Below are 254,200 nucleotides of genomic sequence, written 5' to 3'. Positions count from 1 at the left end.
GCTGTGGGATCTATCTGCACACTCAATTATCAAAAAGTTGATAAAGATGAGGGGCACCTCAGTGATTCAGTCAGTTAAGCATCTGACTCTTGCCTTTGGCCCAGACCCTGATCGCAGGGTCATGAAATCAAGCCTGGCATCAGGCTCTGGGCTCAGCAGGGAGTCTGCTTGCGGTTCTCTCTCCCGCCCTCTACCCCTCCCCCCACCCTGTGTTTGCACGCAGGCGATCATGCTCTCTCTCTCTCTCTCTCTCTCTCTCTCTCTCTCTCTCTCTCTCAAATAAATCTTTTTAAAAGGTTGATAAAGATGATAGAAGGTATTGGGCCACCTAAAATTCATCAGCCACAATTTTGTGCTAAGCCTGTGGACCAGCCCTTATCCTGAACTTAAGGTACGTTGATATCCTTTCATAGTGTATCAAATTTGTCAAAAAATACTGTCTTCTAAAGATATATGGAACAAGTAGATGGGAAGTGTTTAACAATTCTGCTGAGACAGATGAAATTTGGTGAATGTCTTCAAGTATCCTCTTTGCAATGACTTTACAAAAGAGCAGTTTTGACCCTGCTTTCTGTGTAGCGTTTGGCAGCTTATTTTATTTCTCCCAAATGTATCACTTGCCTTTGTCAGTGTTATTGGGCATTTGAAACACCTTTCCGGTGCGGGGCGGGGGGAGGGGGGGCTGTAAAAAAATCTCTCTTTGGATCTAACTGCAGTGGTTCTCAACCCGTCTTTTGAGTCCCAAACCTCTTCAGGGAATCTGATGGAAACAATGGCTCCTTTGCCCAGAAAAATTCATATGTGCAAATATGCACCAAATTTACGTCCAATTTCAGTGGGCTCATGATCTCCTGAAACCAACTCGTGGATCCTGTAAGGTCCCATAGCCCCTAGATTAAGAACTCCTAATCTGAAGGAAATGATCAAGCAAATCACACTGGGACTATCCCATATGTGTGTGTTCAGGGACTAATACAATAGAAGCCCCTTTGGAAGGCAGTGGGTATGCATCCTGAAAAGAGGACAGCTGTGGCCCCCACACACCCACACTCTACTCTGGCTCCACCACGTTACCAGCTGGTGCCAGAGCAAGTTAATGAAATTCACCAAGCCTCACTTTGCTCATCCGTACAATGGAGATAATAGTGCCTCTCACCCAAAGTCATTGTGAGGTTTAAATAAGATGTGGATTTAGCAGTCACCTAGAGCAGGCCCTTGGTAAATGGCAGTTCTTATTAGTACATGCAAAATGCATACGCTAGTCTTTCCCCCAAACCTACTAGTGCTAATACCCTAGGGAAACCGGGGATATTGTGCAGAGGGTCCCTGGTGGCTATACCAAATACCTCTCGGGAGTACATTGTTGGACGTGAGCTGGTGCCTCTATGGCCAGTGGCTAGAACAGACCAGCCTTTAAGATCGTAGGTCTAGGAACTGGGCCTCTTCTGCTTTTCACCCAAACCTCAAGTTTCTAAAACAACCAGCTATACAAAATTGTGATTAATTAGCACATTTATTTATCCTTCTATGCCCAGAAGCCTTTAATTACACCCTAAGCTTAATATTACCAATATGCAAGTCTTACTCTATTATTATCATTGATAGACTCTATTATCTTTGATAGGATTTTTTAAAAATTTATTTATTTGAGAGAGAAAGAGCACATGCATGAGTGGGGGAGGGGCAAAGGGAGAGGGAGAGAGAGAATCGTAAGCAGACGCCACACTCCACACAGAGCCCACATGGGGCTCCATCTCACAACCCTGAGCTCATAAACTGAGCCGAAATCAAGAGTTGGACCTACTGGGCCACTCAGGCTCCCCGGTAGGATCTTTTTTAATTAAAATGTTTCTTGCCATCATAGATTTGCATGCAGCTATAAGAAATAATACAGAGATCCCTTGTTCACTGTGCCCTTTCCCCAATGGTAACAGTTTACAAAACTATAGTATAATATCACAACCAGGATATTGACATTGATACAATCCAACGATATTCAGATTTCCCGTTTTACTTGGATTTATATGTATGTGTATTAAGTTCTATACATTTTTAACACCTGTGTGGGTTCAAGTGTCCAGCACCACAAACTACTGAACACACCAACACCACAGCCTCCTCATCCTCATGTCCTTTCGTCCCACCACCACCACTTGGCAACTACTAATCTAGCCTCCATTTCTAAAATGTGGCCAATTCGAAAATGTTACATAGATGGAATCATATACAATATAGTCTTTTAGAACGTGTTTTTCTCAGGCAGCATAATTCCCCCAGGGAGACTTATCCAAATTGTTACGTGTTTCAATAGTTTGTTCCTTTTTATTACTAAGTAGTATTCCACCTTTTGTTTAACCATTCACCCACTGGGGGACACCTGGGCTAACTCCAATTTTTGGTTATTATAAATAAACTACTACGAACATTCATATGCAGGCATTTATGTGAACATAAGTTTTAATTTCTCTGGAATAACAGCCCTAGAGTACAATTGCTGTGTCATATGGAAATTACACGTCCCGTGTTCTAAGAAACTGCCAAACTTTTTTCGAGTGGCTATAACATTTTACTTTCCTTTTTTTCTTTCTATCTTTTCTTTCTTTCTTCCCTCCCTCCCTCACCCTCCATCTCCCTCCCTCCCTCCTTCCCACCCTCTCTTTTTCTTTCTTTCTTTCTTTCTTTCTTTCTTTCTTTCTTTCTTTCTTTCTTTCTTTCTTTTCTTTCTTTCCCTTTCTTTCTTTCTTTCTTTCTTTCTTTCTTTCTTTCTTTCTTTCTTTCTTTCTACAGTCAGAGCGCACAAGGGGGAGCTGCAGGCAGAGGGAGAGGGAGAAGCAGGCTCCCCACAGAGCAGGGAACCTGAGGCAGGGCTCCATTCCAGGACCTTGGGATCATGACCTGGGCCAAAGGCAGAAGCTTACCTGACTGAGCCACCCAGACACCCCAGCATTTTACTTTTCTACCATCAACGTTTCTCAGCATCCTTGCCGGCATTTGGTATTGTCACTGTCTTCCCTTTCGGCCATCCTAATAGGTATGTGCTGGTGTTTTATGGCTGTGGAATTATTTGAGATTTAGATTATTTCTTCAAATATATGTGGCCAAGTAATTAGGGATAATTCTAAAAAATTAATTTCTTTAAAGATCCTAGTTGTGAGTGCCTGGGTGGCTCAGTCAGTTAAACATCTGCCTTTGGCTCAGGTTATGATCTCCCAGTCTTGGGATCGGGTCCTGGGATTGGGTCCTGGGATAGAGCCATGCCCACTTTGGACTTCCTGCTCAGCGGGGAGTCTGCTTCTCCCTCTCCCTCTGCCCCCCCCCAACCCTGCTCCTGCTCTCTCTCTCTCTCAAATAAATAAAATCTTTAAAAAAAAAAAAAAAAAGATCCTAGTTGAACCCCATAGTCTATGTTCAGAAACAGATAAGGTCATAGTGAAAATGAGAAAATGATTGAACTATTATACATTTAAAAATGTAGTTTGGTCTACAGAGTAGTCCCCACCTAGATGAGCAGTGTTTTAAACAATTAAGTTGACTATCTTAATAAAAGTAATTAAGACAGTAAGAATATAATAACCTCATTTCTAAGAATTCAGATATGACATATTCACAGTAAATAAACAAAGGTGATACCCAGACTTCTGGTCTACTACTCCCTCAGAATCTCATGATTTCTATTGGTCTAGAAAAATAAGAGACATATTCCCCAAGTTTGTTGTATCTCCTCTGCAATATAAAAGCAACAATAACCAGGGAAATCAACAAACCAAAGGAAATCCCAAGTAAGACCCTGAATCATTGTTTATTGGCTAAAAACTGTTGCTAGTTTTTGGACAGGGTCGGAGGGAGCTCTCCCGTATTCTAGGCCAATGGTTCTCAAAAGTGTGGTCCCCGAAGCAGCAGCATCGCCAGAAATGCAAATTCTCAGGCAGCACCCCAGACTGACTGCATCAGAAACTCAGAAGGTAGACCCAACAATTCACCGTTGAACAAATGCTCCGGGTGTTTCTGATACAGGCTGGCATTTGAAAGCCACTGTGAAAGGCATGTGGTTACTTTCCTATTGTCCTAACTTAAGGAAGAGAGCAGCGATGTGCAAAATCCAAAGCAAAGATACTTTGGCCAGAATGTCAAAAACAACTACAGGTAACTTAAGCAAAAATGGGATATATTAGAAGAGTTTCTGGGCCGGGGGGGGGGGGGCAGTGTCACAGAATCCTTGCTAGATTTCATGATAGAATATGGGCAGTGATCAAAACATCTGAACAGCCAAGGAGCAGATTTTTTTCTTAATGAGAACCAGGATGGCCAGGAGGCCACCCCTGCTCCCCTAGGACTTACCGCCATCTGTCTGTACGTCTCAACATCGTAAGCACCAGAAAGAGTTTCCAATTGACTGAGTCTAGACCAGGCCCCAAGCCCTAGCTGCCAGGGGACAACAGGAGGAGAAGATAAAGCTACTTTGACTTTTGTAATGGGAACTGGGCCACTGCCTCCTGCCCAAACTACACACAGTAGGGCTTTCTCCCTAATACGAAGAAAACTGAACAATCCCCACATGGCTAATGGGGGAAGGAGGGCAACAGACTAACATTTGCTCTGATTTGATTAAACTGATAGCAATAATTTAGAGTTGGGTTTTTGATTCCCTAAGCCCATACTGACTCTAATGGGAAGACAGAGGATTCCTAACAAGAGGAAAGGCTGAAGGAATTCGCTGGAAAATTCATGAATCACACACTCTTGCACTAATTATTAAAAAAAAAAAAAAAGACTTGTAGTAAGTGCCCATCTGTGACAAATATTAACCAGGGTTTGTGCTGGCAAGGAGGTGACCCAATTCCCCAGTCCTACAGATGCGCTGAACCAGTCACCAAATCATTGCTCTCTGCATTCTGCACGTGTTTGAATCAAACTCATCTTTCTGCGGAGATCCGGCAAGGCTCTAATCTTACCCTGATTGTGCAAAAATAGAAACAAGTACAGATGAATGTGACAAAGATTCCCCTCGTACCAAGAAAGGGGCGGGAGCTGTGTACCTCATTATTTAAAGGCATTCATATAAACAAATTAAGTTAATTTGGGGTTCTGGTTTGTCTGAGGGAGGGATGCTTATATAATTATTAGCTTCCATTCCTCCTAAGTGAACGTGATAACGATTTTCAAGGATAGCTATTTCCAATCCAAGTTCATCCTTTCTTCAGTGCCTGTCCATAGCACTGTCCATGTCTGAAAGTAGACCCTTTGTCCATCTATCCATCTCTCTAGACTGCATCAATCCTCTGTCTGCCCAGGATCTCCCTGGAGGGGTACGGGAGGAGAGGGTGGGGCTTAGGCCACAGAATAGCTTGCTGATGCCCATTTTTTTCTCCCCAGGAACACGGTTTTGTCATTTGTATGTACCGATTTATAATATAAGTTCACTTTTCCTTTTTATTGTACAGTAGAAGATAAGCAAACCTTTATTAGGAAACTCCAGTGTGCCAGGCAATGTGCTAATGAGCAAGGATTTTTTTTTTTTTTTTTTTTTTTTGCTATTAGAAACATTTTTGTTGTGAAATATAACACACGTAAGGAAAAGTGAAACTCCAATGTAGCCACCAGGAGGTAAAGAAAAAGAACATCGCCAGGCCCCAAAAGACCCCTACATTCATCCTCCCAATCACAATCTTTCCCAGTCTCCTCTCCAGGTAACCACTGTCCTCTTGTTGTAATCATTTCTTTGCTTTTATTCATAGTTTTATCAATGAAGTATGAATCCCTAAGTATATGTTTCTCTTTTGCCCGTTTTGGGACTTTCTGTCAATGAAACCACACAGTACGTACTATTTTGCATCTGAGTTTTTCTGACTCAACATTATGTTTCTGAGATCCATCCACATTATAGTGTTGTGGCTATAGTTCGTTTATTTTTATTGTTTGTGTCGTATTCTTTGTACGACTATACTTCAATTTATCCATTCACAGGCATTTGAATGTTCCACTTTGGGGCTAATATAAACATTGTGTTAAACTGCATTTTGACTAATGTGAGCATTACATTAAATTGCATTTTCTGATTACTAATAGGGTATTACTTCGGCTATTTGGAATCCCTTCAGCAAAGTGCATATGCAATGTTTTGGGTTTCTTTCTCCATTTTTCTATGGGATTTTCTCTTTCTTACTGATTTATAGGCATTCATTTTGTAGTTTGGATATGAGCTGTCAGGGGTTTTTTCCCCCATTTTTTTACTGTGCCAAAATAGGCTTAATATAGAATTTACCATCTTAACCACCTTTACGTGTACAGTCGGCGGTATTACATACATTCCTAATGTTATGCTTCCCCGGCACCGTCCATCTCCAGAACCCATTTCATCGTATAAAACAAACTCTGTACCCATTCAACAACTGCCGTTGTCTCCTTCCTCCAGCCCCTGGCAATCACCATCCCGCTTTCTGTCTCTGTGAATTTGACTACTCCCGAGACCTCATTAAGTGGAATTACATGACATTTGTCTTTTTGTAACTGGCCTCTTTCGCTTAACATAAAAATCCTTAAGATTAATCCATGTGGTAGCAGGTGTCAGAATTTCCTCCCCTTTAAGGCTGAATAATATTCCACTGTACGGAGAGACCACACTTTGCTTATCCACTCATCTGTCAATGGACATATGGGTTCCTTCCATGTTTTAGCTATTGGGAATAATGCTGTTGTGAACACGGGTGTACAAATCTCTCTTCAAGACCCTGCTTTCAATTCTTTGGGGTAGATACCCAAAAGTGGAATTGCCGCATCATATGGTAATTCTTTTTTTTTTTTTTTTTTTTTGAGGAAGCACCACACTGGTTTCCATAATGGCCACACCATCTTACATTCCTACCAAGGGTGCACAAGGGTTCCAATTTCTCCACATCCTCACCATCACTTGTGTTTTCCGGTTTTTGATAGTAGCCATCCTAGTGGCCGTGAAGCCGCATCTCATTGTGGTTTTGATAATGCATTTCCCTGATGACGAATGACATTTACCATCTTTTCGTGTGCGTGTTGGCCATTTGTAGGTCTTTGGGAAAATGTCTATTCAAGTCCTTTGTCCATTATGGAATCAGGCTGTTTGGCAAAGAATTTTAAAAGGCCGATGAGGTATGGTCCCTGCTTTTTGCAGCTCATGTCTGGTAGTGGAAAACATCACATAAGCAAATAACGTATAAATAAAGCAGAAGAGCCACACAGAAGGCTTCCCTTTGGGGGGCAAGGGGAAGGGTTTGGCCGTGTCACCTGGATGCATGTGGAAAAAGACTTGCACGTGTCTTAAGCAGCAAGTTTCTAAAGAGTTTCAAAAATGAGCCGTGATCCATTCAGGAGCATCGCCAACTTAAATCTGATACTCAGGTTGTATGGTCGGTAGCTTTATTTCTCATAAGGCAGCCCCCAAGCCTTTGCTTTTTAAAAGACTCGAGCAGCTTTCCCAACAAGCCGCATCTACTTCTGCTGTGAGTTTTCATCTTAGGTTGTCACTTAGAGGTATAATCAATTTAGACGCTGCGGTTTGCTCAGCGAGCAAAGTCTGTGATGTCTTAACGAAGCACAGGACAGGACTGCCATGCCTCTCTCTAATAAGTGAAAGTCTTTGGAATCAAATGGGAATACAGTTGTATTCTAAGGAAAGCACTAGGGGCGCCTGGGTGGCACAGCGGTTAAGCGTCTGCCTTTGGCTCAGGGCGTGATCCCGGCGTTCTGGGATCGAGCCCCACGTCAGGCTCCTCCGCTATGAGCCTGCTTCTTCCTCTCCCACTCCCCCTGCTTGTGTTCCCTCTCTCACTGGCTGTCTCTATCTCTGTCGAATAAATAAATAAAATCTTTTTAAAAAAATGTTCTAAGGAAAAAGCACTAGCTGCAAAGGAGAAAAACTGTACTTACTACGGTTGCGTTTGTGGATTCTGGTTGGATTCTCAACGCATCAATGAAAATTAAGAATCTTGAATATTGTTATCCCAAATAAACTATATTGCATCTGAATGGAATATTTTGATAATAATGGGCTGGTCTTAGGAGAATGCCTTCCTTCGAAAAAGGGTAGAGCTAAGAATCATTAGAGATGTTTCATGGAACACATTAGCTAAGGCATCCTTCCCCTAAAGGAATTTCCATACTCTGAATGCAATCCTTTGCAGAATAATTCCTATGTAAGCAGGAGGGAAAAGGGGGTATTGGGGGATTGGTGCCAACAATGAATGACTTAGGCAAGCTATGAACTTGCCAGTGCCTGAAATAGAGTATTGGGGCAGCACTAGGTTTTTTGTTTTTTGTTTTGACAAAGAGCTATTTCTCTTCTTGTTGGAAAGAACTGGACTGCAGATTCAAAAGAAAGAGTTGCCAACATGACCCTCGGTCACTCAGCTTAGAACATTCTTCGGGTTTTGATAGAAGAGTACCTGTAGTTAGAAGGCCAGATTTATGGCCGCAGGCAAAGAGAAAGAAAGCCCGTGTCTACAGTTTACCAGGTTATTAGGGTAGATATACTCCTTGGAAATCCTTCTAGAGAAGTCTCATAAAAATCACTTTCAAGCCTCCCATATCTGCACCTGCATCTTCACCTTCCCAATAGTGATGGTGGAAGGTACCCCCCCCCCCAAAAAAACACTTTCAAGTCCTTTGGATTCTGATATCTTGATGACGCAAACATTACCTTCCCTACCTTTCCTCAAAACTAGAGACATGTCACAAACTCTTTAATAATCACCAGAGTTTCCTTTCCTTATACAGAGAACTAAGAACCCAAGGCATGTAAGAACCCAGAACAATTAATTCCCTAGCAATCCCCACATTAAGGATACAACTGGGAGTGGATGTGGCATCAGCAGAGTGAGCTTAAATACTCCCCTATTTGCTGGCTATGTGATCATGGGTGATTCCCTATATCTCTGCTTCAATTTCTTCTTCTTACAAAATAGATACAATACCAACGTCGTGCTGTTTTTATAAGAATTAATGGTAGGGAAGATGTTATCTGTGAAAACCCTTTGTAGAAGTGTCATTTAAATAATTGTTCTTAATCTAGGGGTGTTTGTATCTAAACCTGCAGCCTTCCAGAGAAGACTTTCCTTTATAAATTTACTCAGCTGAATGTGTAGGTGGTAACCAGAACTTTATAAGTAACACAAGTTCCCGTAAGTTTTAATAATTGTTACATGTTCTGATTCTCCCACTCCCCCCTCCGCCCCTGCCAAAACAAAAACAAAAACAAAAAACTTTAAAAGTTTTCTAAACAATCACATTTCTCAAAAACAAGCAAATCAGAGATATGGAATCTTTTCCCATTTATGATTCAGCCAAACCGAGTGAAAGGGTGTTTACTTTAGAGAAAAGAAACTCACACACTGAAACGCCTTTTTATTACTGGTAACTCCCAAGTCGTTTATCAGACTTTCATTGTGTGGAGTTATGCTTCAGGAATTTAGGAGTCAAATTCATATTCGTGCAGTACACCATGAGATTACACAATTCTAATGTCTTTGAGGTTTTCTATTTGTAACTATTATTAAAACACTAGCAATGACAGAATTGGGACTCCCCCTCTCTTCTAGCCAGAGGTTAGCAACTCGGTAATAGTCTCCCAGAATGTTTTTTCTGTACATAAACTACCAGATATATAATATTCTAATCAATAATCATATATATACACACACTGGTATTTCTTGACTTAATTTAAGACATTACCTGGCTCTGCATTGTGGAAGATAAGGAGTTCCCTCCTCCTGACTCCATTTTGGTACTTGCTTTGTATTTTCGCTTCTTCTATTTGTACTTTAAAATTTTTTTGAGCTCGTGTTTGCTCTTCCATCAGCCAGTAACTCATGATCCTCTCCACATTAGATGAAGATATCAATACCCCTACCTTCTCTTGTACTGGTCCTCTACACTCCCACCTTTTTATTTATCAGCTGGACCCTGACAATGTCAAGGATGACAACATTCACGTTCTCTTCTGCAAGCAGAGTTGACTTCCCTGTTTTGTCTGCAGGTTCCATGAGTTGATCGTTGCAGAATGAAGATTAAAATCATACCACATTTTGGCTTGCTTCCTGTTTGGCCATGAGTTTCTTACATAATTTTTTACCTGTTATTTCTAATCACCTTACTTTCTTCTTATTGATGGTAGAGATTTATGTTTTCTTCATCAAGTCATTAACATGATCTGGCTTCTTAGTCATTCTGTTACTCTGGTCTATTTCATTCCTCTTGTTGATAACATTCTATCTGGAGCTGCCTTTCTGTTCTACTAAGGAACAAACAGCTTTCCAGCTTCACTGTACAACTGTTATCCTGGGATTGCATTTCAATGGACTTCTGAGTTGATTCCACTATTTCTTGTATCTTATGTTTTTCTTTTTGGTGATGGTGGGAGGTGGGGTGGGTAAGATTGTTTTCACCCTTTTGGGATGGTGTAAATTCTCAAGTAGCTTACTTAGAAAGTACTTGAAAGGTAACCCTCCTGAGTTTCTATCTGAAAATACCATTATGCCTTATATGACTATAGAATTCTCAATTGTAAGTAATTTTCCCTCATAACTTTCAAGGCTTTAGGGAGCCTGGGTGGCACAGTCAGTTAAGTGTCTCCCTTTGGCTCAGGTCATGATCCCAGGGTCCTGCAATTGAGCCCCACATTGGCTCCCTGCTCACTTGTCCCTCGACCTCTCCCCCCCCCCACCCTGCCCTACTCTTGCTCTCTCAAATAAAATCTTTAAAAAAAAACAAAAAAACTTTTAAGGCTTTGTTCCATTATATTCTACCATTCAGCATCCCCAGAGAGAAATCTGATGTTAGTTTCATTCTTATTTTTTTGTATATAATATTGTTTCTCTGTGGAAATTATTTTGGATCTTCTATTTATTCTTGGTGGTCTGAAATCTCACAATATTGAATGTACATATTCATCTTTTTCTCATTTATTCAGCTTTTCATTCCAAATGAGTCCTTCAACCTAGAGATTCCTTCAATTCTGATTAACTTTCTTTTATGATTTCTTTGATCATGTCTTTCCGTGTGTTTTCTCAATTTTTATTTAAAAAAAAATTTTTTTTTTTTTTTTGGAACTCCAGTTACTCAGATGGCTGGCCTCCCGAATTGATCCTCTCTCACTTTTCTCCCAATTTTTTCCATCTCTTTGTCCCTTTCTGGTCTATAGTCTGAAATCTTTCCTTACATTTATCTTCAAACCCTTCCCTTGAATTTTGTCCTGATAATTATTTAATCTCTGAGATGGTTCCTGCTTCATCGCATCTTCTTCTTTAATGCCTGCAGTCCCTATTTTCTCAAATCTCTTGAAAATATAGAGAGCAATTCCCCTAGTTTCTCTGAGTTAAGTCTGTTTCTCCTGGGGACAGTTGTTTCATTGACCTTGGCCTTTCTCTTTTACCATGCTGGTTTTCTTCTCTTGTCCGATCATGCATACTTAAGAATGGGAGCCTAGGTTGATTTCTGTGGACAATTGGCTCAGATTTCTTATATATACACATCTATGTGTTCTCATTAGGATTCTCCCATGAATAAATTAGCTGACTGGGTGTCCTACAGAGTGATAAAAGATTTAACTAGATGGGTAAGAAGAAATGCATTCTGATTCTTTTTTTTTTTTAAGATTTTATTTATTTATTCGACAGAGATAGAGACAGCCAGCGAGAGAGGGAACACAAGCAGGGGGAGTGAGAGAGGAAGAAGCAGGTTCATAGCAGAAGAGCCTGGTGTGGGGCTCGATCCCAGATCGCCAGGCTCACGCCCTGAGCCGAAAGCAAACGCTTAACCGCTGTGCCACCCAGGCGCCCCAATGCATTCTGATTCTTGACCTTTTGTACATGACTTATTTTTACTCTCTGGACATTTGTAGGATCTTTTCTTTTACCGGAGTTTTGAAATTTTACAATGATGTGCTTTGGCAAAGATTAATCTTAATCCTTTTTTCTGGGCTACTCACTGGAAACTTTAAATTTGGAAAGGTCTACTTCTGCTTTGGAAAATACTCTTGAATTATTTCTCTGATAATTTTCTACCCTTTATTTTTTTCATTCTCTACTCCTGGAATGCCTCTGTTCAGATTTTGCATCTCCCAGACTTCAAGATTTATATAACCTCATCTGTTCTATATTTTTATCTTTGTAATTTTGCTCTACTGTACGGGAGATTTCCTCAACTTCCTCATCCAACCCTACTGTTGAATTGTTCATTTCTACTATCGTTTTTAATTTCCAAGAGTCCTTTTCGATCTTGGACTTTTAAAAATAGCATCTTATTTTTGTTTCATGGAAGCAGTATCTTATCTCTTGAGTATGCTAGTATTGTTTTTTAATTTTCTTTCCTTTCCATGGCTTTTCTTTCAAATCCCCTACCAGCACTATTTGTTTTTGTCTCTATTATGTCAGAAGCTTCCTTAAATGTCTGGCGGTTCTTGATCTCTTTATTTAAGTGAGGTACTAAGAAGCTGATCAGAAGTAGTGAGTCCCTGGGGTAATCTAGTTGGGTTGTTTCCTTGTGGAACTCACAATGTCAGTGTCTTTAGGTCTTTCCGCTTGGGAAGGTCATATTTCCCAGAGAAAGATCTTCTAGTCTCCTGTGTGGAAGATATACAGCTGTCTGGTAGCATTCTATTTACCCGGTAGGGTGTAGGGTAAGTGGGGACTCACCATTCCCTAAGCAATTTACTTAATCCCCCTGCATTCAGCATGAATCTGCTTTTAACCTTGCCCGATGTATCCTAGTACAGAGACCTTTTTTTTTTTTTTTTTTTTTTTTTTTTTTTTTTTTTTACCCAATTGAGGAAACAAACTTCCAGTCTACTATCAGGGTAGGGAAGGGTCAGATGATCAGCTTTGTGGAGTAAAAGGATATAATGGCTTTTAAATTTTTTTTTTAATTATTGGGAAATTCCTATGTTCACAGAAAAACAACAACAACAACAACAGAATGGCATAATACCTGCCCCCCATGGTCCCATCACCAGCCCCACCAGCCATTATCACATTTCCAGTTCTACCCTATATCTCTCTTCCTCTTCCACTTCCCTTATCGCATATTACTTTGAAACAAATTTCAAAATCATTCCGAATGTAATCTTTCAGTACATACCTCTGAAAGATTAGGACTCTAATAAATATAACATTAACATGATTATTCACCCCCCCCCAAATTAACACTTCTTTAATATCAAACCTCCATTCAAAGTTCAGGTTTCCAGTTGTCTCATAAATGTCATTTATTTATTTTACATTTGCTTGTTACAATCAAAATAGAACTAATAATCCACACATTCTGGCTGGCCAATAGTGTTTTAAGTCTCTAAGTTTCTCTTATGTGCAATTTTTTTCACTAGAATTTATTCAATGAGGAAATAGAATGGCCTTGCAGAGTTTCTTACAGTCTGGATTTTCCTGATTGCATCTCTGAGGTGTAGTTTAACAGTTTTCTCTGTCTTCTGTATTTCCTGAGCGTTGGTAGTTGGATCTAGAGGTTTAATTGCTTCTATTGTTCTATCTTCAAGTTCATTAATTCTTTCCTGTCTGCTTCATTCTGCTGTTGAGCTCATCTAGTAAACTTTAATTTCCATTATTATATTTTTTAGTTCTAAAATTTCCATTCGGTTCTTCACCTCTTCTTTTTCTTTGCTGAGACTTCACTGACCCTAGGCTATCATCTGAATTGATGTCTTCTAAAATGTGAACACATGGCAGAGTAGCAGAGTGGGGTAGTCAGCCTCCAAGGTGGCTCCCAAGGTGATCCCTGTCTCCTGTCTCCACACTCTTGTGTAGACCCTCCCATATTCTACCAGGGTTAGTCTGTGTAACTAAGAGCATATGGTGAACATGAGAGTATATCAACTTCTGAGACTAGGTTATAAAGGACTGTGGCTTCTGTCTTGAGCACTCTTTCTTTCCTATGTACACACTCTCAGATCACTTGCTCTGGGAGAGCTAGCTGTCCTATGGGCAGGAGATTCAGGTCATCTATGGAGAGGCCTGTGTGATGGAGAACTGAAGTCCCCAGCCAACAGCCATGGACAAACTGAAACCTACTACCTACCACATAAGTGAATTTTGAAGCACATCCTCCCCCCAGTTAAGCCTTCAGATAAAAATGCAGCTCTAGCAGAAGCTTGAAGGCAATCTCATGAGACTTTGAGCCAGATGGCCAAGCTGTCTCCAGATCCTTGACCCGCAAAAAATGTGTGCATGAATAGGGGTTTTTTGTAAGCCGTTAAGTTTTAGGGAAATTCGTTATAAAGCAGATAATACACCAGGGTTTGTACCTGAGTCTCTGCTCTACAACTTACTAAAAGATGCAGGACATATTGAGTAACTTTGTGAGCTCCACTTTCTTTCATTGGAGACTGATGACCATTTTTGCCATACTTGACTTTTCAAGGTTATGAGTTGCACATAAGAAAATATATGAAAACATTATACAACCAGTAATTTACCAAACCCAACCTCCCTATTTTGCAGATAAAAACTGAAAGCCCAAAGGAATGAAAAGCATTGACAGATGAGGCATTAAAGAACAGGGAAATTATAGGACTTGTCCAGGCTTCAAGTATTTAGAAAAAGAGCCGGGACCAGAACCCACAGCCCACAACTCCATGTCTGGTTATTTTTGCTACTATGCCTAAAATATCATGTACTATTATCATTAAATATGGTCCCTCTATGTTTCAGGCAAACAGGCAGCAGGTAAATTATGGATTGTAGTGTAGATAGGAGAATTGCATTTCTTCTATGGTTCATGACAAACTTGGGTAAATGCAAGAGAGTCCGTTGTTCCAATTCAGCTTTTACATCATAAAGCTGTCACAGGGCCAATTACTTCTTCCTTCTTTCTATTGCTCTGCTAGTCATCCCAACACACTGAGTCCAAGCACATGGGCACCCAGCCACCAGAAGGTGACTAACACCACCTCTTTGTACCTAAGCCATGTACGATAGGCAGATAGCTCCTTTAAAAAAAAAAAACAAAAAAAAACAAAAACAAAAAACCTTGCTAGACAAGTTGGTATCAGTATCCCTAAACTACAAATGCTCCTTTGTTATGCAATTTTAGTAAAAATAGTTGACTGGGAGGGGAGAAAAAAGGCTAATAGTATTTTGAGCCAACAAGGTCAGACCATTTGGGCAATGACTAACCTCAACAGGGTTTCGAACCTTTTTCATTAAAAACTTTTTTTCTCAAGGTACTTTTGTAAATCACCTCACCTTCTGCCTTCCCCTCAACTTCAGTCTTCTGCTAGCGGGGAAAAGGTGGCATTTTAGAATGTTGAAAAAGAATCAGATCTCAATCAGATTAAAAAAAAAAAAAGGCCTATGTGGACTCAAACTGGAAGGGAAAACACAAACATAAAAACAGTTGTGTTGATGGGACAGCTGGCTGGCTCAGTCTGTAGGGCATGCAACTCTTGATCTTGAGGTCATGAGTTCAAACTCCACATTGGGCACTGAGATTACTTAAAAATAATCAATCCAGAATAGTTGTGTTGGCATGCTGGGATTATTTTTTTCCATTCTTAGTTTTGTTTTTAATTTGAAAAAACATTTATATATAACATAATAACTATTATATATACCATATAGCAGTATATACAATTTGTTACATATATTACTTGTGTTTTTAACTTAAAGTTCAAACTTTATACAGTGTCTATCTTGACAGAATGGGATTTAATAGATCTTTTGGATTTAAATAACTAGTTACAGTTTAGTTTTTCACCCCATGTGTAGCAGTTAAGATTCTTTAGTTGCAAGCAACAGAAACTAATTCTGGCTACTTAAACAAAAAGAGAATCTGTTGTAAGAGCATGGGCGAACAGCGGCACCAGGGTGGCTCAGTCAGTTGAGTGACCAGCTCTAGATTTTCGCTCACATTGTGATCTCAGGGTTGTGGATTGAGCCCTACATCAGGCTCTGCACTCAGCAGAGTCTGTTTGTCCCTCTCCCCCTGCTCCTCCTGCTGTGCCCTCTCTCACTCTCTCTCGCTCTCTAATAAGTAAATGGATAAATAGATTATTTTTTAAAAAAATAAGGAGTATGGGAGAGCAGACGGGACCAAAGGGAAGCCTTGGAGAAGCAGAAGGCAGGTAACCATTGAGAATGTCCACTCCACTGAGCGTAAGGTCCTGCCGCTGGAGTAAATGAACGCTTGCCAACTATTTGTTTCTTCTGTGCTCAATCCCTGGGTCTAAGATTCAAAGTCCTTGTAGAGTGGGATTCTGCTTGGTCAGAGATGTACCAAGCTAGGATGTCTTAAGCTGATGAATGAAAGAGGTAGTTGAAAAGGAGTCTCCTGGGTCCTCTTCATTTCCATGTGGGAGAGCAAAACATGGAGGATCCCCTCCCACCAACACAGCTCTCAGCAGCAAGCATAGTCACCCCAAACGTTGACGAGGATACTTTCTGGAAGATCTTATCTCCACTAAATCATAGATTTGTTCTCACCACTCAACAAGATGTTTGTGAGAACACAAATGGTCTCCCAGCAGTATTTTAGATGGACTCCCACACAGCTTTCCTCCTCACTTGTCAAGGACCAGTGAAGACCTGCTTTGGGCATGACATTTTGGGGTGATGCTTCAGAGCCACGATAGAACCTGACCCATCTCTACATTTAAATAATACAAATCAAGTCCAATCCTCCTTAAAGCATATTCCGCATCCATCACAACACTGCCTAGTATCGTGTTCCTAGGTCCTTCCCATCCTACTCTCACTCTCCTTTCGACCACCGTCCACATAGCTTTCCCTGAAGAATGTTCTGTATTAACAGACATTCCATGACAATGAAAAGGAAAGTGGAAAGCAATATAAGAATTGCTGGGTAAACCAAGTCTGCAAGTCGAAATTTGTCTAGATAGCTCTAGACCATTCTATCCAGTTTTCAGGGCCTTCCTTTGAGATTCTTAAAGGTAACCACTAAACCACACATTCTTAGGAGATGAATTCCACATGACTTTAAGACATAAGCGGTTTAACGGCATTTTTGATAGATGGAGGTGAATGTGTCAAAAATTTTATTAACATTTGGTTAAAAACCTTTACACCTGGGCCATGCCAAGACATAGAAGGTTCTTAAAGAAGTTACCCATTAGGGTTTGCTCCTTGGTTTAGGAACCGTGGGGCCTTGGTATTTTTTTGTTACGCGGTTTAAGAATTCATGATCTTGGTCCAGGGCTGGTAATATTGTGCCACTTTCTTCTCCCTTTAGGGAAGAAGAGACGCTATTATACCTGCAGCCTCTCAGCATATTATTGCTACACAGTTGACTCCTTAACATCTTCTGTGGATTAGCAATTTGCTCTAAATTGGCCTCGAGTCTCCCTCAGAGGAGAGGAGCACTGAAATATTTCTCAGGCTGGATCTTAAATGCAGTTTATGTGTGTGGTAAAACCGACCTATCATAAAATTTGCCATCTTTAACCGTTTGCTCAGTGGCATTAAGTATGTTCACATTGCTGTCCAGCTATCTGCAGAACCATCCATCTGCAGAACGTTGTCATTTCAAACTGTAACTCTGTACCCATTAAACACTAACTCCCTATTTCCTTCTCTCCCCTGGCTCCTGGCCCCTATCATTCTACTGTATGCCTATCTCTGAGTTTGACTCTTCTAGGTCCCTGACGTAAGTGAAAGCACACAGTATTTGTGTTCTCGTGTCTGGCTTATTTTTAAGTGCAGTTTTGATACACAGAACAGTGCCCTCGTGGTGAGTAAGGACATAGCGTATGTAGCTGTTACTTCCAAATCGGAAATCTTTGGCCTGGAGCCCTGGATGAGTCCTAGAGATCTGAACCACCTTACAAGGTGTTCATAGGAGCCTTAATCCAGAACATGCGGATTGGTGTTCTGGGTCCTCTCTGCTCTGAGAGCAGCCTCTTGGTCCCAAACCAGGATTGGCTATCTTCAGTTAGCAACACATCACCAACCTGGTCATATTTATTGCATGGTTCTGGATTTTGCTGATTCAAGTTTGATGCCTAACAGACTGTCACTCACTCTATAAACCCCCAGCCTCCTAGCCTCTTAAGAACTTTGAGTTCACCTTCTTCGTATGAAAAATGTCTAATGAAAATGCAACTCAAAACCACAATGAGACACCACTTCACACCCATTAGGATGGCTATGATCAAAAACCAAACAAAAAACAGAAAAAAAAAAAAACCCAGACAAGTATTGGCAAGGGTGTTGAAAAATGGGAACCCTCATGCATTGCTGGTGAGAACGCAAAATGGTGCATTCACTATGGAACACAGTATAGTGGTTCCTCAAAAATTAAAAATAGAATGACCATATGACCCAAAAAATCCACTTCTGTATATACACCCAAAAGAACTGAAAGCAGGAATTTGAACAGATATTTGGACTCCCATTTTCATAGCAACATTATTCACAATAGTCAAAAGAACAGCCCAAGTGAATATCTATGATGAATGGATAAACAAAATGTCATCTATCCACACAATGGAATACTACCCAACCTAAAATATAAAGGAAATTCTGCAGCACCTGCTGCAACATGGATGAACCTTGGGAGCACTATGCTGAGTAAAACGAACTCGTCACAAAAGAACAAATACTGCAGGATTCTACTTAGAGTAGCCAAATTCACAGAGATGAGAAGTTAAATGGTGGTTGCCAGGGGGTGGGCGAGAGGGGAGCAAGGACAGGGAGTTAATGTTTAATGGGGACAGAACTTCATTTTGCAAAGATGGGAAAGTTCTAGAGAGGATGCTGGTGATGGCTACAGAGCAATGTGAAGGTACTCAAGGACCCTGAACTGTACACTCAAAAATGGTGAAAAGGGTAAACTGCTGTGTTGCACGTTACAATAAAAAATGGCTTAAAGGAGTGTCTACTGCTGTCTGATCATTATTCCCTGCTCCCGCAGAGAAGTCAGAAGCCCTGTGTACAGTTTAACCCAAACCCCATCTTCTGGGAAGAGACGAAATGTGTTAAGTAGCAAAGTGTCTTTCAAAAGCTAGGCCTGCCTTAGTTGTTTTTGTTTCTCAGTTAAAAAAAAAAATCACTTCAGCATCATATCCCCTCCCTTCCTCCATCCGTCCATCTGTCTGTCCCCATCAAAAGAAGTAAGCAGGGGAAGAAAAAAAAAAAAACAAAAACAAAATTCTAAATCAGAGGCAACAGGACAAGCTTTTATGGGACTGGGATGGTTTCCAGGAGCCAGGAAGCCGCCACTCAAAGGCAGCCCATTCAACATGGATGGGGGAGAAACCCAGAGCTAAGTCGTGAGAGCAGCTCACCTGTCCGGTCACCCATCCCACGGGAGCAGCACAGGCACCTGCCCAGTGATCACCTGGTAAGGTGGCATGCCAGGACACGTGGGCACTCCTTTCCACTCTGAAGTCACTTACCTCAGAAAAATGTTTCTCAATAATGTTCAAAGCCGTCAGGGCGACCTGAGGGTTCTCATGAAGTTGCAAAGCCTCAATTTTATCAATGCCACCCATTTCTTCGATCAGAAGACACAGGTTTTCCTTCTCTGATAGCTTTTCTGCCGCCTGTGGGCATACAAGAAAAAGCGAGACTCTGGGCCAAAGCCCTTTGGAGGTGGGGCTTCACCACTGGGGAGTCAGACCAAAGGTTCCTGGGTTCCAGAATGGCAGCCACAGTTTTACTTTTCCCTAATTAAGACAGCAGGATCAGGGACAGCTGGGTGGCTCAGTCAGCGAAGCGTTCAACTCTGGATTTTAGCTCTGCTCATGATGTCAGGGTTGTGAGATCAAGCCCTGTGCTGGGCTCCATGCTGGGCGTGGAGCCTGCTCAAGACTCTCTTTCTCCCTCTCCTTCTCACCGCCTCTTCTCTGTCTCCCTCTCTTTAAAAAAAATTCAGGATCTTGCTCCCCTTTCAGATATTTATAATATATATATTTAAGTTTATATTAATTGCACAAAATATAATTTTTGCGAAGTATGCTGCCCTCCATAAATACATTGCTACTACTATTTCATACGTATCTCCCTTCTAATTAATAGAAATTGTTTAAAATACGGTTTGAAAGAATGTTCAAGTAATGCTATTTAAATGCAGGTGTTCTGGGCCTACCCTTGCTGGAAAGCCTTGAGAGGTCAAGCTAAAGGGACCCTTAGTAACACCACGGCAAATAACCAAGTCCCTGGAAACAAGTAATATGAGTGGATTTAATCCAATGTGGATCGTTGGACTCATCACATAGGGCTATTCCTTCACTCGAACATTTGTACATATTCTGTGGGTGAGGCCTACAAAACTGGGGATCAAGATGTGCTTTGGAAAAGGCCTTTTCATAACTCACGTTCTTGGGGCAGGACGGGTGAATAATTGCTGCGGTACAGAAAGCAGAATATAGTAAATGATCGGGGGTTTCAGTTATAGAAGATGCACATAAAAGGCCTGGAAAGTAACCATGTTCTTGATGAGCGGTGCTCTGCCAGGGTCAACCATAGGATAATCACAGCATTCCCACAACGAGGGGCAAGGACAAAGATTTGAAGGAATACGTGTTGCATATTAGGTGAAGAGGGAGTAATTCAGCTAAACAGCCTATTTGGAGGAAGTGAAGAAAAATAAAGAAAAGGCTGTGGTGTCCACTCCTGAAGGGCTCTGCTCTCTATTTCACCTTTTCTAAAGATTAACTGGCTCGGTCAGTTAAGGGTCCAACTCTGGATTTTGGCACCTCCTGTGGTTCAAATTAAACATGATTTGGGCTCCGCTGTCTACCTGATAAGAGTTTGCACTGTGTGTCTAAACCCTGACGCACTCTAGTCCTATCCCGCATGTCCAAAGTGAGGGGTTTTTTTTGGGGGGGGGGTTGTTTTTGTTTTGTTTTGATATTTTGGCTTTGAGCAAAGAAACTGAGGCAGGACCAATGTGCTAGGTCAGCTTCAGAAAGCTGGGGCATGTGGGATGACCAAGGGCAGTCAGAGCTCTGGAGAAGGATTCTGGATGTTGACACCACAGCAAATGGCCCCCAAATCACTTCAAAGAACTTCAACTACACTCCGCTGCCCATTTGAGGCTCTCTCCTACCTCGTCCTCCTAACCTGCTATTCCAGTGCCTCTCTCTAGTCTATCAGATGTGGTTTTCACAGACTCTCCCAAGGAAAAAAATCCCAAATGTTTAGTTCAAATGAAACAGATGACGTTAAATTTCTACAGCCCACAAGTGTGCTTTCACAAATGTGTTATGACGTATGTCCAACTTTGTCTACAGGTGGCCAAGTCTCTATTCTTCATCTATGTGATTTGCTCAGCCTTAGTGTCTAATTGGGTGCTGTTTCAGATCTGTTCTTGACTCGGGTCAGTTCTTGCCAAGACAGTTACATGAAAAGGATGCTTAAAGTGAGCTTTTAAAAGGAGTCCCCTGGTGTTACTTTGAAATTTTTCAAACAGCTTGGTCGCATATAAAAGGACCTTAACCAGATGAATATAGCCAGCCTTCAAGATGGCCTCAGATGATCCCTACCTCCTGGTATCAAACACCCTTATATAGTTTCCTCCTGTGTTAAGTGGAGTTGATCTGTATAAGCAATTGGATGTTGTTGAAATGACTTCCAAGGCTAGGTCATAAAAGCCATCGGGGCTTCCACCTTGCTTTCCTAGATCACTTGTTCCAGAAGAAGACAGTTGCCATGATGTGAAGACACACAAATGGTCCTATGAAGAGGTCCATGTAGTGAGAATAACTTTCCAGGCATGTGAGTGAGCCATCTTGAAAGCTGATCCTCCAGCCTCCATCAAGCCTTCAGATGAGACTGCAGCCCCAGGTGACACCTTGAACCTCATGAGACCCTGAGCCAGAACCATCCAGCTAAGCTGCCCCCAGATTCCTAACCCCAGAAACTAGGTGACATAATAAATATTTGTTGTAGACCAGCAGGGAGTAATCAATTATGCACCAATATAGAACTGACACAAATGGTTTATGGACATTGGCTTTCTTTCAGAAATAAGACTTTTCTAGATCTCTAATCAAGTCTTCGTAGTCAGTTTCAAGATCTATTCCTGTTAACTTCTTGCTGTGCTTTTGAGTGTATCCTATGTTTTAGCCTTCCAAGAGAGCCAGCCATGTGGTTCACGGACTGCTTTACCCTGCTTTGAAGCTTTGATTGGTTTCTCCATCTCACTCAGAGTAAGCTGAAGTTCTCCCACACCTTATGTGATCTGGATACTCTGAGCCTGACTACCACCTTCTATCCATTCACTCCCACTCATCCTTGAGTGCTCTTCCCCAGATATCCACAAGACTCACTCCTCTCAGGGCTCTGCGTAAATGTTCTTCCTGAGACAAGTTTCTTCTAATGACTGCATACAAGGGATTGCCATTCTTTCCCCACTCTGAGCCATCAGTGACGGCTTGGCAGATAAACTCTCAACTGTTGTGTCTGTTTCTCTCACCATTAATACATAAGCTCAATCAGAGCTTATGTTCTGTTGTATCCTGAGTATCTGAAACAATGCTGGGCATACAGTCACTCATTTGAAGAATGAAGATGGACCTTCTTTGAAAGTCCTCTTATTTTTGTTACCCATAGGATATGTGGCCAGGAGGAGGGGTGAAGGAGTGGTAAGAGAATCCACATGTGATTCTCTTAATCTCTCTTTAAGAACCAAATTAAGTGCCTTAAATTTGGAGACTGCTATTTAAAAACCAACCTGCTTAGAACAGCTCACCTGGAGGATAAAAGAGAGAATGTCAAGGATGATGATAACGATTTTGGTGTCTTGGATAGTAAGCAGATTCACCAGTGGCTCCAGGACTCCAGAGTGGACAAGCTGGATCAACTGGTCTATGGTGCCTCCAGTTGCGAAGTTAGCCACGGTCCAAACAGCCTCTTTCTGGACTTTAAATTCTCCCTGCGGAAAGAGAACATTTACATTCTTTCTAGATCCTGGGGAACTTAAATACATCAATGCTAACTTAGTTCAATACCTAGGTAGGCCAATGACAGCCAAGACTGTACGTGCAATTTACATAGAACACCTCGGCAACCGGCCTCTAGCTCATGAGCAGACAGCATCTTCGAGAAGCCCAGAAGCAGGCAGGCAGACTGCCATGGGGCCTTATCTAAGCTGAAGTAGACTCATTTCCTTAGGTCAGGTTATGGGGAAAAAACAGGCATTATGCTTGGAATTTTAGGTTCTAGTGACCTCGGTCAACATTTCTGGTCTTTCTGTTGCAGGAAAACTGTGGACAAAAGCTCCATAGCTACAAAGCCCACCACACAGAAGTGATCTCAGACACTGAGCCGGCCCGGAGGTGACAGAGGAAGGCCACTGAAACGTCACTCAATGTATCCCTTGCATTTATAAAAAAGACATTGCCCAGAGATATGTGAGTAATTAATCATAGATCCTTCTATCCCCGGGCAGAAGGAGTTATTCCCATTTTATGGCTGGGGAAAAACCTGTGACTTCAGCTTAAAAAAACAAAAACAAAAACATATCAATAACCGAAACAACATATGGCTCTGGGGGCGCCTGGGTGGCACAGCGGTTAAGCGTCTGCCTTCGGCTCAGGGCGTGATCCCGGCGTTCTGGGATCGAGCCCCACATCAGGCTCCTCTGCTATGAGCCTGCTTCTTCCTCTCCCACTCCCCCTGCTTGTGTTCCCTCTCTCGCTGGCTGTCTCTATCTCTGTTGAATAAATAAATAAAATCTTAAAAAAAAAAAACAACAACACAACATACGGCTCCGAGCCAGGTGTAGTTCAAAAGGCAGTTTGAAATAAGATTTCTCCCTGACTCATGACTGGATGTTCTGATTAGAATATGTACGGACTCACAGAGGCACACAGGATAGGAAGTATCTGAAGGATTGGGTTGAACCCTTGGTTTGGGGGGCGCACCTGGGAACCCACCGTCCAGCCTGAGGGCAGGCACACCACCAGCAGCTTCTCTCTCCCATCCTACTCCACTTGCCTCCCCGCCCCCGAGTAAGACTGTGTCTTACTCTAGGCTTGTGTCACATGCAGATGATTTAAACAGAGCTCATCCATTCCAAGTGACAAAAAGAAATGCTGACAGATAGTAGTTGTCCCAGGGAAGGGAAGTGGGAATCAGGAGGAAGAAGGAAGCTTTATTGTATTTCTACTTTTATATCCGGATTTTCAGTGTATATTACCACTCTAATCAATGTGATTTTTACACTGAAAAGGCCACTTCCTTCTGTGTATATAGTATCACCATAACCTGATATGTTCTTCCTCCTAAAACAAAACCTCCCCCCCCTCCCTTGGCAAGTAGAGTGGATCGCACATTCTTTCAACACTAAAGATAAGCCAATATTTACCAGCTCAAGATTTTTTCTGAATATTTGAGCTGCAGGGATCATCTTTTCGTTGGACAATGCCTGTTTAGTCTCCAAATCTTCAATGGGCTGTCCCAAATGGGATGCCTCTTCCTTTTTCCAGGGCGAGTTAGGAAACTAAGGTTTCATAGCTCTGTTGTGATCTCAATTAATTTGCTTCTTAGCCGGGATCTGAATTCCTGAAGGAGCTCAACACGGGGCCAATTGGAAAAGAGCCTTTTGTCATGGACACGGAGTGCACCACTTACATTTTTTAGCAAAGCCACCAAGGGAGGCAGCAAGCCGCAAGCAATCAGCCGCTGGATGTGCTGGCAGGGCCCCGCAGCCACGTTGCTCAAGGCCCAAGCCGCCTCCTTCTGGATGGAGGACTTGGGGTGCGTCAGGAGCTGGGGCAGCACATTCAGCATGCCCGCATCGATGGCCACCTGGGTCTGGTGATCCGTTCCCGTGACAATGTTCCCCACGGTGCGGAGGGAGGGGGTCTGGAAGAACAAGGCTACAAGTGTAACCAAGCATTGCAAAGGTACAGTAACAGGAAAGGGACAATCGCACCAAGCTCTGTGCATTCCAAAATATTTGTCATGCTACGTTGATGGTGCTCGAGAAACCTGTGACTAATGATTAAATCCATGATCCCTATTAAGTCAGCACATCCCATGGCCATTTGCATAGTTTAAAGGTACTTGCTAGCCTCTCAACAGTTCCAGCTCATGTGAGGCAGAGGTCAAGGGGTGCCTTTACTAAGAAAGAACACTGCCCTTTTCGTATCCTTACACTGGGAAAATCGCTAAATTGATTACAGGGTTTATAATGCAGTAACTCCTACCGAATTTGTATTTAGCACCAGTGTCAAGTTTCTGTTGTATATTTCATTGGATCTAATGAGATCCCAATGGCATTTTCTTTTCTTTCTTTCTTTTTTTTTTTTTTTTTTTTTTGATGTATTCACAAACTCCCTCTCAACTCTGAAGGCGCCCAGGATGGGTCTGCAACCGGGCTCAAGACAATCACCCTCTGAGGGCTGACTGTGCATTTATTTTGGTGTCTCTGCACCGGAGTGGCTGCCGCCCGTGCAGACTGTCAACAGTTCTCAAGTTTTCTGAGCCTTCTTTGCTGCTACTCAAGCGAGAGGTGAAGCAGTGCTAGAGGCCAATCACAGCTTTGGCAGGATGGCTCCAAGTGGGCCCTAGACCCCCCAGGACAAGCAGCTTCTTACAGATACTCTCTTCGTACCCTCCCTCTCCCCAATACCATCCCCAAACTACCCTTGATGTCTGAGGAAGACCATGCTAACCTAGGCATAGACGATCGCTAAGGCTGCATAAACATACAACGTCAGCCTCAGAAATCAAAAGGGCCACCCACGTCTCAAGGCACATCTTCAAGAAGACTATTATGCAAGGGACAGGTTTCATAATCATAGCAAAGTATTTGATGTTGGGTTTTTTTTTTCACTTTCACCTATACCGAAGTAGTCTAATAACAAACTGGGGAGAGGATAAGAGGGAATTTTTTTTTTATACCTGAGTAAGAAATTCAAATGTTACAATGAGCTTTATGTTAACACACACACGTGCACACACGCATACATGCCCACACGCACTGTATTAGCCAACTTGTTAACATCCACGTGCACAGACCCCTAGAAGGAAAGGCCACAAAAGAATAGTTTACGGGGTGGAGGGATTCTTTTAATTTGGTGCTTGTCTAGATTTTCTGGTTACCAGATTAAGACAAAGTAAGTTATTGAACATCCACTAGGACTTTGGATCAAAATAGATTCAAGCCTTTGGCTAGAGAGTAGCAGAGACCAGAGAAAAGCAGATAACAAGCTTTGTTCTAGACAAAGTAGGGGACCTGATTGTGGAAGACGGGGGCTGGGAGAGGCCTTGTTCAAGAGCGTATGACTCCCACATTCTCATCTGAAGGCCCGGACAGAGATACGTGGGACCAGGGATGTTTACCAAGATATTGAGCTCTGAGCTGCTCATGAGCTGGACCAGCCTGGGCAGGACCCCCATGTTGACCACTTGGCCGATGCGCTCGTTGGAGCCGTCAGTGAGGTAGGACAGGGCCCAGCAGGTGTCCGAGAGGACCTCGCCGTCTTGGTGCTGCAGGAGGTGGGACAGGACGGGCAACATCTGCTTCACAGCCTTCGCGGAAGGGTAAGGGTTCTTGTTTCGGCACAGGTTGGACAAGGTCCACGTGATGTTCCGCAGAAACGTGATCTGTAACGAGGAGACTGCTTCCAGCATCGGGTGCAAAGGAGGAAAAATGCCAATGGCTTGTGTGTCCTTGCCATCCCTGATCAATATTATCGACCAGCATAAAGCCACGCATCGGAGCTTCCGCAGAATCTGTTCTCGATAGTGATGCATGCTAGGGAGACTGAGAATGAGCTTTAGGTTTCATATTCAAATGTGAGGTGGAGGTTTCCTTGTATGCCTCAGAAATGTCCCTCCCCGCCACCTTGACTCAGCTGATGACTTATTTCATTATTCATTGACAAAGCAAAGGTCAAGCAGGAGTTACTTGTTCTGCCCATCGGCCAGTCAACATAACAACATGGGGTCACCACGTTCCTGATCTTTGCTGGAGGGTCAGTCCTCCTACCCTGCATCTGGATCCTATTTTTGCCTCTGAAGATTCTATCCGCACAGTCACCTCTCTCCCCAGATCCCTCCCACACTCCGGGACCCTCCACCTCTTTAGCCATCATCCTGCTTTTATTTTTCCAGAGTCCGGCCTCAAGGATGCATCTCTACTCACTGTCTACCTTGCAGCTCCCCATTTGTTCTGCTATCCCTTCTGGTCTGATTTCTGCCCCTACTTCTTTGCATTGAGTGATCAAATCGGCTTCTTCCAAGCCACCAAATCCAACAGCTGCTTTTTTAGTCCTAAAGTTACTGTCCCTCTCAGCTGTCTTTAGTACCCTCTTGAAAAAGCTCTTCTTGACACCTATGACACCAAACCTGCATTTCTCTTGCCAAATGGGCTGTTTCTTCTCAGTCTTTTGGGCAGACTCTGCCTGACTCCTGATTGTCAGAGCCCTCGAGACTTGGTCCCAGGCTCTGCTGCTCTAGGTCAGGGGTTGGCAAACTTCTTCTGCAGAAGGCCAGAGAGGAAACACTTCCAGCTTTATGGGCCATAGGGTCTCTGTTGCAACTAGTCCTCTGTGCCCTTGTAACATTACAAAAGCCACGGACAGCAAGGGTATAAATAAATGGCGATAGCTGTGCTCCAATAAAACCTATTTACAAAAGCAAGCAGCTGGGGCGCCTGGGTGGCACAGAGGTTAAGCATCTGCCTTCGGCTCAGGGCGTGATCCCGGTGTTACGGGATCGAGCCCCACATCAGGCTCCTCTGCTATGAGCCTGCTTCTTCCTCTCCCACTCCCCCTGCTTGTGTTCCCTCTCTCGCTGGCTGTCTCTATCTCTGTTGAATAAATAAATAAAATCTTTAAAAAAAAACCAAAAAAACAAAATCAAGCAGCTGGCCCCTGCTCTAGCCGAGCTTGCCCAGCTGGATGACGGACGCACGCACAAGCATCTGGACCTGCATTATCCATCCACCTGACGTTGCTGCGATGGTGCCTCTCACTCGCTTTAACTTAATAGATACAACTAATGCTCGGATTCCTTCTTCCCTCCGTCTTCCCATTGCTCTGGGCGGACAGTCATCCAAACAACCTGACCTGGAACCCGAGGGCATTCTTGCTCCTTCCCATCCCCCATGTCCAGCATGGCAGCATCCAGCTCTCTCTGCTCTCACTTTATAAGCAGCCAGGAGGGTCTTCCTAAAAGATCAGATCACTTCACTTCCTGCTTCCCTCTGCCAGCAGGTGTGTGTCTAAATCCTTCACCCTACTTGTCATCTTGCTCTGCTCTCTCCTTGCAAATTCCCTGGTCATACCAGCCTCTTACTGGTTCCCCCATGTTAGGTTATCTGCCACCTTGAGGGATGGGTATTCCCTGGACTTTTAGAAACTACCTTCCCTTCATTTTTGTTTGAGGCAGATCTAGAACCAGCATTTATCCAAGGGGGTCCCCTATTGTTGCCACATCAATCAGCTTGGACTCTAAGCTTCGAACCTAGACCCAGTACCTAGAACAGAACTGGTGACCCATTAACTCTCTCTGTGCTGCTTGAATGGAGAGCTTAGTCATCTACTTTTATAGGATTGTAAGCTTAGAAAATAGTGCTGAAGAAAAATGAGCACTAGTGGCCCTTGGGGACAAATTTGGATCCATCTCTGCCCGATGTGATATTCAGTCCTAGGCCTTGCTTATAATTGCTGTCCTAAGGGGCAAGGCGGCAACCGTATGACCTAGCACTGACTTGAAAGTACTCCCCCAATTTCAGAAACTTGTTACCTAGCTAGTTTTTCTACTTCAAAGACACTTACTGGTATGGTTGATGAAACGAGGGCCAGTAGATGTGGAATGGCATTGCTTGAGATAACGAGGTCTCTGTATTCTGGGCCATCACCTACAAAGACATAAAAATGTGATATTCGGGGGCACCTGGTGGCTCAGTCAGCTAAGTGTCTGCCTTTAGGTCAGGTCATGATCCTGGAGTCCCGCGATAGAGCCCCACATTGGGCTCCCAGCTCAACAGGGAGTCTGCTTCTCCCTCTGCCCTTCGCCCTGCTCATGCTCTCTCACTCTCTCGCTCTCAAATAAATAAAATCTTAAAAAAAAAAAAAAAGACTGTGACATTTGAACAGGAAGCAAAGAGAATGCTGGGCTAAGTGACTAATTTTTTAAAACCCTGTGCAAAGGGTGAGAAGTCAAAAACACATTCCTGGGTTGGATAAGTACATAGTACAGCCACGAACTAGATCCTGGGTCTCCATCCTGTCGGTTGGGTAGATAGGCCAGACGTGAAAAGCAGACATCACACAGCAGCAACCGTATAAGCAGTCTATGGACACACAAAGGAGCCAGCCAATGGGCCCAGGAAGTGCCCTCGAGACTCTAAATGCTGGTGGCACTTGGCAACACAGTTCTCAGGAAGATGAAGGCGATTACAGGCCAAATTGTCTTCCCAGGAGACTCTGGCATGGGGTGGGAACTTCCAAATTCAACTCAGAACCTGATCTGGGAGATGGGTCGATGCTAGCTGTCTGCTTCTCAGGCGAGAATATCGATTTGAGACCTTAGAAGTCTCCATTTATAATTCTTCAACCACAAGGGCAAGGCCTAGGTTACCTTTTATACCACAAACAATTTTGCCTGTGCCTTACTGAACCAAGCAAAATGAGGGACAAAGTCTCTGTAATAGGGGCTTCCTTTCTGCAAGCATTTAACAAGAAGACTTATTTCATATTCTGTGTTTGCTAATCCCAATATCTGAAGTCCTTGGAGGTCTAATCATACTGTTTGTTTCTGCTGACTCAGTCATGGCGGGTTGTTGATTCTCTGAACTTGAAACTGCTAATATCTGGCTGATCTTAATTTGTCAAAATCCTGAGGGGCCCAATTGAGTTCATATCCCCCCAAGAGCATTATACTTATACTCAGCCAGGAATCCTGGGGCTTCCAACCGGCAGCACCAACTCTCATTTTATGCTTTCCTGGACCGTGCAGGGAATACAGCATCAAGCCCCAAATTCACAAGGCCATTTTAGGACTGCCCTTATAGGGGGGTCTTTTACCCCATGCCAAGCAAACCCTTTTCTGGTATGTTCCCTTGGCAACTTTCACTGAAGGTAGAATTCTTTCAGGGTCCTGGGTATGCATGAGTCGGTCCTAAATACTGCACAGGTCAAAGACTTGTCCTCTGTTCCTGAAGCCATTAAGGCCCGAGGCCGTGGACCCCGGTATTGACAGATGTCACCAGGAAGCCTGTAGCTTCAGTACACATGGCATCATCTGGTCGCCACTTTCATTTCTGGCCTCTGAACTTGACTCTGGATTTGGGAAGAACCTGGCATACTCTTCCCAGAATTTCTAGATATTCATACTGAGAATATTGAATCTTAAGCTACCCAAAGAACTCCCATAGCATGCCAGACGCCTGGCCCACTGGTTTCCTACCCCCCGGAGGGGAGAGTCTCACCTGCTATATTACCAAGGGCCCACACTGCCTGTTCACACACAGTCATGTGGGGGGAAGACAGGAGCTCAACCAAAGGTTGGATGGCCCCACCTTCCACAACCGCCTGAGTCTGCTCGGAAGGCCCAGAAGCAATGTTGGTCAGAGCCCAGGCTGCCTCGAACTGCAAGCAGGGGTGGGGCGACAGCTTCAGGAACTCCACCAGCCTGGGAATGAGCCCTGCTTCAACGATCAGTTTTAGAGGAGGGTTCCTTTCCTGGGACAGCATTTTCCTTGTAGTGAAAGACGAAAGAAAAATAAATAAACAAGCCATGTGAGGCTGAAATTAAGACCTTCCTGTATAAATGTTCTTGGCGTTCCTTGTATCAAATGAGACTAACATCTGGGCCAGAGATACGTCGTATCCTGAAGTCCAGCCTATGGCACTTTGCAATGACAAAGCAACATTCTTCCCTTTAGGTATTATCTAGGAGCTGAGACTCCTATAGAGGCCAATTTAAATTAAGCAATTCATCTCTGACAACACTTGCATAGCTTAAGTTGTTCTCAAGGGCGGTGTAGAGGAACGATTTAGTCTCGCTTTTGAATGGACTCGCCTCTTCTTAGATTGTGTGGGCATTTTGCCACTGCCACAAAACCAAAAAGGCCACCGGAGCTCGTTTCTAGCTAGGAACCTATAAACCCGAGAAGTCTGTTAGAATGGCAAAAATAGACAAGGCAAGAAACAACAATTGCTGGAGAGGATATGGAGAAAGGGGATCCCTCCTACATTGTTGGTGGGAATGCAAGTTGGTACAGCCACTCTGGAAAACAGTGTGGAGGTCCCTTAAAAAGTTAAAAATTGAGCTACCCTATGACCCAGCCATTGCACTACTGGGTATTTACCCCAAAGATACAGATGTAGTGAAGAGAAGGGCCATATGCACCCCAATGTTCATAGCAGCATTGTCCACAATAGCCAAATCGTGGAAGGAGCCGAGATGCCCTTCAACAGATGACTGGATTAAGAAGTTGTGGTCCATATATACAATGGAATATTACTCAGCTCTCAGAAAGAACGAGTTCTCAACATTTGCTACAACATGTACGGCACTGGAGGAGATAATGCTGAGTGAAATAAGTCAAGCAGAGAAAGACAATAATCATATGATTTCTCTCATCTATGGAACATAAGAACTAGGAAGATGGGTAGGGGAAGAAAGGGATAAAGAAAGAGGGGGTAATCAGAAGGGGGAATGAAGCATGAGAGACTATGGACTCTGAGAAACAAACTGAGGGCTTCAGAGGGGAGGGCGGTGGGGGAATGGGATAGACTGGTGATGGGTAGTAAGGAGGGTACGTATTGCATGGTGCACTGGGTGTTATACACAACTAATGAATCATCGAACTTTACATCAGAAACCAGGGATGTACTGTATGGTGACTAACATAATATAACAAAAAAACATTAGAAAAAAAAAAAGAAGTCTGTTTGTGAGTACCTGGCTGCCTGGGTGGCCTGGAAACATAGGTCTGGATCTGAGGCATTCACACCATTGATTATTTCTTGCAGGCTGAGGCTGACCTGCAAGGAGACACACATTCAGGTCAGAGTCTCTGCCCACAGGAACCACAAAGGTCATCTATCCAGCCATCTATCTGGTTAGAACAGGCTGGCTTGAACAGTATGTCCCAATCTGCACATTGTCTACATTAGGGGAGAACACTTGGTGGTCTTATAGGTCTCATGGATCTGTGCGACACTCTCCGTGCTCTGAGAAAGGGGTAATTCCTATCATCACTTGGATCCCCAGCACCTTTTCATCCTCTGCAGTAAGAACATGTTAGTGATGACCAGTAAAAATGGCAGAGTAAGGACCTCCAAAAATTCTCTCCTCTGTAAAAACAAGAAAACCAACACAAGTAGATCAACCTTCCGAACTCTAGAAATTGACGGAAGGCTTGGAGCAATTTTTTACTTGAGCCAACAAGAGATTATTCAAGAAAAACAGCTAATCTCAGGAAGAAGAATTCTAGGAAACAAAATGCATCAACATATGAACAGGATTATACATCGTGACCAACTGGGATTTAATTCAGGAAGGCAAGGGCAGTTCAGCATATGAACACCAGTATAGTAGGTCATATTAATAGGATATAGGGGGAAAAGCACACTATCATCTCAGTAAATGCAGGATAAGCATTTGACAAAATTCAGGCAAACTTCCATGATAATAAACATTCAGCAAGCTCGAAATAAAGGGCAACTTCCTCAACCTGATAAAGCCATCGAATAAAACTCCACACAGCTAGCACCATACTTAACAGTAAAAGATGGAAAGTTTTCCCCCTAAGATCAGGAACAAGACAAGGATGTCCATTCTTGTTGCTTTTCTTCAACATCATATTGGAAACTCTAGACAGATCAATTAGGTAAGAAAAAAAAAAGTCATCCAGATTGGAAAAAAGATAAAATTATTGCTATTTGCAGAATTCAAGAACTTGTATATGGAAGATCCTAAGGAATTCCCCCCACACATGAAAATAGAGGTTCAGCTATAGGCTTCAGGATTAACATTAAAAAGTCACTTGAATTTCTATATACTAGCAATGAACAATCCAAAATTGAAATTAAGAAAATAATTTTATTTTCAATGACATCAAAAAGAATAAAATACTTGGTAACAAATTTAACAAAAGAAGTACATGACTTATATGCTGAAACTATGAAAAAAGTTAGAGAGGATCTAACAAATTTAAAAATACCCATGATCATGAATTAGAAGACTTAAAGTTGTCAAGACGGCAATACCCTTATAAATTGATCTTATTAGATACAGTGTAATCTCCTTTAAAATCTGAGCTGTCTTTATAGAAGAAATTGGCAAGTTGGTTGTAAAATTCATATGGAAATTCAAGAGATCCCAAATAGCCAAAATAATCTTAAAAAAGAAGAACTAAGTTGGAAGACACTTCCCAATTTCAAAACCTACAACAAAGCTACAGCAATCAAGTCTGTGTTGTGCTGACATAGGATAAACATATTGATCAATGGAAGAGAATCCAAGGTCCACAAATAAACTCTCACATTTATGGTCAATTGATGTTAGACAAGGGTTTTAATACCACTCAGTGGCGGAAAGGATGGCCTTATGATGCTGGGACAACAAGGTATCCACATGCAGGACAATGAAGTTGGGCCCCTACTTACACCACTTACAGAAATTTACTCCAAGTGGATCAAAGGTCTGAATGCAAGAGCTAAAACCATAAAACTCTCAGAAGGAAACTTAGACATAAATATTTGCGACCCTGCCTTCTTAAATAGGATAACGAAAGCACAAGTAACCAAAGAAAAAAGTAGACGATTGAGAAGTTTCAAAATTTAAAACTTCTGTGCCTCAAGGATTCTAGTAAGAAAGTAAAAAGACAATCCACAGAATAAGAGGAAATTTTGCAAATCATGTATCTGGTAAGGGCTAGTCTCCAGAAGAGACAGTATAAAGAACTCTTACAACTGAACAATAGAAGGACAAATCACTCAAGTTTAAAAATGAGCAAAGGGTTTGAATAGACATTTCTCTAAAAGATCTATAAATAGCCAATAAGTGCATCAAAAATGATCATCCGTCGTTAAGAAAACCTATCAAAATTGTAACAATATGGTCTTTTGTACCCACTAGGTGGCTACAACCCAAAAATGGACAAGTGTTGATAAGAATGTCAGAATGTACAATGATACAGCTCCTTTGAAAAATAGTTTGGCTACCTATTTGTTTCCTATTGTTGCTGTAAAAATCACCACAGATTGAGTGGCTTCAAACAACACATTCTCTTATAGTTCTGGAGTTCAGAAATTTATGATCAGCTTCACTGGACTAAAGGCAGGGCTGGCTCCTGCTGGAGGCTCAGGGAAGAATCTATCTCCTTCCCTTGTTCAGCTTCTAGTGGGGCCACCTGTGTTCCTTGGCTTGTGACCCCCTCCCTCCATCTTCAAAGCACAACATGCTAATCTCTGCTTCTGTGGTCCTATCATCTGCTCTAACTTGTCCTTCATCCTTATTATAAGGACCGATGTGATTACACTGGGCCCATCAGGCTAATCCAGAACAATCTCTGCATCTCAAGATTCTTAACTTAATCACACCTACCAAGTCCCCTTTGTCATACAAGGTAACATTTACAAGCTCTGGGGATTGGAAGATGGAGATATTTGGGCAAATATTCAGTTTACCACAAACAGTTCTTTAAAGAGTTAGACAGGATGATCATAGGACCCAGCACTTCTACTCCTAGGTATACTCAAGAGAATTGAAAACATGTCCACACAAATACTTGGGCACAAAACAGCATTATTCATAATAGCCAGAAAGTGGAAACACAAGCGTCCACCGACTAATGAATGGATAAACAAAACGTGGTATATCCACACGACGAAGTATTAATCAGCTATAAAAGGAATGAAGTACCAACGCATGCTCCAACATGGATGAAACTTGAAAACATTATACTGAATGAAAAAAGCCATGCATGGCATCTTAGAGAATGCTTTCAGCCATTTTTTTTGATGACCACTACTGCGTCATTGGATCCACTTGTCCAGATTGAACTCCTGTCTGCCCCATCCCAGCAGGGTGCGATGATGCATGCGGATGTTAGCTAAGGTGGGATATAGACGACAGCAGATCATAAAACACATGCAGATGCGAGGCTATTGGAGTCTAAGAAGAGAAACTCCCCCATCAGGGCATTCCAGAAAGGATTTGCAAAAACAGTGTTGGCCTGCAAGTCAACCCAGAGCTTACACTGAGCAAGGTTGGGATGGATGGGGAAGAGAAGATAGAGGACAGCATTCGGATCCTAGGCAAGACTTCATATGTTGAGTGACCAGATGCTTCTAACTGAGCGAGAATCTTCGTAACCCCTCATTTCCTATTTCTGACTAAGTGGTGGCCAGTGAATTTCCATTAGAAGCAGTACTTTGTGCACCCCACCCCACTCAGAACATAGATCCCAAACTCACAGGCACAAACCTAACGGCCTTTAGCTTTCTGAAACCACCAGCTCCGCTCTAACCATGATCTCTCCACCCCTCTCCTCAAAGACCCCCAATTAGAGCTGGCAGGTTCTGAATCTCTTAAACATTTTCAAGCCAGAAAACCTTGCTAAGGACGTATTTCACACACAACTGTCCTGAATGCCACATTCCCCATGTACCCCTTTGGTAAGTTGTCCAGAAGCTGGGTCAGGGGAGAAATTGGTGATATTTCTTCTCTTTAAGGCCTGCTCATCTTTCTTGGCCTTCCGGAGCTCCAGGCTGACTGCCATCCGCTGTTGCCGCCTCATCTAGGAGGAAAAGAAAGAATTGGAGCCCTTAGAGCAGGGAAGTCAGGTTTTCACCATATTTAGCTTTTAGAACATGCTTCAAAGTGTCAGATTCCACTTCTGCAGATGCAACAGGCTGGAAAAGTTAAGATCACACAGTAAATAGTCTCAGCATGGTTTATGTCTTCTGCTTTCTCCTACTATACCACATCCACAGAAATAGTCAACCTTCTTCCCAAAGTGAAGGAAGCCTATCTACAGTCCTGGCAGGCCAGGACTCTCTCAGCTATAGAGCCATCAGAGCAAAGCATCCCATTGCCCAAGTCTGAGCCCATCTTCCTCAGTGCTGATTAGTCCCTGAAGAACAGGCCTGGGCCTCCCAACTGTGGGAGATCCAGGCGGTGCTGGGGACTATGAAGTCTATGAAGACATGCCCCACATGACCCTGACCATTAGGGATCAGTCTACAGGTCGTTCAAGACTTGATCCTGTCCTAGGAGTTTTACTTGGATGCCAGACTGAGGGAGATTAAAATTTAAAACAAAACAAAATATACCTTTTTCTTGAATCAAAAGAAACTCATACTTTATTAGCATCGAGAATCCTGGGGGAAATGACCTATTCTTTAGATTAGAGTTCTATTTTTCTATATCTGCTTGGTCACCCCCAATGTCCTGATCCTCCACTCCACCTTTTTTTTTTTTTTTTTTGGAGAAGGAGAGCACGCATGCGTGAACATGCATGTGCGTGAGCATGCATGCGCGTGAGCAGGGGAACAGCAGAAGGAGAGGGAGAGACAGGCTCCACCACCAGTGCAGAGCCACCAGGGCTCACTCTCACCACCCTGAGATCACGACCTGAGCTGAAATCAAGAGTTGGACGCTAAACCGACTGCACCACACAGGCGCCCCTGCTCCACTCCATTTTTGATGCATTTCAACCCTGAGATTTTCACTGCACTGCTCCTGCATAGAGTGAAGCAGTGGCTGGGTACTCACAGACGCATCTTTGCCTCGGTACTTAAATTTTCTCATCCTCTCTTCTGGAGCATCTAAAGTCGGCATATTGACTGGAAACAGTACCACCTGCAGGTAAAACAGTTGCCAGGGGATTGTCAGTGCCCAGGGTGTGGGTTCCTATGCCACAGCCGTCCTTGCTCTAAGCCCTGGCGGGGCTCACAGTGGATGGGAGAGCAGACTCGGGAAGTCAGCTTCCATAAGCATCACCACATTGGCTCAACAGGCAATGAGCACCATGGGAGCCAGAGAAGACCAGCCCTGGGCTGCAGGAGTGAGGGATACCCTCTTGGAGGCAGTTCAGCTTGAACTGGGCTTTTGAGGGCTAGGGTAGGCCGGAAGGAAAGCACAGAACCCTCTTGTGTGGCTGTGTCCAAGGAGTTCTGCACAGAGCGTATGCACAGGATGGTGATGCCCAACCAGGACAGGAAGATGGCCGTCTTCTCCCACACCCAGTTCACCAACCTTTGGGTCACGATGGTCTCAAGCATGACCTGCTCCTTCTAATTCTCTGGTTGATGGCTTCCACCCCAGACCAGGCCACCATCATCTTCCAGCTACTCTATGGCAACAGCCTTCTTCCTGTTCTCCCCAGTTCTACCATTGGTGTATTCCAATCTGTTTGCCACACAAAGGCCATGTGATCTCTTAAAGATAATTTCCCCTGCTTCCAAACTCTCTAGTGGCTGCCTGCTGAGTTCAGAAGAAAACTCAGACTCTCTCTGATACCAACCCTGTGTGAGCTGGCCCCAGCCTGCTTCACCTGCAGCAACACTTTGAATTCCCATCTAAGAACCTGAGCATCTTTCCAGTCAGTTTTATATTCTCCATAGCTTTTACCACCACCCAAAATTTCCTTGTTTGTTCATCTTCCGCCCCCTCCCCCCAATGACAATGGGGTCACGTGTGTCTTAGGTAGGATTCCTCAGCCCTTTCATGACGTGCGACATATAGTAAGTAGGTACTCAAGTATTTGTTGGATGAGGGTGGTGGGTGATAGGTTATAAAGGGAGCTGGTCCCTAATTAGAGGAGGTTATTCAAATCAGGCCACATTTTAACTTTCTACAAGGCAGCAGGGAATGACATTTCTTACAAGGGTGCAATAAGTATCCATCTGTTTCCAAGTACACGGGATGAGCCAAACTACATTACAGAGAAGAGAAAACTAGATAAAGAAGACCAGAGTCTATTGACTCTATTCTTGAATGTACAACAGCTGGGAATAATTTCAAGAGGGAAGACTAATTTAGACACATCAATTTGGACAGGACAGTGTAGACAACTAGGAAAATTCCAGAAGTAGAGTGCCAAGACTGAGGTCTTAAGAAGAGAGATGAACTCTGTGAGAACAGAACAAGAACTCAGTCTTCGTGACATTCCTTACTAGGGCCCAAAAGAATGAAGAACCAGCAAGGGGCCAGGAAAAAGGGAATTTGAGTCAGAACAAAAGAATAATAGTGTCCAAGGCTCTGGTGGTAAGAGCAGCTACCAGGCCGGGCACAAGTCCCTAAATAAAGTGCCACCAGCCGCCCACAGCCCGATAGAGCCGGTGGGCTGAGCTTCAGATCAGAGGTACAAGCATCTCAGGCTAGAGAGTAACCATGTCCTGTACTTTCATCTGCCTTTAAGTAACTTCGAATTCTGCTCCATAAGGAAGAAGAGTTGCTTTCTAGGACCAAAAGGTAAATCAGAACACCCCTTTTAAGTTTTTTGTTTTGTTTTTTACTTTTAAGTAGGCTCCACACCCAACATTGGGCTTGACCTCACAACCCTGAGATCAAGAATCACATGCTCTACTGACCAAGCCAGCCAGCTGCCCCCCGGACATCCTTTAAAACACCATCTCAAAAGAGTTTTCTAGCTGCTATAATAACCAGGGTCAAGAGGGTTATCAGCTGGAAACTGAGATTTAGGTTGGAGCGAGGAGCTACACCCTATATCTCCAAGAGGTAAGGCACATGGCATTTTCTAAGTCTGGAGTAGAATAGTATTAAGGGCCTGGTTCAGGGAGCAATAGGCAAAACATACTTATCACATGCCAGGAAAGTCAGACACTTGGGATTCAATGACACAACATTAATAGTAAGGTAGAGATGGGGCACCTGGGAGGCTCAGTCAGTTAAGCATCTGACTCTTGATTTCGGCTAAGGTCTTGATCTTGGGGTCATGACATCAAGCCCCACGTTGGGCTCCAAGCTCAGTGGGGAGTCCGCTTAGGATTCTCTCGACTCCCCCTCTGACCCTCCCCCCACTTGCACACGCTCTCTCATGTGCACGCTTTCCAAAATAAATAAAATCTTTTTTTTTTAATAGTAAGGTAGAGATGGCCCCATTTTATGGATGGGGAAACCATCTCAGAGGTCACTTTCCACAGAAACCCACAGAGCCCACGGCTGTCAGCCATCAGCTCCAGGACTTGAGCCTGGATCGGGCTCCTGCATCCACGCTTTGGATCACCAAGCTTTATGGCCAACAGTCTGTAAGGAGTTCTGATGAGGAAAACAAGTCACTCCCCATGGGTGGCACTCAACACCTGGAGATGTTGGAAATAGGAAAGCACATGTCTCCGGCAAGGGACGCCACTTCTGAGATACTCTGCTAATGCGTTGCCACTTCATTGCTGTCTCACTGCTCGCGGCCCCACCAGCTCAGTCCACGAGACCCTCAGTACGAGGCCAGTTTGGTAAAAGGGGCTGATATGTTCTTGTTTCTGGGGAGCTCCAAGGCAGTGCCTGGTTCCAGGACTCTTCCACGAGAACCATTCCTCCTCCTGCCACAGCCCAGAACGTATGGCCATTAAGGAACCTCGGAAGAAGGTCCAGGGGTTCAGATGAGCGCCACCTTCCTTCAAATATCAAGGCGAAGGCCAGTGTGGCACAAGCAGAAAAAGCTCAACTTCAGAGGGAACAGGGTCCTCCTCCTCTACCCACCTCCCCCCTGGGGGGCATCTTGAAGGAACAGTTTGAAAGTCACAGATTTAGCCAAACCTCTGATTTGGGGACAGTCTACAAAACGAATTCTTCTGGCTTTCACAGGTTTCTCTAGTCACGGCTCAGAGTGTGCTTCCTTCCCCTCACATGGCTATTTGTGGCATCCGGGAGAGCTACTACCCTGCCACCCTTCACCAGTGGCACGAAAGAGCCAAGTTGGAGGCTTTGCGTGAGGCACAAGCTCAAAGTCAGAGCACGTGGTCGGCAGTGCCTGGAGTCTGAGATCCGGAGGAGGCCAAGTTGCTTATTTAGGCAAACAGCACCAACTTAGGGGCTTTATTTGCATACACACCCAGGCTCAGTCCAGTTCTGCTGCTCTCCGCACACTAGGAGACTCCCACCCTGGGAGAGTCAGGTGGCAGAGGCCCCGCCAAGGGACGTGGCCATGCTCATGGTCTTCCAGGTTCCCAAGCAGCTCTGGACCTTTCTTTCTTTTTGAGTGAAGGGAAACTAGGGACTCCTAAGTCTTGTTCATGGCACTGAGTCACTCTTTCTGGTTGGAGCGTTACAGGCCATTTTTAAAATACTTTTCTAGACCTAGCCAAGCTTTGACTGTTAGCATCTTTCAAGAACTGAGAACTGTTTTAAATTAAGATCGAGATCATCCGAGAGTTGGCTTCTAGAAAGGAGCATTTCTCTGACTTTACATTAACACACACTCGTGGTATAGACAATGTAATACCTCAGAAACGTATTGAGCATTAACTCCCATAACCTACCCTCCTCCTAGTTAGCCTTTAAAAAACTCACACCCGCGCTGAGGGGCTAATTATAGAAGGGGAGTTTCATAGACACAGTTCGGCCACACATTTCTCCACTTGCCTGTACTGTGGATTTTTTTTTTTTTAAGATTTGTTTAAGTAATCTCTACGCCCAATGTGGGGCTCAAACTCACGACCCCAAGATCAAGAGTCACATGCTCTACCCACTGACCAGCCAGGCACCCCAACTATGGACATCTTTTGATGTCAGAATGTTCAGATCTATCTCACTAACAGCCACTTCTTCAAACTCAGTGGGATTTAAGCTAAAACTGCACATGGGGTTGGACTGAGGGTCATTCCCCAGGGAGACCCACTGACCTCAGCCCAGCGGGCACGGGTCAGCAAGCAGGCACAGCTGGGGCAGGACTACAAGGATGAAGCAGCAGCCATGGGGGCGGGGAACCCGCCTTGGCATTCACAGGGCTTTACCAACATGGACAAGACGTGTCCAGACCCAAAATTTGATGCAGGGAGACACACAGTCAGGTGCCCCTCCAAGGCTCACACTGGCCCAGAGGGGAGGCAGAGGTCACGGCAAGAAAGAAAAAAGGAACCCAGGGCTTCTTCCCGGCGATCCTGGGAATGTTCTGGGAGGGGGTAGAACCAGCCGGGGATAGTTCCCACAGGTGAACATGTCCCGGGGGATATTTCGGGGAGAGGGAACACAGGTAAAGGAGCAGACACACAGATATATAGGCTGCCATATGGTCAGGCTCCCTGTATCCTACCAGCCCCCATCTGGGCTCTGCAGAGTCAACGGACACCCGGCAACTGCCACATCCTCCTCACCCACCCAGAAAACAACCCAAGTGCCACTTTGCACAATTTCGTTAAACCGAGACTGAGTTCAACAAGGACAGACCCAGCCTAGGCTTTCTGGGAGCCGTCCTTCTGAGCAGGCCGCTGGCTTTTGCGGGGGAGCAACACCGAAGCAGCCTCACCCAACCCCCAAGCAAGAGCTAGGTGTCTCGTCAATACCCAGGCAGAGGAATCCTGGAGGCCACGGCCACATCGGGAGCCCCCGGCACCCACTCACTCACCACTCCCCTGGAAGAGAGCCACAGCCTCCAGCCTCCTGGGCGGCCTTAAATGCCCTCAGAAAGTGGCAGGTGTTTGGGGGCATTTGGCCCTTCCCCGCAGGGTTGATCTCTGACCGAAGTCAATGGATCTTAGCTCTGGTGCTCATTGGAAGCACCTGGGCAGCTCTGGGCAGCCGGCTGCCTGGGCCTCAGTCCCGAGGCTGATTGAGTGGGTCCAGAGGGAGTCCCTGATCTCCAGGTGCTTCTCTGGTCCGGATGAGACACAGACAGGAGCCTCAGAGCTGCCACGGACCTTTAGCCTCTGCAGCTGCAGCCTCCCTCTGGGAAGGGCTTTGCTGGGTGTTTAAGGCTTCTGGGATCTGGCTAGGTTGGCCTCCTAAAACTGGAGTATTAGGCTTAATGCTGCCATGGAACAGTTAGCAAATGTTTATTCCCAAGGCAGGCAGGGAGACTGGGCGCTGGTGAGAATGGGTTGGCTTCATATCAAATTGGAAACTGGAACAAAATTTCACATGTTATTCAACCGGGGTGCCTGGGTGGCTCAGGCGGCAGAGTATCCAACTCTTGATCTCAGGGTTGTGAGTTCAAGCCCTACATTGGGCATGGAGCCTAGTTTTTAAAAAAAATGTTAAAGGGCATATGCTTCTAGAAATTTTGGGGCACCTGGCTGGCTCAGTCTGCAGAGCATGTGACTCTTGATCTCAGGCTTGCAGGTTTGAGCTCCACGTTAGGTGTAGAGATTATTTTAAAATAAAATCTTTAAAAATATATATATTTATCGAGTTCTCACTGTGTGCCAGGCCCTGACATGCAACAGTGAATAAGATGACCTGGTCCCTGCTCTCCCATCAGAAGCAGAGATGGGCCTTCCCAGCAGAGTAGGAGCAGGACCACAATTGGTACAACACAAGGCAAGGGAGGTGAAGGAGGGCTTCCGGGAGGAGGTGATACCAGAACCAAGTCCTCAGGAAAAGCAAGAATTAGCAGGTGAAAAACTGTGAGAAAAATGCTCCAGGCTGAAGAACAACATAGGAAAATGCACTGAAGCAAAAAAAGTGGCCATGGTTCTCCTGGGAACAGAGGTCATTCAGGATTGCGGGGGGCGGGGGGGTGCCTGGGTGGCTCAGTTGGTTAAGCATCTGCCTTTGGCTTAAGTTATGATCTCGGGGTCCTGGGATCCAGTCCAGCATCGGGCTCCCTGCTCATCAGGGAGCCTGCTTCTCCCTCTCACTCTCCCCCTGCTTGTGCTCTCTCGCTCTCTCTGTCAAATAAATGAGTAAAATCCTAAAAGAAAGGATTGTCAGAGGGACGGCAGTGTCAGGGGTCAGAGCAAAGGTGACCCGGTTTACAGGGGAGGGGGCAGTGGGAGCCGTCCCCCCTGGTCCAGGCAGTGAGGGGTTGCACTGTCTGTGGGGGACTTGAAACCAATAATAAAACCAACTACAAGTCTGGTGCTTTTTACCATCATGAGCCAGGAATTCTGAACAGTGTCAGCGAGCGGCACCCCACCTCCTTAACTCACTCTGAAAGCTCTGGAGTTTGTCCCGAGAGCAGCGGGGAGCCCACCCCAAGGCTTCAACAGTGCTCCTATTTGCATTGTATTTGCTTTTTTTATTATGGAAAGTTCCAAATCTGTAAAAGCAGAACAAACAAATGCTCAAGTACTGGTCACCCAGGTTCCGTAATGACCAACACCATCCTAATTCTTCTCCTGCCACGTTTTAAACTTTGACTTTATTGATATTTGTTGGAGGGGATGTGTGTTTTAAGATTTTATTTATTTATTTGGGAGAGAGAGTGTATGCAAGCAGGGGGGAAGGGCAAAGGGAGAGGGAGGGGCAGACTCCCCGCTGAGCAGGGAGCCCCACCTGGGGCTGGATCCCAGGACCCTGAGATCATGACCTGAGTGAAGTCAGACACTTAACTGCTCAACCAACTGAGGCATCCAGGCACCCCTATTTGTTGGTGTGTTTTAAAGGAAATAGAATTATATCATTTCACCCATAGAATGAATCTCTGACACATAAAGATAAAAAACTAAAACTAAAATACCATGACCCTCCTCACGAAACCCACAACCCTTCTTTAGGCTAGCCTTGGGGAGGTGAGAGGCAGATTCTTCACGGGGCAGAGCCAGAGGGAGGAGGGGCAGAGGGGGGTGGCGGTGGTTGGTGGCGGTGGGAGTGGAGAGAGGAGGGTCTGAACCTCAAGGCAGCCTGGTTCCTGGAGGGGAGGGATGGGGAGAAGCCAGGCTCTGAGTGAATAAAGCATGGAGCTTCAGGCTTGGACCCTCACACCCAGGTTCCTGGAGGGCCAGTCGGTTCACCACTGGGGCAGGACTCGGTGACCCACTGGACGTGGTGGTGGGCGACAATGACAGAGACACAGAAGCTGGTGTTGTGGTTTCAAACCGAGGTGGCTGGTAAGTGGTGGTGTCAGAAGAGAGCATTCAGGGGGCGCCTGGGTAGCACGGTCTTTAAGTGTCTGCCTTCGGCTCAGGGCGTGATCCCGGCGTTCCGGGATCGAGTCCCACATTGGGCTCCTCGGCTGGGAGCCTGCTTCTTCCTCTCCCACTCCCCCTGCTTGTGTTCCCTCTCTCGCTGGCTGTCTCCCTGTCACATAAATAAATAAAAAATCTTAAAAAAAAAAAAAAAAGAGAGCATTCAAGATGACATATAGGAAACCTGAACCCGTGGGATCCAAGGCTATCAGAGGGGCTGGCCCAGGCCCCCTGGTCTGCCTAAGGCATTTGAGACAACCCACTAGTCCCCCTGCACCAGAGTCCCCCTCCCCTCATCATCCCTATCCCTGCTTTGGCTGTGCCCCTTCCCCTTTGGGCTTTTCCACACACACACAGCTAGAGGGGTCCCTTGAACATGGCACTCAGGTCATACCACTTTGCCGTTCAAACACTTGAGTGCTCCCCAACATGCCCACAGTCGCCAATGAGGCCCTCTGTGTACTACCTTGCCCCCCATCCTGTTCCTTCTGGTCTCACTCCCACCACGGTCCCGCTCGAGACACCCCAGCCTCCTCGCTGCCCCTCAAATGCATAAGGCCCATGCTGGCCTCAGGGCCTTTGCACCTGCTATTCCCTATGCCTCCCTCGCTTCCTTCAGGTCTTAGTTTCTGGAGACCATTCCTGGTCACCCTATCTAAAATCAAACCTCACCCAACCTCGCATTCCTGTCCGACTCCCTAGCAGCACTTGCTGACATTTGAAATGCAGAACATTTACTTGCTTGCTTATTCTCCATCTCCTGCTCTGCCACCAAGCCCCATGGAACCGGGTAAGGTCTATGAGGGTGGGGGTGTTATCTGTTTTACTCACTGCTTTAACCCCAATGCCAGGAAGAGTGTTTGCTCATTAAATATTTTGAATGCATAAGTGGACACCCTGGCCCCAAAGCCAGGCGCTCCCCTATACCCCCACTGTGTGTCCCTCCTCCATCACCCAGAATGTACCCGGGATATACAGTAGGCGTGCTCAGTAACCTTCCCAAGCCAAGCATCAAGCCAGCGTCCTTTGAATAAATCTAATCAGCACACACAGCAGGGCCCACAGGTGCAACTAAAGGACTCAGAGGCACGGGAGGAAAAGCACTTTGGACGGAACCCGAGTTCTCAAATGGAAGTCACTTCATCCTTCCCTACGCCCAAGCCCCAATCATGAGTAGCGGCCACACCATCTGACCTGCCAGGAGCCCCACATCAGCCTCCCATTCCCCGCCTGCTTCCTCCATCAGCCCCACCCTCCACTGAGTCCCGCTCCTCAGCCCTCCCAACCTCTGTTCTGCTGACCATAGCAGGCCACTTGCCCACTGGTCTAGTGACACTGTCCTAGAACCCCTGCCCGACAAACTCCTACATTAAATTTTCAAGAATGAATTACCCGGATGGGTTTATTTACCTGGTTTGTTTAACCTGCCTTGACTCCTCTGATGTAGTAGGAATTACTAATCCTGTTTCACAGAGCGGGAAACTGAGGCTGCTCACATTGACATGACTTGCCTGAGGTTACATGATGGGGGAAGGCCAGGTCTGTGTGGCCCCATCTTTGCCTCCATGCTCGGACCTGTGCTGGGATGGTGTCTGACTCCCTCCCTTCCTTCCCTTCCTTCCTTCCTTCCTTCCTTCCTTCCTTCCTTCCTTCCTTCCTTCCTTCCTTCCATCTTTTATGGTGGTAACATATATATAACATAAAACTGACCATTTGAACCACTTTTGAGTATAGAGTTCAATGCGTGAAGTGCATTCACACTACTTTGCAGCTGTTGCCACCATCCGCCTCCAGAACCTCTTCCACTTCCCAAACTGAAAGTCTACCCCCATCAGACACTCATTCCACAAGCCCCTCCCCCAGCCCTGGACACCCAACCTTCTACTTTCCTCTCGGTGAGTTCGACTCCTCTAGGGACCTCATGTAAGTGGACTCATATGATATTTGTCATTCTGTGACTGGCTTCATTCCACAGAGCATAAAGTCCTCCAGGCCCATCCATGCTGCAGCAGGTGTCAGGCTGTCCTTCCTTCTGACTCCTTTCTTTGAAACAGGAACATGGTTTTGTTTTGTTTTATGTTGTTGTAGTTAAGATTGTTGTTTATAGCGGCGTCCCAAGCATGGGTGTAGGGCAGATGTCCTACCAGGCGGGGAGGAGTATTTATCATTGACTTTGCTTACAAGGGCCAGCACAGGGTGGTAAAAAAAAAAAAGCAGGCTGATTTCTAGTCAGTTTTCATTCTTGTTTCAAATCCTCCACAGTCAATGCACCCCCTTGTTCCCCATATTCCTGGCCAACTGTTCCCACCCCCCCTCAACTTGGTCCATCCCTGATTATTTATAGATGCCTAGTCATCATATTATGATATAAAAGGCGCTTAAGAAAAAGAACCCTGGAATTAGAAAGTGGATGTAACAATTCCTCACGAGGCTTAGGAAAAGTTCCATGATTGAGGTCAGTCTCTGGGAACCCACTGGCTCCTGACAAATGGAGCCATCCACATGCTTGGCCTCTGCGGGTGAGAGTGTGTGTGCGTGTGTGCGTGCATGCACACACAAATGTGTCAGAGAGTCCCTGGGGTCCAGGGAGACTTTAACTTCCCAGGGTGATGACCCTTAAGCAGCTAATTTTAGATTCTTGGTAGATGCTATTGGCCCAGAAGCAGGAGATGAGAAAAGGGGATATTAAGGAAAGGAAAAGGCGGGGTGGGAAGACAGCAAAACAAAACCAAAGGCTGATTATTCATCAGGTCTGCGGGCACTGCAGTAAAATCAGAACCTGAATTCCTCAGTACAGTAGTTATTTCCTAAAAGCGTGTTCTGTTTAATGCCCTGATCCAGCCCCACTGCTCCCAAGTCTCCTCATCCGCCTGATGACCCTAAGCGTTTTCTTTTCCAGGAGTGTGGGGGCAGTCTACAGACACTTCTCCTCTCTGGGGCCTCTGAATATCAGAGGCACAGATCATGCCCGAAGCCCAGGGTCCTGTGTGGCTTTCATCTGATGCCATGTGACCCAGGAGCTGGGCTGTGGACAAGGCTCTGTAAGGACCAACTACTGGGCACCGACTCTGTGCTGGTTCTGCAAGGTGCAAGAGTGAATCAGACAGGGTCCCTGCCGCCAAGGAACTTAGAACTTACCTGCCATCACTTGAGCACCTGGGCTCTAATAATCACACAACGTCTTTCTCTCTGCCATTCACACCTCACCTTGTAACAAACTGGTGAGATGGATATTATTATAATCCCAGATAAGGAAGTGAGTTAGGTATTCAAAGACAGCACTGTGTGTCTAACACAATGTTCTCACTCCCTGTAATGGCTCCATGGAGGACATGTTCTCCTCAGAGAGTGCAAGAAAATAAGACCAAGGTTCACTCCAGCGCAGTCCCTGGCTCTAGAGGGAGCACCTGCTGAATGGACAGATAAATGAGTGAATGGATAGGTAGATGGAGGGGTTATGGATGGATGGATGGATGGCTGGATGGATGATGGGTGGATGGATGATGGGCGAATGGATGATGGATTATGGAGGAATGATGGATGGACAATTGATGGATGATGGAAGAATGATGGATGGATGGATGGATGGATGGATGGATGGATAAATTATGGATGGATGGATGGATGGATGGATGGTTGGATGGATGACGGATGGATGGATGATGGGTGAATGGATGACAGATAGCGGATAAATGATGGTAGATGATGATGGATGGACAGATGGATGAATGGGTGATGGATAACAGATGGATGATGGATGGATGGATGGATGGATGGATGGATGGGTGGATGGATGGATGGATGGATGGATGGACGGATGAGAGATTACCCAGCTGAGTTGGGGTTTGAGTACACCTGGACTTTTCAGACACTGGGCTTTACTCAACCTTGGGAGACTCACGGTAAATAAAGAGACTCTCTCCTTTGGAAAAAGAAGAATAAATACTTCTTGGCAAAAAGGCATGATGCCAGGAGGATGAAAAGTTGGAAAGATCTTTAGATATTTTTGAAATAATAAAATAAAAATGGTACTTCAGTGCCAAATAAAATCAAATTGAGATATAAGTCTAAGCACAGTATTAAAAAGAAAGAAATGCAGCCAGAGAAATTGATCTCCAGCAGCCTTGACCACCATATTTCTGGGATCCCATAAAATTCACCATTAATGAGGAAATCTCCAGTTGGCTTAGAGTCAGACACTTTTCAAGCTGAGCTGACTTTGGAGAACTCCTTGTCCAGGACCTAGGTTCTTTCTGTCTCAGCTGCAGAGCACTGTGTTCAGAAGAGCCTGTCTTAGGCCCTCTCTTTCATTTCAGAGCCTGCAAGGAAGATTCCAGCAGTGGCCTGCTGGGGCTCACCCTTCCCTGAGATGACCCTACAGGATTTCAAGGGTCTCTGGGGCAAGAGGCTATTTCTGGGCCTCAGACTCTGTGTCCATGTTTGGTCTTCAAGGAGCACACTGTGAACTTTCCTCCACCTGCCAAGGCTTCTTCCCGCAGCCCTCCTGGGAGGACACTGATCCTCTTTCCTCCAAGATGGCAAACAACAGCTGAGAATGTAGCTTCTGGACCTTACCAGGAAGGACCCTGCAACCACCACCCTGGGGCACAAAAAACAAAGGGAGCCTCTTGAGACACATCGATTGACGTTTGTTTCCTTTTTTTTTTTTCCCCTAAAAAATAATTCCAGGGGCGCCTGGGTGGCACAGCGGTTGGGCGTCTGCCTTCGGCTCAGGGCGTGATCCCGGCGATCTGGGATCGAGCCCCACATCGGGCTCTTCTGCTGTGAGCCTGCTTCTTCCTCTCCCACTCCCCCTGCTTGTGTTCCCTCTCTCACTGGCTGTCTCTATCTCTGTCAAATAAATAAAATCTTAAAAAAAATAATAATAATTCCAGGTCCTAAAAACAGTCCTCATTAAAAGAACTTCAGGCAACACTGATACATTTAAAGGTTTAACTTGGGACCCCTGGATGGCTCAGTCAGTTAAGCGTCTGCCTTCGGCTCAGGTCATGATCCCGGAGTCCTGGGATTGAGCCCCACGTCGGGCTCCCTGCTCGGCGGGGAGTCTGCTTCTCCCTCACCCTCTGCTCTCCCACCCCCCACTCGTGTTCTCTCTCTCTCTGTCTGTCTCATTTTCAAATAAATAAATAAAATCTTTAAAGAAGGTTTAACAAAAAAATCACCCGAAATTCCACCCCCCAGAGCTAATGGGTGCGATCACCTGGCAGAGCATCCTTTCAGACAAGTTCTTGGCACATCTGTTCACACAGGTGCCATTTTGCAAAAATGGCTTCAAGCTATTCCATAAACTTTCTTTAAAAAAAAAAAAAACCCAAGTATGCAATGGGCTCTGTTGAATGCCAAAAAATATGAATTTACGTTGTCAGTTTAAAAAATATTCATTGTACTTTATTGAACTTTATATTATTTATGTTACTATTTATATTCACTTTATTAACTAATACACTATGGATGGACAGTTAAGTTGTTTCCAAGGTTCTGTGGAAAGCCAGCTCAGAGCTGCCTGAGAAAGGGGGGAGGGAAGTAGGAAGGATGACCCTTGGGCTTCTAAGGAGGTCATCCAAGGGCCTGAGGCGGGAGCCTGGGGCTGGGCGGTGGCTGGCGAGGGGCAGCTCTGGGCCTAAGGCTGGAGGTCAGTGCCAGAAGCCTCAGGCTTGCCTCAGTGGCTTTTCCAGATCAGAGGGTCCCAGAGCCTGAATTACCTTGGGGGTGTGGGTCCGGGTGGACCCTGCCTCTCCGGCCTAACAATAACCCACACACTCAAACTGCGTGGAATGTGAAGCTGGTACAGAGAGGTGGCAATGAGATGCCCCCCTTGGGGGCAGGGATCAGGCTGCTAAGGATATAACCCTGCAGACACCTGCAGAAACTGGCTGAGGAACACCGAGGCACGATAAATATATTCCAGTTCTGTTCCCTGCCCTCCCACCTCCAGCCCCAAACCATGTCATCAGAACTTCCAGCTCCAACCCCTGACCTTGCTCCAGGGAGCCCAACATGCTCCATGGAAGCATCCCAGGAGATAAGCATTAGTAGATGGAGGTGGAATTTCTTAGGGTCTCCATACTGTGTCATTTGGGGAAACCCTTAATAGGTAGGCAGCATACTCCTACTTAAAAGCATTTTCAAGACAAACCACAGGCTAAGAGAAAATATTTACAAAATACACATCCAACAGTGGTTTTGTATCTAGGATATATGAACAATTCTTAAAATTCAATATAAAAGGGCTCTTGGATGACTCAGTCTGTTAAGTGTCTGCCTTCGGCTCAGGTCTCAATCCCTGATATTGAACCTGTGTTGGGTTCCCTGCTCAGCAGGGAGTCTGCTTCTCCCTCTACCCCTCCCCCTACTCATTCTCTCTCTCTCTCTCTTTCTCTCTCACAAAAATAAATGAATAAAATCTTTTTTAAAAATTCAATATAAAAAACATACACACAACTACCTGGTGACAAAACACGGGCAAAAGATCTGAATGGACACCTCACCTAGGAAGACACGTGGGTGGCAAATAAGCAAGTGAAAAGATGTCCGACATCATGAGTTGGTGGTGATTAGTGAAAAGTTGAAGAAAGCATTTTCAAGTCCATAACACCTCTTGATTGTTCCATCAATTCTGGGAGGTCAGGAAGCATTTATCATTATTATTATTATTCCCATTTCATAAGGAAGAAATGGAGGCTCTTGGAGGTTAAATCACTTGCCCAAGGGCAGAACTGAGACTCAAAGCCATGGAACTCTTTCCACTTGGGAGGTTTCTGTGTTCTAAGAATGTTCTAGAAGCAAGCACTTAGTATCCGATTGGACAAAGCCACACTTCTCATTTCAAGCAAGGAGTGAAGGCCACGCCCCCCCCACATATCCTCCCCCCCCACCATCATGGATGGACAGGCCAGTCTCATAAGCAGGAGGACCCATAGGCCTGCCCCTCTGGATGCCAGGAAACGTACTGAGCGAGTGACTGTTGAATGTCCAATAGCAGGGCTCTCATAGGCTGGAAACCAACTCCTGTGGACCTTCCACAGCTGGCCCTTTGCTTCATAGAACGGGTAGCTGTTCCAGGAGAACCAGGTTCCTAGCCCAGGGCCTGGCACACACAGCAGGAAAGCCAAAGTAACTTTGGCTTCCCGGCCCTGGATCTGGGACAGGAGTCTGATTTTCTTCAACATACCTTGACTGAGAACTCTGTTGTAGCTGAGGTTCTGGGCCCTGGTCCTGGCGGTGGGCGGGGCCCTTCTGGGGCACTGAGCGTGGGGGTCTCAGGCTGGCACAGGATTGACCAGGGTGCCACTCCTCCACCTTTATCACTGTGCCTCCTCTGCCCTCCCCAGTTTTCCCCCCAGAGGCCAAGGGGCCACAGTGCAAAGCCCTCCAAGGCAGAGAAAGTGTCTAGTTACTTGTATGTCATTGCTAGGGTCTCGCAAAGAACTTAGCGCGGAGCTCACGGAACTGGGAGAAGGAAGGAAGGCACATGAGGGCCAGCAGCCCTATTTCCCAAGGCAGCCATTTGGGGGCAGAGCGTAGCTCTCCACGTATCTAAGACCAAAGGCTTCTGGATATAGATGCCAAGAACAATTCCCATCTCGATGACCACCCGGAAATTTTGTGCTTGGAGTACTGTTCCCACCATATGGTCCCAGCTTTCACTCATGCAACACGCGTTATTAATCATCTAATAGATACCAGGCGCTTTACATGCATAAACTCCCTTCATTCGTAGAACAAAGTCATTCGGTAAGTACCGCTACCGTCCCCATTTTACAGACAAGAAAACTGAGGCAGGGAAGGGTCACAGAGCTAGTAAGGGGCAAACTTGGAACATCTGGTTTCAGAGTCCAGTTTTTGATCCCCACACTCTACTGCCTCCCAGGCCAACCCCTGCCCTCACCGTGCTTAAATTCGACGAGGGAAAGAGCCCAGAAACCATCTAATAGACCCATAATGCACTGTCGAGAGTGATACACGCTAGAGAGAAAGATAGGGCCACGTCTCAGACGCTGACTCACTGTGTGTCTTCGGACAAATTGCTTCACCTCTCTGAGCCTGTTTTCTCATCCGCTAAAAGCAGGTCATTAGTCATCTGCCCCACCCACCTGCCCAGGTCATTGGAAAGATCCAAATGAGCTAATGGACATGGGAGCACTCTGTTCTTATTGTTGTATCAATACTAAGCCATGACTCCAGGGAATTTTCTTCCCCTGAGGGGTCTAAGTCATCTTGTTTTCTACAGAGAGGAGTAACCAAACTTCCCCCACGTATCTTCACGAGCCAGATAATTCCAAGGCCAGTGCTATTCTTACCGCATTTTTAAAAGCAGAGAGCATTACGTGTACCCGCCTACTCTTGGGAGGTGGTACTCACCTGACAGTTACTCTGAGGGCCTTCTCCTGACCAAAGACTCTTACTGAAATGGAATTTGCTGGAACACTGGCCACTAAAAACTCCCTGGTGAGAAGCTCAGGAGACACAGAGGAGCAGGTGCTTGATATCTTATGCTGGCTCCACATCCATATCTTATGTTTCCTCCACTTGTCCTGTGTCCCAGGAGGCTGACCTCCACCGGCTGCCTCCCCAGGTCCCTGCTCTCTGGCTCTGGTTGGGTGTGGCCAGAGGAGATGAAGGGAGGAGATGGGTGAGCAGGTGGGGAGATTTGAGCAAGCCCCTGGCCCTACTGGGTCTGGTTGGGCAGTAGCTGGGCCGTCCCCCTGAGGACTACACTTTTCCCACTTTTCCTACACTTTTCTGGGGTGTGGTGGCTTTCCCACTGCCTCTCCACCCCCTGCTGGTTCCCCTAAACCCTGCCCCACCTTATTCAATAGGCTCTCCCTTAAACTCCAGGCTGTGATAGCTTTGGAGTGTGCTCTCTCCTGCTGGGGCCCAGCCTGAAAACCTCCTGCCAGGGAACATTTCTTCCCAGAATCACTGTCAGTGGGGTCCCATTTCTTCTCACTGACCCCTGCTCTCATCAGCCAGAGGATGAAGATCATGTGGGAATAAGCTGGAAGCTCCCTGGCTGGGGAGAAGGGAGGGTGGGTGCATTCTGAGGATGGACTGCAGGCCCCAGCTCCCACTGCAGCCTCTCCTGGATAACTGTCTTCAAAGCCACCCCCCCCCAGGGTGATGGGGTGTGGGGAGGCCTCCTCCCCTGCTCTCCCCAGAGAAGCTCCACTTATATCTGTTGAGTCTCTCTCTCCCTCTGCCCCTCCCTTGAAAACAACCCTGCCAGGTGATCAGAATTTGGGGAGCCGGGGCGCCTGGGTGGCTCAGTCGTCAAGCGTCTGCTTTGGCTCAGGGCGTGATTCCAGAGTCCTGGGATAGAGCCCCGCATTGGGCTCCTCCACTGGGAGCCTGCCTCTCCCTCTCCCACTCCCCCTGCTTGTGTTCCCTCTCTCGCTGGCTGTCTCTCTCTGTCAAATAAATAAATAAAATCTTTAAAAATAAAAAAAAAAGAATGTGGGGGAGCAGCTGATTGGCGGGAATGGCACCTCAGTAGCATTGACAACAGCCTTGATTGGAGGCATCTCAGCCAAACTCTTGTTTTACCTTTGGGGAAACTGAGGCCCGGCACGGAAGAAGCGCGGTCCCTCCTCAGGTGTGCAGTATTTAAACAGAGCAGGTGCTAGGACAGCTTCCACACCGTAATTGCTAATTAATCCAATTCTTCATTGACAGAGTCCAGTTTTCAGAATACAGTAATAATGCTGCAGGGATCAGTTGATAAAAGAAAGCGTCTGCAAAACAGTAATATGTATTAAATAAAAAGTTCTTTGGTTACCTCGGTAAAGTAGCTGCTTCCCAGGCCCTAATTCAGAGGGACAAAAAAAAGAAATCAGCTCTGTGCCTAGGTGGGGTCCTTTTCCCTTTAAGAGTGAATTAAGGCATCCAGAACCTAAATATAAAATCTAAAACCATACAACTCTCAGAAGAAAATGCAGGGGCAAATCTTCATAACCTTGAATTTGGCAGCAGTTTCTTAAATATGATGCCCAAAACACAGGCAACAAGAGAAAAAAATAGATAGATTGGACTTCGTTAAAATTAACTTTTGTGCATCAAAGGGCATTATCAAGAAACTGAAAATTTTCTACAGAATGGGAGAAAATACTTGCAAATCATGTATTTGATAAAGATCTGGTATCTAGGGCTGCCTGGGTGGCTCCATCGGTTAAGCGTCTGACTTGATTTGGGCTCAGGTCACGATCTCGGGGTTGTGAGATCAAGCCCCCCCATCAGGCTCCATGCCAAGTGTGGAGCCTGCTGAAGATTCTCTCTCTACTTTGCCCTCGGCCCCTCTCTTCCTCCCCACCCCAATTAAATGCTCTCTCACTCTCTCTCTAAAAAGGGGGGGGGGCACCTAGTATCTAAAATATATAAAGAGCTCTTATGACTCCACAACAGAAAGACAAACAACCCAATTAAAATATGGGCAAAGGACTTGGATAGACATTTCTCCAAAGATATACAAATGACCAACAAGCACATGAAAAGGTGCTCAACATCACCAGTCATTGGGGAAATATAGATAAAACCCACAATGAGATACCAACTCACACCCACTAGGATGATCATAATTTAAAAACAACAACAAAACGAAACAAAAAGGAAAGTAACAAGTGTTGGTGAGGATCTGGAGAAATTGTGAATCACTGGCAGGAAGGTAAAATGATTCATCGCTGTGAAAACAGGTGGTTCCTCAAAAAGCTGAACATAGGGGTGCTTGGGTGACTCAGTCAGTCAAGCATCCGACTCGGTTTCAGCTCAGGTCGTGTTCTCACAGTTGTGGGATCAAGCCCCACGGCTGGCTCTGCGCTCAGCAGGGAGTCGGCTTGAGATTCTCTCTCTCCCTCTGCCCTTCCCCCCAGTCACATGCCCGCCTTCATTCTCTCTCTCTCAAAATAAATAAATAAGATCTTAAAAAAAAAATCGAAAACCTGAGCTCAAATAAATGTAACCGTATGTTACGCCATTCACAGTAGCCAAAAGATGAGAACAACCCAAATGTCCATCAATGGGTGAGTGGATAAAATGTTGCAGATCCATTCAATGGAATACTGTTCAGCCGTAAATGCTACAACTTGGATGAGCTTTGAAAACATGATGCTAAATGAAAGAAGCCAGACACGAAAGGTCACATGTCACACAATTCCATTCATACGAAATACCTAGAATAGGCAAAACCATAAAGATAGAAAGCAGATTGGTGGTTGCCTGGGCTGAGCAGAAGCTGTTGAAAGTGTACCAGGTTGGGCACCTGGGTGTCTCACTCGGTTAAGCGTCTGCCTTCGGCTCAGGTCATGATCCCAGGCTCCTGGGATCGAGTCCCCTGTTGGGCTCCCTGCTCAGCGGGAGTCTGCTTCTCAAAAATAAATCTTAAAAAATAAAATAAAATAAAGGGTACCAGGTTTTCTTTTAGGCTGATGACGTTTTGGAGACTAGGTAAGGGTGGTAGTTGTGCAACATTGTGAATGTACTAAATGCCATTGAGTTACTCACTTACAGTGGTTAATTCTATGTTAATTTGTCTGAATTAAAAAAAAAAAACAACAGTGGGGGGGGGTGGAGATAAGGGTGAAGGCAGAGCCAGGAAGAATTTCTCCCTCCAGACCCAGAGGCCATCTTTGCTTGAGAAGGGTACAGATGGGGAAGGCAAGCCCGGCAAGGGCAAGGACTTGCGCAAGGTCACAGAATGTGTGGGAATCCATGGAGGAATTGGAGGCATGGCTTTAGGACTCCAAGCTGGCACTGCATCATAATGCCTCTGATGGCCAAGGTGCTGGAGGGGGTTCATGGCCGTGATCAAACGAGGGAAGTCCAAGCTCACACGGCCTTCCAGACGGACAAAGTCATCAACCATTTGGTTATCTGGGCTCATCCATGCCAAAGATTTTGGATGTGTCAGCCCGGGGCTTCCTCCTTGAGAGTCGGCCCCCTCCATGGGCAGAGTCCTAGCTTCGAGGAGAAAACTCATTAGCCAGCTGTTCTATTTCTGCCCTCAGTTTGCACCCCTGGGCTGAGGTCATCAGTTTCCCCACATGGGCAATGGGAGGAAAGAGAATGTCCTAAAATTACAGCATTCACTGATCCCCCCTGAGGGACCTGGGGGCATCCAGTCAAACTCTGGAAGGTGAAGCCAGCCAGAGCCCTGAGGGGTTCTTTTCTTTTTTAAGGTTTTGCTGGCTCAGACCTGTTGGGCAGGTATAAAAGGGAATGGCCAGCCTCTGCTGGGCACCCAGTCTCTTCCAGTGTGGTCTCAGGTGGGTACCATAGGGGCTGCGGGGGGAGATGGGAAACAGGGAGGTGGGTGCTCTGGAGGAGCCACCTGAGGCAAGAGGGTGTAATGATGCCAGATTAGCAAGGGGGAGCAGGAGGTGAGCATTTCTTGAGCACCTGCCTGCCCCAGGGGCTGCAGAGGGAGCATATTGTTCAGTGCTCCAAGGGATCTGGACCTGCGGGCAAGGAGGCAGCCACTGGGGCTCGTGCTGCACTCCACAATGAGACAGCAGCAGTTGGGATTTGAACCTGGATCACCCCCACTTCACTGCACCACCTGCCTTCCCTCGTTGGGGGCGGGGTGGGGGGGAGGAGGTGCTGGGTTCACCCAGGGCTCAATCCCAGCCCTGTCCTTCCCGCACCATAATGCATCTCTGCATCTCTGCTCCCCCCTCACCCCCAGGACCCATGCAGCTTTTGCATTCCTTGAGCTGAATGTTTTCTATGTTTTGTGGTTTATGATTTTAAAAAGGGGCCTGAGGGGGTGTCTGGCTGCCTCAGTTGGAAGAGCATGCAACTCTTGATCTCGGGGTTGAGAGTTTGAGCCCCACGTTGGGTGTAGAAATTACTAAAAACAATAAACTTTAAAAATTTTTTTAAATAAAAAAAGAAAGAAAGAGAAAGTAGATCTTAGTTATCAAAGATGCCTGGAGAGAGCTGTTGTCTGGAGGGAAAGGAGTAGCTTGAAGATGCAGGGGAGCCCGGGAGGTGGGCTCACTACTGAGCAAGGGGCTGTGGCCACTGAGAGGGGTGGGACCTGGTGTCAGAGGCTTGTACAGCCCTGGGGAGCAGCGCCTGGTCCCAAGGGTCTGTGCCCCAGGCCCCCAGGCCAGAACAATAGCAATGACACCATAGCTTATGGTTCCTGGCAAAACCATCATAAAAACAAAACAAAACACAGAAGCAGCCTAATTGGAATAAACAAAGGAGAATTTCTGGCCCTTCCTCCCACATTAGAACCATTTAAAAAGGCACCTGGCCCTCAGACTCAAGCAGTTGCTTTGTTTTAATGACAAGTCTAATGCATTTTAATCTGACTTTGCTGATACTTGCATTTTCTTTTTCATGTGGATTTTGGTCTCATTTCTCCGGTGACTTCCATCTGTGGTAAACAGAAGCAGGAAAATGAGGCAGCAAAAAGACAATGCAATTGAGCCCTCGGGAAAACAAACGACAAAAGGAAGTTTCTGTTGAGCAATCTTCTCTTCCAGGAAGGGGGAGGGGGGAGATCCAATGCAGCCTGGGCGCTGCCCAAGGTGACTTGTGGCAGAGCTGAGGGAGAACCAAGTCTCCTGGGTGCTGGACGGACTGCTGAAAGCTCCCAGGACACTGAGGACTCCCAGCCCAGTGCTCCCCCAGGACGGGACTCTGGATGAATTAGGCAGGGTTCTCACCCTAGGCTCTGGAGTCTTCAGTGGAGAAACAATTCCATCCTTTAACGGAAATGTATCATTCCCTCCCTTTTAAATACAGGCAACAAATCACAGTCCCCAACACCTGTGACTGTCGGCAATGGAAATCGCCACGATTTTCACATCACTGGACGATGTTGTAGAGAGCGGGAAAGATTGTCGGTCCCCATCGTTGCTTCAGAACGATGTTGGGTTGTTAGACTCGCGGTCAGATTGTGTCATTTGATGTGTTGGTGAAGGAGTACACGTATTCCTGTATTACACAGGAATATTCTGCTAATTATATTTTAATACCATTTGTTTCCTTGGTGATCCTGAATTTACTACCTGAATTTAAAAAGTTCATTTTGTCCAGTGGGAGCATAGGCATCACCAGATGGCACAGGACGCCCACCCCCTTCCTCTCTTTCTCATTTTCTGTGAAACAGACCAGCTTTGGGGTCGGAGAACCCACAGAGAGATGGACGCCACAGAGAGATGAGACCAGGAGGAAGTGTCTGCTTTGCTGCCACCTCTTGCCTCTCCTGGGTCAGCCTCTTCTGGAAACATCAGAGCCCTTGACGGGAAAATCTGGAGCCCTCCTGAGGATAGCTCGGGGAGGCGGGGATCCTGGGAGGCACAGGCCTGAGACCCTCCATCCCCAGCCGGCTTATTTAGAGCTGGAGGCTGTACTCGGCCTCTAGAACAGCATTGCTGACAAAGGCGCTCAGAACCACACCCTTCCCAAACTTTTGAGAAGGTTCTTCACCCCCAAGACAAACTGGGATACCCCTGACTTCTCTCTCTGCTACCATGAGTCCTCAGTTCTCCTACTTCTTGGTGTTTTGCGAAATTATGTGGGTTTAGAGACCAAGAGGCCCAGACTTGCCCCCAGAAGGGCCTCATCTTAAGAGAGGTAATCATTGAATTGGGACAATTACTCTGGACCAAACACTTGCTTAGCATCTGGCAACACCCATAGACCTCAGCTCAGATTAGTGTCTTTAAACACATTAAAAAAAAAAAAAAAACCTACATAGGGTTACAAAGGAAACCAATTGTATTAAAATACAGTTATCAAAATATTTAAAAGTTAACCTGTGATACAGTAATTAAAAGTCTACTTCTTTATAAGTAGAATTAAATAAGAGCTAACTGAGGATGTAATAAGACCATGATTTCAAAGTTGAGATGAGGGTAAATAATATTTTGAGGTGTCTGCAACTATGCTAAAATTAAAGGAAACTAGCTGTGGTTTCTATTGGGGATAAACCCAACAGAAACTGTATTACTGGGGTGCTACTGTGCCGTGTGGCCTCTGTTCATACCTTAAGAGAAAACGAAAACCAAGTAGCAACTGTTTTCCTGTCCTAATTTCATGGTTAAAATCCTTGCTTTAGCCTCCCCAGGCTCCGGTCTTCTCCTCCATAAAACGAGCTTCCTGATCCCTACCTCACAGCCTTAGTGTGAGGGGCATATGAGAGGACAGAAGCAAAAGGGTTTTGCGGTTGGTGGGGGTGGGTACACAACTCTGAGGAGCTATTACCTAATTTCTAATTCTTGATTATTAAGACCTAATGGCACCAAGACACTCAAAGTGACATGAGAGAAGAAGCCTCATCTCTCTTGGGGCATTTGTTCTAGCCTACCCATCAGTCCTGGCAAACTGTCCTTGCTCTTCCCTACAGCACCCAGGGAAGCCCTGGTTCCCTCCCTTGGTTCCTTCCTGCTCCTCCCTCAGCCAAGCTGCGATGCCTGGTGGATACAGAGGTGAATGTGGGGACGATGTGGACCCGATGCCCTTCCTGGCACCTCCAGAAAAGGAGAGGATCGAAGCCATGAACAAGCCCTATGACATCAAGAAGTCCTGCTGGGTCAAAGACGAGAAAGAGGGCTTCATCGCTGGAGAGATCCAGTCTGAACAGGGTGACCAGGTCACCGTGAAGACAATCAACAACCAGGTGAGTGGGGAATAATCTCCAGGATGAATCCGAGCTTAGGGAGTGGCAGACACCCCGGCCTTGCTGTCCACGCTCAAGAGGCAGGGTGGTAAGAGGAGTGGATGCCTCTGAGTCCTGTGTGCTGGGTTCTAGTTCAGACTTGGCCACACTCAAACCGTGGCCCTAGGCAAGACACTTGCCCTCACTGAGCTTTGACTCTCTCCCAGAAGAGATTCCAACATGGTAGGACACCCGGAAATACTTCGTATGCTCCGAAATAGCACATGTGTGCACGAGATTGTCGCAGGAGTTACTTATCTTTAAAGTCCCGAACAGCCTTCATGTGGCACGACAGTGAGCATCCCAGACGTCAGCAGTTGCACTGCGTGCCCACAATGGCACGAGGAATGTGAGGCAGGGCCCACAGCACCCTGGCTGACCCGGGGAGCTCTTCAACCCGCGTGCCCACAGATGGAGGCTCACAGCCCCTTGCTGCATGGTGCCAGTGTGCCGGAGCTGGCTTGTCCTGGCTTGCAAGGACCCAACACCCAACGCTAAACAACCAGGCGCTTTGCAGCTGAGTCTGAAACCTTTGGCAGCTTGCTGTCTTGACAAATGGTATAGATCAGGGATCCCCCCACCCCCGCCATATAGCTGGTTTACCAGCACACCACTCTCTCTACTGGTCTACACTGTGTCTGACTGTGAGGGTGACTTGAGAGAGTGGGTAGAAAGTTTGGTTCATTAAACCACTACCCTGCGGCAGATTCCCGGTGAGGTGCTAGCCATTTTGTTTAATCCTCTCGATAATCTTATGTAGTAGGATTTTAGGAGTTCTTATTTTGTAAAGGATCAAGGAGGCCCTACGTAACTTGCCCGTGGTCACAAAGACGGCAAATGACGAGCTCAGATTCAAACCTAGCTGTATCAACGTGCCCCCACGTCACCACACCATCTCTCCGTGGTGGGCTGTGTGAGCAGGAGTGTGAGGTGGTCCTCGGTCAATGTCAGGAAGACAAGGGGCCAGAGACCTTCTGTGATCGGAACCTGTGGCAGCTGAGCTGAGCTTTGTGCTCTGCTTCCCTTCGAGGGCAGAGGCAGCAGGGAGATGAGGCTATCCCTGCGTTCAAGGGGGTTGGAACACCAGAGTCAAGCTGGCTTCTCAGGAGAACCTGCTTTTCAGAAGGGCAGAGCACTGCAGTGTTGTACGGAGTAACGTGTGAGACCGTGGAGCCCAGGGGCCCCCATTTGCATACACGTTAAGGACAGCACGTAACTTCTGTGAGCATCCGCAGGTTTGGGACAGAAAGACTGACTCACCTGACTTCTGAAATAAAGGCAGACTTCTGCGATAAAGGCAAAGTCCCCTGTCCTCTCTGCCTACGCCGCCGCCGAGAGAGGCAGAGAGAGAGAGAGAGAGAGAGAGAGAGAGAGAGATAAGTGTTTGCCTGGGGGCGAGGCCCAGAGATCTGGGAAGTCCCGGAAATGAACTCTGAATAAAACCCAGCTTGATTTACCAGGGGGTGTGGTGACCATTAGTGGGTAGATTTTCCAGAACTGTCAAGGTTTCAAATTATCTGCCTAGTGGACTCATAAATTATTAAAAGTCCCAGAAATCCCAGCATGTGTTCAAGCCTCACATCTCAGGCTGCAGGCAGCTCAAAGATGTTTGTTTTCTGGATCACATGTCTTGAGCTTTGGTCCCAGATGCTGGAACTTAAGAGCTGGTGCTAGTTTTCATTTACAGACGAAGAAACTGGGGCACAGAGGGGGGCTGGGGTTTGACTGCCATGCACAGGCGTTCCAGACTCCTAACCCTGTGCTACTTTCACCCTAACACATTTACTGCTCAGTACTCATTGTGGTGTTGTTGTTGGTTTTTTTTTTTAAGATTTTATTTACTTTTTTATTTTGACAGAGAGACAGCCAGCGAGAGAGGGAACACAAGCAGGGGGAGTGGGAGAGGAAGAAGCAGGCTTCCAGGGGAGGAGCCCGATGTGGGACTCGATCCTGGAACGCTGGGATCACGCCCTGAGCCGAAGGCAGACACTTAACGACTGCGCCACCCAGGCACCTTATTATTATTATTATTATTATTATTATTATTATTATTATTTCGGTCTTGTTTGCTTGCTTGCTTTCAATTTTATTCTTCAAGGTGGCTTGGTGGGAGCAGGGAAATGTCTTTTTTTAAAGACTTTATTTACTTTATTATTATATATTATTCTATTATATTATAAATATTTTTTTATTATTATTATTATTATTATTATTATTATTATTATTATACTGGCAGAGCCACCCAGGTGCCCCCTTATTTATTTTAGAGATAGAGAGAGAAAAAGCAGGGGGAGGAGCTGAGGGATAGGGACAAGTAGACTCCGTTCTGAGCGTGGAACTCAACAAGGGACTTGATCCCATGACCCCAAGGTCATAACCGGAGCTGAAATCAAGAGTCAGACACTCAGGGGCGCCTGGGTGGTTCAGTTGATTAAGCATCTGACTTCGGCTCAGGTCATAATCTCGGGGTCCTGAGATCAAGCCCTAAGTCAGGCTTGGCACCCAGAGGAGAGTCTGCTTCTCCTTCTCCCTCTGCCCCTCCTCCCACTTGTGCTCTCTCTCTCTCTCAAATAAATAAATAAAATCTTTAAAAAAAAAAGTCAGACTCTCAACCAACTGAGCCACCCAGTCACCCCCCCCCTTTTTTTTCAATGAAAAAGTTCACTGCTGTTTAGAAGCCTCCACCAATTCTCAAGGCAGAGAGCCAAGAGTCACATCTCTGCAAAGAGTCCCTGGGATTGAAGAGCAAGTTCTGCTCAGCCATCAGAATGGACTTGGCAGGAAGAGAAGCGGGCCCAGAGGTGCTCTGAATGTAGGGATGGAACTTAATCACTTAGAAGGTATTTTACGTGATCCCACGTAAGTTAATACAGTTCTCCCAGCAACCAGCCAAGGAAGCTACTGTCATCCCTATTTCAGAGGGGAGGCAGTTAGGACTCAGATGGCCCTGGAGGTCCCTCCTCAGCCCAGGGCACACAGTAGGACATGGCTGGACCGGGAGTTGGGCCCACTGGTCACCTGATTCCAGCTCCTTCCAAGATACCAGAGAGTATGTGGTACCTTGCGCCAGAAGCCGATATGGCTGTGGACTGTACTATTTCCTAATTCCCGTTGTGTCTTGACACTCCCCCACCCAGACTGTCACTGTGAAGAAGGATGATGTCCAGCAGATGAATCCACCCAAATTCTACCAAGCCAGCGACATGGCGGACATGACTTTCTTGAATGAGGCCAGCGTCCTGAACAATCTACGCCAACGCTACACCAACATGAGGATCTACGTGAGTGCCCGGGGCTGGCGGGGGGGTGAGAGGTGGCTGCAGATCTTCTGCCCCCCTCCTGATGGGCAGGGCACAGCTGCTACTCGTTCCCAGCAACCAGCACACAGTATGGCTCCGATAAGGGCACGGGGACCATGTTTCTGACACCTTAGTACTTCCGCTCCAAGCCTTCGATGCCTCAGTGATGGTGCCATCTCCACAGGCAGCTGATACACCTTTCCTGAGGTTGTCGTCCGGAAGTCTTCCTCCCCACCACACCCCTGTAAACTCCACCATCAAGACATCATTTTCCCCCTGGTGACTTCATACGACCTTGTTCGATGTCACCCCCGTCCGTCCATCCACCCATCCATTCATCCATCCATCTGCTGTCCGCCCCACCCCCACCCTCAGACAGTACTGGCAGGAAAGAGTGACACAGCGGCAGGAGTTCCAGGGTGATACACTGTGTGTCATACTCTCAACTCCTTAAGTGGGCTCTATCTTATCTTTGTTTCTCTTTCTTTGGATCACTTTCTATTTAATAAGATTCCTTTTATTAAAAACTCAATATGTAGAGTGCAGCTATGCTAAGAAGAGGCTGGGGTGGGGAGGCGTTTTATCCCCATTTGGGCCAAAGTGGAAGGTTTTAAAGTTGAACTGAAAAGAGGCACCTGGTGGGGGGAGTGGTATCAGGGGGATGTGAGCATCCGGGAAGGAGAAGGACAGTTTGGGACTCATGGATGGGGACCCACAGACGTGGCCATGTTCTGCCCTCCCTTATTCTCCCCTCCGATAATTTCTCTACTACCTCATTGGTTTTCTGATTTTTTTTTCTTTTTAATGGGACAATTTCCTTACAAAATGGCCTTGTGATGAAAAGAGAAGCCGGTGCCCCCTCTTCAGAGTAGATCAAACCCAGCTGCCCACCAGGAAGGGTTGTGCCCACACAGGGAGGGCTCTGCAGCTCTTAAAACACCCCAGAAGTCCCTCTGTGAACTCTCATGGAAAATCTGCCAGATAGATTAAACGGAAAAAGCAAGATATAGAACAGTATTACAGAAAGCTATCTTTTGTTTTAAAAATAAGAAGGGGGGAGAAGAATGCATCCCTGGACTTGTATGTATATGCATCAAAAACCAGGAAGAGGGTGTTAGAAATTAACACAGTGCTTCCCCGGGGGGAGGAGGAAGCGGGCACCGAGCTGCTGGGGGGACTTCTTCCCACGTATTCGCCCATGCAGTGACTGTGTTATCTATGCAAATAATTAAACCAAAGGAAAATGAAGCAAATATAGATGAAAGTGAAGGATTGTTTTGCTTGCTGACTAGACTCTCAGATACAGATTTTGCCACTGTATCTTTCTAGGCAGGCAGCGCCCTCCAGCAGGCCGCTCTAGGACAGGCTAGGGCTTAGAGGGAAGAGGACACCAGCAGGGAAGGCCAGCTAACTGTCTTCCTCCCCTCCCACCAGACCTACTCGGGCTTGTTCTGTGTGACAGTGAACCCCTACAAGTGGCTGCCCATCTACGGGGCCCGCGTGGCCAACATGTACAAAGGCAAAAAGCGCACGGAGATGCCACCCCATCTCTTCTCCATCTCTGACAATGCCTACCACGACATGCTCATGAGTGAGTGCGGTGGGGCCTGCTGGGGCTCTCAGGGTGGGCCACAAAAACTCTTTTTGCCATTGGCTCCAAACGCTTTAGAACCATGGGCTACCCAATCCCGACCCTGACTCCAGACCGCCCGTTGAAGTTCTTGGCTACGTGCTGAGAAGCAGCAGCATGTGATCTTAATGCCGGGTACCAGGGCTCGGTGAGGGCGAGGGCACTTGCTAAGTACCAGCCCTACCTCACACCGCATCTCATCTAAGCTTCACAGAAACATGGATGCCAGGTTAAGTAACTTGCCCAGAATTCAAGTCAACACCATTCCCTGTATGATCTCTGCTGTATGGCATGGTGGCCCGTGAAAGGATTTTTATTATGTTGCTTGTGACTGGGTAGCTGTATAGGATGGGGCTGGTAAATTCTGGGCTCTTCTGCAAAGGTGCACACTGCAGTGGCAGGCATGTGGCCGTGGACCCCACAGGCCCCAGGGGTTTGGGCCTCTGCTGGTTGCTGCAGTCCACCTCCAAGCTGGGTGGGATGCAGGGAGATGCGAACTGATTGGCCAGGGTGATGTCAAATGTCTAGTTTCTAAGTGTTTCCTAATTACATCTTCCTGTTGCTGTTTTCTTCCCTGCAGATCGTGAAAATCAGTCTATGCTAATCACGTAAGTGTCCCTTCTGTCTCTCAGTCTATATACGTATAATTAGGTTTGTGTTTTACACATGTAATTAAGCCTTCTTAGAATTAATTGGTGGGACTTTGTATGGAAATCTGCAGGCTGTGAGTGGGCTTAGCAGGACATCAAGGCTGCACCTGGGAAACTGAGGGGGGCCTCTGTGCCCCAACCCCGCCCCCAGCTGTCTGTCCCGTCCTGGCTGAGGGATGAATCCCGGGGAACGCTCAGCCTGCACTTTCTATTGCTTTGCTTCTCTGTGGCCAATCCCCTCTTGGTGCTTCACTCGTCTGCTCCATTTTCCGCTTGCAGTGGAGAATCTGGTGCTGGCAAGACTGAGAACACGAAGAAGGTCATCCAGTACTTTGCCAACGTCGGAGGAACTGGCAAACAGTCCTCAGATGGAAAGGTAGGGCCGAAGGGCACACCAGAGTCTGTCACCCCAGCCCACCCTGTCTTCAGGCATACACAGGGGGGCACACATGGGGGGGCATACATGGGAGGGCACACACAGGGAGCCACACACAGGGGGCACAAACAGATGGGCACACACAGGAGGGCACACACAGGGGGGCACACACAGGAAGGCACACACAGCAGAGCCCATGTGACCCTTGCGGCTGTCCTGTGGGTTGGGGCCATTTTACAGAGGAGTAGACAGGCTTGGAGAGAAGGGTGGAACCACATAGGGAGAAGGAGCCCACAGACTTGGGTCTCCTCCTACAAGATGTATTCCACTGCCCCAGGTCCCGTCCCTCCCCAGAAGGGCAGGTGGCAGGGCCACTGGTGCTTGGCAGGGGAGAAAGGGGAATACCAGCTCCTCGGATCAGCTGCTTCTGCAGACCCTGGTGGCCGGGGACACAAGGAGCAGTAGCTGGGCCAGTGGCATCTATAAAAGCCCACAAAGCAAAGAAGAGTTTGTGAGGAAACCAGAGACACCCCGGGAAGGGTTTTCAGGCTCACTCAGGAGTCTCTCCAGCAATAGCAAAGCATGGAACAACAGCTAAGAAGCAAGGCCCGTCATCTGCCAGGTGCCCCTCCAATGTCAAGGCTGCAGAGGGACAGTCATCAGGTGTTGGCCTTGGAAGGTTCCTTCCTGCCCTGATTTCTAGGCCTCCCAAGGCCCTTCCCCTCCTAGTTCCTGGCTCAAAAGCCACAGTCTTTTGAAAGCCCTGAATCCCCAGGCAGCACCCAACCTTGTGTTTCTCTCTGGGTCAGGGGTCCCTGGAGGATCAAATCATCCAGGCAAACCCTGTGCTGGAGGCTTTTGGGAACGCCAAGACCATCAGAAACAACAACTCCTCTAGATTTGTAAGTGTGAGCAGCGGCAACCATGGCCCCTGGGGGAAGGGGAGGGTGGGAGGAGTTGGCGGGGGGCGGGGGGGGGGACAGGTGTCATCGCCCTATTCCAGGTAAGGAAATTGCGGCTGATTTAAACATGCAAATAGAATGAGGCAAGTCACAGCATTTCCTTCCCAGAGATTTTTAAGGTCTTATCTGTCGGGGTCTATATCAAACAGAGCTCACGTCAGCATTTAAACCAAGGAGCTTGAAAGCAGAGACTTGGTAACTCGGTGATGGAGAGGCTGAGAAGTCAGATGGGGGAGCCAGAGATTCACAGTGGCTGGAAGCTGGGACAACTCCTCTCATCCCTCCCTTCCACCCCCTCCCAGTCGGGAGGGATACGGGAAACGTGCTATCCCCGGGGCCCTGGTGGATTCTGAAGCTAGCTCAGCCCTCTTGTGGGAGCTCCACCTCCCCACTACCTGAGGTGCTGTCCTGGGAGGGGAAATGCCCGGGCTTCCCTCCTGATTCCCAGTCTCCTGCTGGGGCCCCTCATTGCCTGAGCCAGTGGGCTGGCAGGGAGCCTAGGTAAACAGAGCTGGGGCCGGGAGGAAGGGAAGACAGGTGAGAAAGAGAGGCGAGGGGCAGACAGGCCAGGAGCAGCAGTGATGGAGACACAGAGACACCTATTTCCAGAATTTACCAGTGGTTCTACCAAAGGTCAGGGAGAGGAAGGCGGTGTCTCAGTAAGGAAACTCAGTAGTGTGCCCCCTACATCCGGGGGCCAAATTACCACGTCTGCCTCTAAGCAGACTTCGCAGCGGTCCCAGCCCCTCCTGCCAGGGCTCCTCTCCCCAGAAATGCCCTGTGGGGCTACCCCACAGATCCTAAGTTTTGCTCCAAGCCCTGTCCATCCTCTCTACCCATCTGTGTGGGAAATCTGTGGCTCCATGTACAGGACATCTGGCCCAGTTACGTTCCAAACAGCACCCTTGGAATTCAGGGGGGCTGCCAATGAGGGACTATGGCCAAACCTGGCCCACGTGTTGGTCTAGAACTACCTGCATCCTCCCTCACGACCCTCTCCTCCCTGCTCAGGGCAAGTTCATCCGAATCCACTTCGGAACGACAGGCAAGCTGGCTGGAGCTGACATTGAGAGCTGTGAGTCTGGCCCCCTTTAGAGGGTTCTTCTGGGCGGGACCAGCTACATGGTGTGTGGGACCCAGTGGGGGGGGGGGGAGTAGTGCTGGTCCTGCTCCCAGGCTCCCCTCCGTGGGCAGTCAGGCCCCCAGCAGCCGTGTCCAGGGCAGAGGGAATGGCTCGCCAGACTGGCTATTGTGTGGGGCTATAGGGAGAGGGAGGCCCGTCGGCCGTGGCACGCTGTACTCCAGACAGAATGGGACTGTATTTATGGACATGTTTGCGTCTTCCTCTCCAGATCTCTTAGAGAAATCTCGTGTCATCTCACAACAAGCCGCTGAGAGGGGCTACCACATTTTCTACCAGATTCTCTCTAACAGGAAGCCTGAACTTATTGGTAAAGATCTTTATGTCTGTCTGCCTGCCCCTTAACTTGTTTTGCCTCTCGTTTCAGTAACCAAAAGGTTCCCAAGGACAGAGGGTCCAGTGACCCACCCCCCCTCATCCCGTGGTTCTGCAGGAATCCCTTCGAGCTACGTGCATAAGGTTACAGGGAACTTTCTCAAAGTTCTACTCACATCCCATCTTCACGATGGCCTCATGAGACTTAGTACCACTTTAGACCCATACCACAGATAGGGCTTTGGAATGCCTGCAACTCACGGCTGAGACACAGACCTGGAATATGGGGCTTGGACCTGCTGCCTCTGGGCCCAACACTCAGACAGGTGCAGAGAGGTCAGCCCAAGACCACTGAATGTGCAATAACAAGAGGCTCCCCTCTGGGTGGACACAGCCCACACTGAGTACATGGTCTGATGAGCAGAGTATACTCATTCACCTAGGCGCTCTTGTGCAGGCACCGACCTGCTCAACTGTTCATGGCAGACCTCCTCAAGATATAAAGTCAGGGGAGAGGTGAAGACTCAATCTCCCACATACATACCTCCTAACCCTACCAGAGACTAGTACTGTTCCCCACTCAAATTTGGGCTTTATTTACCTCAGACACACTGTCCTTTTTAATTAATGGATGGCATTTTGAAATTGGAAGACTTCACATAAAAAAACCAAAGCATAACACCATCAACTTCTTGGTTTCTCTGGAGTAGCAAAAGATCCAGGAGCCATGAGCCTGGCCTCCCACATGGCACTAATCAAGGCAGTTGAGTGGTGGTGGCCCCTTCAGATGGAGCTCAAGCTCTCTTGTCTACCACACTCCCCACCAGGCCCCATTGCCTCCTTGACCCTAGAGCAGGGTGACAGCCAACATTTATCTTCCTTCTTGGGCTCTAGTTTTTCTCAACAGTAGCATGAAAGTATTTCTTGCACCCATGTCTCTTCCAAAAGTGGAAAAACAAAGATAGACCAAGAAGGGCACATATTTGAAGAAAAAATAGATATATTTCTTTGTAAAAGCAACAATATCCATGCATATTATGTGCAAGTGATTGATACTGCCCACTGCAGACATTGTATTACCTCCTGCCTTAGAGTAGAAACTGCTCTTTACAGGACAAAGGAAGGGGAAAGGTATGAATTAATTTATTCCAAAAATATCTACAGGGGGCCCAATAGGCGCCAGGTACTGGGCCAAGTAGCGAAGGATACAACCAGGTTGCTGAGACCCTCTTGCCACCCCAAAGCTCATTGTGTGCCCCGTTCAAGTCCCTCTGTGACTCTGGGTGATCCCAGAGGGACCGTGTCTTATCCAGCTCTGTAACCTCACCATGTCCATCATCATGCCGGGCACAGGGGAGGCATTTAGGGATCTGGCTTAAAATGGAAAGAGAAGAAAACTGCATGTCACTCAGCCGCTAACCTGCTTTCCTGCTCTTGGCAGAGAGTTTGCTGCTGGTCCCCAACCCTAAGGAGTACCACTGGGTGAGCCAGGGCGTCACCGTGGTGGAGAACATGGACGACGGGGAGGAGCTGCAGATCACAGATGTGAGTGGACTGGCGTGGCTGGCACATGGTGGGGAGAGCCAAGACAGAGACTGTGAGGGCCCCACACACACTGTCACCAGAATTGGGGTGGGGGCCACTCCAAGCAGCCAGGCAGCAGCCCAGATCCTCCCCTGGAGATCTCTGGGGCTGAGCTGCACTTCTCTCCAGCCTGTCATAGCAAGCAGAACCAAACTAGGATTCCACAGAACCTAAGGGGCCATGTACTCCAGCCTAGCTAGAAGTGACCCTCTTGTCTCCCCATTCCCCACGGCACCCCCTCTCTTCTTTTATGACATTGAGCACCTGTAAGTTCTGTTAGGGTCTGACAATAGAACCGATTCCTGATGCGCCTTTGCCTTTCCCTCTCCCAGTACCTAGCATGAAGCCTTAGCAGCAATAATGATGGTAATGACAATGCAACTTCCCGTTTGTTATCATGTATCAAGTGCTATGTGTCAAGCATTGGACTAAACATTGACACGTCATTCTGGTTTATCGTTATGACCACCTACGATCCCCCTTTTGCAGACGACTAAACACAGACCAGCGAGGGTAAATAAATACAATGACTACATTGCAGAGCATCTGGTCTGCGCTCCTTGGAGGAAAACGGACCTGCCTCCGGGCCAGGGTGCGTCTGACCTCCAGAGCCCAGGCCGTACCACCGTGGCCACCCCCACGAGCGCAGGGCCACAGCCTCTATGAGAAGCCAGGAGTATCTTGCCTTTCTCTTCCCTGCAGGTTGCCTTTGACGTGCTGGGCTTCAGCCCAGAGGAGAAGATCGGCGTTTATAAGCTGACGGGGGGCGTCATGCATTTCGGAAACATGAAGTTCAAGCAGAAGCCCAGAGAGGAACAAGCTGAAGTGGACACCACGGAGGGTAGGTGTTCGGCTGGGGCTGTTCACGGAGGGGCCAGCCAGCTCTCTGAGGCTTCCTGCGCATTCCAGAGCCATGCTGTAAAGAGATTCAGAGATGTGCTTGGATATCCAGACATTGATAATCTCAAAGAGATGTGACAGAGAGTCAGAGCCACGATTCTGGTCTCTATGCTCTGCTTTGCCAGTTGACCTTGAGCGAGTGTGGAAACCGTCTCAGACGTCTCTTTTCTCATGGGCAACACGGAGTCTCTATTACCCTCCCCTTCCCCCTTCCCTAACCACAATAGACGGTGCCGGGGTTCTCCGGGGCAGGGCATCATGTTTCTCTCAATCACCTGCTTTTTCTGTCCCTACTCAGTGGCTGACAAAGTCTCCCATCTCATGGGTCTCAATTCCGGGGAGCTCCAGAAGGGCATCACCAGGCCCCGGGTCAAAGTAGGCAATGAGTTTGTGCAAAAGGGCCAGAACATGGAACAGTGCCACAACTCCATCGGGGCTCTGGGCAAGGCCGTCTACGACAAGATGTTCAAGTGGCTGGTGGTCAGGATCAACAAGACCTTGGACACCAAGATGCAGAGGCAATTCTTCATCGGCGTGTTGGACATCGCTGGCTTCGAGATCTTTGAGGTGTGCCTGCCCTGGCATTCTGTTCCTGCTTTGGGGTGGCCATTTTCCTTTAAAAAGCTACTTTTCACCATGTTTCTCTTGTTTCTCATCTTGGACTTGAGGCCAGTCTCAGTTGTTTGATCTTGGGTCTCTGACTTTTGGCATCCAGAAAGTTCCATCTTCATTTGTATGGTGCCAAATCATAAAGAACGGGGTGAACATACTGGATAGAATGGGTGGCGTGCTGGAGCTGGCCTGTAATGGCTCGCAAGAGCCGATCGTTGAATTTTCAGGAAGTTTGTGACCCAGTTGACATCATGTTGATATATGACATCATGGAAATTGGCCAACACTTCAAATCAGGCTCACCCTTCCTTCCTTCGTTCCTTCCTTCATCCCTCCCTCCCTCTCTCTCTCCTTCCTTCCTTCATCCCTCCCTCCCTCTCTGTCTCCTTCCTTCCTTCATCCCTCCCTCCCTCTCTCTCTCCTTCCTTCCTTCATCCCTCCCTCCCTCTCTCTCTCCTTCCTTCCTTCATCCCTCCCTCCCTCTCTCTCTCCTTCCTTCCTTCTTCCCTCCCTCCCTCTCTCTCTCCTTCCTTCCTTCATCCCTCCCTCCCTCTCTCTCTCCTTCCTTCCTTCTTCCCTCCCTCCCTCTCTCTCTTTCTTTCTTTTGTTTTTGAGAGAGAGAGTGAGCTGGTTTACCAGCACAACACTGGTGGCCTCCCACTTCTTTCCTACACAAGAGAAACTCAGGTCTCCTCGCAGACTGGTGTTGTGGGTCAGAAATAGTTTACCTTTATAATTGGAGGCAGCATGATTAAGAGTCAGTAGATATGGTTCTGGACTCAGGTTGGCCCTCAACCAGCTGTGTGACCTGAGGAAAGTAGCTTCCCCTCTCAGAGATTGAGTTTTCTCAACTCTAAAATGAACTGTCTGGAAGAGATGATCTGTAAAGTCCATTTCATTCCATTATTGTATTATTTTAAGATTTCTACTGGCCACAGATGGATTTAAACAAACAAACAAACAAACAAAAACAGCTTAGCCCAGAGGAACCTGGGTGGCTCAGTCGGTTGAGCGTCTGACTCTTGATTTTGGCTCAGGTCTGGATCTCAGGGTTGTGAGTTCAGGCCCCATGGGCTACATGCTGGGCATGGAGCCTACTTAAAAAAAAGAAAAAAGAAAGACAGAAACCCAGCTCAACCCAATTTCTTTCAGGCTCTAAAATGCTAATTGGGGGGCGCCTGGGTGGCACAGTGGTTAGGCGTCTGCCTTCGGCTCAGGGCGTGATCCCGGCGTTCTGGGATCGAGCCCCACATCAGGCTCTTCCGCTACAGCCTGCTTCTTCCTCTCCCACTCCCCCTGCTTATGTTCCCTCTCTTGCTGGCTGTCTCTCTCTGTCGAATAAATAAATTAAAAAAAAAATGCTAATTGGACTGCCATCTACAATAGAATCGTTTAATTTCATAGGCAGAAGGAGGCTTAGAGTTTCCAAACTGTGCTCGCTGGCATTCTGACGGCCAGCAGAGGAGGGACGAGGAGAAAGGAGGATGCTCTGCACCGACGACAGAGTGTGTGCAATAAACAGACAGGGTTCGATCCCAGCTTGGCCACTTCCAAGCTGTGGGCCTTGCTTTCTCCACCTTCTAATGAGAACACTCCTCAGTCTTGCCTCGTAAGGTTTTAAGCAGGTGCAGCTCAGCGCTGGGTCCGGCACAGGGGCTCTGTGATGACAATGGCACCTCTGCTTTAACCTGGTTTTCATGCAGCTTTAGCATCGGATTTCATTAAGTGAAAGCACTTCTCTGATTTTTTTATTTTTTTAAAGACTCATAAACCCCCCAAACCCTTTCATCCTACAGATGAGGATAAAAAAACTGCACAGAGAGAGAGAGAGAGAACTGTCCAAAGGCACACAGGGGGTCAGAAGCATAAAGCCTCTGAAATGATTTCTATCCTGGGAAGAAAATGATTCTTTCCACCATGATTTTCATTAACCACACGAGGGGGGATTTGAGGTTTGGGTCCCCCTGCCCCCTCCCCCCCAACTCTCTTCTACCCCCGTCCCCCACAGCCCTGCTCTGAAGGTACTAAGCTGCTCTGGGCCTTTGCAGGGGAGGGTAACTGAGATGGGCTTCTTGCAGGGCTGATGGAGGACCGTCCAGTGGTCAGTGTTCAGGCCTCTGGGCAGCACCTGACAATGTTGGCCCTCAGCAAATTTGAGCTTGGCTTGTGCCCCGTCCCTCAGTCCTGGTCCCAGGGAGGCTCTGCCTGGGTCCTGGCTGACGCCCCGCTCTCTACCCTCCCACCCCAGTTCAACAGCTTCGAGCAGCTGTGCATCAACTTCACCAACGAGAAGCTGCAACAGTTCTTCAACCACCACATGTTTGTGCTGGAGCAGGAGGAGTACAAGAGGGAGGGCATCGAATGGGTCTTCATCGACTTTGGCCTTGACCTACAGGCCTGCATTGACCTCCTGGAAAAGGTAACCTGCTGCTCAGAGGTGGGGCTGAGAGAGAGGCCAGGGCCCTGACCGGGGCGTGCCTCAGAAGGGGAGTCACTGGGGCCTGTGGGGAGATGGCACTAGCAACACCGCTAATGACCTTGGTTGGTCTGGCCTCTAGCTTCCTCTCTGCAAAATAGGTACAGTAGTGTTGCAATGACCACTGTTAGTTGGGCTGTTGGCTGCCTCGACTCACTGGCTCATCCTAAGCTACCACACGTGCGTGTGTGTGGGGTGGAGGGGCAGTGATGTATTACAACCATTTCACAGATGGGAACATTGAGGCACAGAGAAGGGAAGTAACTTGTCCAAGGTCACACAACCTGTGAATGGCAGGGTCAGGTTCTAACCCAGGCTGCCAGTCTATTGGCCACCATGGGGAACGTTTTAGCAAAGGGCGTACTTCAAGAATATATATGGTTTAATCAAATGCAGAAAAGGGACAGAAAAGGGACTTTAATAGGACAGATGACAAAATCTGAACAGTCTGCTCATAGGATCGTATCATTGTTAATTTCCTGGGTTTCATTATTGTTACTGAGGTTGCGTTAACATTTCGAGAAGTTGGATGAAAGGCACGTAGGAATGCTTCACACTCTTTTGCAAGCCTTAAATTATTTCGAAGCAAAAATTAAAAAATAAAGGAAAAGAACTAACATATGTTGTATTTGAGGCTCAGCCTAGGGGCCGTCATAGAGAAGTTATCAGCAAGGCAGCCAGGGGTCTCTGATGTGAGACCAGCCTTAACCTCCCAGGAAAAGTATCTCCAAAAACAGACTGCGTGCACAATCCCCCCTGCCCCCATCCCCTAACATCTACAAACACCTCCCTGTCCAGCTGTCATAGAACCTGAAATGTCCTCATTTTTGAGCTTTGGGGTTAAGCATTGCCCTCTTCCAGAAATCTTCCTTAGAGATCCAGACCCTCCATAGATTGGGGGAGGGAGGGACAGCATTTATGAGCTCCCTCATTCTGTGAGAAGAGACCTAGAACCATCTGTGACCCATGGTAGCCAGGAATGTCCTTGAGGGCAAGAGCGGATAAAAGAGAGTTAAATGCAAAGAGGACAGGTATCATTGACTTTACCATTTTCCTGAGGGCCAAGCCTGCCTGGCACTACTGTTTGGGAGGGATTAGCATTTGGGGAGCTACATAGCCCCTTCCGACCTCCATCTTTTCTGTTAGATTCAATGAATTCTAGCCTCTTTCAAGTCTAAATGGCTTTGGCATTCATAGACCAGACCATGTAGCTACTGCACCATTACCAGGGCTCCTTGCCCAGAGTTCTGCTTCCTGGCTGGCCACCTGGGTGTCTGGGTCACCCCTCCCACCGCCCCCAGGCCAACACCTGAGTGGCCCCATTGGGGTCCCCTGGCTTCCTGTAACACCATCCACCGCTCTTCCCTTCTAGCCCATGGGCATCTTCTCCATCTTGGAGGAACAGTGCGTCTTCCCCAAGGCCACCGACGCCACCTTCAAGGCAGCCCTGTATGACAACCACCTGGGCAAGTCCAGCAACTTCCTCAAGCCCAAGGGGGGCAAAGGCAAGGGGCCTGAGGCCCACTTCGAGCTCGTCCACTACGCAGGCACTGTGAGTACCCCCTCGGCGCCCCCTGTGGCCACCTTCTTGCTGCATTCGGCTCTGGCTACTGTAGGTCCTTCCTGCCATGCCCTTCCTGACGCTTCCCACCTCCAACTAACACAGCCGCCATGTAGCAGGGTGATCGGCTCCGTGAAATGACCTCTGACTCATACTTCCTCATCACTTCTCCCTCAGAGAATTCTAAAGCAATCCAGGGAGCAGCCAGCAGTTGACGCCCTCAGACCCTCCAGGGCCACACCACTGTCTATGGCCCTCGGTTTGACGGCTGAACTAAGATCTTGGACAGAATTTCCAACACTTGCAAAAAGAGAAAAGAAATGCCATGAGCCCACCAATTATCCCCCAAATTGATTAACTTATGGCTCTGACAGCTCGTGGCCACCAAACCAACAAAACGACATCTCCGGAGTGGCTTTTTCACTCATGACAAACTTAGTCCTTGGGGAAGAGGGAATTAAGTGCCGCCAGGACTCGGGTTCTATTTGAATAATGGATAGGGGAGACAGTGTTTGTTCAGCCAGCTTTTAAGAATGAGTTTGGTTTCCTTGGGATTGCAGTATTGCTGTAAATGCCAAGGCTCCCGTTACCACTCGAGTTTGTCGAATCTCTGTGGGTTTAACTGCAGGGAAATAGCAGCCTTAGGACAGAGCTGTCAGGAAAGCTGCTGTTGGAGCGGGTACTGGGGCCGGGAGCTGATGATCTCATCAACCATAACAATGCCAATTACTTGCAAAATGAATCGTGCCAATGCCTAGAGCAAACAGCAGGTTGGGAGCCTGACTGCGGTGCTCTACCTCGCCTCCCACAATGAAGTGAGAAAAGCTCCGTGTTTGTAGCAATGGAATGTTTAAAGTCTAATGGGGCTTCCTCACCATTAAGAAGACTCTAAAGTAAGGCCCAGAAGGAAAGCCCAAAAGTTTTGGCTTCTTATCTGCTGCCCTCAGTTCCCTATGCTCAGTGGAAGAATCTGAAAAGGGCTTCCTCTTTGCCTCTCCAGCTTGGGCCACATGGCAAAATGGGCAGCAGAAATTAATGGATGCCCAATTACCTGAACACATGGACCCCCCAGTTATAGATGGATGGAGCCCCCCCTTCCACCAGGCAGTGGCCAAGGGATGTGTGCTCTTGAGCAAGGACTGACCAGACGTCCTTGTAGGGAGCTTTACATATAGCTCAGGATTTCACTGGTCAAGGCTAGTCACTCACAGCAAGGGCTAAGCCTGGAAGAAGATCAGTCTGCCTGGGTAGAAAAAGAGCCTGAGGTCAGGCAGGCTCAGAGTAGCCAGCAGAGGAAGACATGCAAGAGAAGGTCACAGCCGGGTGGAAAGTAGCTGGGGAGGCCTTGTTTGTCAGAAAAGCTCGGAGACAGGGTAGCCTAAACAGGCCAACTGCAAATGCCCAAGAACGCAGATAATGGGGCCCCCACCTCCTACTGTAGTTCAGGGACATCCCAGGACTCCAGGAAATGTCAAGAATGGAAGCCCCCAGAGATGGGGTTGAAGGTTGGTCCTGGGAGCCCAGAGCAGGCCATGCTGTAGGTAGAGGTTCTGGCTGTGGGACCTGGAAGGCGGAGGCTGGACCTGAAGGTCACTGCTGGCACTTGCCCCCTCCAGGTGGGTTACAACATCACAGGATGGCTGGAGAAGAACAAAGACCCCCTGAACGAAACAGTGGTGGGCTTGTTCCAGAAATCATCCCTGGGAATCCTGGCCCTTCTCTTCAAAGAAGAAGAGGCTCCAGGTACAGCTGACCCCTTATTGTGTCCAGTCTCCCTGTGCTGATGCCTTTAGTGACCAAAATGGAAATAAGGAAACAAAACTCTCATGTTCAACTCTTGCTAAATGGATGAATGAATGACAAGTTGCTTGAGGTAGGCCATGGACGAGGGTGCAATGGAGAGATACAGATGCATTCTGGGAAATTCCATCAACTGAATTGATCGCTGGGCCCGTATCACCTGTAGGTGGAGCAATACTGCCTTGGAAGAGTGGAGGCCCAAATGCTGTGTGCTTATTTTCTGCTCACTGTTCTTCCCTGTCTGAGGCAAAGCCCAAGCCCAGCCCTGCCTCCTACCCCATGGAGGTCGTGTGGCCCACAGGGAAACACCCCAGGGTGGGAGCTGCCCAATGTGGCCACCATTCATAGGGACAAGAAATGCAAATTTCCTCGAATTCAGAGATGTTTTCTCCATCCACATGCAATTCCTCTAGATGGTCTGTGGCTCCTCTTCCTTCCCAGGCAATGGGCGGTTTGTCCCCTTGTGTAGCCCTAAATCACAAAAGGACACACACTCCCCAGAGAGCATATGCCCCTTTTGACAATTAGGCCACAGTCACCCCATTTACCCATTCCCTGGTAGATCTCTGTTTCCTGGTGTGAGGGCCCCACCTTACCCAGTCCCAAGAAAAGCCTTTTTTTTTTTTGAGAGAGAGAGAAAGAGAGAGCGTGCGAGGAAGGGGCAGAGGGAGAGAGAGAATCTCAAGCAGACTCCCTGCTGAGCGCAGAGCCCAGTGCAGAGCTCAATCCCAGGACCCTGAGATCATGACCTGAGCCAAAACCAAGAGTCAGATGCCTAACTGACTGAGCCACCCAGGCGCCCCCCAAGAAAAGCTTTTTAAACCAGAGAATGCATTTCCTTGACACAGAACACTATGGGGCTGACTGTCGCCATGCTGTTTTCTGACATGAAACATGCTTGTCTTTCTTTCCTCAGCTGGAAGCAAGAAGCAGAAGAGAGGGTCTTCCTTCATGACAGTCTCCAACTTCTACAGGGTAAGTGGGGGCTGCCCTGTAGGCCACTTTGCATCCAGTGACCCCGCCTCTCCATCAAACCCTCCCTTCTAATGGTGTGGGGGTCGGCCTGCCGTCTCACAGCCAAGACAGGATGATTTCATTTCTATGCCTACAGTTGCCTCTTTCATTCCAGGAGTCGGCTTCCTTCTGAAGGGGTCACAGAACCATAGGTCCTCAGGGCAGAAAAGACCCTTAGAGATGGTGCAGTCCAACCATGTCATTTCAGACTACAATCCAGAGAGTGACATCAATGGACGTATCAGTGCCTAAGATCTTGAGCCCTAAAGTTGGCTGGCAGATCTTCTGGGCTGATCATAACTTCCACAGATTTAGGGCGTGACTGGGAACACGTTCCAAAGTGTAGGTGGGCAGCCACTAGGGAGATGTTGCATGAAGAAAGATTTCAGTATTTCCCAAGGATCTGGCTGCCCTAAGGCAGAGCGGGCTACCTCCCTGGAGATATCCAAGCAGAGGAGGAGGGACCATCCAGTGGGGAGGGTAACAACAGGCAGGGCTTTGTCCTCACAGGCACTACAGTTCCTTCTAGTACTGAGACTCTACAGTGAGCCAGCATTGAGTCAGGAAAGGCCCTGCTTGCTGAAAACCACGTCACCTTGGGCAAGTCCCTCTGAGAGGACAGCCACTGCCCAAGATGCTATCCATTATGATAGCCACTAGCCAAACGTGGCTAGTGAGTACTGGAGAAGAGGTTGGTGTGGCAGAAGAGCTCAATTTGAATTTCATTAATTGAACTCTAAAATAAATCCCTCTGCCGAGCAACACCAGCACTGAGCTCTACCCAGTCCTTCTGTTTCTTTTTCCTCCATCCCCAGGAGCAGTTGAATAAGCTGATGACCACGCTCCACAGCACTGCTCCCCATTTTGTCCGCTGCATTGTCCCCAACGAGTTCAAGCAATCAGGTACATCATGGGGCTCTGTGAAGTTAGTGTTTGCTCAAGTGAAGTACCCCCATTTATAGCAGTTCAATTATTTTCGAAATATGAAGTACTTGTCTCTCTTTTTTGCCTCCCTCTCCTCCCACCAATTTTTTTCAAACTTGGACAATTTTGACCCACAGAAACATTAAGAGTTAATAAAAAAGCTAACATTTGTTGAGAGCAAACTGTGAGCCAGGTATGAATTAAGTCTACTTTTAATCGCCTGGGATGATTGGGGCAAAGCAGGGCACCAAAGGATCCCCCAAAAATGAATCATCCAGGGGTGCCTGGGTGGCTTGGTTGGTTGAGCATCCGACTCTTGGTTTTGGTTCAGATCATGATCTCAGGGTCATGGGATCGAGTCCCGCATCAGGCTCTGTACTCAGCGCGGAGTCTGCTTGTCCCTCTTTCACCCCCTCTGCTCCTTCCCTCGCTCACGCACTCTCTCTCTCAAATAAATAAAATCTTTAAAGAAATGAATCATCCAAAAATCATGTTCTAGCTGCTTTGTAAAGCAAAAATCATGTTCCGGCTGGGTGGGCACCAGCTGGAAGTCACATTCAGGAGGGCCTTTGGGTCTTGGCTGAATTGCGGGGCCCCCTGGGCAGTGATGGGAGGAGACAGGGGTTGATGACACAGATGCTCAGCGTTCTGCAGTGGCAAGGAGCAGCCTGTCCCACCCGAGGGTCCTGACGGCATCCTGTGCCCTCCCTTTTGGCAGGCGTGGTGGACGCCCACCTGATCATGCACCAGCTGGCTTGTAACGGAGTCCTGGAAGGCATCCGTATTTGCAGGAAGGGCTTCCCAAACAGGATGCAGTACCCAGAGTTCAAACAGAGGTGAGTGGTGTCTCCCTGATACCATGAGTCTACGGTTCTCAGTTTCCGGGCACTGACTAATTGAGAAATATAGTCCTGTTGTCGCAGACACTACACCTCACAGCAGCACCACCTCACTGCCATTGGCCTTTCACCTGCCAGAACGTGCATTTCTTTGCCTGAGGGCCTTCTCTGGCTCTGGAGCCTGCTTTGCTACTTGGCAGGCTGAAAGTCTCCCGGAGTAATGCCTCCCCAGGAGCAGCCCTCAACCAGTGGCTGAGGACAACTGGTGTATAAATACTTCAACTCCCTCATCCTTCTTGGTGGGCTAACTATGAGGCATGCTCTGTACTGGCTTCCAGGTAAATGTCTAAGGCTCTCCAGGTTAAACTTAAAAAAATAGTAACAATTAAAAAGCCCTGGTTTGTAGCGTCTTTGGATTTCCATGGGATAAACACTCCCATGGCTGATTTCAAGCCAGCAATGTGATGTCACTGAATGACTGAATGTGGGGTTGGGTAGAGATGCACACAGTTGGCTCCTGCAGGTTCCAGCACACCACTGTTCCCTGGGTCCCCTAGCAGCATTAAGCCCCAGCTGCCCATTGTGATAACGGGTCTGATAACGTGCCTCTTACTGACTTCCCTGACCCCCTTCCCAACTCTGCCACCCCCCCAAATAAACCATTTGCACTTGGATCCCTGTCTCAAGGTCTGCTTCTGGGGGATCCCAAACTGAGATCTCCACCTTAGGCATTGTTTTTCCTTCTACCCCCCCCCCCCACCTGCTAGAACATATGACCACAGACGGACAGAGCAGGACAAGTAACTAGAGGTCATCTTGTCCAAGCCCTCTGAAGGCTCTAAACAGCGAAGGACTTGTCTAAATCACAAAGACGGCTGCTGGCAGGTCAGGAAAAGCAGCGCTTCTCCTATGCCTGGAAGGAAAAATCAGGAAGGCAAGATTTTGGTGTCTTCATTTCCAGGAGCACCTGCCTTCTCCTGAACCCCTGACCCACACCAACGTTCGCTCCCCAAGGTTTCCTGTCCCACCGCACTGCCTGCTGCGGCCATCTGTAAAACTGGTCTAACCTGTGACTCCAAGGCCGTCGCGAAGATCAACTGCGTGGATGTGCTTCCCGAGCTGCCAGCTTGGGCATGACGATGACTGTCATTGTCTCTCTCCCACCAGGTACCAAGTGCTGAACCCCAACGTGATTCCTCAGGGATTTGTAGACAACAAGAAGGCCTCAGAGCTGCTGCTCGGGTCCATCGACCTGGATGTGAATGAGTACAAAATCGGGCATACCAAGGTAGCTCTTCCGGTGACACTCCCTCCCTACGCCACCCAGCCTTGTCCCCAGAGGGTGGGCTTCAGGGTGTGAATTCCAGCTCGGCCACTGACCAGCTGCCTGCCTTGGGCAAGCCCCACAGCTGCGGGGAGCCTCAGTTTCCTCCTCTGAAAAAGGAGAGCTGATACAGCTGATCTCATGGGATTTGGGGGGTGATTAGCACTAATGTGGGTGAGAAGCCAGCTCAGACACGTACTTAATAAATGATAGATTATTTCCTAGGCCTGTAAGAGTCCCAGTCAGAATCAAGGTCCTGGGTTTGACTGGGGCATGAAGCTGGGGGGGGAGGTGAGGTCTGAGAGTGAAGCACCATAATCCCAGCCCACCCACATTGAGAGCTCCAGCCCTGAGCTGGCAGGTGAGTCGGGGCTGACTCAGAGAAGCTTCCTGATCCTGACTCACAGGGCCTGGGCTGCCCTGTGTCTGTCCCACTTCCTGGCCCCGCAGAGTCCTGCTGGGATTGTCAGGGCCAGCCAGGCTAACAGTGCGAGCTGTCCATCTACAGCTGCCCAAGCAGACCGCACCCCAGCAGGACAACCAGGGTGACCCAGCAGGGGTCCTAGCTTTGCATGCAGGAGCCTCAGGCTCAAAGCCTGTCTCTGCGGAGCCCACAGGCCTGCTGGCGCGCACGGACGCTCCAGGCTGTGCGCACATCCAGCACATCTGGCCGCTCAGCAAACGCTCCTAGAGCGCCTCCCGCGCCGAGCGCGGTTCAAGGCTCTCGGGATGCACCAGTGAACAGAGTCCCTGGCTCCCTGGAGCTCGCTCCTGGTAGAGTGTTGGCGGAATCGTCATTGTAGGATCTGCCAGAACTCTTAGCTTTGGCCTCCTTCACAATTAAGACATGCTGCATACAGCTAACCTGACTTATAGGAACACCAGGTTTTGCCACAGAATCACTGAATACCGGCTGCTTCTGCCACCCCCCCACCTTTGAAGGATGGGAAACGTGAGGAAGCGGGGACGGGGGCATGGAGCTGATGTGCCCAGTTCCACCGAACTAGGCGGGACGGAGCAGGCCTCAGGCCCCATGACGCTGCTCTCGGGAAGGGGAGATGGGGCTGCCGTTGCCAGCACCTGACACCACGACTGGCTGGGCAAATGGACTGCAGTTTGCTGTTGTTCAAGGGTTGCATTGGGTCCAGATAAAGGCCTGGGGATTCTGGGGACAGCTTTGCTCCCCAAGGACCAGCCAGGCTCTGGTGGCAGAAGCAGAACAGAGAACAGGATGTTTCTGCCTGTTCCCATTGTTAGCTCATGTGGGCCCCACCCCCTGCCACAGGTTCACCTCACCTCTCCTAGAGGGACACACCTCAATGACCAGCCATTGCGAAATATCAAGACACATTTCCTGTAATCAAACCCAGTGTCTCAACCCCATGATGGCTAGCTCTTTGGGTTTTTGTGGGGGAGGAAGGCATTGGAGAGGGAGCATTCTTTTTTTTTTTTTTTTTTTTTTTTTAGTTTTATTTATCTAAGAGAGAGAGTACAAGCTGGGGAGAGAAGCAGAGGGAGAGGGAGAAGCCGACTCCCCACTGAGCAGAGAGCCCAACATGGGGCTCGATCCCACCTGAGCTAAAAGCAGGTGCTTAACCGACTGAGCCACCCAGGCGCCCCGACAGGGAGCATTTTTTTGCATTCTTTTCCTGTTGGTGTCCATAGCATCCATATAAAAGATTTAGTTGGGGGCTCTGCTATAGTCTCTCGGGGCTGGGAGGACTCAGGGTCCTGCACTCCCACTGAACAGGAGGGGAGATCGAGGCTTCCCCAAGGAGAGTGGCTTGGCTAAGGTCGCATAGCACATCCAAGGCAGGCTGAGGCCAGGTACAGGTCTCCTGGATCCTTCTGTCCTTCTAGAAGTTTCTATCATGTCTTACTTAAAGCCTATGAAAAGGTATTACATTATAAAATATACTACTAATAAAACAACCACCCATGAGCCCACTTGAAAATCCAGAACTCAATCTTTGCATCTCTCTCCTCAGGAGTAACCCTTGTCCTGAATGTTAACCATCCTCCTGCCTTTTAAAAATAGTTTTATCACATATGCATCTGGCCTCAGGTTTTGCCCGGTTTTGAGCTTCCTGGAAGTATCGTACTTGATATACTCTTCTGTAACATGCTTCTAACACTTCATAGCATTTCCAAGATTCATCCTTGTTGGTTGGAACATGACAGCCATTCAGTGTCACTGCCGTATCAGGCTGCCTCAGACAGCCGCACCACAATTACCCTTTCTCCTGCCCTTGGAAATTGACCCCCCCCCCCGAAGTTATTAACAATGCTACTTTGAATATCTTTGTGCATGTCCTATGGAGGAGTTTCTTTAGAATGACATTCTCAGCCTTGGCTGTACATTAGAATCCTTTTGGGGAGCGGTAAAAATACCAATGCCAGAGCCTCGTTCCAGAAATTGTTTGAAATCACCTATGTCCAAGTATCAGCACCTTTCCAAGGCCCTCCAGGCAGAAATGATGTGCAGCCAGGGCGGAGATAGATATGTGAATGCTGAGGAGGATATTCGCCCGTTTCAGGGTGTGCAAACATCTAACTTGACGAGGGAATGCCAAACCATTTTCCAAAACTGTTGTGCCAACTCACCCTCCCCTTGATCCACAACCCTGCCAACACTTGCCTTTTTGGAAGTCTTAAAAGTTACAGGTGGAGGGAGGAGTGATTGGTATCTTGCAACCTTAATTTGCATTTCCTGGAGGTTGGGTATTTCCTGCTCCTTCTAACATGTTACAAAGCTGGCCCTATTTTCCTAGGGATGTGTCCCATTCACACACCAGAGCTGGGTGCCTGAAATTGTGCAGCGTTGGTAAAACTCTGTATCCTTTCTACAGAGTCAACCCCACCCCTGCCCTCACTTAGCCCCTCTTCCCACTCCCAGGTGCCTGGGGGACCGTGACTGTCCAAAGGCTGTTTTGCATGGCGGTAAAGAAAGAAGACCCCTTGCCTCCCCGGCTGCTGGGCAGTCACCATAGCAGCGAGGACCGTGAAGATCTATCACCTTTTACTTACAGCTTCACAGTTTATACAAGACTTTCCCACCCAATATCTCTATCTAATCCTTATAGCAACCCTCAGGGAGGGGTCAACATCCCCATTTCACAGATGAGGAACCGAGGCCCTGAGATGTGAGGAGACACGTCCAGGGTGATCCAGCTAGTAAGTGCAAGGCCAGGGCTGGGACCCATAGGAGGAGCCAAGGGCGAGGGGAAACAGATGCTGGGGCCGGCAGTGGTCCTGCTATTGGCGGTGTCCAGGCTGGGGCAAGCTGTTCCCGAGGGGCCTCAAACACAAGCACCAGACTGGCCCTCTTAACTTTTAAGGACATTTCCGAACCTCTGGGGCTTGGATTTAAAACTCCCCGCCAGCGGCTGCCGCTGGTGACAGCTGTGCTATTTTCAGATGACTGTGTCTTTCTCCCAGGTATTCTTCCGAGCCGGCATTCTGGCTAGGCTTGAAGACATGCGGGACGAGCGGCTGGCCAAGATCATGACGATGTTACAGTGTCGCCTCCGGGGTTTCCTTATGAGGATTGAGTTCAAGAAGATGCTGGAACGAAGGTAGCACTCACGAGCACCAACGGGTCAGAACCACTGAGGCCACGCTCACCCACACAGGATGACCAGGGACCCCGCCACACACACAGTGGTCAGCTCCATTAGCGACAATGGGCAGTGAGATGAGGGGAGGGTGCCAATGTCTTCGCTGGCCCAAAGAACCCTGCTGGGGTCCTGTATTCATTTTCTAGGGTTGCCGTAACAAAGCGCCACAGCCTGGCTGCCTTGAAACAGCAGAAATGTATTTTCGCACAGTTCCAGAGGCTAGCCGTCTGAAATCAAGGTTTTGCAGGCCACACTCCCTCTGAAGCTCTAGACGACAGTCCTTTCTTGCTTCTTCCAGTCCCAGTAGCCCCAGGCATTTCTTGGCTCGTGGCCACATCATTCCGATCTCTCCCTCTGTTTTTGCAAGGCCTTCCCTCTGTGTCTGTGTCTCCACACCAGCTTCCTTCTTTTTATACGGACACTGGGCATCTTGGGTTAGGGGCCCACCTTTCTCTAGTATGACCTCCTCTTAACCTAAGTAATGACATCTGCAAAGACCCTATTTCCAAACAAGGTCATGTTCACAGGTACTGGGGGTTAGGACTTCGGCATATCTTTTGGGAGAAGACACAATTCAATCCCTAACAGGAGCCACTTAATATAAATCCTACAAGTCACTTCCCCATTTGGATCCGTGTGATGATACTATGACAGGGATGTGGGAGGGCCAGCACCCTGTGAAAACTGAGGCCAGAAGGGTGAAGGGCCTGCCCCCTCGGTTCAGGAGGAAAGAGTCAAGACTGGAACCCAGAAGCCCTCACTCCAAGCCCTTTCCCCTAGAATCATGTTTCCCAGCAGTCTCTCTAAAACCATCATCAGAAAATAGCTCAGGCTCCCCTGGCTGGCGTCTGGTTGACTCTGGCTCTTTTCGGTCGTAGTATTACTAATAATAACAGTAATGAGCACATAAGAACAATAACGAGTTCCTGATATGCACCAGGTCCTCTGCGACCCTGGCTGAAGGCAGGGACACCAGTTAGGAGCTGAGGGTAGGACAGTAGCCCAGCCCAACCCGGGGCCTTGGCACATAGGAGGTCCTCAGTAAATGACAGTCCGGTGAAGGTGCCAGGGACAAGGAGGCAGATTCCAGAAACTGCGGGTGGATAGGCTGCAGAGAGTTATGGGTGATTTCCCGTGGAAGGAAGGGAAGTGCAAGAAGAAACGAGTGGTCTGTCTCAGCCTTGTGCTATCTGGGAGGAACCGTTCCATCAAGGAGGCCGGGCCCCAACACTGGCACTTTAATCCACGAGACCCCGGCTTCCTTTTTGCAGAATTGGCCTGAAAGTCATCCAGCGGAACACACGCAAATTCCTGGAGCTGCGTTTCTGGGGCTGGTGGAAGCTCTACAACAAGGTAGGTCTCGGGGGGCCAGCCTGCTGCTGCCGGGGGGCCTGGGTGGAGGTGCCTCTCGGGGGTGGGAGGCCACAGGATCCTGCAGGGACAGTCCAAAAATGAGACGGAGGACTCTAGCCTCCTTCCAGACAGGGGCGAATTCCTCTCTGAGGGACAATCACAGTGTGTCTTCCCGCCTCATCTCATCCCTCAAAATAACGTCTCCTTAGGATGGAGAGCCTCCCCCAACAGACACTACGGAAAGGGGGCTTGGTTATCAGCGCCTCCCCCTGGGCATGTTGAGGCATCTTCAACTCCTTTAGTGAAGTCCTCACCTTTGGAGCTTGGAGTGACCTCAGGAAATCACGGGGTCTGACCTCCCAGTTCTCAGGTTCTTCTGAGACAGCAGAGAGGGCAGTGAGTCAGCCAGGTGGTGGGGCCGCAGGACCCCAAGTGGCCAGCCTGCGCTTAACCAATGCAGGAGGCCGTGAGCCGTCCTCCTGATGCAGGTGGAATCATAGTGGGTGACGGTGTCCCTGCCTCTGGCCCCCGTTCAGGGGGAACACAGTGCTGGGCACCAGAGGAGGCTGGACACAGGGCTGCCACATTCAGGAGCTGGGAGGATGGTGTTGTCTCAAGGGGCAGCCAGGTGGAGGGGCGGGTCCTCTCCCTGTCCCTGCAGCCCCCATGGCTCATGCAGAAGCTTCTATCCCTTCTCCGTGGGAAAGCGATTTCTAAAACAGTGCTGGCCACAGGTTCGGAGGAAGGATAGTAAGTTCTGCAACCCCAAAGGCACCCGCACACAGGCCAGCCCCCTCGAGGGCCTGAGATCGCAAGGGAGTCCAGATGAGTATTTCTCAGAGTTCAGTCATCGCTGCTAACTTCCCCACCTGTTCTGTGACGGACCTTCTTTCCTTACGTCAACTCACATTTTTATTTTGAACTTTTTATTTTAAAAGGAAATTTTTTTATCCTTATCTGCTTTAATTTCATCCTAAGCAAGCCTTATCCACAAAATGGTGGATCACAAAATGGATTTGACAAGTTCTTTTCTGTTCTTAAAAATTATTTTTAAAAATTATTTATTCATTCTTATTCTTAAAGTTACTTTTAAAGTAACTATGTAACGATGAATATCAGAGGGTTTCTATGCGATGCTAAATCTATCTCATCTGTCCCCTTGGTATTTGTGTTGCCCTCTGGGAAGTTGCAGACCCACAGCCTTTAAGATTCTTTCAGGCAGAGGGGCGCCTGGGTGGCACAGCGGTTAAGCGTCTGCCTTCGGCTCAGGGCGTGATCCCGGCGTTCTGGGATCGAGCCCCACATCAGGCTCCTCCCCTATGAGGCTGCTTCTTCCTCTCCCACTCCCCCTGCTTGTGTTCCCTCTCTCGCTGGCTGTCTCTATCTCTGTCAAATAAATAAATAAAACCTTTTTAAAAAAAAATGATTCAGGTAGAAAAAAAAAAAGATTCTTTCAGGCAGGACACCAGTGGTCACAGATGAGGAGACAAAGCCTGGAAACCTCCCAGTTCTTTACTAGAAAGTAAAACCACTAACTAAACACGGCAGAACAAGGTCCTGTTCCAATGAGTAAAAAAGTAAAATAAAATAAAAATCCTTTACTTTTACTTTTTAATTAAGCTCTAATCTTATTTAGCCAGATAGGATGAGTCGATGGGAAAAAAACAAAACAAAACAACACGCTGTGGGAGGCTCTCACTCATAGTTGTGTGTTACGTGGACCTGCCACCGTGGCATCCCAGGTCCCCACAGCCCAGGCTGGCAATGAGGCTTCCCTGTCATCTTCCAAGAGAAGTGATGCGTTCTCCCAAACCCATCTCCACAGGATGGGCATTTCCCTCCAGAGAAATGCATCCATTGACCAGGAAAAAACCCAAGGGCCTGTCCCGCCAAGCTCTCCTCGGAGCTCTAGGAACAGGAAGGCCGGAGGGAGATTTTCGAGGGGCTCAAGGTCTAGCAGGGCAGAGGACAGGTGGAGGGAGTTGATGGACCCAGGCACTCTTGAAGGGTAAGAAGGGCCAAAGCACGGAGATGTCCGGATGGGCACAGTGGGCGCAGAAGGGCAGGTGCTCCTGGCCGAGGGACAAAGCAGGCCCAGCCCTACAGAGCCCGGAGCAAGAGGGGCAGAGGCCACGAGGGAGGACGTACCAGCTGAGCTGGAGCGCGGTGAGCAAGGGTGGGTCGTGGGAGGCCTGGAAGACCACGTAGGGGAGCAGATGAAAGAAGTAAGTGAGAGAGACAGAGACACGGAGAATATACACAAGACACAGAGATAGACAGAAAGAGACAGAGAGAGGGAGGAATCAGTAAGGGAGAAAGGCAAGGGAAACCAGAGCTCGAATTCAGCCAGGGCTCCCAAGCACACACAATTTGTAGAACGATGTAAGCACTGGGCGAGGCTAGATGCCAAGGAACACCGAACTTGGTGTGTCATAGGATCAAAGAGCCCCTGAGGATTGGTCCTGAGCAAGGACGGGCCTTCTCTGTGGAGGCTAGGGACGCTTTAGGGCATCTCCTCACAGCTGCAGCCAGAGCTGCTTTCCACCCCAAACGGGTGTGGTCCCGTCTGAGGCAGAGCCCCCGAAGCCCATCACCGAGCCCCCGGCAAAGCCCATCCCCCTAACACAGTATGGTGTTGCTCACCACTCAGGTCAAGCCGCTCCTGAATGTGGCCCGGCAAGAGGAGGAGATGAAGGCCAAGGAGGAGGAGCTGAGGAACGCCATGTCCAAGACACAGGAGCTGATAAGCAGGGTAAAGGAGCTGGAGGAGAAGATGGCCACGCTCAGCCAGGAGAAGAACGACCTCACCATCCAGCTACAGGCCGTATGTGGGCCCCTGGAAGGGAGTGGAGGAGGGGATGGGAGCTGGGGGCCCTGGCAACTATCAGGATCCCCAGGGTCACTGAGAGTCAGACCCAGGGAGGGAGGGAGAGCCTTCTGAGAAGCCGTGTGCGAGTGAGATCACAGCGATAAAAGAACCACCATTGATAGAAGCACCTTCATGGGCTCTACCCCCTTATGCCTCACAGCCACGATTTCCCTTATTGTGCAGACAAAAACTGAATTTCAGTAATGTTATGCCATGAACCATAAGTCACACAGCTGGTCTGGCTCGACTGTGTGGCCAGTTGTCGTCTTACAGCACTGACCCCCCGCCCTCAGGGAGACCCCAGTGGACACCCAGGTTGTCCCTCTTCTGTGCCTTCCTGTCTGCTTGACCTTTGACAACCCCACCCTCCTCTGAATATCGCTTCCCTCATCCCTAACTGTAGCTTGTGGTAACATCTGCCTGGCTTGCCCCTCAGGGTTGTTATAAGGAGGAACCATGGACGGGAAATGGTTTGTTAACACAAAAGTGCTGAATCAGCGTTGGGAGCTCTCTGGGTGGGCAGCCCAGGCCCCACTGACAGATGGAGGAATAGGCACGTCCGGGCTCAGCAGATGCGAGGGCAGAGCCTGCGGTACCCAGTGCTGTGCAGCCCGAGTGTCCTCCATTCTCCTGGACCACCTCTGCTAAAACCTTAACTGGGATCTTGTGAAAATGCAGGTTTAAATGTAGCAGGTGTGAGGCCTGAGACTCGGCATCCGACCCAGCTCGCAGGTGATGCGGCTGGTGGTCTGGGGACAGCACGGCTGGACGATGTTTTGTCACACACATCACACGGGGCTCAGAGCTCATGCCTGGACCCTTCTAGGATCCCTTTGACTGGTGCTCTTTCTTCCGCCAGGAGCAAGAGAACCTGATAGATGCCGAGGAGCGTCTGACCCAGATGATGAAGACCAAAATGGAGCTGGAGAGCCAGATCTCGGACATGCGGGAGCGGCTGGAGGAAGAGGAGGGCACAGCGGCCTCCCTGAGCGCCACCAAGCGCAAGCTGGAGGGGGAGATGAGCGACCTCAAGCGGGACCTGGAGGGCCTTGAGACCACACTGGCCAAGACGGAGAAGGAGAAGCAGGTGAGGAGACCCTGGAGCCTGACCGCTCTCCTCACCAGAACAGGGAAGCCCGTGGGGCTCACACCTGGAGTCCCCACTGTAGCACTGCGCAGGACCCTCGCCACCAGCCACGTGGGGCTAGTAACTCACCTTGATGCGATTTAAAATGTGGTTCCTCTGTTGAGCTAGCTGCATTCTGAGTGCTCAGTAGGCACATGTGGCCAGTGCTACCACGTCGGATCCGCAAGTCTGGTGGGGCCCGAGGTCTACTCTCTAAGATACTGCTGACACCTGAGGACCGGGCTTTGAATAGCAAAGGCCTGAACTGGTGGCTCTCGCTGCCCCCCTCACCCTAAGATTCTGACTCGGTTGGCTGGAGTGTGCCCGGGGTGTTCCATTTCTCAGGCTTCCAAGTGACTCTGGACAGCGGCCAAGCTGCAGAGCCCCTCTCTTGGAACAAGTGCCTCCCCCAAGGGTGTTCCCAGCCTTAAGGGCCTGTCTCTCTCTCTCCTGCCCCCATTTCCAGGCCCTGGATCACAAGGTCCGCACCCTGACTGGGGACCTCTCGCTCCGGGAAGACTCCATCGCCAAGCTCCAGAAGGAGAAGAGGGCCCTGGAGGAGCTGCACCAGGTAGGTACCACCGGCTTGCGCTGGGGAGAGCAGGTGGAGCTTGGAGACTGGAGACCTGGGTTCAAATCTCGGCTTTGCTGCCCCTGAGCTGGGGGCACAGAGTCTCCCAAAATTTCAGTTTCCTCATCGGTGAAGTGGGCATTGTTATGTCTTATTGCTGTCCTCCCAGGTTTGTTGTAAGTGGGGTGACCCTGTAATTTATCACCCAAACTAAGCCAGTCTGAGAGTCCCTGGTGTGCTGGAAGGTATGGTCCCCAGAGTCATCAGGATGAGGTGGGGTGCACAGAAGTGCCCTGTGAGTGACGCACCAGGGAACCCTGATACATCTCGGCAACAAAGGGCATGAGCTCTTGTCATGGGAAGGCCCACTCGAGTGTTACGGGCTCAGGTCCTAAACGCAGAGCCAGCTCTGACCAGCCACCAGGGCTGACCGTGGCACAGACCACTTCATAGCTCTGGAGACACAGGTACAACGAGCAAGTTGAGGCCCAGAGCCGGACGGTGGACCCCCATTGCCATGTTTGCCAATACCACGAACGCACAACACATCCCCCGAGGACCTCTCTCTGCTGCCTCTGGAAATACTTCCCCTTAGACTGTGACTCTCAACCATTTCAAACCCAGAGCCCCCTTTTATAGCAAATACGGTCAAGTCTCATTATTCGAGGTAGTCACGTTCTATAAAGTCACCATGAACACTGAATTAGCAAACACTGAATGTCAGCTTTAAGGGGAAATAGGGGGTTAGGTTCCACCAAGCCTCTGGTCACATTTTTGTGAACCAATCAATACATAATACATATTAATGACAATCAACACGTTGCCTTGTTTTATGTATGTCTCTGTTGAAAGACACTATTTGGTCCATATTGTGGATTCCTGAACATTGAGCTCACAGTCAACAGCCCTGTATCTCATGCCTGAACAAAACCTATCTGACACACACATTTCCTCTGTGAGGCACCTCACAGCCTTCTAGAGCTTCGGGACAATAGACGGCATGGCAGACCGTGCATGGGGCCGCTTCATACAGCAAAATCACCAAAACAAAAGCACCAAAATGTAAAAGCCATGGCACTGCATAGACTCTGGAAAAGGACCCTTGTTTGCAGTATAAACGGAGACGAGAAGGCAGGGCTCCATCTCATCTGACCGCAGCTGGGAATGTGCACCCGGCCGGGACTCCAATGTTTCCCTGCTCTGCGCATGTCTGCGAACGACCGTGAAAGCACCACAAGTATTGATTTGGGATTACAAATAAATTTTAGCTAGTAGGTAAACCGGCAAATCGATAACCCGCAAACAATGAGCATAGACTGTATTTTGGAAGCCTCTCTTACTATCCTAAAATGAAAATTATTAAACTAATATGTAACTTTGAAAAAAATCAATAGCGTTCCCTTCTTCTTCAGGGGGAAATGAATGGAATGTAATTTGTAATAAATAATGGGGCGTCCGCGTGTCAAAGCTCACACAGATCCACTAGAAGAGGTCGTGAGCAGTAGGCCGCCCGCCCGAGCCTGCCTAGGTGGCTGCGGATGGGCACGGAGGGTGTGCTGGGACGCAGATAGTGAAGCGTGGCTGCTGTCCGTGACGCGAGTTTACAAAATGGTGATGAACTCTCAGGGAAATTTTGACAATAACGAACCTTCTCTCAGTTTTCATGGTAGATCATTCTTTAAAAAATGTAGTCTACACTAAATGAAAAGAAAATGGCTGAGTTATATGGAAAGTGGTGCTGGGTGCTCGGTTCAGAAGAGTCTAATTGTCTGGCTTATGTGACTGCCTGGGTGGGGCATCAAGTGTATGGACTGCAGGATTCTTCGTGGTGCTGGACTGCCCAGAGCAAGGCAAGGTGCCCAGCATCCCCGGAGCCACCCGCTAAGTGCCGGTGGGGCCCCCATCGTGGTGACAACCAAAAGCCCCCCACAGATTTCCGACACGCCGCAAGGAGAATCAGAGCCCCACTGATGGGTGAGGGCCCACGTGCAGCTAACAGGTGCTCGGGGCTGCTCCCCACCTCACCTGGCACCAGGGGCAGGGTCTCAGTAGCTGCCCACTGAGCTCAGAAGTGATGGCAGAGAACCAGGTCTGTTCAGCTGCTCCCACATGGCTCGTGGGACACACGTGTATATCTTTCCCTCCAGAAAACCCTCGACGACCTGCAAGCTGAGGAGGACAAGGTGAACCACCTGACCAAGACCAACAGCAAGCTCAGCACCCAGATCCATGAGGTAATGCCCTGCTGCTGGGGCCAATGCTATAGCTCAAGGGCCGGGTCCAGCTGGGGCACAGCGTCCTCAGATGCATTTGGGGTACGGACTGACTCACGCCCTGGGGAAGTGAGGGTCTCTCTGAGGCTACAGCAAAGCAACCAGGCCCAATCTGGTTCCTCATCACATTCTGGCCTCAGACTCACCCTCCACCCCTACTTTCTCTTGTTTTTCTTGTTTCTGCAGCTGGAGGATAACTGGGAGCAAGAAAAGAAAATCCGGGCAGAGGTGGAAAAGGCTCGTCGCAAAGCTGAGAGTGACCTGAAGATGACCATTGACAATCTCAATGAGATGGAAAGGTCCAAGATAGACCTCGAGGAGGTGGTGAAAAAGTATGCCCTTGCAGGCATTCCTTCTGCCCATAACAACATTAGCAGTATCTAGCACTTCCTGGATGGTGCCAGGTGCCGGGCACTGTGCTGAGGGCTCCATGTGCATTAATGCATGTCCCCAGCACCCGCTATGTGCCAGGCTCTGTACGCAGCACAGAGGATGCATAGAGGGGGGAGTAGGCGCTGCCCGTGCACAGGGAGCTCCCAGGCTCACACAGGGCCTGTTGGGCACTGGAAAGGGGACTGGTACTAAGCAAGGCACCTGTCCCAAAAGGCAGGGAGTCTTCATAGAAACCCATAAGCTGGACTTTCAAAGATCACAAGGAGTTGAGGGGCTATTTTCTCAGTATTGCTCTGGCAATAACAGGGGAGACAGGTGGAGCAGAGAAACACTGGAAGCAGGAAAGCAATGGGAAGGCTACTGCAACAGTCCGGGTGTAAACCTGAACTAAGCTAGAGGCTGAGGGGATGGAGGTGAGGAGTCAGACAAGGAAAGCTCCCGCGGAGTGGAATTTGGACAATGCATCTTGGAGGAGCATTTTGCTAAGGCAGTTTCACAGCACCACGGACTGCTAGGAGGGTGGGCAGCTCGCTCTGCATCTCGGCACGTTTTGTCTGTGGCACGGCCAGCCAGGGGGTGCACGGGACCTTGACCATCCTGCCCATCCACTTGGCCTCTGGCGTCTTAGTTCTCACATGTGGCTCCTTGACGTACGGAACCCACATGTCAGAAGGAGACACCCTTTCATGGAAAGTTTTTAGAGGAAAATTTTCCCTAAAAAGGCAAAGCATCCAGGTGATTCTGGAGCCCCTAGAATGTGAGCTGTGCCAGAGCAGTGATGTCTGTCTGGTTCATTCACTGATGTGTCCCCAGAACCCCAAACATCTGGCACATAGTAGATATTCAATAAACTTCTACCAAATTAGGAAGTGCATGAGTGAATGAATAAGCAGCTGGAAAGCGTGTGCAGCAAATTCTGGGCTCTGCAGGGTGAGACCTTCTGGGCGTCACCCCAGACTGCCAGGCACTGGGGGATGAGTGGGTTTCAGCAAGTTCCACGCCTCCTCCAGCAGCCCAGGTTGTTTCCTCGCCAGTGGCTGATCTCCCCTCAGAGCTCTTCTCTCAGGAGAGCAAACCTTCTCTTGCAGGAGGGATATGGAAATCAATTCTGTCAACTCTAAATATGAGGATGAGCAGTCTCTGAATTCCACACTCCAGCGGAAACTAAAGGAACACCAGGTGTGTCCAGGACTGAGAGCACAGAGCTCTCCTTCTGAAATGCACTTCCAGGCACCTTTGCTCCCATCAGCTGCTTGGCCACCTGGGTTTCCCGAGGAGCAAGACTGCCCCCGAGTCCTTGAGACTGATCCATGTTCACCTCACACCAGCTTTGAGTCAAAGCCCCTACAATGATTACAGACCGTGGAGGTCTGCCCCTGTTCCCTCCCTGACCTTGTCACCTGGCCTGCCCCCACCACATACCCCAGCCTCCCTCCTGCCTCAGGGCCATTGCACACACTCTCTGTGCCGTTTCCCTCTGCTTTTGACGGTGTCCATCATACACTCAGCAACTTGCCATCATTTCCATACTAAAAGACCAAGTGGGTAAGTTTGTAACTTCACCCGGAAGAGATAACCCCCCTTTGCTTATTTGTCTGCTAGGCCCGAATTGAGGAGCTGGAGGAAGAACTGGAAGCTGAGCGGGCAATGAGAGCCAAGGTAAATGAAATACTTCCGCACTTCCGGAGTCTGAGGACCCAGTGCCAGCCACAATCCAACCGTAAGCAGACACTCCACTCAGGAAAGCAAGAGGACAGGTTTCCAGTTGAAAAGGCCTCGTTGATTCTCGAGCTGTGCACCAGGCACGGTGCTACATGAGCAATATTAATTATGATGTAAGATGCTAAGATACTATTTCTGGTGTGAGTCCAGGGAGAGGAGGCTAGTTCTGCCCGGGGCAGGTAGAGGAGGCAACATTAGCCTGGGGACGCGGAGACTGAATGCAACAGACTGACACCGGCAAGAACTTCTAGGCAAAGGGAAGAAATAGCACCTCTCTGCCCAGTTACAAAGAATGGAAGGAGTCTTTAGGGTGGGGTCCTGCGGAGGCTGAGGCCAGAAAGCTGGTGGGAGATGAATCCTCACACACCTGAACTCCAGATTCAGCCAAACCCGGCCGGGGGTAGGAAACCCGGCCGGGGGTGGTGTCCTTCTGCACTTCCACCCAGTGCAGAAGGACACGGGCATCCTTCACTGAGCATGTGGGGTGGCAGGCAGAGGGCAGAACTCCCCAAGTGCAGGCCCCCAGCCTCACAGACACCATGCAGTCACTGTAGTCTTTACCAGAGAAGAGACCGGGGCGCCTGCACGTCTCCCGTCATGGTCATTTGATCTTCCCCAGGTGGAGAAACAACGCAGTGACCTGTCCCGGGACCTCGAAGACCTCAGTGACAGGCTGGAAGAAGCTGGGGGAGCCACATCTGCTCAGGTATCATCCTCAGGGGACCAGGAACCCCAATTCCGACCAGCCTGCAGAGAGAAAAAAAATCGCTGGATGATGAGCAGTGGGGAAAAGACCAGTTAGTTCTTGCTGAATTTCTGGGACTAACATGAGGAGAAAACAATAATAAAGAAGAGGCAAGAGAGGGGCTGGTTTGGTCCCCTTTCTGCTGGGGCTCCTTAGCTCAGTGGTGTTGACTGAAGCAGCACTGGACTGAAGGCATAGGGCAGGTGTTGTAAGATTCGTGTTTATAGAAAATGTGAGCTGCAGTGAGGCCAGCAGATCAGGAAAGGATTGCCACTAAAGAGACAGTCTGTGACGGCTCCCAAGAAGAGGGGCATGCCGTGCAGGGCCACACGGGGAGGCACCAAGGTCAGCGGGAGGCAAGGGCAAGGGGAAATTGTAGGCGAGAGCCTTTACTGTGGTTTGTGAGGAAGGAATGGGGGAGGCAGAGTAAGCAGGCTTAGGATGGGCTAGTTTGGATCATTTCAGCAGGCTCTAGGGCACAAAGGCTGTCCCTAGTTGTCTGGTACCTGGCCATGGGGGTACTGAAGGCAGGTTAGGCTGGCTGAGAGTGTGAGAACCCCATAGAGGAGGGGCTGGAGGTATGGGCTCTAGAGTGGTTGCTTTGCATTGGAAATCCAGTTGTCTGCTATCTCTAGGAGTTAGCTAACCCTGGGGAGGGGCTGTCCTTCCAGGGTCAGCAAAGCCCCAGATGTCCAAGCATCAGAATACAGAAAATGAAGACATGGTTAATACAGCGGGGTGACCCCACACTCCCAGGGCTGGAATCCAAGCCGAGCCTCTGGTGTGGAATGCATCTTCCTCTAATTCACATAAAGGCATCATGGAGACTGGCAGAAGCCACTTGAAACTCTCCTTCTAATTCTGTGTAGTCAGGGCTCTTACAACTTCGGACCCTGGGTCAGAGCTGAGAGCAGGAATGTGGACGGCGTCCCTTAGCACTGGAAGGCTCCCTGGACTCCACGTCCCATCCCCTCACCATTTTGGCCACAGTCTGCTCGCTGTGGAGGGGCCTGCTGAGCTGGTGCCCAGCTGTGGTCAGGGTCCCAGGAGGACAGGCAGTAAGAAGGGATGACGTCTAGCAATGCAGGGCAAGTTAAGGGAACAACAGGATTTGGGGCACCAGAGGGATGGGAGGAGGCGGGGTCATGGGGCTATGTGACATGGGGAGCCACAGAGCAGGGGCTGCCTGTGGGGCTCCTTCTGGAGGCTCAAGGGGAGTGTGTCCCAGGCCTCTCTCCTGGCTGCTGGTGGGTTGCCGGCAATCTCTGGTCTTCCCTGCTTATAGCTGCCTCACTCCAATCCCTGCCTCCGTGGTCATGTGGCCTCCTTCTTCTATGTCTCCCTGGATCCAAATATCTCTCCTCTTACAAGGACAACCCGCCATTGGGTTAGGGCCCTCCCTAATCCAGTTATGACATTTTAACTTGTTTATATCTGCGAAGACCCTATTTCCAAATAAGGTCACATTCACAGGTATCTGGGGTTAAGAATTGGTTGAGCTTATCTTTTTACAAGGCACCGTTCAAGGCACAATGCTATCTAAATGAATCTGGTGGGCAATCCTCCCAGAGGCTCAGGATGGATATTTCCATCAAGACATCCTATCAGTGGGGTGCAGAAATAGCAGGGGACCGCTGAGCACATGGACAGTGTCCGCCCTCAGGCCGCCAGTGCCGGTCAGTTCTGCTAAGCTCCGCTTCTCCTCTCTCCCAGATTGAGCAGAACCGCAAGCGGGAGGCGGAGCTGCTAAAGCTGAGGCGGGAGCTGGAGGAGGCGGCCCTGCAGAGCGAGGCAGCGGCCTCCACGCTGCGCAAGAAGCACACGGACTCCATGGCCGAGCTGACAGAGCACGTGGAGAACCTGCAGAGGGTCAAGTCCAAGCTGGAGAAGGACAAGCAGGTCATGAAGGCTGAGATCGACGACCTCAATGCCAGCATGGAGACTGTGCAGAAGTCCAAGGTGAGGGAGGAACCCCGCAGAACCACAGGGGGGTGACCCAGCGTCCAGTCACTTCGCAAATATTTCCTGAGCCCCCCAGCAAGCCCGAGGCATGTTCTGGATGTTGTAAAGGGAACCGAGATGAGCCCATCCCCGACCCTACTGGATGGTATATGACCTTGGCCAAGTTCATAATCTAACTGTGCCTCAGTTTCCTCATCTGTAAAATGGACACGTTAATAATTCCTACTCCATAGCTCTGTTGTGAGGGCTACAACCGTCTCTGGCATATAAGAAAAGCTCGATAAATGTGAGCTATTAAGATGACCGTTACGTTAGGACGACTACATCCTCAAGGAGCTGGGAGACTAGTAGGCTAAATGCATACATCACCACAATGAAAAAGGGGTATATGGCAAGAGGGAAAGGCGAAAAAGCCATTCAACATGCATTTACCAAGCATCTGCCATGTGAAGAGCCTTCTTGTGACATGAGGGCAAGGGGGGCTCCAAAGGTGAGCAGGGAGGATGCTTTGGGGTCCCTGTTGCAGCTAACTAGTATTCCACACTTCAGACACTCACGAGGCATCTTCACAGACCCTAGTTTATCTGCAGACTCCTGCACTTATGCTAGTACTTTTTCTTAAACCGAACCGTTGAATTTTCTTACTGGGTGAGGTCTGCAGGGGTCCGGAGTGGCCATAAAAGGGAGATGAGCCAGAGAGTGAGGGTCTGTGTGCCAACCCAAAGTCTCTACGTTTATGTTGGTAGACACGGTGAGCTAGGGTGGGGGGAAGATGGTTCTGAGTCAGGGACGTTCTCGAAGGACTAGGCAGGCAGTCTGCACTAGGGGAACCCGGTGGGAAGCAGGGAGGGCCTGCTCCCCATTTCCCCACCGGGTTCATTCTGCCTGAGCAGATGAATGCCGAGGCCCACATCCGAAAGCTGGAAGACAGCTTATCAGAAGCCAACGCCAAGGTGGCTGAGCTGGAGCGAAACCAGGCAGAAATCAACGCCATCAGGACCCGCCTGCAAGGTGAGCTGGTCCCTCCCTGCAGCTTCCTGAGGAAACGTGTGTGGAACAGAACAGGGATCCTCAAGGAAACTGAAGGAGTAACTGGGTCCTCTTCCCAGAGCTTTCTTGGCCTTGGAAAATTCACATCCCCTGTGATGAGACAGGAGATTTGATTCCACCTACCAAGTGCTCCAAGTGTCATCTTTACCGCGTATATAACAGGGAACACTATTCAAAGCATTTCCCTCCCAGTTCTGTCCACCACCCTGTGAGGTCAGCAGGAGGGCAGACAAACACAATTTTTAAACATTTGAAAACATGACCCGCATACTAACAGACAGTGAACATGTGTCACTAATGAAGGAGCCAGAAAACGGCTCACCTGCCTTCAAAGAGCATTTGAGGGCCAGAGATTAACGCAGTCGGTTGGGGAAGGGATGCTTGTATATAACTTTGCTAACTTAGATGCAAAACCAGTTAGTGTCTCACAACACAATAATACTGCAACCTCTGGGTTTGGTTTGATTTGGTTTTTTACCAGAAGCATCTCTAGGGCAAAAATAATTTGCAACTTATCACTATTCACTTCACACCTAACTTTGCTGAGGCTGGGCTCTTATCTGCAGTAAACAGCAAGCCAAACAACCACACTACTGCCTGCGAGGAGTAAACACTCCTTAGGCCAGTTAGACAATGTTCCACTGTGAAACCAGAGAACCTGCTGGCAGCCTCTGGCCTTATTTTCCACATCCTGAGTACTTTTGAAAATCAATATCCCCATTTGATAGATAAGAAAAGGGAAGCTCAGTGAGACAAGGTAACTTGCCACAAAACTAACAACTTCTAGAGCAGAACTGGAAACCCCTGCTCGTCCTCTCTGGCTCTTGCAAGTCTTCCTGGCCTCTGGCCCCAACAGTCAGTTCACAGACGACAAGAGTATAGGTTCAGGGACCGTGACAATTAATTTTTCAAAGTAAACACTCTGCCCCACGTTTCCTTCAAGCTTCTTTGCTGTATCTTATGCCAGGGGCTGGGACTTCATGATCGGAAGCCCCGCCCCCCATGCAAGATGCCTGGATGTTGGCAATGCTTGGACAACTGCTCCTCTCCTGGGCTCACTTAATTTAGGCAGCTCGTAAGGATTCACCACACTCCCCTTTCCAGCTCAGTTGGCCAAGTCACCATATTTATTGGGTACTTTGGGAACACTGCACTGGCGGAGCTTAGGATCTGGCTGGGGAGCCAGTTTTCCATCCAATGTTTCTCCCATTCCCTTCTCACCCAGCTGAAAATGGGGAGCTGAGCCGGGAATACGAAGAATCCCAGAGCCGGCTCAACCAAATCCTGCGGATAAAGACATCACTGACATCACAGGTGGATGATTACAAGAGGCAGCTGGATGAAGAATCCAAGGTTTGTTTGGGGATGGGGTCGGGGGTGACGGAGCTGTCTTTCTGAAGAAAGTTACAGGTTATAAAGATGTAGAAGGAACATGAAAAATATGATTCAATAGCAAGTTAAAAAGTTAACTATAAGACTATGGTACACCATGTGAATGACTAAATGAAACTGACAAAATTCCATATCCTCGTGGCCAGTAATGGGAACAAAACAAGGAAAACAAACCCTAATGGTCTGGGTTGTAGAAGCAGGTGTCCTTTTCCCCCTTTATTTGCTGCAATGTTGATCCAACGTTGTGTATGTCTAAGCCATGGCCCTGGGGGCCACAGGGACCAGTAAGGCCTCTGATGGGCTCGGCTGCTCCCCGCAGTCTCGCAGTGCGGCCATGGTGAGTCTTGCCAATACCAAGCATGACCTAGACCTGGTGAAGGAGCAGCTGGAGGAGGAGCAGGGAGGCAAGTCGGAGCTGCAGCGCCTCGTGTCCAAGCTCAACACTGAGGTGACCACCTGGAGGACCAAGTATGAGACCGATGCCATCCAGAGGACTGAGGAGCTGGAGGAGACCAAGTGAGTGTCACCCTGCACTGGACAGCAGGAAGGCTGGGGTGGGGCTGGCACTGGCAGGGGGGGCTGACCACGTCAGCCACCGCGGAGGCCAGGGCCATAGCCAGAAGAAGGCAGTTCACAGGCTCCTCTTAAGGGGCGGGGGGGATGCGTGTCTGGACAGCGAAGCCCACTTTGTGCCCTCGGCAGAATACCCAGCCTTCGGGTTCCCTCTTCAAGGCTCTCTATGTCCTCTGCCTTAAAGTGCTCAGCTCCCTGCAGGGAGGTCAGGAGCAGGGTCTCCACCTCCAGGCAGGGCTTCTCTGCCCCTAAAGTACTTGGGAAACTTCCACAGGTCTGGTGGGTCTGGGGCGTGGCCTCTGGGCGATGCTGGGAGGATGCGGACCACACTCAGCATCAAGGGCCCTCACTGCCAGTTCTCCTGCTCTGTGCTAAATGCCTTCAAATCTCGTGAGCTTTCTTCCTCATTTGTAAACTAGAGAAGTGGACACTCTGCTTGACGGGCCTGAGGAAATAAGAGTGGACACGTGAATGTGGCTCTGAGCTGCCTTCTCATATAGGAACAGGCTGGCTTGGTTAGCCATGGGAAGCCCTGCATGTGAGCCTTCTGCAGCAGGCAGGGAGGGGACCCCGGCCTCCTTGCTGGTGCCTCCTGCCCACTGGGGTTTGTGGCGACAAGAGAGCAAGAAGCACAGCGGCCTCCAGCTGACATAAATCTCTTATCAAAAGCTCTTTATACGATGAGCCTCAATCTGTGTGCTGCAGCTCCCATGTCCTGTCCTCCAGCCCTTTTCTATTCTCTGTTGAGAGTGTCTCTGAGCTGCCTGGTCCCACTCCAAAGTTCAGGCTGAATCTCAACCCCTCACCTCTCTCTGCCTGGACCTTCTTCCCCAGACACCTGCAGGGTGCTCGCCTTCCTCTTCCTCTGCTCATGTGTCCCCTTCCCTGCCTTATTTTCTCCATGGTGCTTATGTCTCTGTGTCTATCCCCCATCTAGAGCAGAAGTTTCATGAGGGCAGGGGTCTTGGTCTGTTTCTCTAATGCCTAAAATGATACCTGACACAGAGTAGAAACAATAAATAGTTGTTGGACGGACGGTGACTGCTTCCCTCCAAACACTCTCCATTTCATCTGCATCTTCCCCTCTGTGGCACCGGAGCTCAGCATCACAAACCCAGCCCCCAGCCCATGGGCTCCTCTGTTTTCCTGATGGCCTCTCTTGCCCTCGCCCACAGGAGGAAACTGGCCGCCAGGCTCCAGGAAGCAGAAGAGACAGCTGAAGCTGCCCAGGCCCGGGCTGCCTCCCTCGAGAAAAATAAACAGCGCCTCCAGGCAGAAGTCGAGGACCTCACCATCGACTTGGAGAAGGTCAGGGGGTCAAATGCTCGCTGGGTCCAAGAGACCTCAGGGAGCTGGATGAAGCTATCACATGTCTGGGCTTAGCAAGACGAAACAGGTGGTCCAATAGGATGGAGCACAGGGTCTGTATTCAGGCCTCCTGGACATGGGCTCCTGCCCGATCTTAATACTCAACAGGCCACTGTTCAAATAGGTCTGTGATGAGGACAAAACTTAGTCCCGGGAAGTCATGCAACTACTGTCTCTGTTCCCCTTTTCCTCATGCAAACCACAGCCCACACACTTTGTGTGGCTAAATATTGTTTGCATCCCTGGTGCGGACTGATCTGCAAGTCTCCAGGCCGAATTAAATAAGATTTCCACTGGCACATAGCAACCTGGTCTTGGTCTAGACAGGGAATCGTTTCGTGCCAGCAGTGACGGCTACGAAGGCAGAGGGTCATATCCTCGTGAGAGGCTTCAGGAAAATAGTCCCAAAACCTGAAAACCTTTTGCTCCCCGTCCCCGCAATTAAGAAATTAAGCAAAAATTTACAAAATCCAGTATTGCACCACAGCAAATACATAGTTGCCCGACAGTTACAAAAAAGGTGAAAGGTCTATGAAAAATAAGGTCTGAGAAAAATTAGCTTTGATTCACAAGAAAAATAACACCAAAGCCATCCCTGAGTTGAACAATGACATATAACACATATTAGTAAATCACAGAGAAATAGGTAATGGAGAGTTGGGTGAATGTTTTTAAATCTGGGAAGGCTGCTGTGGCCCGATCGCTCATTTTACACCTAAAAAGTTCGAGCCCGGGAAGGTAAGATGGACTGCCCAAGTTTGCACGTCTAGTAGTAGAAGCTTAAGAAGTGGGACGCGGCTCTTTCCAGACTCTCTGCCCCTTGCTTGTGCCACACATGTGGAATTATCTCCCAGCCCCCGAGAAGTCTGCGGTCACCAGAGTTACTGGGCAGGGGTGGGGAAGGTAGGGAGGAGGGCAGAGGAGGGGAAGGGGCTGGAAAGTCAGACCCCTGGAGACCATTCCCACCTCTCCCTAGGCCAATGCTGCAGCCGCTGCCTTGGACAAGAAGCAGCGGGTCTTTGACAAGATGCTGGCCGAGTGGCAGCAGAAGTGCGAAGAGCTGCAGGTGGAGGTGGACAGCTCGCAGAAGGAGTGCCGCCTGTACATGACAGAGAGCTTCAAGATCAAGACCGCCTACGAGGAGTCCCTGGAGCACCTGGAGTCGGCGAAGAAGGAGAACAAGACTCTGCAGGGTGAGTCTGAGGGCAGGGGACAAAGACACAGGCAGGGCCTCCTTCCTCTTGAGCGCGTCATGGCTTTGAGCACCTGACACATCGTCGGCACCAACACTGTGTAGAAGCACTCGGGCACTCAGCAACAGGACTTCAAGCAGGTGAGTCACTGAACCTTTCTGTGCCTCAGTTTCCTCACCTGTAAGTTGGGGAGATAGTGCCTTCCTTGTAAGGTTGTGGTGACAGTGAAACAAGATGTGTGAAATCGTCACTCAGTAGAGTGGCTGGCACAAATAAGGGCTCAGTAGATTTTGTGTATTGTAATACACATACTCGTGTAAGATTTCTCACGAACAGGAGGCCTCGGGCTGGAATTTCATTCTGTGGGATGCTATTTGAAGAATGCTGCCTATCTGTTGAGGATCGTTTTGCCATACAGAGATCTGACTGCATTATTTGCTTTTATGGCAGGTGCAAATTACTAATCACAAAATCGGTTGTGCAAGAGATGCCAGTATTTTTATTTTCAAGAACTGTTTTTGGATCCCTGTTCTGCCGAGCAGCAGACGAAATCTCAGTCGATACCCTCAATTTGGGTTAGATGCCTGATGGAGGGTAGAAGCAGATGGTCCCTGACTGTCCCCAAATCTGCCCAAGATCCTAGGAGTCTCTCCCTGGGGAGCTGTCAGCTTACAGGGGAGAATTGTGTGAGCCCAGCATTTGAGGTATCAAGGCTCTGCTTTTGTAACCTCAAAAGTCTAAGTACTAAAGGACCTGAATATAAATACATGAGTTAAGATTAGGAAGGAACAACTAGAACACCCAGGTCAAGGTTGCCTGGACTAGAAGAGGGCAGAAAATAGGAGGGAGGTGATGATGAGGCACTGCTGAGGGCCAGTGGCCCAGGGCCCTGCCTCCTCCCCTACCCACCTCCGTTCCCCATCCACACCCTCCCACCAGCTCCTGGTGCAGATGATAAAACTCTCAGCTAACATAGGGGTTAAGAGCAGAGGAATACGCACCTCACCTGGCAGGTGAAGCACAGGTAAGAAAAAAGACTTGTAAAGCAGCCCCAGCCTGGTGGGAGCCACGGAGGAGAGAGGCCAAGTAGCCTGCCTGGGCAGAGAGGATGTGAAGCAGCATCACACTGTTCCTCGTGGTCACAGAGCAGTGCAGTGGGGAATGTTCCAGAAACAGCCGCTATGTTCAGGGACAGGTGATGGGAAGCCATGTGGGTTACAGGTGTGTCTATGATGCCAGCACAGGTGGACACCACGAGCTGAGACTTCGATGATGCTCTCCAAACCCCACCTGGAACTTAGAAACCCAGGTAGGGGGAGACCCTGGATTAAATGAGATTTCTCTGAACTCAGGGAGGCTTGATGTGGAAATGGAGTTTGGTCAGGGAGTAATCAGGACACTTACATTCCCTGGACACCTCTGGTTGTGGGCTGAGATTTATGATTGCTCCAAGGTGTTGTAAGTCCCTGGGAATTCCTCTGGGCGGGCAACAGAGGTCTCCCAAATGAAGAAGGAGATCAGAAAGGCTCTCATCCTCCCACCTTTTCTTGTGAGGTTGGTTTTCAGACCTGGTGGCTGGGAGGCAGAGGGGAGAAGAGGTTCTCTGAGAAAAGATGGCCCTGAACGAAGGCCTCACAGGCTCAGGGAGTCCTGGGCACTGGCCCCAAAGCTGCTCTGTGCTTGCTCACTCCTCTCTGGGTTTCAGCCTCTCATCTACAAAATGAGGAGTTTGGACCTACTGTTCTCCAGCGTCCAAGCCCTGATGCTCCGTGAGTCTATGACTTGGAGTATATTGCTTCTCTTTAGACACAGTGAGGCTAGGACTGCCTGCTTCTGCCCTGCCACATGCTCTGGCCCTGGGAAGCTGGTGGTCCTCATGTGCCTTACCAATGAGAATATTCCTTCCTCAGAGGAGATAAAGGAACTGATTGATCAACTGGGTGAGGGAGGACGGAGTGTGCATGAGCTACAGAAGTTGAAGAAAAAATTGGAGATCGAGAAGGAAGAACTCCAGGTGGCCTTGGAGGAAGCCGAGTCTTCCCTGGAGGTAAACGCATGGCCATCACCCGGGAGGCTGGACCCTTGGCCAGGGACCACGCACCTACTTGGCCAGAAAGACTGATGTTTATATTCCCGGCAGGTTGAAGAGAGCAAGGTGATTCGAATTCAGCTGGAACTGGCTCAGGTGAAAGCTGACATCGACCGGAGAATCCATGAGAAAGAAGAGGAATTTGAAGCTACAAGGTATAGGGATGAGACGATGGGAGGCTGACTTGAGGTAGCATGATGAAGCAGAGTCCAGAAACCTGGGCCTCTGCCACCCACGAGTCATGTGACCTTGGGCAATTTAGGTGAACACTTTGAAATATAGTACTTTAGTGGTCACAAAACCCCATGAGATAATAACCCATAATAACAATAATAATAATAATAATAATTTAAAAATGGACAAAGGACTTGACTAGACATTCCTCCAAAAAAGGTATACAAATGGCCAATAAGCACATGGAAAGATGCTCAGTATCACTCATCATTACGGAAACGCAAATCAAAACTACAATGAGATTTCACCTCATACCCATTAGGATGGCTACTATCCAAAACACAGAAGATGACAGGTGACGGTGTGGAGAAACTGGAACCCTTGTGCCCTGCTGGGAATATAAAATGGTACAGCTGCTGTGAAAAACAGCATAGAGGCTCCTCAAGAAATTTAAACTAGAATTGACATATGATCCAGCAATTCTACTTCTGGGTATGTACCCAAAAGAATTGAAAGCAAGGTCTTGAAGAGAGATTTGTACACCTGTCTTCATTCAGAAGGGCTACAGCATGAAAGCAACCCAAATGTCCATTGACAAATGAATGGATAAACAAAATGTGGTCTGTACCTACAATGGAATTTTTTTAAAGATTTATTCATTTGAGAGAGAGAGCACACACATGTGCACGCACGAGCAAGGGGAGGAGCAGAAGGAGAGGGAGAGAAGCAAGACTCCCCGATGAGTGCGGAGCCCAACGCAGGGCTCAACGCAGCACTCGATCTCACGACCCTGAGATCACAAACCGAGCCTAAATCAAGAGCCAGATGCCCAACCGATGGAGCCACCCGGGTACCCCCATACAATGGAATTTTATTCAGCCTTAAAAAGGAAGGAAATTCTGACACCTGCTATAATATAGATGAACCTTGAGGACATTATATTAAGTGAAAAAAGCCAGTCACAAAAAGACAGATGCTGTATGATTCCACTTACAGGAAGTGCTTTGAGTAGTCACGGTCATAGAAACAGAAAGTGGAACAGTAGTTGCGAGGGGCTAGGGGAATGAAGGATATGGGGGAGTTAGTGTTCAGTGGGGACATGATTGCAGTTTTATAAGATGAAACGAGTTCTGGAGGTGGATGGTGGCAAGGGTGGCACAGCGTTATATATTTAATACCACTGACTGTGCACCTAAAAATGGTTAACATGGGAAATTTCATGTAACGTGCATTTTCCCACAATAAAAAAATTAGGAAAAATAACCCTGTGAGATAGGTGCTATCATGCTATCTAACAGATGTGAATGATGATAGCTTCCTCATCCCGGCTCCGGGGTGCGGGGAAAATTAAATGAGATGGTAGCTATGAAAGCACATGTTAACCTGCAAAGCCACACAGCTATGTTACTATTAACATTCATGAACCCTTAGAGAACATCCACCACACCATGGAAAAGAATTGATTTGTTGGGGTGCCAAGGACTTGGAGATTTCTTTTTAATCCAGTGTCCTCTGTTGCTGCTTGAGGTTCTAAGAAACTTTTGGACTCAGCACTAGGTTTTGGTTTACAGAAATATGATTTGTTGTGATTCTGAGAAGACCAACACATTTGCAACTGTCCACACTGGCACCCTGCCTAAACTGCCTGTCTGAAATCTCCCCGCACTGCGGCTTCCTGAGTTTACAACATGCCCCACGATCACTCCTAGGGCTGTAGAGAGCCACTGGGGAGAGAAGCCCCATGACTCTGCGGCCATCGGGCTAAACCTGACCCCCACCCTAAATATCTAGCTATGCCACTATGCGGTTTGTGTGTGTGTGTGTGTGTGTGTGTGTGTGTGTGGTGTGTGTGTGTGTGTGTGTGAGAGAGAGAGAGAGAGAGAGAGAGAGTTTGCAACAGATTTGAGATATAATTTACATACAGTTTGCCCAGGGCAAGGGGAAAATTGAATGGTTTTAAGTTGTGCAATTATCACTACAATTTTAGAACATTTCATTACCCCTCCCCAAGAAAAACCCCATATCCCTTAGTAGTCATGCCCCATTTCTCCCCACCACCCCCACTCCCAGCCGGAGGCAACAACTAATCCAGCCGACAACGTTCTTTGGACTTGCCTGTTCTGGACATGCCGTGTAGTGGACTCATACATTATGTGGGTCTTTGTGACTGGCTTCTTTCAGCAGAATGTTTTCAAGCTTCATCCGTGTTGGAGCACGTGTCAGGAAGTATTTCATTCCTTTTTATTCCTGAATAATATTCATTGTTTGGGCAGGTCACATTTTATTTATTCATCAGCTGATGGACATTTGTGTTGTTTCCACCTTTTGGCTACTATGGATCATGCCCCTACGAACATTCATATACAAATCTTGTGTGGATCTAAGCTTCCATTTCTCTTGGATATAGACCTGGTTCTGGTCGTACGTTAACTCTATGCTTAACTTTTTGCAGAACTGTCAGATTCTTTTCCAAAGCAGTTGCACCATTTTACATTCCCAGCGTCAAGGACTACAGTTTCTCCAGATCGTCTCCAACATTCATCCTTATCTTTTTTCTCACAGCCATCCTAGTGGATGTGAGGTAGTATCATAGCTGATGACGCTGAGCATCTTTCATGTGCTTATTGGCCACATGTGCTCATTATCCGGATAAATGTCTATTCTAGTCCTTGGCTTGTTTTAAAAACCAGGTTGTCTTTTTATTGTTGAGTTGTAAGAGTTCTTTAGATATTCTGAATACTAGACCCTTCCTTTATCAGATATATAATTTGCAAACATTTTCTCCCATTCTGTGGACTGTCTTTTCACTTTCTTAATTTTTTAAAAAGATTTATTTACTCCAGGGGCGCCTGGGTGGCTCAGTTGGTTAAGCATCTGCCTTTGGCTCAGTTCATGATCCTGGAGTCCCAGGATCGAGCCCCACATCTGGCTCCTCACTGAGCCTGATTTTCTCTCTCTCCCTCTCCCTTTGCCCCTCTCCCTACTTCTTTTTCTCCTTCTCTCTCTCTCTCAAATAAATAAATAAAATGTTTAAAAATAAATAAATAAGATAAAGATTTATTTATTCCAGAGAGACAAAGAGAGTGCACAAGCTGGGGGAGGGGCAGGAGAGGGGGAGAATCTCAAGCAGACTCCCCACTGAGCAGGGAGCCCAAAGCAGGGCTCCATCTCAGGACCCTGAGAACACGACCTGAGCCAAAATCAAGAGCCGGACGCTTACCTACTGAGCCACCCAGGCACCCCACCTTATCACTTTCTTAATGACACCCTCTGAAGCACAAATGATTTTAATTTTGATGAAGTCCAATGTCTCTGGTTTTTTTCTTTTGGTAGCTTGCATTTTAGGAGTCATATCTAAAAACCCATTGCCTAATCTAGTCACAAAGATTTCTACCTATGCTTCCCAGATTGGGTAAGAATTTTATAGTTTTATGGTCTTTGAACCATTTTGAATTAATTTTTGTAGAAGGTGTGAAGTAGGGGTCCAACTTCATTCTTTTGCATGTGGATATCCAGTTGTCACAGAATCACTTTTTTTAAAAAAAAGATTTTATTTATTTGACAGAGAGAGACACAGCAAGAGAGGGAACACAAGCAGGGGGAGTGGGAGAGGGAGAAGCAGGCTTCCCAGTGAGCAGGGAGTCCGATGAAGGGCTCGATCCCAGGACCCTGGGATCATGAGCTGAGCCAAAGGCAGACGATTAATGACTGAGCTACCCAGGCGCCCCACAGAATCACTTTCTGAAAACACTGTTCTCTCCCTACTGAATGGTCTTAGCAACCTTGTTGAAAATGAATTGACTAGGGTTTATTTCTGGATTCCCAATCCTATTCCATTGATCTATAGGCCTGTCCTTATGCCAGGACCATAATGTTGTGGGTTTTTTTTTTTTTAAAGATTTTATTTATTTATTCAACAGAGATAGAGACAGCCAGCGAGAGAGGGAACACAAGCAGGGGGAGTGGGAGAGGAAGAAGCAGGCTCATAGTGGAAGAGCCTGATGTGGGGCTCGATCCCAGAACGCCGGGATCATGCCCTGAGCGGAAGGCAGACGCTTAACCGCTGTGCCACCCAGGCGCCCCTGTTGTGGGTTTTTTTTTAAGATTTATTTTATTTATTTGAGAGAAAGAGACAGAGAGCACAAGTGCAAGAGGCAGAGGGAGAGGGAGAGAGAATCTCAAGCAGACTCCATGCCAAGCGCAGAGTCCAACACAGGGCTCAATCTCACAACCCTGAGACCATGATTCAAGATGAAACCAAGAGTCTCAATCCCCAAAAGTGCCACCCAGGCACCCCCACGATGTCGTGATTACTGTAACTTCGTAGTAGCTTTGAACTTGGGAAGTGTGAGTCCTCCAATTTGTTCCTCTTTTTCAAGATTGTTGTGGTTATTCTCGGTCCCTTGGATTTCTGTATAAATTCTAGTATCAGCCTGTCGGCTTCTGCAAAGAAGTCAGCTGGGATTTTGATAGGGATTGCAGTGAATCCCACCTTAACAATATTAAGTCTTCTGATCCATGAACATGATTGTCCTTCCATTTATTTAGCTCTTCTTTAACTTTTTTCAACCTGTTTTATAGTTTTTCTTGAATTTATTTAAGTAAAAGTGAATCAAAATTTTGTTCTCTTCTGAGAATGTTATGACACCTTCTCCCATGTCTAGAAATTGAATTCATCTCTCAAAGTGCTACAAACCCAGTAATGTGCAAGTACACAGAAGGTGTTCAGGGGTGGAGCAGAGGTGAACACAGCATGGGGCAGGTGACAGGATCTTTACGTGCTACCCATTTATCTCCCTCAATGAAACAACTATTTTTTGAATATCTAAATATAGTCCCCTTCGATGAAAGGAGATTAACACAGCTTCTATGAGGGCCTTGTGAAAATGTTCATTACATTGATTACAATAAAATTAAATATAGCAAATACAATCAAGCAATGACTGGTGTTTTAAAGAGAGACATAAATCTGACTGGTACGGCCAAGGCTCACATTTTGTAATTTAAACAACAGGGCTAGCATTTGGGTTTCAATCCTGACTCCATGGTGGGCTACACCTCTGGCATGTTTTTCGTCATCGTGGAGCCTCAGTTTCCTTGCATGTTTTGCATGTTATATGAATTGAGATCCCAAAAGATAGGTGGTAAACATTGACCTTCGTTCCTTTTCCCAAAGAACAATGCTCCCCCACTTACACGTTTAAGGGGAGATAGGGTTTAATTTCAAATATGGTGGCCATATCCATGCCGAAGGTCTCAGACCTCTAATCTAGGGAGGGTAAGCACAGCCTGACCAGCGAGCCCAGCATGCCAAGACCGTCTCTGTTTGGACTTGCAGGAAGAACCACCAGCGGGCAATTGAGTCATTGCAGGCCAGCCTGGAAGCGGAGGCCAAGGGCCGGGCAGAGGCGCTTCGGCTCAAGAAGAAGATGGAGACGGACCTGAATGAGATGGAAATCCAGCTGGACCACGCCAACAAGAACAACAGCGAACTTGTAAAGACCCTGAAAAGGCTACAACAGCAAATCAAGGTAGCAATTTGGGAGGAGGAAGAATTAATGACAAAGTAAGCCATCCCCAAGCCTGCAGGACTCCTGGAAGCTAACTGTATGCATGTCTGCAGCTAGGACAGAGGCATGAAAGTGACAATGTGGGGAGCCTGGCATTCCAGGGAGCAGGAGTCCTGGGGACTCATGCATGAGAGGCCCCAACCACCAAAGTCCATATCCTGGACCACTGAAAAGAGGGAAGAAAACAGGAAAACAGAAAGTTGGGCCTGTCTTGGTTTTGAAAGTCATTTTTGACTTATTAAAAGTGAATTCAGGCACGGAAAAATAAAGAACATAATACACAGCCATATACCCACCACTCATCTTAAGAAATAAGCATAGATTTGAAGACTTCCTTTATCCCCTTCTGTCATCAGGCTAATTTTTCAAGCACCTGTGGCTGGATCCATGCATTCAACACATATTTATTGGAGACCTGCCTGCTCTAGGCACTATATTAAGTGGTAGGGATACAAGAATGCACGCAACAAACAGACATCCCTCCAGATAGGCAACAAACAACAAATAAATAAAATTGTAGTATTAAAAAAGGTGGTAAGTGCTCTAGAGAAATAACAGGACCAGGAGAAGGGAGACGTGGATTAGCCAGCAGGGGTGTAATGGTCAAGGTCATGGAGGAAGGCCTCTGTGAGAAGGCCCTGCTAGAAACACCAGGTGCTCTATCATTGGAAAAGCCTTGACCTCATGCTAACCGCCCACTGGACAAATCTTCTGGACACCTGGGTCCTGGCCAGCTAGGTAGGCCTCAACCAGACCGTGAACTCCCGAAGGGCAGGTCTACACCTTGCACTCTCTTCCTCTGTGGACTCCACCTCCCCACCCTGCCCCAGCTCCCTCCTGAGCCCGGTCCATAAAGGTCAGAGCTTCTCAGGCCTGGCCAGCCCCAGACCATGCCAGGACCCAAAAGGTGGGCTCAGTCCAGGTGCTCTTGCCCCCCAGGACCTGCAGGTCCAGATGGACGAGGACGCTCGGCAGCACGAGGAGCTGCGAGAGCAGTACAACCTGCAGGAGCGGCGCCTGAGCCTGCTACAGACAGAGCTGGAGGAAGTGCGCTCAGGCCTGGAGGGCAGCGAGCGCTCCCGCAAGCTGCTGGAGCAGGAGGTGGTGGAGATCACCGAGCGGCACAACGAGGTCAACATCCAGGTAGGATGGTGGCTTCCTGGGGGGTGCTAGGCCGACTCATAATTGGGGCACTGGGACAAGGCCCGGGTGGTGCCCAAACCTTGTGGGCTTCCTTCAGAACTTAAAGGCAGATAGTGTCCCCATTTGGGAAATCTTCAGAACTCACCTGCAGAGACTTGACTTGTTATGGCAAGAAGCCCATAACACAAAATGTACCGTCTTAACCAAGTTCAGTGCACACACAGTGTGCATGCACACGGCTGCGCGGAGCTTTCAAAGACTCCCAGACGTTCCCTTGGAAATTCTGATCCAGTGGGTTTCTGGTGGGACTCCAGAAATCTAAACTTTTAAATCCAGACTCCTCAGGAGATTCTGATGATTTAGCCAATTTTAAGGATCACCATTATCTTCAGTGTAGCTGAGGACGGAACTTCAGAACTGGAAGGGGTCTAGAATATTCCAAAGTCTGACATTCACTTTTCAAATGAAAAACCGTGACCCAGAGAGTTGAGTGGCGTATCCACGGTCAGCAGTGGGGACCCCCATCTACTGCTGGTGGTAATACCAGTACCGCTGATAGTGCAATCCTTTACCAGCACAGCTTAATTCTTACTAAGCATCTCATGTGAATTCACCAAAAGAAAAAATGTGCATGGGACATACAAGGATTATAACCCCATTTTAGAGATAAGACCAAAGCCTAGAGGTAAAGAATTTACCCACGTAGGTGGAAGTACTGGGGCTTGAACCTGGGTTTTCCCAGCTCTGAGTTCAGGATTATTCTAGAGCTGCCACCCATCCCAGGCCTAAATGACATTATTCCTGGACTCCTTGTGACACAAGTTCTGCTCTAAAACCCAGAGAAAAATGCTGGGAGAGACCCTACCCCAAGCAGGGAGCCCAGGGCCATTTCCTGTTGGGGAGTCTGGCAAATGTGTCTGGGAGAGGGTTGTGTTTCTTTCCTGGACATGGAAAGGACTGTGCAGACTTCTGGCTCACAGTGATGTCTTCATTTTCTCCTCTAGAACCAAAGCCTCCTTGTGGTCAAGCGCAAGCTGGAGTCAGATGTCCAGCGCATCTCCAATGAGCACGAGGAGCTCATCAGTGAGTTCCGCTCGGCCGACGAGAGGGCCAAGAAAGCCATGACTGACGTAAGTGTGCACGCTGCCTGGGGCTGGTGGAAAAGGCCTGGGCACTCCAGGCCAAGCTGCCTGCTGAAGACCAGGCCACCCCCGGCAGGGAAGGCTACCCCAACCACTCAAGGGTCACTCTGCAGCAGGGCCCTGCCAGTAGGACTGTGGTCCTTGCTCTGAGGAGTCTGGAGGCTTTTCTGAAAAGCCAAATACATGAAAGTAAGGAAAAACTACAAGCTACACGTGAGGGTGTGAGAGATCTGTGCTTGAGGCCTGGGGCCTGGGTCAAAGGAGCCACTGAAAGTGAGCTTTTCTGGGCAGGCCTTTTGGCAAGGAGGAGCATTAAACCAGTCTTGAGGAGAGCATTAGTGAAAGGAAGATGGGTGCTGTGTCCAGGGACTCAGGGGCAGATTCAGCAGGACGTGCTGCCAGTGGTTTTGCCCCAATATCCCTTTGAGTATTCCCATAACCTTGAGTGGCAGAAACCATGTACCCAACTTTAAAGATGAGGGAATACAGATTTTATTGCCAGGTTGCTTTCACTTGATTGAAATGCCAGGAGCTCAGGAATATTGCTGCTTTTATTGGTGCTATGTCGGGAGAGCACAGACCCACACCCAGCATACAGATTTTCTATGAATATCTGTGGAATGAATACAAGGATGAGAGGGTAAAGTGACTTGCTGAAGGCCACACAGGGGCCAGATGCAGACCTTTGTCTTCCTCCTCCAGACCTGTGCTTTTCCCACCCTCTGTGCTGTGTGCCTCGTGGAGGAGACAGCAAAGAGGGGCTGGAGAGCCCCAGGCTGGTGGAGTCTACGGAACTGGGGGGCCTGGTTGTGCGTGCATGAGCCTGCCTCCTCCCCTTTCACTCGGAGGGCCACAGGAACATGGGGCACCCCCTCTACCAAAACCCAGCAGCACATGAGCGAGGTTCTCCTCATCCACCACTCGGTCTCCCAGAGACCGGAGGACAAGGTCCCTCATCTCTCAGAAGCACTGTGAGGCTGCATGGGAACCCAGCTCCAGCCCCCCGTCCTCTCCCCTCCCACAGGCTGCCCGCATGGCGGAAGAACTCCGGCAAGAGCAGGACCACTGCATGCACCTGGAGAAAATCAAGAAGAACTACGAGATCACCATCAAAGACTTGCAGGCCAAGATGGAGGAGGCTGAGCAGCTGGCCCTGAAAGGAGGGAAGCGCACGATCATGAAGCTGGAAGCCAGGGTGAGGGCACCCCTGAGCTCAGCCAGGACAGAGAAAGGGCAGAGGTGGCTGGGCAGGGGCCTTTTCCCAAAAACACCAAGCCCAGCGCTTGATGAGGAGTTGGGTTACTCAAATGCTAGGAAGGGAAAGGAAGTTGAGACAAGAGCTGTAATTTATTTATACAAAGGGCTCCACTTCTCCTCCTTCTCCCCCTACCACCTTTCCCCCAGAATGTGCGTCACCCCCAAGCAGGGCAGTTCCCAGGATTCTTCCTCCGTCTCTGCTCCCGGTCTGTTTCCCACATTGTTCCTCCCTTATTACTTACTTAAAACAAGCCTTAGTCTTCACCATGGGGTGTCAGAGCTAGAGGGGCCCAGGAGGTTTGGCCCCTGCCTCCCCCACTTCCCAGAGGAGGAAACTTGAGGCTCAGGGAAAGGGACACATGTGACAACCGCAGCAGGTGCATGAAAGGCAGAACCCACCTGACCCCCCTGGCCACAGCTTACCTGCTCTCCTCTGGGGAGGAAGTGGACATGGCAGCCATGACACCCCCACCCAAGGCCACTGAGCTCTCAAGTTCAAAAACCTGCGTTCCCTCAGCCATGTTCCTCTCTTCCTCCCTCAGATCAAGGAACTAGAGACCGAGCTGGATGGTGAGCAGAAACAGCACGTGGAGACGGTCAAGACACTGCGCAAGAATGAGCGCCGCCTCAAAGAGCTGGTCTTCCAGACGGAGGAGGACCACAAGACCAACCAGCGCATGCAGGAGCTGGTGGAGAAGCTGCAGAACAAGCTGAAGGTCTACAAGCGGCAGATCGAAGAAGCGGTAGGTGCTCGCTGTGCGTCCCTAATACACCTCCCTTCCCAGCCCAGGTCTCAAGACTTGGTTAGAATTAACCACAGGGAATCAGGTATCGGCCAAAAGACAATCCCTGAGAGCTTTATGTTCGTGGCACTTGGTTCTCACTATCGTGTTGGAAGCAGACTGGATACTATACACTGGAGATAAGAACATGTAGAAAATGGAAAGATCCCCTAAGAACACCCGTGCTAACTAGGGTGCCCACTGCAAGGTGTGCTCCAAAACCGGGAAGGTCTTGGCTGCCTTTGTCCTGCTTCTGCTGCCCCTTGTGGCCTCTGCCAGGATAACTTCTCCCTCCGGCTCATCCTGTGAGACACAAGACCATTCCCTTCTTTGATCCTCCCAACACAAGGCGGGAAGACTGATATTCTTAGTCTGTTTCACAGGTGAGGAAACAGCCCAGAGTGGGGTATTTATGTTATGTTAGTAATCGTTAAAATCCGAGTCAAATGGTTAGCAAATGATGGCTTCGAGTCTCAACCCTAAACCACACGTCCACCTACCGGCACCAACCACCCCTCCATCCCAACCCCGACATAGATATTGACCCTGCCATTGTTTGCTGCCAGTTCTGGGGCTACCACACTGAATCCATCAGCCACTCACACAACCAGTGCCTTTCCCGAAAGGCTCGATAAAGACCAGGCTTACTGTTAGTGTGGTTCTAACGAAAACATCACTACGACTCTCCTGGGGAGACGAGGGGATGGGAGATGTGTGGTGGGGGCCAGGGAAAGCATTAAACCCACATCTTTCATAGTGGGGCACCACTAGCTGATGCCTAAAACCACAGATGACAGAAGCAGTAACAGAGCACATTGTATTTAGAAATACGGATGTCAAGGACAAAAAAGAATCATCTGAAAGGACTGAAAGCCTGGACTCTTACATGTCTGTGTAGAACTGATAACGAGGCACATTTAACCAGAAGCAGCCAGGTCTCCACCCTGATTTCCACCATGCCTTTGTCACAGGAGGAGCAGGCCAACCAGACCTTGGCTCGCTACAGGAAGACAGTGCACGAGCTGGATGACGCTGAGGAGCGGGCCGGCATGGCAGAGACCGCCCTGAACAAGCTGCGCACCAGACACCGCGTGGCTGGCAAAGGCATCACCTCCGTGGAGATCATCCAGGTGTCCAAGACAGGCTCCTCCAAAACCCTTTCTGAGGAGTGACGCTCTCCACGTTCCAGCCCACAGCCAGTAGGTACGGACTCCACTCTCGATGCCCGTGCCCCAAATTTCCTTCCCTGCTCCTGCTTTGCTCCTTCCGACTCGACGTTTCCTGTCTGCTGTGCCCTGACCTCACACCATGGGAATTCCAAAGCTCCCCGGTCCCTTCAGCTGCACCACTCCCTCTCTGCCTTCTCGAAGCCCTCGGGCGTGGCGCTGTCCACCTGTAACACAGGTGCTGGGGGTCATGATGCTCCCCCATCTGGGTGGAAGCTCTTTGAAGACAGGTTCCATGTCTGATGCCCCTTGACATTAGGCCTGGCAGACAGGTGCTAATGCTTGTTTCCACTGGAGAACCATAGGGACATTTGCAAGCTTACAGCCAGTGTGTATTCATCCTTCACAGCCCCACAATATCATTATTCCTGAGGATTTCATCAATACTGGTTGAATTTAGATTTCTTACATTAATAACTATAGTTGCAGCTACCATTTCTGAGCACTGTCCCATAGGAGACCATGTAAAAGAGTCCTTTCTTATTTTCTTTAACTCAGAATCGACTGAGAAAAAAAATGTAGGAGACAAATATATAAAAGTCAAAATGCTATAGTTTTATTATAGTTCTAGATTAAGAATTTAATGGGTATCCAAGGGATTAAAGGTACCTGCCGAACTGAACCACCACAGCCCAGCTCCACAAGGAGCAACCCCCACTCCAAGGGGAGGGACGACCAGAACTCATCAAACCTACAGGCAGATCCAAAAGGAGAGACCAGATGGGGTTCATCCCCTCCTTCCTGGTTCCTGCTTCTAAACACAGGATAAATCACTCCTCTTCCCATGAATGGAGCAAGGGAAAGATGAGGAAAGAGGCAAAGAACATTATTCTGGAGCAGTGGTTCCCCCAAAACGCGGTCCTTTTGAGCAGCAGCATTATCAGCACCTTTGGGCCTGGGGTACCTAACTGGGCCTGGACTGCATACAGGCCATTGTTAGAAATGCAAATTCTTATGCTTCACTCCAGACCTACTGAATCAGAAGTTATTGGAGGCGGGCCCAGCGTCTGCGGTTTAACCAGCCCTACGGTGATCAGATGTATGGTCGGGTGTGTTAGAGCCAAGGCCGTAGCAGAAATCTCCCCTTACAGAAACGCAGAGCCAGGGAACAGAGGCTTCTCCGCCTTTTACCAGAACTAGGCACGTGGTAATGTTTTTCACTATCTTATTCATCCTGTGGTAAGGAGATATATAAATAGCTCCATTTGTCAGGTGAGGAAAATGAGCTCAGAGAAATTCAGTGACTTGCTCATGGTCATACAAGCCTTGTGCTGTGGAAAGGCAAGCTGTCTTTTATTTTAATTACTGCGGAGATGAATAAGGCTGCCCTCTGTTTAGGATTAAGTAGGACAACTCAAGATCAAGGACTTGGTTTAGGTTGGGAGGGAATGGGGCTGAAGTCTCAGTGTACTGATGGTCCAGCCTCCATGGATTATGAGAATTTTCTTCTGGTCTTGTGTGTGCACATCCAGATGGATGTGTAAGGTTCCCCACTCACAGCTCTCTTCCAGTACTGGGTCAGTTTGGGTTTTAGTCAAAAGTGATAACCCCACTGACCTTTGAATTCAAGCTAAGACTTTTCTTATCATTTGGTTAGGGAGGAAACAAAAGATAGGAGATAATCTTTTTCTTAATTCTCTAATTCTTAAGTAATGGTTAGCTCAAGAAGTTAAGGAAACCAGAGGCTTGCCTTTGGATGAATACTACAATTAACGTATAACCATCTCCTTTTGGGGCAAAACCCTGCAAGGAGTCCCTTCTGTTGAACTCTCACTTTGGCGGGGGTTACTCAGGAGGCTCCCTGTGCCACCCAGACTCCGGAGGTAGTTCACTCCTTCCACTTGCTAAATCTCAGCCTCCAGGATTAGCCATCTTGTGAAACAGATCCTCTGCCCTGGCTTAGTGACTGTTTATTCCTGGGGTGCTAGTCTTGGTCCAACAGCTCTGTCTCCACACCACAAGGCCACCGTCCTGCCAACGGCACCCAGAGGTGATGAGCCTCTTTTATCCCATTTCCCCTTGTTGGTCACAGGGCTAGATACGCCATCAGTAGCCAGGAGATGTCTTAAACAAATTAGTACATGAGTCAACACTGAGCCAAGACCCCACAAGAGTTTAGTTTTCCAAAGTGGCTTTATATTCAGTTCCACAAATATTGACCAAGCTCTGAATATGGACTAGGTCTGGACTCTGAGATACAGAGATAAATAATGAATAAGAAAGAATGTCCTCCCTTGTGGAGCTCAGAATCTGGTGGAGAAATAGAAGCACACATCACCACAAGGCTGTGAGTGAATGTTCTGTGATGCTGTGTTGACATCTCACAGGGGAGGATGACAGGGGAGGAGTGACTAGTTTAAACTGAGGTGGCTGGGTAGAGCAGCTCCCTGGAGGAAAAAGTCTAAGAAAAGTCTAAGGCAGTGCCACTCAGTGAGTGGTCCATTTGTTACCTGCCCAGGACAACAAAAGTACAGAAACTGAGAGGAAGTTTATCAACATTTTTACAGCAATTGATACTGCCATGACATCCAGATGCATGATCAAAGTATTTTATAAAAGTATTGTTTCTGAGATTAAGTAAAATAAATGAAAAGAACAAGTTTTTAATGGAAATTAAAAAGAATAAGTAAAATTAATCCCTCACCAGATAGGGAAGGAAAGAAAGGAATTCCAGATAGAAGACCCAACATATGCCTAAGCGCAGGGGTCAGATGCATACAAGGGAAGAGCGTGACTAGGGAAGAGGAGCTCAGAAAGAGGGGAGAGTGCTGGATGCAGTGGGAGACGAAGCTAGCTGGACAGGCATGCTTGAGGATGTGAAGAGCCCCATTGGGTACAAGTATCCCATAATTTCCCTAGGGAAATCTTGCTTAGTTTTTAAATCCATGTGTGGGATGTAATGAGCAACTTTTCTTTCTCGGGAGGACATATCACAATGGCAAAACAAGCCTGTGGGCCCCTCATGAGACACCACAGGCAGGCTCGTGGTGAGCACTGTATCCCTGGGGACCACACTCCAGCCCTCTCAATGGCCTGTATGCAGTCCAGGCCCAGTTAGGCACCCCAGGCCCAAAGGTGTCTCTAACCTTCACAACCTCACATAGAATGAACCAGCTCTGATCCAATAATGGTGTCCATTATGAGGAAGGAAGCCTGTGCAGCTGCAGCCCATGCATCTAGGGGACACCGTCTCTCCAGCAAGAAGGAGGCAAAGATGTCAGAACTCTTGGCTCTGGTCCACAAGGATTTTCTCACCCTCTCTCTTTCTTCCTTCCAGGGTGACACAGATCTCAACAGCAGACCATTGAGAGGAAAAACGTATGAAAATAGAAAACTGGATATCCTGAGAATGTTTACTATGCAAAAGAAAGTACAAGTCAGAAAGAGACAGGTGCGACAGAATAAAGATAGCTGTGGGGGAAAAGGGTTTGAGTATGTAAATACCCAGCCATTTGAAGAACTAAAATTAGTGTGGCTTCTCTGACACTGCATCAAGCTGTGTAAGCACTTGGATAGCAGTAACAGTGGGTCTGTTTCAGTTGAGATCCTACATGTTCATGTCAAAGACGGAATATGTAATGTCTGTGTGCCCTGGCTGTTTTCTAGAAGTAATTCCTCCTGTGGACAATTTTAATGCCCTGTCCCAATGCAGCTTAAATAAAAGAAACATGAAAAACAGACTGGAGATTGTTTGTAAGGGAAGAAATTTTATTTTTCTAAGGCTTCTAAATCCAAAGGCAATTTTTACAATATGTCCGAATTCTGTTTTATCCCTATATCCTCATTCACAGGCTTATTTCTTTCGGAAACCATGAGAATTATGCAGTCTTGGTGAGGTTCACTGCAAATTTTGAAAGGGTAGACCACAGATACGAAAACGAACCAGGTTCCATAAAGCTGAGAAAACTACAGAATCCCTGAATGGATGTTACAGGATCCATCCAGGCTAAAGACCCACAAGGCCCCGGCATGCTCTACCTTGACATCTCCCAGGATGAGCAGACACAGGCAAATTTTCCTTAAATCACGATTTAAATTCTTCCTTAAATCAAGTTGAGACCTGCCCCCTGGCGGCATCTACTTGTTAACCCTGGTTTTGATACCTAGGACCCTGCAGAACGACCTCCATGGCAGACAGTTCTCATGTCCCTCCAAGATTTCTCTTCTCCAAGGCTGAATATTCCTGGGTCCTTCAACCCTCCCAAGAGTGAGAGGGCTTCCGTTGTCACCTTTAACATCCTGGACCCTGTTCCTCCCCTTGCTTTCCTAGTCTTTGGAGTGCAGGATTGGAGGAGACAGCACCATGAGGGCTCCCTGCCAGTGCACAGCCCTCAGACGGCACCTCCCCCCAACTCCCTGGAAATGGTGTCTTCCCTTTGAGTTTAAGCACTCTGATCTCTCTCCAGTGCCCTGGCAGACAGAAATCATTGTTCAGCTGGTAAAGGAAGGGATATTAACATTCCGTTGGTGACTCCCACTCTCTCTCCACACTAGCCCATTTCAGCCCTGTGGTGGTTCTACACCTGGCACTCTCTAGACAGCTCCAGAGGGAACCCACTCGGTTCCTTCCATACAAATGGATCAAATGAGAAGACACTGCCCTCTGGCGGTGGGGTCTCCAACTGCTTTGTGTGAATATCCTGGGAGGCACCAAATCACACAAGTAGAATTACACATACTGGAATTTTAGGGCTCAAAGGGATAGTCAGAGGGTGTCTAGTCCAACTCTCAGCCAATTGGAGATTCCCATCCATAACATCCCTGAAAAAATGGTAATCCAACTTGGATCGGAATCCTTCCCACTGCCGTTTTGACTGACAATCATGGCTCAAAGTAAAATTGAGCCTGAATATGTCTCCATGCCTTTTGCCCTCATTTGGAGCTACTCTTCCACCTCTGTAATTACATAAAATAAGTCTAGTTCTTATACTTTGAAGTCAGACAAATACGGGTTCCACTTTCTCAGCAGTGAGACTGTGGGCAACTTAACCTATCTCACCTCCTGTTTTCTCAACTGTTAAATGAGGAATAATAACAGTAGCTGCCTCTTAGGAATGTAAAGTTTAAACAAGATAACCTGGCACAGAGCCTATTATGCACAACACTTAGACACTTGCCAAGCTTCTTCTAGCATTCTGTAGGACTTAACACTTGATCTCCCAAAGGAGGCTTGGCCTGGCCTGTCAGTCTGGCAGCCGACAGCAACGAGTCTCTTACTGGAGAAATGCAAGGGGATTTCCATGAAGTTTTAAGACCTCACCATCATTTCCCGGTGGATAGTCTACCCACGGTCTCCCCACATGTGGAGAATTTCAGAGCAGCTCCTCACTTTGCTGGAGGGGTTGGGCGGGGCGCAGATGTTGGTGGGCTTAGTGACTTGCCCAACACCAGTTAACAGCAGAGCTAAAAATTCTTCGTTGGGTGGAACGAGGAAAGGTTTCTGATCCAGTATTTATAAGAAAATGGCTTTCATTTAGCCACATGTGCTATTTTTGCCTAAGGACGTGTAATTTCAGAATGGCTTGAAGGTCTAAAAGGATATATTCTATGGCCTTGCAAAATAATAGCATTAATTAGTATCCATGAAGACCAAAATCAGGGCACTGGCACCAGGTTCTGCAGAATAAATGGAGCAAAGGGGTTTTGCTAAACGTTTTGGGCTAGCTTTCAAGGCTGCTAAATTTTGTGTCTCTGATTATATTAACTGTACTTTCTTTTTTTTTTTTTTTTTCTGTATTCTTGATACTCTGCCATCTGGGGCCTCCCTGACTGAGGAGACACTGCCTCTCCCAGGGCTAGCCAATTCTTACAGATAGCGAACGGCTTTCATACAGACTAACCAATCCAGAGCCCATACTCCAAATCTCCTCCTCTAGTTTGCTCTTATATCCTCGGAGGCATTATTCCTCTGCCCTAATCATCCCAGGGCCAGATACGAGACAACTAGGGACAGCTCCTATACTCCGGAGTCTACTGAAATTATTCAAACTAGCCAATCCTAAGCCTGCTCACCTTGCCCCACCCATTCCTTCCCACAAAAACCACAATAAAGACTTGTGTGCATGCTTTCCCTTGCTGCTCCTGCCTCCTGGCCTCCACCAGCACTTCCTCACATGGCCCTGAGTGTCATGCCATGCCATGCCATGCCTCCTGTTTCTACAGATGGGTCTGTGAGTGTAAAAACTTCCTTTGTGACAATCATTTCCATATCTGTATGTCTAACTACATCTGATTAAAACAAATCCCGGGTACATTAAAAAATACCAATTATCTTCCCCCTCCTTTCACATGTGAACCAATCCTGGGGCCCTATAGGGAAGCCAGCAAGTCTGGGTCTTGCCAAGGACCACACCCTTGGGGCTTCCTGAAATCACAAAATCATCACAAAGACCCCTTGACCCTTTCACCTATAAGCTACCAGGAATTGGGCTGGAGATCTGTTGTGAAAAGGTCAAACTTGAGTCACAGTAAAATCCCAAGACTGGAAGGAAACCTGCTGGCTGTTATAAGGGATTCTTCTTCCCTCTACTTCCTGAACCCTGGCTTCGACTCACAAAAAAATGTATCCTGTAGCCTTGGAGCATTGATTCCATAAAACTTTTCTCTACACATATTTTTAAAAACCACAACTTTTAAATATAGGCAGCAGAACAGTAATCAGGCATTTAGACCAAGGGGAAAAGTGTATTATGAGCATTAGGTTTAGCAATTAGGAAGGCTACTGTGGGAATAGGTACAGGAGAGGCACTCAGCCCAGTCGTGGAAGATAAGGGAAGGCATTCTGGAGGAAATCATGTCTTCGCTGAAGCCTAAGTAGAAGTAGGAATTGCTCTCCCTCAAAGGGGAGGGAGAGCATGTGGGAATGGACAGCAGGAGTGGGGAGGACCAGCCAGAGTGTGCTTGGTAGCGGGGAGCAGCACATGAGCAACAGTGGCACGAGCAATAGAGGCATTCAGTGATCTTACGCGCCAACCCCTGCACTCACAGACGGTTCTGGAATTAGTGCAGGGTGAGCAACCCAGGTCTCCACCTTTCCATACTACTCTTCTCTTGGGTCTGTCAAGACAGTTGCCACAGCTCTAACCGTCCTATCTTCCCACAACCATGTTTAAGACAGGGAAAAAATAAAGACTTCCTCACCATCCTTTTTATCAGGGAGCATATTTATTCCCGGAAGCTCCCGAGGAGACTTCTTGAGTCCTGATTGGCAGAAATGGGCCACACACCCATCCCTAAACCAATTAGTAGCAAGTGGCAATGCAGTTGCCACATAAGGCAAGGAACATCTGTGGCTCATTCCCAGGGTTAGGGAAGGTCCTGGCTTCCCTAAGAGCCACCTGAACAAAAGCAGTGGAGCCAAGAGGGTAAAGGTGATGACGTGTGGATAGCGAGAGTGTCTGTCACACAGAGGACACGGTGAGAGATGAAGGTAACAGAGCGTGGGAGACCTTGATGACTTGTCATGGAGTGTGGACTTTATTCGGAGGGCAAGAGAGGTTTGTCATAATTCAATTCAGATTATGCATTTTGGGCAGGGAATACAACATAAGCAAAGTTGTGTCCCACCCACTGCATCGCACCAGAAGACACGTGATGTCAATTTGTGCGACCGTTTGTGATGTTAAGTTTGACAGTTGATTAAGGTGGTGTCCACCCCACCTAACGAACATTCTACAAAATAACTGGTGTGGACTCTTTAAGATTGTCAATGTTATGAAAGGCAAAAAAAAAATGGCTAAGGAGCTATTGCATATTAGACTACAGAAACATGACAATTAAATTCAGCAAATAATCTTGGATTGGCTCTGGGATCAAGAAAAAGAAATTGAGCGGTGCCTGGCTGGCTCAGTGAGTGGAGTGTGTGACTCTTGATCTCAGGGTTGTGGGTTACAGCCCCATGCTGGGTGTGTAGAGATTACTTTAAAAAATTAAAAAATCTTTAAAGAAAAAAAAGAAATTGCTAGAAAGAACATTATTGGTGAAATTTGAATATGAACTTATAACAAACTTATAATTATATATTATATAATTAAGTTTTATAATTAACTTATGTTAATTATTTTGATAGTAAATAATAATACTGGAGTAATGTTAAATGTCCAGAATGTGATCGTTGTGTTATGATTATGTAAATGAAGGTCTTTGTTTTTTTGGTTTTTGTTCTTTAAAGATTTTATTTATTTATTTGACAGAGAGACAGAGCACAAGCTGGGGGGAAAGAGAGGACGAAGCAGGCTCCCCACTGAGTACGGAGCCCGATGCTGGGCTCAGTCCCAGGACCCTGAGATTATGACCTGAGCTGAAGGCAGAGCCTTAACTGACCCACCCAGGAACCCCAATGAAGGTCCTTGTTCTTCAAGATACACACTGAAGTATTCAGGGCTGAAGAGCCACGATGTCTGTGACTTACAAATGGCTCAACAAATAAGGGCACCTGGGTGGCTCAGTAGGTTAAGTGTCCAACCCTTGGTTTGGCTCAGGTCATGATCTCAGGGTCATGAGATTGACCCCCACATGAGGATCCACGCTCAGCTGAGAGTCTGCTGGAGATTTTCTCTCTCTCTCTCTCTCTCTCCCCCTTCCCCAGCTTGTGGTCCTTCTCTCTCTCTCTCTGCCCATCCCCCTGCTTGTGGTCACTCTCTCTCCTCTCCTTCGCTCTCTCTCTCTCTAATAAATAAATAAATCTTTAAAAAGAAAGAAAGAATGAAAGAAAGCAGTGGCAGCTGATGGATACCAGATGAAGGAACTCAGTGAGCAGTGAGAACTATCAGAGGTCAGGAAGAAAGTGAGACACACATCTGAGGGTCAGCAACCAATGCACGGGGGTTGAAACTGAGAGTGTGTGAGAGATCACTTAGGGACTGTGTGCAGAGGGAGGCAAAACTTGAGTTCATCAGCATCTGAAGTTCAGACCCAGAGGCAGGAACCAAACAAGAACAGTTAATGTCATAAGCAAACCAGCCATTTCATTCAGTGCTCTGACAAAAATATTCATCAGACTTGTAATTTTCTATCACTTCAAATTTGCTCCTGGAGAGACATTCTTTGTGTTGGTTAGCTTCCCTCCAGGTGTAGAATTACTCAACTTTTCACCAGCAGTTTCATTTGGGGCCGTGACAAAAGCAGCCCAGAAGTACACCTGAGATATACGCACACAAAAGCAAAGGCATGCTATATACTACGATTAGAACTACAGTCATCCCTGGATTAAGAAGCTGTGGTCCATATATACGATGGAATATTACTCAGCTATCAGAAAGAACGAATTCTCAACATTTGCTGCAACATGGACGGCACTGGAGGAGATAATGCTAAGTGAAATAAGTCAAGCAGAGAAAGACAACTATCATATGATTTCTCTCATCTATGGAACATAAGAACTAGGATGATCGGTAGGAGAAGAAAGGGGGGGTAATCAGAAGGGGGAATGAAACATGAGAGACTATGGACTATGAGAAACAAACTGAGGGCCTCAGAGGGGAGGGGGTGGGGGAATGGGATAGATCGGTGATGGGTAGTGAGGAGGGCACGTATCGCATGGTGCACTGGGTGTTATACGCAACTAATGAATCATCGAGCCTTACATCGGAAACCGGGGATGTACTGTATGGTGACTAACATAATATAATAAAAAATCATTAAAAAAAAAAAGAACTACAGTCATCCCAGGTTAATCCATTTCTGAAAATAAGTCTAAGATCAAAAGAGCCTATATTAGATTATTTTAAATGAGAAATAAGAATGCATGCACTGCCTGCCTAAAAATTCTAACGAGTTTCTGAATCACTAAAACCCCCTTAAATACCTATAAAACAATTCTCCAAACATTTGCACGTAATATAAACATTTTATGTGCTTACATGTATCACTAATTATTTAACACTTCACTAACTCCATGGTGATTACATTTGTCAGCAGTATGCGATGATACACACTATATTAGATGAGAATTAAATATTCCCTTTAACCTGCAACAAATGTACTGCAAAGCAAATAAACAATGTGACACTGTGTTAAAGATATATAATTAATGCAATAGAATTTAGCAAAATAAAAGACAAATAGAGCAATTTTTAAAAATAATTACTTACCAAATGATTCTGGTAATGGAGGACGAGGGTGACAGACCCCTCTCCCACTCGCGATAACTAGAAAGGTGGAAGAAAACATACAAAGATAAGAGAGATAAGAGAGCTAATAACGTAGCAAACACCAGGTCCATATCCAAGAGAAAAGAGAACATCAGAGAGTGAGCCTAGCATTTTAGGACTGCCTCACCCCAAGGACTATTTGTTGATTTGAGACCAGGTGACTGAACCGTACTTTTAAAGTCTATCTAAGAGACAAAAGATGGAGTTCAGGGACCTCCAAGGACAGGAATCCTGGTAAGAGTCTGTTGTAGTAGTCAGGGATCCCCAGAGAAACAAAACCAATAGGAAACAGGGGCGCCTGGGTGGCACAGCGGTTAAGCGTCTGCCTTCGGCTCAGGGCGTGATCCCGGCATTCTGGGATCGAGCCCCACATCAGGCTCCTCCGCTACGAGCCTGCTTCTTCCTCTCCCACTCCCCCTGCTTGTGTTCCCTCTCTCACTGGCTGTCTCTATCTCTGTCAAATAAATAAATAAAATCTTTAAAAAAAAAAAACAATAGGAAACAGATGCAGATATAGACATCCTGTTACATCAGTAGATACACAAATAGAAAAAGACTTAATAAAAGGAATTGTCTTACAGGATTATGGAGGCTAGCAAGCAAAAAATCTGCACAGTTGATATTCCTGCTCAAGGCTGAAAGCCAGAACTGCTGGACAGCCAGAAAGAGCCAATGTTCCAGTTCAAAGGCTGTCAAAGAGGAAGGAATTCTCTCTTACTTGGGGGAAGTCAGGCTTTTGTTCTATTGAGTGGTGAACAGGTGCTCCTATTGGCTCATGCTCACCCGCATTATGGAGGGCAATCTGCTTTATTCAGTCTACCCATCTAAAAGGCCAATCTCATCCAAAAACACCCTCACAGGAACTCCCAGAATAATATTTGACGAAACATCTGGGCCTCCTGTGGCTCATTTAAGTTGACAAACAAAATTAGCCATCACATTTGTGCTTTGGGATGGGACACTAGGAGTAAGGGTGAATTAGAAGATGAACATTCTTCTCGAGGACTGGAGCCCAGCTCTGAGTCATCTGGATGACCCCGAAAAATCTCAAATCCTAAAATTCGATTAAGGTGATCCCAGATTGCAGACATCCTCAGGCCCTCGGCAAAATTAAAATGAGAATCTTATCTGGGCAAAGATAAAAATCATTTTAGGTCTCAAATTATTTCTACATAATTTAAAAACTAAAATGTTAGACACAACATTGATAACCAACCATATAAGAGGACAGAATACAAATGAGAACTAGTCAAAACAACAAGTTGGTAATAGAAACAATCCACGGGAACTTCAGAAAATAGCAAATACATTATATTTACTATAGAATTAAAATATATGACAGGAATAGCATATAACTATGGAGAAGAAGAATAGTGGAGTTAAGGTAATCTAGGACCTTTGCATTATTCAGGAAGAGAAAGTACTAATAATTGGTGTGCTCTGTAGGACAAAAGCCCCAATCTGCAGCCTCTGCTACTCTCTATGGTATAAATGCTCCCATGGTGGCCAATTTCAAGCTACCCACAAAAGGTTACTAAGCAAGAATCTGGGAAAAGAGAGCACAAGCTGTTCTCCTGAGCCAGTGTGGCCCGCTCCGGCACACCCCTAAATTAGTTCTTTTTTTTTTTTAAGATTTTATTTATTTATTCGACAGAGATAGAGACAGCCAGTGAGAGAGGGAACACAAGCAGGGGGAGTGGGAGAAGAAGAAGCAGGCTCACAGGGAGGAGCCTGATGTGGGGCTCGATCCCATAACGCGGGGATCACGCCCTGAGCCGAAGGCAGACGCTTAACCGCTGTGCCACCCAGGCACCCCACCCCTAAATTAGTTCTTGAAAATGGAATAAAAAACAATCAATCCAAAGAAGGCAAGAAAGAAGAGAGGGGGGAAAAAGAACAGAATAGTCAGGACAAAAATAAAGCATATAAAAAGACGATCGAGGGGCGCCTGGGTGGCGCAGTCGTTGAGCGTCTGCCTTTGGCTCAGGGCGTGATCCCAGAGTTCTGGGATTGAGCCCCACATCAGGCTCCTCCGCTGGGAGCCTGCTTCTTCCTCTCCCACTCCCCCTGCTTGTGTTCCCTCTCTCGCTTGGCTGTCTCTCTGTCACATAAATAAATAAAATCTTAAAAAAAAAAAAAAAGACGATCGAGTTAAATTCAAATATATCAGTAATTAAGTGTAAATGGATGGATATTTCAGGTAAAAGATAAATATACTATAATCATAAATTGCAACTGCACATTGTTTATGAACAACACATCTAAAAGCATAAGGTAATAGAAAAGTTGAAAGTAAAAAGAAAAAAAAGATATACCAGGCAAACCCTAACCCCCCAAAAAGCTGGTATAGCTATATTAATATCAGAGAAGTAAAGATGAAGAGCAAAGCCCTATTAGAAAGGAATATTCCAGGGCACCTGGCTGGCTCAGTTGATAGCCCATGGGACTCTTGATCTCAGGGCTGTGAGTTCAAGACCCATGTTGGATGTACAGCTTACTTAAGAAAAAGCGGGGGTGGGGGGAGCGCCAGGGTGGCTCAGTCAGTTAAGCATCTGACTCTTCATTTCGGCTCAGGTCATGATATCAGGGTGATGAGATGGAGCCTGGAGTCAGGCTCCCTGCTCAGTATGGAGTCTGCCTTTCTCCCCCTCCCTCTAATCCCCCCCCACTCCTGTGCTTGCACATGCTCTCGCTCTCTCTCTCAAATAAATATTTTTTAAAAGAAATATTTCATAACAATACAACATCTAACTCCTAAGACATAACAATTCTATAACATAGAGGCATGTATAATATAGCCTCAAAATAGGGGCGCCTGGGTAGCGCAGTCGTTAAGTGTCTGCCTTTGGCTCAGGGCATGATCCCGGCGTTCCGGGATCGAGCCCCACATTGGGCTCCTCTGCTGGGAGCCTGCTTCTTCCTCTCCCGCTCCCCCTGCTGTGTTCCCTCTCTCGCTGGCTGTCTCTCTGTCACATAAATAAATAAAATCTTTAAAAAATAAATATATATAGCCTCAAAATATATAAAGAAAAAATAACAGACAGTAGAAATAGACAACTCCACGACCACTTGGAAGATATTAGCCCACCTTTCTTTTTATTTTTTCTTAAAGATTTTATTTATTTATTTATTTATTTATTTATTTATTTATTTATTTGAGATAGAATGAGAGCAAGCAAGAGAGACAGCAAGAGAGCACAAGCAGGGGGAGAAGCAGAGGAAGAGGGAGAAGCAGACTCCCACTGAGCAAGGAGCCCGATGCAGGACTCGATCCCGCGACCCTGGGATCGTACCCTAAGCCGAAAGCAGATGCTTAACCGACTGAGCCACCCAGGTGCCCCATCACACCTTTCTTAGTAATCAAAACAAGCAAGCAAAAACAAATTAGTAATTAAGCTAGAAACTATGCCATTAAGGCAGAAATCAATAACAAAAATATAACTTAAAACTCCCATGTTTAAAAATTAAGAAATGCTGGGGCATCTGGGTGGCGCAGTTGTTAAGCGTCTGCCTCCAGCTCAGGGCATGATCCCAACACTCTGGGATCAAGCCCCGCATCAGGCTCCTCAGCTGGAAGCCTGCTTCTTCCTCTCCCACTCCCCCTGCTTGTATTCCCTCTCTCGCTGGCTGTCTCTCTCTCTGTCAAATAAATAAAATCTTTTAAAAAAATAAAAATAAAAATAAATAAATTAAGAAATGCCAATTCTATCCAAACTCTTCCAGAAAATTTAAAAGAAAGAATATTTCTGAACTCATTATGAAGCCAGAATTACTCACATACCAAAACTAAAAAAAGTAAAAATTACAAGAAAAGTAAACTGCAAAACAATATCCTTCATATGCCAAGATTCTAAATTACTAAATTCCTTTAAAGTATTTGCTTTGACTTTGTTATTACTTTTGATAGTATGTCTTTGAGCAAGTTGCTTACAGCCTTTAAAGATTTTTTTAATGTAATCTCCACCCCCAACATGGGGCTCAAACTCACTACCCCAAGATCAAGAGTCACATGCTCTATCAGCTGAGCCAGCCAGCTGCCCCTTAAATTGCTAAATTCTTTTTTTTTAAGTTTTGTCTATTTAAATAATGTCTGCACCCAACATGGGGCTCGAACTGACCACCCTAAGATCAAGAGTTGCATGCTCCTCCAACTGAGCCACCCAGGCACCGCTAAATTGCTAAATTCTTAAGAAAAATTTTACCAAATGAATACAATAATGTATAAACATAATGTCAAGGGGCGCCTGGGTGGCTCAGTTGGTTAGGTGCCTGCCTTTGGCTCTGGTCATGATCCCAGGTCCTGAAATCGAGCCCTGTATCGGTTCCCTGCTCCATGGGGAAACTGCTTCTCCATCTCCCTCTGCCTGCCACTCCCCCTGCTTGTTCTCTCTCTCTCTCTAATAAATAAAATCTTTTGAAAAATTAAATAAAGCGTAAGCATTAACACAGAGTTTCCATTTATGTTTTTGTCCTTTTGTTTGCCTATACCTTTTATAGACATTGATTCAATAAATATTTCCAGCAGTCTTTGTGGTGAGTAGGTGGTAGGTATTAACCCATGTAAAATACAAAATAGAGGCAGAGGGGAATCTGGCTGGCTCAATTCGTAGAGCATGTGACTCTTGATCTCAGGGGTCGTGAGTCTGAGCCCCACATTGGGTGCAGAGATTACTTTAAAAATGTTTTTAAAAAGAAAAAACAAAATGGAGGCAGACTGGCAGTAAGTGTTCACTGTTGTTCAGCTGGGGCTCAAGGGAGAACCAATCTTCTTACCCTCCAAACCACATCCAGATACTAAATCAAGGCCCTCCTGAGCAGATGGAAATCCTTAGTCTTTGCAAACATGTAATCTTTCTGACCTGTGACTGGGTACTTCCTGATGTATCTGTATATGCCCTTCCTCCCACTCACAACTGGTAGTAACCTCTGTGTTCTTTAAAATCCCAGACTGTTTATTTCATTCATTCGTAGGTTCATTCAACAAATATTAAGTAGTATCTTCCAGGTTTAAGGCACTGTGTATTTCCTTGTATTTAAAATTATGTGTATGGGGCACCTGGGTGGCTCAGTCGGTTAAGCCGCTGCCTTCGGCTCAGGCCACGATCCCCGGGTCCTGCTCAACGGGGAGCCTGCTTCTTCCTCTCCGTCTGCTGCTCCCCCTACTTGTGCTCTCTCTGTCAAATAAATAAATAAAATATAAAAAAATAAAATAATGTGTGAACTGATCTTATCCTAGCTTCTGGGCTCCTTAAGGACAGAAAGATCTTACCCAACTCTTCTGTACATTTATCGAAATGCTTAACACCAATCTTGGCACTTGGTGAGTACTCATTAAATCCTAATGACTTGAAGTTTGACCAAATTCCAATTCAATCCTGTTCCTATTCCAACTGAATCAATAAAGCAAACAAAATAATTTCATGGTAGTATCCAACCCTTTTTTTTAAAGATTTTTATTTATTTATTTGACAGAGAGAGAGACAGCTAGCGAGAGAGGGAACACAAGCAGGGGGAGTGGGAGGGGAAGAAGCAGGCTCCCAACAGAGGAGCCTGATACGGGGCTCGATCCCAGGACTCTGGGATCACACCCTGAGCCGAAGGCTGACGCTTAAGGACTGAGCCACCCAGGCGCCCCCCATTTCCCATTTCTTTTTTTTTTTTTTTAAGATTTTATTTATTTATTCGACAGAGAGAGAGACAGCCAGCGAGAGAGGGAACACAAGCAGGGGGAGTGGGAGAGGAAGAAGCAGGCTCACAGGGAGGAGCCTGATGTGGGGCTCGATCCCATAACGCGGGGATCACGCCCTGAGCCGAAGGCAGACGCTTAACGCTGTGCCACCCAGGCACCCCCCCCATTTCCCATTTCTAAGTACTACCTTCCCTCCTACTAATTAAGAGAATCCTCATTTGGGATACTAGATCAGTGTCAGTACGCAGGTAAAAAACCAAACACTAAAAATAACTCACCCTCCTTGGAACTCCTATGGCTTTTATAACCAGGGCCTGATGGGATAATGGGAAACGTTCTGGACCAGGTATCAGGAGGCCAGTCCTGGCACCGACTTGTATCAGCACCTTCATCAAGGTCTATTGTTTTGTATGTTATTGTCATCTATCCCGATGATAAACTCCTTCAAAGAAGTTACTGTCTTTTGTAAAGAGGTGCAATCTAAATAAAACAGTTGGTATTTTGACTCTGGATACCAGAGTCTGGATACCCTACATACATCTGGATTAGTTCATGTAACTTGCAGACACAGGAGGAATCCTTGCTTCTATGTGTGCCATCCTTCCTAGGCCAAGATGTTGTCACTGGGAGGGAGGTAATTAATTTAAAACGATCTTTCTGCTCTCTCAATCTGTCCTCCATCTTCCTAGGACCAAAGACTTTGTAGCCATGGGGCAAAATAAAACCAATTACTTCCAGTGCATCAGGGCTCCTTGGACAGCTGGATTAACTAACCCTACAGAACAGAGTGTGGCTCTGAAATCAGGAATGTGACAACTTCACTTTTGTGAACATCACGTTCTGGGCAAACACTGGGGTCAAACTCATAAGCCAGCAGAGGCACTCTGTTGGTGATCTGCAGCGGCCCCAACAAAAGGAGTGCTGCTCCAAGATTTCCATGGGTTCAAGGGCGCCAGGTCTAACCGGAAGTGGGGTTCAGGGCATTTCGTAGACGCGTCATCTGTACAGTAAGCACTGTCTCCACGTATTTGGGGGACTAGAGAGTGATGAATTCCCCCAACTCCTCCGTCCTGTGGCGCCATTTTGGGAGCAGGGAACAAGTGATTCTGACCGAAGAAAGGTCGAGAAGGTTCCTCGGGGAGGGCCTTAGAGGTTCTCAAGAGAGGTTCTCTCTGAAGGAAGAAAACCGTAGTCGTTATCGGGTCCCTGCGGCTCAAAAAGGCCTCAGTTCTAATTCATTTCCCGACAAATGCACTTGTAAAAGCGCCAATGCTCCACACGTCGGTCCGCGAGTCTTAGAAAACTTCCAGAGGGGAAAAAAAGCCATCCACACGGCTTCACCACCACCTTCGAGCAGGTCTCCCGGCTCCCAAGGCCGGACCCTCCCCGGCCGCACTCGCGCGGGACCCCGGCCGCGCGCCCAAGCTAAGCGCGTGCGCACAGGGCCGCGCGGCCGCCCCGCGCAGGCGCCGTAGCCATTTCCGGGATCTGTCAGCCGCTCCCTCTGGGCCTCGGTCCTCCGCCCGCGCCCGCCGGAGCTTGTTCGCGTCGACTGACCAGAGTCCGCGAATTCTCCGCTCCGAGCCGGTCCGCCCTACCCCGATCCCAGGTAAGGGACAACAGGGCGAGCTCCTGGCCCTGTTGGCCTCCACTGGCCCGGCCTCGCACCGGGCTTGAACTCGCGGGGGCGGTGAGGCGGGGGCTTAGGCCGCGGGGCCCAGGGGCTGAGGGGCGGGCCGGGTCTCCTGGTCCGGCCTCCGGAGGGGGCGGGGGATCCCCATTCTCCCTGGGGCCCGCCGAGCCCCTGGGGTTCCCATACACGCACAGATCGCTTCTCTCGAGATTTTCCAGCTCCGAGCCTCCCTCAATGCCAGAATTAGCGGCTCCTTCACCTGCGCTTCCGTAGCCCTGTTCGCTCTTGTATGATGGGCATTTGTCAAAATCTGTAAAATTGTAAATTAGGTGACCTTCCCGCTAGTCGAGCTTCACGACGGAACATTCCTTTCTTTAGCGTCTAGAATAGGTACTGCGCGCGGTGGGCGACCCTGGAATGTCCCGCTCCTGTCTAGGGCAGCCCTACAATCTTTTAGCTCTTGGGGAGGGGGACTCCCGAACTCAAGAAAGACCCTCCCCCCGAGTTCTTTAAGCTTCCTGCGCTCGAGTGCCGCCTTCTCCTAAGTCAGTATTGCACAAACCCGCCCCTACTCGCTCCGTGGAGCCTTTTATGTAGCCCCTTTCACGTTCCAGCCCCTCCAGTAGGACGGCCCATATTCCAGTCCCGGCACCACCACTTCGTTGGGAAGATTGCTTCTCTGAGTCCCCGTTTCCTCGTCTATAGTAGGAAGGTCCTTAGGGCTTTTTTTTTTTTTTCCTTTTATCAAGTGAGTTTATTTGCGTTAATTGCCTAGATTAGTACCTGGCCCAGAGTAGGTGCTTAGTAAATATTAGCTATTCCCACTGTTGTGGGCGTTCTGTGCATATCTATCTTCCCTTCCTTTCCTAACTCCTGCACCTCCGCCCAGACTTGAGAACCAGGAAAGTGTCAGATGTATTTATGTTTCTGGCCCTATCCCTGTACTTAACTACACTGCTGGGAACATGGTAGACACTTAATAAATTGTAGCTTAGAATCTTTGATCGGAAAGCCATCTGTTCTCACTGCAGCTCTAGAACTTGAAGGAAATGCTAACCTACTTTTATCTACTTCAACTCATTGCCTAAATTACTGAAGTAATCCTAGTTCTGCTCTTTTCTTTTTTTAATCAATTTTATCTCACCTTTTGGTTTCAGGTAGGACCTGGGTTTTTCAGATATCTAAGGGAAAAGGAGAGGGTATCAGTCTGGGGGGTGTTTTTGCCCAGTTAGGGAGTGGGTGTAACTGGCTTCCTACCACAGAGTAGTCTGAAACCTTCCAAGGTTAATTCATCTACTTATCACAGTTAAAGGAGTGGATTATCTTGGAAAAATAAAACACTTGCATGGAGGAAGAGTGGTGGTATTTTGATCTAGTTAACTAATCGTATGCTGAAACAAATTCTGCATAAAGAGGTTTAAAATGATCTGCTGGTGAGGCTGGTGCCTGGCATTGAAACCTGGTCTCCGAATGTTGTGGAGGGTGTGGTGACCTTGTTGGAGTACCTGGGATTGCTGGGTTGGGTAATGAGAGCAATTAGAAACTGGATGAATCACAGTGTTGGAAACTGACCCTAAACAGATAACTGAAATCTTCACTGTACAAATGCTTTCAGGCTTCAGGGCCAAGAATTCAAAATATATGTAGATATTTCCAATTTCAGAGGATAATAACCAGCGTGTGCTTCTAGAGATGGTTCAGAAGCCTTGGATCAAAGGAGGGAAGAGAACTCATTCATCTCTTTTGGACTAGGCTTTTTGTACCACATGTTTTCGCATGTTATCTCATTTAATTCTCATAGCTACAGCCTTGGGATGTCAGTGACATGACCATTTTACATATTTTTTTTTTTAAATGAGATTTAGAGATGTTAGGTGACTTGCCCTGGGTCTCATAGCCAGTATGTGACCAAGGCAGGATTCAAACCCAGATCCCCTTGGCTGCAGAGTCCGTGGCAACCAAACATCAGAATGACTGTACTCAAAGTGATAGGTAAAGAAGTTAGGTTGTAGGGGGAGTGCCTGGAATCATACTGTAAATCATTGTAAGTTGTTTTTTCTCTCAGTGCTGTACAGTAAAAGCTTATCAATAGAAGCTTGTCAGATTTCATGTAACCATCTTTTTGTCCCTTTTTCTCCTGTCTACTCTCATTAAGACAGAGGTTTTCAGGTTTCACTTAAATATTAATCACAGTTTAGAATTAGAATTATCATGCTATGACAGAAGGTATCTTTTTCTTGGTACAGAATTCAAGCTGTAACTCTCCTGCACTCAGAGTTTGATGAATACAGACCGTGTTTACTGGGTGCCTTATAAATTTGACAAACATGAATATTGTCTTACTCTACAGACTTAAAATACCCACATGATTATAAATGAAGTACAGGTCTGAGTGTATGTCCAAATATGGAACTTGAGTGATATAACAAATTTAGAAATGCAATTTTAGAAGTAATTATGCCATTATGTAAATGTTTACCTCTTTTGAAAGCTTTGATACTTCACTTAAAAAACTGGGTTGAGGAATGGTGGCAGGCTCAGTCAGTGGAGCATGTAATACTTGGGATTGTAAATTCAAGCCACACTTTGGGTGTAGAAATTACTTAAAAATAAAATAAGTCTTTAAAAAAAAAACTGAGTTAAAGAATGAGAAAGTCTTTGCAACTGTTCTGTTTTAACTATACATGAAATATGTGCTTTTATTGCATGTAGATAGTCACACTGAATTATTTGTAGGCCAGTTTTGTTTTAATTAACAAATGAGCCTATAAAATATGGCTTTTGAACTAAATTGCTTTTAATTAAGGAGATATTTGTGACACGGTATGTTATTTTGAGTAATATGAGTAAAACCTGTTGTGATGGGTAAGCATCTGATACCAGATGTAAGAGAGAATCATGCAGTGAGCATCTGGAAGTTTGTTTTAAAAAACATATTAAGCAGCCTCATTTGAATTCATTTAAAACAGTTTTGTTCTTTTTAAATTTTCAGTTAGAGGCTTTTTCTTTACTTGTGAGTTGCAGTTTGCTTTCTAGAACATGTAAGAGTAAAAAACCAGTGACCTAAATATCTTCACTGAAGAATAGAATATGAAACACATTTCTCTGCCAGTTCAAGATATCATATGTTTTATTTAAGGGTGCGCTGAATCTCTTTTGACCTTTGGATTTCTTTACAACAATTAACAGAGACATTTCTTCTGCTTTCCACTGAGATTGATTTCTGCTTTGTCTGCTGAACTTTGTTCACTTCATAATCTTCTGCTGTCCTTTCCATTCATTTCCTATTTACGTCAGAATTCCTATCTTACATTTCAGTCTCCACCGTAGGTTAAAGACTTGTACTCATGTGTATTGAAATTTCAGAGCGTTGTGTGAGTGCCTCTTAGAAATGATAAAGGGGGGGCGCCTGGGTGGCACAGCGGTTGAGCGTCTGCCTTCGGCTCAGGGCATGATCCCAGCGTTGTGGGATCGAGCCCCACATCAGGCTCCTCCGCTGTGAGCCTGCTTCTTCCTCTCCCACTCCCCCTGCTTGTGTTCCCTCTCTCGCTGGCTGTCTTTCTCTGTCAAATAAATAAATACAATCTTAAAAAAAAAAAAGAAAGAAATGATAAAGGGGAGGAGGATCTGGGTGCTTTTTAAAATTCAGTGTCTCATTTCAGGTAATGGTTGCCTCTTTGGTGGATCTAGTTTGGGTATCTATGATAATAGAGAATTTTATTTGATTTTTAATTTAATGATGTATCACAGATTCCTGCTTTTCATTTTCAGTAAAAAGTTTAAAGAGCAATGTAACAAACATCTCTATAGTATACTCTCTGTGTAGATTTACCAGTTGTTGACATTTTGCCAAATTTGCTCTTTATAAATCTACTTGTTGTCCTGAACTATTGAAAATAAATTACAGAAGACATCATGACACTTCATCCCTAAACACTTCACCGTCTTTATCTCTTAAGGGTTAGAACATACTCCTATCTAATGGCAAACAGAGTGAAGACATTGAAAATAACTCCATATTGTTACGTAATTTAAATTCATGTTTTCCTTATTGTACAAAATATGTCTTTTATGGCTATTTTAAAAATATAGATTACAATCAAGTTTTGAATTTTATTTTCATTGCTCTTTTAATCTAGGATAGTCTGCCTCACACCCATTGCCTTTTTGAATAGTCCAGGCCAATTGGTTTATAGGATGGCGTATATTCTGGTTTGAACTGTTTATTTCCCCTTTGTGTCATTTGACTAATTCTACTCCCCTGTAGTTCCTCTAAACTGGAAAGTAGGTCTGGATCTTGATTAGATTTAGAGCAGATATGTTTGGCAGAAATACTCGATAGATGGGTTGGCCGTATTACCAGGTTTCTCCAGGATGGTCCTGTGATCTGTTGTCACAACGTAATTAATAATGCCCCTTTTTGCTTTCTTAAAAATTTTCTGGTCCGGATGATAAATTCAGTGGTCACTGTTTTTAAGTCATGATGTGTACTTCCTGTTTCCTCTCATCAGGAAGCCCATCAGATTAGATTGTTCCAGTCTTTTCAATAAGTTTGATCCCTTGGTTAAGGTGGTGACTGCCAGATTTTCTGGTTGTTAAGGCTCATTTTTCTCTCTTTGAAATTAGTAAGTAATCTGTGGGATGATAATTTGAGATTGTGTGAATATCCTGTACCCCAGCAATCTTTAACCATGGTTTTAGAGTCCCTTGATGACCCTTGACAGAATAAAGTATACATTGGCGGTTTCAATGGTTGTTGTATTTAAGTGATGAAGTTTTGACATTGAGGTTGATCTTTTATTGGGACAATAATGTTTTATTTATCCCCAAACATTTTGGGATCCCCAGACAACTTAAATATGTGTTGTCTGCCATTTTAAATGCTTTTTTCTGTTGCTTATTACAGCTTTCTATCCTTTGAAAACACTAAGAATAATGTCCCTGCATCAGTTTTTACTAGAGCCAATCACCTGTCATGCCTGGAACAGGGATCGTACCCGTAAGTATGCTATTAATTTTACTCCTTGATTTTGGTGCCTTTGATGTATTTATACATAAGCAGTTTTTTAGGGATCACATATTTGTGTCACATGTGAAAAGGGCATGGACATGGATTCGGAAGGAAACTAGCTCAGTTGTTTGGTTTATAGATAAGAGAAACCAAGGCCTAGAGTTTCCAGTGGAAGGACTTTCCAGTGGTTAATGTTAGGGCCATTGCTAGCATCTAAGTCTTCTGGCTCCGTGTCTGTATCTTTTTCTACGATACCAGTGGAGAATGGTTTATATCAGAGGCATCTTTCATTGCCTTAAGAGCCCAGTGTCTCCAGTGGTTGTATAGTAATGTCACAGTCATCCAATATTTAGTGAGAATACTAGGACCTAGAATTAAGCTATTACAGAGACGTATAGTTTTCTCCCAATGTGCTAAGAGCAGTATTAGCTAATATTTACTATATTATTTGTAATAAGCTTGAGTTTCTAGTTTTCTAGCTCCAACCAACTAGAAAAGGATGGAAAAGACTCTTAGAAGTAGGCACAGTACAACAAACAAAATGACAGAGTATATAAGAGGGAGGCCAAAAAAAACCCTAAAAACAGAGACAGAAGTGTAGTAGTATACCCCTGAGTTATTTTTAAAAATTAAATTATATTCACTGTCTTCTTTAAAATAAAGCTTTATTGGGGTGCCTGGGTGGCCCAGTCGGGTTAAGCATCTGCCTTTGGCTCTGGTCATGATCCCAGGATCCTGGTTTGGAGCCCCGCATCAGGCTCCCTGCTGAGCCTCTTCCTTTGCCCCTTGCCCTCCACTCATGCTCTGTCCCTTGCTTTCTCTCTCTCAAATAAAATATTTTTTAAAAAAAGAAAAATAAAATAAAGCTTTATTGAGATATACGTCACATAAAATTCACCCTTTTAAAAGATAATGTCAGCAGTTTTTAGTATATTCCCAGTTATGTAATAATACCACTGTCTAGTTTCAGAATATTTTCTGTCACTACAGAAAGAAACTCTGTACCCATTAGCAGTTATTCCCAGTTTTGCTCAAAACTGCCAGTCTTAGGCAACTACTAATCCACTCTGTCTGCATGGATTTGCACACTCTGGACATTTTGTATAATGGAATCATACAATATGTGGCTCTTTGCATCTAGCTTCCTTCACTGACCATAATGCTTTCAAGGTTTATCCATTTTGTACCATGTGTAGGTACTTTATTCTCTTTTATGGCTGAATAATATTTTATAGACATACCATATATTTTGTTTAAGATTTGTTTATTTATCCTAGAGAGAGAGAGCATGCACACGTGCAAGTGGGGAGACGGGCAGAGGGAGAGAATCTTCAAGCAGACTCCCTGCTGAGTGCAGAGCCCAATGCGGGGCTCGATCTCACAACCCCAAGATCATGACCTGAGCCGAAATCAAGAGCCAGATGCCCGACCTACTGAGCCACCCAGGCGCCCCCTAGACATACCATATTTTCATCGGTTTATTCATCAGTTGGTAGACATTGGGGTTGTTGCCCCTTTTTGGCTATTACAACTAACACTGCTGTGAACATTCACATACCAGTTTTTATGTGGACATATGTTTTCAATTCCCTAGTTTATAACCAGGAGTTGAATTTCTGGGTCATATGGTAACTGTGTTGAACATTCTGGGGAGCTGCCAGACTGTTTTCAAAATGGCTGTGCCATTTTACATTCTCACTAGTAGTGTAAGAGGGTTCCAGTTTCCCTGTGTCCTTGTCAACACTTGTTATTGTCTGTCTTTTTTGTTATATCCCTCTACGCACTATATGCTAGTAGGTATAAAGTAGTATCTCATTGTAGTTTTGATTTGCATTTCCCTTTTGATGACTAATGATGTCGAGCATCTTTTCACATGTTTTTTGGCTATTTGTATATCTTCTTTGGAAAAGTGGCTATTCAGATCCTTTGGCTATTTTTAAAATTGGATTGTCTGTTTATTGTTGAGTGGTAAGAGTTCTTTTATATACTCTGGATACAAGTCCCTTACGCAATATATAATTTACAAAATCTCCCATTCTGTGGGTTGTCTTTTCACTTTCTTGATCATGTCCTCTGAAGCATGAAAGTTTTTAGTTTTGATAAAGTCCAGTTTATTTTTTCTTTTGTTGCTATGCATTTGCTGTTGTATCTACGAAACTATTTAATTCAAGGTCACATCTTTGTGTTTTCGTCTAAGAGTCTTACAGTTTTAGCTCTTATATTTACATCCTGAATCCATTTCAAATTAATTTTTGTATAAGATGTGAGGTAGGGGGCCCAACTTCATCCTTTTGCATATGGCTCTCCATTTGTCCCAACACCATTTGTTGAAGACTGTTCCCTCTCTTGGTACCCTTGTCAATAATCACTTGACTGTAAATGTGAAGGTTTATTGGACTCTCAATTCTGTTTCATTGATCTTTATGTCTATCCTAATGTCAGGACCACATTGTCTTGGTTACTGTAGCTTTGTAGTAAGTTTTTGAAATTGAAAAGTGTGAGTTCCAACTTTGCATTTCTTTCTCAAGATTCTTCTGGCTTGGGGCACCTGGGTGGCTCAGTTGTTAAGCATCTGCCTTCAGCTCAGGGTGTGATCCCAGGGTGCTGGGATCGAGCCCCACATCGGGCTCCTCTGCTGGAAGCCTGCTTCTTCCTCTCCCACTCCCCCTGCTTGTGTCCCCTCTCTCGCTGGCTGTCTTTCTCTCTGTCAAATAAATAAATAAAATCTTAAAAAAAAAGAAAAAGATTCTTCTGGCTCTTCTAGGTCCCTTGTATTTCCGTATGAATTTTTAAGGATCAGCTTATTAATTTCTGCAAAGAAGCCAGCTGAGATTTTAATAGAGATTGCTTTCAATCTAATATGTAACATGACAGGATGGTGAATCTAGAGCTCATATTTTGTGATCATGTCACAGTTTCATAGCTGAGTTTCCTATGTCCTCTGTGTCTACCATGTAAAAATGGGTTTGGGGAGTATTTCCAGTTATTTTTAGTAGAAAGTTATTGTTTTCATTTAAACTACTTGATAAACTTAATATGTTAAGACATATTTTTGTTATTATAATTTGAAATTTATAGCATTTTTCAACTTTAGATTTAGATTTGGCTTTTGAAGCATCTTAGAAATTTAGAGAAATATATAAAACTGGTTTTGAGAAAGTACTTGAAGTCTTGGGATTTTAGAGCTAGATATTTATCTGGTTCCGCAGTTTAATCTGTAAAACAGATATAACTTTCCTAAGGAGGGAAGGGAAAGCTAATACAATAGAAGGGGGAAATAGTAAATGATCCAAAGTCTGCATCATAGATCCTAATTTTAATTTTAAGAAATCAGTGTTTTGGGTGTCTCAGTGGCTCAGATGGTTAAGCGTCTGCCTTCGGCTCAGGCTCAGGTCATGATCCCAAGGTCCTGGGACTGTTACCCGCATCGGGCTCTCTGCTCACCGGAGAGTCTGCTTCTCCCTCTCCTTCTACCCCTTCCCTACCCCCCACCCCTGGCTCATGTGCGCGCTCTCTTTCTCTCACGCTCTCTCTCTCAAATAAAATCTTTAAAAGAAAAAGAAATCAGTGTTTTGGGTTTTTTTTAATGAATTAGAAAGGGGGAAAATCAATATAAATTCAAAAGAAATTATCATATACATGTATATTTTTAATATTTCAAATTGATCTAAGAGATTTCTCATGAAAACAATTTTATTTTGTGATTCTTTTTGGCTTTATTGTAAAGGAAAGCTTTGATGTATTTTATGAGCAGAATCAAGTTTTTTTTGATAAATCGATAGTTTCAACCTGGGTGCATGATAGCAGTAATGAGAACGTATGAGCTATTTTCAGTGTTTCAGAAATTCTAACAGAAAATAATTATTTATTGCTAATAATGTTGGACAGGTAAACTAAAATGTCAAATATCTTTAGTATGGGCTAAAATTATATCAGCAAAGTTTGATAACATTGTTTAATTCTTACTGGTTAGAATCTTTACATAACAGTTATATATGGCTCTAATAAAATGAATATTTATTTTTTTAAAGATTTTATTTATTTATTTGAGAGAGAGAGTGAGAGATCCTGAGCAGGGGGGAGGGATAGAGAGAATGGCAGATTCCTTGCTGAGCAGGGAGCGTGATGCAGGAGTCAATCCCAGGACTCTGGGATCATGCCCCTAACTGAAGGCAGACGCTTAACCAACTCAGCCACCCAGGTACCCTAAAATGAATTTTTAAATTCAGTTTTTCTACAGAACATTTTAAAATAAGGGATCCAAGAAGAGGTAAAAATAATAAAAGGAATTTTTCAGGTGTGGATCTTGGGAACCATTTTTTTTTTTTTTTAAGATTTTATTTATTTATTCGACAGAGAGAGCCAGCAAGAGAGGGAACACAAGCAGGGGGAGTGGGAGAGGAAGAAGCAGGCTCATAGCAGAAGAGCCTGATGTGGGGCTCGATCCCAGAACGCCGGGATCACGCCCTGAGCCGAAGGCAGACGCTTAACCGCTGTGCCACCCAGGCGCCCCGGGAACCATTTTAAACAGATTTCTTACTCCTTCCTTGAATCTATTTTTAAGAAGCCAGCTGTCGGGATGCCTTGCCAGCTCATTTGGTGGAGCATGCAACTCTTGATCTTGGGGTTGTGAGTTCGAGCCCCATGTTGGGTGTAGAGATTACTTAAATAAATAAAATCTTTAAAAAAACAAAACAGGGATGCCTTGCTCAGTAGGGAGCCTACTTCTCCCTCTGCCTGCTACCCCCCCCCCCCCCCCGCTTGTGCTTGCACGCTGTCTCTCTCCCCCTTTGTCTCTCTCTAACAAATAAATAAATAAAATCTTTAAAAAAAAAAACACCCAACTGTAACATATCTCTTTTTTTGGTGACAATTTCAGGTTTAGGTGTTAACTGTTGACTTTTTTCCTCCAGAGATTGCTCTTAGCCCCAATAATCACGAAGTCCACATCTATAAGAAGAACGGGAGCCAGTGGGTGAAAGCTCATGAACTCAAGGAGCACAACGGACACATCACAGGTAAAGGAAGACAACCGTGAGCTTAGTATGGTACTTGAAAATCGAGCACTCGTCGTTAAAAAAAGAGCCTCATAAAGTAAGTCTACCATATTTAAAGTTGTGCAGCATTTACTGAGTTTCCTTCAGAAAACTCAAGAAAATCATCATCATAGTGATCTCAGTTTTCAAGTGCTTCTTTTAGCCCAGCTGGTCCACAGTACTCCGCTAGCCGATGGGAAGCACTGATCCTGCTCTGACGAGTGAAGAGCTTGGATGAAGTGACAGGATGAGAAAGTGAAAACTAGACATGTAGCGCGTCAGCTGTGGGAAAACATAAGCCAGACTGTGTTCCCAAGTGCTGAGGGGACTCAGTGTCTTCCAAAAGCTTTCTGTATGTTGTTTGTGAGGCGAGGAAGACATTCCAAAATACTGAAGAGGACAAAGAGTAATGTAACGAACACCCACATCGCCACCACCTAGAATTAACAACGGTGGCAGAACACTGAGGAAACAGAGCGTTAATAATAAGGAGTATTATTCAAGATAATGGTACAGTCTCCTCCCACTGCCAGTCCTGTTCCCATCCCCCAGAAGCAGTCTGTGATTTGGGATGACATTGTCCCAGTTCACTTAATACTTGTACGTACCCATACGCACGCGTAAGCAATCTTCAGTACCTCGGGCTGGTCTGTTTGCTACATAAATGGCACCGTGTTGTGCATCTCCAGCTTGCTTTTTGCATTTCACGTCGTTCCTGAGCTCTGTGTTGATCAAGTTTATTCTTTTTAACCCTGTGTAACAATTCATACCTCTTCTCTCCTCCGAAGGATGTTGAGGGAGTTTGCAGTTTTTCCTGATAGTGAAGTGCTAAGTGGAGCATCCCTGTGCAGCTGTCTTTGTACGTGCGTCAGCGTGTGTTTGTGGCAGACCTGTTGTACCCCTGGGGTGTGCCCGTGCCCAGCTGTGCTAGGCCTGGTCATACCGCCTCCATCCCAGGCCCCCGGTATGGGAGTGCTTCCCCCATCCCGCACGTACTTGCTACGATCAGATGAGTAAAAGGTTGTGTCTCCAGAAGTTGCATTTTCCTGATTAATAAAAAGATTGAGCATATTTTCTGATGCTTATTAGCCATCCTAGGTTTCTTTTTCAGACGTTACTCCTGACCGTTTTTCCATTGAGTTTTTATCTTTTTCTTGTTGATTCATAGAAGACAGGATGTTAAAGCATTGGCTCTGAGGCTGTTCCCTGAGTATACATTAGCCTTCATCTTTGACAAAAACTATCAATAGATGGATAAAGGTGGCGAGCAGAGCAGTGCTGGATTTCATTAAGCAGGTGTCAAATAAGGGAGGAGGAGCAGTAAGATAAAAACAGAGAATTTCTCTAATGTTTTTCAGAATTCAGTGAACCAGGGGCGCCTGGGTGGCTCAGTCGTTAAGCATCTGCCTTTGGCTCTGGGCGTGATCCCGGAGTCCTGGGATCAAGCCCCACATCAGGCTCCTCCGCTGGGAGCCTGCTTCTTCCTCTCCCACTCCCCCTGTGTGTGTTCCCTCTCTCGCTGGCTGTCTCTCTCTCTGTTAAATAAATAAATAAAATCTTTAAAAAAAAAAAAAAATTCAGTGAACCAAATCCTGATACCAAATTTCCAGACAATGAATTGCTTTTTTGTGAAGTGATATCTGGCTGTTTTTAAAAGAACATATTCACGTACTGCTGTGTTCAGAAAGAATTCTTGTTCCTTGATCTTTACCACTATAACTTTTTCTTTATCTGTTTTCTGGCAGGGTTGATTCAGCCTCTTGCTTTGAATAGTTTGGTCAAGCACGTCAGAACTTACTCTGCGTAACTTTTCAATTACAAATTTGAGAGTCTTGGATTTTCCCTCTCTTCACAATGACATTTGCTCTTAAGTGGGCTGCAGAGTGACTGATAATTTTTTTTTTAATTGTGACCCTGGAATTTTGTCTCTGGTCCTCCAACATACTGATTAGCTTAAAGACATCCTTCCCTCCAACCAGAGAACAGCAGCATGTTTTGACCTCCTGCACCCTTTCCGTTGTATTCCCCAGCAAAAACTCGTGACCGTCCCTTCTTGTTTTTACTGGTGATTTGTGCGTGATGCTAGCAAGCGTCAGGCGCCACCTGACTCTGTTACTGAGCCAGCACGAAAGACATCATTTATAATTTCTATTTTTGTTGCTATTGCTTTCCCATGACCTTATTTCTATTAGGTTTGGCCTAGTTTCTTTACATTCCTTTGCCAGTGGCCTTATGGCCTAAAAATAAGAACATTCATACTTGAAGTTGGAATTTTAACATTAGGAAATACTTTTAAGTGAGGAAGGGCTAAGGTGAAAGACCAAAGAAATAGCCAAAAAAGTGAAATACATAGTTATGTTCTTTTCTCTTCTGCTTCTCTTTTGGAATTCTTTGAACTTGGGCCTGTTTTCATCCAGTTGCTCAAATGACGGGTTTTTTTTAGATCTGAAAAAACTGTAGTTGGAAAAATCTAAATATAACTCTGTGGCAGAAGACCAAGGATCAAACATAGTTTCTCAGAAAGATAGTAACTACAGAAAAAAAAAAAAAATCTTCTGATGTTTTCTAGAAGAAAAGACCAGTCAGTACCACAGAGAAAAAGAGTATGGTTAACATCAAAGAGATATCAGAGTTCTAGTGTTTGTTTCTGTGCGTTTCTTTTTTTGTGTTAAAAGTGATCACTCTCTTTAAAAAAAACATTTTACTATGGACAGTTTTAAACAGATAACATAAGAAAGGCAGAAGAATGTAGTGAGCCCCTGTATACCCACCATCACCCAGATTCAGCATTGACCACCTCACAGCCAACCTTGTTCTCAACTCACTTTCCTCCTCTTCCTCCAGTTTGGAAGAACATCCCAGACAGTGTATCGTTTCATATTTCAGTTTGTGTCTCTAAAAGAGAAGGTCTCTTCTTTTCCATAATAACTGATACACTAGTTTTGATGGGGACCTTAGTAAGGTGCACACACGGTTGTGATGAGTTGATCTGTCTCTTAAGTCTTTTGTTTATAGGTTCCCTTTTTTCCCTTTAACTTTGTAATTTATTTGTGAAGAAAACTGAGAAATCAGGTTGTTTGTCCTGTAGTGTTTTCTAGAACCTGGATTTTACTGATTCCAAGCCCATGGTGTTTTACATATTTTTCTGTCCTCATATTTCCTGTACATTGCGAGTTGAAGTTAGGGAGTTAGGAAGTTCTTTCGTCAAGGAGGCACATGGTGTCTAGTCATCGTTCTGTGATGTTAGCAACGGTCTGATCAGTGACCATATCCATTCATTTAGTAGTGGCTGCAGGTGGTGGTCCAAATCTGTCATTTCCTCTCTGTTAGCTGATCACATTTATGAGAGACACTTCCCTTCCTTCATCAACTGTTTGGCTACCTGGAGGTATAGTTAGTATGGAAAAAACAGGACAGATGCTTGATTCTCTCCCTTTGCCTTTAAAGTCTTCAGATGGAATTAAAATTTTTAAAAATTATATAAAAAACCCTAAAATTTTAAAATAAGAGCATAAAAAACAAGAGTAAATAAAAAGAGTTAAAAGCTTATATCATCTAAAATACTTTGAAGCTGTGACCGTTTTTACAGCTCCCATACTGAAATGAAAGATGTGGCTACAGGAGTAGAGTAGAAGTATAAAAGCAGAAGACGGTCCCTTCAGTTTTTTAGAGAGTATGGATCTATTGATTAAGTGCCTCATGCTTAAGCACCTGAGGAATTCTTATAAAACATAATATGTTTAATCAGAGGTGATCATATGGAATAAGGGGTGAGATTTTAGATTGTCAAAATCATCACAAAATCACTGAGGTTCTCATAATTATAAGGCAGTATTCTGGATGTTAGGGGACACATTTGTTTTCTATTGCTGTGTAACAAATACTGCAAACTTAGCAACTTAACCAAAGCACGTTTATTATCTCACAGTTTTTGTGGATCAGCAGTCCAGGCATGGCTTATCTGGGACCCCTGCTTAGGGTCTTGCAAGGTGTAATCAGTGTGTCAGCCAGGGATGAGTTCTCATCAGAGGCTTGACCAGGGAAGGATCCACTTCCAAGCTCCTTCAGGTTGTTGGTAGTAGAATTTCCTAGCAGCTGTAGGATTAATGTAATGTAATCTTGTCCACTAATCATGTACATCTAATCACCTTCCCAGCATTCCATTGGTTAGAAGCAAGTCACAGGTCCTGCCCACACCTATAGGGAGGGGACTTCCCTAGGTCTTCCCGCTACAGTAGTTTCAAAGACTTGCTTCTGATTGTCAAGAAGCTTGTAATCAAGTCAAGAAAACAAGACTTTCATAAAAATAACAATATTTTGCATCACACTTTGGGGAATTTATCATAGGTCATTTTAATCAGAACAAAAAGGTATGTTCCTGAATGCTTATTCCAATGTTACCTATTTTAATAAATGGTTAGAGACTAAAAACATTGAACAATGGGATGTTTGGGGAAATTATTATAATAAGATCAATTTTCTGAAATAATGCATAACCTGTACTGATTTATAAAAAGGAGAAGAAAATGTTTGCTGTAGTATTTTGGGGGAGAAATATGTATGGACATAAGAGTGGGGACAGGGCTTTATTTACTTCCTGCATGTCCCTTTGTGGTGTTTGTCTCTCTTGGATTTTGCATTTATAGTTAAAACTTAAAATCTAATAAAGGGCTGCAAAACTATCCTATAATGAATGGACTTGCAATCAAAATACACATCACTTAGAATACACTCCCCCATATCTTTTTCCCCTCAGTGGTGCAAATAATTGAGCAGACTATTCCTGTAGGTGAAAGAATGAATGAACTCTTCATACAACTAAAGTCACTGTGAGTTGTGACCATTGGAAACTTTGATTTATATTCATCTTTTTTCCATATGTTAAGAATGATAGTGATCAATTTTTAGGGAGATATCTATAATAAAAATTTATTAGTTGGGATGCCTGGGTGGCTCAGTCAGTTAAGTGTCCGACTCTTGATCTCAGCTCAGGTCTTGACTGCAGGGTTTGAGTTCAAGCCCCATGTTGGGCTCCATGCTGAGCATGGAGCCTACTTAAAGAAAAAAAAAAGAATTTATTAGTAACATTTCTGCATGTTCAATGTGAAATTGTATTTATAGAAAGTATCTCATCATGTAACTACAGAACGATTGAGCCCTAGCGGATTTTACTCTTGGTATATAACAAACTGATCTTGACTTTGGGATCCTTCACGGAGCCATCAAATAAGTAAAAGTCTGATAAATATGAAGAATAACCCAAACATATTTAGATCTCTTCCTCGTTTAGATGCAGAGATACTCAAGGACTCTTTCTAGGACCTGTAGCATATAGAAAATAGGTTAATTGAAATGACCATGACCCCCCGAAGAGTATATAATGAGTCACAATTTATATTTTTGCCTCTCTTTACTGAAGATTATTTCAATTTACCCTGGTGTTTTATTTAGATGTCACGTAGCAGATTTTCAGTTAATATCTTGGAGTGAGGTCTGTTAATGAATGAAAGTACTTTTTTAAACCCCCCAAAAATCTAATAAAGAGAAAAGAAAAAGGTCTTTGATACCAGATAACTTTAGGAACCTCTGAGTGGGTGGTAGAATGCCCGTTTAGCTTTGTAACCTCCACCATCATAGAACAGCTCTGTTCTGCCTGGCCTCATGTAGGATCCTGAGTTCAGAACTTTGCAGAGAAACCTTGCCTTTGCGTGTGAAGTAATGATCAGGACCATAGATGGGGGGAAGGTTGGGGCTGGGGAGGAAGATACCAAGCCCACATCTAGCCTCGCCATGGCAGTGCCCACCTGGCTGTTTCATGTCTCCTGTCATTGGCCAGGCAAAGCAGATGACGCCACGTCTCACTTGCAGGTATCGACTGGGCTCCCAAGAGTGACCGCATCGTCACTTGTGGGGCAGACCGCAATGCCTATGTCTGGAGTCAGAAAGATGGTGTCTGGAAGCCAACCCTGGTGATCCTGAGAATTAATCGTGCAGCGACTTTTGTCAAGTGGTCCCCGCTAGAGAACAAATTTGCTGTGGGAAGTGGAGCACGACTCATTTCTGTTTGTTACTTTGAGTCTGAAAATGACTGGTGAGCTATATCTTGAGTATTTTTCATTTCTCTCTGTGGAATTATACATTTGGACCACTGTGTTCTTGGTGACTTCTTGAAGCACTGGGTGAAGGCTTAACTGTAACTTCAGTGTTTCCTCATCTGGAGATCTTTTTTTTCCTCTGAAGATCTCCATTCCCTTTGAGCATTTTTCCTTCTTACACGCATGTTGAGTCAAATCTCACATCTTCTCATGTCCATACTGACCTGTGGCCCCATGTTCTGATCTCCTAACTGGTAGGTTCTAGAAGATGCTACTACTCTTCTCATTCTGTGCTGTCCAAATTGTTTTCGTACTCTTACAGGTAAATCATAAACTTGAGAGATTCCCAGGCATGACCTGAAGAATAATTTTTTTCCTCACTATCTGTCCATGTAAAATATCTAAGATTCCTGCAGATAACAATGTACTCCTTTAAAATTTATTGGCTAACCAGATCTGTGTCTTGGTATAATGTTTTATTCATTTAAACCTTTGGAGTAAAAATTGACCAGAATCTTGGAACTCTCGTCAGCCTGTTCAGCTTTCTGTATAAATCACTTGTAGCTGAGCCACTCAAAATACAGAATTTTATTTTATGGCCAAGTAACTCACCTTAACTAATCCTTCTCGCTTACTTTGATAAGAAAACGACTCTGCTCTGTGTGACGAGCATTCACAAAGGATGGTAAATAGCCTTCAACGTGGAATTGTCATGCAGTACGATCTGGCAGTGTTTGTATTTGCATTAAAAATAGCAGGGTACACATTACTCTTTGTGTCAGTGTTACTGTTTGCTTTCTGCTGAAACAGTGAAAGGAACAGATTATATTATGTTTTGCGAAATTTAGTGAAATCTCACAAATTTTGATTCTTTGGAGAGTCTGTGAATTTGCAACAAGATTAAATTATGAATTTAAGACCTGCATTTTTCTTTCAAGTGTGTGTAAAAATAAGCCTAACAAAATGTTTCCTGCCAAAAATCATTTTAAGAGACTCACTGTAATGAATAGATAAAAACTTTACTTCCTAGGTAACGTTCAACCTCAGAGATTGCTCACATTTTTATTCATTGAAAAATAGTCTCAAATATAGGCAATTGGGCTGTTCTGTAGTACAAGGTATTGTCATTTGAACAAGCTGTGTGTTCAGGGGAGTTTCTCAGCTTTAGAACATTTCACTGGTGTGATGTGAGTACTTTCAAACAGTCTCTAAAAGCCTTTAAAGAAACTGCATCATAAGCAAGTCAGAATACTATTTTTCAGAAGGAAGTTTTTTGGATAGGTTCCTGAGAGAAAGATTCTGTGGAAAAGCAGTTTGGCATTCAGGGATGGGCGTTCGGCTCGATATTGAGTCTCTCAGCTCTGAAACAGCAGAACATGATGGGTTTTTAAGCAGCAGTTTAGGGGCAGAAATTGAATTAGTGAAGCCAGAATAATGACTGATCTCAGATATAAATAAACTTTTCAAGTGGAGCGAGAGAATTCGTTAGAAAGTCCAACAAGAGGTTGCGATTTTCTTGGTTATGATTTCTCTGAAAAATAATAATTTGCAGCTTCACAGAGATGTAGAAAGGAAATTGAGCTATTTTACAAGCCAAACTTAAAATGAAATAACAGGTCACTGAGTATTTGTAATAAAAATTTAAGTAATTTCAAACCCCATATTTTATTTTAAAGGTTAAAGTCACGTGTAATCTGAAACTCCATGAACAGTATCCAGAGTTAATCCATAAATATAGTTACTCTTGGGGATCCCCTGGCCAGGAAGGTTCAGAGCTGGCTGCTGTGATAAGAATGTCAAAGCCTAAAAGACAGAATAGAAAGGACTATTTATGGCTCTTCTCCCTCTCTCCGTTCCTCTCTCTGGCAGAGGACCTGCACGCCACGTGTGTATCACCTGACACACCTTTGTCAGGCCCTTTGGAAACTGTTGCTCGATGTGTGGATAAACTGAAACGGATTTTCTCCTTTTGTAGGTGGGTAAGCAAGCACATTAAAAAGCCAATTCGCTCCACGGTCCTCAGCTTGGATTGGCACCCCAACAATGTTTTGCTGGCAGCAGGATCATGTGATTTCAAATGCAGGTGGGAACAAATGAGAACTGATAGATTGATCTGTTCCTTGTTCATCTTTCAAGTATTTTTCAGGTTCCTTTTCTTTGCAAGGTACGGTGCTAGGTACCGTGAGGGACTCAGAGATGGAAGGAGCTTGTGATCTAGGAAAGCAAGCACAGAAGTCACGGAGGGGGAAGGAAGTGGACTTGGAGGTGTGCCGTAGGAGGGAGCTGCGCGGGTGGGGCCGAGGAAGTTTTCCTTGGGCAGAACATAATGTTTGGAGCAGGGGTATGGTAGCCCTCGGACTATGGTATTATTTCTCATTTCATAACCCAGGCAGAGACTCGGCAAATTCCAGGCTGAAGCTAAGATGAATGAAAGATAGCTGAACAGTGCTCTGCTGAGCTATGACTGTGTTCTTCCTTTTCAGTTCAAGCTTTTTATTTGTTGGTAGCGTGAGGCTAGAAGAAACACAGCCACTTTGCTAAGAGCTTTAAGGATCATATGGTGTAACTGCTTTTTACGGTTATTCTTTACCAAGAAGGCTTTTTTTCCCTTAGCCAAAAGAGAAGCAAATAAGTGTTACTTCACATTGACAGTGTGGTGGGTTGGGAGATGGGATGCATCTTTCTTTAGTAGGTTATTTGGAGAATTTCCAGAAAACCTGGCCTAGTGATTTATATCCAAGAATATCCAAGGGTTTGGTGTTTTGTTTTATTTTTTTAAGATGTGTGTGGGAATTTGGCTGTGGAATGGGGATACAGCGGCGTCAAGGCCGTCTTTGGAAAAAGATTGGTTCTCCTACTTAAGAACCAGTGTTAACAGCATAGACATCCTGTGGGAGAATTCAGGAGTTTTGTTGTCCGATGTGTTGCCCAGAGTCATTCCAGCTCCCTTGAAGGATAGAACTGAATGATCCGTACCACTTGAATTATCGGGCTATGTCTGAAGAATCTGGTTATGAAAATTCTTTCGATAATATTAATTTCCAGAAATAAACTTTGCTTTGACTTGTGGTCCTGTGGGTAAGAGTCTGTTCAATTCGTGCTCTGGGGTTTGCAACTGAGAACCACCCGTTCTGTCCCAGCCTCTGATGACTAGAGCAGTGGCCGTTGTGATGCTGACTTAAGGCCCAGCAATTCTCAGACTCATAGAGGACAAACTGACGGGTGCCAGAAAGAAGGAGGGTGAGGGGCTGGGCAAAATGGGTGAAGGGGAGTAGGAGGTACGGGCTTCCAGTTGGCAGAGTAAGTCACAAGGATGACAGGGAACATAGGGACCCTGCAAGAGCGTCTATGGTGACAGATGGTAGCTACACTGGCAGTGAGCCTGGTGTAAGGTACAGAGAAGTGAATCACCATGTTGTATACCTGAAACTAATGTAATAATGTGTCAGCTGTATTCAAATAAAAAAAAAGTAAAGCCCAGAGATTCCAAGGTCACGTCCTCTAACTTACCGGTAACCCACTGTGCCCTTCACCTCTCCAGGGCTACTGCTGTCATTGTCATTTTGGAGCAAATCTCTCAGCTCATTTTAGGGCGTCCTTAGGTCCAGAGGTTCTTGAAGAGAAGCTCTACCAAGTAGAAGTAGTGTTGGAGGGGGGTGGCTTCCGGGCTGCTCTTTCTCCCCCTGCTTCCTGAGTTCGGCATCCAAACCCCCTCACACACAGCTTGATGGAATTCGAGAGAGAAAGAGAGAGAGACTGCTGCCGGCCGGCCGTAAAGGACCCTCCTTCACCCCAGACGATAACCTGTCACAAAGACTGGACAGTGAGCCCTGACAGCGCGAGAGCCTGAGGGACAGCCTGCCCACTCCCTCCCTGGCCTCCCTTGGCTTCCTGTTTGCGTGTCCCCTTCTTTAAGTGGGCTAGTGCCATTGGTTTATTGCAGCGTGGCACATACTTTCCTCTCCTGCCGTGCGGCCGTGTGGGCTTCTGGAATAGTGTGTTGAAAACGGTAGTGAAGTAGAGCGGAAAGAGTGCTGCGCTCACTTAGCAAGGTCGGCCGTGTGCCAGGGAGGGGCGGCAGCAAGACCCTCCCCCAGAACGTGCGCTCCAGGAGGGACAGACTTTGTGCTCATTCCTTCCAGAACTGCACCCCTAGAGCAGGGCCCGACGCTTCGAAGGTCTCCGTGTATACCCTCTGATTGAGTCTGCACTTTGCCAGACTCAGATGGGCCTGTAGGCAGCCCTTAGAACCAAGTCTTAAGAGATTTGTGGATGTGACTTTGTCATGTTTTGCTTTTCAAAGATCCATCTCTGCCTTCTGAGACACCTTACGGCAGCTGCCTGGGGCCTGTTTCTGTATACATGTGTTTTCATTTACTTTTTCCTTCTTTCCTGCCCCTTAAACTTCAGAGTGTTTTCTGCCTATATTAAAGAAGTGGATGAGAAGCCAGCCAGTACACCCTGGGGCAGCAAGATGCCTTTTGGTCAGCTGATGTCAGAGTTCGGCGGCAGCGGCACTGGCGGCTGGGTGCACGGGGTCAGCTTCTCTGCCAGCGGGAGCCGCCTGGCCTGGGTCAGCCATGACAGCACTGTATCCGTTGCCGATGCCTCAAAAAGTGTGCAGTGAGTATTCGCCTTCTGCTGGAGTTAGTGGTTTGGGATCTCGCACCAGCTCGGCTAAGGCTGTCCTTTCCTGGCTGTAAGTTCAGGATGTGAGCGTAAAAATCTGACCCAGAACCGCAAGGCCACCTTTAAAGTCACAGACACACATTTAGATTGTCCCTTTGGGGAAATTGTAAACAGTTAGGTCTCACTTCCAGAAACACTTCTTAATGGAGGTGATGAGGGTAATGCCTTTGAAGGACCCTCCTGGTTTGCAGCTGATGAGAGTTCCTTCAAATAGCCAGTTTAGTCTGTTAGTGTGAATCCCTTACAACAGGTCAATGTCATCCAGCAGCCTTACGTAGGAGATGGTGTTCTTACTCTGTGTAGTCAGTGAATTTCATTCAGTCATACTGAAAGCCCTGATACCAGTTCCTCTGGAGTGTGCCGGAAGAACTTGAATTGCAATGACTCATTTGTGAGGGAGGCACCTGCCCAGCCGTAGGGAGAGCACCGGGCATCCTGTCACACGTCAGAATATCTGCTCATCATACGCTGGAGGAAGAGAGGGGATAATTGGAATTCTTTCCCCTTCTGAATCTTTGTTCTCTCCTGGTGAATCCTTTCCATTGGCAGCTAAAGGTTACCCACCTTAAAAGGTTTCCTGACTTGTCAACCTGTGCGCTGAGAACCGGTCCCATCAGGTGTGTCTGTCTCCCTCCACTGCACGATGACAACAGAGTGACATTTCAGAGAGGATATTTTTGTACTAATTGGATTGAATTGGGTTTATTTTCTTTTTTCTTTTTAAGATTTTATTTATTTGACAGAGAGAGATAGCCAGCGAGAGAGGGAACACAAGCAGGGGGAGTGGGAGAGGGAGAAGCAGGCTTCCCGCGGAGCAGGGAGCCCAACGTGGGGCTCGATCCCAGGACCCCGGGATCATGACCTGAGCCAAAGGCAGACATTTAACGGCTGAGCCACCCAGGCGCCCCTATTTACTTTTTTTAACACCATAATAAATGGTATAGTCTTCCAGATTTCTGGACATGTATAGGCACTTACATGTCTTTTCATTTTGAACACAAATGGGATTATACTCTACATTTTTACAGTAATTTGTCTTTTGTCATTCAGTTTTGATGTCATGGTTATTTGATCTGTGTACAGTTTATTGTAATGCGTAATAAGCTCTTAGCATATGCTTATTACAATCCCTGTCTGCTCTCATATTGATTTATGATTTGGCTTTTCCGGTCCTGCAAGTCAGATTATATCCTCTACCCTTCCCGTTCTCGAACACAAATATTTCGTGTAGTAGGAGCCAGGTGTGCCACAGTAAGGCCTTCAGATGAGGTGTTAGGACTTTAATCCAATTACAGTGGTATTGGGAGGGTGGGGGGGTTCTCCTGAGATATAGTTTTCAAAATGCATCATCTTTTACATGAAGTTCTTTGATCCCGATTCATCAGCCAGCGTGTTTGCCCGCCACGTCTGTTGACCTCTTGGCCAGGTGCTGCAGCAGATAGCTATTAGGTATACGGGTCCACGCACCTCCCCCAGCTCCTCCCCCAGTGCCTGGCAGAGAACAGAGAATAGACTCTCCTAGACGTTTGTGCCCACCCTCCGGGAGCCCACGGTGAGCACGGGGCAAGGAGAGGATGGCAGGACAAGGCATTCAGTCGTGAGTGACAGTGACACGCAGAGCACTAGGTAGTCAGAGGAGAAGCCACTTTAGGCTGAAGCGGTCCAGGAATTCATGGAAGTGGTCAAATGAGAGCTGAGCTTCAGAGACCAGGGTGGACTTTGGTGGACAAGCAAGAGACAGCATGTGGGTAAAGGGTGTGGGAGCGAAGCAGAGATGGGAAAGAAGAAGGACTCTCTGGGGACCAGTTTGTCATGAGTGGGGGGCCTCAGAAGCAGGTGGGGCCCTGGGCCAGAGAGGGCCAAAGGCCTCTGTTTCTACAGGTGACTGACCCCAGGGCTGTGTCACGCTGGGGATTCCTGAAAGTACAGGTCATGGGGCTCCTTTTAAGCATAAGAGTTCGTTTTTACTGCACAAGCCCCTGTGAAAATGGGTCCTTTGTCATTCACAGTGTCTATAAAGAAGCTGCGTGGTCCGTTCCATCTCAGTTTAACAACTGTTCTTGTGTTCAGGGTCTCAACTCTGAAAACAGAGTTCCTGCCCCTCCTGAGCGTGTCATTTGTCTCCGAGAATAGCGTTGTAGCCGCGGTAAGTAATTCTCCTCATTCTCCCTTGCAGTAAATACACTGTATTGAATTCTCCAGAACAGGGACAGTGCGTGCTCTGTGACTGTGCACCGGCACAAACCTGAACGGCCTTTTAGAATAGCTAGCCTCGAAGAGTAAGAGACGCGCGTGGTGTGCCCGTTCTGCTGAGGGGTCGGCGGGTGGGCAGCGCACCCTCTGGCGCCTGACTGAGATCTCGTTTCAGGGCCACGACTGCTGCCCAATGCTCTTTAACTACGACGACCGTGGCTGCTTGACCTTCGTGTCCAAACTAGACATTCCAAAACAGAGCATCCAGCGCAACATGTCTGCCATGGAACGCTTCCGCAACATGGACAAGAGGGCCACGACCGAGGACCGCAACACAGCCCTGGAGACGCTGCACCAGAATAGCATCACGTACGTGCCACCCGGCTTCCTGGGGCCCCCGGAAGCCGCTGTAGCCGGGGCCCTGACCGGCTGTGGAGAAGCGTTCGCTGACGAGGATGCCTGTCTTCCTCTCCTTGTTTCCTGACTGGGTCCCGGTGGTGCAAGTTGTGTACCGTGTGCCCAGACGTTCCTTCAGGAACGGGAGCAGAGAGGAGTCTGTAGCCTCCCGACTACGGGCTCTTACTTTCAGCTTGTGACAGAGCGAGCCGCCCCCGCCTAGTCATTCTGTCCTTCGCGGTGCGGCTGGCGCGCGGCGTCCCCGGTGAGGAGCGCTGTCCTGCGGCGGACGGCGAGCTGGCGTGCCTGCCGACGCAGCCTCTTCCCGGGGCCTGCCTCCTCCAACGCTGAGGGAGAACAAAAGGAGACCTTCCTGAATGTTGTGGTCCTGTGGTAGTGACCGCATGACGGGAAGACTAGTTATACCCTGGTTGAAAAGGTAACTCTAGCTGTCATTTCAGCCGTGGAATTCAAGTGATGTGTACCAGTAAGATCATGTCATTAAAGAAACAGAATTCACTGATACATGGCGAAACCAAGGAGTTTCCTGACTTCGGTTTTTCATCAGGCATATGTGAACTGTGTTTTATCCAGAAAGCTTGGTTTTTTCTAAATCTAGAAGAGAAATGTAGTCTGTTCTTGATATTTTCCATGACTCTGGTCAGAGTTAGGTACCAGAAGATTTTCTCTTTTTGACTAGACCTTTTGTGTTGAGAGACTTTCATTGAGGTGATGATGGCGGGAACAAGAATGGAAACCTCTAGACTTTCTCTTTGAGAGAATTATTAAATGCAAGTTGTGCTTGTCATGTTCAGTGGAAAGGGCCGCTGGACTTAAAATAGGCCGAAATGTCTGCTCTGCTGGAAAGCAGTAACTTGAAGTCTTATCTGCACTTCTAGTTTGTCTCGAATGACTTTCAGAATTATTTCTCGTGAATTTCTCTGAAGCGTCTCTGCAGACTGTGTACCAGGAAGGAAACAGCTCTCGTTGCGTCTTCGAGAGTTTCTGGTTAAAAATAAAAAGACCCTTGCAGATTGGCATATTTGCTTTTATTTGCAGTTATTAAAATTGTTCTCTTTGCCCTTAAGCAGAGGGTCAGCACACTTCCTGTAAGGGACCAGAGAGTAAATATTCTAGGCTCTGAGGAGGTAGCCAGTCTCCGTCACAGCTGCTGACACCTCTGGTGGCACGCAGGCAGCCAATGGCAGTACATATAAAAATGCACGTGGAGGTGTTTCAATAAACTTTATGGACACTGAAATTTGAATTTCCACTTAATTTTCATGTCACGAAATAATAGTCTTAATTTTTTTGTAACCATTTACAATCGTTAAAGCTGTTCTTAGTTCACAGGCTGTACAGAAACAGGCCACATGTGCCATAGTTTTGCCATTTCCTTCCCTAGGTGGAATGTTCTAGACTTTTCAGAGGAGAAAGAAAAATTATTATTTTTTTTTTAAAGAAAAATTATTGTCTGAGCTATGGAATTTTCTTGAAAGTTTTTCAGATAATTAGGCTAAGACAGGTTGTTCCATTCATCTGTTGGTTACTTGGACTCGTGTGTCTGAACGTTGCTCATATTTACGGTGATTCATTTCAGATGCAGGGCGAGCTCTTGACTTACAGACCCTGCTTGTCTAGGAGGGCGATTTGGGAGTTTTTGTTTGGAGCCAGTTGAATTTCAGTCATGCTTCATCCTGCCTCTAGCTTGTTTTTGTTTTTAATTGTTTCCATTTTCGTCATTGCTGTGGTCCTGCCCACACTCTGCTCCCGGGCAGTTGCGTGCTGCCTGGCCTGGCTTGTCCTGCCTCTGCACGTCACACTAATTAATGTAGCTTCTTACCTTTTCAGTCAGGGCTTTTCTGGACATCCGGTCATAAGATGCGTTTGAATATTTTCTGCATCAGATCGCTGCAGCCTAGTATTGATGGACAACTTAATATTTAGGAATTGGGACTTCGTTGCCTTAAAACGCCCTTACACTATTAGCCAGGAAGGTTGGGGCCCACTCCCTCCACATACCTGACAGTCTCTCTTGTTTTTGCTTTTTTTCAGTCAAGTGTCTATTTATGAGGTGGACAAGCAAGATTGTCGCAAATTTTGCACTACTGGCATCGATGGAGCCATGACAATTTGGGATTTCAAGGTATTTTCCACTTTTCAGAAGAAACCTTGTTTGCGTTAAAACTCTTTCTGTGACAAGAATGTTTCTCATTTCTTGGAACAAAATGTCAAATCCAGTGCACATCAGAAACGGAGAACATTCGATTGTGGTCATTAAAACCTGAAAGTCTGGGCACCTGGCGAAGAGAAGCCAGTGCCTCTGTCTACACGGAGGAGTTGGGGGCGGGGGTCGCCAGCACTGCAGGGAAGAGATTGGCCTGAGCTGCATCGCCAGGTGCAGTGGCATCGTTTCGGGGGCACGCGGGCGTGGGGGGCGAGCTGAGTTGCAAGAGCAGCAGGTGCAGACCAGCTGAGCTAGGAGCATGCACCGTGTGTGAGGCACTGCCAGCGGTTTGGGCTGCGCTGTGGGTCCCGCGGAAGCACAAGATGCAGCTAGGAAGCAGGAGAGGCCGCTGGGCCGCGTCTGTGACAGCCAGGAGCTGGGCCCCAGCCAAATAGGGAAGCACCAGCCTGTCAGGTGCGGGCGGCCTGGGCTCTGGGCAGAGGCTGTGCGGTCCGGTGAACAAGTGAGGAGGATGTGACCCCCAGCTGTGGCAGGGGTGTGGCCCCGAGCTTCTGGACTGGAGGGAGATTGAGGAGGCCACATGGAAGGGCCTCGTGAGGAGCAAATGCAGGGGGACTCCGCACACTCTGGCTTGGGGATTGGACGGACAGTGAGCGAGATAAGGAGCCAGAGGGGAGCAGAGGGGGTAAGAGAGAATGGCTGCTGCGCGCAGCCCTGTGCATTTCATTTTCTCCTGGTTGTTAAGCCCCAAACAGGTAAATGTTTACAGTAGTTTGCTCCTCCCTGTGCATTTCCATGGTGTTTGGTTTCCCCCCCTCCTTGGGTGAAATACATAATATGGAAGAAAGCCTCCAGAATACTGTGGAGAAACAAACCGTCTTCCTCCAAAAGTTCCCCCACCCCCACCCCCCACCCTTTCCAGTGTGGCCATCGAGGCCCCCATGAAATTAGCTCCCAGAGCAGTTACACTCCGCGCTTTATTCTTTGATCCCTCGGGTCAAGTCCTGTCCTCTCCCTGTGTACGCGTGTTCGCGAGGAGGTCCCGGGGCAGCGTCCTTCAGTCCGTGTCCACCTTTGAGCACCTGCTGTGTGGCCTGTGTAAGCAGAGTGCCCGCCGCGAGGGCCTCCGGGCTGTGGTGAGAGGCACGGAACATGCACTCCGGCAGTTGTCACCAGTAAGCCGGTGGCCTGGCGAGGAAGCGCAGGCCCTGAGCCGGCAGAAGCGTCCAGATCCTCTGGTCGGAGCCATGGTGACAGGGCCGCACAGGGCTTGGAAGGGCCAGCAGGGGGCCCAGGCCTGGGAGAGCATGTTTCAGAGCTAGGTAGGCCAGATTGGGGGGGTGCGGGGCCTGCACATCAGTCAAGGGGGAGAGGGCAGTCGTGTGGGGCCAGGGGAAGTCCCCAAGACGACCGTCTTCAGTAACCCTCAGTGTTCTTCCTGCCCTTTCCAAGACCTTAGAGTCTTCTATCCAGGGCCTCCGGATAATGTGAAGCTGAGTGAGCCTCCCAGATCCAGCATGACAAACTGACAGACTGACAAACTGACCAACGCGCTGACGCAGCCCCGCCGTGTGCATGGTGGTGAGGAGAGCCAGCCGCAAGGAAACACTGAAGACACGTTTCGCGCAAATACCGTTTGTGTGTTTTGTTTGAATATAATTGGTGACAGTGTTGGTTTTTGAAAAGCAGCAGTGATTTGGGTTTGTTCTTTGTTTTTGCTATTTCATTCCATTCTTGACCAAAGCTTCTCTTTAAGTAGTTTATTATGGAAAATTGTCACACTAACTTAAAGGAAAGGGTGGGAGATACATCAATTGTCTGCTAAACAATTAAATAAAAATACCGAATGTGTTTTTGGTTTTGTTTCCTTGTGCTATTTCTATTAGAAAAATAGAGACAAACGCTTCATAGTATACTGGTTGGTTTTTAGGGTAAAATCTTGGATTCTGAGTTCCTGAAATCGAGCCACCCTCTAACACCTCTGAGAAAAGCATTCCCTGAATGCTGTGGTCAAGCCTCGCGGCGCCGCTGCAGAGCCCCGCGCCCTTCGCGTGCGCACCAGGCCGCAGACGCCCGCCCGCTGAGCCTGCTCGGAGGCCGGGGCCAGGACGGGGCAGCCAAGCCCCACAGCGCACTGTGGGGACGTGCTGCGGGGGAAGGGACACGGTAGCTTCCCGTTTCCATGAGGCATTATGGGGCCCAAACTGAGTCATTCTCATCATAGTGTAGAGGGGAAGTTTAACATTCCAAGGCTGACAGTCCTGAGAGGGGCAAATGTGAGGAATTAGCAAAGGAAGTAAACGCAGAGTAGCCTTGAGCACGGCCATGTTCTCCATCTCGCTGGCCCAGGAGAAGGGGAGCAGTTGAGGTCTGATGGGTTGAGGCCCGTCACCAAAAAGAAAGAATTCAAGATCAAGCCATTAGAGAAAGGGACAAAAATGAAGAGTACGAGTAGGAAAGGAGCTACTCTGTCACCAGAGTGTGGGGAAGTGGCCCCACCCCTGCCCGCCACTGCCGTGATGCCTCTCACAACGGGTTTTATAAGTTTTTAAAAATCAACTAGCTGTACAGGGAGGGGCTTACTCTTTAACTTTGGGTTTATCATCTACATCGGGCGGTTTTTCTGTTGCTTAGGGCTGCAGAATTACCCACGGGGAGCAGTGGTAAGAATGTCCAGACTTTGTGGCTCTCACTGCCGGAGGGAGAGGGGTCTTGTGACTCTTTATGACCTGACTTAGGTCAAGGCCTAAAACCAAAATGACTTGACTTCGATCAACTGGCCTCCCGAGCCTCCCTTGCCTCCTGTCTCACAGTGGTTCGAAGACAACCCCGGTTTTAGGACACTGGGAACAGTGCTGCTCAGAGGACATCATGATACGTTCTCAAGAGTAATTTTGCCCTTCTGGTGTCTCGTGGGGAGCATTACTTTCCTCCGGGAGAGAATCTCAGCAGCCGAGGGGCTGGCCTGGTGGGCCGGCCTCATCCCTGTTTGCGGTAGCCTCCTCTCGGGACCCCCTGTGGCAGGAGCCCCTTTGTGTTTGCACCCCTGCGTCCGCAGGGCTGTTGTCACCGAGGATAGACAAAAGTAGGCCCTAAACAGGAATGAGCTAAAAATTTCTTTTTCGTTTCTTTAAATCACACGGTTTGGCAGACAAGCCCAGAGGTTTTTAGAGAAACACTGTATTCCATGAAAAAACAACCGCAACAAAGAAAAGTTTCTAACTTTGCCTCCAAGAACTTAGCCAGAGTTATCTTTTTTTAACTTGGGCCATTTCTCACCCGTCGAGGAAGGCCCATCCGAGTGACGGCAGCCGGAAACCCACAGTGCTGCTGGGCCCGGGGCCACAGTAACTACCAATCTGGGGGGGGCTCTGGGTGACTGCCAAAGCCCTTTGATTCGGGGCTTTGGGCTTTGATGTCAGGTTATAGTTCTGCCAAGTCGTGTGACCTTGAGCAACCTAGTTAACCTGAGCCTCCGAATCCCCACCTGTAAAATGGCGGTAAAAACAGGATTAGTGGCATCACCTGGGTGGCTCAGTCAGTCAAGTCCCTTCAGCTCAGGTGAAGCTCAGGGTCCCGGATGGAGCAGCGTGGGGCTTCCTGCTCAGCGGGGAGTCTGCTTCTCCCTCTCCCTCTGCCCCTCCCCCCTTGTGCTTTCTCTGCCTCGCTCTCTCAAATAAATAAAATCTTAAAAAAAAAAACAAAAAACAGGATTAGTAATTCCTGTTAGATACTCAGTAAAGCCAAGGTTCACTTTTAGGCTTGGCACTGGCCCTATTACAGGCCCCGGAGACCCTAAATAACAATGCCATGGAGTGGGAAGCAGTGTATGAAGGATCTTGCTAACCAAAGAAAAATCCAATAGTTCTTTCCAGAATATTCTGAGAAAGGCTGAATTCAGCCTCAGAACCCAGATTGATTGCTTGGGCAACTCTTCGGTTTGGCCCAACGGCCATCACACTACTGGTTTAGTTCCCACGTGTGCCCAGCCCCGAAGGCAACGATGTGGTGTGGCTGAGGCATGAGCTACCCCGTGTGGACTCAGGTGCCATGTAGATCAGGATATAAATTATAAGGTTAGGTTATTGAAGTTATTTATATATGTGTAATTTCAATACTGGGTACAGTAGGTCAAATAATGCCCCCCTCAAAGATGTCCATGTCCTAATCCCCAGAACTGTGAACTTTGCCGATGTGATTAAGTCAAAGACGAAGAGGATTCTGGATTACCCAGGTGGGCCCACAGTAGTCCCAGGGATCCTTAGGGAGGCAGGCAGGTGAGTCAGAGATGGGGCCGCAGGTGAGAGTGTCGCTGGGCCACGGAGCCAAGGAACGCAGGCGGCCTCCGGACGCTGGAAAAGACAAGGAAACAAGCTCTCCGCAGGAGCCTCCAGAAGGAGCGCCACACGGCCCACCCAGACGGGGGACTCTGACCTCCAGAAAGGTAAGAGAACACATTTTGTTGTTTTCACCTGTCCTGTTTGTGGCAGGGTGCTCCAGCCGCAATAGGAAACGAATACATGCCCAGTCACATCAGAAAAAGGAAGGAAGTATGGTCTAGAACAGTTTTTCACATTGAGGGTCAGAGCCCATTCATGGCTGTAAAAATCCGTTTAGTAGGTCCTGACCAGCATTTGGAAAAACTGAAACAAGAAAAGGACATTTGGCATGGCAGTGGGCGCGCGTCACGATACCTAGGCTTCGGATATATGTGGGGGTGCATACGGGGTCACAGTATACAGCCCTGTGGGTCGTGAACAGAAAACGTTAGCCACCACTTTAACGTCATGCACCTCCGGGGGGGGGGTCCCAGCAAGGGTGCAGTAGCCACACCTTGGAGACCACGGGACCAGGCCCCGAGGTGCGCAACTGCTATGCGTTACCTACTCACAACAGCGCCACACGGTTGCAACTGTTACTGCCGCATTTTAAAGATGACAGAACAAGGGGTGGGGTGGCTCCCTGGCTCAGTCAGTGGAGCAAGGAAGCGACCTTCGATCTTGGGATTGTGCGTTCGAGCCCCACCCAACGTGGAGGGAGCCGCCGTGGTCACCGCTAAGCACGCCCCCTGCTGGGCGAGGACCCGGGGTGGAGATGCCTAGTGAGCAAGCCCAGGTGAGTCAGCCCAGGCTCGGGGGGTGGGGTGAGGTCACTGAAACTGTGGGAGGGGACCCTTCCAACTCTACCTTGGGAGGGTTTCGTTGCAGTTCCCAATCAGACTGATACAAAGCCATGTGGTTGTGCAACAGGTGCCGACCCCATCGGGCCCGGGATACGAGACGCTAAGCGTGTTCTGGGCCTCCTGGGCTTTGCCCGCCTCCCATGCAGGTGTGGCCTGGGAAAGGAGACAAGGGTTTCTCCTCTTCCTCCTCACAGGGATCAGGTGGCAATCCCTTGATCTCAGGGAGAGCGATACGTGGTCCCCATGTGGGGGTGGGCACACGCTGGGACAGAAGGAGATCAGACCGGGTGCTTCGGGGAAAGGGTTTCCTCCCTGGTCTCCCCACTGCCTGGGCCAGCCCACCACGTCCAGAGTCCAAATGCCTGGAGCGTGGCTGCCCTCTTGTGACCAGGAGGCAGCAAGGCCAGTGCAACCAGGAGGTAGGAACAGAAAGCCGGAAAGAACCTTGAGGACCTGAGGATATTGCCCCAGCCCCGGGATGAGTTCCCTCTTCCAAGTCAGCCTGGGTGTGTAGCTGCATTTCTTGGAAACCTGAGAAGGGGGAGTGCGGCATCTTCATCCCAGAGGGGCGTGGGAGCAGTTTCCAGGAAGAAACGAGCTGTTTGAGTTGTTCCAGAACTTGGAGTGAAATCCTTCCACCCCAGGTTCCCCTCACTCAGGAGTTAAGCTTCACTTAAGGCTTGGAGAACTTTGGTCCCCGCAGGACACCCCCCGGGGCTTCCCAGTGTGAGGTGGTCTTCCCTCAATGTCCAGGTCTGTGAGGGGGCTGGCAGCGCTTATCCTGAGTTAGCCTCACTTCACAGGTTCAGAGATAAGAGCACTGCAAGAGGAGGGCTTTGCCTGGAGCTCATTTTTCTTTTCTTTTCTTTTAAAGATTTTATTTATTTGACAGAGAGAGAGACAGCCAGTGAGAGAGGGAACACAAGCAGGGGGAGTGGGAGAGGAAGAAGCAGGCTCCCAGCGGAGGAGCCTGATGTGGGGCTCGATCCCAGAACGCTGGGATCACGCCCTGAGCTGAAGGCAGACGCTTAACGACTGAGCCACCCCTTGTTGGGGTTCCTTAATTCATTCACTCGGGCAACAGGTGCGCGTGGAGCTCCTGAATGCCAGGTGCACGAGGCAGAGCAGAGCAAACCATACCAGCCCGCTCCCTGCTCACAGTTTATATGCTCAGGGGTTCCTATTGGTCCGATGCTTCTAGTGACGAGGAACAAAGTCTCAACTCAAACCAGCTGTAGAAGTGGAGTCCTTGGCTCACTGGTCTGAAAACCTCCAGAACCAGGCTGGGCTTGAGCTGACCAGTCAGAGTTTGACCATTTCTCTGGGATTTTCCCCACAGCTAGTTGGGAGGGCTGGTGACAGCCCCGCAGGGTCTCCTCCAGCTGGGAAGGTATGGTAGTCCCACTAACCATGGCTGACGCTTGCTGAGCTCTCACTGCGTGCTGGCTCCTGGAAGAGCTCCCAGGTTTGGATATATGTCCTCCTCCCCAAAACCCCCCAGGAGGCAGAAATCAGTGTAACAGGAGCTGGGACTGGTGAACGAGGGATCCTGCTGGGAGTCTCTCGGATACCTCCAGTGGGGCGTGGGTTGTGGACAAAGTGAGCTAAGACACATGTCCTCCAGGATGAACCGACGTTGGCCAGGTGGGGACGGGGTGGGAAAAGTGTTCCAGGCAGAAAGAACAGCATGTGTCAAAGCCCCAAGACCTGTCAGGGTGGGAGTCTGGCCCCAGACCTCCTGCGATCGGGAAGACCCCGCACCCCATCTGCTGCTGGCCGCCGGGGGAGGGGCCTGACCCACTGAGAGGGCACAGCAGGGTCTTCAGGGTCTCCCCCATCTGCCCCTCATCTGGCCACATCTCCAAAGCTGAGGCAGAGGCTAAGGACGGAAAGACCGCTGGGGACCACTTGGCCCAGGACCCAAATTCATGTGGTTGCACGGCCACCAGGCAACTTAAAGGAGAGAAGTGGGGTGCAACGGAATCAAAGGGCAGGAAGTCCTCATTGAGAGAAGGAGCGGCGCCAGCCAGAGTCGCTGCAGGAGGCCAGCGGCCACCCCTCCCCGGGGCGCATTTTGCAGTGAGGGCGGGAGGGCAGGGGCTGGCAGCCCCGCCTCGCCCTCCTGCCCGCAGCCGGTTCCCGGCCTGCACTTTCTGCGCCCTGTGGCTATCAGCTCACAGAGGAAGGATGGAGAGGGCGCCCTCTCGGCGGTGGGGACGTGCGCACCCCGCGTAGCTGCTGCTCCGGCTGTGCGCCTCCCTGAGCCTCAGTTTCCCCACGCGTAAAGTTGCGAGGGGCAGTCGCAGATCATTTCTGGACGCCTGGGCTCCTCGCAGCCCCCACCCCGGATGGCTGGGCGGGGCCTGGGATCTCGCCGCCGCCACCCTGGTCGCCGCCCCCGTCCCCGCGGGGCTGAGGCTGGGAGGCCCCGCCCCCCGCCCACGAGGAAGTGGCTGCGGCGCGGCGCTGGGCCCAGAGCCGGTTCGGCGCGTCGACTGCCCAGAGTCCGCGGCCGGGGTGCCCCGAGGTGAGGGGGCTGAGGGACCCTCCGGAGGGGAGGGGGCGCCCCGAGGGGAGGGGGCGGGGAGTTGCCTGCAGGTGAGGAGGGTGCGGGGCGCTCGTAGACGTGGGGGCGTGGGAGGGGGTGCCTGGGTGAAGGGGCACAGGGCTGGGGGCTTGCCACGTGTGTGGGGTCGCCTGGAGGTGAGGGGACCAGGGGATGGTGGGCCGGGCCCGGGTGGGCGGCCCCCTCCGGGCGAGGAAAATGCAGGGCTCCCTGCCCCCGGCGCCCTCGGGGCGGCCCGGGCCCCCTTGCCGCCGCCCCCCTTGCCGCCGCCCCCTTTGCCGCCGCCTCGGCCTCCCCTTCGGCCTCCCCGTCCCTGACCCTGCCCCGCGGTCGGTGCCCCCCGCTATTTCGGGCCGCAAGGGCCCCACGCCCAGTCACTTCCCCTCCATCCTCCAGCCTTCCGGGTTGCTTCGGCCGGGAAATGAGCTGGCGCCCCCGCCCACCTTGCCCCTCCCTCCCCTCCCCCGCCCCCTCCCCCCCCCGCCCCCCTCCCCCCCCCCGCCCCCTCCTGGGCCCCCATCCCAACCCCTGCCCCAGGGGCCCGGGTCCGAGGTCCTCACGGGGAGGGGGTCCCGAACCCGGACAGAGCGGCCCCTCCTTGGCCGGCGGGGAGAGCAGCGGGACCCGCCCAGGGCGGTGACAGTAACACTGAAAAGACTAGCGGGAAGCCCCGGAGCCAGCGTAGCTCGGGGACCGAGCCGGAGGCTCCCCGGGTTCTTCCGGACTGTCCCTGGATTCCCCGCGCCTGGCAGGCAGTGCTGCCCAGTGGTTAAGGGCACCCGTTCCCCGTGAGGCCTCTGGGACGGGGTGAGAGTGCTAGCTTCCGTCACTGGACGATGACCTCAGCAAGCCACCTAACTTCCCTGGACCTCAACCTATCTTACCTGTAAAATGGGAACTACTTGGGATAATGTGTGGAAGGCACTTGGCAACACACCAGGCACACACAAGGTACAAACGTGCTCTTACTGTTGCCACTGGCATTATAAGGCCTGCCCACATTTATCAAAGTGTCTGGATGATGCGAACCTCTGAGATTTGAGGCCAGAATCCCAAACTGGGCCATGTAGGAGCTGTGTGGCTTTGAGCGAATCTTGGCTTTTTGTTTGAGTCTGTTTCTGTCTGTACAAAGTGAAGATTTAAAAAAACAAAAACACCAAAAAAAAAAAAAAAAAAAAACCCACAAAACTTTTTAGGCTTGCTTTCAAGGGTAAGAGAGAATGTCTGTCAAAGTCTTGGGTAAAAATACTGGGCATTTAAAGATGCCAGTGAAGCTAGTTTATATGTGTCTTTGTGCATAATCCACACACATCCTTTCAAATAGTTAAATGATACCCCAACATGTTAGTGTCACAATTTACTCTTGCTATATTTGTAGTCCCTTGGATTTTTCCACCCTTCCCCTATGCTAAAGGGGGTTATTATGAACATGTTTGCTTAAAAAAAAAAAAAGTCAGTGGTTATGTCCTTAGCACCAGAATGAATTTATGCCACCAAAGAGTGTTAATTTTTAAGTTCCTGTTCGTGTTACTCTGCTCGTTCCAACCCAGTTGTTCAATTGTTATTGCATCGCTCGTCACAAAGGCTGAACAAATGAGCAACAAATGAGAGTTTCTCCACAACCCTGCCAACATTGAGTTTTATGTGTTTTTGGATTTTGTTTTGTTTGGATTGCTTTATTAATAAGTTTTATGGTGCCTTTCTATGATTGCTTTCATTTATATTTCTTGACTTGATTTTTGCCTGGTTTGTAAGACTTCAGGAGCAGACCTGGGGAGGAGGTATTGGCTGGTCTGTCTGGGTGGCAAGGGCTATTCTATGCACAACAGGAAGTTGAGTAACTGCTTCGCACGTGTGCAAAATGGCTTGCTGGCAGCTCCCTGGAGCGTCTGAGCTGGGTGGGGACTTCCCTGAGTGCCTGTAGGGCCAAGATCCTGGTCCAGACTGCTCCTGCCTGGCTTAGCCTCAGATACAGCCAAACCTCTAGCTTCAGACGTGGCCAAGCTTCTTTGAAAGCGGTAAGGAACCTACAGCCGGTACCTTGTTCAGCCCCAACCTTTTCTGATTGAGATGTGAAGGAAGTATTGGCTGACGCGTCCAGCCAGTATGGACAGTGTCAGAATTTGACCCCAGCACCTAAGGAAGGAGCGCTAAGTCGGACTTTACCTGGCTTGCTCTGCTTTGGAGGGGAGCTGAGTTCTTCCCAAATGCTCAGGGAGGACCTTCTAGATTTCAGGTTTCCATGCTTTGCTAATCATTGACCCTAATCAGGAAGAAGAAGAAAAAAAAGAAAAAGAAACACTGAGCACATACCCCCCCCAAAATACTTAAAAATTGCATACATATGCCACTGAGATAAAGCATATTCATTTCTTATAGCCCATCCCCTAAAGAAAAGGATGGGGTTCGTTCAACCACATTCAAGAAATATTGAGCACCTATTATGTGCCAGGAACTCTAGTTGGTGCGGGGGATACATGGGTCACCAAAACCTACCTCCATATCCCAGTGTGTGGTCTCTGGCACCCCCTGGAGGGAAACCCACACCCTACTTTGGAGACCCAAACCTCTCCCAGACCTCAGGCCACCCTTCCCTGTGCTCTCCCAGCCCCAGCCCTGGGTGATCTCCAGCGCATTCATACTGAGTGTTCTCTGTGTGCTGGAAGGATGTAGGGGAAGGGCTACTGGGAACACGGAGATCCTGGCTTTAGGCTGGCAGAGGGGAGCCAGCCAGGGGAGACCTGGCGTTTGGCCCACACTCCCCCAGCCTGTTTCTGGGGTAATGAGGCACAGATCACTGCATGTGGACTTCTAGTCCCAACACTGTCCCCAGAGCCCCTTCCTGCCTCTGTCCCCAGTAGTCCAATGGGCCCACTGTGCTGGCTCCCAGGGCCACAGTGACAAGTGGGTGGGTGTTCCGGAGGCCATGGCCTCAGCCTGCCTTTGTCCTCCCCCCACCCCACCCCGGAGCCATTGCCCAGGCATTGTGTTGTCAGCACACTTGGGCAAAGCACCTCTAGCCGCATATTCTTTAGGGTGACTGGTTGGCAGTGGGTGCTAACCCATCCCCCATGGAGGTTTTCCTGGGAACGATGAAGTCAAAGTTCCGGCGACAGGGTGGCCCCATGTGAAGGCTGCTTCTCTGCGTCTGACCACTGGGAACAATCCAGTGATTCTCCTCTAGGAGGATGTGGCCCTGAGGCGACAGTGGCCAGAGAAGCTACTCCCCTCTCTGGGTTACCACTTCCTCCTTGCTAACTTGGGGGTTGGAGTCCTTGCCGAGGCCCAGCTGGTTTTAGTTGTTTTGCAGAAGTTATGAAAAGGGGAAAATGCACCTCTTCTCTCCCACCCCCTTCCCCCATATCTACCCCCGGCCCCTTTAAAGTGTTAGTTAATGCAGTGTACTGTGAGTATTTGTCTGAATTCATGCTGAAGTGTGATTGGCTGATAGATGTGGTGTGAAAACCCCCCCCCCCCGCCTGTCCCACTGTGCCTGTGGCCATCTTTATCAGCCCCTTCCTCTCCCACTTGAGGACCTTTGGGTCCCAGGAAACAATGGTCAGGGCTCCCCAAGTTCTCTTGGCTGTGTTACTAGTATGGGGGCTGCCGTCTTCAGCAGACCCAACCTCTCCGTCCTTGCAGCCTGGCCCCCAGGTCTGGATACTCTTACCAAGCAAGACCCTGCAAGAGGCAGAGACGCCCAGCCACACAGTCCGGGAGAGTCGGAGCTGGGAAGTTGCATTCTGCATATGAGCTGTGGGCCCAGAGACCCTCAGGGCCGTAGCCACAGAGCTTCTTTCTGGGCCACCAGGGGCTGAAGGGGTAGGGGGTGGTTGGCCTCCACAGCAGCCAGCGAGAGCCCGGCTGGGGTGTGGAAGTGGGCCTCTGGCCTTATCTCTGCCCCACTGGTGACCTTGGAAAAGCGGGGTGGGCACTTTAGCACAGAGAGGCCTGGTGCTCCCACTTCTTAGTCTTGCTTCTGTGGTGTGGATGGTGATGAAGTGATCCAGCCAAGCTGGATGCCCGTGCTGACCCGGCCCAGCGGCACCGGAAGTGCTGGGGGACGTCCCCATCAGGCCTGCTGACCTGAGCTGAGCACCCAGAGCGCCACTTCCGGGGCCTTTGCCTTCCACAGAGAGGCCTTATATGGAGAGGCTGGGGAAGCAGCCATGGTGGGAGCAGTGTGCTTGTGTGTGCGCGTGCAAGGCTGAACACGTGGGAGCAGTGTGCTTGTGCATGCACGTGCGAGGCTGAACACGTGGGAGCACATAAGAGCAGTGTGCTCGTGTGTGCGCGTGCGAGGCTGAACATGCATGAGTGTGTGTGGCCTGGGCTGCAGGTGTATCAGCTTTCTCCTCTCTTGTTGGCGAGGACCCACTTGGTGCCCTGCTCTAGCCATATCCCTGCTCTGTGGGTCCGTGAGACCTAGGCTGCCCCAGGAACCTTCCAGAGCTTCCTGCTATAAATGAAAACGGGTTTTGCATCTGGGGTGGGCAAGAGGAGCAGGGCCCACAAGGCGGGGAGCTGGGAGTCAGGAAGCCAGGCCCGGCAGGATGTGTGGTGCCGCCTGGGGCAGGCCATCACTGAGCCCTGGATTTCTTGGCTGGACAGTGGGCTACATGCAGCCCGTCCCTCTCTTGCGGCGGGGCCCCAGCTCCATGCTGTGCCTTCCAGCAGGGCCTCCAGGTCAGCCATGCGGGTGAGCTCAGCCTGACAGGTGGCCGTTCTCCTGAGGGGCTGGGTAGGTGCCCACTAGTTTCTCTTGAGCACTGAGGAACGAATAGAATTGAGTCCCTATGCTGTAACCTGAAACTAGTATAACACTGTGTCAATGCTACTGGAATTAAAAAAAATCAAAAAACGCCTGGACTGCTTAGACCTGGCAAGTAAGGAGCATTCAGGAAATGTTGGGTGGTGGTGGTTTTGTTGGTTTTTATTCTTAAAGATTTTAAGTCACCCAACATGGGGCTTGAACTCACAACCCCGCCCCGCGTTCAAGAGTCGCACGTTCCACCAACCGAGCTGGCCTGGAGCCCCAGTAGTTTTTTGTTTTAATTTTTTAATAAAGAATGTACTCTGCTGGGCACTAGTGACAGTATACAGTTGTCTTCATCATGTACTTATGAGCACCTACTGTGTGCCAGGCACTTGGGCACTGGGGAAAGCAGTGTGGACGAGTGAGAACGGTGTGCGTCCAGCTCCTGAGTCCCAGCTGGGGAGAGACCGCAGGTGCTGTGAACGAGTACAGGGTAACAGGGTCCGTGGTGACTCTGTGGGGAAACTTCACCCGGAATAGGGAGCCCGGGGGAGAGGCAGGTGGCTGCAGTTGCAAACAGTGGTCAGAGAGGGCGTGCCTGAGAAGGTGGCCTTGGAACAGAGATCTGAAGGGCAGCAGCACGGGCTGGCCATGCGGGGGTGGGGGGGGGTGGGAGGGGGAAGAGCTCTGGAGGCCAGGGAACAGCCATTGCAAAGGCCTGAGGCCCGTGTGCCCTGGAATCAGCCGCTGGGCTAGCTGGGGGGACAAACTCCCACACGGGTGGGTGGTGGCTGGGAGTGACCCCACGGGAACACCTACTGTGTGCCAGGTAGGGCTTAATGTCTTGTTTTACCCTCTCAACACCTCTGGGGCGCAGGATTCCTGTTCCCATTGTGCAGATGCAGACACTGAGGTTCGGAGGGGTGAGCGACGTGCCCCCAGGGTCAGTCACTGCTGGCACGCGGTGCGGCTGGGCTCCGCCACAGACCCCGCGGCTGAGTGGGGAAGTAGGGCGAGCATGGGCCTGAGGAAGTGATGTTCCCTTTGCGTCTTTCCAGATGAGTAGGGCTTTGCTGAATGGAACAGGGGTGGGCAGAGCTGGGGGGGAGGCAAGCGACTGCCCATCACCCACTGTGGTGTGTGTCCCACCCCACCTCAGGCTCAGCGGGCACCTCAGAACTCAGCAGCAGGGAGGGGGCTGGAGAGGTGCAGTCAGGGCGGGGCCCAGTTCTGGGGGTGCACCCAGCTGCCTTCTGTACCCACCTTCACCCCCACAGTCCAGCCACCCACTCAGGGCCCTGTCCTGCCCTCCTCCTCGTGGAAGGAACAGCAAGTGGGTTTTCTGGATGAGGAAGGGATGTGTCTGTGTGTCCGTCCGTGTCCTCAGCTGCGCCCCTGCAGACTGGCTTCCTCCCCTCCCTCTCCTGAAAACAGGAGCTCTGGGTGTGCAAGGCTGCCTGCTGAGTGCTGGGCACCTCGCCTTTCATCCTCACCTCACTTTTTTTTTTTTCCAGATTTTGAGTGAGTGCACGTGCGCAAGAGTGGGGAGGGAGGGGGGATGGGGCAGAGGGAGAAGACTCCCCGCTGAGTAGAGAGCCCCATGTGGGGACTCGATCCCAGGAGCCTGGGATCATGACCTGAGCTGAAGGCAGACATTTAACCAACCGACCGAGCCACCCAGGCGCCCGATTCCATCCTTCTTGGGCCAGGCGGGGGGGTGGGGGGTCTCTCCCCTTGAGGAAACTGAGGCACAGATGAGTGACAGCCGACCTGACACAGGGTCTGCACACCCCACTCACGGGAAGGCCAGGCTGGCTCCTGCTGCCCTCCCGCAAGGTTGGCCGGGGCCTGTGCTGGGATCAGAGGCGGGGCTGACTGGGGGTCCCTTCCTCTCTTGGGCACAGGAGCTAAGCAGCCATGGCCTACCACAGCTTCCTGGTGGAGCCCATCAGCTGCCATGCCTGGAACAAGGACCGCACCCGTGAGTGCCACTGCCCACAGGATGATGTGAGGGGGGAGCCCCCTGAGTGCATGCTGGCAGTGAAACGGCCAGGCGCCCTAGACTGTGGGCTCTGAGGGCTGGCTGTCCCCCTCCTTCACCTCCAGTCCTGAGTGTGGAAGAGGGGACGGACGCGCTCTGGGCACACGCAGGGGCAGCCGGTGAGGGGTGGAGGGGGGAGTGCGGCCCCAGCCTGGGCCGGGCCTGTCGCAGGTGCCACTCGGGCTCCCAGAGTGGGGTGAGAAATGAAGACGGCCTGGAGGAACACACGCAGGATGAGGGGAAAGCACTGGAGGCAGAGGCAGTGGTTCAGAAAAGGTGGCCAGGGAGGTCTTTTGGAGGTGAGGGAACCAGCCGTGCCAAGGCCTCGCAGTGGGAGAGCCTGGCATTGTCAGGAGCAGCAAGGAGCCCAGGGCTGGAGTTGGGGGGCAGAGGGCAATAGTGGGGAGAGAGCTCCCAGAGGTCATGAGAGTGCTGTGGGGGTGCCTAGGGGTAGTGGGTGCAGGTGAAGGATGCCTAGTCCCAGGGGAAGGGTCTCAAGGTGCTTCAGGGAGCCCTGCACCAAGGCAGAGGGGTGAAGGGCCTTCCTAGGAGAGGGGAGTCATGAGGGAAGGGGGAACCTGGGCACACACACCTCCTCCCACTGCCTACCCCCACCCTTCTCTCCTGCAGAGATTGCCATCTGCCCCAACAACCACGAGGTGCACATCTATGAGAAGAGCGGGGCCAAGTGGGTCAAGGTGCACGAGCTCAAGGAGCACAATGGGCAGGTGACAGGTATGTCATGCTGACTGGGCTCATTCTCCTGAAAGGAGATGGGATGGGGCAGGGCCAGCCAGTGTCATCCTCCCAATCACTGTGTTAGGTAGGATAGTTTGGGTTGCAAGTAACACAGCCCTAATTCAAACTGGCTCAAGTTACAAAGGGATCATGTTGGCTCATGTTACTGAAAAACTGAAGAGGTTTGTGGGCTTCAGGAAAGGCTTGATCCAGCAGCTCAGTTCAGTGTTACCAAGGACCCATTTCTTCTGTCTCTTGGCTATCCAGCATGTTTGGTGATAGTTTGGAGAGCTGTAACGCTCTCTCTCGGTATTCTAGTGGCACCCCCTGGAGCAGTTTGCATCCAGATTGTGGCCTCTAAGCCCCTCCTACACGGATACCAGAGAGCCTTTTCACTTGGATGGCTTCAGCCTGTTTCCTCCCCATCCCACAGGCATCGACTGGGCCCCTGAGAGTAACCGAATTGTGACCTGTGGCACAGACCGCAATGCCTACGTGTGGACACTGAAGGGCCGCACGTGGAAGCCCACGCTCGTCATCCTGCGGATCAACCGGGCTGCTCGCTGTGTGCGCTGGGCCCCCCAGGAGAACAAGTTCGCTGTGGGTAGTGGCTCCCGTGTCATCTCCATCTGCTATTTTGAGCAGGAAAATGACTGGTGGGTGCCTGGGCAGGGTCAGGGTGGTTTGGGAGGGACCCTAGGGTTGCAGACCAAAAGCTGGTGGGACTAGTGTCCCAGAAAGCACGGGATGGGGTGTCAGGAGCCCTGTTCACATGACCCTGAGGAGGTAGGTCCTCTCTGGACCTTGTAGGTGAGGTGACGGGCACTCCCACAGCCCTGTCTCAGTACTAAAGGCATAGACTACACCAGGACCGCCTCTGTGGGCATTGCCTAAAGCCCTGCACACACACTCGCATGGACTCCCTGATAGCCCTCTGGACTGGGCATCTGTTGTCCCCACTTTTCAGATGAGCAAAAATAAGGCCCTGAGGTCCGGTCACTCGTCCGAGATGTCAAGCCTTTTGTGCTCTAGGGACGCATCATCTTTTCCCCTGGGTCCATGAGGGCAGAAGCTAGGCTGGAGTCTGGGAGACCTGAGATCGAATTCCACCCTGGCCAGTTAGCTGCTATGTGACTGAGCCTGGCTCAGGCTTGTCGTGAGGTTTAAAGGCTAGCAGGGATAGAGTTCCCAGCTGGAGGGGACCCAGCACCCCACGGGCCTGATCCAGCCGAGAGGCCCGTGGGCCAGTAGTGCCCAGGCCCCTCCCTCCAGGGATCCTGGCGGGGGGCAGGGGGGTCTGCAGGGCCCCATGGGAACGTGGAGTTCCTGGGGCACTGAGGCCTTGGGTGCTGAGGTGACCGGTCCCCCTCCCCTCTGTGTGTCCAGGTGGGTGTGCAAGCACATCAAGAAGCCCATTCGCTCCACTGTCCTCAGCCTGGACTGGCACCCCAACAACGTGCTCCTGGCTGCGGGCTCCTGTGACTTCAAGTGCAGGTGAGCAGGGGGGCCCCCAGACATCAGCACAAGAACCAGGGTGGAGGGAACCCCACGCCCTGCCTTCTGGACCCGCTCTGCCGCCAGCAGCGGGACCTGGGACCTCAGTCCAGCATCTGTGAGGTTTTGCTTTTGGAGGGGTCGCCATTGGGTCCTGTTTCCTGCCCATGGAGAGTCTTGGCAGGACACGCCCCTTGCTGCCTCTGCATGTCAGCGAGGACGCTTTTCTAGGCCCTCATCTCCTGCCTCCTTAGAGCCCCGCTCCTGTCCTTGTTCCTTGTCTCCCATCTGAAGGACGAGGGGGTATGCTTTCTCACACTACATGACTGAGCAGCCTAGACAGACCTGCCTCATTACCTTGGGCCTGGAACGTAGTGTCTCCAGTTGCCATTGGCTGTTTTTGCTTCCGGGCCCAGCACCCGTGAGCCTCCCAAGGACTGTGGCTCCCAGCTCCAGACACAGGGCCTGGGTCTCTGAACCACGCCTGGGAAACAAGGCTCTAGCAGGCTCCAGGGGCTCCTCTGGAGGCCCCGGACATGGAGAGGGTAATGTCCTACTGAGGCTCTGTGGGGTGGGGAGCTGGTTTGTTGGCACCTGACCCTGTGCTGGCCCTGGGATGGAGTAGGAAAGTGGTGTACTGGGAAGAGCTGGTGGGGAAGGTGGGCCAGACTGGTTTAAGGTGCAGAGCCGGGGGGGGGGGCAGCCTAAGGGCTGGCTGCGGAGCGCAGGCACCTGCATGATGGGGGACAGGACACCCCCTGGGGGCTGTAGCAGCCGTGCACGGTCAGTCCTTAGATGAGGGCCCAAGGGCCCTGGGAGTTCATGGACACTGAGCCAGGAGGTCCCCACTCCACTGTGCCGAGAGGGCCCAGGGCCCCAGACTTGCCCAGGCGTGAAGCTGCAGGTCACAGGAAACCTGCTCTGGTACCCACAAGGTCCCGGCTGGACACTCGGGCCTCACCAGGCCAGTCTGGGAGAGAAGGCCCTCATCAGGCTGCTCCCAGACTCCCCAGTCACCGCGGTGTGTTTCTCTTGTCGGTCCCTGCAGGATCTTCTCGGCCTACATCAAAGAGGTGGAGGAGCGGCCGGCGCCCACCCCCTGGGGCTCCAAGATGCCCTTCGGGGAGCTGATGTTTGAGTCCAGCAGTAGCTGCGGCTGGGTGCACGGTGTCTGCTTTTCAGCCAGCGGCAGCCGCGTGGCCTGGGTCAGCCACGACAGCACCGTGTGCCTGGCCGATGCCGACAAGAAAATGGCGTGAGTACAGGCCACTGGGGTGGGAAGGGGGGCAACCAAGGCACCAAGTGGGAGGGGCCGGCATGGCTGACATCTCTCTCTCTCTCTCAGCGTCGCGACTCTGGCCTCTGAAACGCTGCCGCTGCTGGCCCTGACCTTCATCACAGACAACAGTCTGGTGGCAGCGGTGAGGCAGGGAGGGGGAGGGAGGGGAGTGGTGCTAGTTAGAGCGGCTCTCCACTGATCTCCCCCCACCTTCTCTTCCTCCTTGGTCAGATCTGGCGGCTTATGCTGCGGTAACAAGGCCCGGGTAGCAGCGTTTATCGCGCTGCAGGTGTTGGGGGGGCCCTGCTCAGTGCAGGGGGGGGCTTCGTCTCCAACCTGCTCCCCAGCTGCCATGGAGGCAGAAGGGGGAGGCAGAGAATCGTCCCCTGGACCCTGAGGTTTCTGCTTACATCTTATGGGCCAGGGGAAAGGCCAGGGCCACACCTAACTCAGTGGGTGTGGGGGGCAGCACAGTCCTCCCGTGCACCCAGAAGGACGCCGCTCTCCTCCTCCCACCCACCCATCTCTCCTCCCTTTTCACCCCTTAGCAAACACACTCGGGTCCCAGAGGGGGGTCAGGCCTGCTTTGCCTACAGAAGCGTCCAACTGTGGGGTATTCTCCCAGAGCAGGTGTAACTGTTGGGCAGGGCAAGGTCCCTGAGCTTCCAGGGGAAGGGAGCCACCCCTAGACACCACCCCCCCAGCAGCTGGTCCCTGTCAGGGTACCTGGGGTGGGCCTGGCTGTGATTCTGGGCTGGCATGGGCTTCCCCGTAGCTCCACCCCAGTCCCACCACCAGACTCCTGGCCAGACACCCCCTTGGTGTTGTTCCTTGTCCCCAGCCTCTGTTTCCCTGTGCATAAAATGGGGGTGCTGTGCCTGCCCTCGGCCACGCTCCCGTGACATCCCCACCCTGTCGCAGGGCCACGACTGTTTCCCGGTGCTGTTTACCTACGACGGCACCACAGGGACCCTGAGCTTCGGCGGGCGGCTGGATGTGCCCAAGCAGAGCTCGCAGCGCGGCCTGACAGCCCGTGAGCGTTTCCAGAACCTGGACAAGAAGGCGAGCTCGGAGGGCAGCGTGGCCTCTGGCGCTGGGCTGGACTCGCTGCATAAGAACAGCGTGAGGTGAGGGCAGGACCCACCTTGACTCCTCTCCCAGCAGCATCAAAGTGCGGGGGGCCCTGACTTAGGAAGTGGGGTGACCTCCAGGTGGCACAAAAACAGCATCAGGTGAGGGCAGCGCAGGCGGTGTGCTCTGTGTTTTCAGGACACGGCGGTGTGGGGACCGTCACTGTTCTCTGGGCCGACCAGAGAGCAACCAGTCCCGTGGGGCAGGGCCATGGCCGAAGCAGCCTGCTGTCGCCTCCCTGAGCAGCGAGGCAGGATGAGGCATGAGAAACTGCTCAGGACGCCCCAGTCCTGCCAGCCCCAGATGTCCCACCCCACAGCCAACCGGGGACAAGTTCGGCAGGCCTTCCTGACTGGGCGCCCCCGACTGGCTCGGCCCCTGCGGCCATCAGGTCCGGTGTCCTTTTCAGACTCAGGGCCTGAACCCGGCTTTCAGGGCTTGTCAGAACAACCCCACGGGTCCTCCCAGCCCCCGGTTTTGCTTCCCCCCGTCCTGCTACACTCCTGTCACTCTGGACATTCCCCATACGTGGGATTCGTGCCCTGCCCGGTTCCATGTACATGGGCTTCCCTCGGCCCCTCGCACACTGCTGCTTCTCCAGGCAGACTCGTGAGCCCTGTCCTCTGTGGGCCCTCCCGGCCCACTTCCCGGGCTCTCTGCGGGGCTCACCCCAACTGCACAGCCCAGCACTTCTCACCGGCAGCTGACCCGGGGAGGGTGGGAGCTCCTGGAGGGCAGGCGGGCCCGAGGCCGGCTGGGACCCATCAACCTGCCTCCTCTTTGCAGCCAGATCTCGGTGCTCAGCGGGGGAAAGGCCAAGTGCTCCCAGTTCTGCACCACGGGAATGGATGGCGGCATGAGCATCTGGGACGTGAAGGTGAGTCCTAGCCCACCTTGGACTTTCCGCTTTCTTTATTCCTCCAGGAGAAAGGCACTTCTTTGGGATGAAGGCGGGGGTGGGGGGAGAAGGATGAGGGGCACTTCCCTTTACGGCTGGGATTCAAACCCAAGTCTCTCTGACTCCAAAGACCAGGTTCTCTGTCCTCTGTGAGGTGGGGGCTGGGAGCCAGGTCCCTGAGGGCGGGGTGAGTGCGGGACAACTGAGAACCAGCCTGTCTGTTCTGCTGTCTCCTTCCAGAGCTTGGAATCAGCCTTGAAGGACCTCAAGATCAAATGACCCGGGAGGCATAGACTGCCCTCATCCCAGCTGCCGGGGGAAGGCGTCAGGGAGGCTAAGGGTCGCTTTGCTGAATGTTTCTAGGGTAGCAGTTTGGGTCCCCCTGGGGACTGCTCCAGCTGGAGGGGAGGGAGGGGTGGGAAGCTTTTCTTACCTATTGAAGGAACATGTGCCTTTTTCTTACAAAGAAATGCTTTCATTTATTGTTAAAAACAAAAATGTTCTCAAAGCACTGTGCTGGTCATGAACTGCTTCCGAAACACGGATGTAATAAAAACAGTATCAGAGCTGGTCTCCTGTGTCTGGGAGAAGCGCGTGTTCCCACAGGCACAGGTCCCTTACTTCTGCTTTACCAGCAGAAAATTGATCCTGAAGCCCAAGGGCCTTCTCCTCTCCGCTCCCCTTTCCCCCGCAGTCCAGTCAGGGCGCGGCCAGACCCCGATGGCTTCCTGTCACTCGGCAGTCGGATTCCCAGACTAGCGCTTCACATTCCAGGCTGCTTTGTGGGCTTTCATGGAAATTGATTTCTCTACTTGATGTTTGCAGCTGGTTTCTGATAAATGTGCATCGTTTCCTCAATTTCCCTCCCACTCCTATTTTACACAGAGGGCCTTTTCTGTTTAACACATGCTTCTCAGTTACCTAATTACTCAGTCACAGCTGGGTAATGAGTTACATCCACAGATCCTAATTGTCAACTGTCCTTACATTTGCAGGACGAAGGGTACCTAAACATGCATTCTCCCGGATTGTTCTAGGGCCTATCCCTCAGGATAGCTGCCAGTCGGAAGAGGCCCACTGACTTTTCTAAAATCACGAGATAGAAATTCTAAGATCCCAAGAGACAGGCCACACAACTCCTCTTATTCTGAATGCTTGCCAAAGCCCTCCCGGCCCATACCAGCTCTCTGTAAAGTGAGCTGCTGGTTCTGGAGCAGATGGGACTACTGTCAGGCCCTGGAAGGCCAGGAAGATGTCCACATACCTTTTTATTTTTTTTAGCTCACCTCAGGGCTGAAAAGTGGCCCCAGAATATCTGTTCTTCTGAGACCCTGACAAACAGGCTCCCTTCACTCAGAGAAGGACGAGCAGCAAGCATGCTCTTGTTCCGCTGCAGAGGCCTCGCAGACATCAACTGTCTGCCCTCGTTATAGACACAATGCTTGTTAAAACTGATAGGCTCAATCTTTTGTTTCTAAGAAGAAGGAAAAGGCATTACAGGACACAGTCGGATAGGGTTGGGGTCCTCAAAGCATGGCCAAGGCTCCTGTGGCAGGTGGGAAGTCCCATCAGGGAAGGAGGGGATCTAGACCCTGTTCTATGATGGACATATCACCAGTGGACACTAGGACCACTGGCCAGACTTTCTGGGCCTTCCTCTGTACCCCACCCCACTGGATGTTGCGGACAGTGGAGGGGACAAGTAGCTCATAGTCTGGTGGGGGCAGCTGAAGATGACCCCCTCAATGTTTGGGGGGGCGGGGAGCTGGTGGAGCAAGAAAAGGAGGGATTAGGACTGAGGGAAGATTCCAGGCAAGTCATAACGTGCAAGGAGGGCTGTGAGCAAGGATCTGATCTTTCTAGGAGCCGGGGGACTGATGTGTGCAGGACAGGGATGAGGTGGGTGGTGAGACTGGGAAGGTCCCCAGAGACCAGTTCCTGGAGGTTCTTGGCATTGTGGGGAATCAAGCCACTAAATGGGAAGTGACATGAGGCTGCTGCTGCAGCTGTGTGGGTGTGAGGGGACCCGGGAATAGCACAGGAAAGAGCTGGGATGACCTGGGAGAGTGGAGAACACAACTGGGAAAATCCTAACACACAAGTCATTCTGTCCATACTCTGGGGTGCCTGGGTGGCTCTGTTGGTTAAGCATCCTCAATTTTCAGCTCAGGTCACAATTTCAGGGTCGTGAGATCGAGCCCTGTGTGGGGCTGAGTATGGAGCCTGCTTGGGATTCTCTCTCTCCCTCCACCCCCCACACCATGTGCATGCACTCTCTCTCTCAAATCTTTATTTAAAAAAAAAAAAAAAAGGCAGCCTTGTTATCCCTTTCTAAGACCAAACTGAATGCCGGAGAAAGAAGTTACCTCCTCAAAGTCTCACGGGCGGGACGTAGCAGAGCCAGGATCCTAACTCAGGTCTGACTTCCAAGCCCCAGCTGAAACGTACTCCATGTGAGTCCGGGTCTCTAGCTGAGCCAGGGAGGAAATGCCTCGAGCCAGAAGTCTTGCCGGCAGGTCACCCAGGTATACAGGTGAGATCTGTACGACCACTCGGAGGACCGCAGACACCAAGGATGTCCTGGCTTCTGGTCTCACACCAAGGTCCAAGCAGACAAGGAAAAGTCCCGGGCACACAGGGAGTCCTGCTGGCCCAGGCCATTCCTGCAAACCTCCAGCTGCCAGCACCTTAGCGGCCACCTCCTTACCACGCAGCTCCAGCTCAGCTGGCTGGCAGCCCCTGGAGCCAATGATAGGGTATTCTGTCTGCGAACCTTCCAGACAGCCAGCACCTCTTGTTCATCTTCTCAGAGAACCTTGTTTTCCTGGCACAGACCTGAAACTGCGCTGCTGCATGACCTCTGAGGGGTGGGGCACTCTGGCCAACCTCACGTTCAGTCCCGCTCCGCAGGTCCAGGTATTTCGCAGGCTGGAGGGAGCCGCAGATGTTGGCAGCTTGGTAACCCTTCTGGGGCTCCTGGGACTGTTGACCTCCAGCGTGGTCAAGCCCAGGGGGCATGGCAGGAGTCCGTGGAAGTCAGGGGCCCAATTCCATCTCTGCCACTACATCTCTTTTTGACCTCAGGCCCTGCTTGCACCAGTTACTGACCTCTCAGGACCATATGCAAAGGATGCTGGTGTTCACAAGGCGGAGTGCCACTTACAGGGGTGCAGGATAAAGGACAGGCACAGTGGCCGAGTCTGCAGGCGGCTCACGTGGTGGTGCTAAGCCTCAGTATCCCTGCTGCTATCCCCACCATCCAGAGTGGTAAGGATGGCATGAGGTCATGCCTGGCAGTCATGCCAGGTGTTGGGATGCTTCCTCCCAGCACTGAAATCCTGACTCTCTGAACACCTGGAGGGCAGGAAAGGGAGGCATGGTGCTGCTGCCAGGTTGCTATGGACCGTGGAGGGTCGGTCCCTGGCCACTCTGGCTTAAGTTCCACCATACTTGGGTTAAAGGAGGGGAGGGACGAACTCTGTATCCTGAGGTCTCTCCTAGCTCAGATGCCCAGGGACCAGTTCCCACATCCTGCTGGGTGCTGCCCAAACCTCGTGGGGCGGACCTGCCTGAGAGCAACACCATGCCCTGCTGGGGAAAAGGGCCCAGGCACAAGGACCCAAAAATGCATCACAGAACAAAGATTACGATAATGTCAAGTTTAATCTGCCAAATATACAAGTTGGACTTGTGGAGTATGTTTTGCCTGGGTGCTGCACAGTAAACAGAGGTTTCTTGAAATGATCCATGGGGAGGATTAAGAATGGGCCCTAGCGCTGGCCAGAAGGGAGGGGATAGGGCGGGGAAGGGCAGAGGGGACTGGCTGCAGACGAGCCATGACCCTCAGGGACCCAGGGGGCACGGGCTCCCCAGACAGTAGCCCCTCTAAGTGAGCACCCAGGCAACACAGACCAGGGCTGGTTGTTGCAAACTTGTCAGCAGTTGCCGCCCCCCCCCCCAATCAGCCGCTACCGTGCAACCTACGGGACAAATGGAAGCTCTTCTTACCCCACCTCCCAGGCACCCCCAACAAGAGTTCTGAATTCTAAAAACAGCAAAAACATTCAAATGGTTACATATGAAATGCTGTCCTGCATCTTTCTGTCTCAAAGATAGCAGCCGCCCCCTCCCCCCAGCCCTCCCCACCATCCCCCCAAACGACTTCTGTGCCAAGATGAATAGGAGGCCCCAGGCTGCGGGGGCTCCTTGCCGTGAGGGGCTGCTGCTGCGGCGCCAGGACGGGGCAGGCGAGACTCGGCAGAGGGCCTGGCGGCGTGGCCGGACCCCGGGTGCCTCCTCCCGCGGGCCGTGCTACTTATTCAGGGACAGCGACTGCATCCGTTTTCCCGACAAAGTCGCATCATCCTTTGCTGAGGGTGGGAAGGGAAGGGCAGGTGTTAACGCGAAACCACCCCTGTGACACACATGCCCCCCACACCCTGGAGGCGCAGCACTGGAGGGCTCACAGACCACAGAAAACATTCTGGGCAACGGGTTCAGTTGGCAGAGGAGGAACAGGCCTGGGGGGAAGAGGGTTCCTGTGGGAGCCACTGTGCCCTGGTGTCCAGACATTCCCATCACATTCGGGTGGCTGCCCCCGACACAGGCCCAACACGCAATCTACTGGGCAAAGAGGAACCTCTAACCCCACTCCCAGGCAGAACCCTGCAATTACACCCTCTCCCTGTGGGTGCTGCAGCCTTCAATCCACAACAACAGTCCAAGGCCCTTCCTGCTTGGGGTCTGTGAAGCAAGAGCTACCAGTGGGGTGCCGGGACAGCAGACTATCTCCAGTGTGGTGACAACCCTGGCGCAGCTGATTTCCCCCTTCTAGGCCTCAGATTCATTGTGATTTGGTGACGAGGCAGGACAGCAGATCCCTAAGAGCTCTCGTGTCCCCACACGTATGGAGGGGTGCATAAGACCAGGAGGCGGAAGGTCATGAGTCAAACGCTCCTATAAACCAGACCAACCCCCCACAGCTCCCACCGCCGACCTGAACCCCTGGAGGGAGAGCATGGGGGAAAAGGGACAGCTGGGCTAGATTTCATCTCGGTCTGCGCTGTGAGGCCCAGCCCACCCCTGCCCTACCCTCTGAAGCCCCTCAGATAGACAGCGGTTACCCGAGGCACCAGACACTTTAGCGGGACCATCCAACCTTGAACGTCTGCCCTAGCTGCGTCCCTGAGGCTTCCATCAGCCGCTGTGGACGGGGCTCTGCTTGGATTCAAACCCTTATCTGACTGCCAGCTGCTGCTGGACCCTCCCAGCACCCTAGAACGTGGTGGGCTCGAAAGCCCACCTCCACGTGACAATGACAAAGGCACATGCATAAACACACAGGCTGGGTCTCTAGCCAACACCCCAACCCATCCCATCGCACAACGGGATGCTAAGTGCAGGGTTTGGTGGCCCAGAACCAGAGTCGGGCAGTCACACCAGCTCAGGACTTACCTTTCCTCTCTTCTTCTTTCTTCCTGGCAGCCTCTTCCCGCTGTTTCCGGATGATCGCCAGCCGGGCAAGGTCAGCTTTGGCTTGCTCTGTCTTCCCAGCTAAATGCATTTTCATGTAACGTTCTTTTGCTTTCTGCTTCTCGATTTCTTCTCTGTTTGGATAAAATGGTGTCACAGGGGACATCTTCCCTACCATTATCAGCTGAGCTGAATGTGGGAGCCAGGATACAAGCCAAGTCCTCGGGCCTGGGGCCCAAGTGGAGGAAGGCGCCCTGGCTCCGCATACCCCCTCCGTGATGGACACTCAGCAAACAAGCAGAGGCACAGGCCTGGACCTCTGAGGGATACACTGAAGGGGCTGGAAGAAGTTCAAGTGGTGCAGCAGCTTCCCAGACAGCAGAGGATGGGGGTGAGCTCAGCACAGAGTGAACGATGTCTGCACTGGGGGGAGGGGGTGCTGACTAGGGTCTCCTGTCCACAGTGAGAAAGGGGGACCAAAAACCAAGTAGACGGTGTATCCAAAGATGAGCAGGAGGAGGAAGGCACTGGAAACCACATTCTATGAGGGGTAGAGAAAGGAGTGGCACTGGAAACCACATTCTATGAGGGGTAGAGAAAGGAGTGGACCAAGTGGCCACAGATGGGAACCACACCCATCCAATCTCAGGTCAACAGAACACAGCACATTCTCAATCAGGGCAGCTCAGATGTGTAAGAGGCTGCCCTCCAAGGGCTGAGCCCCAGTTGAGGAGGGTATGGAAATGAGAGCTAGACTCCCACAGGACAAAGGTGTCAGTCACCAACCCACCAGGTAGAGAAAGAGGTGATGGTCATTAGCTCCACCTGAGGTTCTTCCTCCCAAGCCTGAGATTCTGGACTGGGCACACCTTCACTTTTTATTGGATGATCCCACTTCTACCAGGTTCCTGGAAGAGCCAAATACTGGAGGAGAGGGCAGGGAAGCCCTGCCTACCACGAGCCTGGGGGAGGGACCCGGCCTCCCAGAGGCCTTCACAGCACACGGCACCGGGTAATAAGAAACAAAGCACGGGGCCTGGCCTGACAGAAGGAGAGAAGGCCAGCCACCCAAAGTCAGATAAGCAGATGTGTTGCCCAGGAGACTCTGGACAAGACATGTGCTACAGAGATGAGACCAGAATACTTCTCAGCTCAGCAGATCCCACCCTGGGAAGTACGTGCAGAGTGAGGAGCCTCTAAACTGAGCAGTAGAGATGCGAACCTGGGGAGCGGTGAGCAGTATGCCGTGGAGGCATCTGGAATGATGAGCAAGGCTACCCAAAGGCTCTGCAAAGCCCCCTCAGTGAAAGCTAAGTGCCAAGCAGGGTGCTGGCCTTTATGGCTTTCACTCTGCAACCTTAAAAAGCAGGGGGTAAAAACAGGATCCCCTTTTTACTGATGAAAGGGAAGCAACTGGAAAGCTAGAATCCTTAGCAGCCTCTGATCACACCATGAGCTCATGAGCCTTCCCTGTGGTGTTTTCAGAGACCCCTCAGCCATCATGGGGTTAGCACAGGAAGGCGGATTTAAATCCTAGCAGCACAGGAAGGAAAAAAAATAAGGCCGCTTTCTCTAGAGGACTTCAACCTCTTTCTTGTAAGGCCCCTGGTGTCAGCCGGTGGCCATCCAAAGTTAGGGCACTACTTGTCAAAGAATGGCCATGTGCAGAGCACTGCAGCGCTGGACTGAGACCCTCACACAACCCCAGAAGAGGCTGTCTGCTACTCCATTTCCACCCGGGACTTAGGGAGCCCCGAGGCAGCCAGCAGACCACTGCACTGTGCTGCCTTCTCCCACACCCCACGTCAGTGACAACAGAAGAATGCAGGCCAGCAAAGGTCAGAGAAGGCTAGATGAGGAAGTGTCCCTGGAGAGGGGTGCTCTGGAGGAAGGGACTGTAGCACAACCCTCCATATCCCTGGGCATTACTTCAAGTGCAACACTCAGATCTGAAACTATTCTTCTGTTTTTCCCTGCTGTGTTCCTACTGGTGAAAAAAATTGTTTTTGTTTTGTGTTTTTGGAGAAGCTTCTATAGAGCCTTTGGGGAATGAGATGAAACAAAAATAAATGCTGTAGTTGGAGCCCCGACCCAGCCACTGGAAACCTCAGAGACCAGAAGGCAAGGGCAGGGGACCTGGGCGCCTCAACCACTCCCCCCACCCCACCCCAGCCCGCAGGCCAGCCCCCGGCCCATGTACCCAGGTCCCAAGGCCCAGTAGCAGAGATTACCGTTCTCTCCTTGAAAGCTCTTTGGGCCCATCCAGGTCCAGCTGCGTGACCTTTTTGGTTGTCTGTGCCACCCGGTTAGGGTTCTCGATGTCAATGAGCCCCTCCACGCCTTTGCGCTTTTGCTAAGACAGAGCAAGAAGTTGGCTGTTGGAGAAGTTTGGTCCTGCAGAGCCCCTGAGGGCCACTCCCACTGTCTCCCAACAGCCCACCTGTTGGGAGGGGGACAAACTCCTGCTCCACCCCCGGCCCAACATGATGCTCAGCCTGGGCCTCACAGTGGGAATAGCACTTAGGAGAGTCTTCACCAGCCTGGGAGGTACGAGGACAGTGAGTGCACAGGACTAGAGCCCAACCTATTCCAAGTCCCAAGAACCAGGGATTATTCTCTCAGCTTCGGAGGTGACAGAACAGAGACACAGGACTAACAGAGACACAGGACTTGCCTAAGACCAACGAGGAAGTAGACAGCAGATGAGCTGAGAACCCAAGCCCAACTCACGAGCTCTCAACACAGAGCACTACGCCCCTACTTCAAGCCCAGCCCCCGCAAGCAGTTTTCCATGGAATCTCACAGTTGACTGCAGCAAGCACTGCTGGATCCCGGACCAAGGATGTTCTCAGGACCAATTCCAACTCCTAGCCATCTCAGCTGATGGGACGGAAGTGACTTGAGAATGAGCCATGAGATCACAATCTATGGGTTCAGGGAACCTGCATCTCCCCTCTCTTCCCTCCCCTGGGGGAAGTTCAGCAAGAGTACGAGGCCTCAACGTAGCAGGTTGGATTGAAGTTTCAGGCCCTGCCAACCCCAGCTTTTCTCTTTAATGACCAAGGAGACAGCTTCCAAACAGCAGCCAATCTGACGCAGAGCTCTGGACACCAATATCCAATCTAGCTACCTGTAAACGCCTCCGCCTGGTTACTGACATCGCGAACTGAACATGCCTCACCCACCCTGCTCCTTCCGACCATCCTTAGGCCACAGCCTTATGCTTCCTTTCGTCGGCAAACCCCAATGAGCCCATCTCTTAAAACATGGTGTGAAATCTGCCGGCTAGTCTCCATTGCCACTGTCACCATCCCAACACAAGCCAGTTTCTTGTCTGGAGACCTGCTGCCATTTCCCTGCTTATGGCAGGGAACACCTTACGATTTACTCTTTGCAGGGAAGCCAAAACCACCTTTTAAAAACAAATCTGGTCGTGTCTCTCTCCCACTTCAAGGCCTCCACCAGCTGCCCCCACCCACAATAGTGAAACCCAAACCCCTCAAGTGCTACACGGGAGCTGCCCCTGCCAACCTCGCCTCCCTCCCCCCTCGCCGCTCCTGTCCGTACCCACCAAGGCACACCCCCAGCAGCCTGCTGCTGTTCCTGCTTCCACCCCAGGGCCTCTGAGCTTGCTAATCCAGCCGCCCTAACTGCTCTGCATGGTAATTTTCACACACCTGGCTCCAGCCTGTTTTTCAGATCTCAGTTTAAAAGCCACGTCCTCACCACACACTACTTCACGTACCCATGATCACAGTCCATCTTGTTCATGATACCTGCCACTACTTGAAATTATGCTGCCTGTTTACTTCCTTATTGTCTACGACTCCCTATTAGAGCACAACCCCTTGTGACCAAGGACTCTGTCCACAACAGGCACTTGATCACCGTTTGCTGACTGAATGAGTCCAAGTCCCAGGCCTCCACCAAACGCAGTACCTGGTAATCGTCTTCTTCATCTTCACTCTCATCTGAGTCTAGGGATTTCTTCTCCTTTTTGGGGTCACCTGCAGCCCCATCTCCACCTTCTTCTCCTTGTTCCTCTTCTTCCTGTTTCAGAAATGGACAACCTGCAAAATCAAAAATGCACAACCCCCCTAGACTGTGACCCCTGCTCCCACCACCTCCAGACTGTGGACCCAGAGAAATTAAGTCCCCAGAACACTGGGACCAAGTAGGACAAGGGTCCTACTCTGCGACCCTGGCCCCCAGTAGGGGACCTGGGTCAGAGGCAACCTATCTACTCGGCTCCACAGCCCAAAAGCCATTCCCACAGTCCATCCTGGGTGAGAAGTTCATCTCCCAGGGTCAGAAAGACTCAGCTGTGGGGCTGGAAACCATAGTCCTGCTCAGCTCCCCTCCCGTCTCCCCAGCTGCCACATGCTGCTGCCAAATTGTACTCGCTTTCCTAGGCAAGTCCTCCCCTGCTTTCCACTCCCACAGTCAGTGGCAGGCCAGCCACTCCAACTTGCCCATGCAGAGGCCTTGCTGCGTTGGCTTCCTAAGACAACACCCAACATGCTGCTTCCTTCCACCTTTCTTGCTTCCCCACCAAAAATATTCCTAACAAAAACAGTAGGTCCTTCCCCCTTAGCACTTGCCCACACATTCTCCAAGGTCCTGCTTAGCTGCCAGCTCCTCCATCAAGCCCTCCTCCCCTCTCTCCCAGTCACATGTGGCCCCTCCCTTCTAGGGGCTCCCCAACACTTCATAGCTGTGTCATTCATCAGGCCTGACTGTGCTCTTATCTAGGTGAAGATCTAATAATGTAGTCAGGGATGGGGACATCAACGATGATGGAAACATTCTATTTCCTGATAAGAGGCTGGAAAAAACACTGCAGGAACAGAGTAGAGTGAACTACTAAGCTCGGAATAGAGGGGGAAGGGTAAATATCATCAGTGAGAGTCACAGAGGAGATGACGTTCAGCAAGGTCTGGAGAAACGAATAGCACTTTGCCTGCTGGCGGTGTGGGAACGCAGGGCATCGTGTCATGCTGGGTCTGGCAAGAGGTCTGGCATGGCTAGAGCAAACAAATGGGGACTGCTGGGAACTTGAGCTGTGGATGGGCTGAGCCTGGTGGAAGAACAGCTCCCAGAAAGCAGAAACACAGGACCAAGAACAGAGACCCACTAAGGTAATCACTGGTAAAAGAACAAAGTTCTAATTGATTCAATCAGAAGATGGCTCTCCTCTTCACTGTCATTGGTTGTTCTGGGACACCCGCCTGCTGTCCATGCCCCCTTTGCCTGACCTCTCTGGATGCCAAAGAGGCAGGGAACCACCCTGGGCCACTCGAGTGGCCTGGACAGGCACGTACTCACCCTGGCCTTCTGCTTCTCAGCCTGGAGCTGTGCGTCGATCTCCTCAGGGCTCGTGTACTGCCTTGCCCGGCCTTTGTGGCCTCCCTTTCTCCCTGTACAAGGATTGGCAGTTCAGGAAGGTGGGAGGGAATCAGCTTCCTTGATTGCCCTGAGCCCCAGGGGGCTGTGTTCTGCTTGAGGAGCTCTCATCAGAGGCTGCAGAGACCGCCCCCACCCCCCACCAAGAACCACCCAAACCTATACTTTCCTACCTTCACATGTTCAAAGGGACAAAAGAGGCAACATGTGACCACCTGAGGCAGCCCCAAACTGTGTGCTGGATGTAGCTTCCTACAAATAAGACCTGAGGGGAGGATATGGGGGAGGGCACACCACACATAATAACCAGCCAAATCCCACGGTCCTTATAATCCAAACACCGTGGACCGAAATGCAGTCAGAACATGTAACACATCCCTGCTGTGACTACAGTGGTTTTTACTTGCAAATGTTCTGTCACAGCCATGTACTCATCTGATCCTCAGAATAAACCTATGAGGAGTCACAGCTGGTCCCATTCTACAGACAACACACTTAAAATTCAAATCTCAGCTCTACCACTTGCTAGCTTTGGGCAGGTACTTAACCTGAGTCTCCTTTCTCCATCTGTGTCCTTATATCCTAGAGTTGTCATGAGAATGAATTTGTTAACATATGTAAAGCTGCTGGAACAGTGCCTGGTATTGAATAAGCACTACAAAAACATATGCTATGTTTGTTACTTTTCTAATTGAGTATTCTGGAAGAAAGAAAAAAACAAAGCCACTGACCGAATCAGTGATTCACTATAAATATGAGAGAATATAATAAATACTTCATGTTCACCTAAGTGGTATGGTAGAAAGAAAAAACCTAAAACCTATTGAAAACTTTCTTGTGCTTGGAGTAAGAAACAGCTGGCAGAGTTGAAGTTGAAAATGAAGCTGACTACCTTCTACCAGTTAAAAATGTAACTGTAAATTAAAGCTCATCTAAGAGTATCAGTTTCAGTCTGACCTCTTGAGCCAGGACAAGAGACTGACCCCTGCTAAAGCCATCAGCCAAAGTTTTATAGCAGGATGGCTCCTGCTCTGCTGGTCCTGGAGGATGCTGGGGTGGTTGTGGGCTCAGTCCATCCCCACCTCTTCTGGAAGCTTTGGCCCAGCTGATTTCCAGTGAGTGTCTCACTGAGTGCAGAGAATCTGTAATTAGCCAGTTTCTCTGGACTCCAGAGACAGTAGCACAGATACCAGCCTCCTCTTATTTCCTAGACAGCAGCTGCAGAGCCATAATTGGGCTGTTACAGACCACACCACCTATTTTTAATGACTACCTGGGTTCCCAGGGGTGTCTCAGTCTATGCTCATGAAAGTCCTATTGTGAGAGATCAAGCTTGCCATTAAAAAAACCCAACATATTTTCTTGCCCTCTTAATATTCCAGGCAGTAGTCACAACTCAAAACTGACTACTATAGGCTCTCATCCCGCACACCTGGCTAGGAGACACTGACCTTGGTTTGGCCTACCATAACTTTTATCAAAAGCTCCTCTTGCCTTTAAAAGTGTTTCACATTTACACAATGGAAACAAGAGTGTGTCCTTTTCTCTCGGGGAATTTCGTACTTTAAAATTAAAAAAGTCTTCTTTTACATTTCAAGCAAATCAATACAAGCAAGAAACATAAATCTTATCCGCCCACGAAGCTTTTCACAAGCCAAAGATCAAGTCACTTAACCCAGATATTTAGGATTTTCTAACTGTGGCCTCCAACCTTGGCTCAAAGTATCTATGAACTAGGACCCTCAGAGCCAGAATTCTGGAACCAGAAGGGTTCATTTAGCACCCTCCTTTTGCAGAACACAAGACTGAGAAAAATGGAAGGGACGTGGCTCTTCCTATCACAGATGAAATCAGTAGGGAGGTAGGTTTAAATGGATTCAGCTCTGTAAACCCCAATATCTCTGCAAGTAAAATCAGGAAGTCATTTAGGTTTGAAAAAACTCCAAGTAGATTTCCTGTGGGCTGCAGCATCTTAACCAACATGACACATGAGCTACCACTATTAACTGAACATCTGTTCTGTGCCAGGAGTTAGCCAGGCACTTTGAGTGCTCTATTTTTTTATGACCTCTATCTCCAGCTCTCCAAGCGAAGGGTTATTAGCCAGGTGCTCCAAAGGAGAAAAACAGGCTGGAATTAAATTTCTTTCAGGCTATGGGGTCAGAGAGTGACACAGCTAGACTTCAAATCAAGAACTTCTGACTTACGGAAAAGATAATGAAGGACTGGTCTACCGTGGATCCTCTATCTTCTTGGCCAAGAAACTGACAAAACCCTACAAATAATGTTTAATGGGCACTTGACTGCCCGGCGCTGTGACGCGCACTCCACATGGATTACCTAGTTTAAGGCTCCCACCAGTACTATGAGGTAGGGACAATCATAAGCCCGGTTTGCAAATGAGAAAACCCGGACACACAGAAATGAAGCAACTGGCTCAAAGGCACACATGGAGCCGCTGCCGAATAGGGGCAGTCAAAACTAGGTCTGCCAGGCTCGAGAGCATCAAGTTAGGTCTCATTAGGCAGGCCCGGCTCGTCCAGAGCTCGAGAGGGCCCACGTTTTACGCGCAAGGCAGACGGGCCCGGCACAGGCGCGGGAAGCGGTGACTCAGACCCCGCGAGCCCAGAAGCGGGAGGAAACTCCAGATCCCCCAACCCAGGAAAAACGCGCCCTAGATCCGGCCTTCTGCGTCGGCGAGGAGCCGGAGCCTCCCAGTCTCCCCAGACCCACGAAGCAGTGGCTCGTGGCCACTCCGCTCCTCAGTTTCTCCATCCGGACAATTGGGCGTCGAGGCCCACACCTGGCCCTCAGCCGGCGCGGACGTCCTCCCTCTGCGCCACTCTCCGAGACGCCCGCGGGCTGAATGAACAGCGGGAGCCGGACTCCGGGAGCCCCTCGAGGCCCGCGGGCCACGCGCGCTAGTCCCTCACCTCCTTTAGGCATCGCGGCTCCAGCGGCTGCGGCGGCGGCGGCGGCGGCGCCTCGAACTGACACCGGAACCGGAAACGCCTCGGGCTCGACTTCTTCCGCCCGGCTCAGTTTTCCTCAGCGCTGCTCCGCCGCCGCCGCCGCCGCCGCCGCGAGGGCCGGGGACCTCAGGGAAGCCGGCGCACGGAGACTGTCCCGCGCGTCGCCTGAGTCCAGGCTTGCCTGCACGCTGCCCAGGCAACAGTGCCTCTGGTCCACACGCCCCGGGGAGACGCGTGAGCCTGCCGGTCTCCCCGCGGGATGTGAGAGCAAAAGGCAACAGCGGCTGTAAAATTCTATACAGGCAAAACTGCAGACACCTAAGATGACGCAATCTCCGCGCGAGGTGGGGAGGGGCTCCGCGAGGACCTCAGCCTGGAGATATCACCTGGGAAGCGGAAGCAGTCGGTAGAGAAGTGGCGCCTGACGGTGACGGTATTTCAGGTAAGCATTTTTCTGTGTTGTCCAGTACCTTGGTAACGGCTAGGGCCAGGAATCGGAGGTCTGCACTGGCCCAGAAGCGATCGGAGCGGCTGGCCAGGGGTGGGTTCGGGCCTCTGGAGCGGGAGGTCAGAGTGAGTTCCCGAGAGGAGGTGGCGCCTCGTTCGTTCTGCTCGGAGAATGGGAGGTTTGGGGGTTCTCTTGCTTCAAGGCTCCCCGTCCTCCCGCACTTTTCTCTGCCGAGAACGTTTTCTGTCTAAATACTCTTTGTTTTTGTAAGTCCAGTTCAGATGCCGTCGTCTCTAGGAGCCTTTCCTACAATCCCGAACGTCAGGTTTTCTCTCCCTAGCTCCGAACGCTTTTCCACTCGTTTCTTCTCCCGAGAGCTACCACATCTTATACCGCCTGACATCTCTTGATCCAGTTGCCTCCTACCTGTTACCTCTCCTGGGTAACACATGGACCAGGGCTTTCGAATTTCCCTGGGTCGTAACAAAGTGGTTGTCCCGTATCTTTGTCATCTCGGCCGTGCGCGCTGGGGCAGGGTCCAGATTCTGGCTATCTCTAGCTTCAGCGCAGGAGAGACACGTGCAAAGACCACTGATTTGAGAGTCAGGAGCTTCCCAATCAAAATCATATTCTGCTACACATCTCAGCTGTTGTGACCCTGACTTTACCTCTGGAAGTTTCATTCCTCACCTTTGTAAGGTTGCTAATGGAAAATTCATAAAAGGAGCCTGGGGATGTATGCGCCCATGCAGGAGATGGGGGACTTTGTAAACTGTCAGGCACCCCCACAGAAGGGAGGGACTGGTTGAGTTTGGGAGAGAGGAGTCTGCTGTGCTTCAAAATAAGAGATTAACTAAACTGAATCCTCTTTGCCAGCTAGGAAATGCTATGTGGTTTGAAAAATGTTTTCTTTAGATTTGTACTGGCCTATTGTATGGACTTTATTTTTTTTTTTAAGATTGTATTTATTTATTTGACAGACAGCCAGCGAGAGAGGGAACACAAGCAGGGGAGTGGGAGAGGAAGAAGCAGGCTCATAGCGGAAGAGCCTGATGTGGGGCTCGATCCCATAACGCCAGGATCACGCCCTGAGCCAAAGGCAGACGCTTAACCGCTGTGCCACCCAGGCGCCCCTATTGTATGGGCTTTATATGACTTACCTTTATGTAATACGTTTGTTGGATTTCAAAGACTTTTTGCAATCCGCCTAATTCACGGCTCTTGTTTTACAGACAAGACTGAGGATCTGAAAGGGAAGGTGACCTTTCCAAAGTCACAAAGTAATTGACAGAATTGGACAAGAACCTAAATCTGTAACTGAAGAGACCACAGGTCTGTTACACTTCTTGGCAAGCCGACGGTAGGGTATTTTGGCTCTATACCATCTTTTTCCCTTTTAAACCCTCATTCTCTTGGCTCTCCCAACCATAGGCTTTCTCACACTGTATTGGAATTACCTTCTCACTTTGTTTCCTTGCTAGAATGTCACCTTCCCAACAACAGAAGTTGTGTCTTATTGTTTCTTCTATGTTCCTAATATCTAGTACAGGGCCAGGCGCATAGATGATGTTAAGGATAACAGGAAAAATCTACTAAACACATCTAATTCAGGCATGTTCCATATAATTACAATGAAATCTTCACAGTGGTCCTTTATATAGATTCTAGTATTCCCATTTTACAGATTTAGGGAATGGAATGTGCACTCCCTTTGGGGATCTCAGGTTCAGAAATTAATCCATTTAATTTCCCCCCCTGCCCCGCAGATCTTTGCAAATTTATCTAGTGCAAAAAAATGCCTAAAGTGAAAAGGAGCCGGAAAGCTCCCCCAGATGGTTGGGAGTTGATCGAACCAACACTGGATGAATTGGATCAAAAGATGAGAGAAGGTAAGTGGGGGAGTTCCTAATTGGGTGAGCTGCGTCTAAGAGTCACAGGCTTAGATGTGTCCAGGGGCCAGGCAGAAATGCGAGTATCATATGGGAAGAGACAGCACTACTTACCACCTCAAACAGTCCTGTTTAAATCACGTGGCTGATTTTTTCTCTCTTTTAAAATAACAGCTCTATTGAGATAGAAGTCCTATTGTGTAAAATTTGTCCTTATACGGTGTTAAATGGTGTTCAGTGTATTCAGAGTTGGGCAACCCTTACCTCCTGAAGAAACCCTGCACCCTTCGGTCGTCACCCCTCCCCCCACCTCCCCCAGTCTGAGGCAACCACTCGTCTACTTTCTGTCTCTGTAGACCGTCATCTAGTAGGTGGGCTTGGGGGACTAGTTTCTTTCACTTGGCATCATGTTTTCAAGGTTCATCTGTGTTGTAGCAGGTCATTTCTTTTTCTGGCTGAATGACACTCCGTGGTGTGGGTGGGTTTAGTTTATCCTGCATCAGCTGATGGATATCAGAATTGTTTCTACTTTTTGGCTGTTGTGAGTACTGGTGCTTGCACATTCATATGGGAGTTTTTGTGGGCAGGTGTGTTTTCAGTTTCTGGGGTATATACCCAGCAGGAGAACCACTAAGGTGTATGGTAACTTTAGGGGCGCCTAAAGTTGGGTGGCACAGTTGTTAAGCATCTGCCTTCAGCTCAGGGCGTGATTCCGGTGCTCTGGGATTGAGCCCCACATCAGGCTCCTCCGCTAGGAGCCTGCTTCTTCCTCTCCCACTCCCCCTGCTTGTGTTCCCTCTCTCGCTGGCTGTCTCTCTCTGTCAAATAAATAAATCTTAAAAAAAAAAAAAAAAAAAAGGTGTATGGTAACTTTAACTTCCTGAGGAAGAGCCAGGATGTTGTCCAGAGAGGCTGCCCCACGTTACATTTCCACCAGCGGCCCATGATCCAGTTTTCCCACATCCTCAACACCTGTGACTGTCTTTTTGATGATAGCCAACCTAGAGGGTATGAAGTAGGATTTATTCTTTATCCCTAGTTATTAAAAAAAAAAAAAAAAAAAAAACACTGTACCCTGTGCAGTGAACACTACCTGCCACAAGAAAACAGACACACCCTTTTCTCCCCAGCTGAAACAGAACCTCATGAGGGAAAGAGGAAAGTGGAATCTCTGTGGCCTATCTTCAGGATCCACCACCAAAAAACGCGGTATATTTTTGACCTCTTTTACAAGAGGAAAGCCATAAGCAGAGGTAACGAACTAAATTCTCTCGGCCTCACCCAACTTGAGTAGCTTTCAGATAGTGGTCTTGTTCTTGCAACTTCAGCAAGTGTCAGTTTTCTTATTGGTGTAAAAAAAAAGGGGGGGGGTCAGCGTTGGCTATGTGTTCTTTTTAGTGAAGAGTAGTGATGGGCCGGGGCGGGGGAAGCTTTGTGATACCATGGTCTGATGCCCTTTCCCGTCTTTTTGACAGAACTATATGAATACTGTATTAAAGAAGGCTATGCAGATAAAAATCTGATCGCAAAATGGAAAAAGCAGGGCTATGAGAACTTATGCTGCCTGCGCTGCATTCAGACACGGGACACCAATTTTGGAACAAACTGCATTTGCCGGGTCCCCAAAAGCAAGCTGGAAGTGGTAACGTCTCTACCCCTGTAATGTCTGATGATCGAGTCTGAGATCACTTTTTCGGTTCCGAAGTCTGCCCTGGTTGACAGCCGGGGATTGAACACAATTTTGCAGGGTGTCGTCCTGGCCTCGCCCCAGGGAGTGAGTCCCTCTCCCGAGCAGTCCATGCTAGGCAGTGTGGCAGCAGTCGTGTTAGGTCTGGGGGCCAACTCAGCTGCACCCTGGGGCAAGCTGTTGAATTCCCTCCTCATATAGGGAGTGGGGATAAGGACACCTACCCCCAGGGTGGTGGGGAGGGCTGAGTCAGGGGAGCATGGGCCGGTCAGCAGGCACTTCTGTCCTTCCCCTCCCGTGCTCACCCCAGGTACCCTCTTCTCCAGGCCTTCTCCTCAGATGTATTACGTTGTATTTCTTCTGTCAGAACTTTTTTCTCAAACTTGACTGGGCAGCTCAGGAACAGTGCAGCATTGCAGTAGCTGAGCTCACGGTGTCAGCCTCTCTGAAGTCGAACTGCAGCAGGAGGGAGGCCGTTCCTGGGACGCTGGCTGTGGCAGCCTTTCAGTGGCGGCCCTTTGGCTGACCATGGTGGGCCCAGAGGGCGGGCAGGCCAGACTGCCCACCTCCCAGGTGGCCACCTTTCACACAGGGGCCTCATCTCCAGTCCCTTGACGCCGCGGACCAGTTCTAGTTGATAGAGCTCTGGGCCAAGCGGGCAGTTCTGTCTCCCTGAATCATCTGTAAAGTCAAGGAGCGGTGGGCATCGAATGAGGGCCCAAGAACACCAGATTCTTCCCTGGGTGCTGGTTTTTTGGTGGGGGCAGGGAGAGGTGGTGGAATGGCAGACTCCCCCTCCCCCCCTCGCCAGTTCTATGGTGGCATTTGGTCAGGGGTGCTGCCCCGGCCCTGTGGCCAGAGTAGAGCCTGCTTTTGATTTATAGTTGAGTTTCACCATCTGATCCTGTCCATTTAGGTAAGGGTCTTGCTCCTCCAAAAAAGAGGATAAAGGAAAACATACACAAACTACTGCTCTAGGGCCTTCTGTTGGGCAGGCCCTCAGCCGGCCATCCGGGCACACCTGGCCAGGGGACAAGGCTCTTCTGCTCCATTTAGATTCCAGTGCACATCCTCTGCCCCTGTGCCCCGACTAGAAAGTTCCCCAGCCCAGAGGCCCTGAGCCCCCTGAGCAGGAGCAGACCCACCTCCAGCTCCCTGCAGGTTAGGTCACGCTCACTTCACAACAACAGGAATCAGTCACAGATTTTTTTCCTTTTTGGGGGCAAGTATGTACAGCGAATGTGCCCAAATTAAGTGCACACAGGTGTAGCTTCTCTGTCCGCAGCAGCTGTCTGCACCTGTCACGGAAGACTTTCTGAGGAGTGGCCTGCAGACAGTGAATGTCTGGTTGCCCCCCGTTTTGGGGGGGGGGGGCGGGTTTACTGCGCGTGGCGGAGGGGCCAGGAGCGCAGCGTCTCAGCTGTCCTCTGTTGCAGGGCCGGATCATCGAGTGCACACACTGCGGCTGCCGGGGCTGCTCCGGCTGATGCCCTCAGGTCCTGACCCCGTCTTCACCCTGAACTTTGGACTTCGCGGGTTTCTGCCTGTCGCGCCACCCCCTTTCCTGGGAGCAGCTCTTCTCGCAGAGCAGTGCTCCCAGCCTGAGTTGGAGCATGGTCTCTACATGTAAAGGCTTTGGTGTTTCTCAGCTGTGATTTGTAGAAATAAAATTTTTAAAACTTCTGGGTCCTGCATGTATTCTTTCCAAGAGCCAGCAGTCTGTGGACCCCAGTGGGTGAGCGCCAGGCCCTAGGAACTGGTCACCCCTGGGCCTCCATCCTGACTCCACCTTGCAGGTGCTGTGTGACTGTGAGCAAGTCTACTTTCCTCATCAGTGATGGGCACGACCACCTCCCAGACGAGGATGACCAGAGATGGCATGCCGAAGTGAGCCAGGCTGCTCTTGGACCTGCCAGGATCTTTTCAGGCACCCAGGGCCCAGCGTTTGTCCTCATACCAATGCCTGCAAAATGCTGCAGCGCTCACTCTGGACCAGACCCTTCCTCAGGCTTGAGGCCACACAAACACATGCACAAGCCTGATGCGGAGAGGCTCCTGGGGCTCCCGCAGAGCTCTGTAAACACCATGCCCTTTGCCCCAGTTCTGCTGGAGGCCCCCAGTGCCTCCCATCACCTGCCTACGAGGCCTCCATCCACATCCTCCTCCGTGATGGGGTCTTGGTTCCCCTGGTGCTTGGTCCGGAACTTCTGCCATGGGTGGGGGGTTTCTTCTGCTGGCATCACCTTCAGCCACTGCTTATAATAAGCTCGGAAGCCATCAATCTTCTCCAAGTAGGTGTTTTTCTCTTTGTACTATAAATGGAAAAGCACGGGGTTCAGAGGAACCATTAGTCACTGCATGCTACCTACAACTAATCCCAAACCATGGCAGCCCGCTCAGGCCTCAGGGAAGCTGTTCTTGCTTCTAGGTGGTTAAGGGGAGAGGGCAGAAAAACTGTTCAATACTCAAGTCACTTATTGGAGAAACACAGCTTCTGTGGGGCAACCAGATTCCCAGCTGCTAAGAGTCCCCTAAAGTGTGTGCTGCTGTGCTACGCCCAGAGACGGCCCCCTGGCCCCTAAGCCAGAATCCCTGGGTGCTAATTCTGCCTCCACAGCCGAATGCTCCCCTGTGTCCTCTCAGCACTGCTGCGGTGGAGACAGGGGAAGAAAGGGAGGAAACAAGATGGGCCTGGCCGATGCCAAAAGAAAGCTGGTAAACACATATGAAAAAAACACATATAAAAAAAAAAATCAAAAATATATCGAAGATAAAGACTGTCAGCACACGATGACAAACAGCTGGATTCAAAAGATACAACAATTCTACGGGGACCTGATCCAGCCTGAAAGTATATAAAACAAAAACTTGACAGTGACAGAAATAAGTCACTGTCCTAAGGGAATAGGAATGTGATCTGAATCCAGTAAGCTTTAGGCCCATGGTGGTCGTATCTGGACTGAACCCAAGAAGATCCCTGGAGGACTCGACACCACGGAGTAGAGACAAACCCACTAACTGGAAGATACTTGCAAAAGAACAAAAGATGAGTGTCCAGAACACATAACGAACTCTGAAGAATCAGACTACCAGCCAACTGTTCAAAGATGCCCAGTTATGCCCTCTGCCTGGCATATGCTCTACTGCTGTCTCCTGGATTCTTACTGAGCCTTCAAAATGGCACTCGAGGGGAGCCTGGGTGGCTCAGTCATTAGGCGTCTGCCTTCGGCTCAGGGCGTGGTCCCGGGGTCCCGGGATCGAGCCCCACATCAGGCTCCTATGCTGGAAGCCTTCTTCTTCCTCTCCCACTCCCCTTGCTTGTGTTCCCTCTCTCGCTGGCTGTCTCTCTCTCTGTCAAATAAATAAATTTTAAAAATCTAAACAAAACAAAACAAAACCAAAATGGCACTCAAGTGTTGCACCTGCACAGCTGTCCCTGCCCATCTCCCTCCCTCCCCACTGGGACTGTGTTTCTCCAGGCCACAGCTGTTCTAGAGGCACTCAACATGGGGTCTGACTCCTGTGGGCCCTAAATCCGAACCCCCAGAGCCTGCTATACAAAGCAGATTCTATCACGGCCCAGCTGCCACCCCGTTCACTAGACAAACAGTCTATATCGGGCATCAGACAATGGGCAGGTCCTGGGGAGCCAGGTGAGCAAGGCAGTCAATCTCCAGCTCCAGGGGCTTATGACTTTGTGAAGGTGACAGTCACCTGTGCAGGTGTAATTACAGGTTGTGAAACAGTGAAAAGGAACAGGGCTGGACGTGATGGGCAGGAGGGAGCAGCGGGGCACAGAAGGGCATCCCTGAGAGCCATTCAAGCTGAGACCAACAGGGTGAGGAGCCAGTTACAGGGAAACACGGGAGCCTACTCAAGGCAGAAGGAATATAAAAACCGTGAGGCAGGGAAGAGGCTGGTGTCATACAGAAATGATGGAAGGCCAGGGGGACTGACAGTGAATCCAGGAAGAGCGGCCAGAGATGAAGTAGGCTGTGGTTTAAGGAATTTGGGATTTCTCCTAAGGAAAGCCACACTGACAGTTCAAAGCAAGGGAATTCCAGTTCTGAAAGGTCAGACCCGGCGGGGGGTGGGGGGGTGGTACGGGGCGGGGGGGGGCGTTAAAGAGAGGACAGGCAAGGGGCGCCTGGGTGGCTCAGTCGTTAAGCGTCTGCCTTTGGCCCAGGGCATGATGCCAGGGTCATGGGGTCGAGCCCCGCTTCGGGCTCCCTGCTCTTCTGAGAAGCCTGCTTCTTCCTCTCCCACTCCCCCTGCTTGTGTTCCCTCTCTTGCTGGCTGTATGTCAAATAAATAAAATCTTTAAAAAAAAAAAAAAAAGAGAGAGAGAGAGAGGACAGGCAAGTGAGAGGTTGGCACACACACCCGATCAAAGGAGGGCGGGTACTGGGCTGCAAACTCCAGCTGGCGGATGACCACCTCATTCACCGGGACTCTGTTCTGCCTCATGTCCTTCAGGATGTCAATGAGATAGGTGTAGTCCAGCTTCTTGAGGGCTGCGTTGATGAGGGTGCTGTAGATGTGGGTGTTGGGGGTCATCTGGGATTTCTGGAACATCACAGACATAGGATCAGCAAGGTGACAGCAGCCGTTGGGACAAAGCAGCTCACTGTGTGTGTCAGGCCATTCGGGCCTGCTCTACAGACCAGCCACCAGAGCAAGACGGTCCGAACCTGCAACAACAGGCTGTACGCCCCGCTCCAAAAGGAAAGCACACGTGCCCCGCATGTAGGTCCATCCCACCCAGCCCTGGGGACGCTACCTTCCCCGGCCTGAAGAACTTGCTCAGAGATCAATGGACTCAGGCAACAAACCACGTACAGGCTCTTGGCTATGGGTTTACTGCAACCCCTGCCCCCAGAATTCTGATACATTCCTGCTCTAGTCATGCCTCCCATCTCTCCAGAGTTGGGGCCAACACCTGTTCCCACACCCCCCCACCTCTCCCCACTGCAACCATCTTCAAGACTCTAACGCCCCCTGCTTTCAATGCCAGTTCCTGCAGCAACTCACCAGGATCCACTTTCTCTCAAGCTAGAGCGACCCCACTCTCCCTGCCCCATGCACTGTTTATGCTGTCCGGGTGCAGAGGCCTGGGGGTTCAGGAGGGCCAGGCTTTCTTCCTGAGCACCCCAAGTTAGCACCACGGGTCCCCTCCAGGCCCGGACCCACTCACCTTCATGTCTGCAAGCAGCTGCAGACCGTCCCTGGGCCTGTGGCACCCGATGGCCAGGTTGCAGAAGGTCCGCAGGTTGGGGATGATGCCCCTCTCTGCCAGAATGGGCAGCAGCGCCTGTGGGGACAGAGACGACACTACCGTAAGCTGTAACCCGCCAGGCCTGGCAGGAACCTTCTCAGCTGAAGCCTATGGCTGGTTGGAGATCTCAGGGGCACAGCTCTGCTCAGAGGCCTCACAGCACCTTCTGTAACCACACTGGATGTTGAGTCTCAGCCCGGCTCACAAGCACCCAGCTCCCTGGAGTTCAGCCGCTCTGTGAGGACACCCTGCCTTCCAGCCCGTCTCCAACATGCCACCCCCCTCCCCAAAGCCCTTCGTATTCCTGTGCCTCTCTGCTCCTCTGTTGGCCATCCATCCCAGCACCCGGGCCTTCAATGTCAACTGAGCACCTGTAGTCTCCCAGGCCCCTGGTCCCACAGTCCAGGGCAGGAGACAACGCCAACAAGTGTGGGAAGTAAAGCTGAGGCTGGGAGAGCTGGAGGGCAAGACGCTGCTGCCCTCGCAGCCTGGCGGGCTCAGGGAGGGGCTCTGTCGTGTTCGGCTTGTCTAGAGGAAGGCATGCTCTGCACTGTGGGCCTGAAGGCAGAGGCTGTGTCTCTGTCACCTTTGATGCCCACAAGAGCCCAGGTCAGCGCTCTGACGAAAGAGGCATCACACAGACACGTGGGCAAAATCACACGAGGGCTCCGGTGCCCCCCCTGTGAAATGGGGGAAAGCCTCGTACTGGCAGAGCCTTGTGGTGTGGTCAGTGAAGAGAGGAATGGATGGGAAGCTCTCCGGCATCTAACACAGACAGCTGTATCAGTGTGTGTGTGTCAGGGGGTGTGGCCGAAGGGTGGGGACCCTCAGGAGCCACCAGGTTCTTAGGCCACCTGTCCCATGGCCCTGTCTGCCTTGTGCTCCTTGGGCAGTGTGAGGGTGTGTCTGGTGTCTGCCTGCACCCACCTGGGAGCTCCTCAGTGGGGACGAGCAGCGTGGCTGGCCGGTTTAGCCCTCAACTGTCAGCTCTGCCCAAGCCCAGGCCCAGAGCATAGGCTCTAGTCGGTCTGCCCACCTACTGCGGGAATGGGTGACGCCCCATGCAGGGGAGCCAGGTCCTGCAGTCGGAAGGTCAGAGGAGGGAACCGGAAGGAGGGGCCCCAGCCTTGAACCTGGGGCCTGCCTCCAAGCCCCTCACCTTCGCCCCCTCCAGATCGCCAAGCTTGCTCTTCTTCCTCATCAGTGTGTTGAAGAACGTCACGTCAGCTTCCACCTGGTACGTGTCCAGGACAGTCAGCAGCGAGGACTCCGCGGGACTCCCGGGCTCCACCACCTCAGCCAACAGCGTGAGGGTTTTGATGTTGGGCCGGAGCCCATGCTCTGCCATCTTGCCCAAGAAGCCCTCCAGGCCCCCCATCAAGGCCAGCCTGTCAGCTGGGGTGGTCACAGTCCCAAACGAGACCACAGCTGGGGGGACGGCTCCCAAAGTCAGGAAGTTGACCTCCAGCCCCCAGGGAGAAGGTTCTGGGGCCAAGGAAGTGAGGGCCACCATGTGGTCAGGCTCCATCTTAGTTTCCACCTCAGGCTGGGCCTTGCTGGGGGCTCTGGCTTCACAAGGCTCCGGAAGACCCTCAAGCACCTGAGAAGGTTCCAGAAATAGCTGCCTCTCCAGGGCCTCCACATGCAGCCTGACTGACATGCCATCACCCACCTGGGCCTGGGCTCTCCTCCTTGCCCGAAACCCACGTGCCAGGGGCTGGCGCATGACCATCTCCTCCACAGGCCTCAGGAGCAGTGCTGAGGCCACTTCTGGGTCCCCCAAGCCGCAGTCTCGAGCTGCCCCTAGGAGTAGGTTGTAGCCATGCCGACTCGGCCGGAGCCCCAGGCTCAGCATCTGCCTCCACACCTGCCAGGAGAGACAAGCTTGGCTCCGTGCTCCTTCTCAGAAGAGCCTTCAGCAGAGCAGACATGGGCAGTCAACAACCACTGGGCAAGTGCAAGGGGCACAGGAAGGAGTGGAGAGCATCTAACCCGACACCGGGCTCTAGACAACTAAGAATCCTAAGAATCTGAGGACTGTCCGAGACACTTCATGGGGGCGCTACTCTTTTCCTCTCTCTAGCTCACCCCAAAACTTTCTCCCACTTTCATCTCTCTGCTCTCTCCCAGGGCCCCTGTCCTGGGAACAGAGTTTGCCCTGGGTCTCTGCCCACCTTCTCTGTACTTCATGGATGGGGGGGCATCACAGAGGCTAAGTCCTGGAAGAGTCTAGGCTGACTCAAGAACTGAATTTAGCGGCACTTCCTGAGTGCCCACCATGTGCTCTGCCTCATGCAGCCTCCAGGAAGTATGAGAGCACAGGCAGGCACGGTGGAAGGGCGCTCAGCCAGGAAGAGTGCCTCCCAAGCTGGGCGCTCAGGCAGCCCTGTTTCCTCTTGAGATGAGATCATCTTCATCCCACAGCACAGCGCCTAGCACACTCAGTGTGTTCTCCACAAAGGACCCCTCTGATCACGTCTGGGTCACTCTGACACCCAGACCACGCTGCTTCTAAGATGCTGTGAGATGCCACACGGGGCTCACTGGTCATACTGGATTCTCTGTCTGTGGGCTCAAAGGGCGGCCACATTCAGTGGGACGAGAGCTTACATCCGACTTCCTGTCCTCGTCAGGGATAAGTGTGCAGACGAGGCAGGGGCCGGTCAGGCCCAGGTGGGTACAGCCTGCAAGAGGTCTGCTGTGCACCAGAGAGGGTCTTAAGGGGGGCAAGGGTCTCAGCAGGCACCTCCATGGGGAAACGCTGACAGAACTGAGGTTTAGCAGGGATTCGGGCTCTAGGAGTCAGATGGACCTCAGTTCAAATCCCAGCTCTGCTTAATAGCTGTGGAACCTTAGGACAGTTACTTAACCTCTGTGAGCCTCACTTTCCTTGTCTGTAAAACGGGGCTGACGGTGCCTCACTTGAGCAGTTTAATAAGTGCTCAACACAAACCGGCTATTAGCGTTACAGACTGTTTCTAACTATAACAAAGAAAGAGAGGACCTAGATCTTGGCTGATTTTCCCTAGAAAGCTACTGCTCCCAGAGGGAAGGCAAGCATCTGGTCCAGGGCTGTCCCAGGTCACTGGGGCTCAGCCTCCATGTGGATCAACCACCCGGGATCTTGTTGAAATGCCGATCTGGACACAGTAGGCCCAGGTGGGTCTGAGACCCTGCTTTTCTGACAAGTCCCCAGGTGTGGCTGATGCTGCCGGTCTGTGGCCCCACTTGAAGCTGGAGGGCTCTAGGTGACCTCTGGGTCCTTCCCACCTGTGGTACCAAGGCTACCACTGGACTGGGGGTGGGGGGAAGTTCTCTCTGGGGATCTGAGGTGGAATCAGTGTGTCTCAACTCTGATGTCTGTGAGAATCTCTCAGGACTACATGCAGACCCCTGGGTCCCACCTGCAGACATGCTGAGCAGGGGCCTGTTGGAGGTGGGCTGAACAAGCACTCTGGGCAAGACTATAAGCTTAGCTGATCGGAGCTAGCTGTCCAGAAGGCCACTTGGCGAGTGAAAGAGTGCGGGCTGGCTGTGCCCTCACTTGGGGGCCAGCCATGCCACCTCCGAGGGCCCCTCCCCCTGCCATCTGTAAAAGAGTGGGGAGCAGTGTGCTTTGCGAAGGCCAAGATACTGCAAACATAAAAACACCCAGCACAGGGCAGTTGCAGGGGCTCAAATGCATACATGATCATCATTTGGGTCCGACACAGGTACACAGGGGAAGGGGGGCAGCGGGAGAGGCAGAAAGACAGAGCTGGGAGGGACAGACCTGCAGGGCATATCGGAAACCTGTCTCCTTGTCCTGGATGCAGCCCATGAGCAGGTAACTGAAGGTCTCCTCCGTGACTGCATGCCCTTTCTGGACGATTTCCTGGAGAAGGGAGTGGAGGCCACAGTGAAAACCTGTGGCAGAGCCCAGGCTGGTGCCCGAGGGTTCTGACTTAGGGCAGACACTCCTGGGGCAGGCCCCGGGCCATGCACCTTGAGAAGGCGGGTTCTGAATCTGGCTCTAGGGTGGCTCGGAACCAGCTCCTGAGCAGAGCTGCCCAACCGCGGCCTGCACGCCCTCCTCCTCTCCTTCCAGGCTGCCTGGCTGACACGATCACTTTTGGGTAGCCCCTCTGCAAAGACCACGCCAGCAGCCACTTTTAGCCCCTGTGCTTGAGGCCCTGGAACTGCAGAGAGCTGGCTTCAAGTCCCAGCTTGGCCCCTGGCCACCTGTGAGTGTGGGCAAGGCAGGAAGCTCCCCGGTCCCAGCCTCCTCATCCGCAGAGCGGGGTCGCAGGCAGGACTTGCCTTAGAGGGTGTCTGGAACAACCCCACAACAGAGTGTGGTGCCTACCCGCAGTATGTGCTTGTGGTGCTGGCTATCCTTGGCCTCCCTCAGGCCTGTCAGGGTTGGCCACGGCCTTCTTGAAACGTTCTTCCACCTCTCGGCCCCTGAGGGGCTCCTCCTCGAGCCTGTCTTCCTCTGTCCCTCTTGTAAGCATGGCTGTTCCCACCCTACCCCACCACTGCTGCTCTCCCATCCCCCCCTCCGTCGCCAACCCTTCCACCTCAGTGAGGTTTTATTTTTTAAGATTTTATTTATTTACTTGAGAGAGAGAATGAGCAGGGGGGGAGGAAGAGGGAAAAGCAGACTCCCCGCCGAGCAGGGAGCCTGATGCGGAGCTCAATCCCAGGACCCTGAGATCATGACCTGAGCCGAAGGCAGATGCTTAACCGACTGAGCCGCCCAGGCACCCCTCTCAGTGAGGTTTTAGTTTTTGCTCCCTCTTCCTGGACAATCACAGCTGTCTCTTAACTGGTCCCTCTCTCCCACCGGCCAGAGTGATCTGCATAAAATATCAAAGGCATCTCTGGACAGGTCAGACAGAGGCCTATCAGCCATGCTGCCCTCTTCTGGAAGCTTCAACTACCTGCCTCTCACATAGCACCCTTCGGAGGGAATCGCAACTCTCGATGAGGTCTCCAGGCTTGAGACTCCACGATCCTGCCTCTTCCACAGGGCAGGCCAGCTCAAGGCAGCCAACCCAGGGTCTGATCAAAGGCTGCTCTGCCCACGTGGTGCCTGGACAGACCGTCAGGTCGTGTCTCCTGTGGAGGGGCAGGTGGGACTTCACAAAGTGCAGTGAGGAAAAGCGTCAGTCAGTGATGGAAAAAGCGAGACTGAACCTAAGAGGAGAGAGCAAGAGTGCCCATAGGCCTAGGGGAAGACGAGGCTGCCAAGGGTGTGCCGAGGTTTGGTCGTGGACCTAGAGCCTTCCCTTAGGTGTTAACCAATGTCTCTCTCCCTTCCCAACCTGAGAGGGCAGAACCACCACCCCGCTTGTGCTCCTCCCGCCTAAACCCCCTCACTGCCTCCTTCTCTGGAACGGGGAATAAAAGCCCTCCTTACAGCTGAGGGATAAAAGAGGCTACAGGGGGCACCCGGGTGGCTCATTTGGTCTTGATCTCAGAGTCGAGAGTTCAAGCTCCGCATGGGCTCCAAGCTCCAGCATGCAGCACACTTTCCGAAAAAAGAAAAAAGAGGCTATGGGCCAAAGCCCTGATGCCGACAGGCCCCTGCTCGGCACTCCCAGGCCTCCGCTCACCTGCTTCCCTCGACCCCAGCACCTCTTTTTGTCCCCACTGCTCTAAGTAGAGGCCTTCCCCGGAGCACGCATTCATCCTCGGCGCTGTGAAGCCCCGCCCTCGCTGCGGCACCCAGGAGCCCCACAAGGAGTCACAGCACAGCCGGCACACAACCCACCGCCCTCCTAGGGCCGTGGCCTCAGAGAGTTGGTGAACCCGAGCCCGACTCCTCGGCGGCCCCTGAACCCTCCCGTGAGCGACACAGAGAGCCACAGCCTCACATCTGCCACATGGGACTGGCCCCGAGTGGGGGACAAGGAAAGAAGGGGCATCCTCACCTTGAACACGTCGAGGCACAGCCTGAGGTCTGCGCACACGGCAGCCATCTTCAGCAGCGCATGGTACGTCTTCAAGTTGAGCTGGAAGCTTCTGGCCTGGAGCTGCTGCCGGAGCTTCAGGGCGCTCTGCAGAGCAGAGTCCTTCCAGGGGGACTCAGCGCAGACGTTGAACAGGGCCGTATACGTGGCATCTGAGGGCTCCAGGTCCCGCTTTTTCATCTGTGGATATGGGAAGAAACCTGGAGGTGGCTCTCGGGTCAGCTGGGGACAGATGACAGCCGCCCTGAGGGAAAGCTCGAGGGCCCTGCTCCTGAAGTAAACAGGCTTGCAGGGCCTGTGCTAAGGCGGAGCTGAGCGACACGTCAGTTTCCTCCTCCAAAAGCCGGACTCGGCCAGGGGGCTTCTGAAAACGGACCGTGCACTCCAGATGCACCAAGCAGAAAGTCATCCTCCCATGGCCGTCAGCCCACTCTGGGTCTGAGATGCCTTTAGCAGGAGCCTCCTGACGCTCCCAGGTCACCCTGTTAAGACCCATGCAGTGGATCTGGTCTGGGAAAAGGCAGGAGGGGACAATCAAATCCCAGCTCCAGCATTTACTAACTGAAGGGTCATGGGCAAGTTAGCTCCCTGCTGGAAGAATCTGGATGATACCGTCACCTTGAGAAGCTGCTGCAAGGGTCACCTAGGAGAGTGGCCCCCAGACCGGGAGCACGTCCCTACAGCACATCTCAGGAGCCCCTCTCCCTACCCCCACCCCGCAGACCCCCCCTGGGGTGAGGCTGCCACTCTGCTTAGCAAGCCCACCAGATGACTGAGCAAGCTGGAATTTGAGAAGCTCCTGGTAAAGCCAAGTGCTCTTTCCCAGAGAAGGGCCATCTGACTGAGCACAGGTGACAAGCTGCTCGCAGAGGAGTGTAAAGAGACTTGTTCTCAGAGTCAGGCTGTTTGGGGCTCAAATCCCAGCTCCAACGTGCTCAAGCAGGGTGACCTTGGACGTGGCCCTTCATCTCTCTGGGCCTCTGCTTCCTCATCTGAAAAATGAGGATGGCGAGCCCGACTCTGAAGCTGATGTACACTGTGTGCGTACTCACATACACGACACATGTGTCCTGAGGACTTACTACAAGCCAGGCACTGGCCACCAGTGGTTACCAGGACAGACACAGCCTGTGTTCATCGAGCTTCTGCTCCACACAGGAGGACGCATAGCAGACAAGTAAGTAACCAACAACAGTAATAAGGGCTGCAAAGGACACGCACAGAAAGCGGAAAAGGAAAAATAGTACAGGTGAAGAAAACTGAAAAACACTACTTTCGCCAAGTGACCAAGGTACATGTCCTCTCTGGTAAGTCCCCTGACAGGAAAAGGGCACTTCGCCTCTGTGACAGCCTTTCCCCGAGCCCATAACCCCAGCCTCGTCACAACAAAGTACAAATGGTGGGACCCGTCGGTTAAGCCTCTGCTCAATGGGGAGTCTGCTTCTCCCTCTGCCCGCCCCGTCTCGTGCACGCTCTCTCCCACTCTCTCTCTCTGACAAATAGATAAATAAAATCTTTATTTGAAAAAAAAGGAAAGTACAAATGGAAAGACATTCTACAAAATCCCTGACCAGTACTCCCTAAATCTGTCAATGTCATGGGGAAAAAAAAGAAACTCAAAAAAACATCACAAAATGGAGAATCCAGACTGGATACAGGAATAAAAAGAGGATCTCGGTGGAAAAAAGTGGTGAAATCCAAGTAAAATCTGGAGTTCAGTCCATAGTAACGTCCCAGTGGTGGTTTCTTAGTTTTGAGAAATGCACCTTCGCTACGGGAGATGCTAATATAGGGATTAGCTGGGTGACAGGTATTTGGGAACTTTCTTTCCTGTCTTTGCAGCTTTTCTGTAAATCCGAAATTATTCCAAAATAAAAAGTTTATTGGAAAAAAAAAAGCAGCAAATTGATAGAGAGTAACTTAAGGTAAGAAAGAGGGAACTGCGCTTCTCTGAGGTGACATGTAGTAAGTCACTGAAGGATCCTGCAAATGTGAGAAAGTTCTGCTACTGCACTGTGAACCAAGAACCACTATAAACACCCCCTGGCAGAGCCGCCCCTCACTTAGCACCTGAGCGCTTTTCGGCCGGTCAGAGAAGCCTCCCGTCGTTCTCCCCCAGGGTATTTCATTAGATCTGTTAGAGGATACGTCATTTTATCGTTTGCAACCACAATTCCTCCCCTTGCTTCCAGCCAGAGACGATCAGGCCTCGAGTAGGCACATCCCAAATGACAGTTAAGTCTTGCTGGGATAAAGGATGAGCCCAGCTCTGGTGGCGGGAGAGGATGGGGTCACTCCTACCAGAGCCTACCATCCTCTTAGGCAAAGCTCCTTCCCGACTCACAAAGGACATAGCTTCCTGGCTCTGAGAACAATAAATACAACACAAGAAGTGGATGAATATAAAGCAAAACCATCTTCCAAGAGGAATAAAAGCCCCTTTTCAGACGACCAGCTTCGGAAGCCAAGTGCGCACGTGTGTCCAGTGTGGGGAGGAGGGGTAAGAGGACGTGAACACACCGGGGGCAGCAGTGGAGAAGGAAGGCAGCATGTGGGGCCTGCCGTAGCTCAAGGCAGGCGCTGAAGGACCTTCCAGCGCATCTCATGTAATCATCCAAGATCACCTCCACTTTACAGAGGATGAAACGGAGGCCGGAAGCTAGTCTGGCCCGGTAATGCACCGCAGGTGACATCCCACCACGCGTGCCTGGCTCTCTCTGCCTCTAAAGCCCATGCCCTCTGGAGCCTCGCCGCCGTACCCGCCCCCCAACCCCCCAGCCTTGGGCCCCCCACTCACATCATTGTAGAGCCGGAAGGCCTTCTTCAGGTATCCGGCTCGCCCGCAGCCCCCGATCAGAACCGTGTAGTTGCACTCGAGGGGCTGGAGTCGCTCCTCCTTCAGCATCTGCCGCTCAAACAGGTCCAGGGCCTCGGCCAGCTGGGAGGGAGGGAACACGGGAGGGGGCTCAGGTGGCCTCAGAGACCCTCAGCAGAAGGAGGGAGACTGAGACTAAGGGACCCTCCTGGGCCTGCCCAGGAGCCACACAGCCGCCCTGGGCCTCTGCCACCAGCCCTCTGCAGCAAGGGAGCTTCGTGGCGGCCAGGAAGAAAAGCCCGCTAAACCCCTACCACCTATGAAGGCTCTTGGCTCCCCTGCCGCGGCTGCCTTCCCTCCAGCCAGAGAATGAACTCCTTGAAAGCAGGGCCATCCATGTCTTTGCCTCTTTGTGGGCCTACAGTAGAGCTAGGGCCCGGTCCTCAGTAAGCCCTCAGAAAATGTTAATTCTGCAAATCCTGGGATCTGTCCTGCCCTTGCTTCCTGGGTGACCCCATCTGTAGCACCAGCCCCCTGGGTCTAAGCAGGACGGGAGACCAGGTTCTGCAAAGGTTGGTGAACACACTCAGGGCCACTGTGCCGCACGATCCCAGGGGGCCATTCACAGCAGCAGCCTCCTGCGACGGCGCGAGGCAGCAGCCCTGCGTGACCAGCCTCCTCTGGCTGCAAATCCCCTTGGCCCACAGTCGTCTCTACCCCGTCCCTACTCCTACACCATCCCCTTTTAAGTCCTCGGTTCACTCGCTCACAACTTAATAGTGGTTCAACCAGTAATGACCGAATCCTGCTATGTACCAGGCAAGGTCTGTTTGCCGGGGATACAGCTGTGAACAAGAGGGAGCTCCTTCATGGAACACATCTTCCAGTGCAGAAAGACAGAAGCCAAGTGAGATAACTAAGAATATATACTGTGTCAAACGGTGATAGGTTTTAAAACAAAAATAAAGCAGAAGGGGATGGGAGATTCAGTTTAAGATATGACAGCCAAGCAGGGCCTCACCCAGAAGGTGACAGAATAATGGTCTGAAGGAGATAAGGGAAGGAACAACACTGTCTGAGAAAAGAGCCAGTGCAAAGGCCCTGAGGCAGGAGTATGCCTGGAAGTTGGAGGTGGAGGAGCAGTGAGAAGGCTGGGATGGCTGCAGCACCGTGAGGGAGGGGGAGATAAGAGGAGAGAGGTAAGAGGGGGTGGAAGGCAGACCCTGCGGTTTCATAAGCTATTGTGAGGGCTTTGGCTTCTCTTTATTTCTCAACTTTTCATTATGGAACAGTTCAAACATACACAAAAGTAAAGAGAATACTATAACCACAATGGTTACCAAATTTGGCCAATCTTGTTCATCCATACCCTGTACTCCTGCTCCAAACTGATTTTTTTTTTTTTTTTTTTTTTTTACATAGGCTCCACACCCCAACAGGAGCCCAATGTGGGGCTTGAACTCATGACCCTGAGATCAAGACCTGAGCTGAGATCAAGAGTTGGACACTTCACCAACTGAGCACCCCCAGGTGCCCCCAAAATGAATTTTTTAAAGCACATTTCCAGACATTACATCATTTCATTCCCCAAATCTTCAACACACACCTCTAAGAGATTTTTGAACATAAATGCAATGTCCTTATCAACATCTAAGAAAATGCACATCAGTGTCATCGAACACATTGAGAGTCCTGGAAGGAAGAGTAACATGATCTGCTTTAACGGGGTGGCTCTCTGCTGCGTGCAGACGTGGGACTTTAACGGGGTGGCTCTCTGCTGCGCACAGACGTGGGAGAAGGAAGTGGTGACAGTGGCAGGGAGCCCAAGGACAGGTGTCGTGATAGCTGAGGGGGTGAGGATAAGGCAAGGCCTGGGCTTTCAGGGGTAGCGCTGCGAGAAGTGTGAGGACTGGCAACATTTTGAAGCTCCAGCTGGTGAGAGAAGGAGAAGAGTTAGGGACAGCCCAAAGGCTTCCAGCCTGGGCGGATGGAACAATGGGATCGCCATTTAGTGAGATGAAGACACTGCAGGGAAAACAAGGCTGAGAACCAAACTTTCAGGCCTGTGTGCATGAGCGTAAGGGAGCTGGTGAGGTAGCTGGAGTTGGGATGGCTGGGCTGGAGATACAAACATGAGAACTGCAATGGGGGGGGGGGGGGCAAAAGCCAGGGGGCTGTTGGATTGCCCGGTGCAGCACCCAGGGTGAGTGAAAACAGAAGAGCCCTGAGCATCCAAATATTTAGAGATCAGGAAGGTAAGGTGGCCCCCCCCAAAATACTGGGCTTCTGGGGAAGTCGAACTAGGAGCAACAGAATCCAAAGGTTCCCTCACCTTCCCTTCTTTGATCAGGCGTTTGCACTGAAAGAAGTACCAGTAAGGCGTGTTTCTCCGGCCCTGCCATGACTTTGGCTCCAGCTCCCTTTCCTCGTCTTCAGCACTCTGTTCCCTGAGCCGTAGATTATACAACTGGGCTGTCGATTTTCGGAACATTCTCCTCGAGGAGTACTTGTTGGAGAGGGTCCCAAAGCTCTCTTCCTCTTCCTCCTGAGCGGCCGTGGGGCTAGGCTGGCTCAGGTCAGAGCTGAGGCTGCTCGTGTTCTCCTGGTTCCCCTGGCCCAGAGGCGGCTGTGACGAGGAGCTGCTGCAGGCTCGAGTCAGCCCCGCAGCCCGTAGCCATGCAGGCCCCTCCCTGCCTCCTGCCCATTTGGCTCCAAGAGGGTCAAAGTGCTGGAGGGTGGACAGTCCCATGGGGCGGAGTCCAGAGAAGAGCCGGGCCAATCTCGCAAGGTCCATCTCTGACTTTCTCCTCCAGGGCCTGGCACAGGTCAAAAACATAATGGAAATTACTGGGGTCTGTAGTCACAAAAGGCAAAAAGAAGACAGAGAAGCGGTCACAAGCACGAGCACTGAGATTAGAATGCCTAGGTTCAGATTTCAGTTTCGCCAAACAACCATCCACGAGTCCCTGGGCCCTCGCCGCTCTGGTCTCAGTCTCCTGCCCTGTGAACTGGGGTTAACTGGAACTATTGCCCACACAGCACTGGAGCAATGATCGAATGAGGCCTCCGATACATGGTATGCAGCACAGTGCTGCCACAGTCAGCGCTGAACAGACATAAGCTAGTGATACTATCAACCCATGATCTGAGACTGGGCACCGAAGTTAGAGCTGAGTTTGGCCTGGCCAGAGCTGTGTGACTAGGCCCATTCCTTGACCTTCCTGTGCCTAGATTTCTTCAGCTACAAGATAAGGATGATCCTAACCTCACCACAAGCTTGTAAAGACCAAATGAAATGTTTTTAGTACATCTCATTAATATTTTTTCAATTGTAGCTATTATAATGTATTATCAAAAACAAAAAAAAGTCAGCACTCTGGGCCTCTGCGCAGGGAAGTTAACTCAAGCATGCCTTTTCTGCAAAATTTGTGGACAAATGGCCTAGAGTTGAGCTGTTCAATACAGTAGCCACTGGCCACATGTGGTCACACTTAAAAATGTGTCTAGTCTAAATGAAGATATGCTTTTAGTACAAATCACACACCACATTTCAAACATTTTATACCAAAAAAAGAAGGTATATTATACACAATAATCTTTTGACATGTCAAAATGATAATTTTGGATATACTGGACTAAAAAAAAATTAACATTAGTTTTCACAATTTGTAAGCTTTATTTAAGGTGGCTACTTGAAAATTTTAAATCACATATGTGCTTTGATTATATTTCTACTGGACAGTGCTAGGCTAGAGATCCTGGTCTGCACACTTGAAACTCTTTAATAAAAAAATAATCAGAGGACGCCTGGGTGGCTCAGTTGGTTAAGTGTCTGCCTTTGGCTCAGGTCATGATCCCAGGGCCCTGGGATGGAGTCCCACATCTGGCTTCCTCTTCAGCGCGGAGTCTGCTTCTCCCTCTCCCTCTGTTGCTTGCTCTCTCTCTGTCAAATGAATAAATAAAATCTTTTAAAAAAATGTAAAATTACGTATGTGCTCAAGTTATATTAATTTTTTTTTCAAGACTCTATTTGTTTATTTGACAGAGAGAGACAGCCAGCAAGAGAGGGAACACAAGCAGGGGGAGTGGGAGAGGAAGAAGCAGGCTCCCAGTGGAGCAGGGAGCCCGATGCAGGGCTGAATCCCAGCACCCTAGAATTACACCCTGAGCCGAAGGCAGACACTTAACAACTGAGCCACCCAGGTGCCCCCCAAGTTATATTTCTGTTAGAGTGGCAGGCCTCACCAGACGTGCAGTGCTAAGGGCTCTCTGTACTAGTGTCACCAGGGTGCTGGTCAAGAAAGGCTGTCTAATACGTTACCCAGACCTAGGTTCACAGGCAGCCCAGTTCCACAGCTGGCCAGTCTCACCTTTGCACTCAGCTGCACTGCTGCAAGACCCCTAAAAAGTCATTCCCCTTCCTGAGCCTCAGTTATTAATCAATTTGAAATCACTTCTGGGGTCTAATTTTACATTTTCAAGTAGCCACATTAAATAAAGCGCTTACCTGTGTTAAATGAAATGCATCGCACTGCAAGAAAAAATCCCAATGATATCGAAATAGGTATCAAAATGTTTTAATAAAAAGTCTTCCTATACTAGCATATGTGCTATTTTGATGCTTTAATACCAAGAGCCTGCCATCCTGTCACAGCAGTGATTAGTGTAAATGATAACTTGTAGTAGCTACAGATACTCTGTCTCCAACCATCATTTACACTCATCCCCATTAGAAATCACGACTTAGGGGCGCCTGGGTGGCTCAGTCGGTTAAGCCTCTGCCTTCAGCTCAGGTCATGATCCCAGGGTGTTAGGATCGAGTCCCCAGGCGGGCTCCTTGTTCAGCGGGGAGCCTGCTTCTCCCTCTGCCTGCTCTGCCTGTGGCTCTCTCTGCTGGTGCTCTCCTCTCTCTCTGAGAAATAAATAAATAAAATCTTAAAAAAAAAAAAAAAGAAAAGAAAGAAAAAGAAATCACGACTTAGTTTAGGGCCCTGTCAATGCTACTCCATCAGTCACGGAAGGAAATGCTCATTCCGCACAGAGAAAACTAAAGATGCAATTTTCTTTCTACCCAAGTTCATTAACCTGCCCAAGCTAATAACCCCTGAATTAGAGACGCGCCGCCGCTGTCCTCTCTGGGGGACCCGCCCCTCCCCAGACGCTCCCCGGGGCCCTCTGGCCAGCCCGACCCCCTCCACACGGTCCTCTGGAACCTCGATCGTCTCACTAGACGTCCCGACCCCAGCTGCGACACGTCCTATCCCCACCCGGGAACCGGGCTCCAGTAAAGGTCAAACAGGACCTCACTCAAAAAGTCCGGCCCAGTAAATGCAGCCCGGACTCCCGCCCCAAGTCACCCCCAGTCCGGCGCCGCGTCACCCCGCTGCGTCGCTCCCACTCCCGCGTCCGCCTCACCGCGCCGCGGACCAGGTTCTCCTTCCCAGAGACCTTCTCGTAGGCGCACGCCGCGGCCGACTTCACGCATGCGCAGTCGGCGTCGCGAACTCCCCACCCGGAGCGCGCAGCTGCAGGTTACCCGGGGCAGCGAGGGTAGGCGGGAGTTCGGCGGGCGGCTAGCCTGGCCTAGCGGAGCGTCCCGTACTCCCCGCTCTATTGGCCGGGTCTGGACAGGCGAAAGGCCGGCGCGGGCTCCGGGAGCTCCCGGCATCCCTCGGGCGGCGGCGGCGGCGGCGGCGGCGAGGCAAGGAGGCGGAGGACCGTGTGCGGCGGGGCCGGTGGCGGGTAGAGGTGTGAGGGCGGCGAGGGACCTGAGGGGTAGTCGGGCCGGTGTGGCCGCCGCCGCCGCCATGCAGGAAATCATCGCCAGCGTGGACCACATCAAGTTCGACTTGGAGATCGCAGTGGAGCAGCAACTCGGGGCACAGCCGCTGCCCTTCCCCGGCATGGACAGTGAGCGCGGGGCCGTGGCCGCGGGCGAGGGGCGCGACCGACTTGGCCCTGGGACCCCTCCCCCTCGGTTCGGGACGCCCTCTCCCTGGGTCCCGGGGCCTTCTCCCCATCGGTCCTGGAATTACCCACCTCCAATCCTGGGACTCCCCTTCCGCCATTCAGACTCGGGAGCCCCCCTTTCTCCAGTCTTTGAACCCCTGGGGCTATTCTAATACAACCTTCAGGAGGACAGGACCATGTCTGGCTGTTCAAATCAGTCTTGAATGAAAGCGGGTGTCCCGGATTGGAAATTACTCCCTCCCATAACTAAAACAAAATAATTAGATATTCCCCCTCTCCACCTCCAGCCCCCGACTTTGATCATCCTCTCCTTGCTTTCATCAAAACTGGGCGGTTGGAGGAGTCTTGCTGGAGGAAGACCCACCTGTCCCTCTCTGTAGATTACCAGTTAGACTCTCAACCTCCATTCTTCTAGGATGTGCACTCTTGGGAGCCTATCCCTCACTTTTTCTCTGGACCCCAATTCTGGGCCATTCATCACACCTGGGCATCTGCTTGAGCTCCCTTCATTCTCCACCTTCAGATGATAGCTCCTGCCTCCTCCACCCCTCCCCCCCCAACTTAGGTGGATGTCTAGCACTTTAAAGAAAACTAGCAGTTTTCTTCTCTCCTTTCTGGACACACTTAGAATCTAATGTTGTAGCATTAAAGCTTAGAGGACCTTGCGTTCAATCCACAGATGGGGCATCTGAGGCCTGGGTGAGGGAAGGGACTTGCCAAAAACCACTTGGTCCCTGGCGACTCAGTACATGGTGGAGTCAGGTTAGCTCTCCGGTGTTCTTGACTGGTTCAATCTGCAGTTCCCTGTGCTGTGCCCTACGACTGCCAGAGGCCCCCGTTCTCCCACTGGTCCATGGCCTGGAAGAGCCTCCCTGCAGCCTCATTCCCCTCAAGTGGCCACACTTCTCATGCACACAGGACCTGAGTTGTCCCACTCATGCTGACGCTTCTGTGTGAGATATTGCTTCTACCCACGAGACCTACCTGGCAACTTTATCTTATACATACACCACCTGCATCTCTACTATACACATCTTATAAGCAGACCCCTCAACACACGTGATCACTTCTTGCTTGTGCGTGCACATCCACCTTTGCACATGGGGCCTTTCCCTGTTCTGATGGCACTAGTTTGAGGCCATGGAACCATCCATGCGGGGCAGCTCCTTCCCGCCTACCCTTCTCCAGCCTGGCACCACACATACTTGAGTCTGAAGGCAGGCGCAGTAGCGAGGGGCCCACATACCTGTTTTAAGGTGGATCAAGGACGTGCCTAGCCACAGGTCCTGCCCTGGCTCGGGCCTCAGACTTGGTAGGCACCCTCAGCGCTCTGCCTGCCCACGGATCTAGTTCAGTGTGTTACAGCCCTGGGAGGCCACGACCCTTCCTCCTTCCTCCTCTGTCCTGGCACTTCAGTGTCATCTTGGTTTTGGGAGGAATTGTCAGTTCTTCCCTGAAGGCATACTCTTAACCTGTCTGCCTGAGACCCAGGACTGTGGACTTCTGGCTTCAAGGAATGAAGCAACCTTAACCTCTGAGAAGAGCCCAGAAATACTCTTCTAGGATGCTTTTCTTAATGTAAGGCTTTTTCAACCTTTTGAAATGCAAATGGGTGACAACTTTTTGGCTTTTTAAGCTTTTTGGGATGCAAACGAGTGATACCCCCTTGACAGCCTTAAACCTGTCCTAGCAAAATCTGCCACTTCTGAGAATCCAAGGGATCTCTTTCAGGTTAGTGAAGAGAGGTATGAAAGTGGCTTTCCAAGATGCTGTTGGTGGATTTTCAGCAACTCCCACATGCCTGCTGATAGAGAAACCTGTTTATGAAGCCACGGACCATTTATTCTAGCCGCCATGGCAAGTGAATTCCTGGGCTCATTGCAGAGGCTTGCCCCCTGAGTCACTGACTGACATCACACTCAGCCTTTATTCCGTAGCTCGCCTCACCTGAACTGGCTGCCTCTGGAAGTAGAAGACTGAGCCTTTAATAATTGTGTGTTGGTGTTGCCCCGCCATGAACTAGATCATGGGCAGGCGGAGTTCTGCCTCTGTGTCTTCCATTATGCTCTTCCCTCCGGAATAGCGCCTCTGAGGCACCACACCCCTTCTCTGGAGCTTGTCCCTCCTCGGAGTCCCCACAACTGTTTGTTCTTCCTGTGAGCTCATTCCCTCCCTCTGCCTCCTGTTAAAGGGCCCGTGAATTAGCCCTCTGGAAGGTCCGAGTCTGACCTGGGGGTAATTAACATCTGTGATCTTGTGCCCCGTCCTTCCACACCCACTCCTAACTCCTTGAAAGCACCTTGCTTATAGGAGGCTCTCAGAATGACCGCCCTCAGCATAGGTGTCTCATTTTGCAGGGAGTGACTGAAATGAACGGCTTTTTTTTGTGCTTGCCAGGCCTTGCATTTTTTTTTTGCCAGTCTGTTTCCTGTACCCTGAACCCTTCACAAGTCAAAGGCCAGAAGGGTCCCCTCCCTATGTCTTCAGCTGTCCCCAGGCACACCTCACTTTGTTTGATGCTTCTCCTTTCCTTCCTGCAGAGTCGGGGGCTGCTGTCTGCGAATTCTTTTTGAAAGCTGCCTGTGGCAAAGGTAAGAAACCCCTGGCTCCCTGACATTCCTCCCGAGGTGCTTTCCACCACCCTGCCCCCTAGCAGACTCTAGACCCTCAGGCCTCTGGCTCGCATTGCTTTCTGCAGACTAAGAGTGAGTGTCCCTAGATGAAATTACTGTGCTTCGGACTGGCTAGGAACATGAGGGGGTATTCTGCCCGAAATCTACAACACAGCACGGAACCTCACTCTGAGTTGGCCTCCTCACCTCACTTTGCCTGTGGCCACAAGCTGACCTGTGACATGGACAGAAAGGCCATGCACCGAGGTGTTCAGGAACTTTTTCAAGATCACGGCATTAGTGAGTGACTGAGCCAGTGTCTAAACCCCAGCCTTTCTGCTTCTACAGTCTACACGAGCTCACTGTCCTCTGCCTCATGTCATCAAAAACCCCTACAGTAGTCTGTCCTGTGGAGTCTTGTTCATACTAACCGAGCTCCAACAGAGGCTGCTGGAACCAGACTGTCCACCAACTCATAAGGAGACCGATTGCTGGGTGGGAGCTTAGATGCCGGGTATAGATCTGGGCATTTTTCTTCCTGTAGGCAAATTTATTTGGAAACTAAATTTCAATCAGTGAGTAGGGAGCACAGGATTAGAGCATAGGAATGGTTTTAATGGATGATTTTGGCAAGTTTGGTTCTATAACTCCGTCACTTACCACGGAAACGATAGACCTGCTGGGTAGATCAACCAGGTTGACCTGGGGCTGTCTGGTTGGAATATCATCGCCCACTGGGCCCCTGGTCTTCTTCCTGTGTCTGTGCTCGGTAATTCTGCCCTTCTGACCCACCACCTTCTGTCAGACAGCTGTCCTTAACACAGGGCACTGTGGCTGGCTCTGTGTTAACTACCTAGTAGCCACTGGCCGGCCATATGTGGCTACTAGTTAGTTAACACATGTGGCCAGTGACTGCCATACTGGACGGCATAGATGGAGAACTTCAGTGCAAAGTTCTGTTAGAAGGGGCTGGTCTAGGTCTTGCCGAGTCACAACCTCACTCTGGTTGGGCCTTCCCAGTGGTCCCACCAGGCCACAAGTTAGAAATACGAGTTTCCGAGGGTCTGGCTCTGTCCCCTCTGGTGGCTGATTGCTCAGGTCCTGCTACAGAAGGCACACCTCCCCCAGTTTGTATACAATGCATTTCTTCAATTCCGAAGTTGATTTTCTTTCTTAATTCTTGGATGCCAAGTGGGCACTTACAACTACAGCTGGAACCCGCTTTGAGTCCAGGCTTCTGCCGCCTCTTTACCTTCTGTTTTTTATAAAGTGTTGTGTTTCTCAAACCCCAGTCTTTACTACCCCTACAATTTTTGGCCATCTCTGTGTATCACTAGAACTATAATTCAGTTAAGAAATACGCTCATTCTCCCACCACCCTTAGGCCTGTTAAGGCGATGTCTGTGAAATCATGATTCGGTGTTTCATTTAGGGTTTTCCAAAACACGCTGACATCAAGTAAGTACTACAACTTAAGATGTGTGGCTCTGTACTGCCTGACATTGCATGGCCTTCTGCCAGAGGCAGCCACCACCTTCCAGGACGTGTCCCTCTCAGGTACTCCAGGGCCGTGTGGGATGAAGGCCCCGCCCTCCTCACAGCCCCGCATCTTCCTTGGCAGGGGGCATGTGTCCATTCCGCCACATCAGCGGTGAGAAGACCGTCGTGTGCAAACACTGGCTGCGGGGGCTGTGCAAGAAGGGGGACCAGTGTGAGTTCCTGCACGAGTACGACATGACCAAGATGCCCGAGTGCTACTTCTACTCCAAGTTTGGTAAGCAGCCGCCCGGCCTCGGGAGCCCCAGGGGAGAAGGAGCTGCTCAGGCGCCCCCACTTTCTGCCGTCTCCCAGCTTTCCGGCTTCAGAACCTTAGGCCGTGCCCACCAGCCTCAGCTGGCCCTCTAGTTTCCAGTACTTTGGGAAGTTTGGGAGACCGTGGAGGGTCACGTGGTGGGTGAGTGTGCAGTGCAGCTGGGTGGAGGCCTTGTTTCTGCTCCCAGTGGCCTTTTCCCCTAAATCAGCTGCTGCTTCCAGCATGGCCACTCCTTGTCCCTCGGGCCTCAGCTGGCTCCTGCTCTCTGGGAAAGTAATCCCAGGTAGTAGTGTGTAAACAGGGGGCTGTCTTCTGGTGGCAAAGAGCTCCACTCATCACCTTGAGATTACCTTGATCCTTGTGTAGAGACACATGCCCTTTCCCATCCTGAGCGGACTGCATGGAGAACAGGGTGGGCCAGGGCTCAGCAGAGCGCTTCTGCTCCCTGATGGCACTAGAATTATCCCCCATCTCTGCTGGGGGCCAGGCTGCGCGGGAAGGAGCCCTGTCGGTCAGGATGAGGGTGGGCTCTGGCCCTGGGACTGCCGGCCCTGTGCAGGGGCCCCGCGGGAGGCTGGACGCCTGCTGTACTCTCTGGGGTGGGCTGGGCGGGGCTGGGCGTGTGCTGCACTCCTTCAAAGCAGTGTCATCAGGAGCCGTTAATTTTTCCAGCAGCCCAGCAGGGGTGGCCCACCGGTTTATTCATGATAGTTGTGGCTTTTTTTTGTAGAGGTAGCATAAGCTGTGCAGTCAAAGCACAGAGGGTCAGAAATAGGACCCAGGCTTCCCAGCCCCGCCCCCCTATACCAGCACTGGAACCAGCACCAGAAGGGGGCAGACTCTCAAGGGCACCTCTGTGGGCTGGCCGGGGTTCCTTCATTCCTGCTGGCCCGGGCAACCCCCCTGATGCCTCTGATGCACCCCTGCCTGCCCTTTCCCTACAGAGCCTGGCCTGGTGTGCATGTACTGTCTACAGCTCCTGTCGCCTGTGACACAAGTGAGGGTCCTAGTAAACAGGACAGACCCAGTCCTTGGCCCGTGGTGCTTTTGCCCTAGCGGCCCAGGGAAAGAGACAGCTGACACCAGTGAGACAAAGATGGAAATTATATGCAAGAAGTGCTTTGATAGACAGCGATGGGAGCACATGAGGACCATAGTGTCCTTTAGGCTGAATGGTCAGGGAAGCCTTCTCTGAGGAGGTGAGAGTGGAGCTGGGATCAGAAGGCTAAGAAGGGGCCAGTCGTGGGGGGCCATAGCTGGGGTGCCAGTGTGGCTGGGGGAGGAGGAGCCTGGGGAGGGGTGGGCTCGACCTCACAGGGACTTCTGGTGCATCTGGGAAAGAGTTGGCGTTTTCTCTGACCAGCAGTGGTCAGACTGGCCTTTCGTGTGTAACGTGGGTCCGGGAGGGCAAGTGTGGAGGTGGCGAGGCTGCCCAGCTGGGCAGTTCCTGTATTTGGATGACAGATGCTGCCGGCCAGCTGGGCCAGTTGCTCCCGAGAGGAGCTGTCATCACAAAGGCTCCATCGCACTTGACCACAGGGATCCAGCCTTGAGTTCCCAAGCCTTCCCTGCTTTTGTCCTGAAAGACAGAATCCTCAGACCTTTCCCCCGTCCCAGCTAGTAGATGGGAAGGGCGGATCAGAGTAGACCAGTCATTTTCTGGACTCAGTTGGTGCCTTTGCACATTTGGGGCCCCCCACAGTGTCCAGGGTACCCCTTTTTAGGTAAGGGGTAGAGCCATAAGTTATTTGATGAGTGTGTACCCTGTGCCTGGCTCTGGGTCATTGACCTTCAAGGCAGCATGGACACGTGAGAGGGAGGCACCATGTACCGGTCCTGTACGTAGTCCACGTATGGGTCAGGAGACTTGAGGCTCTGCGACGCTGCCCTGGGTCTCAGGACTCGCCAGGCCAGGAGGCGACACCAGAAGCACCTGGCCCTCTGCCACACAGCAGGTCCCGGCCCTGAGAAAAGCCGAGGTGGGTCTGAGTCCAGCTCTCCTCGAGCTGCCCCAGGTGGATGTGTGTCTGGCTTTCCCTGCAGGGGAGTGCAGCAACAAGGAGTGCCCCTTCCTGCACATCGACCCCGAGTCCAAGATCAAGGACTGCCCTTGGTACGACCGTGGCTTCTGCAAGCATGGTAGGTGTCGGGGTGGCTGGGCCCCCCAGCAAGAGGCCGGTCCTCTCTTTCTCTGCCCACACGACCCTCTACCTGTCCCAGCAAAACCTGGTGTTAGGCGTCTGGGGCTAGTGAGTCTTTTTTACACCCTCAGCTCACCTGAGCCTCCCAGTGCTCCCACATGGACTGCCTTCTCTCCTGTATTTTCCATAAGGAAACTAGCATTGAAGGGTCCTGCCCGCTGTCCCCTGTGAGTGGATACAAGGCAGAGCCAGCATGTGGAGCCCTGCTCTTGCTCTCTGCGCCCCAGGCAGTGGTGCGGGCAGGGCTGTGACCAGCACAGGGGCACGAGGGCATCCCCCGAAGCAGGGCATCTGAATGTCCCGGACGCTTGGCTCTGCAGGTCCCCTGTGCAGGCACCGGCACACGCGGAGAGTCATCTGTGTGAATTACCTTGTGGGATTCTGCCCGGAGGGGCCCTCGTGTAAATTCATGCAGTGAGTAGCCAGACCCTATTCCCCCACCCTGCTCCTGCCCCAGGCCCTGCTGCCCTCTAGATCTTTCCTGGGTCCACATGGCCTTTGATCACTGCGTGGTGTCACCACAGGGCCTGCGGCAGAGGCCACTGCTGCTCCCCAAGTTCAGAGGTGGCTCTGTTTAGCCCAGCACGTAACCTTTCCTGGGTCATAGATCTGATGAAAGCTGGCCTCGGTGCTCCAGGAAAGCTCATGTCTAGCATGTCACTTAGGGACCTCTGATTAAGAACCTCCTAAAGGAAGGAGACCAGTTTGGGGGCCTCCTCTATGGAGGCAAGGACCTTGAGATTCCACATACACTAGTTCATATAGCTCTTCACAAGTCTGTGTGTAAAAGAGAAAAGAAAATGTCCCCATTTCACACATGAGAACACTGAGGCTCAGAGCTCAGCCACCGGCCAGGGTCACATGGTGGTAAGGGTGGCACCTGGTCAGAGACAGGTGTGTGGCCTCTGAAGTTGGGTGCTCCTTGCCCAGAAGGGCTCAGAGCTCCTCTCCTGGGCCTTAGTGCATACCTGTCACTTTGGGTGGTTGTGGAGTCAGACTTCTGCTGGGACCGCAGAACAGTTCGTCCCCCAGTCCCCAGGCTGCTTCCGTCCACCCCACTGACACCTGCACAGAAGCACAGGATTCCGGTCACTGCCACACAGTGGGCAGGTGGCAGGTGCTGCAGACTTAGTCCCACTCGCTAGGTGAGAGCCAGGGAGTGTGTCTTGTCAGAGGTGGTCTGGCAGCTGAGCTAGACCCTCAGGAGAGGGTGTGTGTTGTGGGGAAGCAGCACTTGGTGCAGGTCCCACAGCTAGGTGTGAGCAGAGCTGGGTCTGACTCCAGGTCAGTCTTTTCTTTTCGCCTCTTTCCCGAGGGTTCGGGGACAGAGCTGAGAGCCAGCACCCCCCTCCCCCGCCCCCCGTCTAGCCGTGTTGCTCTGTGCCCGGGCAGAAGCTGCCTGTGATCTTCTAGGGCCAGAATTTGAGAACAGTGCCTGGCCTGGCCCCTCTCTCATCCCCTCTTCTCCTCCCCTTGTTCTCATACCCTCCGGCTGCGGGGTGACCAGCCCTCGATTTGAACTGCCAATGGGAACCACCGAGCAGCCCCCACTGCCACAGCAGACGCAGCCTCCAACAAAGGTACCGTGCCCCGGCCCCTCCCTGGCCTGGTAGTGCTGCCGGCCCTGGCAGTGCCTGCCCTGGTGTGCAGTCAGCCACAGACTCGGCTGGCAACATGTGAGAGGCAGGGGAGGAAGTGGGACAGAAGGGGAGTCACCCTGAGTTCCAGCAGAAAATTCGGGGAGCAGAGCAGTTTGCATCTCCCTCGAGAGGTGGAGGGCTATCTGCTAGAGCTGAATGCCCACGTGGCTTCTCTTCCCCTCTGGCCTGGCGAGTGGCTCAGCAGCGCCCCCTTGGGAGTCAGAGTGGAGGGCAGCATGAGCGCCCCGGGTCTGCTGCTCTTGCTTCTGGTTCGTCCTTCCTTTTATAAACAGGGAAACAAAGTCCTCGAGGTCAGGCCTCACCTAAGGTCCCACAACTGGGCAGGAGCAGCCTGGGAGCAGACCCGGGGCTGATCAGTTCTCCCACTTGTACCAGTGCCCTTGCTGCCCCGTGTGGGGGCTCCTGGCTGGGAGTGGGGGCTGGGAACAGGGCTGAAGAACCAGCTGGCTCCACCTTCCTAGACAAGGGGGTCCCATAACCCAGCGATGGGCTGATCCTCTCAAGCATGAGAGGGAGAGATGCCAGAGACAAATGGGAATCTGCAGCAGTCCCTCCCCCCAAACTAAGGGCACCCTGGATTTGGTTATGGGAGTGGAGGGTTGGGGACCCAGAAGAAAGGCTGGCCAGGTGCACTAAGTAGGGTCTCAACTGGCTGAGTAAACCCGCCTACTGATCTTGAATCCTTACCTTTTACTTGGTTGAATGCTGAGCCCATTGCCAGAGCCCTGTCCATCCTCGAGTGCCACAGGCTAAGCATGGGGCCGACTGGACTTACTGCACTGACCCCCACCCTCAGGCGGCTGTGGGATAACTCAGAACTCCTCCCAAAGCCAGGAATTCCTGAGTGTGGGAACAGCCATGACAACCCGGGGGTTTCTAGCTCACTGCTCCTGTATTTATGGGGGCCGGAGCCAGGAACCCTCTTGGTTGGGAGGTGGCCTAGCTGTCCAGTTCCCACCCCGGGAGCCCCCGTCCCCCTTGCTCACATGACTCGCTAGTGGAGGGCCCTCTCAGCCCCTAGACCGCAGGTCAGCATGTCAGCCTCCAACTGTTTTTCTGTGACTGTTGCTCGCCGTGTAGGCTACTAAACATCTGGCTGAACCAAGCGTTCATCCTGACCTGAAGCTAGAACCTCAGAAACAAAAGTAAGGCCTGCTCATGCCCTCGCCCTGCCGCCCCAGAGACCTCCTCGTCTCTTTGGTGTTTTCTTTTCTACTTTTATTTTTCGTTTTTGTGTGTCTGCATGGTGTTTTTCGGGCAGCGGCTCCTGCCATCATCACCAGATGTTTCTTTTCTGCCTGCTGTCTTGAGCGGGGCCACCACGGAAGCCCTTCTTCCTGCTGGTCGTGCGGGAGCAGTCCCGCCCTCTTTTTTCCTGTCCCCATTGGTAGTCTGCGTGCACGTGTTTTCCACAGTAAAACCGTGTTGTGTAACTCTTTCCAGCAAAGTAACAATCCGCCATTACAAAGGTCGTCCTCCTTGATCCAGTTAACGAGTCAGAACTCTTCTCCCAACCAGCAGAGAGCCCCGCAGGTCATCGGGGTCATGCAGAGTCAAAACAGCAGCGCAGGCAACCGGGGACCCCGGCCGCTGGAGCAGGTCACCTGTTACAAGGTGAGTCCCAGGGCTGGGGGGGGGGGGGGGGTAGGGGGGACCACTCCTTCATTCCGCACATAGTTCATTTTGAAAAATGATAACATCTTTGTTTCTGGACCATAAGAGTGAAAATGGGCTACTCTGGTGGGCTAGAGACCATCCTGCTTCCTTCCACGACACACCAAGGCCAAGTGAACGATCACATATGCTGTTGAAGGAAAGGACGGAGCTTGGGCAAAGGGAGGCTGGGAATAAAGTAGGAGCACAAGTCCCGGGGCGGGAGTAAGCCCTAAGCCCCTGCATGTCCTCACATCGTGCAGGGGCGTCCCCAAGGGAAGGGGACAGAGCTTTAAGCCCACAGAGGAAGAAAACAGATTAGAACTCACCCCTCCGCCCCCCCCAACACACACACACACACACACACACACACACACCCTCAGGGAAAGGGTAAACTTTTTAAAAACCTACTAGAAAACTTGTCTCATTCTTGGCTCTGGATGGAAAGCAGGGAGGTAAGTGCCTTGAGAGTTAACAGTCACCAGGGGACCCTTCGTCAGTTCGGGGCTGTATTCACACCCCGGTGAGGGCTGGAAAGCCAGAAACTTGAGTTTTCCGAACTGAAACAGCCCCAAATGTGGGCCCCTGGTGCCTGGCTCTACAAGGAATTTATTCTTAACCCGACCACACATAATTCCCACAGCTAGAGTTCTGAAGAATGAATTCGTAATTAATCACAAAACCTAGAAGGAAATCACCACCACCACTGAGGGAAGTCAGCAGAAACAACTGATAATAGAGCTAGGCCACAAAAACTTCAGAGTTGGGGATTCTTAGACAAAATGCAAAGTTAGTACATGCTTTTGATAAAAACATTTAGATGACACACAGATGTTTTGGGTGCAGAGTGTTGTTCCTATTCCCACCTTTCCTAAAACAGCCACTTGATTCCACGTGTCATGTACGATTTTTGGTTTTGATGCTCTTTTACACCCCACGTGGGGAATGCTGTGCCAAACCTTAATTACACAAGCACAAGGAAAGTATATTTTAGTATAAATAGGCCCTGATAGTATAACATCCTGTAGTCTTTTTTTCTCGACAATATGTTGTGGATCATTCTGTGTCAGTGTACGTACATCTAATCTGTTTCACTGGGTGCGTAACAGAACTGCAGTTTACTTAACCAGTTCTCTGTTGGTAGCAATTTAGTTTTTGTTGCTACAAGCAGTGCTGAATCTAACACTTCGACATCTGTGAGCTCTCACCTGATAGCAGCGGCGTCCGTGCCTACAAGCAGAAGGTCCGAGTCAGGAGGCGTATGCTTAGCTTAAATTGTTCCTAGAACTTTCCCTCAACAAAGGCTGAGCCACTTCCCACAGCCGTCAGACACTCACCGAGCCCGTGCTATGTGCCAACCCTACTGAAACAAAGAATGCTAGCGCTTTCCCAGGAGGGGACAGCAGGTGCCCCAGTCACTAAAGGCCTCAGAGATTTCTGAGCCTGAACCCCGCCAGGTGAGGAGAGTACAGAAAGGGGGGGTGTGCCTCCGACCAGTCACTTCTCAGGTACGAGGAAATGCAGGCGTTCTGAGGCAGTGTAGCTGGCAACCTGGCGCCCCGCACCCTGCAGCAGGCTCTCCTGCATCCTGAACTTAGGGGGAGCCAGAACCTAACACCTGCTTCTCACCACGGGCACTTCATAGTTGACACAGGCACCTTGTGGGAATCCTGGGTTCTCCAGGATCAGCGGTGGAGGCCCATAAACATGGCAGATGCTGTGAGCAGGCGCCCGGTTGGTCCTTCCCTCTGCTTATCTCATCAGTCTCAGCGCCAGCTGGCAGCTACACAGGCCACTCATCCACAGTCACACCTACAGATCAGACAGACTTGAGAACATGGGGCCTGCGGGGTCAGGAGATAGAGCAGGCAGGAGATCTGGGCTGCGGCCTGGGTAGAGCCCGGTGTTCCAGGCTGAGGGAGCCGGGACCGGGAGGGCCCTAGGTGAGTTAGTGCCAAGTGGGTGCCTCCACCTGTCTCCTCCCGATCCCCTGTTCAGTGCTTGAGGCTACCGCTCAACATCTTAAATCCCTTCTGCTTCTGAGTAACAAGAACAAATGAAGAGAAGCTAAGGAAGGGCCGGGATAATCAGAGCCGGGACAGGTCAGAGTCAGTGCTAGATTTTTGAAGGGATGCTCTGGGTCTGTTCGCCCAAGACTATCCCATCTCTCTGCTCCTGTAACAAACCTGTCCCTGGGGTAGCTTAGGCTTATGCAAGAGCCAGGAGGGAAAACTGGGTGCTGCCCACCCTGTGTCCACCGCAACGAGTCCCCGAGTTGGGGGGAGGAGCCTGGTGGCTTCTCTCATGTTGTTGCCTCCTGTCACCAGAACAGTGCCTCAGAAAGGTAAGTGACTGGCCAGCCATACAGAGGGGTTGGTCCCCAGGCAGGTGGGGGAGCTCTGGTGCCATGGGATTCTCATCATCCTGCCACCCACCATGAGAGACCTTCCGTGGACAGGCCCGTGTGGGCAGGGCCCAGCCTGCGGGAGCTCTCCCTGCTGTGTGCCCTCAGATCCTCCTCTGGCTCTGCAGCCTCCCTTCCATCTGCTGAGGTGCTGAAGCTTCTGGGCCACTGTAGCTTTGGAGCTCCTTTTCCTTCGTGTTTGAATCAATGTCTGTACCACTGAGAACTTCAGAGTCCCATCCCTCATCTGGTATTTGGTGGGTACAGCCTCACTTGAAAATTGCATTTGAAAACGGTGGTTTTTTCTGTCTCCCTCCCTCCCTTCCTGCTGTTCCCAGTGTGGCGAGAAAGGACACTACGCTAACAGATGCACCAAAGGGCACTTGGCCTTTCTCAGTGGACAGTGACAGCAGCTGGAGCCAGCTCAGAGCAGCCCAGAGGGCCCCGCTGTTGGGAGCGTGCATTGAACCGTTTAATGCCAGTGTTGGTGCAACGCTGGCTGGGGCTGGCAGGCAGGCACGCCGGGGTTATCGTTCTGAGGGGCTACGTCTGTCAGTTTCCCTATCATTTTGCTGTAATCTTTTTTTAAAAGGGGACAAGTGCTCTAGTTTGGTCCTTCCAAGTTGGCATCATGTTTGTCTAGCGTCCACACCTCCTGTCCGGATCTCCCTGCACATGGCCCTCTGGGGAGAGGAGGAGGTTGTGGCGAAGGGCTTGTGCTAAGCAGTCTGTATGGAAGGCAGCCCTTCCCCTCGAGGCCTCCTCATTAAACACCAGTTCTTGGTGACCCCGGGGGCTGGTGGATCATTTAAAGCTTCGGCCAGGTCATGCCTGCTTCCTCCATGTCCTGCTGAATCCAGAAGCCGTGCCTATCCATGGGATTTGAACAAGGCAGCCCTTCAGGGCAAACTTAAGTGCACTTGTTGCCTCGGCCTGGTCCTGCTCCAAGCTGGCAGTAGTTGAGAGGAAGGGCGCAGGGCTCTCAGGTGTGAGGGTCTTTTTCCTCTGGGCTGATTTCCTCGGAGCGCCTTACTTGACAGTGGTATATCTCAAGGTGTACCTTCAGCTGGAACTGCACAGCACCCAGTAAACAGAGGACGCGGTCCATCTGTGCACCTACCTCCTGTCCTGCCAAGCATCAGTGCGTCCCTCACCTTTGGCCTCGGAGACCACCCTGCCCCTGAACCTGGAAATGTGAAACCATCACCTGCAGCCTGCTGGGCAAGTGGGCCTATCCAAGTTCCATTACAAGAACACTTTTTATGAGGTTGATTAAAGCTTATTTTTTAAGCTGCGTCTCATTACTTCAGGGACCCCACGCCAAGGACAGGACTCCTGCTGCTGGCCGCGCTAGATGTCCAGCACGAAGCTTTGATGTCGGTGCTCGCTTGTCCCCTTTCGACACGTGAATCTGCCGGAGGGGAGGGATGCTGCCAGGGAAGGAAGGGCCTCTATACTGGCAGCTGGTAAAGTCTGGAAGCTTGGCCTTTGGTTGTAACAGCCACGTGGCAGGTCTCCTTACTCCAACTCAGATGTTGGATGATACCTGCTTATTCAAATTCGGATCTTCTCCGAGATAATTAGTCACAGCATCTCACCCTTTATACGCCATGCAGCGTGTGTTCGTACCATACACCCCTCTGACCTTCACATCCCTTTACCGATGACCTCTGATGGAGGGTAAGGGTGGGGGGCTGGGTACAGGGCCTGTGTTTTCCCCTGCTCCCCTGAATCATCCCACAGGGAAAAAGCTTCCTTACCAGGAGGGCCCGCACTACTGCAGCCTCTCTAGTGCAGGAAGATGGGGGAGGGGAAGGCACTCTTAAGCACTCAGGGCATCATTCTGATGTAAAAGCATCAGCTGATAAAAAGCCAGAAGTGCTTAGAATAGCCTACGTGCAAAGAGCAGGGAAACCCCTCCAGGCACTTGACCGGCTAAACCAGGTGACACCCCACCTCCCATGAGCTGGTTCAAAGCCCCAAAGCCCGGGCCGTCCGCAAGAAAATCGCCCTCTGGGAACGTAGAGCCTTCACGTCCCTGCTGCCACAGCAGGAGCTCCAAGAGGGCAGGGAAACGCCCACACCAGCGAAGCAGTCCAAGTACCAAGTACCAGTCATCTTTTATTGGATGCTAATTCTGAATTAGGATATGAAAGGATTCAAGGGTGCCAGGCAAAGGTCACGGTCAGGAATGCCGAATGTGCCTCCACACTGGGCCCTCTTCAGTGGTACTTGCGTAGCCGCTCGTGTTCTGAAGTCAGAAAGGCAAGATGGTAAGTTTCTTAAAAGGCGTAGTGAAAACGCAAGATGACTGGGTGACGGCAGGCTAACATCTAAAGCCATCCTGAGAATCCCTTTCAGGAGATAACCCAGAACCTGCCTGGAGGTACAAGGCATCTCAGGAGCTAATCTTCCTTCCCAGAAGGATCCCACGGAGCCCCTGGCCTTCAGAGCCAGCATGACCCTGGCTTCCAGACTGGCGGGGGCTGCCGCGGGCACTCCACCGCCATCTCCCGCCCCACAAGCTCCTCTCCGGCTTCAGACCCAGGACAAGCTACCCTTTTCCAGAACACTGCACAGACACCGGATTGCACCACTCCTGTTTTTCTCTTCGCACTGGCTGCTGGGAAGACGAAGCCAAAGTTTTCCACCAACCCTCAGCGGAGCCTGCGGCACCTTACAGAACGCTTCCCAAGTACTATCTTTATCCTGGCTTCACGTTAGTTTTCCTCTCTTTGCCACAATTTTGTCGCTTAAAATAGCATCCTATATGCTATATTCGGGTAAGTCCCTCCCAACTTTTCAGCTGCCGTAGAATGATGGACTTGTAAACCCGACAGTGAACCAGTCCCATCAGCTATGAGAAACCCCAGAGGGCAAGGTGACCGGAGAGACACTCACTGAGTTCCTTGTAACAACGACAGTAGTTGAAGAGCACGTAAGCTGCCAGGACCATAGAAATCCCAGCCACGCCCCCTCTCTTCACATTGACATACTTGTTGTAATACCGGTAGTAACCTGCAAACAGGAGAGGAGGCCACTGTCTGCTTTGCTGTGAATGCTTCACACAGTGCAAAGTCAAGTCTGGCTTAAATTCAGGGACCCAGTCCTATTCTGGCTCTTGAAGCCCCTCACCCTAAATTCACTGGCTGATGAAGGGAAAAGCACCATTGCCCCATGGGTCTTGCCCTGGGAGCCCAGGATAAGCCCCAGCTAGGCCCACCTGGATCCTACCCCTATGCTTAGGCCTTCACCTTAACAGACTTGGCTCAGCCTATTAGCTTTTGATCCTACCTCACCTTCACCTCCAGCCCTAGGGATCCTCTTACCCTAATTCTGACCAAAAATCCAACCCTAAGTGAAGGCCACTTAGCTGAGGCCAGCTGGGTCTGCCTGTCAGGGAAGAAGGCTTTGTGCGATCATCTCTTTGCTGGGTACCCCTCCGTGCCCCCCCAGTGAGGAAACAGTTTCTACCCTCTTTGGGCTTGTGGCTTGGTTGACAAAAGAATGAAATGATTCTAAAAGGCCCTGATTTACAACAGTGAAGGAAGCTGTGAAGTCAGGGACTGTTGTCACTAAGTATGGGGGAAAAGGCAGAGAATTCTAATCTGAGCTAAGGGAAGGCCTCGGGGCAGAAGGAAAACAAGCCACACACAAGAGTTACAGGACGGCCAGGACTGGAAAGAAAAACAGAAGGGGGGGTGGGGCTTGAAGCCAGGGACTACACAGGCCCCCATGGATTGATGTGGGTCTCTGATTCCTGGAAGGGGGACAAGGGCCCCACGGGACTGATGTGACCATGCGCAGACCTGAAGGACAGATCATTTCAAACATCTGGAAGTTTTGCCTGGCAAGGGGATGAGCGTTACATCATGGACTGATATCCACTATGCTTCAAACTCATTTTCCTCTTTAAAAAGTCTTATGATATAAAAATGCTCATGGACATATCCTTAAGACGAAGGCAGTGGTACCAATTCCAAGCAGCAGAAAACACTGTCTTGGCTGAAATATCTTAGAGCCAGCCTCTGAGAGGACCAATCACGAATCAGACATGGACCTTCAGGGCCTAACAGTCTGTCCCTGTCCTTCTCTACACAACTTTTTGGTCTGAGACAAGGCTTTGACTGCTCAAATCAATTCAGAGCAAAGAGAGACCAGAGGACCCAGGCATTTGCTTTTGTTTACACCCGGCTGTAGGCTCTGACCTCTTTGAAATGCTCCGGCAATGCCCTTAGGGGTGAAATCCCGCATCAGTATCCAGCTAGGCAGCTCTCCTAGTTTCACATCCATGAGCTTCTTCTCCTTCACTGGTACTGAAAAGGAAGAGCAGAAAACACACACTGAAAACCCTCCAGTAAGACAAACAGCCTCCTTTTTTTGTCACTTCAACCATTCAATAAAGTCACCACACAGAGGCTGCACACAAGGATTATGAATGTATCACACTGAATTCACTATTTTAAGCCAGAATATATATAAAGCGATAGCCTTACTAATGAACAAGATTTGAATAACAACTTATTGGGAATAACTATGTAAAAATAGAACCTAAGGGCCCTGAAGAATTAAGTAATCAAGTGGAAGGCAGAATAATGACTGCAAAACTAATATTTACATGTATTAGCTCATTTAATCTTCACAGCAAGAAGCTGATGCCTTTATTTTATAAGGAGTGGGGGAGACTGACTCAGAGAAGTTGGGCAACTTGGCCAAGCTCACACAGCACGCAGGCAGTAGAGGCAGGGCTCAGCCTTAGGTCTGGCTCCCATGCTCCTGAAGATAATCTGCTATCTACTCAAACATCCTACCTGGGACAGCAAATGTTAAACGACTTAATAAAAACTGCTCCAAATGGTCCAGTGAGCCCCAGATAATATTCTAATGAGAGTCTGGGGACAGAACACAAAGGCATTGGGGGTGGAGGCCACATGGTGATCATCTTGGCTTAAGAGTAAAATAGGAAGGGGACCAGGGAGAACCAGAGCGGGGCGGAACTGCGAACGTCAGATGCTCATAAGAAGAGAATGGTCTCCTTTCTTATCCTCCCGAGAGATCAACTTTAAAAAGCTGCTGAGCAGGTATCCTCTTCAGGGCAAGGAGTCAAAGTCTATTGTCCTTAAAGATTACCAACCACAGAAGGGGCCAGACCAAATCACTCAAAGGTTTCTTCTCCATTTTGGGGATCCAAGGAAAGATTTAGGCACTGTAAGGACCAGCCTCAAGAGTCCACTGAAGGGAATCCCACAGATCTCCTGACATCTCCCAACACTTCAAAAGGGCAAGGGTTGCTGGGCCATAAACAGAAATACAAGGCTCACTGGCAGCTTCTAATCTGCTACGGGTCATCTGGAGAACATCTGGAGACACCTGGCCTAAAGGGACCAGATCCAGGGGCGCCTGGGTGGCTCAGTCGTTGGGCGTCTGCCTTCGGCTCAGGGCGTGATCCTGGTGTTGTGGGATCGAGCCCCACATCAGGCTCCTCCACTGGGAGCCTGCTTCTTCCTCTCCCACTCCCCCTGCTTGTGCTCCCTCTCTCTCTGGCTGTCTCTGTCAAATAAATAAATAAATAAATAAATAAATCTTAAAAAAAATAAAAATAAAGGGACCAGATCCAATGTTTGTCAAGAGACCACAAGTGACAGGTGGAGGCATAAGCCCAAGACTTGCATACATAGCTTGAGGGTTATGGTTTAGGCTGCCTGTGCCAAACAAACTGGCCCGAACCTTCCATCTAGACTCATCCAACAAATATGGAGCACCTACTGTATGACAGACAGTGTGCTATGCACTGTGGACACAGCAATGACTGCAGACGACAGCCTTGCTCTCAGGAGCCAACATGCTATCGCCAGACAACCGTCTCACCCACTCATCTTACCAGGCTCAGCATGCTTCCTCAAGACCTCTTTCTGCTGCTTTACCTGAGGCCTTTGTGTGTGCTATGCTCCTGGATCATCACACAGCCAGCTCAACTTAAAATGTTATTCCCTAAAAGGCCTCCTTCCCTGCCCACCTTATCTCAAGCACTGGTACTACCTTCCCATATAACCTTGAGCTCCAGTTTCCTTGTCTGTAAAATGGCTTATTCCAAGCATTGAATGAGAATCTCTGTAAAAGCATTTGGAACAGTACTCAGAACTGTAAACTGTTAGTATCATTCTTGTTGAAATGTCATTAAGGTCTTTGTGAAGCAAACAAAAAAGACAGAAGCAGAAAAAGAAATGGCATACAAACCAAACTTAAGGACATTTTAAGCATACAGGACTTCAGTGATTAATTGCACTCTTTAGTTCGTTTACAAACAGAAAACTGTGATGTGATTAGTTTGGTAGTATTTTTGAAGATGAGATAGTCTCAGATGAATTTCAGGATATGTTCCAAATCTCTGTTGGAGAGTTAGTGTCAGTGATAGTATACCACACAATAATGTCATTTGAGAATGACCTGTACCTTTGTCTGTCACCCTGTCCGTGCTATTCCTAGAAAAGTTTAACAAGTACACATTCTTACATGCCAGTTTTGTCTTCATTTGGTTCAAGAGGCCTCAGTTGAAGGATGACTAGATCACATTTCTTCTCGAATAACACAGTCAACACCTTTGCTACAGTCCCGAAGCCTTCTTGCATGCAGTGAGGAGCGCAAACATGTCACTCTAAAACCGCTGGCTTTAAGTATTGCCACATGGTGGGGAGTGCGTGACAAATGTATAGATGGAACTAGAAGCGCAGAATGTTGCTACCTGTTGACACTGGGTAATGAGTGTAAAGTGTTCATTACATTATTGTTTCCTTTGTCTTTGAAATCTTCCGTAATAAAAGGTTTAAAAATGCTTTTCATTTCAGGATTATGTTGGGGGAAGTGTACAAAAGAAACACAGTATTTTAAGTCAAAAAGTATTTTTGACTGGTATAGGCTGGTCACTCAAAAAAAAAAAAAAAAAAAATCAGGTCACTTCTGAGCCCACAAGCTATGAAAACATACCCTGCATTCTCATGACCACATTCAGAGGCTGGCAGGGTGGCCTGGCGCATCACAGGAGAAGGCAGCCGATTTAAAATTTATTTTTCTATATATTTAGACATATTAAGAGGGTTTTCTTAACAAAAAATAAGAAATGTATAAATACAGGGGGGAAAAAAATTCACAGTAGGCTTAAAGAGAGAAAATACAGCACCATCATAAAATTCCCAAGGGATCAACGGATTCATCAGAGGTCAATCTACACTTTTTCCAAGACTGTCTCTCTTGATGGAAAACAAAGACTTCAGTCCTTAGGCAGCCAAACCGGAACCCTCCCAACACTTCCTGCAATGCTGCACACCCCTCTGCACTCGCTGGCTCACACAGCAGACTTGGGGAGTCACGTATTCTGGGTTCAGTGCCACTGAGCTGCTGTGCACCCTTGGACAAGTTCCTGCCCTCTATGCCTCAGTTTCATCCTTTGTAAAATAAGGTTAAGAACAGCAGCCACCTTGCGGCGCCTGGGTGGCTCAGTCATTAGGCGTCTGCCTTCGGCTCAAGCCGTGACCCAGGGTTCTGGGATCGAGCCCTGTGTGGGGCTCCTCCGCTGGGAGCCTGCTTCTTCCTCTCCCACTCCCCCTGCTTGTGTTCCCTCTCTCGCTGGCTGTCTTTCTCTCTGTCAAATAAATAAATAAAATCTTTAAAAAAATTTTTTTGTATTAAAAAAAACAAAAACAAAAAAAACAGCAGCCACCTTGGTAATTGGCTGTAGGTACTCTATAAATGGAAATTATCGGTCTTTCTGCCTATGAGCTATGTGAGGGTGGGAGCAACCCCACACACAGTTTGTGGTCATGACAGACTTTCAGTGAAGGTTTAGAAAGGACCACATGTTCTTGGGATGGTAGGTGGCTCCCTGGCCTGACTTTATGACTTCAAAGAAGCATACTGCCCACCTATATGGAGAGGCATGAAAATGCTAAGTCTCTTCTGGTGCTAAATCCAGCCTGGGGGTTGGCCACAGAGTAAAGATTTCAGGCCACACAAAACGTCTGTAACATTTTTTTTTTAATGTTTAAAAACCATTCTTAGCTCACTGGCCATACAAAAACAGGTCACAGGAAATCTAGCCCACTGGCCACAGTTTGCTGACCCAATCTTATCTACTGCTGTTGATTCCTATTTCCATCACTTTATTTGCTAATGAACTAGTGGCTTTATGCTCCGGTGACCGATGCCATCTAACAGACTGTCAGTACTTAAGAAACTTGGACTCCAACTCCTTCACCTAGGCTGATGCTGAATGGGCCAGATGTGACATGACCCTGCTCAAAGGTCACAGAGCGGAAGGTGAGATGACCAGCACTCAACAGCAGGCCAGGCAGTGCTTCAAGTACCTTACATGTACTAAATTGTTTAATCCTTAGTCCACAGTGCTCATCACTTCACTCTACCTAAATAAGATGCCAAGTTGCAAAGCTTCCTTTTCACATGTCCTCTTGTTTAACAACAACGTAACCACTGCTGATAAATATTCTCGTGCCGGTTTTTTTACAGATGGGAAGAATAGCATCATTCTCATCTTTTCTCATCCCCTCTTCATTTCTCCAGGCTGATATTAAGAATATAGAAATTGGGTAAAACACACATAGGTTAATCAAAACTCTGCCTCAGGCAGACCACACATCTTTGACCCTTATTTTCATCTTTAAAATGGGATCAACGGGATCGCCTGGGTGCCTCAAATGGTTAAGCCTCTGCCTTCGGCTCAGGTCATGATCTCCAGGTCCTGGGATGGAACCCCACATCCGGGTCCCAGCTCGGCGGGAGTCTGGTTCTCCCTCTTCCCCTGCTTGTGCTCTCTCTCTCAAGTGAATAAAATCTTTAAAAAAATAAAAATAAAATAAAATGGGATCAACCTTCCAGACAGGGACTTACTGACAACGCTACGGTGAGAGGCTCTAGGGCTAAAACATGGTTTCGGTACAAAAAAAAAAAAACCACCCACAAAATCAGTGTGCACAGTCAGGTAAGTGTAGATTTATTTGTACATGCATGTGACTGAAAAGTCTGCAGAGATTAAAGCTCAGTTTACCAAGAGGCCCCAGACTCCTAGGTTTACATCTCAGCTCAGCCCTCTCACTGTGACCTTGAGTCAGTCACTTCCCCTCTCTAAGCCGGTTAACGGGTATTCAACATATATGCGTCCAACCTGACGTGGTATCAGAAACCGTCCTAGGCGTTCGCTCCTCCTGGAGCTTAATTTGAGCTTCAGCTTTGAAAAGAAGGGCAGAAACTGCGCGTAGGGTTCAAATGCAAAGCGCCTGGGCAGCGGCGGGGTCACTATTCTTCAGCGAGGAGGAAGGGTGGCCGGAGGTGGTGCATTCCCAAGCTCGCAGACGCGTCCCCCGGCTGCCCTCACCCCCGCCGCTGCAGTCGAGACGCGGGCCCTTGGGCAGGCGGGCTGCGCGGCTGAGCGAGCGGAGAAGGGTCGCACGGTGCAGGGCCCTGGGCAGAGGGCTCTGTGCGCCTCCGGCGAGGCCACAGGGAAGGCCCTGAGCGAAGGGCAGGCGGCTCCGCAGCCTCCTCCCCTCCCAGTTCAGCTGAGCCCCGAACTCCGGACCACGGGTCCTGCCCTCAACCTTGCAACATTAACCGGCTCCAAGTACTCACCTACTGACGCCATTTTGGAGTCCTGGGTGTCCGCTCTGTAGGGCCGCGCAAGGACTGCCGGGTAGGGAGCGCGCGCCCCTGCTGGCGCGGAGAGCAGAGGTTCATGGGAAGCAGGTCGCGGCTGTAATGAGTCTGGAGCTGCAAGTGCACCATAGGGTGAAGGGTAAAGTCCCTGGAAGGCGAAGCCCCGGGATTGTTTGGCATAGGGACCGGGGAATGGGGGCGGAGGGATAGGGGGATGGGGGCGGGGTGGTGATGGTAGGACTCAGCCTGGGCTTCCCATCCTAGGAGGGAGGAGGCTGAAAGGGACTTAAAAATGGGAAATGAGGAAAAAAGAGCAGCCTGGCTTTTTTACTTTGTCGCATTAAAATTGTTGTGGGAGATTACAGGAGGCATAGTCTATGTGTCCGCCCTAGGCGGGGCTGTGAAGACAGAAAAAAACAAGACCCAGGGGTACACAGCTCCAGCCCTTATTTCTTCCACTGTTCCAAGCATAGTGATGCCTCACCATCATCTAGGTTTTTTCTGTAAAGGTCACGATAAGCATTCCTGGTTAAGGAATTCTGACTTGGGCAAGGCGCTTGCTTCTATTCCCTGAACTTCACTTCCTTCTCTAAAGTAGGGATGCAATTCAGCAGACACCAGCAGACAACAGCAGGAGAGCTGCCTGCCTCAGGGAGCTTTAGGATTCCACAGTTTTCTTCCCTATTCAAGAAGGAGCCTAAGTGTAAGAAACAGAAGGATCTGTGGAGATAGATAGATAGATAGATAGATAGATAGATAGATAGATAAGGATCTGTGGTTATGTGAAAAACCAGGAGTGCAAACAAACTCTGCAGTCACATGCACAGGGTTCCCCGAGACCCATGATTTCTAAGCCTTAGCCATTCATCTTCAGAAGAAAACAGGGACAAGGAAGGGGTGAACCCCACGATCTTGCTGTCCCTGGAGCACCATATAAACCCCGTGGGCTAGAGGTTCAGTGCCAGGATCCACGCCCTGGGCAAAAGGGTTGTAATTTACTGCCTTCATAGGTCCATCAAGAAACTGGACTCCTCACTGGGGCAGAGATCCATTTTCGTGGTATTTGTCTCCTCATAGAAGTTTAATTCATTTGAAATACCCTTTCCTTCCTTCTCTTAGAACCAAAACAAACAAACAAACAAAAACTAGTGCTCTCTGAGGAGGCTTTGGAGGGCATGTTCATGTGTTCCTGGAAAATTTCTTCTCCAGTCCTGATAAGTCCATTAACACGTGTTCTTTCTTTTTTTTTTTTTTTCTTTCTGGTTTTTTGTTGGTTGGTTTGTTTGTTTAGAGAGGGAGAGAGAGAGAGAGAGAGAGAGAAAGGCAGAGGGAAAGGGAGAGAGAGAATCTTAAGCAGGCTCCATGCCCTGTGAGCAGCCTGACATGGGGCTGGATCTCACAACCCTGAGATCATGACCTGAGCTGAAATCAAGAGTGACACACTTAACCAATGGAGCCACCCAGGTGCCCTCCATTAAGATTTGTTCTAAAAGGATTTGCATTTTAGGGGTGACACTGGGATCTGGTTTCCAGAGAGGATGGGGCAACTTTCTGTTAGACAAAAAGCTATGGTCATTTCAGCTTTGGTGGCCTTGAATGATCTTTCTTCAAAAATGATAGGGGTGCCTCTCACCAGGGAGAACCGCCCCATAGCAGGGAGCTCCTTACAAGTTAACAAAGGCTGTTGTGATCATTGTCTCATTCTACGTGGTGCTGGGGGGTAGGGATCATTACCTTCACTTATTAAACAAGAGCCTTGTGATGCTCTTCTTATTGCCAAGTACACTGATGGATATACTAACCATCAATGGTTCCCTCTCTTCTGCTTCTTCCACTATAAATTGAGCTCCTTAAAATAAAGCTCTGTTTCTGAAATCAAAGTCTGGCTATCGCAATCAAGATGTCCAATTGGTGTTTGTTAAATTACTGTGTGAGGAAAGAGAGGTAAATGAGCAGAAGAAGAAATGAAGAATCACAGAGATAGAAAGCAATTGAAGTCCCTATGCTCAGTATGTGAGAAACGCAAGAAGAACCTCAGCATGGCATCTCAGCACACCAGAGGGGAATAAGGCCCTAAGTGCATTTCTAGTATAATCAGAAAAATGTCCAAAAAAAAAAAAAATCATAGACTGGGGGAGGAGCAAAGGTCTATTGGCAAGGAGGCATAAAGGGGTAGTGCAGTGAGGACGCACCTGGTGCACAAAGGTGGCCACCAGTGGTGAGGTGAGAGGAGTTGAAGAGTGAACAGAGAAATCCTGGAGGATCTGATTTATATGCAATGAAAGGGAAATAGGACAGAAAGATGGTGAGAAGGGATTAAAAGGTTAAAAGAACACAGAAACAATAAATGAGAGGCTAATTTTATTTACTTATTTATTTTTGTTTTTATTTTCTTTAGGTAGGCTCCATGCCCAGAGTGTAACCCAACACGGAGCTTGAACTCATGACCCTGAGATCAAGAGTCAGACACAACTGACTGAGCCACCCAGGTGCCCCATTAATTTTTTAAAAGATTTATTTATTTATTTATTTATTTATTTGAGAAAGCATGCATGAGAGAGTTGGGGGAGAAGCAGAGGGAGAGAATCTTCAAGTCGAGTCCCCCGCTGAGTGCAGAGCCCAATGAGGTGCTCAGTCTTTCAATCCTGAGATCATGACCGGAGCTGGAACCAACAGTCGGAAGCTCAACAACTGAGCCACCCAGGTGCCCCTCAACAGATGAATTTTTAGAAGATACAAACCATAACGGAAAACTAAAAAAATGATGTAAACAATTAAATGGTAATTCTCCAGAAGAATTTGTCCCTGTCACTCTCAGCTTGTGGGCAGAGGGAACTCACCTGAGCTGAGTTTGCTGGCCCCAGGGTGCTGGTGATTGAAATTGACAGGTGTGTCTGGGGGGCAATGACTGGATCTAAGATTATAGGGACCTGGTGAATGATCTCATTTCATACTGGAATATGATTGTCATGTCACCCACAAGGGCCCTGACACTTTCCAGGGTGGAAATATCAAAGAGTGTACTTTCTCAGGGAATTAAGTGCTGAGAAACCTATTGGGAACATTTTCCAGATGTGACATTTGTGTTAACAGAACTCTACATTCTGTACTGGGGAAACAATAATTATGTAATAATTGAGATAATTAAGATACTGGTATAGTATCTTCGATGGAACACAATGCAATATTTAAAGATGCGATTGAAAGGATTAGGCAAAAATGCGATATGTAATACTTAAGTAAAATAGATTCTGAAATGATATTTATTTATTTAAAAAGTAGGCTCCACACCCAACATGGGACTTGGACTCACAACCCTGAGATCAAGAGTCCCATGCTCTACCGACTGACCCAGCCAGGTGCCCCGACATGGTATTTATGATTTTTAAATATTATTTAAGACAAAATTCTTACAAGTGGATAATATCCAAGGGGAGTGTTAAAATATCCTTGTTAAATAACGGGCCTTTGGTGTTTTGTTCATAGGATCCCTTACAGTTCTGTACAAACTCTGGGCTCCCCACCAAGCTGATAATGTATGGCTCTGGCCCTAAACTGCATATCAAAGATTTTGAGAACTGAACTAGAGTACACAACTATCCAAGTCCCAGACCGACCTGTGTGTGGTGCACATGCAGGACAAATCCAAAAAACACTGCAGAACGTTGGACAAAATCCAAGACCCATTCATGATAAAACCTCTCAGTAAACTAGGAACAGAGTGGAACTTTCTCAACTTGATGAAGACTATGTATAAAAAATCTCCAGCCAACATAATATTCAACGAAGGGAAACTAGAATCTTTTCCACTAAGATCAGGAACAAGGTGAGGGGGCGCCTGGGTGGCTCAGTCGTTAAGCGTCTGCCTTCGGCTCAGGGCGTGATCCCAGCGTTCTGGGATCGAGCCCTGCATTGGGCTCCTCCGCTTGGAGCCTGCGTCTTCCTCTCCCACTCCCCCTGCTTGTGTTCCCTCTCTCGCTGGCTGTGTCTCTGTCAAATAAATAAAATCTTAAAAAAAAAAAAAAAAAAAAAGGAACAAGGTGAGGATGTCCCCTCTCACCACTCCTTTTCAACATGGCACCGGAAGTCCTTGCTAATGCAATAAGGCAAGGTATACAAATTTAGAAGAAAGATGTAAAACTGTCATTATTCACAGACGACAGGATCATCTATGTAGAAAATCAGAAAGAATCAACAACAGTCCTGGAACTAGTAACTGATTAATAGCAAGGCTGCAGGGGCGCCTGGGTAGCGCAGTCGTTAAGCGGCTGCCTTCAGCTCAGGGCGTGATCCCGGCGTTCAGGGATCGAGTCCCACATCGGGCTCCTCCGCTGGGAGCCTGCTTCTTCCTCTCCCACTCCCCTGCTGTGTTCCCTCTCTCGCTGGCTGTCTGTCACATAAATAAATAAAATCTTTTAAAAAAAATAGCAAGGCTGCAGGCACAAGGTTATTATATAAAAGTCAGCTGTTTTCCTATATACCAAGAATGAACAAATGGAACTTGAAATTAAAAACACAATATCATTTACATTAGCACCAAAGACTACGAAATACCTAGGTATACATCTAGCAAAACATGTGCAAGATCTATGTGAGGAAAACTATAAAACTCTGATGAACAAAATCCAAGAACTAAATAAATGGAGAGATATTTCATGATCATGGATAGGAAGACACTATTGTCAAGATGTCAGTTCTTCCCAACCTGATCTATAGATTCGATCCCAGTCAAATCTCAGCAAGTTATTTTGTGGATGTGGACAAACTGATCCTACAGGATGGCTGGAAAGGAAGTTGGGTAACAGAGTCATGCTCCTTGATGTTTACCCAAAGGAAGTGAAAACTTAGATCCACACAAAAACCTGCATATTAATGTTTATAGCTGGTTTATTCCTAATTGCTCACAGTTGGAAGCAACCAAGATGTCCTTACATAGGTGAATGGATAGCTCAAACGGTCCATCCAGACAATGGAATATTATTCAGCACGAAAAAGAAACAAGCTTTCAAGCCGATAGACACGGAGGAAACCTAAATGCATATTACTAAGTGAAAGAAGCCAATGTGACAAGGCTTCATACTGTATGATTCCAACCATATGACATTCTGGAAAAGGCAACATTATGGAAACAGTAAAAGAACAGTGATTGCCAGAGATGGAGGCAGGGAGAGACAAAAAAGAAGAGCACGGATGACTTTAAGGGCACTGAAAATACTCTGCATGATATTATAATAATGGATAAATGCCACTATACATTTGTCCAAACCCACAGAATATACACCAAGGGTTAATTCTAAGGCAAACTATGGACTTTTAGATGACTATGATGTGTTGATGAAGGTTTATCCCCAGCAAAAAAAAAAAATTTTATCATTCCAGCGAGTGATTTTGATAATGGGGAAGGCTATGAATGTACAGAGACAGGAGGTATATGGGAAGTCTCTGCACCTCTTTCTAAATTTTGTTGTAAATCCAAAACTGCTCTAAAAAATGATTTTAAAAAAATTAATCAAGGGCCAACCACAGGTTACTGTTGGTATTTCTCTAGAAAAAACTTGAGCTGCAAGGTAGTGGGCATGGTTTTCTTACCAAGTTACCTGTCTGGTTTTTGTAGGAGTGCTCTTTTCTGTATTTTCTTCCTCTGGTTCTTGAATTATTTCTTTTTTTAAAAAATATTTTATTTATTTGAGAGAAAGAGCGAGAGAGAGAAACATGAGCAGGGGCAGAGAGAGAGGGAGAAGCAGACTCCCCTGCTGAGCAGGGAGATAGATGTGGGGCTCCATCCCAGGACCCAGGGATCCTGACCTGAGCCGAAGGCGGATGCTTGACCAACTGAGCCACCCAGGTACCCCTTGAATTATTTCTTTATACAACTTCACCTCCTTTGATTGTCTTTACTCATTTTCCTCCCATTCTTTACTTTTTGGAATAACTTCCTTAGGAGAATCTTTTGCGTGTTTCTTTAAAGATTTTTTTCTGCTTTGACTTCCATAAATGTTCTGATGTTGTAAGAACTTCTTTCCTGTTAATAGAGGTATTTTGAACAACTAACTACTGACTCCCATGTTCAATCGATACTTTCTTTTTATGGAAAGTTCCTAATATCCCATCCATCTTACCAGGTTTCCTTAACAAAAATACACACACTCCACCCCTTTAATGCCTGGAACTCTTCTAAGCCATACCCCGAAGTCCTGATGATTCTTAGTCCATGTTGGACCCAAAAGGCTGCATCTCTGCACCTGTCAAAACTATCTCTAGACACTCTGAAGACCTAGTCTCTCATTCTGTGTTCTAGTCTCCTTCTGCAGAGCATGACCCTTGTTTACTTCACTCGGTTATCTGTAATACTAGAAGGCTTTTTTGACATGACACAATATAATTTACTTAATATAAAAATGATTGTATGAAACAATCCACATTTGTAAAAACAATAAAAACAAAGTATGATTGTCAAACCTGAATGGCTTTTGAGCTCAGTTTTTTTGTTCATTTAATCTCAGACACTGGGTATTCTCCAGTGGTTCAGAAGTTGTCATTGGGATACTTTCCTCTCTTGCAACGGGGACTGTCCCTTACGTGCAGAGCCCCACATCAAGGCACTGACCCACCCAATTTCTCATTTCTACAGCGGCGTCCCGCGCTCCCAGGACTCAGGAAAGGGGGACTCAGCAGCTCCCCTGGTGGCTCCAGACGGATAGGCACAAGGAACGGGAGCGGCAGGTGTCAGCGGGGCGGGAAGCCTGGCACTGAGGGCTGGACCCCGGAGACAGGAGTGCGGGGCGCAGCAGCCCCAGCCCTGGGCAGAGATGCGGGACGCGGTGTCCGAGGGGAAGGTGGGCGCGGAAAATCCAACATCTGAGTCTGTGCCTGTGAAACGGGCTAGGGGGCTAGGATAAGGGCGGATTCTTCAGCAGAGTCAGCTTTAAAGGTCTTCTGGAAGGACGGGATCAGCAGAAGGCCCAGAGCTGGAGACCCGTCTCTCTGCGCCCAGACCCTCTCTGTCCAGTATCTGGCCGGCCACCTGGGCTTTTGTCGTTGCCCTTCATAAGCCTGGCCAGTCGGAGGTCGAGGCTTCGGGAGCGTCACAATGGGACCCTCATGACTCCATCCGTTGAAGACCCTCTAAGCTGTCCCGTCCTCCCTGCGCTGAGCGACCTATTCCGCCACATCCTTCCCTTTCCAGCTCTGCCCTCCGTCCCGTGGAGAACCAGATGTCCCACATTTCCCAGAGAAATCGCAGCGGCTCAGAGACCAGGACTTGCAGCGATCAAGACGTCGGGTGGGTTAGAGGAAATCCCTTAAATTCGGGGTCCGCGGGGCAGCGCTTCCTCCCTGGGTCGGCTGCTTTCCAGGGAGGCGGGTGCTCAAGGTCAAATGCGGAGTTAAGGCAAATGGAAGAGCTTCCCGCAAGGGCTGGAAACCAGGTCCTCTCTCCGCGTCCCACGACCCCGCCCCTTCCGGAGCTCCGCACTTGGGGAGCTGGCGGTTTCCATGGTGACAGTAAACAAACCTCGGCTCCTCCCGGTAACCCAGAAAGACATCGCACAAACCCGGTTGGGAGGAACTGGGCCTTCGAGAAAGGGAGCCCAAGTGGGGGCGAAGCCCTGGCCTCGGCGGCCTGGGGTTCGGGACACCCGGACCGAGCCCGGGGAGGGGCTACAGTCCTCGGGAAGGGGCAACAGCTCCCGGGAGAACCAGGAATCCGCCTCCCAGAGAAGCAGACGGAGCCCAGATGTGCAAGTGGCCCCATGCAGCAGAGCTGGGGAAGGTGCGGGGTGGGGGTCGGGGCCGCATGCCAGGCAAGACCACCTGGTCCTAGCGTTGTCCTGGATGGGAGCAGGGGTCTTCCCGGACGAGGAGTGTGAGCAGTGGCTGAGAAGGGAGAGGAACACGGTGAGTGGGACTCGAGCATTGGAGGGTCTTCAGAAAGGGCTGTTTCCCTGGTAAATGTGTACTTTTAAATCAGATTTTACATTCATATCATTTAAAGGGTTCGATCTTTTAGAATTCTTGTTTTTTTCTTTCTTTTTTTTTTTTTTCAAAAACGGCCCTCTTGTACCCTTCGTTCCATTTAGTTTCCTACAGAACACCCGTGTCCAATGTGCCACTTGACTATTGCCCCCTCCCTGAGCACTGCAAAATATATTTCACTTACTGTCCTCCCGCCCTCTTTGGGGCCCTGCGATCTGTACGTTTGTCTCACGTTGTAGGAATGATGGCTTTCTTAAGTTCAGGACGTGCTGCCCATTTTTAATCTGTTATCAGTCCTCCTGATGTGTTGTGTTCTGAGAGTACCTTTAGGTAAACTTTTTTCTTTCTTTTTTCTTTTTCTTTTCTTTTTCTTAACAATTGTTTGCTTTCTTTGAAATAATTCTTTATATCAGATGAGCTCTCTTGAAACAGTTTCTTTGTAGGAGATAGTTACAGTATCCCTATCTGGAGAAAAAGTAAGTTATCAGACACCATAACACTGTGTTGTTCAGTATGGTAACCATGAGTTGCTTTTTGTGGCTATTTACATTTAAATATGAAGGTTTTTCCGGGGCACCTGGGTGCCTCAGTCAACTGGGCTTCTGACTCTTTTTTTTTTTTTTTTAAGATTTTATTTATTTATTTGACAGAGAGAGAGACAGCCAGCGAGAGAGGGAACACAAGCAGGAGGAGTGGGAGAGGAAGACGCAGGCTCCCAGAGGAGGAGCCCGATGTGGGACTCGATCCCAGAACCCCGGGATCACGCCCTGAGCCGAAGGCAGACGCTTAACGACTGCGCCACCCAGGCGCCCCTGGGCTTCTGACTCTTGATTTCTAGGCATGGTCTCAAGGTCTTGGGATCCAGCCCGGCATCTGCTCTGAGCTGGGTACTAATCTGCTTGAGATTCTGCTTCTCCCTCCCTTCCTGCCCCTCCCCCAACTGGGGCTGGCACTCTCTCTCAAATAAATATATCTTTTTTAAAATATGAATTTTTAAACATTTTCAAAAGGATTTATTTATTTGAGAGAAGCACGGGGTGGGGAGAGGGCAGAGGGAGAGGGAGAGAGAAACCCAAGCCGACTCAGGGTTGGGTGGAAGAAACGTCCAAGACATGGATATAGCCAGAAAGGAAAGGAAACATCCGGAGAGGCAGGCAGGTCCAGCTGAGTTCTCCAGGAGAGGTGACTGTTAGGGATTCAGGTGTTACAGAGTCACCACGTGGTGAACAAAAAGCGGGAGTAAGAAACATGGCCCTCAGCAAAGATAAGAACATCGAAGAAAGGTGTTGGCTTCACATTCCCTTGCCCTGCATTACCCTTTCCTCTCTCCTCCACTACTGAAATTCTATTTCTCCTTCAACTTCTTCTCAAATGCTGCCTCCTCCAGGAAGGCTCCGTGAGTTGCATGGCTCACATCCAGTCCCCCTACCTTGTCTCCACCACCCCCCACCCCACCATCCCACGTCTTTGTTTAACACCTCTTTCCTGTCCCTCACGGGCTGTCTCAGTTATAGGCAGTCACTTGTGGTCTGTCACATGCAATAAATAGCAACTCCATTAGAACAAGAACAGTATCTTAAAAAAAAAAATTAATCTCCATGTCTCCCAGCATGGTGTCTTACACACAGGAAGTCATTAATAAATGTTCACTGATTGAATGACCTCAAGAATTCATTAGGAGAAACAATGTCATGTGCAGAATAGGGCATTTGAATCATTTAGCCATTCGGTGAGTCCTTACTGATGATGTGTTATGCACTGGTGTGGCCACGTGCGTGGCTCCTGGGAGCACAGTCCTGAACAAAAGAGACAAAAACATCCATCCCCAGGGAAATTACACTGAAGTTATGTATTAGTTTTCTGATTACATGCACTTGGGGGGTCCCCGCCCCCATGTGTCCTAATGGAGGAGAAGCTCCCCTAGAGGTGCCTTGTCTCGCCCTAAAATCTTTACCACACCACCTTACATTCAGAGAAGTGGGTTGTTATCCAGTTAGCCACCAGGGGCACTATAGGCCCAGGAAAAAAAAAAATCCTTTGGCTGATTGCTCATTTTTTTCCCTCGAGACACTAAACTGATAACCCACAATTTGAACGGAAAACGCCCGCAGCTGTGGGCATTTCCCTTGGAAACACAAGCAAGGAAACCACCGAAAAACATCCTTGGTGCCTGGGTGGCTCAGTCGGTTGAGCGTCTGCCTTTGGCTCAGTTCATGCTCTCGGGGTCCTAGGATTGAGTCCCGCTCCCGCTCCTTGCTTAGCGGGGAGCCTGCTTCTCCCTCTGTGCCTCCTCTCCCCACTCGTGCTCTCTCTCTCAAATAAATAAATAAAATCTAAAAAAAAAAAGAGTAGGAAAGATTATGTGATGCCAGATTTATTAATTTTGTGAACATTAAGGTGATGGTCACCCAGCTTCCATTCACGCCTGCGTGTCTCTTCCCAAATCTTGAATTGCACTGTGATCCTAGACCACTGTTTCTTCATTTGGTTATAGGTTTTCCATCTGAGGATGGAATTTTTGGAATAGGTGCAAGCTCACATCTCGGGCAGAATTTCTGGGGGTAACGGCTTTGCTTGGTGCAGGGAACCTGTCATAGATCTGGATCTTGAAGATCTGGGGAATCAGATAAACAATGAGCCCTCTCTCATGCATTGCCAGGCTCATGATCTGCAACCACTTGAGGGCAGTCACTGTATTCTGACACCACCCGCGGTCCTTGGGTGGCTCTGCCCTCTATCCTGTGCTGATGCCCACCCTAACCAGCCCCTCTCACTCAGGGCATCATTTCTGGCAAAGCACCCCAGCCTTAGAGGAGCAGTTCAGAGATTGACTCACTTCAGGATGGTGGCTTTTATTTTCAAGAATTGAGACATTAGGGGCACCTGGCTGGCTCAGTCAGTGGAGCATGTGACTCTTCTCAGGGGTGTAAGTTCGAGCCCCACGTTGGGTGCAGAGATTACTTAAAAATAAAATTTTAAAAAATAGAATTGAGACATTCAGAAATGCCTCTTTGGGCAAAGAACATTGTCATGTTCTCCAGACCCTGCAACCCCTCTCCCAGTGAAGTCTCATCAGATGTCTATTTTCTAGAAAGTTGCAAACAGTTCAAGACTGATCTTTGCAGGGGCGCCTGGGTGGCGCAGTCATTAAGCATCTGACTATTTCGGCTCAGGTCATGATCTCAGGGTCATGAGATCGAGTCTCACGAGATGGAGCCCCGGGTCAGTTCGCACGGAGTCTGCTTGTCCCTTTGCCTCCGCTCCTCCCCCGACTTGTGCTCTCACTCTCTCTCTCATAAATAAAAAAAATATATATTTAAAAAAATCATTGACTCATCTCCCAATTGGAAGTTAAGTCCTCTTGGCTCTCCGCTGCCATTGCTATGGGTACTGTTAACCCAAGAAAGATTTTTTTTTTCTTGGTGTCCCAGCAGTACAACCTGCCTGAAGGTGGCTTCTCTGGGTTTCCCTAACCTGGGAGCTTCCTTCGGCTTCTCCACGTAAATGAGGACTAGGGTAGAGGCAGCCAGACGGAAGGGGCGCCCTGGGCTTCCTGGGTCTAATCAGAGAAATACAGAGTGGCTACTGATGTCAATATGAAAGATATGCTGCATGAAGCACATTGGAATGCCTGGAATATTGCGGGAACTTAATAAATGAAAGCTCTTGGATGGGAATGCACACATCACAGAATCATTTATACACACAGATGCTCACAACACTCTCTCTGGAGCCCAAGGGATAATCCTGGGGCAGGAACCCAGCACTGAGTTTGTTCCAGGAGCCACTTCCGTCCAAAAGCTGGTGAGATGGAGCAACTCAGAGGAGTAGCCCCAGGAGGCCAGTGTGCAATGATCTCCTTTCCCAGGCATCCTGCCTTTGACCATAATGCGTTCTTTGGAGCTGGACACGGGGGGAAGGAGTGTGTAGGATCCCATCTGGAGCCTGCAAAAGGGATGACTCTGGGGTCTCCAAGACTCTACACTGGAACTGGAGAGAACAGGGTGGAGGGGAAGTTACTTCACTTCATGTTAGATCTAATTCACTGGGACGGTTCCTGCTCCCACAGCGTCCGGCCCATAGGGAGTCCCAGACAAAAGAGTTAATCCTTCACTTACACTTGGGGAAAGTGGAGGCCTGTGTCATGTTCATCCGGGAGTCAGAAATTTGCTCTGGGGGGCGCCTGGGTGGCACAGCGGTTGGGCTTCTGCCTTCGGCTCAGGGCGTAATCCCGGCGTAATGGGATTGAGCCCCACATCAGGGTCCTCCGCTATGAGCCTGCTTCTTCCTCTCCCACTCCCCCTGCTTGTGTTCCCTCTCTTGCTGGCTGTCTCTATCTCTGTCGAACAAATAAATAAAATCTTAAAAAAAAAAAAAAAAGAAAAAAAAAGAAATTTGCTCTCGTTTCTGTCTTGAACCTGCTCACAAGCCTAAGCCCAAGCCAACAGTGAAAGGCGAAAACCAGACCCTTTTCTCCACCCCTGGAGCTTGGGTGCTACTCTCTGTGATATAAAATGGATACAGGAAACCCAAGGAGTTGGAGTAAGAAAGTCCCAACAGGCCCGGCTCCCTCTGAGCCATAGCCAGGAGGAGACAGCAGGGGCATGAATCCTGATGGTGGCTGCTTTCCTGAATATGCTGGGGCTTGCGTGGCCAAGGACAAGCTTCCCCCTCCAGGCCTAGATTCCCAATACATCATTCTGATTTCGACACCAGTTCCAACATGTAAGTGTTCCCCACACGACCAAAGCGCTTCTCTGACATCAGCTGGTGTCCTATAATTCAACTCAATTCTAACATAGCTACCTGAAGATAGTGTCAGATCCCACAGGCTAAGGGCTCAGTCCTCCAAGTCTGCCCCTACCCCCACTTGAGACAAATGGCTTCTGATCCATCAGCTATAGATAGGAGATTCCAATGCTGTCCCCCTCCTTGGGTTCAATTCATTTGCAAGAGTGGCTCACAGACCTTGGAGAAATGTTTTACTTACTAGCTCACTGGTTTATTACTCAGGAACAGCCTGCTAGAATGGATGCACAGGACAAGGTATGGCATAGGGGTGAGGAGTTTCGATGCTGTCTCTGAGCATGTCACTGTCCTTGTACCTCCATGTGTCCACCAACCTAGAAGTTTCCTGAACCCCATTCTTTTGGGTTTTGATGGAAGCTTCATTACATGGGCATGCTTGATTAAATCCTGGGCCATTGGTGATTAAACGCAATTCATACGAAGTTCATGAGGCAAAACTCAACCACATTGAAAAAAGTCAGAACAGTTTTTGGGGGGGTGGGTGAAGGTGGGGATAGACAAGGAAGGGACATAAGAGAATTTTCTGGGACAAAAGCTAATGTTCTATAACTTTATAGAGATTTGCGTTACATAGATGTCAAAACTCATCATTTAGGATATGTGCATTTCATTGTAAGCTAATTTTAACTAAAATGAATACTGTAAAATATTGAACTCGAATTAATAGGCATTCTGGATTATTTAAGGAAAAATTTGCTGGTGTCTGCAATTTTTTTTGAAATGGATACAAATAATATGGGTTGATGGGTGGGGAGTCGTGTGATAAAGCAAGTACATTTAAATGTTAATGATAGAATTAATGTTGTGGCGATACAGGTGTTATCTGGACAATTATTTGTCTCCTAAAATTGTTTCCCAATTTTCATAATTAAATGCTGGGGGGAAAAACTTGATGAAGCCCTTCCTACTTTGATGTTGTGTGGAGGTCCCCATGCAAAGGGATATGAGGTTTCAGGGTAGTTGGACCTGTTGGGATGCCGTGTCCATGGGGAATAAGCTTGTTCAAGGCAAGAACAGATTCCTTCACTCAGATCCCTTTAGGAAACCTATCCCAGTGTTCACTTCCTTCAAGATACTGATAGCAGAGGGGTGGAGGGAAGCCTTACACAGCTCAGGGGGGAGCCATGGAGCACAAGGAGCATGGATAGGAACCCCTGAAGGACACACTGCCTCCTCAGGGTACCTGGTGGGTTAAGTGTTAGCATCACAGGTGGGATGAACTTTGTGCTAGCAGGTTCTCCATAAAGAAATCATTAGCGTGCACTCGCATGTTCATTCATCAGCTCTGATGGAGAAGAGAAGACACTGCATGAACTTGAGCATGTAGCATTCCTTTCTTTTTCTTTCTCCTCCTTTTGCAGACCCAGAACCTCTAAACACCATGTCCTTCATTCCGGTGATGCCCTTCCTGTTGTCACTACTCCCCAGCTGGTATTTCCTTCCAAAGCCAATGGGGCTCAGCGTGGTGTTTCCCGGTTTTTTTTTTTGGCTTCCTCAAGGGCAGAGGAGGTAGAGAGGGGTGAGCAGTGGGAATCCGGAGTCTATGCCTGCGGCTCAGAAGAGGAGCAGCGGGTCATAGTGGTCACCTCTGCAGAGTCAGCTTTAAAGGGCTCCAGAAAAGGAGGGACCAGCAGGACAGAAGCTGGAGGGCCTCCGCTGGGCGGCAAAACTGTGTCCAGTACAGGCTCTGGTG

At 49.3% G+C, this 254,200-nt stretch overlaps 9 protein-coding genes across 24 annotated transcripts; 5 read left to right on the top strand and 4 right to left on the bottom strand.

Moving 5' to 3' along the window:
• Window positions 1-13,213: 13,213 nt before the first annotated feature.
• Window positions 13,214-41,901, bottom strand: KPNA7 (karyopherin subunit alpha 7). 3 transcript variants are annotated; one of them, XM_026516249.4, is made up of 11 exons: window positions 41,491-41,896; window positions 36,678-36,764; window positions 35,572-35,700; window positions 31,857-31,939; window positions 30,379-30,647; window positions 28,724-28,806; window positions 26,283-26,546; window positions 24,567-24,800; window positions 22,684-22,866; window positions 19,385-19,531; window positions 13,214-17,214 (listed from the first exon to the last, which is right to left on the bottom strand). In XM_026516249.4, exons 2-11 carry the CDS (start codon window positions 36,741-36,743, stop codon window positions 17,101-17,103), a joined length of 1,572 nt encoding a protein of 523 aa, XP_026372034.2. In that variant the 5' UTR covers window positions 36,744-36,764; window positions 41,491-41,896; the 3' UTR covers window positions 13,214-17,100. The 3 variants fall into 3 exon arrangements, with proteins under 3 accessions (XP_026372034.2, XP_057171519.1, XP_044246193.2); XM_057315536.1 differs by having other exon boundaries at window positions 13,214-19,531; window positions 41,491-41,901; XM_044390258.3 differs by lacking the exon at window positions 36,678-36,764 and having other exon boundaries at window positions 41,491-41,895.
• Window positions 41,902-59,423: 17,522 nt separating this feature from the next.
• On the top strand, window positions 59,424-120,345 carry LOC113267916 (myosin-16). The gene is made up of 43 exons (XM_026516248.4): window positions 59,424-59,633; window positions 62,810-62,953; window positions 64,406-64,562; window positions 65,182-65,209; window positions 65,531-65,627; window positions 66,437-66,529; window positions 67,601-67,664; window positions 67,942-68,040; window positions 69,487-69,590; window positions 70,332-70,470; window positions 70,828-71,096; window positions 73,390-73,560; window positions 74,990-75,169; window positions 76,795-76,921; window positions 77,895-77,953; window positions 78,808-78,895; window positions 79,635-79,752; window positions 80,923-81,043; window positions 84,518-84,654; window positions 85,968-86,049; window positions 88,700-88,873; window positions 89,778-90,005; window positions 90,511-90,615; window positions 92,763-92,849; window positions 93,075-93,220; window positions 94,370-94,460; window positions 94,884-94,940; window positions 95,623-95,709; window positions 97,462-97,707; window positions 98,604-98,721; window positions 99,986-100,113; window positions 100,472-100,668; window positions 101,901-102,033; window positions 103,070-103,286; window positions 105,197-105,333; window positions 105,427-105,530; window positions 110,888-111,080; window positions 112,059-112,262; window positions 113,267-113,392; window positions 114,429-114,599; window positions 115,204-115,404; window positions 116,415-116,646; window positions 119,947-120,345. The coding sequence occupies exons 1-42, from the start codon at window positions 59,424-59,426 to the stop codon at window positions 116,613-116,615; spliced, it is 5,838 nt and encodes a 1,945-aa protein (XP_026372033.1). The 3' UTR covers window positions 116,616-116,646; window positions 119,947-120,345.
• Window positions 120,346-133,977: 13,632 nt separating this feature from the next.
• Window positions 133,978-161,601, top strand: ARPC1A (actin related protein 2/3 complex subunit 1A). The gene is made up of 10 exons (XM_026516247.4): window positions 133,978-134,118; window positions 139,049-139,141; window positions 144,067-144,171; window positions 150,058-150,280; window positions 152,260-152,367; window positions 154,695-154,907; window positions 157,044-157,119; window positions 157,342-157,535; window positions 159,618-159,708; window positions 161,203-161,601. Exons 2-10 carry the CDS (start codon window positions 139,078-139,080, stop codon window positions 161,239-161,241), a joined length of 1,113 nt encoding a protein of 370 aa, XP_026372032.1. The 5' UTR covers window positions 133,978-134,118; window positions 139,049-139,077; the 3' UTR covers window positions 161,242-161,601.
• A 5,750-nt stretch (window positions 161,602-167,351) lies between these two features.
• On the top strand, window positions 167,352-180,401 carry ARPC1B (actin related protein 2/3 complex subunit 1B). Its single transcript, XM_026516246.4, has 10 exons — window positions 167,352-167,459; window positions 174,159-174,235; window positions 174,926-175,030; window positions 175,467-175,689; window positions 176,420-176,527; window positions 177,576-177,782; window positions 177,873-177,948; window positions 178,728-178,933; window positions 179,724-179,814; window positions 180,076-180,401. Exons 2-10 carry the CDS (start codon window positions 174,172-174,174, stop codon window positions 180,112-180,114), a joined length of 1,119 nt encoding a protein of 372 aa, XP_026372031.1. The 5' UTR covers window positions 167,352-167,459; window positions 174,159-174,171; the 3' UTR covers window positions 180,115-180,401.
• PDAP1 (PDGFA associated protein 1) lies at window positions 180,289-193,833 on the bottom strand. The gene is made up of 6 exons (XM_026516242.4): window positions 193,644-193,833; window positions 190,633-190,724; window positions 189,247-189,357; window positions 187,539-187,660; window positions 185,290-185,441; window positions 180,289-184,205 (listed from the first exon to the last, which is right to left on the bottom strand). The coding sequence occupies exons 1-6, from the start codon at window positions 193,654-193,656 to the stop codon at window positions 184,147-184,149; spliced, it is 549 nt and encodes a 182-aa protein (XP_026372027.1). The 5' UTR covers window positions 193,657-193,833; the 3' UTR covers window positions 180,289-184,146.
• Window positions 193,834-193,938: 105 nt separating this feature from the next.
• Window positions 193,939-199,389, top strand: BUD31 (BUD31 homolog). Of its 2 annotated transcripts, none has more exons than XM_026516244.4 (6): window positions 193,939-194,124; window positions 195,363-195,490; window positions 195,897-196,019; window positions 197,150-197,272; window positions 197,495-197,661; window positions 199,143-199,389. In XM_026516244.4, the coding sequence occupies exons 3-6, from the start codon at window positions 195,926-195,928 to the stop codon at window positions 199,191-199,193; spliced, it is 435 nt and encodes a 144-aa protein (XP_026372029.1). In that variant the 5' UTR covers window positions 193,939-194,124; window positions 195,363-195,490; window positions 195,897-195,925; the 3' UTR covers window positions 199,194-199,389. The 2 variants fall into 2 exon arrangements, with proteins under 2 accessions (XP_026372029.1, XP_057171228.1); XM_057315245.1 differs by lacking the exon at window positions 193,939-194,124 and adding an exon at window positions 195,179-195,268.
• PTCD1 (pentatricopeptide repeat domain 1) lies at window positions 197,613-217,261 on the bottom strand. Of its 8 annotated transcripts, none has more exons than XM_057315243.1 (10): window positions 217,166-217,246; window positions 215,632-215,693; window positions 214,083-214,566; window positions 211,733-211,873; window positions 208,897-209,115; window positions 206,754-206,855; window positions 204,141-204,848; window positions 202,901-203,017; window positions 202,090-202,272; window positions 197,613-200,018 (listed from the first exon to the last, which is right to left on the bottom strand). In XM_057315243.1, coding segments are annotated over exons 2-10 (2,139 nt in total). In that variant the 5' UTR covers window positions 215,634-215,693; window positions 217,166-217,246; the 3' UTR covers window positions 197,613-199,835. The 8 variants fall into 8 exon arrangements, with proteins under 8 accessions (XP_057171226.1, XP_057171227.1, XP_026372018.1 ...); XM_057315244.1 differs by lacking the exon at window positions 217,166-217,246 and adding an exon at window positions 217,108-217,141; XM_026516233.3 differs by lacking the exon at window positions 215,632-215,693 and having other exon boundaries at window positions 217,166-217,261.
• Window positions 217,262-217,428: 167 nt separating this feature from the next.
• On the top strand, window positions 217,429-236,897 carry CPSF4 (cleavage and polyadenylation specific factor 4). 3 transcript variants are annotated; one of them, XM_026516240.4, is made up of 8 exons: window positions 217,429-217,660; window positions 220,261-220,311; window positions 221,954-222,106; window positions 224,189-224,284; window positions 224,667-224,760; window positions 225,854-225,926; window positions 227,529-227,621; window positions 230,403-236,897. In XM_026516240.4, the coding sequence occupies exons 1-8, from the start codon at window positions 217,558-217,560 to the stop codon at window positions 230,469-230,471; spliced, it is 732 nt and encodes a 243-aa protein (XP_026372025.1). In that variant the 5' UTR covers window positions 217,429-217,557; the 3' UTR covers window positions 230,472-236,897. The 3 variants fall into 3 exon arrangements, with proteins under 3 accessions (XP_026372025.1, XP_026372023.1, XP_026372024.1); XM_026516238.4 differs by having other exon boundaries at window positions 217,441-217,660; window positions 227,451-227,621; XM_026516239.4 differs by having other exon boundaries at window positions 217,444-217,660; window positions 227,526-227,621.
• Window positions 232,168-239,808, bottom strand: ATP5MF (ATP synthase membrane subunit f). 4 transcript variants are annotated; one of them, XM_026516245.4, is made up of 4 exons: window positions 239,701-239,807; window positions 234,273-234,380; window positions 232,966-233,082; window positions 232,168-232,315 (listed from the first exon to the last, which is right to left on the bottom strand). In XM_026516245.4, exons 1-4 carry the CDS (start codon window positions 239,711-239,713, stop codon window positions 232,287-232,289), a joined length of 267 nt encoding a protein of 88 aa, XP_026372030.1. In that variant the 5' UTR covers window positions 239,714-239,807; the 3' UTR covers window positions 232,168-232,286. The 4 variants fall into 4 exon arrangements, with proteins under 4 accessions (XP_026372030.1, XP_044246175.1, XP_044246178.1 ...); XM_044390240.3 differs by lacking the exon at window positions 239,701-239,807 and adding an exon at window positions 236,518-236,600; XM_044390243.3 differs by lacking the exon at window positions 232,966-233,082 and having other exon boundaries at window positions 239,701-239,808.
• Window positions 239,809-254,200: the final 14,392 nt, after the last annotated feature.

This window comes from Ursus arctos, unplaced genomic scaffold (genome assembly GCF_023065955.2).
Source record: "Ursus arctos isolate Adak ecotype North America unplaced genomic scaffold, UrsArc2.0 scaffold_2, whole genome shotgun sequence".
Classification (NCBI taxonomy): Eukaryota; Metazoa; Chordata; class Mammalia; order Carnivora; family Ursidae; genus Ursus; species Ursus arctos.
Note: the sequence above shows the minus strand (reverse complement) of the source record. Positions and strands in the feature narration are given on the sequence as shown.

Bases quoted from the DNA above. Each gene is read 5' to 3' on its own strand.
- KPNA7 (XM_057315536.1), bottom strand. From the start codon at position 36,743: ATGCCGACTTTAGATGCTCCAGAAGAGAGGATGAGAAAATTTAAGTAC. The intron at 28,807-30,378 runs GTGAGACTCTCC...ATGTCTTTGTAG, and splicing joins GGCCCTTGGTAATATAGCAG to GTGATGGCCCAGAATACAGA. The intron at 19,532-22,683 runs GTGAGCTGTTCT...GTATGCCCACAG, and splicing joins TTCTCTCTTTTATCCTCCAG to GCGGCAGAAAAGCTATCAGA.
- PDAP1 (XM_026516242.4), bottom strand. The intron at 189,358-190,632 runs GTGAGTACGTGC...TTTCTGAAACAG, and splicing joins CTGAGAAGCAGAAGGCCAGG to GAAGAAGAGGAACAAGGAGA. The intron at 185,442-187,538 runs GTAATCTCTGCT...TTATCCAAACAG, and splicing joins GAGCTTTCAAGGAGAGAACG to AGAAGAAATCGAGAAGCAGA.
- ARPC1B (XM_026516246.4), top strand. From the start codon at position 174,172: ATGGCCTACCACAGCTTCCTGGTGGAGCCCATCAGCTGCCATGCCTGG. The intron at 177,783-177,872 runs GTGAGTACAGGC...TCTCTCTCTCAG, and splicing joins GATGCCGACAAGAAAATGGC to CGTCGCGACTCTGGCCTCTG. The intron at 179,815-180,075 runs GTGAGTCCTAGC...GTCTCCTTCCAG, and splicing joins TGAGCATCTGGGACGTGAAG to AGCTTGGAATCAGCCTTGAA.
- ATP5MF (XM_044390240.3), bottom strand. From the start codon at position 236,596: ATGAAGACAAAACTGGCATGTAAGAATGTGTACTTGTTAAACTTTTCT. The intron at 234,381-236,517 runs GTACAGGTCATT...CTTCCTTTTCAG, and splicing joins GGACAGGGTGACAGACAAAG to TACCAGTGAAGGAGAAGAAG. The intron at 233,083-234,272 runs GTCAGAGCCTAC...TCCTGTTTGCAG, and splicing joins TGCCGGAGCATTTCAAAGAG to GTTACTACCGGTATTACAAC.
- LOC113267916 (XM_026516248.4), top strand. From the start codon at position 59,424: ATGCCTGGTGGATACAGAGGTGAATGTGGGGACGATGTGGACCCGATG. The intron at 81,044-84,517 runs GTAGCTCTTCCG...TCTTTCTCCCAG, and splicing joins ACAAAATCGGGCATACCAAG to GTATTCTTCCGAGCCGGCAT. The intron at 92,850-93,074 runs GTAATGCCCTGC...TTGTTTCTGCAG, and splicing joins TCAGCACCCAGATCCATGAG to CTGGAGGATAACTGGGAGCA.
- PTCD1 (XM_026516232.4), bottom strand. From the start codon at position 214,586: ATGTTTTTGACCTGTGCCAGGCCCTGGAGGAGAAAGTCAGAGATGGAC. The intron at 211,874-214,082 runs GTGAGGGAACCT...CCTCCCTCCCAG, and splicing joins GCCTGATCAAAGAAGGGAAG to CTGGCCGAGGCCCTGGACCT. The intron at 204,849-206,753 runs GTCTGTCCCTCC...CTCTCCTGGCAG, and splicing joins GTTTCCGATATGCCCTGCAG to GTGTGGAGGCAGATGCTGAG.
- ARPC1A (XM_026516247.4), top strand. From the start codon at position 139,078: ATGTCCCTGCATCAGTTTTTACTAGAGCCAATCACCTGTCATGCCTGG. The intron at 157,120-157,341 runs GTAAGTAATTCT...ATCTCGTTTCAG, and splicing joins AGAATAGCGTTGTAGCCGCG to GGCCACGACTGCTGCCCAAT. The intron at 159,709-161,202 runs GTATTTTCCACT...GCCCTTTCCAAG, and splicing joins TGACAATTTGGGATTTCAAG to ACCTTAGAGTCTTCTATCCA.
- BUD31 (XM_026516244.4), top strand. From the start codon at position 195,926: ATGCCTAAAGTGAAAAGGAGCCGGAAAGCTCCCCCAGATGGTTGGGAG. The intron at 196,020-197,149 runs GTAAGTGGGGGA...TTTTCTCCCCAG, and splicing joins GGATCAAAAGATGAGAGAAG to CTGAAACAGAACCTCATGAG. The intron at 197,662-199,142 runs GTAACGTCTCTA...CCTCTGTTGCAG, and splicing joins CCAAAAGCAAGCTGGAAGTG to GGCCGGATCATCGAGTGCAC.
- CPSF4 (XM_026516238.4), top strand. From the start codon at position 217,558: ATGCAGGAAATCATCGCCAGCGTGGACCACATCAAGTTCGACTTGGAG. The intron at 217,661-220,260 runs GTGAGCGCGGGG...TCCTTCCTGCAG, and splicing joins GCCCTTCCCCGGCATGGACA to AGTCGGGGGCTGCTGTCTGC. The intron at 222,107-224,188 runs GTAAGCAGCCGC...CTTTCCCTGCAG, and splicing joins CTACTTCTACTCCAAGTTTG to GGGAGTGCAGCAACAAGGAG.